Below are 206,006 nucleotides of genomic sequence, written 5' to 3' on the forward strand. Positions count from 1 at the left end.
ATGTTCTCTACATTACAGGTTGGTGTTAAGGCATAAAGCTGTAACCCTGCTAGAAGAAGATACGATAATTCTGCTGAGGAGGAGAGCTGTGACTGTTTAACTTCTGTGGGCTTAAATGGCTAAACTTAACTGTGTATTGGCAGAGTTTTCCATAGTGAAGAAATAGGGATGCCATGCCAACTGGCAGAAGGGCTGGAAGACATCCAGCCTCACGCGGTGCAGGGGCCACAGCAGCAGCCCTTGCTGCTTGGCGGATGTTTCCCACAGCAATAAGGACGGTGGGGCTGACCAGAGATTAGATTTCTCATGAAACCTGGTGGCCAGGCTCTGGGCTCGGACAGTGAGCTGACGTTCCCACCCTGGCGAGTGGTTAACACCAAGAGTAGCTCTTACGTCGAGCCCAGCCCGGCAGCCATCCTAGAAAAGCATCCTTCGGTGACCACATGCACGCACAGAGGGGTACCTGCGCTGGCCCGGCTCGGGCTCCCTCTCAGCCCCCGCGTGGGCCCCCGTCGCCCCCTCGGCGCGCAGCCGCCTCGGAGCTGCCGGGGCGGGAGCAGAGCTGTCCCCGCCGCGCCGTCCCGGCGCTCGGCCGCGATGCACATGGCCAGCGACAGCGGCGGGGGTGCGACGCTTCCCCGGGGAGGGGCTGCGACCTTCCCGGTGGCGGGCGGCCCCCGCCCCGCACACCTCCCCCGAGCGGGGGGAGCGGGAGGGAAACCCCCAGTTCCGCTTCCTGACGGCGCCTCGGCCCGAGCGGGGAGCAGCGGCCGGAGCGGGAGGCTGCCGGCGCCCATGGCCGGCGAGCGGACGCGGCGCTTCACTCGGAGCCTGCTGCGGCCGGGGCAGGCGGCGGAGCTGCGGCACAGCGCGGCCACGGCCGCCGCCAGCGGGCGGCTCCAGCAGCGGGTGAGTGCGGCGGGGCAGCGCCGAGCGGACCGGGGCGGCCGCGCCGGGAAGCGGGCACCGGCCCAGGTGCGAAGCGCGCTCGGGAGCCGGGGAGAGGCGCGGTGCTGCGGGTAGACCCGGCGGGCACCGGAGCGGGGGCGCCGCGCTGGCTCCCCCGGCCCGCACGGCCCCGCCGCCCCGCGCCGAGCAGCCTGCGGGCGAGCGCTGGCCGGCCCGCTAGTCACCGACGGTGCCGCCGCGCCTCCCCGTTTCAGGGTTACAGGCAGCAGCTGGTGTCCCTCTCTCTTCTCGGGCTGCCGTCCTTTCTTGAGTTTTTCTTTTCTTGTGAATGAGCATCTCGCGGACAGATGAAGTGAACCGCGAAGACTCGGCTATCGGTGCCGCAATAAGCCCGATGTGTGCCAGGTGACGGGACCCCGCACTCCGGCTCTCCGAGCAGTTGTCAGTCACGTGATTTTTAGGTACTTCACAGCCCGTACGGTCGGATATAACCATAACTATCGAGGTGCGTGTGCACTCTCGGTGATTTCCACTGGAAACCCCAGGGAAGGGGGCCTAAAGTGCTACAAAAAGAGATCCTGGTCTTCCTAGTAGCTTTAGCTTCTACAGTGTGTTGCGAGAGGCTTCAGTCCCCGTGTTTCTCCATCGTTAGAATAGTATAAAAGGGCTGTAAACTGTTGTCACACTACTTTGATGGTATTTTCTCTTCCCTTTACATGGTTGTATGTAAGAACTTAACTGATAGGTGTGGATGGCAAATTGTAAGGGTTCACAAAGAAACGTCCACCAACCTTTTTGAATCACTAGCCATTTATGAGTCATTTATTAGCCATTTTTAGGTTAAGATCCTCTTTGATTTAGTCATCTGTTATGAGAGATAAATGAGTCCTTAGATGATTTAACATATCATTTCTATGAATCATGTCACTCGGATAAATATTTTCCTTTTCTAGTTTTTCAGGCAAGGCAGTTCATGAAATAGACTAAATAGCGGAAAGAGAGAAAGTTGTAAGTGAAATGCCATCACTCATCAAAGTTTACCCCATGCTACTGCCTAAATGCAGTGTGTTCCCTCTCTGCATAAAAGGGGAAATAATTCTGTAACTATGTTCCCACGAAGTTAGGAGGCTGTTTCTACCCTCTGAGGGGCCTTGCCCACTAGAAACGGGAACAGTGCTAAACCAGCTGGTTCATGCTTCCTAGCTATCTGTGTACCCAATGTGAGTTGTTTCTTTGGCTCACTGGATTTGCAAAGCTTTTGCAGTAAACTTTGAAGGTCTTCATATAGCATTTCTAAGCTTCTGACATGTGAAACCTTGGTAGAAACTTACTTGCTCTCCTGTTGTCCTGCAAAGGTTGTACATTCTGTCAGCCCTTGTCAAATCCTGAAGTGTCTCTACAACCATACTGCTAGCAGGTTTGCACGCTCCTGCTCGCTGGGCACGTGGAGATCAGAGTTTGGTCTGTTGTCAAACAGGATGCACTATGCTGATAAAGTTTTGGTGGAAACTTTCTGGGAACTATCACACTTGGTTTGGTCTCTGCCCAGACACTGCTGAATAGTTGCCCCTTGAGAGTGTATTTAGGTTCATATACCAGCTAAACTATTGTATTGTCTAATTGCATTTTAATGTATTATAAATTAAGTTCTGTTAGAAGTCTGTTTTATTCTGCTGTGTCTCTGCTGCAAGAATGGAAACAAAAACAGTGAATGACATTGAAGCAAATCTGAATTTAATGGTTTGGTTCCATTGAGGAGAGTGGGTTTTTAAGGTGTTGGTAACATATCTTATACTGCTAACTTAAGAATGTAGTATTTGTTTACTGCTTTTGCATTTGAGTTATATTTTATTCAGTCACTCTTTAAAATGTCAAGACTTCAGTTGTGGGGTGGCAGAAATCATCTACCACTTTTGTGAGTCTGACTTCCTGTTGGCTAATGAAACAAACTGTTGCTGGATTTCATCGGGGCTTTTGATTCGGTATCTGAAGCAAATGCAGGCAGTTCTGCAAAGATGCTGTTTTAAAGATACTGAAGTTAAGATTTGAAGACACCAGGCCAAATTCTGGTTTCAGTTATAGTTCTCAGTGGGAGCGCTTAGGGACTTCCAGATGTTACATTTTATTCACCAGCAGGCACGATGGTTCTGAAGTCTGGGTTGCTTGCTGTGTTGAATATGTATGGCTCTGGGAAAGTTAATGAAGTTACCATCTTTTTACCATACTGGTTTGGGTTGACAGTAGTGTTGCCTCTGAAAGGCAAATTTTTATAAAATACCTTATGCTGAGGACTCATGCTGGAGTACAAAACTGCTATGTTCAGGGTTAAATCTTTTCTAGCTATATCAGCTAAGAATGAGCAGAATTAACCATTGCAGTAGAAGATCCCTTGGCAGCCATAACCGGGGTTGCTGGTTGTCTGTAGCCAGGTTTGGGGCTGCCACGTGGAGCTGTGATGTTCTGTGCTGGGCAGTGATTGTTGCCTCTGGACCCTCAGCAGAGCACCAAGGCTGGCAGGTCTGTTGAGGTGTGTATTCCAGGGAGGCTCCACTGACTTGTGTGCCTTGCACAAGGGGACACTGGGGTGGCACAGCCATTGCGGTAAAGCCGTTGTGTTGCTATTGTAGAAAAGCTCCACAGGACCTAAAATTCCTGGCTGAACTTGTACCAGCTTTTTTGTACCAGAAGTAAATATTCTTGCAGGAGAGAAAAAATCTGGTGTATTCAGTGAGGTGCACTGGTTTTTACCACATCTTGCTCTGGATGCATCAGCACCTTATATTCCAGTTATATCTGACTTGTGCTGGAGTGTCCCGAAAGCTGGCACAGCTGCTGTCAAGAGTCTGCAAATAACTGGTTGCTACAAAGTAGGGAAACTTACAGTTGTAAACTTACAGGTGTAAAATCTAAAGAATTAAGTGTAGAAAATTAAGCTTTCACTACTGCTTTTTAAAATGTGCTATACTGAATTGTAACTGGGCCTCTGTCAGCGGGATTTGTCACAGCCCCTGCAGTCAGGGTCATTTGTGTCCTAGCCATTTGGTAAGAGCCTGGGGATCAAATGCCTGTTTGACTCCAACTGTTTTGGAGAAAAATGGAGTGTTGTGTCTTTTAGCTTTTTACTGTATTCCAATATAGTGCTTTTTCTTTTGTGTACTTTCCCTTTTGCTCATATTTATTCATTTAATATGGGAAAAACTGTTGCTGTCATTCAGCACAAAAAACTGTAGAAAGAAAAAAGAGTCAGTGTAATCAGGGGAAAGGGATTGCAGAAGTAAGGATTTTTATTATTTGGAATCATATCTTATACGAGAAGAACTTCTGTAGTGCCCTGAAAAACAGAAAGTGGAAACAGAGGTTGAGGGTGGAATATCTGTGTATATTTTGTAGGTAGGGGGTAGTGACTACAGTGGTTTGGCACAAATAACACATTCTACGTTAATTACCAAATTCTTCAGCAGGTGGAGTGGTGCTATCAGGTGTTAATGGTGTGTGGCACTACTTCATGTTGTTTCCATAAGTGCCTAGGTACGCTTTCATGTAGAAAAGGCAATTCAGCGAACTAGTCAGTGAAACAGATCAGCATCATCTAGAAGGTAAATAATTTATTGTATTTTGAAACTTTGTTGTTAATTTCTTTGTGTCTTCTAAAAGAAGAGGCTTGTTGGAAAGTTGCTTTATAAACATTCACTGCCATTTCCCAGGAAAGCTGAATAGTTGTGCACCAGAAAGGGGTATTAATAGGTCTGTTGCTTTGTTTGTGTCTATAGGTGCAGCAGTATTTCACTGGGAGTTTTTAAAATAGGGATGGGCTAGTCAGTACTCCTAGAAATCGGCTTGGTAGCTGCTTAGCTAATATTAAACTTCATGTTATGCTATTATTTCCAGATCTCAATTAATTTGGCTAAGTGCTGCTGGCTGCAGTACTTACCCTTTACATCAAGTATTGTGGCACTGTTTTTATAAGAGCTGTGGAGGGTCCTGCTGCTCATCTCTCTTCCATACTTAAACAAGTTCATAGCAGTCTGGAATTGGGCTGTTGCTCCATGTGTCTGTTTCGTGGCTTTTTTTTTTTTTTTGTTTGGCAGAGGTTTCTTTCCATCACATTTCAGCCAAGCACAGAGTTGTGGTGTCCAAGAGCCTCACACAGGCTCTCTCCAGTGGAAGGCTGGATTACATGGCTTTTCTTCCCCCTTTTTCTTCTCTCCTTGTTATTTTACCTGGGACCACTGTAATTCCTCCATGAAAGAATGGATTCCATTTGTTTTCAATGTGTATTTCATACGTTATGTTCTTCACAAATAATAAAGTTTCTATTTATATTTGCATTGTGTATTTCTAGCTTTGGGTAGATAATAAGCTCTTGGAGGGTTTTTTTTGTGACTCCAGTGGCATATTGTAGTCTCTCAAGAAGGGTGATGTGTATTATTTACAGCCTCACAGAGAGCACCCGCTGCCTTGGTACCCTGGATAATAATAACCGAGCTTTGGCTGTGCTTATACTGTAGGATCATGGTGTATGGCCTTTTCACGTAACGTGGCTGTGCCTCAGCTGGCATTCCGTGTTGAGAATCAGGCCTGTGAACGAAGTGCCACTGAAAACTTCATCTGTTAAGAAGGTACAGTGTTAACTCAGCTATTCCAAAGACAGAAACTGGCTCCTTTCTTCTGAGGATATTCTAATGTCAGCTGTTTGTCCAAGCTGAACCAAATTAAGGCATCTATAGACAGTGAATATGCCATGATTTTGTATACAGAATAGACTCTGTGTCTTTGTACATAAATGTGCATGCACAGTCTTCACATGCCACCTACTACATATTTTGTGAATTTCTGTGCCGATTTCTTAATGTCTTGGCTCTTTCTTATTATTGTGTTTTCTTTGGTTAAGTCCGAGGTGGTAGCCTGCCTGGTGAAGTAATCTTAAAAGCACATGCATAGAGTAAAAACATCATTCTATTTTGGTGGTTGAGGAGAGACAGAGTTTGTTCATGGCACAGGCATAAAGGATTATTATCTGCAGCCTAAGGTTGGTGAGCGTTCTGCTTTTGTGAGGCTTTGCATTTGAGATGAGTTACAGCTTGCTCAGAGTAGACAACTTGTCAGGCATATTTCGGATTTTAGATGCCTGTTGTGAATGCAGTGTGAAGTATTAAACAAATTGTTTGTATTTGTATTTTATCTGTGAACCTTGCTCGTATATCTGTATTACAAAATTTATCTTTAGTTAATATCCTGTACAACATGCTTTACCTGTTCACAGACCAGACCCATGTTATTTGCAAGTAGTTTCCTTTCTCAGCAATGTTTTTGTTCTAAAGAGTCTGACAAGTAATTTTGTAGTTGTTCTTCAGCTAGGGTGTCCCAAGCATGCTTGCAGTGATGTTGCCCTGACAAGGATCTGATGCTTTTCAGCTGGCTGCAGAGCCCAGATGTGAGGGCACAGCAAGCAAAGGGCAGAGGCGAGACTGCACTGCTTGCACATTCTCCAGCTGCTCAGCTCCCTCCTCTGCAGATGGACAAAAGGGCCAAAGTCTTCTCCTGAGCAATTCTAGGAACTTCATCTGAGAGTGGCACTGGGGATTAAATTGATGCAGAAATGAGGAAAAGGAGATAAGAGAAGGGAAACCTCAGATAGGGTGGAGACAGAGAAGGAAAGGAAACGTTTTAGAAAGAAGCTTAAAGCGTTGGAGAAAATGGGGGAAAAGAGAAAAGACTTTGTGGGGAAAGAGAGACTGAAGAAGACAGTAAAACGAAGGAAAGAAATGAAGAGAGCTACAAGAAAGATTCGTCAGGTTGGTGAATAATTCGTGCAAATAAGCCCTTAATATGCAACCCCAGGCAGTCAATTGGTAGGTAGGGAGACCCAGGCACTCAGATTTAAATGCAGAGTTTTTACTGTTGTCTTGAATCTGTCACTTGACTAACACTTTGTTTTAAATTAATGGGAAGTGAGTCAGCTTGAGTAACTCAAAATGCTCTCAGTTTATAGAAGCTGCATTAACTTTTTTCCCCTTGCTTACAAGGTTAAATAAGGGGTCTGGGGAGGGAAAGAATGAAGAGCAGTAGAAAAGAGAAAGAGAATCTGGAAAATTAAACTTTGGAGGAGGACAGTTGCTCAGAGAGAAGGTTTAATATTGTCGTGGTTTGTAACAGGCAGTTCTGCAGTGTGTATGTCACTTCCAGAAGTCAAAACATGTTTGTAACTCTTCTAACACAAGGTCAAAAGTCTATGAAATAGTGACACAAATGTGATTATTACACAGAATAAAGACTTACTTGCAGTGTGTGTGATGTTTCCAGTTTAGGATTGCCTGCATTTCACAGAACTCAACAATAATTTTCTGAAACTAGATTGTATTTGCTGTCTCTTTTATACCAACTGTGTATTCTTGTATTAGCAAATGCCAACTTTATCCCAATCTTTGTTTATAAGAAAAGCATAACACCGGGAGCTAACTGCTCAAGAGCATGCAATGAATCTATTGTGTCTTAGAACGACTGTCACAGAGTTCATCCCCATCATGGACTGTCCTGCCTCATATGGCTGAACAATTTGCCTGACTGTTAAGACTGTTTCATAGTCTGCCCTCCATTATAATTTCTGACTCAGGCAGATTTTTGCCTTTCATGTTAAATGTGAGGAAGCTGAGAGCTGCTGCCTTTTGTGTGCTTGCTTAGTGTAAATGACTTCTGCTCCTGTTGTCCCTGTCTGGGCAGAACACAAACAGGCTCCAAATAGGAGGGCAGCAAGCAGCAATAGTGCTAAATGATGCTGAGTGCCAGTGAAGCCTTCTGGAGCCGTTCTCTTATAGGAGAAGCTTGGAAGGTTTTTTTCTTCTTTTTCCACTCTTCTCCTTTGTTTTTCAGTTTGGGCTTACAATGCAGTAATCTTATTTTTCCCCTCCATGTCCATGATACGTAATTGCAACCTAAACACGTTCCTTAAATATATTTTTAGTAGATTACTCCTCATCTCTGGTACTTTTTTTGTTTTTTTTTTTTTTTTTTCCCCATGATACATACAGGCAAGAGGTCAATATTGCTTTTTTTTTTGTTCTTAAATGTTACACAGGGCTTTACAAATAGAGAGAGCGAGTTCCCTTGGAGCACTGGGGATGGTACTCCTCAGCCTCTCCTCCCCAGCTTGTCCCCTGAAAGTTGATGTCCGGCCTCCTTGCTTGGGTGCTGTAATGTTACTTTTCAGCTGGAACCCAAATACTTCATGTTTTGGAACACAATGTAATGTTTTGAGATGACACAATGTAGACGTGCTTTAAGCTTGTATAAAAATAAATCAGATGAGGAAATCTGGATACATTTGTGACTTGCGCGGGTTCACGCTGTGCAGACAGCGCTGCGAACTGGAGCTGCTGTCCGGGGATCCCAGGCGAGTATAGGGAAATGGATGGATGCCCCCCTCCAACAAGTGCCTTCTGCTGCCTCTGTGAAACAAGGTTTTATTTCTGCAGACTCAAAACAAAACTCAAAAAATGAAAAAAATACACCATATTACATTTGAAATTATTAATTCATTTGTTATTAATTAACAATTAGCTCACTGCTAGATTTTCTCCCCACTACTGTTGCACAGTTACTATTATACGGTTTGTACAGAAATTCAGTGAGCTGTCAACACTGTAGTGATTTCCTTAATTCTGAGTGTATTATAGCTCTCTCGCTCTGACTTCATGGTGTGTGGCGATTCCATCATTCAGTCTGAAGTGGCTTTCAGCTTTGAGAGTAATGTTGGCTGACTTAAAGCAAACATGATTCTAGGTTACTTTGACATGTTGACCTAAATTAAATGATGTAGATATAATGAAATTTAATGAATGCAATGAAGTTGGATACAATGCAGGGGGCGCGCGGGGGGGAAGAAAAGCTTCCTTTTTTAAGTGTTACTATTTATCAACGAGAGTAGTACAGAAATATTTTTTCTGAAACTGGAATGACTAGATATGTTTAGAGTAGCAAAAGGAAGAAGAAAAATCTTTGTTTATTATCTTTGGGTTTGGTTAACCATGGTGGATTTTAAACTGTCATCATTTAAATGCATTGTTTGCCTCTGTGTGTTTTCTGCTAGATGTTCCTATTTTTGCAACTGTGATGTATGTCAGCTGATTTTGAGGATTGTACTTCTAATTCATAGGCAAGAATGAAATTCTGGACTCTCGAGTGTCTCACAACACGTGCCTCTGCTTTCCCTAGGACTAAGTTAAAGCCTCACTGTGTGGGGAGCACAGTGGATCTGCAGAGACCAGACCTGGAAGCACCTCTTTTCCAAAAGGTGTCTGGAGCACTTTAACTATGGGTTAAATATGTGTGTGTTTTGATGCAAGTTCCTCAGTGATCTTTGTTCTAGATCAGGTTTTTTCTTGTTTTGGTGGGAGAGGTTGACATGTTTTGAAGAAAATATACTTCTAAAGTGTGAGAAGCTTCTCCTGTGGTTTGTGTTTTTTGCCAAGCTCTGGGACAATTTGGAGAGGTTTGTAGACCTCATGGATTTCAAATCCTGCACTCTCCACATAAATTCTCCTGACTTCCAAAAAATTATTCATAAAAATTTAGACCAGAGTTTTGTATTTTGCATGAGTTAGAGGAATCTTTTATGAGCTGTGGGTGGTTACCAGCAGTTTTCTTGTCATACTTTATCAATTTATTTGTATTTCTTCTTGATCTAAGGTTTAGTTTCCCTTGCCTTTCTCTCTCCTGGTTCATCTTCTACATCCACTCTATGACTAGAATTATTGCGATATGGGACCAGTACAAAGTTTGTCACTTGGAAGCTCTGAAGTACAGCCTAGTTGGGATTAATGTGGACCACTGTGCCTGTGATGCTGGGCACAAGCCCTGCTTTTCTTGCCCTGTTTCCCTACTCCTGTCCAGCAGCCGTTGCACTGCTCTTCCCTTTCTGCACCAGACCCTTTCTCTGTTATCTCTTATGTCTAGTTTATGTTGCATTTTTAGATAGAGCCTCTCCACTGTGTGGATGTTTTGAAACTCTAAAAGAATGCTTCATGTCTCTATTTTAAATGCATCCTCCATTTGTTTCAGAATTGATAGGGGCATGATGCATGTCTCTTCCCGGGCATTGAAGCTGGTGTCCATCGGGGATACTGGGCTTATTTAATCATTGGTATTTATGTTGGCATTGTTTGGTATTAAATGTGTTTGTAGAGTGTTTATACCCCTTTACCTGTGCAAGTGCTTGCTGGGGAGTTGGACGGGGGAGGAAATTTGGGACCTAGTCCCTTGTGAGCTGTCTGAGCAGGAGCATGAGTCTTTATCCTGACCCTTGCAGGCTCCTGACCCCTCACTGAGGTGTGCTTGGTGTTGCTGCAGCTGGAGGTGGGGGAAATGAGCACACTGCGGTGCTCTGGTTTGCAGATGATGTGTCTGCTAAGGTGTATAACAGAACAAGTATTCTTGGAGAAGGGATGTGAGGAGAGGCAGGGGGAGGAATGCTCTGGTATCTTCTGGCCACAGTGGCATGTGACAGGGCCTCAGTGGTGTCTAACCCTGAAACTACTTTCTGCATCCCTTCCTTCTGCTGTGAGACACTTGTTGCTGCTTCTTCCTGATCCTTTCTCCACCCTTTGGCTTCTTGCCCTTTTAGCCCTGTGCAAGCTCTGGCAGTCCCAGTGAAGAGTCCAAGACAAAAAGTCAGCAGAACAGAGAAAGGAAAGGCAGCTTATGCCCGGATATTGCGTAAAGTGTATGTGCAGTTTGAGAGAGGGAAGGATGCCAATCCTCTGCATCCCTCTTCTCTGCCATTTGGAAACAAATGGAGCACATTTTCCATGGTAAGGGTAGGTGCAGGAAGAAGTGTTCAGAGTTTGTTGAATCTTTTAGATTGGAAGTGATGGGCTGAAGTCAGCCTGGGGGCTATCGGTTGAACTGTGCTGGTTTAGATAATAAATCATCTTTGGAGTGCGTCCTGTGAAAGAGTTTTCTCCATTGCTGTGCAAGTACTATGGCACATGCCAGGCTTGATGTCTTTTGTTAGGAATGCCTCTGTTGCTTTTCACAGGCCATAAATTAACTTGTGATATTTGTAGCAATATCAGTCTCTCTTTGAAGATAGAAGCATACAGTCTTTTTCCTGGATGCCTTATTTTTTTTTATCATTTTTTTTTTCTTTCTTCTCTCCACTTGTAAGAGACTCAGAAGTGGTTCAGGGGTCAAAACTTGGCCATCCTTGGGATAGAACTGTTTCATGGCTTTGAACTTTTGAGCTTTGCTGAACAAAATACAGGAAAGCGTGCAGTACAAATCCACTGTGTGTTGACAGGGAGAGACCTTGGGAAAACAAGTCCTGGGTCACATCTCTGATTCTGTGTGCAGAGAGAAAGGGAGTGATGAGTAAGTATTAAAAACAGTAATGAGCAGACTTTGATATTTATTCCAGAGAATCATGTGGTCTGTATCTTTTGTATTCACATATTTGCAATGCATACTAAAATATGTGCTGAGCTATCATGTCTCCATTGTCAGTATATAGGCACACTTTTTTCCTTCCATTCATGTGTAGCAGGTGGACTTCCAGCAGCAGATAAAGAGCAATTTACAGTAACAACACATAAGTGAAATATCATACACAGCTCTCATCTGAAAGCAAGTTACTAAAAAGCATCTGTCTGTTCCAAAGCTCACATCTCACTTTAAGGAGCAGTTGCCATTTGCATGAGTAACAGTTGTTTTTCTCCTAGAGCTGTGTGATTGTACGGTGCTTCTGCTGACACCATTTCATTAAACAGCTAAAATTGCAAACACTGGTGGAAACTAAGTCACAGAACATTAAGTAGAATTGAATGATGCTGGTCTCTTCAGTGCTGCTTAATTTTTATTCTCACAATCAATGAGAACTGTTCTAGAAGTTAGTTAGGAGAACTTACCAAATGGAAATTCAGGGGATACATGAGCAGAAATTTAGCTTATCCTCTTTCCTGGTGAAATAATAGCCTATGGTTTAACAGCTCATTTTAGAAATGGAAGAAAATGGGATGAGTTTTTTATGTAGGAATGATAGCTCCAGCCTGCAGTGGATGTTGGCAATAAAATACTTATTGCCTTCTAGGCAATACTATTACTACTACTACTACTAATGCTATTACCCTTTCTGCAGCAAGGGTAAGGGGATAACTGTTTGCAGACTGGTTTCAGGTGGAAGTTACAAGTTACTTGCCTTGCAATAAGCACGATGAGCAGTAGCACAGCAGGACATAACAAATGATGTGCCTCGATATGAGCTTTATCTCCTTTATTTTCTTTTTAAAGTTGTTCTTGCAATGAGAACCCTTCAAATTGACTAGGCATGGCCTGTATGTTGCACTTAAACATTCTTTTACTCTCATTTCTTCATTCTTGTATCTACCCACTCTCAGCTTTTCTGCCCTTGCCCTTTCCAGTCCTTAGTCCTTGCTGCTCTTTGTGTCTGTCTCCCACTTGTCTCTGAGCCTCTGTTAATGCCCCTCTGTATACAGGGAACACTATAGCAGCTGTCACCCTATCTTTGCTTGCCATCCACACCGTCTGAAAACCCACTTCTTCCTGGAATTCTCCTTGCCAGTTCTTCAAGCTGATAATCTCTCTGTTCCTCCTCTTCACTGAACAGCTATCCTGTCGTGCTCTGTCTAGTGACTCTTCTTGAAAGGAGAGCTTCTCTGCTCTGTTTGTTACCTTAAAGAATTTCTGTATCAGTGGTTCCTTGTTTTGTACAGTGTGGAAGACAATGCAATGCTTTGATCTGTGAATGTATCAGTAGATTTATACTTATTTTTAAATAGACTTAAGTAAATGGCTATCTGCCACAGCTAACATTCGTTTCCTTGGAATAATGTACCATATGTTTTTGAGGGTTTTAAGCAGAGATACTTGGCATTTAAGTTCCATGCTGACGGATACTGCAATGTGCTGGAACAAGCTGTAGGACCGCTATACTTGATCTTTGTGCCCTGACACTTCTTGCTTTCTGTTTCCTACCACTATTTCACAGCACATTTTTCAGAAGAGTCTGACTCCTAATCCTAAAGGATCTGGCAGGGGTTCAGATTTGAAAATGTGAGGTTTTTTATTTTTGGGATGTGTTTGTGTCATTAAGAATGGCAGTCAGCAAATGACATAATCGGAACTTGAAAAGCTGAGATAATGAAGCCGTATGCTGCAGCAATGAGGTGTCACTTCTTAATGTGGGGTTCATCCATTGCTCCAACTGATGTACCTGGGTCTGACATCGTCCCAGCAGCACCTCTTGAATTCACCTTGCACAGTTTGCATTGCATCTGGTCAGCCTTGGTTGTGTTATTGGTGCGAGGTGAAGGTGGATGTGCTTTCAGAGTGGCAATAAGAGTAAGATTGCTCTCAAGGAAAAGCAGCAAAGTGGATCTTGCCATTTTGCCCCCAAAAAACAGATGCGGTTTTACAAAAGGACATGTATCAACCGACTGCTGACAGTTAAAAGGATGAAACCTTTAGAAATGAGAAGTCCTTTTATGTGTGGTTGTTAATAGTTTAAAATACAAGAATTACAGGAATTAAAACTAAAGAAATAAAAAGAAATCCCTCTCACGTGTTTCCTTCCCCTTTTTAATTTTTTTTTTTCCCTCTCTCCCCCTCCTTCTTCCCTCTTCATTTGCTTGGAGGCTTGAATCGGTGCAACTAGATGTATTTTCATGTAATGCTACAGAACTTAGGTAGATGATACTAAATGCAAATATTTAGGACAAGAAGATAATCTTTGTCCTTGTCTTTCCATTGTGGCTGTTGAGGGTGAGCCTTTGGATCACTCATGTCTGGAGCTGCCTGGAAGTCTGCCTGTTTGGGCTGCTTCTGCTGTTCTTTGCGGGGCTGTATGAAGGCATGTGCGTTATGTTTTGGAGTAGGTGTGTTTGTGTGTTTTGGGTTTTTTTTGTTGTTGTTTGTCTTTCAGTCCAGTTAAATGTTAGGTTTTGATTTAACAACTTTGTGTACTGACACAACTGTGCCTCGGGGGGAACCACATTGAGACAGGTGCCTTCAGTAGCAAAAGCCTAGCACGTTAGCACGCCATTCTCCTCTGATTCTTGTTTATCAAGATTTTTTTCCTTTCTTGAACAAAAATGCGTGAAAGTAATAGGCAGCCTAAGATTTCATTCAGTTAATTGTTGTTAACATACGTAGGGCAAAAAGAATAAGGCAGAATGACAGGTGTTTCCCGTAACCAGTATACCACACAGATCCTGCTGTCATCAGCTAGCAAGGACAATTTAAATTATTTTTCTCTGTCTTAAAGGTACAAAAATAAATGAAAATTGAACCATGACGAAGGAATAATACTTTCTCATTACTATTATCATGGGCTCCACTTGTTTTTTTTCATGTCTGTCTGTAAGATAACTGTAGTAAAAACTAGCAAAGAGCAAGTGCTAACGTTAGGACTGCTTTTAGACAGTTTGGCAGGAAACACCATTTCCTGTTCTGTTTGATGTTCTGTTGACTTTCTCAGAGATATTAACCCATCTGGGGCTTCAACATTTGTTGCTACAGTGTGATAGACAATGTCAATAACAGCCAAATTTAAATATCTTTGTTGCTTTAAATAAATTGAGCAGATTCTGGTTAAAAAAAATAGAGAGTTCCCTGTTAATTCTTTTGATCACAGTGTAATGTCTTCAGATCTGCACAGTTGAGTTGGAAAGTGGGATTAGATATACCTTCAAAGCATGGACCCATATTGGTGTGGTTTGCTCTTCTGGGTCAGGTTAGAGCTTCCAGAAGTTGTGTGTCACAGGCAGATGTTGGGTTCCTCAGCACTCCTAAACAAATAATAATTGTGGAGTCATTTGATGATGTGCTTCCCAGATCAGCAGATAATTCTACATGGGGAGCAGGATGGTGGATCCATCTTCTCCATTCCTTCCTTCAGATTAATTTTGCCTTTGTCTCCTGAAACCCCAAGCAAGTGCTATCTGCAGTCCAAGGGTAGCAGCAATTCCAAGATAGAGGTGAACCTCCCTTGACCTTTCACTGCAGCTGTTTCTCTTGGCTGACAGCCGTGTGAATACTGGCTCAGCAGGATGTCTTCACTTACTTAGGGCAGTACCTCCTGCTAGGGTGCAGCCATCTTTTATGGCTGGCATTCAGGCTTGTGGTTTTTTCAAATCAGATGCTGATACATGAGATTTGAAAGTGAGAGGGTGTGCTGCTTCACAGAGTGGTGGGGTCGGCTGATAAGCTTGTGCTGGGTGGCGTACATGTTCTCAAGGTGTCTCACTTGAAATGCTGTGGCTTCCGTTTCCCCGTGCTTATATATGCCACTGACAATCTGCCCCAGTGCTCTCCTTTGTAAATTGTTGACTTGATCTTTTGTGAATCATAGAATCATTTTGGTTAGAAGAGACCTTCAAGATAACTGAGTCCAACCATAACCTAAATCTAGAACTAAACCATGTCCCTAAGAACCTCATCTGTAAATCTTTTAAATACCTTCAGGAATGATGGGTCAACCATTTCCCTGCGCAGCCTGTTCTAGTGCTTCACAACCCTTTCTGTGAATAAATCTTTTGTGAAGAGTAGTCATATTGAATTTAGCATTACTACATCAAGAATAAGACATTGATACTGAGAGTGAGTAATGTAACCAAGTCCGCCCTTATGCCTTACAGCGTGTGTTTAGTTGTGTGTGTGTATGTCTCTGTTTAGATGTAATTGTTCCTAATTTGCTGAGGTGCTTGACAAAAGCGTAAATGACACCAAGGTGAGAGCTCTTCTGTTGGCTGCAACTCTGTGTTAACATGAAATTATTGTAACTTTACACATAAAGTGATAAATGATTGCTAACTTCTGACTTGAATCTGACTAGAGCAATAACTATATGTTGGGGTAAAGTTCACCAGAAATGGAGAGTTGCTATCTCTGTAGCTTAATTTCTACCAGAATTTTAAGAGAAAGTTAAGAATATTTTTTCTTAGTGTGAAAAAGGGATGTTTAAAGGGAATCTGCATGTATCTGTCGTATTCACTTGGATATGGCATACTCTAATGAAAGCTTTGGCAGCGTAGACAACCAGAGTGTTTACTTCCTTAAAAAACAACAATAAAACAATTTTTAGGGTTGACGTTCCAGCGTGTAGTCTGTAACATTTAAATTATTTACTTATGCATTTGCACTTTTTCAGCTGGAGTTACTTAAGATCATAAGCCTGTTGAATACTCAGCTGCCAGCAGAAGAATGAGAGGGTGGTCCAGGAAGTTGGTCATCTATTTAAAAATCTAATTGCATGTTCAGCACAATTAGAGAATTGATTGCTTCCCTGAAATAAATCAATACATTTGTAAGTGTAAATACCACTTCTTGAAAAGCATTATCTAGCTGTTTTGTTCTTTATCTCAGAAATCCTGGAAGACTAAATAGAAGTCAGTATTTGGGTACTACCTAAAATTACTAGGATCCCTTGGAAGTTCATTTGAGATGTGTCGTAATAAAAGAGAGAACAACGTTCCCTCCGTTATATACTAGATTAATTTATTTTTTTTAGTAATGCATTGAAATGGTCCTACAGGAAGAGGGTATTTTTTATAAGTATCAGTTAATACAAATAAAGTCAAGCAGGTATGATTAGGACTTTGATAATAAAACCAAATGACTTGCAATCATATATTTCAGACAGTGAGAACGAAAACTCTTTGCACATATGCGTATTTAATTCATAGTTTTTATTCATATTTTATCTCCTTTGGAGTCCAGTATTCATCTTTCAAAACACACATGTTAATAATCAAAATATTATTCTTCTAAAGATTTTTGCCTGAAATGCCAACCAGAAGAGACATATGTTTTTAGAGACTGTGTTACAGCTTAACAAATACAGACCAAACAACTTAGAGTTGGACTGGTCTTGCTAATTTTGTATTTAATTAAATGGAGAGCCTTGTGGAAGTGAATGTTAACTGGTACCAGCAATGCAGATTGGTTAGTTTTGGGTTTTGTATGATTTTATTCTCTTCTGCAGTTCAAGTAAAAGAAAGGGAGTAAAACCCTGGCAAGAGACATGAAATAAAAATCACACGTTGCACAGAAAAGCTGTCCAGGGGACAGAACACCACAGTGTCGCTCATTAGATGCTAAAATAGCTGTTACTCAACTTGGTACAGTGAGCACATTACTGTGCTGTGAAAAAAACAAAGCAAGATCATTTCTAAAAAGTGCAGGATGCTTGTAGTTGTTGTTTTGGTTTGCCTTTTGGAGTGCTTTTTCCTTTCCATGGTGATAAGGGCAAAACTGCGGTTTTCAGGCACTTTCTAAGGTGGGGCGTGAGAAGCAGCAGCAGAGCTGGGGATGAGTTGCTCCAGGTGTGTCTTTTCTGCAAGGAGTATGACATCCCACTGAGGATTGTTGGGCTGAGAGACCTTGTGGGTTTTTGCATGCTGGTGGTCTCGCTGCTCCATTATGCAACTGGACTTTCTGGCTGGTGTAAAAGGGGGAAGATATGAGCCTCACTGAGGTTTTAGATCTGCTAAGAAAGGAAAGTTTTTAGGGCTAATCAACCCCTTGTTGTAATCAAGAGGATACCTTCTTGTAATAGCAGCTAGCAATACATGCCCACGGATGCTGTTTCTTTGAAATGTCTTGTTTTATGAAGACTGATGTGTATGCCAGTAGGATTCTGCATAGAAATTCATGATTTGCCAAGTGTGCTTTAGCTCCAGAAATGTCATGGTTAAGATATACATGACATGATCAAACAGGGAAAGGCCTCTTGGTTTGCTCCCCCTCAACCTGTCAGATTTGGGCTTTTTTTGTTTTTTCTTTTGTTGAGCAATATTTAAAAGCAAACAAAAACCCCAAGATAATTCCTTAATATCTACAGCCTGAAACACTTCCAGAGTCCTGATTCTTACCTTCTTTATTTTGGGAAAAACTGCTGTTGGATTCTTGGCACTAAGAACAGAAGGATCTGAAGCCACGTTATTATACTACTAGTGGAAGTAATCCATATTCTTCTTGTGGGATCTTTCCTGTCAGATAAAAGGATACATCTGCAGCTGCTTTGCTTGGCAGAACGGAGCGATGGGACATCAGCACCTGAGATAACACAGTTTTTGCTGGCCTCTGCATGTACAAATTTTACTTTGCATTTCCTTTCTTACTTTATCCACATGTTGTGCCGCATTTTCCATTTTGCAGCTGTAGAAGCTTATGCTCTGAAATTGAATGAGATTGTTCCTTTTGGTTCCTTGCTCCAGGCTGAACTCTTTGCATCTAGAGCTTGTCTCAAAGTGAAATTGCCTTGAAATAATAAGCAGGGATTTTACAGCTGACTTAAAGTTGAAAGAAGCTTGATTGGGAGCCTCTTTTGCTCGCTTCTATGTTAGGTTAGAAACAGAGCTTTCTGCAAAGTGAAATTATATGGCCTAAATGGCCAGTTTGTATCCTCTTGTTCTTGTCTTTGTGTTAGCCTTTGGCTTTAGTAGCTCTTCTGCTACAGTTGTGTTTAGGGTTCTTCCAGGGAGGCACAAATTCAGGCTCTGGTTTGCTAGGCTGAATGAGCTGTGCTCTTTCAGAGTCTCAAAATAACTTAGTTTGGAAGGAACTCCTAGAGGTTGTCAAGTTCAGCTCCTTGCTCAAAGCAAGTGTAACTAAATAAGGTTGTTTAGGCCCTTGTTTGGTCAACTGCTTAGACTCTCCAAGGATGGAGATCACACAGGTCTCTGTAGTTCCCTGCTGCAGTGTCTGACCACCCTTCATGGTGGAAAACTTTATTGCATTTAATTGGAATCCCCTGCCAGTGCATCTTCCAAGAAGAGTCTGTCTTCTCTATACCCTATTGCTAGGAAGGGTATAGACTGGCAAGATTTCTCATCAACCTTCGTTTCTTAAGGTTGGACAAATTTATTTTTCTCAGCAGTTCCTCATGTATTGTGAGGAACTCTGACTTGGTGACCTTCCAGAGGACTCAGTCTAGTGTGTCAGTGGACTTGTACTGGCTATCTGAGGACTGGGTCCTCTCTTCAACACATTCATTCCCTGGTAATGTTAGCAGGTCTTTTCTGCAACTGGTTCATTCTTCAAGATGGCCAGACCTGTTCATATATTCTCAGTGGTGTCTCACTGGGGTATTAATGTAATTATTATTAATTACAATAGTATAATACTTTCTTTCCTAGAGATACCTTGCATTATGTCCAAGACTACACTGAAGTCTGCTCATGCCAATGTCATATCAGTAGTTGATAATAATTTTGGTGCTGGCCACTGCTTCCAGCTCTTTCCCCTTTATTTTCAGCTGCTGAACTCCCACCTTGCAGTGGAAATTCTTATCTTCAAGGCATTTGATGTTTTGAATTAAAAATTTATTAAATTAACCTGGAATGCTTTAGGCAACTAAACTCCTGGCTCCCATGGGACAGTCCATCGTTCTTGTGAGGGAGTCTGGAAAGGGATTTCTTGGCTTGAAAACCAAAACCCTCCTGTGAAAAGCATGTGCAGAGCCAGGTGGGAATTGAGGCTGATCTCTATCACGTGCATAGTCTGATTCAGAGGCAGAAGGTTTGGATACTACTCTGATCCTGTCAGTCTGGCTCTGAGAGAGAGAAAGCAGGGGGAGGGAGGAAGGATACCAAAACTGGGAGACAGGAGATGAGCCAGCTCAACCTCTCTGGCCTGACTTCATACGCAGGAAAAAGTGTTTTTTCTTTTTCATTTTTAATGCAGACAAAAAATGGTTTGGCTCCCAGGTGATTATTCTGAATGCTGATATACTAAAGAATGGGAGACTGTGCTGGAAAGCTGTGATCTAGGTAGAGACACCGTCCAAGTTAACTGTCTCTGCACAAGACACAGTGATGTGCTGGGGAAGAAGTAATTGCAATCCCTGGTAGAGACCGCAGGTCTGTGGAGTTGGTGAAGTTCTGTATGTGTAGATATCAGGGTCCCACTGAAGGATACAGAGCAAAGACTCATGTCCTTTGTCTTGGCTATTCGACATGTGCCATGAGTCCTGCTTTTCTAGCTTATCTGGTAAGGCATGTTCCTATACCCATCTTGTGTAAGTGGTTAGGGTTTGTGGATGAAGCCTGACCCATTCATTTAATATCTAATTTCACTCTTTCTTAATGCTAAACAATGTGAGAAACATTTAAAAAAAAAAAAAAGAAAAAAGTTATTTTGAAAAACATACAAACATTTACTTTATGTAGTTATTTTTGGTATGAAGTTAAATATTTCTTTTTCCTGTTACATGCTTAAGGAAACCACGACAATGCTCTTAGCTGATCTTCAGAATATTTAGTGCTATTATAGACATAGTAGCCACTGAAGTGCATTGAAATAAGAAGGTTTCGTCACTGCCTATAGACTACCGTTCTCCCATTTTATTTAATCTAGGATCCCACTGATCTCATGGAGGCTTTAACTGTAGAAAACTACCTGTCAAAGTGAGAAATTACTTGAAAGTCAGCAGGATGCTTCACCTGAGTTGAAAATAAGAATGTGGCAACTATTTGCATGCAAGTCATAAATTTATTTCATATTTTGTGTAAAGATAATATTCTGAGAAACCCCTGTAGGGGTTGAAGCTCCAGAGATGCATGCTCTAGCCCAGCTTCTGTCATTAGCCTGCTGAAAATCCTTAATTCAGTCTTTTTTTGTCACTTTGTTTCCTAAACTGCTGTGGGATTTTGGACACATATCGCATGAGAGTAATTAAGAGTACTCCACACAACTTCTGTGTAATACCAGTCACAGGGAGCCCATTTCTGTGGTTATCAGGCTTTTCTCCCACCCCATCTGTACATGATGGTTTCCATTTTCAGCAGGCAAAGTCAAGAAACAGCAGAGCTGTAAGAGTACGTTTTACAGCACAAGCTCCTGTGATCAGTTATCCAGCTGCCCCATGGCTGCTGTTGCAGGGCCCTTGCTGGGCTCCCCGTGCCCGGTCCATATCCTCCCGTGAGCAGCCTGCACTCCAGGTAGTGCTCTGCCACGTGGGTTGCACAGGGTGCTCTGAGAACAGACACAAGCTCTCTTAGCCTGCTCCATTTTTCAGTGCCACGTGTAGCACTGTGCTGTACCGGCAGCCTTCAGGTGGTCAATTCTTAGTTTATAAAGGTAAGTCTGTGCCTAACTTGTCATCCAGTGTGAACCATGCAATATTTCGAGAGGTTAGATAGAAAACTGCGATTCTCATTCTACAGCCCTTCCTTTGGGCTGTCTCCCTAGCCATGGTGGAGAATGCCTGACTCGGTTTTAAAGGTTGTGGATAGTGCAGTTACTTGTTGTTGTTACCGTAAAGAGAATATTTTATAAACATGGTCATTTAATTTATAAACATTTAACCTACTGAGCTCGGTCTGGTGGTGAATTTGTCTTTCATGTACTACTCCCTAGAGGGTGCCATACACTTACTTTCTCAGTCCTTCTCTTTGCTCTGCAACCAGGTGACATTGCAAGGGTTTTGTGGCAGTGCTGGGAAGGTGGCTCCCGAATGTTGCTCTAGTGTAAGCATTGCTTGCTGCTCTAAGGTACGACAAAGGGAAATGAGATAATCAAATAGGAAATGCTGCTTTCCCAGGCCACTATGGAGCACCTGTTGCAACTAAAGATGTATAAAGCCTGTGAACTTCTGACTCTCTCAGTCACCTTTGGCAAGGACCCTTGGGCCCACTCTGCTGTTTGAGACCTCAGTGTTTCTGATATTTAACTGCTTTGAAGCAACACTTTGAAATATGATGCAAGAATGTTTTTAAATTACTGTAAGAGGGTATGTTATGAGTGGAAGACAGAGATGCTGTTTATGGCTTTTATTATAGCAACTGTGAGTGCTTAAGCTTTCTTTGAAATAAGAGTGTGATCACCATATATGTTTTTGGTTTTGTTTTTGTGTTTTTTTTCCTCAAAATGTGTGATGGCAGTGGTTCAGCCTAGCACTGAACAGCCTCCTCTGTCACCAAGCTAGCTGCCCTGAACACTACCTTTTGGAGTACTTCACCCATCTGATCGAGGTCTTGATGCTGGTTCTTCAGAGGCTGGTTAGGATTCCACTGCTTGTTTTGAAGCTGCAGAGCATGAACAGAGACTTTCAGACTTGGCTACACTTTTTTCCCCTCTGTTTTCCTTGCAAATGTCTTCAAGCCTTTATGAAAACAAATACTGGAGACAAAGACCTTTGATGTATCTGAGGAAAAATCCCTTTGCTAAGAAGATAATGTCTATCAGCTCATTTTGTTTTGGAAGCGTGATGTGGGTGATAGATCATACGGTGCTGAGAGATGACACAGTAGCTCACCAAAATGTGAGTGATCCTCATCTGCATCAAGATAGAGACTGTAATTCTTTTGTTGCATCTTGCTTCAGATACTTCTCTTCTACTTGTATAGGCTAGACCTCAACAGAAGTTTTATAATAACTGTGGGTCTGTATGTGGAACTGTGAGTTGCTTATGTGTTGTTGAGAGCTGCTCATCATTTGTACCACGATGATGTATGTGGAATAGTAACTCATGTAGGTTAGCCTTGAAAAACTGAAAGACTCACTCTACTCTTTCCAAGAGAACAATTTGTGCTTTTAAACAGTTGGGGCTCGCAGTGGGGTCTGACTCCAGAAGTGCTCAGCCAAATGCTGTGTCTGTGTGTACCAGTATATCACCTGGACTGGGACCATCCCCAGCGATCTCTGAGCTATGTGAGGTAAATAGCTCACCTGATATATTTTTGCATTATCTCCAAAGGATTTTCAGTGAATGGACATTGTTTTGCCAGTTTATTAACCACTTAGAGTTTAGGTAAATGGTCCCATGACTTGGCTTCAGAGTGCCAATAAGTTGCTGTCTGTGACAGTATCTTTGTATAAACCTGCTTTATACCAGTCAGTACCTTGCTCGACTGGGTATTTGGGCATCCTTTGGTAAGTCAGAATGGTGGCATGAGCATTATAATCTGTAACAATGCTGTTCTTGTTATTTGTACTGTTACGCTCTCTTTAGTTCCTGTTAATGGCTTGGGGCTTTTGTGGACCAGACTGAGCAGACTGTCAGTAATTTCCAGGGACATTCCTATTTTTGTGGATGACTCCTGCAATCACCTGTTGTTGCTGTTTTAGGATTGTCACACTTCAAGAGCTTCTGCGTAACTTCTAGGTGTGGGTCATGCACACATATGCTAGAGATGGGGCTTGTTTTCTGGAGAATTTAAAGGGAAAAAAAAAAATGTATGCCATCTTGACAGCTGAGCAGGTGTGGGCAATGGGTTCTTCTAACCTGCAGCCATCCTTCTTGCCTGAGGAGAATGCAGCCTGCTCTGGGGCTGGAAGGAAGGATCAGTGTTTCATTTGGAAAGTCATCCTCTCATTAAAGGATCTCCTTCAAGGGCTGCCTTTCTGTCATCATGTTTAAAGCCTTCAGCGAAGACCAGTGTAGCAATAGGTTATATACTGTTTATTCAGATGACATTAATTCAAATGACAAAAGAGAAAGGAAAATTAATAAAGAAAGCTGTGGGAATGAAACAAACTTTTAATGTCGTATGCTGAAGAGGTATGAAATAGCATCTTTATGGTAGCATCTTTAGAAAGTCTCAGGGCCTGCCGAAACAGCAATGCAGGAATATTGTGGAAGAGAAATAACCTAGTGCTTGGAATACAACGGGTTTACTCTCTGCTGCAGAGCTCTTGCCAGGGACAGTTTACCTTTCCAGAACCTGGCTGCCCATTTGCAGAGCTGGCATCCCTTTCGTGTGGAAGCTGAGGCTGGATGACGGATAGCTGTTAGCTTGAGGATCCAGTGCCTTTGAACTCTGCTTTCTTATCCTGTACTTTATAAGACATGGCAAGTGTGACCTGACCCACTTCTGCTCTTGCACAGCTTTGCTGCTGCACAGACCCAGCCCTTGGAGCTGGCAAGGACCCGATCACTGAAGTCATCTGGGTTAAAACAACTGTCGTGCCTCTCCAGTTCTTTTTTATTGAGGTACCTGTAGTGGTCTGCTTCCCAGCCTGTTCCTGTAAACCATCATGCAGGTGTTACACACCTGATTCGCATAGCTAAATGGTGGTTAAGAGTGGAGTGAGAGTGGGCAGCGGATGGCTTCCAGTGTGGATATTCCTTAGCTCAGCGTTGTTGCCAAAGTCTTCGTAATGGGGAATTAAGGACTTGCTTGCACAAAGAAGTATTTTGCATCCCAGGGGATTTCACTGAATTCACTTTCTGGATTAAAGTGCTAATTAACACAAAATAATGCTTGGTGCTGCACTGTAAGAGTAACTAACAATGTTGATGGTTGGCGTATAAGCGTAATGTATGCTGATGAGATCGCTCCATTTGAAAAACAATGCTGTGGATACTGGGTGTGTGTGTCCAGGCATTTTTAATGGATTGGGAGGTTTCCTTTCCAATGATAGCTCATGCTTCTGTGAGATTTCCTTAAAATAGAAGGGTTTTTTAGCTCTTCAGTGGTTTCTTTTCCCCTGTGCATTAGCTGTTTTTTTCTTCAGTTCTTGAATTTTGATCAAGGCTTGGAGGCTACTTTTAGCTGGCTTTGGCTTGTTATTTGACTAGGGTTTGGACTGAGTGTCATTTTTCTCTCCTAAGAGATAAACTGCCAAGATTGTGTCATTTCTCTTTGTATCTAGTAATAGCTTAATCCACAAATAATTGTAATGAAGTCACTTGGGCTGCTGGAAGAGAATCATTTGATCCAAAGACCACTGAAATGAATGCGATTCTTCACACAGTGAAGCAAAGCTTTGGTTCAAGCCCTAGGGTGCTATTCCATGTATGCGTGTGTGTGTGTGACAGTGTTGGTCTGTGCTATGGAAACCAAATTTCATAAAAATCCCTGCCAGCTCTCCCAGCTGAACACTGGTGAGTAAAAGAAGATGCTGTACAGACAGGAGATGCGTTAGCAGCCCCCAAGGTAGCAGAGCAGTTGCCATAACAGCCAGCAACAGACGTTATCCAGGCCCATATTGCTGCTGCTGGAATTGAAGCAGGAATGTAAGTGTCCCAGCTGCCAAGTGCATCTTCTGTGTGGCCAAGGTATCAGTAGCAGTTCTGCAGCAGGCAGGGGACCGAAAATATAAACAATGGCAGCAAGAGGCAGCAGGATTGCTGGTTTGGTGCAGAAATTACCCAGCTGTGCCATCATGCTCTTATAGTTGCATTAGACAAGTCAAACGTGCAGGCAGGATGCGAGGTCCCTCTGTGGGGTCTGCTGCTGGGTGGGCAGCATGTCATGCCTGGTGGGAACTGGGGGGAAGAGCTGTGGCTGAGCTGGTGCAGCCCCTGCCAAGGCTGCTGACTGCTTTCTGCATGCACTTGAAGCATCTCACTCTAAAGAAACAAAGGCAAGAAATGATGACAATGAGTTTGTTGCTTTTAAAGGACAAAATTAAAGGGTTTAGCTTTTCTGGCAAAGGCTTTAATTAAAATTATGATGTCTTGCCAGATCACTGAGCAATTAAACCCTAATCAAGCCCAGAAGAAAGTATTTCCATGAAATGTTTTCAGTGCAATTCCTGATTTAGATTGTGAGGAGGAGTATTATATACAAAGATCTCATTAACAGACATTATAAGGTTGCTTGTGCCCTCATGAGAATTGATGACAAAACTCTCATGGCCTTCATTAGAAATCAGAGCCTTTTGATGCAAGGTAAATATGGTTTTGGGTGCACACATAACAAAGTTATACATATTAGCTTAAAAGCAGCTTATCTGGAAACCCTATTGGAAATTCTTAGTTTTCCTAATGTATAAGAGAAGTCTATTTTCTGTTGATATTTTTAGTGCTAACTTCCTCTCAAGTGCTATTATGTTACGCTCTCTGCCATCAGTGCTCACTGTGTTTCCAGGTCAGCCATGTGATTGCTGAGCATCCCTGCCTGCCTTCTGAATGACTTCTCAGGCAGGAGCCAGAAAGGCAAGTTGTTACTGCTGGCTGCCGGCAGCTGCTTCCCCCTGCTTGAGACCCAAATGATAAAACACTGAAACGTGTTCCTCTTACCCTTCTTGAAAGCTCATCGGTATTTGGTTTGGTGTGAGACCCTGTCAGCAGAGACCCTTCTCAACACAGGCCTCCTGTGCAGATATAAAAATGTATTACTCTGCAGAAGGCACACGTGTGTGGGAACACACAACAACTACACTATTGAAAGGCGTTCCAGGGCTGTACACTGCTGTTTCTCATTGAGCCACGGCAATTTTAGCATGAGCTGGATGAAGCGGTCCAGATTTCTGCATTTCTCTTTTTTACCACTTGTTACATTTACAACTTAAATGAGCTTGCTGTGCTTCAGAAAATTGCAAGAGGTGAAAAGATTAAAGCCCAAATCCCTCAGTGGGCTTAAATACGTCTTTTCTGGTTTTCTTTTTTTTTTTTTTCTTGTGGCAAAACACCCTAGGGCAAAGTATTTTAAAAACAGCAGTGCTGATAATGAGAGCTAATAGCTTTCCAGATGTTTGCTATTTTGCTACATATGACTTTTTTAAAAAGGTATTTAAAGTGATCCTTCCAGTTGTTGTGGATGCCTCTGTGTGTGTGTGTTTAATGAACAGCTGGCTCTTTTGAACTAGGAATTTTAATACCTTCAGTTCCATGACACTGGAATCGGAGGAGGCGGCTGATTGTACAAGAGAGAGAGCACATTTTCTCATGAGAATTCAGAAGCAGAGAGGGAGGGCAAGAGAAAAAAGCATCGTAATAGTGCGCGTGTTTCGGTTTCAGTGGATCAAATCTTTCCTCTATCTGCATCCAAGCTATTTGGTTGTGATCAGATGATCAGAGCTCAAGGAAGCGATTGGAGAGCGGGCTGGCTGCAGCTGCACTGTAGGCTGTTTTCAGGGACAAGGAGCCACTGTTTTTCAAACATAGCATAAACATAGAAGTTATTTTGTAGGCTTCAGGATGCAGACATGGGTTGTGCTGCCAGCATTGTTCTGCTCCAAGCCTTTCGTTCTGTGGTACAGAGGAACTGTCCACATATCTGCAGGCGACGACGACAAGAGGAGTTGTCACATGAAATTCTGCCGCTGGATAGCGATGATGAAATGAGCAGACCCAGGACTCTCATCATAATGGTACGGTATACTTTAATCGGCAGAGAGAAATGACAGAATTATTATTACAGATATTAGATGTTACGTGATTATTTTTTTTGTTTAACTATGTGTTTGTAGAGAAAGAGCATTGACAGGCTATTTGTCACTGTAGATTAGTTTGCTCATAGATTTGCTGTCTCTGTCAAAGAGAGCTGAAATGTTACTTTATAGGTGAAGCTGTGAGCTACACATAAGCTCTTTATAAAGTAAATGTTCCGTTATTTAATTGCTGGTGAGTTTTGTTGCTATTTGTGAGATAGGCAGCACCGGAGCCAGTAGTGTGGTTATGTTTTATTTCAGACTTGGAATTCCAAACAGCAGACAGCTTAGGAAATGTTTACTAAGTCTGTTCATCATAAAAACAAAAACAAACGCAAAAGCCAAACAAAACAAACCCGCTTTACTTTCACTCAGGATGCAGTTGGAATTTATATCAAGTTATATGCAAATAAACTCCAATATATCTTTGTCGCAAACTGTTTGCAGCAGTAAAATGTTTGCTGGATCACTGCTTTCCGGTTTAGTGAGTTGCCTCCGTTATTTGATGAAGGGGGGCTTGAAAGGCTCTTTGTCTTTGAAAGTCATTTTCTTTCTGAATTAAATTGGATTGTTTTATTTTGTGGTGGGGACATAATAAGCATTCCAGGATGTTTAGGTTTATCAGGGCACTTGTGTATATCATTTGAGTGGTAGAGAGTTACATGTATAAAAAGTATGTCATGATGAAGTCCAAAGTGCATCCCCTGACACCCCACTGTATCACACAGGGCAGTAACTTAGTTGTAAGGGGGTGATGGTAACATCAGAGAATTGTATAGCTGTCACGAGATCCAGCAGTGGTTTGAACAGAGCATTGCTGCCCATAGAGAGGTGTGTGGTGCAGTCATGGCAACTATAATAGGTAGGACCTGATCCAAGCAGTGCTTTATGTATCAGCTGAGGCTATTATCCAGTGCATGGGAGAGGCTAGTGGTCATAAGGAGAAAGGGGGTGGATTTCACTATCATCAAGCTGATGCTTAAGCTGCTTTTGCTTTAAAATCCAGTATCTATAAAGCAAACCTTTTTTTTTTTTTTTTTTTCCCCCACTTAATGGTTAAATAAATTAAATAAATAAATAAATAAATGAGCATTTAAACAAATAACTCTTTCCTTCCTGGTAGTAATTTCAAGCATAATGAAGTGAGAAGGATCTGGAAGAAACTGCAGAATGTCTGAGCATGGATCACCTGTGCAACTTGCTTCAGTCCTTGTAAGAAAGGGAGAGTCTTGAGTGTCATGGCAGCAAGTTCTATACTAGCCTCCCATACCCAGACACACTTATCAGCAGCATGAGTTGCAGTTCTTTGTGCAGTATATCCTGGGAGAGTGGGGCTCCAAGAGCTACAGTGAAGGTCCCTGGGCTCTCAGAGGTGTGAGACTTTGCTGTGGTGCGGACAGAACTGTGTCAGCTGTCTATCACCCCGCAGAGCTAGGCAGACCCAGAGGAGACATGCTGGTCAGGTGTTCTGTTACCTGCTGCTGAATGCGGGCCTTCTGGGGTCCCTTCTCTGTCTCAAACACATCCACCCATCACACGAAGAAAGGCTTTATGTTTTCTGCAGCAACAGTTAATGCACTGGTGTTTGTCCTGTGAAAAGGCTGCCCTTCCCCAGGAGATCATGGGGTCATTTTCTCCCCTTGGTTCCATTGAGAAGAGGACAATGAGCAGTTCAGCCCTGTCAGGAGGCTGGTGTAGGTGCTTTGGAGGAAAGGTGCTTGGCAGGGGACAACTCTGGGAAATTATCTTCTCTCACACACCTTTCAATTCTGGTTGTATATTATTACTGTGCCTTTTTGTTTAGAAGCAGTTAACTACATAAACTGTCTAAAATAATTTGCCGTTGAACTTTGCAGCTAGGCTTAGTAATGGTGTGGAGACCTGACACTGAGAAGAAAGCGCTGCTTCAGAGGACCTCTGTGGCAGAAATGGATGGTCCTGTTTCCACCAGAATTCATGTTACTTGAAAGAGCAGCATGATAAAGAGGGCTGGAGGCTACTGAACCTTAATAAAGAGTGTTATGGTCCTAACAGATTATGGTTTTTTTCCCCTGTGTCTGTTGTAGATCATTGGAGTTTATGTCTGGATAATACAGTGGAGACAACTATGTAGACAAGCAAAAGAGTGTTTAGTTCACAGTGTCATTATGCACATGGTGCAGATACCAGGAGCTAAACTGATCCAAGGAGATTACTGAGTTTTCATGTCTGACGGTGGTGACTGATTGAGATGCCCAAAGAAGCGGGGTGAAGAAATCCCCAAATGCAGAGTATCTGAAATACACTGACATGCCTGGGCGCAATCACCAGAGGCTGTTAGCTCTTGTCAGCTAAGATCTGGCATTCTATCTTTCCATGCATTCAGATGAAGTGGTCCTTCTACTTGTAGCCTGTGTGCCATTGACTATATGCTTCCTACTGAGAGTGTTAGTGTTTGGTATTGATTTCAGGAGATAAACTGCGCCTCATTTTCGAATGGCTTTTTTAGTGCCCAGGCTCTGCTGCATGTTCTTGCAAGTTTGCCATTCCCATGTGAAGCAAATCTCATTGTTGCCTTTATATAGAAAGTAATCCTGAGGCAGAGAGAACAGCAGTCTACCTAAAATACTTCCAGTAAGTATACAGCTCTGTAGATATGCCCCATTTTCCTTTCTTAATCCCTGAAGGGGAATATCCTTGTAAGATATTCTTCTAGGAATGGTGCCTTTGCCAGTGGCACTCCAGGTGGTAGATGCAGTGGGTGCACTTCATGAGGAAGGAAAGGGGAAGGCCCAAGTACAGCCTCAGCTATTGCTTAACACCTACCTCCTAACCACTGAATTAAACCTTTAGACTTTACAGCAGATACTTCTAGCATTCAGGCCTTGCAGAAAGTGATGTATTTATTCACAGAAATTATTTTTTCCTCTTCAGTTTAATTAGAAATCTGATTTTATCCCTGGGCAAGGCAGATTGGTAGTCAGTTTTGGATCTTGGCTGGGTCCACAGAGAAGGAAGAGATGTTAGGAACACAAAACTGGAAATTCTTTGTCAATTACTGTTGTGTGTCATCTTCTCTTGGACACGGTCCTGGGAGTTGCCAGAGACACACAAAATAAGTATCCAAACAACCATTAACTAGATGTACAATTCAAATGTGTTCAGTAACTCTACATTTAATAGATCATCTTCTTTTCTGTACCTTAAGAGTGTGTCTGTAAAAGCTGGTTTTCAAAATAAGTCAATGAGACGGTGAGGTTTGAGATGTTAAAAACCTATGTAGAGTTAATACAAATTACTGTACATGTTGTTTCTGCAAGGAAAAGGAGATGCCTAAGGGAAGAAAATTTAGTACATGAGGTTATGTGGAACTGTTTGGTGTGTGGAGTGGGGGCACTAACGTTTAGGATGATGCTTTGCGTTTGGAACTTGTAACTTGAAAAGAAAGTTGAGTTTTATCTAGTAGGTCATTCTTTGTTTTTTCATGTGATTTATTATGAACCCTGGCAGCTGAGATTTCCGTGGAAGATAAAAGCAAAGCACAATATTTGAGGATATAATCTTCCTTTCTGCCTTCCCCCTCCCGACCTTCCCTGGCTCTTGGTAACCAACTACACAAAAGCATAGTAAAATATTTTGCATTTTGAGTAAAATACCGTAACTTGAACTGACGTGTTAGCTTGAACACAGCAACAGAGCAAGGTGACAGTGCTATTCTCTTTATTCAGTTTTTCATCTTGGAAAAGAGACAGGTTGCAGAGATTTTTCTCTACTCTTTCCAGTTACAGAAGTAAAAGAACCTCCCTTGTAGCACAGATGCGGGGTGGCTGCTCTGCTCCGATGTGCAGATGGGGCTGGGGCGCTGCCCGAGCTGCCTCTCAGGTCACTTAGTTTGTGAACAGAATTTTAGTCTTCTAAAAGTAGAAACAATAAAAACATGGTTTTCAGATTTTTTTTTCCTCATCTAATACTAACGTTTAACCCAGAATTGTGTTCCTCAAGTTTTGTTGCATCATCTGTGTTAATTTTAATTTTCTAGTTAAAATAATTCAGTGCATTCATTTCCTCATTTGTATGCATTTACCTTCTGAAAATTTGTGCCACATGCAAACGAAGTACTGTCAATAAATGGCAACTCTAAGAATTGCAAGGTCTCCGACTCATGACTTACTGTTTCCATAGGTGGGAATGTGTCTGTGTGCACTGGGATGGAGAGGACTTGCAGCGGCTCTTGGAGGTTGGCATGAGGCTCAGGTCTGAAAGAGAAGGGTGTTCTTTTCCTCCAGTGTCTTGGAGGAGGGATCGTCTTTGAAAAGCAAGACTATCCAGGGCTGTAAAGTTCAAAAGAAATATTCAAAATATTCAGCTTGTAGCTCAAGTCAGAAGCTTCAATGCGTGATACGTTTTTAACAAACAATAAACAGATGTAGCTTTGTTTGACCTTAATCAACTTCCACTTTGGTGCTTAGCCTCAGCAGAAACAGAAACAGGCCTATGTTTGAATATATGAATAATGTTAGAGTGTAAAGAGGGAAAGTAGTAAGTGATGCACAAAATGCAGTTCTACTTCAGAGCCATTTTTGCAACTGTTCTTTTTACCTTTATGACTTCTTTGCCCTCTGTGCCAAATGCCCAGGAGGGCTGCAGGTAAAGGCTGGGGATCACCAGCCCCTTCCTTTTCCTGCTGGTTGTTCCCAGGGATCCGTGGGGCCGAGCACCCCCAGCAACAGAGCAGCATAAGAGGGACCGTGTCCTTCTATCCCTTTCAGAGCAGGGTTTGCTCTTCTGTGCTGAAAGACATTTGGTTTGGGTTTTTACCAGTTTATGAAGCAGCTATGGCTCTGGGTGCAGCTTCTTAAATACCGAGGAGAATGAGCCCAAGATGTGGATCTGTTTTCGTACTTCAGTGTTCCAGTAATATGTAAAGTATGTATATGGTTGAAAAAGATATGGCATTAAAAAAGAAAAAAGCCTTTTTCCACTGAGCAAATCTTCTCTATCTGACTTTAGTACTCTGAGCAACAACGTTTTCTATTGCTTTCACTTCTTATTAGTGTTGTGGCAACGTGTGTAGTATGACAATACATTGAATGAAATTATTATGAATCTATATGAGTCTATTAACCAAATGCCTATGACATCTTAGGGAGAGTGTGGACTCAAAACAATAAATTAATGAAGGATTTAAAAAATAAAAGAGGATTAAAAAAAAAGCGAAGCAAGATATTTATTTGTAAGCAATATGTACCTGAAGGAGTAGAGTATAAATTAAAGGGGCACAGAAAAGTCTCTCTAAGTAGCAGTCCCTGGGAGTGCTTGATGAAGGCTTTGTGGTTTTATGCTTATGACAAAAAACACAAGTTAAGATGTATCTTCAAAATGCTTCTTGGGAGATAAGAAAATTGACCTACAGAAAGGCTAAGTACCCTGATTAAAGCCAAGAAGGCAAAGAGAGAAAGAAATACAAGAAAGAAAGAACGAAAGGAGAAAAAAGGCAAAAAAAGCAAACCACTTCAGGTTTTTCAAGCTTTGGCCATCTACAGCCACACTGCTTTGCATAATAAGGACATTTATAAACAAATATATGCACACACATGCTTGATTTGTCACAGTTTTGTCTGCGATGCTCTGTCTGCAGTTCTGCTTGGCTCTAGCTCTGATGGGCTGTAGCAAGTGCCAGTTTTCCATGTTTCACTTGGTTGTTTTGCTCTTTAGATTTTCCTACAGAGGAAGGCTGGAGAGTTGAGAAAAAAATTCCAATGATCTGGCTGGTGTGGGATTTTGGAATCGAGCGAGCTATGGTTGTAGGAACCTAAAGCTTTTATTTTAGACGTTTATTTTATTATAACAAAATCCACATTAAATACTCCGGCTCGTAACACATCAGAAAGACACAGACAGGTCATTCCTGCCATGCCAGGAGCTAACGGCAGCCGGGACGCCGCAACCGGTTCATGCAAATGAACGACTCGAAGGCTCGATTGCGTTTCTAGTGCACTCTCAGAAATTAGTGCGCTCGGAATCTCGTTAGGTCTCATTTACCATTTTGCTCGGAGGTGCAGAGGCACAGGGCGAAGCAGCAGGATTGACAGAAAGGTTGAAGTTTTAAACCAAAGGAAGGCGTTTATCCAAACGGTATATTTTTGGTTTGTCACCTCATATCCTAAATATTAGGCCAGAGCACCATATAGCACCATATAGCACCATATAGCACCATATGCTATGGTGCCCTCATATGCCAAATCAGCCATGGGTGCAGATCTTGAATGTGTTTGTCTGCTTTCCTGTGTTTATCACAATATTAAATGCTGGAATAAGTTAAAAAGAAAATATAAACCCTGAGTAATAATGAAGAGATGAACATAAATCTACATGCCAAGCACTAGGCACAAGATGAACCATCTAGAATAACTAAAAAAATATCTTTGGAGTTCTAGAGGCTTCAAGAAAAAGCTTTGCAATGTATTTCATGCAAAGTTTATTAGAGGTATTTTGTTTCATGCTGTTAGTGGACAATGTATAATTGGGCAGAAATATATAAGCATTTTATATATAAATATATACATATATTTATGTGTATATATATGTATATTGGTGACCAGCAGTCTCTAGGTCTATTTTCAGAGATGTTCTTTGCTTTTTATGTGCATCTTGTAGTATTATGAACATCAAATAGTTCCAGACTCATAACTCAGTTCAAATCATTTGGTGTTTTCCTCCCACGGTGAGGCTGTGCAATGGGATATGTGACTGATCCTGGCACTGCACTGACCAGGCTGCGTGGACAGGTTAGGCTGACAGTTCATATCCACAGAAAGTGGAAGGGACCAGCGATCTGCCTGCTGCTGTGTCTTGGCTGGGCAGGAAGGATATGCCACACTGCCCAAGTTCCAATACAACAGCACATCTCCATTAGTGGTGTTGCTGTCCATAGTGCACAGGAGAAGGGGTTGGGGCAGTGCAGGCAGTTTGAGTGAGCCTGAAGGCTGCAGGAATCCACCTGCGATGCTTCACACTCACACCGAGCATGTCTGGGGTGTTTGCATTAACAGGTGTGCCTGCAGCTGGAGCCCTGACCTGTGCTGTGCACAGCAGCTGGAGCAGAGAGCCTGGGGCTGGGAGGGGAGCAGCAGCCTGGGGGCAGCAGCGCTTGTCATCTTAACGTCTATGCACTAGCCTTGGCACAGGCTTTGGTAGACTGGCTCTCTTCTGCTGAGTATGGTGAGCTGCAATGGAGTCCAAAACCGTACAAAGGAATAGTAAATTAAACTGGTGCTTTCAGGAGACGATACTAGTGCCAGTCCTCAGACCTTGCCTCTCACTGACATTAACTCACTCCTGGCTGCAGGACTGAGAGCCAGGCTGGGCTTTATTTTTCATGCTGTAGTAGGTATAGAATCCTCTGAGTAGAGCTGATGAGGATTTAAATGCATGTAGCTGAATCCAGAGTCTATTTCAGGCCCTTGGCTACAAACAGAGGGATATTGATTTAGCTGGGAAACAACTATGCCCTGTAAGAGGTATGCTGAGTGAGGAAGGGAGCCATAAAGAAACTGAGGCCCCTGGAGAACACTGGCCAGCCAAAGTACTGCCAAAGTGAAAGCTGCTGGGAGAGGCAAAGCTGGGAGGGAGAGCTGTCGAGGCAAAGGCACTGTGTAAGAGAAGAGTTCAGTGGTGAGAAAGAGAGAAGCCGAGTGGAAAATGCCATTTAGTCTCATTTTAAATTAATTGGGCACACTGCTGTAAGATTTGATTTTTGAGGGCAAGCCAACACTGCTCTACGTTGACACATAGAGATATTCTGATACTGCTTTTTCATCCCTCTTTGTTCTTATCAAAAGCTTTGGTCTTACTTCACAGAGACCATACCTCTCTCTACTGTTGTTAATTCCTCCTCCCTTGCCCTTCATCCACCCTTTCCTTCCTAAAGTGGAAAGCCATCTTGTGCTTTGACTTCAGAATAAATGTACTCCAGACCTCTCCTGAGTGGACTGGAAATCTGAATGGAGTGTGGCAGAATTGCTCCTGATATTTCTCACTTCCATGAAGCTGCTTCTTTACAACTGTAATCTTAATACACTTGGTCTAAACCCAGTTTAGATAAACCAGAATTACAGTTCAGCACATTTCAGACAAAAGCCTTATGCAAAGTTGAATTGGTCATGAGAGATGACGAGTTGTACCTCTGGGCCTTTATCTCCATGCTTCGTACTCATCCATCTATCAGAATAATTTGGTTTTAATGCATGTGGAAAGCCTTTGTTGCTCCATGGCCTCTCCAGCAGTCTCTGGCCGGCAATGGAGGGCACAGTGCAACAGGAGTCACGTCACGTAATAGCAGCTGCTAAGCCATTCCACCATTAGCTGCCATGGAAAGATAAATCGAGGAATAGATGCTGTACATCTATACATCTATAGTGTAAACTGAAGTGTGATTAATGTGTGTGGTAAAACCTTGTGTGGCTGTCATTGGTGATCATCTCTTTTTCTGTGCATCCCAGGGGGTTTGCCACCTGTAAAAACTCTCAAGGGATTTTCTGACTTCTAGATTACATTTCCTGAATCACACAAGGTTTTGACAACAGCCATCACCACTTTGTGACTATTAGATGACTACTGCTGCTGTGTGGGTGAATACAGCCTAGTTCCAGGTTGCGATACCTCCTGTAGCTTAAGAGGGACTGGACAAATGCAGGCAAATGGTTTTGATGTTCCATTAACCAAAAGGCAAAATGCAGCATTTCATTTCCAAGGCTAAGCAGCATTTTGGCATTTTTGAGCCTGTCAGCTAGTACTAACTGGCAGCTCTGCTTTTGTGAGTGAAACAAGAAATGAATTATCTGCCAAAGTACTCAAGTAGCTGGGCTCTGGTTCACTGCAGTACTCCTGTTTCAGGAATACAGCAACAAACACAGTGTCCTCAGAGCATTTGGAGCTAAGGAAGATGGAGGAGGATGGAGTGTCTAGGAAATACAGGAACAGTTCCTGGTCTTGTAGCTTTTGAATCACTTCCTTAAATAATTAAGGCTTTCAGCTTAAATTAATGATTGGAGTGAGGAGTAGCACAGTGGGGAAAGGGTGAGGATTCAGCACCAAGAAGCATGTCACATGAATACTGCAGGATATTTTGGGTGACAAGGGTCTGACATCATCCTGGGGTGTTGTTCCTAGTCTAGCCCAGCTGAAGCTGGATCATGTGGTCCATGATCTTCTACCCTGAGGTGTGGTGGCTGTGTGTATGTACACATATTTCCAGTCAGAACAAAACTGATTCCTTTGTTGTTCTGGAGCTCAATTATTTCACTTCTGCTAGGACTCTTATTTTAAACTTGGGGAACTCTGTAAATAAATACATATTATATATATAAAAAAAAAAAAATCACGTTTTTAATCCTGTTAATTTAGTGCCTCTTCAGAACAAAATGTTATGTTCTGTCTAAACAGAAAGAATTTGTGTGCAATATCTTCTACAATTGCAGTCTGTTAATAATTATTGCCAATTTGTGGTTAGCTTAACACATAATAGTTTCTCTGTGTGTGGTTTTCAATGAAAAATAGCCATTGTAATGTTTGTCAGACTTCTTTCTGCCTCAGGGATCACTCTGAATACAGTGTATGGAACCAATTGAATAGAACACTTCATGCCTTTGGTGTTTGTTTTTCCTCACTTCTCATCTGTCAACTGCTGTGCTCATTTTCTTTTCATTAGTTTTGATACTTGCTTGAAGATGAGACGGCCAGATTCAGTTCTTAGTTATACGTGTGCAAATCTAGCAGAACAAAGTTTTGACTCAATGCAGTGAAACAGATCAAAAAGTGTAATTCTGTGCTGCTTGCATGTTTAGCTCAAAAAAAAAAATTCTGAAGTTAGGGTGGAAAATGTGTGTGGCCTTGAGAGATCAATCAGTAGTTAACTATGTAACTAGGACTTTGGGAGTTGAACATCGTGTCATCAATCACCAATAACTCTCTTTGGTGTTTCAATACGGGTTCAGTGTTACCTTGGTGTTTTTCACAGGTTGTGACTTATGTACTAAAATTGGCTCTTTTACTGGGTGAGCCTTAACAGTAAAGAGATTAATTACTGAAATGTAGATTCCTGGAACTAGATGCTCCACTGTCTTTTTTGAGATGTTTCTTCCATTAGTAAATTCTGTACAAGAATGCATTGCAGCTGTCTCTATAGGAGATCTGATATTAGTGGGATTACAGAGGAGGACAAGTTCTTGGGAGAAATGGAGCTTGGAATTTGGCCTGGTTTTTGTCACTGTTAGATACTTGTGGCTTTAAGGTAAAGAACAAAAGGTGTTCACATAGCTGATCTGCGCTTTGTTCTTTTCATTGCCTTAGCTCTTTTCCTGTCTTTAACCCATTCTTGCAAGTGCTTGGGGAGCCTTTTCTCATCTCCCTAGAGCTCCCAGAACAAACAGCCAGGCATGGAGCATCCACCTGTCAGCTGGTGCTTGTGTCTCCCTTTGCTTATTCAGGTCGTGACTCTGTTTTGGCTTTTGCAACGCTTGCGTTCCTCCGGCTATTGACCACCGTTAGCTCTTTGGCTTTAAGCAAGGGCACAGCCCTTGAGGAGGTGCAGTGATCTAACCAGTTATCTAAAAGCTTGTTTGTTGCCAGGAATGTCCAGCTTCTTTGGCTTCATGGCCTTGCAGCTGGGTCCCCTTTTATCTTGTAACTGGCCTGTTACGAAAGAAGCCAAGTCCCTTGTTGGCTATCTGCTCCCAGGTGTTAGACATGTGCTCCATAGCACAACCTCCAGATGAATGTGAGCAGCAGATGTGTGGAAGATAGAGGGACAGTAATCCTAACCTTGAATCTGGTACACCCAATAGGAAACATTTACTGTTTCTATGCAGACTTTTAATGAATATGTTTCTAGTATTTAAGATATATATTTTTTGTTGTTTGTGATTCATCTGATTCTTTGTGATGACTATTTGCCCCTTCTAGCATCTGATTTTGTTTCTACTGATGATGTAGCAAAGACAACCACTGGGGAAGGACTTGTGATCAGTGTGTTTGTGCATCGTCACCTGCTTTTGTTCAGAAACCCTCTGACCAAGCAGCTCAGACAGATAGCGTGCTCATTCCTCAAACACTTGTGTAAATACAAAATATTTTAGCAGAATGTATGGAAATACAGAAAAAAAAAAACAAAAAAAACTTATGAATGCAGTTTGAACTTGAAGAACTATTTGGAAATAGTAGAAATGTTTACTAACATATGCTTAATTCTGATTTTTAGATAAAAGATAAAAGTGAATCCGAGCCTGGAATTGTACCAATATATTTTTACCTTACTTCTCCAAATCTAATTGGAACGGTAAATATCAGTTAATAAAATGTAGCTCTAAATTGTTTTCACAATGTAAAAAAGCAAGTTCTTGAAGAATGCACTAGAAAGGACGTGCCCAAATTAAATGTTTGAGAGATTAGCTGACATAAAATTTGTACCAGCTCCCACTGAGAAGTTTTTTTACACAGTATTTTGGAGCTGCCAGAAGCTTTTGCACATACTACGTGCTTGCCAATTTCCCTTTTTAAAATGAAATCAAAGGCAGTTTTAAGTTACATGAGCCTGCAAAAAGAATCTGAACTGGTGGCTAAACATTGATTTTTGTAAAATGCATGCAAAAGACAACTGTATTTCTTGGAAATATTTTCCCAAAAGGATTTGCTCTTTGAGTCAGACCATGTCTGCAGTGTTTCAGGCAGAACAAGGAGGTGAGTGAGGAGGAACTGCAGCAAACTGCTTTATTTCCCATCCACATCCTTTTCTGGCACTTGTTTATGCCTGGCTGTAGTGTGTATTTGTGAGAAATCAGAAGTTAACCTCTTAGCTTCTGCTTTCCTGACCAATTCTTTTGTATCTAGCTCAAGTGGTGCTTAGTAGAAGTAAGAGTCAGGATGTTCTAGCTACAGTAAGAGGGAATTTTATGGACTTTCCAGAATTTCCAAATTAAAAAAACTAAACAAACAGAATTTCCAAATTAAAAAAAAAAAAAACCTCTTGGCACAAAGTTTGTCAATGACCAGTTTAGGTTTGATGATAAGGCAGGAGGAATTACTGTGATTCAGCTCTCTGTCTTGCAGAGGCTGGGACCTGGAAACTTAGACCAGCTTTACTGTGTTAAGAATGACATAGTTTTGGTCTTGCTTTACTGCTTACTGAGAAATCATAAATAAATACTGCATTTTTATTTGTCCTTGGATAGCAGTTCCATAGCAGCTTCTTGGGAGGGCTTTAATACCTCGTACAATTCAAAACAGAGTTACTGGAACTGGAAAATGGGAGAGAAGGGTGAGGAGAATCAGCAAAGTTAGTCTTGGTCTGGCCTGAAAAATAACTCTGAGGAGGTACAGTGGGTGTCAAAAATTGACTAGCGTCAGAGACAGGTAAACTTTGCTTGCAGTGCCTTCTCTCCACAAGAGAATTAGGGAATCACCAAATGAAACAAATAGGGGCAAATTTTGAGGAAAAAAAATATCACAGAATGAATATTAAATATTTTGTGGCACAGAAATCAGGTTTTAGCATCTATAGTGTTTGTGTAGATTGGAAGAATGACTAGAAAAGTTCATGAGAGAAAAGTCTTTTGAGAATTAGTAAATACGCAGATGCTAGGAACCTGCATGAGGAGGAATTGGAAGAGTATTCAGGAGAAATACTATTATACTATTTTCTCTACTTTTACCTAAGATCTGTAGATTTTCACAGGTGAAGAAATCTCAGTTAAATGAACTTCCATCCTACCCAGTATGACCATGCTTACATAAACAGGAATTCGGTGTGATATCCAGCTGAACATCCAGTACTTTGCTGCTGAAATAGTATTGTACTTGGCATTGTCTTGCTTCTTACACGTGCGGGTATGTCAGCTCGATCGACTCTAATCCCAGGAATTATTTTGCATTGTTGCGGGTTAAGGTCCCTGTGCGCGGGCCCACATTGCGAGTGATCTGGTGTGTGGTGCCCGGTCTGCACATCAGGACCAGCAGCAGTCGGCTGGGTTGTCCTTGCTGGGAGGTTGGGGTAACTGAGGGAGGAGAAATTGCTGGATTACATTTCTTTTTTTTTTTGCCAAGGTTGGTGTTATATTTAGTTTTAATAACTTTACACAGGCTTTTACAAACTGTAGGGCTCACTGTAGGATCCTAACCACTGCCACTTTGGTGTTTGTCTAGAGGTTTTTTGCCTTATTTTGATAATCTGAAGGCTGCATGTTTGTTATAAGTCTCAATTAGGATTAGCAGTTTTTAATTAAGAAATTAAAAACAAAACCCAGAAAAGTGAAACAGTTGTCCTGGTGTACAGGAAGGTATGTCAGAGTAAGAAATAGCATATCAGGTGTTGGCACTGTCTATTAGACTACATTGTTTTCCTGTGTTCTGAGAGGTCAGTAAGAGAAGGGGAATGTTAAAAGCATGCAAGTTGTCTTTTTCTGTTTTCCACATACCAAACTTAACGAATGTAAATCTGACTTTCAGAGTTTTATCTTTCAGTCTTTTTTTTTTTTTGCTAAAATAAGAAAATAATCTTGCATATCAGCTTTTGAAATTTGTGTGCCTTTTCTCTCTTCCAAAATGCTATTATTTAGCTTTCAATTGTAGGATCCAAACGATGAATTATTATATGCACTTGCTTTCTTAATTGCTTAAGATACCCACAGGTGCTAGAAGAGGGTTACAGGAATTTGTAACATTGAATATATGTTACAAGTATGTGATGTCAAACACAATAATTGTCATACAATCAGCTTGCACACATATGGAGGGGAGTGTATTTTAGTCCTTAGAAAAAATAATGAAGAGAATTCTAGGGTACTTTATATCAATATTATGGCATTGTAGATGTTGATTGTGACCTTGAGTAAATAAGTGAGTTGCCTGACCTCCTTTTCCTTCAGTTATTCCAGCTGGAAATTTAGGTGAAAATGTGGCTTCTCTTTATAAACCAGATGTTGTCTGGTCTGAGCTTTTCTTGGTAAGAAAAAGGAAAATCATTTCAGCAATGTAGCGTAGGCATGAATAGCCAGTATTAGAATTACAATCAGAAAAGCGTGCAGCGGAAGCCAAAATCACAGCAGCATTGACATGTCTGGAGATAGTAAATTTAGACGATTAAATTATTTAATTGCCTTTTATGGTCTTTCATCAGTATGTGTTTTGTTATCAGGGGCTAATTCCAGTCCAAGTAGATGAAAACAGAAGGGTAATGTTTGTTTGAAATTTCCCAATAGATCAAACTAAAGAAGAAATTAAAGTAATTGCATATTTCGCTTTTGTATGAATCAGCAGGACAACATTGCTAATGGAAAGTTTATTCTCCTAACCGGATTGCTGTTGCAAGAAGCAGCATTTTGTTTGCTAAAGAGAATAAGTACAGCCCTTTTTCTATCTGATCTGTGCAAAGATACCTGACCAGGAACCCGTGCCGGCTGTGCTCATTTGTGCTGTACCGAGTCTCCAGCTCCGCGGTGCCACAGGGACCCTCGCGCTTGCCAAGAGAACCAGTGGGCAGCACCACGCACGGTACCAGCGCCCCCTCTCTTCTTGCTACCTCGTGGCCATGTTCTCCAGGTGGTGGGTAGGGTAGACAAGGAACAGCTGCATGCGTGAGATCCACAATACTGGTTTTCTGCAACTGATACTGTTTGAACGCAGCTCGAGGCCATTGGGGTTGCATCAACAGGCTCTTCCCTGTCTTTTGGCAAGGGAATGTATTTTATTGTTGCCAGGTGCAGGTGAGTTTCCAGCTTGGAAAGCTGCTGAAATGATACTGCTGTTACATCTATGTTCCTGTGGGGTTAGCTGGTAGAAACATGACTGTGAGAAGGTCTGTGCAGGTGGAGCAGTGTTCCCAGGCAGTGAGAGAGGGAGGGACTGCTGCCAGCTCAGATCAGCCTGCTTCCCAGATGGGAGACCAGCAAGACATTTTGTAAGAGCTGTAAAATCAGCAAAGGGCTAGTAAGTGGCTTTTGGAGTGTCGACTTTATCAGCAAACTCTTGTAGGTGCTTACAAGGCCATTTTGAGGTGATGAAATAAATGTTCTGTAAGGGCCCTGGGGGTGCTGTGCATGAGATCAGTCTGGGAGATGCCAAACTGCCCTCCCCAAACTGCCATCCCCACAGATGAATCTTAACAGCTCTGGCAATGCACAAGAAGTCTGGCAAATGCAGCCCGTGGAGGGCTCCTGGCACCACCAGCTCAACTAAGAGGGTGTGTTTTAGGGCAAGTACAGAGGTTGCTTGCGGATTTGTTCTGCCTGAGTGCACCAATATCTGGGGCATGAAGTTCAGGTGAAGGCACAGAGGAAGGAATAGCTGGGATCAGCACGCCATCAGGCTGGGAAGAAAAGAAACGGGTTGACACAGGTGGAGTCACCGACATCGGGTACTGTTGTCCAGAAAGGTCTGTTAGCAGAGCTCTGGCAAATATAAGGGGCTTATTTTCAGGCGTATTTATGCAGGGACATTGCTTTGCCTTGGAGAGCTCACCTTGTGTGCTGATGTCATCTTTACAGTGATGGATTCCCAGCCCTTTGCCTGGTGAGAACTAGTTGTGTGGATTTGTAGGCGAAATGCAAGCATCAGCTATTCTAATGACTTCACACATGGTTTGTATGCAAACCTTGATGTTTCAGCTTGAGTTGTTAGACGGTATGTGGAGTCACATTTCTCAAAATAAAAACATAATTTGCTTCCAGTTGATTCAATACCAGAGTGACTTTGCAGAAGTTTGCTTCATATGTAGTTTTTCCTACCTAAATTGTTTTGCCTTTTGTCTATTTTGATTTCCTATTTTTACCCTCTTTAATAAAAACAAACAAAAAACCCCAAACAAAACAAAAATGTATTGAAGCATAGACCAATACTGAACATTTAATTCCAAAACACCATCCCTTCTCCATCTCCCCACACCAGTCACTGATGACAAAGGTACTAGGATGGAGGTAACTGAGGCTCCCTGCATTGTGTGGTGGCTGTGCTCTGTTTCTGGTCCCAGTGTAGTGATCTCCCTCATGAAGTTCTCGGGAAGTGCAGTTTTTACATGCACTCACAAAGCACTGCAGAATATGCTGTTCCTGATGCCTGGAAGATGCAGATAGGACCAACATGTGTTGTACAGTCATTGACACCTCAGTTCTAGTGTCTCAGTCCCTTTAGTAGATTTTAGTCAATCATATCTGAAAATATATGCAGTGTTTTGCCACTCACAATGACCAGTTTTCTGGCAAGCACTCTAGCCATAGAAAGGGTGGCAATTGTATCTTATACAGTTTGCTTTGTCCAAGCACATAACTGACTTGTTGCAGTGTTGCTGTGCCTCATGGTTTGGGTTGTGACGGACAGGGATGGTGGGCTTGCTGGGGAACTGGCATTGAAGGCCAGGTGAGGAATATCACAGAATGTTAGGGATTGGAAGGGACCTTGAAAGATCATCTAGTCCAATCCCCTTGCCAGAGCAGGAAAACCCAGATGAGGTTACACATGAAGGTGTCCAGGCGGGTTTTGAATGTCTCCAGAGTAGGAGACTCCACAGCCTCCCTGGGCAGCCTGGTCCAGTGTCTGTCACCCTCACTGAGAAGAAGTTTCTTCTCAAATTTAAGTGGAACCTCTTGTGTTCCAGTTTGTACCCATTACCCCTTGTCCTACCGCTGGTTGTCATCAAGAAGAGCCTGGCTCCATCCTCGTGACACTCACCCTTTGTATATTTGTAAACATTAATGAGGTCACCCCTCAGTCTCCTCTTCTACAAACTAAAGAGACCCAGCTCCCTCAGCCTTTCCTCATATGGGAGATGCTCCACTCCCTTAATGATCTATAAAAAGCAGCATTAATATGTATTAATGTAGCTTAGCTACTGGCACTGCCTGCATGGTGTGGGATATTAACTCTTGAGTATGCCAGCGAGTTCTCCAGATTTTTTGACTTCTGCATCCTGTGTCCATAATATGGGATACAGAAGGCTGGAAGGCTATGTAAAGTAATTTTTTAGAATAAATAGAAACATGAAAATATTAAAACTTAGCCCTTGGTGACTCTCTCCAGGGTGCTGTATTTTTTCTTCTTCTCACCAGTACCTGAGCTGCCAGCTGGCCATGTGCTGAAGCCATGGTTGCAAAGTGCAGAAGTGTTTCTGTTTCTGCTTCAAGGGCAGGGTGTATGGCATGGCTACCACCCTTCTGGTTTTTCTTCAACATCTTCATCACTGTGTTTCTACCAGGAACTCTGACATACTGGAAATGCCACAAGCCATTCAAGGGAGGTAGGCAGGTGTCTCATCTGCACTCTGCCAAGTGGTGAAACATTAAGTTTGTCAGCCAAATTTCTCAGTGCTGGTCTGCACTGCAGAGGCTTCCTGAATGGTGGTGTCACTGCTATCATGGTGGTCTTAGTTTAAAAATTAAGCAAGTTTTGTTATGAGAGGTTTGTTTTTCATTTCAGAATTTCATTTCAGAATAGGCACAGTACAAGGTTGATGCAGCTTGTTCCAGCAAGAGTAGTTTTCTTACTTAATTGAACTATCTTTCTCAAATCTCAATCTGTTAAACAAAAGGCCTGAGCCAGGATTAAGTGCATAATGACTATAGATGTGCAATTATTTATATATACATGCTCATAAGTCAAGGCTATGTTTTTGGCTTGCACTTTGTTCTTACGTGTCAACATTGCTCCCAGACAGAAGTCTTGAGCTGAAGGGAAGCATTCATTCCCTGAAACTTGCTATGAATTAGATTTTTGCATGTGATTTCCCTCCCTTGCCCTTTGAATAGAACAAATAAATAAATACTTTTTAAAAAAAGCCAATGTGGCTAACTGAAGTTTCATTTTTTAATCCTTCTGGATGGGAGGTGGTAGATTATATTATTTTAGAAGGACAGTATAGTGAATTTAGTATTTGCTACGCAGCAACTCAAATATTTAGCCTGTTTTGGAGTGGCTTTTATGGTAGCTGGAGATACAAAAATTCAGTCCCTAAAGGATGTATCTTTATAGTACTGCTAGCAAAGCACTAGTGACATTCATTTTCCAATGATTGCACAACATACTGTAGCAGTGGATTAGTTTTGTCCAGCAGTACATTTTTACATATTGCTGTATATCATAATTTCAAACTGAAGGCAATGAAGCATGACAGTGACTAGATTTAAGAGGAAAATAAATTAAGTTGGACAGAAGCTGTAGAAGAAATGCAGGAAAACAGAATTAAAAAGTTATTAAAAAAAACTCATGTCCCCTGTCAGACAACCAAATGCTAGTGGCTCTGAAGCAAAGGGAATGCGTTAGCTATTCCTTAACAGTAGAGATATCAAATGTTAATATTTTTCCTTCCTAGATGTTAGATATTCTAAATGTTAGGAACAGATGGAAATATTCAGCAAAGATAGCAGAGCAGGGGGCAAGCACTGAATTCACCACCGTACACATTTTGTCATTTCTTGAAGTGCTTCAACATCATTATTTTCACTAGATGAATGTGATACAGCAGTTCACATACCTGTCACCACATACCTGTTTTCTTGGGATAACCTGGGGTATGGATAATACTTCTCACCTTATACGTGCTAGTTCTGATTCAAAATCAGTGCAGAAGCTTTATTCCTAACCAATTTTATTATCATCTTAAAGTACCTGGTATCTTTGATTAAAGAGATTAAGAAGTCTGAGGAAAAATTAGGAAATCTTTTGCAGTCACACTGATGCTAATGAAGTTTGCTTCATACTTCTGCTACAGGACAAAGCATGATTAGACATTTGACTGGTGATGCCAATTTGTATTCAAAACATCTAAGAAAGTGGAATCTTTATTTGCAGGTTTTTTACTATTAGTTCTGTTTATATCTCTGTGTGAATGTTCTAGCTTATTAGTTATTTCATTGCTTCAACCTGTTAATGCCTTGGTGTTGAGAAAATATAATGCTTGGTGCCTTTTGGATTGAGTCTGAAAAACTGTCTGTCAGAGATATGGAAATAAATGAAGTTTAATAATATTTGGACAGAAGATACTCAGTGGAGTAAATTGGATAAAGAGCAGCTGGAAACTTGAACCCAGTTCATTTTTTGTGTTATTTGGGAGTAACACGAGTTCAACAAAGTTTCAGGAAGCAGTGATGACCTTATCTGGGTGGAAAGGACGCCCTGGAAGGGCTCCGTGGTGCTGCTGGAGGCAGGGAGCTGGGAGAGGGCCTTGGCCAGGGAAGATAGAGCTCAGCTCATTCTGTGTGACCAATACAGAAAGGAGTCGATAAGCAAAGGAGCCTCTAAGAGGAACTGATATCTGCTTAGAGTTAAGCCAGCAGAGCTGATGGATCCAGCATTAAATTCTGGTGAGGACCCCTTGTCTTGGCAGCTGCCTTCGCTGTGTTATGTGAGAGGCACTTGGGACTCGGTGTAGATAACGTGGTGTTTTGAGAGAAAACAAGGGTGATTCCAACTTGCTTAATGTTGCAGTACTATATTGGTAGCCACTTGAAATATCTGCATACCTTGGCAAAGGGTTTTTGTTGTCTTTTCTGGTTTTGAGTGCCAGACACAGATGCTTTTCACTGTTAAGTAGGAGTACAGTGAAATCTGTCTTGAGCATTCTTAGAGCAGGCTGGTAACACTCAGTTTAAAGGAGGTGATCTTCTCAAAGGCAAAGCTAAATGGTGAAGATAATGATGAGATATGTTTTTAACTCATGAAGTTGCACTGTGTTTCAACTGTGGAAGGCAAAAGCAAACTAATCAGACCAGCGTGTCGGTTTGTAGTGTTCAGGTCAGACGCGCTGGGCTTGGTGTGACTACTCTTCCTGGTGTGGAAATCCTGCATGTGGAACAACCATGTGGAAATGTTGCAGAGGTTTGTTACTTTGGATCATATGTTACCAATGCTGAAAAATGTGTGAAAGAGTTCATATTTGGTGGAAAGGGAAAAAAATGGCACTCAGGGTAAAGCTGCAGATCTCAGATTGCTTAACTGAAATAAGTTGTGAAAAAGATGCTTATTGTCCAATTTGCAAAATATCCAGGATGAAAAAAGCAGGAAAACTATCAATTTTTCTTTGTTACACACATTGATACTAAGTAAAAATAAAAAAAACTAATGCATGCTACATAAAGATGATGTGCATAGGGGAATGCAGCTTTGCTGCTGCAGCAGGATGAACCCTTAGCTGGAACAGAGGAGAAGAAAAGGATCTGTGTGTGTGTATGCACATGTGTGGGCACTGAGGGCATTTGTTCAGTTTCAAAAGACCTTTGTGCCCTGCTAGTCTTCAGACAGCTGAGCATTGGGCAAGTCTTCTACCTTAATTAGGACCGGTTTGATTGTATGTATTATTGCTCTGATTGCCTCTGAGGCACTGAGTGAGGGGCTCCTAACCTGTCAGGGAGCTGCTGTGATTGCACCCATGTGGGGCAGGGGACCTGCTGTGATTACCCTGTGTGCGGCATCTGGGGAACAGGCTTGGGCTGGTAGCTTTACTCTCACCTCAGGTAGGAGCAGGGCTGATTTTTCTTAGTTGACAGGTGACAAGCACTTCTAAACCCAGTATTTACAAGCTAAAATGTATTTTGGATATTAGCATATAAATATATCTCTTTTTCCCTTTTTATATCTGTCTGCAGATTTAGGAATTTGCAGAGTGCTTCCTCTTATTGATGTTTTACACCACTTTGAAAGGGGAACTGTTACCTTGGTCCAAAAGCAGAGATGATTCTGGGCCCCAGCAGCACGAACCTGTTGCTGTGTGCTCTGTGGTTGAAGTCTGCAACCAGGGGTTCGGAGGAGGTGGTTGTTGTGTGAATGCCCTTTTTTTAGCTTGCAGACATACGTGCACATGAAGTAAGAGTACAGCCGTTTTGGCTTTTGAATGGAGGAGGGTGGTGAGGAGAAAGGATGTAATGGGGTTTGAGTCAAAGATAGATGTTCAGCTGCAAGCATTTTTTTCTACAACTTCCTATTTTGATTTGCATTAGGGGTGGGGGCTGGGTGTATTTATGGTTTAATGAGACACTCTCGCCTGAATAGCAGAATATTATTCACAGGAAGAAATGAGTTATTGCTGGTTTTCTTCTTCTTTCTGTTCAGTTACTGTGGATACAGCATGTAAGTTTTAGACTTACTTCCCCCTTGAACAGTATACGCAGTTTATAGTTGTTATGCTGAAGCTGCTGAAGGAAGGAGGTTAAGGGAGCACGCTTTTTAAGAGAGATTTGTTTGCTGCTTGAATTCCTACGGATATAATGAGCTTTCGCGCCAAATTCAGGAGGGAGCCCAGTGAACTGCGGAGGAAGAGAAGGACCGTAAGGCGAGTGAATCAAGGAGAAATTCACAGATTAAGCTGTGTGAGTATGCACTCCTTCTTCCGTCTTTTCTATGACATTGCTAAGAAATTACAGGTCAAACACTCTTCAGACTACAGCTAAGAGAGAGTATGATTTTTTTCCTTGGTGTGTACATAGGATTGATTGTGTCTTGTCAATCTGTGTGATGAGGTGTTGAACGCTGGAGAATGATTACTGAAGTCTGAGACTGAAGCACAGGGAGTTCAGGAGTTTATAGAACCCAAGTGCATTAGGGAAACTCTTGTATAGTGTCATGTCGGCCAGACGTGTACTGATAGCAGCATCAGCTGAAAGCCTCTCTGGCGCCTGGTAACGTGTGCTTGGTAGTTCCATGAAAATCCATAAAGCTGCTTCTGGAGTAGAAAGTTACTCTCTGCTATTTCAGATCTCACAGTCTGCTCTGGGCAATTTGTGCCTCTCAAAACCAGGAGGAGAAAGCCTCTGTCCTCCTGCAGTGCTGGGAGCAAATGGAGAAAGCTCCAGTGCCCTTGGTGGGAAGCTGGAGTGAGGTTCTGCTGAACAAGGTCGTTGGCAGCTTTGCCAGTGATGGCTTTGGGCCAGGACTTCACCTCCCGAAACTCCACATTATGACACTGGGCAGCTCACATTAACTGCGTTGTGCCTCCGTTTCCTAACTGAAGCTGAAACTGCAGACAACTTTACATAAAATTCTTGGAGCCTTCTGTTGAGAAGCCTTAGGCCACTACTGGTTTTCAGTGTATTTTCTTAACTTGATATATTACTTTAGATGTTCAATATTAGGTGGCTTCCCCAGGAATGATTTCCAGACAGTGGATATTTTCTTTATGGCAAGAGGCATTTGGATTTCTTCTGGAGTTTTGTGTATCCAATTACAAGCTGGAGGAGGCTCTTTGGAGGCTATTCTGCACGTCCAGTGTAACAAAGACTCAGTGATAACAGACCAAAGAAGATTATTCTCGTTAACTTTTTTAAATAAGAAGGAAAAGAACTTCGCAGTTTTAACACTTGGTCACAGATTAAGATGCTTTGTGATTCATCTAATAGTGTGTTTGGATTTTGCTTGTGACTAGCTGCAATTTTCCATAGATATTTTATATGGAAATGGATCTTTTTGAGAAGGCTATTTTATAGCATAGTTCCTGGTGTCCTGAGCTGTTGGCTCACAGTCAAAGATATCAAGCTTAAGCTTCATGGTCTTGGGTCCCAAGAATGAATGCTGGTGGTGCTGGTGAAAGCATCTAACCCTGGCAGTTCACAAGACTTTGCTAGGAGGTAGACACTGCTGCTTGACTTACCCTCTTAAATCCTGGTTAGGAGGGATTTTTGTCATTACTGTACAAATCCTGGCTGTATGTGAAAAGTGCTCACCAGAAGTGACTGAAACCTTACAGGGAACTATGGCTGGAAAGAAAACAAAGCCCATATAGTAACAATAAATCGGTAGTCTACCTGCAGATAAAGAGGAATATACTCCTTCTTTTTTGCCTGTATCATCAGATAACAGGAGCTGAGAATCTCTTCAATTTAGTGGTGCCAAAGAACCCTCGAATTGTTGGGGTATCCAAGCGTCATTAAGACATACCATACTCTGACCTAAGAGTTAGAGCACTTGTAACCATGTACCTGTTGCCTCTGATCAGAAATAGGTAATGTGCCATTTTTGTCAGAGGCTTGTGGTTCATGCTGCACTTCTCACGAGGCAGCTGGCTGCAGGCACATAATGCAGGTTTTCAGGGGGATCTATTCTGATTTCTCTTCTTTTCAGACATAGAATAGATTAAGATGGGGTCACTGTGTCACGTTATTCTGCAAGGGTCTTTCTCAATAATTTGTTTAGCCCTTAGGGAACGCAAGGGAAGGCACACTTGGCTTTACTTTTGTGGCTTGTGACCTGTGTCTTTCTACCCGATATTTCATAATTGGAGCATGTTAAATCTTTGGCCTATGGGCACTTTTTGCTATCAGCCAGGAGCCAATCTCTCCTTCATGCATCAGTCCTCTCCACCTCTGTTGCTGCAGATTTCAAAGTGGAGTTGGCTCCCACTGCAGCTGTAAAGGCTTTTGGATACAGGGACTTTATTCAAAGAGTGTATTTCTTGATATGCTACATTTAGACGTGTGTTTTCTGTAGATGGACTTGTATTATTTGCTGGAAACTTCTTTTTTCCTTTTTTTTTTTTTTTTTTTTTTGTGAGACTAATTATGATCTGATTAGTTTTAATTGATTGTAGGTTGTTAATTGAGCTCAGTGTGGTTGACCAGAATTTATGTTGTGTGGGTGTAAATGACGTGATAGCTGGATGATTGATTGGGAGGGTAGTCGATGTCAGGGAAATTATTATAATCTTAACATCATTGTCAGAGCTGAGTTTATAATGGTCACGTATAGATGATTTTACAGATAAAGTCTCTGTGGAAATACTTAAAATTATTTACTCAGATATGTAACATGAATAATATTTGTAACTCATTGAGGGGTAACCATAGTGTAGGTAGAAAAAGGAAGATATTCACTGAAAAAAATGAAGCGGAACAGTATATATGAGATTTGCCCTACGGGACAGTGACTTATTACTAAATACTCTCTAGAAGTCAAATGGTATTTTTGAAAAGTTTATTTAGAGCTAATGTAAACATTTTTGTGAGTTGTTTTTGCTTCAGGGGCTTCTGAAGTGGTTGAGCCCCTTTCAAAAATGCTGTTTGCTCTGTCTATGGATCTAGAACTTCATACATCTAAATTTTAGTATTTACATGAGAATGAGCAGTGTAGTTTCCTTATGCGCTGTGTTGCAACTTCATCAGACTTTAAATCGTGATCAAAGTCTTTAACATCAGAGCATCACCTAATGAACTGCCTTTAGAGTTTTCCCTTCAGTCCTTAAGAAGAAATCTCCTATGTTCTCTAAAAATAAAGTCTACTAAGAAGAAGCCTCTGTTTTCAAAGTAAATGAAAATGTTTTTAAAGGCAATTCTATGCTGTGCGTGGTGTTATGTAAAATGTGCCCCTGTTTTAGCAGCAGATTTGTGTGAGATGAGCCGGGTGAGGAGCAGGTGAGCTGGGCAGGGTGACCGTGGGCAGGTTGCTCCATCTCCTGTATTCATCCAGCCTGCACAAACGGAGGGGGCTAGTTTTGTCTGATCTTGTTGCTATAACTAGTTCTATTATAGCTGTAGAGATGCTGTAGGTGTCAGAGCTGGGTTTCTACCTTTGCCACGTAAGGGCAAAAATTTGGTGTAACTTTTATTAATGTAGGTTTTCCTTAGACTACAATGACTCTATGTACGTGAAGTTGTGTATAAAAGTGTGTATACACAGAGTCAGAAGTGCTGTTTACATTAACAGCAAGTGCTGTTTACATAACTTTGTTCTGGAAGCTTAAAAGCTCTGATCAAATCCACTACGTGCAGGTTGCAAGATGGTTTTGTTAATGCTCCTGTTTGTGACCATGAATCTGCCCCCCTGAGACCATGCTAGAAAAAGTGAGCATGAAGCAAAGAGTATTCAAAGCAAAGTTGAACCCGGTTCAGTCCAGCAACTCCTTTGTGGTCTCCAGGGCTTCTCCTTCCGTGGGGTAAAGTAATCGCCAAGGAGGCAAGTGGCCGGTGGACACCTCCAGCTCTGCATCAGCAGGTCCTCCCTGCTGCCCCACAGCTCCCATCCCATCTCCTCAGTCCCCTTCCAGTGCATTCCAACTCTCTGTTCATGTCTGTACAAAGATGAGTGAATTGCATCTTTGGCTTTTGCTTGCTTTCTTTATGAATAAATTCAGAGCAGTAGCTTTAAAGAAAAGCTTTTGTTGCCATAACTGCACTTTTTTCTTTTCTGGTTAAGGTCAGGTAAGGCGAGTGAAGTGGCTGAGTTTCGCTAGGTTAGAGGTCTGTGTAAATTAAACTTAAAAAAATCCCCTTAAGATACTTTACAAGACTTTCTTGTTTTTCCCCTGAAGTGACCTATGGGCAAATATTTAGTCTAGGCTTCAGAAGCACTCACTATTTAGAAGCTTGTCATTTTTGACATTTTGAAAAGCTAATATGAGAAATTTATTTTAAAAACTTAGAAGTTTCTTTAGAGGTCTTGTCAGTGGCATGATAATGCTGATTTTAGCAATTTTCTGATTAAAATAAATTTGTTTCTCTCCTTCCTAAAAAGGGTTTCCAGCTGCTGCATAAACACAGTGGAGAAGTTGTTTTCTTGTTACCTTGAATATTTTGCAGACTATATTGGTAGCTTTCTCTAATGTGTAAAACGGCAATGCTAGTCATTGAAGATGCAGATGCATACATGTCCATGCATATACGTTCCAGATTCAGAAAGCACCGCAGTGAGGCTACGATGCCGGGTCTATAATCATGGTTGATAAACAGAATTCAGGAAACACTTATGACTAAGTTGAGTGTAGTATGAAGCATCCCTTCCCTGCCCCCAGCATGGATGCTTTGCTGAACCAACCGTCCCATGTGGCTTGCAAGTTTTAACATGAATGAGATAGTTTTATGAGGTCTACTGTTTTCGAAATTCATAATGAAAGGAACGGTAAATTCTAACTTGAGAAATAAAAGGTGATAGAAAGAGTAGGTCACTCCCAGTTGCCTGAGAACAGATCTCTGTGGTTTGAGTAGTCTTAACTCAGCATCGGTCAGCTTGCTGGAGAAGTTACGTGTCTGTGTGCTGCTGAAGTCTCTGATGGCTGCAGCTGGCCCATCAGTTAAAATGAAAATTATCTGAGTTAGCTTATCCAGATGAGAGTGTTTCCATTTTTCAAATATTTAGCACACTGAATTCTCTTAGAGGAACTTTTAAAGCTGGAAAATATGCAAAGTAGATGTTTATAGGTTTTGATCCACAAAACAATGTTAATTTCCAATGTGAGCTATTAGGATTCATCCCATCCCAGCTGTATTTGTACAGAGTAAGTCTCATTTAGTCAAGCCATTCCCTTGTTGGTGTCAATCAGGATTTTCTTTGCGTAAATAGGTTTTAATGAAATAAAATGAGATTTTACTTTCTTTGTTCCCAGCAGGATCTTCCAAATGTGTCCTTGCTTTTGTACTCTTTAAGCTGATAGGTACTGTAGCATTTTGGAAACTAAATTCTGAATCACTAGGAATTTGGGAGTTTGAATCCTTTTTGTAATTCTTTGCAATTTTCTCTGTAACAGAATCTTGTGGGAACTGGCAATCCCCTTAATGAAATTTATTGGCATGTCGGCTTCACTGCTGACACTAAAGAGTGCATCAGTTGTGCTGTGCGGCCCTGAAAGACTGGCTGGATTCTTTCCAAGTGCAATTCTCCAAGGTTTACTGAAAGACATGACAAATTAAACATTTTGGACCTGACAAGTGAATGTGTTTTAGGGTAAATGGGAGGGGATTTCACAGGAAATTTTGTTTGTACCACTAATTTTAATACATTTGTTGACTATGGATCACATACTGAGCCAAGTGTAGCCTTTGTAATGTGGTAAGAGGGTTTGTTGTCTGTAAATAGACGAATACCAAATGAGGCAATTGTAAAAATGGTGAGATCTGAAATAAAAGGAGGGACCATCTTCCTCCTGGTCCTTACTGTGCTTCCCTTTCCTTTCCCAAATACCTTTTGCAGATCCCAAATTCCCTCATCTGTGCTTGAAAAGCAAAACTTATTTTCCTCAAAGGAAACACATAGCATGATGTGGAGTGCGCTGGGAGCAGAGAGAGGGGCAGGCCTCCAGGAGGGAGCATTCTGGGTTGATGAGACCTGTTCCTTCCTGCACAGCTGTGTGCGGGTGCTGGGGACACCATGACCCGTGGGACTGCGCTGCCTCTGCTTGCCAGGTACAGGTGCTGCCACCTGGCTGCTCACCTGTCACCATAGCTTGGGGGAAAGAAGAGATGCGCCCAGTGCAGATACCCTTCCCGTGGAAACCACTCTGAGCATCAGAGTGCTGTACTGCCTAATGGTGAGCAGAGATGTACGCTGGTTCTACAAAAAAAAGCACAAGTCTTGGTGACTCCATAGAAAGCGAATGGTTTTCGGGCCTCGCTTCATGTGCTTGAATGTTCAGGCATCCATAGCCAGCACGCCTTGGAGCTGCTGGGGACTCTGTGTTGCCAGCATGTCAGAAGAGAGGGTTAAATTCAGCCTTTATGCTACACCTCCTCCAAGAGTCATGGAGTCCCAACTGTTCTTTAGCTTCAGTTTGGATGGACTCAGCAAAGAAATATTTAATTTAAATTGGCCCACCCTAATGGAATAAAATTAACTACATATATTAACCACATTAAAAAGTCACATATTAAGCCAACAACAGTATTTAACTGGGGAAAGGAAAGGAAGAACAAGAAGTGTGAGAAGTACTTCACATTGATGTCATCCTAGAAAGTAATTTAATTTGCTGTTGTGAGTTTTAGTAAGATTGGGCTTGGTTAACAGTGTTATTGAAAAGCCTGTAAAAAATGAAGGAAGGTGATGGTGATGCTGTTATTTCAGTAAGTTGCCCTTTCTCTTCTAAGTCAGTCCATTTCAGTGTTTCAAATGTATGCTAGAATGAATTGTAATTTTAGACCAGCTGTAGCTTGGATGAAATATGAAATCAGAGTTCTGCTTGATCTTGACCAATCTGGCCATCACAATTCTTTTGACGCTTTTTATGAACATGCAGTGTATCCTTCTGTCATGAAGATATTTTAGTCCAGGTCACTGCAGTCCATCAATTTAAATTCTTTCTGTGTATCTGTCTCTCAAGTTTTCTTGTTCCTGGCATGGGGAAGAGGAGAAATTCATTTAAACATCTGTATTAAATTCAGTGCATTTTAGATATTCAGGATTTGATGTCTGAAAATAATGCGTCATTAAAGCATTAGAAAATCATAGCATTTGGTCTAGTTTATTTTTAGAATATGGAAGTGCTTGGGATGACTATCCAGAAACTATTGGTCTCAGTTACATCATTTCCCCCTTTAGTGAGTGTTCACAGAAGTACAACTTCAGGGGCAGGGCATATAAGTAATTTTATCCTGTAATTATGACGAGAAGATGGGTACTAGCATCAATGCACAATGTCTGTGCAGCTGGAGGCAAGCCGGGTAGCATATCTGTTTCTGTAAAATCATTTATATGGATATTTTTGGTCACTGTCACTGGGAGAAATAATGCTTCTGTACCTAGACCAGAAGATGATGGTGACCAAGCTGTACATCCCTGCTGGAATCTGGGCTGTTTCATCTGTGTGAAATTCAGTAGTGATTATCCCTCTGTGTTGTTGGCTCCTGTGCTCATGAAAGGTCTCTTCAGTTTTCAAAAAGAGTTTGGAAAAGTTTTCTCAACATACAGAATTAGGCTCCAGAACACTGCCAGGGTGTGAAGTGAATGGTACAGTTGTGAGTTCACTGCAGGTTAGACATTTGGAAAGGATGTTTCAGAAACCTTTAACCATGCTAACAGCCCTACGTTGGTCTCAAGAGCTCGTCAGTTGGTACAACTGGTGCCATGATCGGAATGTAGTAACAATTTTCATTGCTCCAAACTATTGTTACCATTGTGGCATCCAGGCTGCAATTATGGAATTTGATGATACTCTAAAATACTCCTTTTTGCAGTTTGATCCAGCACTGCATAGAGGTGAACTGCATGTTACTCGTTGCACCCCAGACTGCTTTCTGTAAAGAGATTTTGGACCTGTACGGTATTGCTGTGAACCATATATTGACCTAAAGAAAATGGGAAGAGCAACAGTAACTCCAGAGTGTCAGAAAACATTTAACATTCAAACTTGTTTTCACATGGACCAAAAGACATGCCATATTCAAATACAAAGCCTCCTGTCGTCCACAACTGTGACCACATTAGAATGAACCAGTTCATTGCATGCTGAGCAACATTGTTAAAGAAGCCAGTTTCTGGCATAGCACTATTTGTAGTTACTTTTGCTCTCTCTGAGAGAATAGTGAGATGTAGACATTAACACCTCGTGAATACATTTGTCTTGATTTGATACTGTGAGTTCTATAGCAGGTGAGGAGTCAGAGAGTGCCATTTTACTAGATATATTCACAACTGTTTCAGTACAACTAAATGTAATTCATTACTCACTTGAGATAGAGTATATAAAAAGCATTATAAAAAATCCAAGCCAGGCTAATTCGATCTTGGCACAGATCACTCGGTTGGTCTGTTTCCAAAAAGAACAGACAAGTTAAATTGAGAAGAGGCAGCACTATGGTTATTAAATTAGCTTTAAATCAGCCCTACTCATTTACAATCTCTGCTAGTGCTCGCAGGGAGAAATTTGCTAATCTCAACATTGCTGCTTCTGTCTGCCTGTGATGAGAAAGCTGAGCAATCATTCCACACCGTCCAGAGATAAACTGCTAACGAAACCAGCTGCCACTTCCCATTGCAAATGCCATGCTAAGCATTACAGCGCTAAGCTTTGCCAGATCCAAAGTAGTGGCTCTACAAAGGATGGAGTGTCGGTATCCACACTGTGTAGTCTTCAGGTTTGTAAGAACATGCAGAATTGATAAAAACAGGCATCATGTTTGTTATACTGTCATGCTGGGTGTTGGCTGGGAATGGCGTAGATTATCTCTGCAGTCAGTGTATTGATGAGGATGGGCTTTTCTGAGTTATGGGAGCTCGCATAATGCGGTATTGCTTTTACACAGGGTTTTGCTGTAATGCTGTAGAAGAATGTCATTTGTCATTGCACCAATAGAAATACGTCCCCATAAATACTGAAGTGCTTCACTGAAAAGTTTTGTGGTAATTTTGATAGTGTCACATCTACTTACATTTAGTTACATTTTGGATGTGTGAACTTGCTCCTGAGACTGTTGACATCTGTTAAAATGTTTCTATCAGATCATGCACTTCACAGCACTGAGAGCAAGAGAATTAGTGCTGTGGGAACAGTGATGTTTATACGCTTGCTGTGTTTCTCTGCTTCAGGGTTTTCTCGAGTTGCGTTGTTGTATCACATAAATGACCTTGCAGCTGGCTAGGAGAAGTTTTCCCCGGGAGCGTTGCAGACAGCTGTCAGGAGTGGCTTTCTGAGCGCTGCTAGTTTCAGAAGGGAAAAAAGAGGCCAGTGTGACATGGCTTCCTCTGCCTCCACCTGCATCGGAACATCTGTGTGACGTTACTTGCACAGGAGATGTAGCTGTGCTCACCCCAACCTCGCAGGGATTTCCAGGAGGAAGAAGGAAAACCTCTTCATTCTGCCAGCCCCAACAAAAAGGGTAGTTTCCATTGGCATAGAGAACCTGCAAATGCCACACATTTTTTTTATGGGATTCCCCCATATTTCAAGAGAAGTCCCAAGCATTTGGGAATTCCCCAGCTCTTTATTGGTCTAGGACTTCAATAAGAAGGTGACTACTTATGTAATTTGCTTACTTTATGTTTTTTTTAAAGACATTTTGAAAGCTAACATTCGTGACATTTCCAAGGAGCATCTGACCTAAATTAATATTGCATTGACACATCTCTGGTTTTGAAGTGTGGACGTTTATGGCTTCAATGGCATGTCTGACTTACTAAAAGTTGGGATTGCTGCAAAACCATTAGCCTAACGGTATCTGCTCTAGGAAGGAAGGGTTCTTGGTGTAGTCAATGTCACAAACTTTCTGCAGAGAACATACATGTTTTAGTGAAACCACTACACAGGAAAAATGTCTGCATGAAACACTCGTGCCTCATAAATGTCAGTGCATCTATTTTTTCACTTTTGAGTTTTCTTGTAAGTGGTTGCTCTACTGTTTCCTACTGCAAGTAATAGTTGTACTACTACAAGTTTGCTTTCTGCTAGGCTTGGACTGAGTGAACTTGTTTCAGACTTGGGCATGATTCCCAAAACAAGTAGTACAGCAGAGACAGTACACACTCCCTCTACAATGCTGTTTTCGTGTTTAACTCCTTGAAACTTATGTTTATATAGGAATATTTAATAAACAGATAAAATGGTAAATTTAATGGAGGAGAGTCTAAAACTTGTGACTAAAGGGTACTGTGGTGACTCAGCATAACTTGAAAGGAGAGCAAGCATGGTGAGATGGTGGATAAGCCCATTACGTTCCTGTGGGGAAGCATTGTCTGGAAAGAACAGACTGATACCCCACTAAAGAATATGGCTGTTACTCAATCCGAGTGCATCTTGAGCAGGACTGGATATTAATGTGTCAACTGGTACTGGCCATGGCAAAGTACCAGCTTGGAGAGTCTAAGATAACCTGTCTGGTTCAGTATGAAGTCTCATGTGTCCTGGTAGGGTGTGTTGTCTTACCTGAACATCCCGCACTGCTATACAGTCCTGTCACAGATACTAGATTAAGTTTTAAAGCTGTTACTTCTTTTTGTGTTTTACAGTGGCCTTCCACTAGATAAGTTATTTTTTCTGTTAAACAATCCCGAGTTTTATTTTTAATTCAACCTCCCTTTCATTACTCCAAGACAAGACATGCAACTGTCTGTACATCTCCGGATTCATCTAGGAGGGAATCTAGCATATATATGTCAGAATCCTTTTTTATTTTATTCATATAAATTTTAGTGTTTTTCTGTGAGTTGGTAGTTAAAGATACACCATATTTGGGTAGGTCAAGTATTGCTTCTCTTTACTCTCTTTCCCTCACTTCCCACAGCAACATTCATGAACCAGTTTCTTTGGGAAAGGGCTTTCAAAGAAGTTGTATTTAGTATGGTAATGTGTTGATCTTGTGTATCTTTTACAAGTCTTTAATGTCTCAGCATGAGTAAATAGTGCTTTTGACATGTGAATGCTAAACACTAATGATTTTTAGAAGTTTATTAACTCTTAATCTGGCAGACAAGGCTAAGAGGGTTAATAGAATGAGAAGAGAGTTAATTGAACTGTTGAAGGAACAGCTCCAACTTTTCAAATTGCGTCTCCATCCTTGAAGGTTTTCAAGACTCATCTGGACAAGTTCCCAAGCAGCCTGATCCAACTTGCCTTGCTTCGAGCAGGGGGTTGGAGCAGGTGACCTGCGGAAGTCCTGGGCTGTTCTGTGATTCTATCATAAGCTGTTCAGCAATTGAAAAACTTTCTAGGAGCATGCGTATCTCAGTGTTTTAATCTATTTTGTGTAGTTGTGTTACTGATACTTAATTAAATTTTTCACAGATGCATTTGATGCCAAAGGGAGTCTTGAACTTAATATAGGAGGGAAACAGTGTTCACAAGGGCTGGGGAGAAATCTTGAGTTGACTGTAATTACTGTGAGAAAACAAAAAGGCAAAAACCACAGGAACTTTCTAGAAGTTGTGATTTAGGAAGGAGGGAGAGAGGGAAACTTTATATCATTCTGGGTAGTACAGTGCAAAAACTGTGTGTAAAATACAACTCAATGTCTACAGTTTTTGGTCCATCAGACTGAAAAAGTATTCTGCAGAAGTGTTTCTGCATTCGCTTTCCACTAGTATCCTTTTTCTCTCTCACCACCTGCTTTTCCTTCCCTTTTAGTAGTTCTCTTGCCCTTTCTCATTTACAGTTTCTGATGCTTAAGTCTTTGAATTAAGCAAATGTTGTCACTCTAATACATGGCTTTTCATTTGTGGAATGTGTCAGATGGGCATGTCTTTTTCTGGTTTTGGGTTGTATTCTGAGACAGTGTGACTTTACTTTTGTTTGGCTATTCCTATGGTGTTTTCTTTCTTTACCACTGTTTTGGTCGATAATAGTACTATTACAATTATACTAATCCCATTTCTGACAAGATATGGATACCACATAGTTTATTCCAGGAGAATAACCTTGGATTATTAGCAAGTAAGATGATGTGGTGGCAGTCAGAAGCTACCAGCAGTTCAAGAGGTAGGACTGTGTAAGACAGTGAAGGAATTGGTAGGTTACTTATTCTAAAACACATTAGCTCAAAGTTATATCCATGTTCAGTTCAAATTGTGTCTGTTCCTCTGTTTGCCTACATCTCTTTATGGAGAAAGAGAGTGAGTGTTCCTGAGAATGACAGGTGAGTTAATATGGTAGTTTGGGTTACTGTAATGAGCTGACAGGTTGCTCTGGAGTTTATCAGATGGAGAGTGACTGTTACAACTGGCCCAACTTTCTCCTTTCCACTGCTCTCCACGAGCTCAGCTGCAGCAAGCTGGGAAGAATGGGGGAGGGAGGGAAAAAGTTATTCATTCTTTGGTGTACAAAAATAAAAATGCAGTAGATTTCAGTTTATGAAGGGGAGGGGAGGCAAATTGGAGTATAGAGAGGTTACCTGATCTTTATTTTTTATTCCACAGCAGGAAAAACCCAAACTCTTAGAGCCTTTGGATTATGAAGCTGTCATCACAGAGATTGAAAAAAATATTGAGGATAACCAATTTAAGGATCTGATATTATTCCCCGATGATGACTTTTCAGTAAGTACAAGGCAAATGTATGTTATTCTTTCTCTTAGGTTTGTCTGTTCATTTATTTAGTTTATCTTCATTGTTAGAGAAAGAGCCAGAAGTTGCTCAAGGACTCTCTTAATTCATGCATAATGCCTTCTCTCTCACCAAATTCACTCTTATTTTTTTTTTCTTTTCCTCTGATGTTTGCATGTGAGTGAATTTACAGTTCAGGATTAAATGGAGCTCTGGTTGTTCTCAAATACATTTCAGGAACTCAGAAAACATGTATTGAATAATGCATACTTGCGTGTTTGCGTAGTACAGAGGTGGTTTGGCCAGTGCTGGAGTCCCTTCCTATGATTATAATCTAATTTAATCACACTTTTGTAACTTACATCCAGCCTTTCTGATCCTATTTTGTTTAATGTATTTGGCCGCTAGCATCAGACAGCCCATGATTCCTGGACTTCTGCTGAAAGTTGGACTTCTGAGATAGTGGATGTGACATATTTCCAAGCTGTGCTGCTGCTGACATTAGATTGCATGAGAAAAAGAAATTTGAATGGACTTGACTTCTGTTCAGTTTTGGGATTATCTTAAATTCTTCTCCGGTGGGGTCTGAGTTCTGGCATCTGAGTGCTGGGGTGCGAGTCCCCAGTGCTGAGGCAGGCTCCCATGGCGGAAGCTGTGGAGCTGCCTCACCTCATCCTGGCTTCCACATCACTTGTCCTGAGCAGCTGCAAAGAAACTGGAAACTTGTATGTCCAGGGCAGCCCTCACCATGGCAGAGATGGGGCAGCTGGGGGGGCAGGGTTGCCTGCTGGGGGGCTGGGGAGGTGTGCGAGTACGTGGGCAGATTGCCTTTATCTTATAGCGGCTTCTTCAAAATCAACCCATCTCTGTAAAAGATTTAGATTTTGATGAAGAGGCATTCTTTAATGGAAATACATTTCAATTTGTGAGCAATTGTAACTGCTGTGTGAGGGCCCTTGCCATCAGCTCATGGCACTGCTGCTGTCCTGTGGGGCTGGCTTAATCTAATCGAGTGCTTTGTTTTACTAAATGGCTCTATTTCCTTGGTGGCATTAACTGAGTTAATGTGCTCATGGGATTGAGAGGAAACTAAACAGAATAGATTTTCTCATCATCGTTAATTCCTTTATCCATTTTGCACGTTTGTGAATTTATGAAATTGAAATTTAGCATTATAAAGCTGGCTAGACATACTGGGTGCTGTCACAAGGCCCTTGAGCCCTTTGATTTAGGGTAACTGAGCTCAAGTCAGTGGAGCAAACCCTCTCAGCAAAAGAAGAATCATGTCCTACTCCTCAATACCTCTGCCCGTCAAACCATATTTTCATATCCTTATTTTCATTTCAGCTTGAGTAGTTGCTGCCTAGCTTTTAGTAGCTACTGCTGTTTTGTTTCCTCTATGTTATGCTTTGCAACTATTGTGCATAATCTATTTAAATAAAAAAAGAAGAAGAAAAAAAGATTAAGACAGATGAGAGAGGTACTTGTATAGTAGAGGTGGCCTGTACTTACAGAAGAGCAGAGGTAGGTGCTTTTAGGTAGTCCATATCCTTGCAATAAATCTGTTTCTGTTGTCTTCTATTGAAGTAATCTGCAGAAACAAGAGCCTATGTCACCAGACAGGACTGCAGAGCTTTCATAGCAGACAGGTTTTTCAGCTGCAGAGAGTCTATTTATAGCCCTTCTCCTTCCTACTGAAATATCACCTGTGCACAAAAGTCTGGGTCAGCCATTTGAGTAGGAAGAGAACTACATCTGACTGAATTAGGAGGGGCTCAGGCTGGCTCTGAGTGTTATTTAATGTGATAATGCCCCAGGAAATGGTAGATGTTACTGTTTAACTCCTAATGATTACAATTGCTTCAGACTTTGTGGCTCAGTGTTGATGTAGCCCCAGTTTGGGCCTGTGTGTTAGCACATGCTATGTGCAAAAGTCTCTTCAGAGTGAAACTCCACCAAAAGAATTAGCTGAGGTAGTGAGCATAAGAGAAAATTCTTCTTTTATTTCCCATTTTTGGCTACATAATATTCAGCACATGCATCAGATATGGGTCAATTATCACCATAGCTGCTGTACTGTCAGGTCTTTTGTTTTGTCTCAGAATTGCTACCTCTCTTTGAATGCAATTCAGAGAGAATGCAGTTATTCTCACAAGACTTTTGTTGGTCATTTCCAATGTCTTATGAGAAGTCTGTGGAATAGCAAAGAATTCTTGGTATCCATCTGAACCTGTGTTCCTCCATTTCTCTGAACAAGGAAGAGCTAAAATCTCCTTGTTTTTCAGATTGTGAAACCTCTGCTATCTAGATATTGTGCAGGGACAAAAGTTGTTGGAATACAGAAGTTCATAACAGAACCAAATGCATCTTTAAGGGTAAGGGGCAAGAGCAGGCAACAAGAGTGCCTCTTCACTTGAAATGCAGCATGTGCGCCATAGGGGCAGCTCTAAGCACAGGACTTTAAGCCTCCTTGGAAATAACCCGGTAAAATTGAATTATTTCTAAAATCAAAAGAGTTGTGGTGGTGAGATCATGGTTTATTTTCAATAGCACATGACTTTCCCATTTGATAGGTGGTATCTGCTCATTCTTAGAGGAACAGAAATTGAGTCTGTTATTTTCAATGGAATATGGGTATCCTTGGCATGCAAGTTCACAGCAGCCGGGAGGAAAAGGAAAGTGAGAGGTATCTAGACATAGAGGGAGGCACTGTATTTAAATAGAGCTAATGCAGTCAGCAAAGCTAACACTGTGTGGGCAAAGTATAGCATCTCACACTGAACATGATTCAGCAAGTGATGGGGCAAAATCTGTCCTTTAAATGTTCTCTGTGCTTATTTTCCTTTCATTTTGCCCCACACACATCCCTCCTTGGTGAGGTCTGTGCTGGGACAGCAGCCTGTTGAGAGCACCATATAGCAACAGCGTTTGCATGGTGGTATTTGTACAACAAAGTTGCATCTTATCCTACTTTTTAATTTGATAGACCAACTCAATACGGTTTTGGGTAATGTTGGGTAAATCTGTTTACTTGGATGAAAATGGTGCTGAGCAGCTCTTCTTTAGAGAGACTGAACTAAGAATTAACATACAGGAGCGTTTCTGCCCGTGTGCGGTTAGGTCTCTTAGAAGGGCTGCCTTTTCAGGAAGTAAATATAACCATTTTTGATGCATCTGTCTGAAGATTTAACCACTGCTAACATGCTTTCAGACTAAAAGCTATTAGAATAGATGCAGAGTGAAAATGTTTGAAATGGCTAATGGAGTTTGAACTCCATTTTCAAATACTAAACTCACCGTGTCAGTGGGAAGTAGACAGTGTCTGAAAACATTATTCCTAATCAATCGTTGCTAAGAAGCGATATTAACTTAATACTTTCACTGTAGAAAGCGGATGTAGGAAGAGATGGTGCTTAATTAAATTGCACCTTATAACTAATCAAACACCTGGGGCCAACAGTTTATGCAAATCAGACAGCCTGGCTGAATGCGAGAAATCATTGTTGGATATAATATATAAAGTAGATTAAAAAAATCATTTGGAAGAATTATGGAATTTAATGTTCTAGGCTGATACCTGTATTATTTGATTATCACAGTTTGTATGTACAAATAGGAAGATAATTGGCCTCCGATCTGAATGGACAATCCCTATGATTTCCTAAACATTAAAAAAATTAGGCTGCATTCAAAACAAGATTATAAATGCTGAGTTCTGTAAATAAAATCCCATATTTTTTGATGACCCTTTCAGAAGCACTTAGTCTGTTGTTGAAATCTAGTTGTTTTCTGATGTAAAAAGGTTTTGGTAACTACATGCTATGCTTGATCAGCCTTTAAGAGCATTTAACTTTGGAAGTAATCAGCTCTGAACAGGAAGTGTTTTTGTGGCAAGGCTTTTGCAGCTAAGTGGTTGAAGATACCTAATTCTCAGAAGGGAAGTGCTTTGTAGTTTTTAAAACTAGTTTAAATATAAAAATACAGATTTTCCATGCCCCAGTTCTATGAAAATAAACCTGTAATATTGTTTGGAGAAGCCTGCGAACACGACAAGCCCAGTGTTACCTGATTTCTCTGTTTTGCACAGCTATGTTTCTTTCAAGTGCAGCCTTGTTGAGAAAGACAGTGGGGAGCATACCACCAGTGACACAGTGGGCTTGAGTTACACGTCTTGTTCAGCTACAGGCTTTTGAACAAGCTGTGTAAGGGCAGGGAGGCACAATGACCCATTTACGGAAAATGTTAGCTGTCCTGGTCACTGCGTTGATATCAGTTTACAGGAAGTGTTGTATCAGGTAAAAAAAAATATTAACTCTATGTATTAACTAAAAAACAAACAAACAAACAAACAAACAAACAAAAAGAAAATACTGTAAACTCTTCTACGTAATACCTGGGGCAGAAGCTTTCTTATGAACAAGCACAACAGGTTGTCCATCTTCTCCATAGCTTAGTCACCATCTCAACAGGGTCAGTGCAAGGTACAGAGAGCATCACACATCTCTTCTCTTGTGGCCTCCTGCTCTGCATTATTCTGGAACCAGCAGCTGATCTTCAGTTGTGGTGACACCATGGAAGGATGGCGTGTGACCTTTGTGGCTGCTGGTGCCCACGTTTAGGAAACTGCACTTAGTTTGTTGGGACAACGAACTTTTTCACCTTGTGGCATCTATGAGGTCCCATCATTATTTGTGGGAGTCCAAGTGTTTTAATCATGTTGTATACTGAGATATACCAATGAAACAGAAAAAGTTTGTGGAATCCCATGACGTTTGCATATGTGCCTTTCTTTCAAAATTACTCATTTGGAAAATGAGGAGGGAGGGGGGAGGGGAACAGTGTGGTCTGTGCGAGCTGTAAAGAAAAATGCAGCCAACAACATCCAGGCAATTGCCATGTGGAGTCTGGGTGCTTCAACTTGTAGAGCAAAACCGTCACTTTTAATTCTGAGACTGGGGATTGGGAGGAATGCCTCCAGGAACACAGTAGATACTGCAAGGTGCTTCATGGTATTAGTAAGCAGTGGTTCTTCATACTAAACCAGTTGTATGCTATAGGCTTCGCTCTGGAAATCATGTGCCTTTCTGTTATAAAAGAGAGAATGATCTTGGTAGATCAGATTTGTCTTGATTTCAGTCCTTCGTTGTCTTGAGTGGTGGAGTTACTCCTTGTGACTGAGAGCATAGGCTGGTCTGCTGGGGTTTGGTTTTTCTTCTCTTCTGGCAGAGAAAGCGAGCAGGCCAGATCTGTGAAGTAATTCAGAGCACCTCAAGCTTCCTCCTGTGTGACTTTTGCAAAGTGGATGCCGTGCCTGAGCTCAGCATCAAGGCCCTGAGTCATGCAGAGGAGCACTGCTGGTGGCCCTGGCCTCTCGTTGGCCTGGTGGGAACTAACGGAGGCTTGGCTCCTTGTGGAGACCTTCTGGAGATGCACTTCTCTGTGTGGTTTCCTGCTGTGGGGCCTGACAAGCCAGCCTAGACTGGAGCTGCTTTCAAAAAATGGCTTAATTTTTGCAGCATCTGGAATGAGGTTGCAGGAACCATCAGGAGTCCCTTATCAGTCCTGCTCTGCTGCCTGCACCCCATGGGTCTATTAATACATGCCCCACTGCCTGGGTCCACTTGCTTTCCAACCACCAAGCTGTCCTGTGGGAGCCCTTTGGCAACTCATCAGGAGGACTCTGCTCCTCTCCTTCCGAAAGAGTCAAAGCTTTTAGTTCTCTTTCCACATTGCTGAATAGGCATGAGGTGCAGAAGGGAAGTGGAGGAAGCAAGTAACACTGTTGGATTTGGCATATATTTCTGGGAGAGGATGTAAGGAAGACTTGACTTTTTTTTTTTTTTTTTATCAGAAACCTCAGAGACTGGAGCAAGCTTGCTTGGAACCAGTTGTTTTTTTTTTTTTTTTCCCAGAAAACTATTTGGACACTGCTCTTGTTTGTAATTAATGCTTTAGCTGATAGTATTGAATAGCATGTGTGGGCAGGAGCTGGGTTGTGCGTGTGTATTGGCTGCATGACAAATTCAAAAATGCAAGCCATAATAATAAGGTTCTTAACCCCTTCATGAGGTGAAACTGCTGTTCTGTCACTCTCAATAATTTGCTCTTTTTTTTTTGTTTATTGTCAGACAGACACAATTTCCCTGGAAATCAGGACGCTGTATCCTTCTGTACCTGAAGATGCAGAAGAAAAAGCAGAAAATTTATTTGTGAAAGAGGTAAATATCTAGTGTGTATCCTTTAATTTTAAATAAAACCAAGGGTTTGGGGGAGACTTGCTGTGATTATTAATGAACATCTTTCTTCTTTTAATATTGTGTAGGTGATTTGGATCAGGTTTGAATTTTGAAGGTCAGAAGGAGGGGGAGGGTTAACAGCATCGCTGAAGGTGCCTATTTTGAGATGTTTGTATCTAGAAAAATTGCAAATGCAGTGAATCAGCCTCTCATTCTACTGTTTTCTAGCTGCATTCCCTGTCACTACTAATCCACTGCTATTGATATTGGTGTTTTTCTATGAGTGCTTATCATTTATGATCTGGATGCACTTTGCACTTTGAAAATATAGACGTGTTTCCCAAAAAGATAACTATTTGACACGAGATTAGACTGTTAGAGTTATTATGAGATACGTATTATTTGGAGGTGTATATTATAGTTATCTGAGGAGTAGCTGCACTGTGAAGGATGTGTAGGGGTTTATATTTATTGTCAGTACTTAGAGTCTGTTCTACCTTCACAGTAGAAAGTCAAGCAAAGTTCTTCCATGGAAGTTAGAGCCTCGCCAGGAGTGATTAATTGCCCCATGTTTAAAAAAAAACCCTATAGTTGTATTGTTTCCATAGCTGATCTCAGTTTGTGGGAGAAGATTGCTCTTTCTGCTACCTCAGGGATAATTCAGCTTGTCACTGGTTTTATCACTTCTCAAGGGCATTGGAGGTGCTGTGGCTGCAGTGTTCAAAGGAATTTACTTTAGATGGCTCTCTGAACCTTCCTCATCTTTCACTGGAGATGTAAAGTATAGCTCATCATTTGCATTGACAAAACAGATTTATGAAACCAAATTTTCAGCCAACTTCTATAAGGGATTTAGTTCCAAGCAGTTATAATTAGCCCATAATGTGTGTGTTCTCTGCCCCCCCCCTTTTTTTTTTTTCCCACAGATTGGGATTTTTCATAGCTGGCTTTCTGGTTTGAAAGAGTATAGGCTATTTCATATCCATTGTAACTGCAAGATAGCTCGTGGAGGAAAAGTCAGTTGCAGACAAACACAGAGATTAGAAAAAAAAAAAATACAAGATTAGGCAGAAATGTAGCTGTTGAATTGTATGCAACATAACATTTTACAGGCTGGCCCTGTTTCTCTCCAGCAGGTCTAGAAAGAGCGATAACAATTTACTACTAGCTCAAGTTGCCTGAACTTTGCCATCTTTCTTAACCTGACGGAAGGGTTAAAAGATAACATAGCTTGCAGAATTATCTACCTTCCCAGAAGCCTCACTGCCCCTTCAGCACTTTAGGGTCTGCTCTTTATTTTGAAGTTCCACAAGTTGCAAGGCCAGCACTGTGCTCATGGCTTTACAGAGAAAGTCGTGGGTCTAAAAATGGAACATAGTACACAGTGTCTGGGAATCATTACAGCTGAGTACTCCAAGGGGGGATGCTAATGACAACCTGGTAAAATACATATTGAGCACATCTATTAGCTCTCTCTGCAGTGCGAATGAGCCAAGTGGGGGGGAGAGAAGCAAAGTAGTGGAAAAAAAACAGTACTACAGAACTAAGCGTCTGCATGGAATAGTAGCAGGGTAAGGCCCTCATTTAAAGTAGTAATGCATATGTTCCACTTTGCCACAAAGCCAAAAGCTATATATAAAATGAATTGAGCTCTAGGAAGAGGATGGTCTCTAGTCCAAAATTAAGTAAAACTGAGCTGTGCAGATCTGTGATGTAGTCCACTGCAACAATTGCACAAATCTGTACTGACCCAGCAGCAGTCTGTTGTGTTCCAAGTTTGTGTTTAGCACTTCTGGATAGATGTGCATGAGTGGAGTTTGTGACCTTCACTACTTTTTTGGAGCTGTGAAAAAGCCAACACTTTGCTTAGTGAAGGAGTCTTCTCTTTCTTCAAATCTACCATATCACCAGCAGTGAAGGCAACCATCTTGTATATACTTGATTATCTGTTGGCTGACTGGGCTTGCTACAACCCAGGATCAAATGTCTGATTCCTGATAGGACTGTTGGGGAAACTGTACCAGGGCAATGTACAGCTTCATCTTGCTGAAGCCATTTTGGTGCTCCCCATAAGTGGTATGGCTATCTCTGGCCATTAGTGTGTATTACACTATCTCAGTAGGTTTAACAAGTTGCCACACAAAGATATGGAGCAAGTCAGTTAACTGGAAAAGAAAAACCTGCTGTTGAAAGTGAAAATAATTTTCTCCATGTTGTGCAGTGTGAGGACATCAGATCCATGATCTCCTATCTCATCCTTCTGGATATTTCATGGTGTTCCCTTGGTCTTGTCTATAAGGTATGGCTAGGTCATTTAAAAGGGTTGTCAGAAGTCTGTAATAATGCCTTAAAAGGCTGGCTGTTTCTGCACATTTGTTTCCTACTAGTGGCAGTAGGAAGGCTATACTTCCACCTCTAGCTCTAGTTCTGCTGTTGCTAGAGTCCTTCAAGGATCAGTTGTTCATTTTTGTTTTTTCCCAGCCCTTACCAAAATCCATCCATATGACAGCTTGGGGATTTGATCGGATTCCCTTTGCTCAAGTGATCGTAAAGAATACTCACAGGCACACCAGAATGACTTGATTGCCTGTGCAATATCGGTTTATGGATGCAAAAGAGCTGACAAGTCAGATGAAGAAAGATGAGGCTGCTGTTGCTGAGGAAAGCTTCCACTATGGACAGCATCTGATGCCTGATGCTGTCCACCGGTAGTGGAAGGTTTGTGCCCCTAGTTGTCTAATTCAGTTGTCTTAGTACTGGTTTTAGATTCCTCAGTAACCAAAAACTTTGACTGTTGGTGATGTTCAGATGTTATAGTAATGAGTGAGGCAGAAGAGTTCACTTTAAATAAAATGTCTAATCTCCTTTCTGCTGAAACTGTAAAATGAAAAATGAATTAAGGTGATGAATAAATAACTAGTCCTTTGATAACTAAATATTTTTGGTAGGATGCAAAGAGAATAAATATTTTTACATTTTATGATTGATTAATATCTTAGTCCCTTTATTAATGTATACTTAATTATTAGGTATATTCTAGAGGCAATACTTTGGGATTAGATCATTCCTATAGCCGTAGCAGTCTTAGGTTATTTTCCTTGTGGATTTTTCCACCTTAACTTCTTAGGCAGGATGAGCTTGAGTAACTAAATTAGGTTCCAAGAAAAGAGAACTTTCCAGAAACTTTTGAAGCCAGAATAAAATTGTCTTCAGTGTTTATTTTTTTCTAAGTAGTCCTGAATTCATTGAATTCTGTACTGTACTATGCTGTTTCCTCCCAAATACCAAATTTTCTTACTCCTCACAGAGTCTGCTGCATGTATTTATGTCATCAACATTGTCCTCGTGGTCCATAATCTTGGCAAATAGAAACATAGAAATAAAGTTCTTCCTTTTAAACGGTGAAAACGTTCCTAATATCACCATTCCCAGCACTGTGTTCCTGAATATGCAGATCAAATGGCAGTCCTTGGGATTTTTCCCACATTTCATTTGGAAATATAGAGGATAGTGCATTTTGCAATTCAAAGTTATATTTAGTTTGGGGAACTTAACCATCCAATTGCAACATATTTAATCCATTATTGGTTTGCATCTAATTAGTATTTTCAGAAAGCATGCATGCGTATACACACATATGCGTATTATTTGTGTGTATGTATGTGAACGAAATTTTAGGTACATATAAAAAAAAAATCTAGAAAATAAATAAATATTGGCTTTCAACTGTCCTTTTCTAAATGAGTTTAAGCCAGATGATCCCTCCAAAAATGATAGGTGCTACTTGGCTATGTTTTTGGGAATTATGTTTGCAGACGGCCTGAATTTCACAGCAGGGTGATGACAGTGCCTTCCACCTTCCCAGATCCCCATGTGCTGCCTTTGGCTGTAGCAGCAGAGGTCGCAGGATGGCGTTAGGAGCAGTGCCACATGTGTTCCTGGTCACGGGGCAGTGCACAGAGCAGCGCACGGAGCAATCTCTGCAGGTTCCCCTCGAGCACTGTGGCTGCATCCAGCTCAGTAAGGTCTTTGATTTCTGTTTACAAGTTCTTGCATGGGTTTGCCCTTCCCTGTTCAATACCGCCTGCATTCCACCTTGGAAATCAGCACTCTTCAACGGTGAGTGAGGCAGCAGGATTGCTCTGTGCGTGCAGTTTCTCTGCAAGAAGCCCAGGTGGTCCACTAATTACTTGTACCATATGTACATCTGTATTTCTGATGACCACATACCTAGCGCTATCTTAGAGAGAGTATAAGCAGGGTAGTTGCTTTCAAATGTTTCCAGGTGTTTGCTTCACTTGTGTTTCTCTCACTTCCCATTTTTATTTATCTATCTTTTTCTTCTTTCCAAAAGGTTCATTTGCATTGCAGGGTAAATCTTTAAGTGTCTCTTTCACTGTCGTAGCCATCACGCTGTCATCGCCAGAACCAGAGCTAAGATGTTACAGGTGGATAAAGCTTGCAGGATTGTCTGTATCTCTAAGGAAAAATATAGGCCAGCTGGGCAACACCAAATAGAAGAGAAATGACCTGAATTTGATAAGGCCTTTGGGAATGGGCTGTGCAGCCTGCCTGGTCAACAATGCAGTAGGAAAGTTCATGCAAATGTGTGCCAGCCCTCCCACGTCCCAAAGCTTCCATTTCTCTGTCTATATTTTTCCTCCCCCACAGTCTACTTGAGCTCAACAGCCCCTGCACTGGTGCCCCCACTTTTGTCCAGGAACAGCAGGATCCAGCTCTGGCCTCTGCTGCTAGAAAGGTCTTTCTTGCTTCTTAAATCAGGTTCACAGGTATTTTTCCTCATTGGTAAAATTCAACTTCCAATAATGATTTCCAAATTTTAAAAAAATAGAAGTAAAATCATTAAAAGTCAGTACAGTCAGCAGAAATATTAGATTTTTAGTTGGGGTATTCTGAAGAGAAAATGCTGTAACTTTTTTTTTTTTTTTTTTTTTTTTCAAAAACTAGGTCTCTTTTACAGTGGATAAGCCACAACAAGCCAGCTCAAGAACAGCAGTAGCTGTTGCACTGAATTGGCTTGCCTTTTGTGAATGTACAGAATGGTACTTGAATGTGCTACTTGTCCCCTTTGGTTTTTATTTTGATTAGCTTTTTCTTGGAGGAGCACAATAAACCTTTATTTATAAACTAAAATACTGTGGCCTTCTCTGTGCTATTCACAACAGTTTTTTTGAACACATCAGCCTATAATGTTTGCAATAAAAGCCTGTGTTGAGAATTCTCTGTGGGTTTTAATTGCATCTGTTACGTAGAATACTTAGTAATGAAAGTACCACTGGGAAAAAGTGTTCCTTTCTGTAGAAGGTTCAGTTGGTTTACATTTGCCCAACAGAAAGTGAGTGAAGCGTGAACTGGAGGGTCTGTGCTCCTGAAAATGCTCAGTGAAGGAGCCGTTCATTGGCTCCTGTAGAAAAGAGTATACGTTGCTCTTATGAGAGTATTCTCATAACACGGGTGACTGTCAAATAGTTTCACCTAAGGCTTAGATCACAAAAATTGAAGAGTGACCAAGTTGTTTTACGGAGATTCACAAAACAGAAAGGTTGGAATTTAGTTGTGTGTGGTTGGTTTTGGTTTGTGGGTTTGTTTTTTTTGTTGGTGTTTTGGGTTGGTTGTTTTGGGGTTTTTTTGGGTGCATGTTTGTTTTGCCTTTGTTTTGCTTGTGGTTGCTTTTTGGTTGGTTTTTGTTTGATTGGGGGTTTTTGTTTGTTTTCTATAATCAAAGGCAAAGCGCAGACAATGTTGGAGTGGTGCAGGAGCATGGTTATCAGGGTAGGCTTTGGACCTGACCCTGCAAGGTGCACAGTTAGTCAGTTATAATGCTATAGTATTATACTCATTATCAGAGAATATGTGATTATTTTATATTGCCTAACGGTCACACTTTATTCGGCATCCTGTAAGACAATGAGGGTTTATGTCAGACCAGGAAGTAGATGGTAGATCCACTTGGAGTGGGTTAGCTGCACACTGCCTTTGGACGTGCTGAGCCGCTGTTCCATGTCAGGGCAGGAGAGAGCTGCCTGTAGATATGCATCCACTTCCTTGCCACCTTTTCCATACTCTAGAACAAACGAAACTGTCGCAAAAGACACTGACTGCACCCAAGGTGATTTCCTAAATTGATTTGTGGCTACATACTCTGCATGTCTAATACAAGATTTAAAAGGAGATTTGCCAAGCCAGTGCTGAGTAATTTAGAAAGCACCACCTCTAAGTTCTCATCCCATCTCTGGTTTTGCTCCAGCAGCCTGATAATATGGTTCCTGTCCCTCTGCAGCAGACCCCACTGTGCAGGCTGCCAGGGAAGAAAGGAAACACTTCTGATCAGAGAAGCACTAACTTGTCCACATCCCTTTGTTGCCTTTTCTTCCACTTTCTCTGTGTAGCTTTTGGTATTTAAATATTTTTGATCTATCCTTTATTCTGTTTTCTTTGTCTCCTGGAGTCTTATCCTCGCTGTGCCTTTCTGTGAGACTGTCGTTTCTGTTCCCAACTCTATTTTTTTTCGATTCTACTGCTCCTTTCTCTATTGTAGATCTCAACCATCTTCCTCCCTGGCATGCTTCCTTTTTCCTTTGGTCTTGGGCAGCAGCTTCTACTGTTAGGTTTTAGGCTTGATCCCTCTTTCCTCCTGTCCATCACACATGGGTTGGTGCAAAAGTTCAGGTGGAGTGTGTGGAGAAAATTATACAATCCTGAATAAATTCTTCAGGATACTGTACAAATATCAGTTTGCATTTTACGTTCCATAGCAGGAAGCACTAGAAATTCTGACATTGCGTCATTTTTTTTGTTGTAGATGTGTACCTTATCAATAACTGTATGTATTTCATGCATCCTGTTGCCTTTAAAAATGTCACGTTGTGTTTAACTGAATCAAGAAAAGTTCTGCATTGAGTAAATCATACAGTTATTCTGATCTATTTGATAGCATAGCAAAGCCCTTCAGTATAGTCTTTGTTCAGGTCTGATTCCCTTATTTAAGGGAAATTGATATATTAAGAAAAGTTTCAAAAGATTAATGCAAAAACAGCAAGAAGTTTTTTAGAAAATAAAAGCTACAAGAAGATGATGACTGAGCAAATTAATTGTGGAAGGGAAAATCAGACTGGTGAGAAGTTATTGTCCTATTAATATATTCCTTAATGTTGTTTAGAGGTTAAAGATGCTTAAAGGCAGAAGAAGAAGTCTTGTGCTGCAAAAAGGGGGGATAAAAGGAGTAGGGAAAATGTATTTACAATGGAGAGCTTAGGTAATGAAACAGGATGCAGACAAAAAAATGTATACTTAATGTCCATGGAGAAAGTCAGGGCTAGACTGAGTAGTGTCTTTTGAGGCAGTAACGATATAATTTAATGATGCTTCCTACCAAGAAGAGGAGAATCAGTAAAGCATGTGAAATTGCTGTGGGCCCCCTCCTCCATCTTGTGTGATTCGGTGCATTTGATTTAAAAGGGAAATTGTGCTTCGAAATGTGGAAATATGACTCTGACTTTCCTTTGAGAATTGTGCACCCAGCTATAAAAGAGAAGAATATGTTCTCTAGCACAAAGAACTCCCTCAGATCTTTCTTAGTTCTGTAGCCTTCTTGAGTCTAAGTAGTTATAGTAATTCTATTGTTGTTGTTTTTGGTTTTTTTTCTCTTTAGGCTTGTAAATACTACAGTTCCCAGTGGCATGTTGTGAACTACAAATATGAACAGTATTCAGAAGACTTTCGACACTTACCACAGTAAGATCTAGCATAAGTTCTCTTTTTCTTTTTTTTTTTTTGCTATTAGGTTTGTGTCATTTTGCTGACCTTTGTCCATATTTGCACTTTCCTTTGTCTTACATGCTCTGCTTGTTTTACTGTATTTATAGTGCCTTGCATTTTTAAAAAGGGGAAGAGAAGGTCCTTTAGCGAAAGTTCAAGACTCTGCAGAATTCACTAGTATCAACAAACTCTATTAGTGCTGATTCAAACCCTTAGAAGCATGTTTGCATATCCAAAGCACACTTGATACAGGAAAGCTGGCTTTCCCTTTTTCTTAATAATGCATAAATGTCACTCACCTTTAACTGGGATTAATTATCCTTTTAGTTACCCTGTGAAACAGAGGAGTAAGATTTCATGTAGCGCTGTATAGCTGCACTGTACAGAAGAACTGGCTGGATGTGTCCAGCAGGCACTGGTGCAGCGCTGGTGAACAGAGCTGCAGATGTGCCAGTGTCTGGGGAAGCGGGATGCCCTTCTGTGCTCTGAGGCAGGACATTAAAATCAGTGTAAAGGTGCTAGGAGGCGAAGGTACAAGTTCCTTGACTTGAGTGGAAAGACATTAAGAATTTGGTGGTCATTCCTTCAGTTTCCACCCATACTCCTGTCTCTGGCAGGTTTGTATTTTGTGTCCTGAGGACCGTTTTAGGGAGTAGTGAGTTAAATCACTGAACGCCCAAATGAGCTGTGTTGCCACCTCCTTTCCTGGAATTCGAGGCATTAAAATCATTGTACTGGGTGAAAAAGTTCATTATGTGCACATAACACAGGAATGGGTGCTCTAGGCTTGGGTTGGAATGAAGCTGGTACTAAGTGTGATGCTGTGGGAGTCAACAAACTGATTCTCATGGTCCCTTTTTTAGGTCCTGTGTTCCCATGAGTTTTGTGCTGCAGGCCTTCCCTCAGATCTGCTTTCTCTCTCGTATGTTGGTATTTTATGAACAGTGAATATGGTAGTACAAAAAGCCATTAAGAGCAGTTTTGCTAATCAGAGATTGTAAACATACCTTTTCTTAAGTGCTCAGTGTACTGATTGTTTTAGAAAATTAATGCATTTAGTGCTCAAGAAAAATGTCTTCCATTTAACCCTAAGTATCTTCACTCTTATGAAATATGCATTTGATAGAAGTGTTTGCATTGCTCTGCATGAAAGTACATTTTAGCTGATTACATACATCCTCTTCTGTGAAGGTTATTTTAATATGGTGCTTTCATATGATTTACTTTAATGAGTTCATGCTTCAGGGATGTTATGGTGTCACATTTTTTCCTTCCTTTTCTCACATTTTTTCCTTCCTTTTTTTCCGCCTTGCACAGAGTATTATAACAGTATTTTATGTGCAATACCAGACCTGACTGTGACTAAGGTACTTCCATTCACTGAGGGTGTGCTGCACCTTCTCATGGGCTTTCCCATTTAGAAACACACAAACTGGGGCTCAGCAGTCTTCTGCAATGCTGAAGGACTTCGTGCGTGTATGTTGATGCCAGACTGTGTTGTTTCATGCAGTCATACAACATGTCAAGTAAGGGCTGTACGGTGTAGCAGATTTTTATCAGATATTCAAGTTATTCTTTCTGAATACTGACCCTTTCTGATTGGGAAGCAGCTGCAATGTGATGCCAACCACCTAGGGCATGTCCATAGAGCAATTCCATCGGAGCAGTGCTGTGGCACGAGGGAAGAGCCCAATGACACGTGCACAACAACACGACCAAAATGTTTAGCAATTGCTTTAGTTTTTCTCTGAGTGTGTTCCTCCTATGAGATTTTTCTCAGGTCTCTCTACCCATTAAATTCCTCTCTGGGAGTTCTCACTACCTCTTTTTATGCTGTTTTTTGTACTTTTTACTGGTGTGTTCTTGCTACTTGAGCACGTGGAAGCGTGGAGGAAGAACAGGGGTTGCATAGTGTGTGCTGTGGTGACAGTGTGTCTGGAAACAGAAATAGTCATTAGCAAAATTTTTGCTGTCATTTATAGAAAACCTGGAACATGTGGTAGATATTCCAGGTCTGGTCCCTTAGAATTCTGCATCTTCATATGGGTAGGAAGTAGGTAGAGAAAAAGAGGGTACGCCAAACAGGACCATGTCCTTACCAGGCTTTATCTATCTGCCCTGGAATGATGAGGAGCATGCCCAAAAGGATTCCCCTCCAAGGAAGGAAAATCTTCTGTGGAGAATGACACAGGTCTGAGTGGATGGCTGTTCCATGGGTGGTCAGCAAGATCTGACACCTGAAGTAGTGGTCTGTCCTTTTCTGTCTCTTTTGAAGCTCTGCTGTGAGGACAGAAGGATTTCCATTTTCCTAAGAAACTCACCATGTACTGAGGCTTGTGGAAGGGCTGTGGATTGGTGGGACAGGGTCACCTATGAAGTGGCAGAGCAGGGCAGAGCTGCTGTGTCATATGGTGGGGGCTCACACCCCGCTAACCCAGCAGATTTGACTCCTCCTTCCCCTCCCCAGCAGCATCAAGAGCATTAGCTTTGGGGTTTTATTTAGAGGTTTTTTTCAGTAGCTGACTAACTAGTCGTGTTACTGGTCCTCCAGCACATGCGTGCAGTGGTGTTACCTGTCCTTGTGTGGCCAGAGAGCATCGGTCAAGCTGGCTGCGCATCACCCAGGAATGCTGCCGTGCACTTTTAGCTCTTAATCACGAACAAGCCAATAGGCTTTCTGTCTAAATATGTGAAGGCTTGAATGGTGTTTTCTGTAAAAGGTGGGATTTGCCTTGAGATCTTTGGTTTGGAGTTCTTTTGGGTGGGAGGGAATGTTTGTGTAAGATTTTTTAGTAGCTGCCCTTCATTGCACTGGAAAACCTTCAATGGATTTCCATCACAAATATTCTGAATATTAATGCTTTTACAGATGCCAAAGATCTCAATAGATTGTAATTGTTCCTTTTATTCAAAATATTAATCACTTGTTTACAGTAAATAAACACGAAAAATACACTCATATTCTGAGTGCGCTTGGTTCTCCTGGCTCTGCTGAAATGCCAGCTTTGGTGGTGGTGGGGTGGTCACATCATGAGAACGCAGACATTGAAATGGGCAAAGCGAAGAGGAGATAGGCATTGCTCATTACTTTGATCCTCCCCATCTGTGACTTGTGCATGAATGAATACAAAATGAAAAGGGTCAAAATTACCACTTTTTTTTTTTTTTAATTAATGATGCTTAACATTGTGGGCATGTGATGCTTAACATGTGTTCACTGAGTGGAGAGAGGAAGCTAGCTTAGGAGTGTGTGGTTTCTCAACTTCTGTTTGGATTTGCTTTCTTGCATGATACCGAGTAGTGTTCCTCTGTTCCCGTTCTCAGGCTGGGCAGACAAAAGCAAGTTCTGGAAAAGTCCTGCTTCCTGATAAATGATGGCTTTTAGCATGACAACTTTTGTAGGTTTTTGTATGATAACTGAAGGTTTCCAAGATGAGATTTCTGATCTTCAGGACTTCAAAAATAATGTTGGTATTTCTCAGGCTGCAGAAAAATCAATTTTTTTATCCATTTAAAAATATCTTTCAATTTTTAGCATGTGTATTTGGCTGTTACTTAAGGTTTAATTCTGCAACATGTGAAGTACTCTGGACCTAAGTACAATTACTTATGTGCTTAAAAATAACAAAGTGCTAAAGTGCTTTTCTTTTTCATATTCAATGGCACTACATCAAAAAGACATCTGGGTATTTTTAAAAATTACTCTAGGTCTGTGCTCATCATATTGAATAGTAAAAATATCTTGAAATATTGAAGAAATGTAGAAGCTGTAAGCTGAATATTCCAATGGTCTTCTTGGTTAGAAAGATCTGTTAAAGAGTTCATTCTCATTTATTTAACAGCCTTTAAATGGGATACCTCTTTGGAAATTGTTTAAGTTTTATTGCCTGTTGTGGTGGAAGAGCAGTGAAGAGAACAAGAAGTGGTGTTTCATCGTTTGTATAGAACTGTTGCATCTTCATAGTGTTGAAAAAAAATATATATTTAGCTTAAGAAAACAGGTGTACTTTGAAAGTACAGTGATTTTTTTTATTTTTAAAGGAAGTAATAGGATCCCAGCAATAGGTGCACTGAAGATGCCGTGGGGGCTCAGGATGGTTGCCTATCTGAAATTGCAGGTACACAATTATTTTAAAAAAGAAAAAAAAAAAAAAATTAAAGACTTTTTCTTCCTCTCCCAGCAATGAATGCAGACCAGAGAAACTGCCATCACATTCCTTTGAAATCGATCACGAAGATGTGGATAAGGATGAGGTATGTATTCTGGTTTTTGATGGGTTTCACCTGGGGAAAAGTTATTTATTGTTTTAATATCAAATAAAGAATGATAATGGATATATCACCTATAAAAAAATTCATATTTTACATAATTCTGAATTTCGTGGAGCAGCTTTGTTTCTTGTGTCATCATGTGCACAGCAGGCATATTACTAATATCTTATTTTAAAAGGTATGAAAGGATGATTATTTGTTGTCAAGCAGATATTCACAAGTTACAGTATTCATTTGTCTTAGAATTCAAAAAACAAGTCCATGCAATATTAATCATGTCTTTCATACAGGATACAACATCCCACTCATCTTCAAAAGGTGGTGGTGGTGGTGGAGGAGGAGGATTAGCAGCAGGAGTTTACAAGTCTGGATGGCTTTATAAAGGGAATTTCAACAGCACTGTGAACAATAGCATTACTGTTCGGGTAAGGGGACAGCATTATTCTTTCTTTCTTTCGTTTGGATTTATATCCCCCATAGAGGCACACTTGTTTGCCATTGTTATTTAGCTGTTTATATCTCAGGTTTGATTACATTGCCTTAAATGATAGTAAAGTAATACTGCAGCTGTCTGCAAAATGCTGTGACTGAAATGCAGTGAGGAGTTGCCTATTATTTAAAACCTGCGAATAAAGTATCAGTGAAAATAATTTGCAGCACAACAGTTGTCATTCTCTTTTTTTGCCCCCCACTTCAGTCATTCAAGAAGCGTTACTTCCAGCTGACACAGTTGTCGGATAACTCATATATTATGAATTTTTATAAAGATGAAAAAATATCAAAGGAGCCAAAGGGATGTATTTTCTTGGATTCTTGCACAGGAGTTGTACAGGTAAGTTTCAGTTCATTTCATTGTATTATTTGCATGTCAGATACATTTAAGAAGGCAAGACGAAGAACACATACATTAATGGAATAGCAGTCTCAACAGTTTTATGAAATGAAAACACCGTTAGTTTTGTGCTTTGAATTCGTGCAAGTGGTCAGACTGACAGGTTACAAAAACCACAGCTGGATTATGGTAGCAGATCACACAAATGCTCTTTGCCCATGGCACGTATGAAAAAAAAATATCGTGAAGTATTTCTTTTCACTGCCAGATTTTACCACATGCTTACTAAGAGCATGTTTGCTTGTTGTGGGTTAAAGAGACACAGGTTACAAAGCATTGGCTCTTGGGCAGGTGGTAAATTTATCCTCTATCTTAAGCCTCCTTGAAGATCATCACTTTTGGAGGTCATGGAGAGTCTTAATGGCAGCAGGTAGGGCAGAACCTGATTGTTTGTTGTTGCTTAGAAAAATAAATAGCCAGAAATGTCTGATTCTACTTTTTTTTCTCTTGTTCCCCTTAAGATTGAGTTCTTAGCTTCCCTCCCTCCCCCCCGCCCCTATTGCTTTCCTCTAATTCTAGTAACAGATTTATTTTTTCTTTTTGCTTTTTTTGCTTTTTCTTTTGTCTTTTTCCTATTCCAAACAAGATGTTACTTTTCATAATATGTTGCTGTGGTTGATCTAACCTCCATGTGTCACTGGCAGTGTGTGCTTTCTTTTGAGATGGGTCTCAGCCAGAGCTCTAGTTAAGCCTGAATGTCCCAGAGTGTCCCTGCCCTGTTTCAGGTACAGACTGAATGCTCTCCCAAAGGGTGCCTGTTCTGCTGTACTGTTTCTAATGACACTCTATAATAGCAGAAATATCTTGACTGCAAGATTTCTGGCCTTTTTGACTAACCTCTGACAAAAAAAAAAAAAAAAAAAAAAAAAAAAGAAGAAAAAAAAAAAGGCTCAAGAAACCTTTGAAATCTCTCTCCTGCACTTTGACAGCTGCCTTCTAAACCTACAGTGTACCTGCAAATCAGCCCAAATTCCTTGAACTGTATGTTCTCCTGTCACCTACCCCCAGACACTAGTTTTTGTGATTGTTCTTAGATTGACATTTAGAATGTGATGCACAAATTTATGAGCTGTCTTCACTACCAAGAAGTGAGGGTCTTAGCCAAGGGGCAATAGGGCAAGTATCATCAACTATCCAAGTCTGTAGGGAACTTAGAATCATAGGGCTGAGAAACAAAACCTGGCTTAGAGTTTCCATAAACAGGAAGACTATAGAATGTAGAGAGAGAGTTGGGTAAAACTGAAGATTTAGAGGAAAACTGTGATGTGAAGGTTCTGATTTAATGAGTTATAATATGACTATAAATTATTTAACTGTCTGTGAATGACTTTGAGCTTCTGTTTGATAGAGGTTGAATACCTAAGTTGTATTAAACATCCTGGGGAAATCATCTCCAGATAAAATACAAAATACTTCCAAAACAACTGTGTTATTTTGGAACAATGACCCTGCAGGCATTAGACTTAGCCTGATGTTTCATTTATAGCTCATCCATAGTTTTGTTTTGAGCCTTGTGTTATTTCCTTCTGGAAGAAATTTTAAACTTGAAATTAAGTGTTGAAGTCAACCTCAAGGTCCACATACCATATGGAAGGACTTACAGAGAAGCAAACTGAGAAATGGTACTTTTTCTTTTTTTCTTTTATTTTTTTTTTTTTTTCCTTTTTTTCCCTGTTAACTGATCAGGAAGAAAATAGTTGGCTTTAGATTTGAAACAAAGACTTTGCTGTAGATCTCATCTGCTTGCCAGAAGTCTGAAGTGCAGATGGGAAAGTGGATATTGAAGTTTTCCTGCCCTGATGTTCTTAAGATTCAGTATGTGAGATGTATTAGATAATGTCTAATAGTGTTACAGTACCTGATGTAAAGATCTTGGCCATGTCTGTAAGGCAAAAGTACATATTATAATGTATACAAGAAATGCATTCATTTTTTAATGCTCTTTTTACTTTCTGAAGATAAATCAAAACGTAGCATCTTTCTTTATAGATTGTGCATACATTGATATATAATCCGCTTATACAAATAATCTATAAGTTTTGAATGGCCACCACCTAAGATTCTTGACATATTTTTGTTCAGCTTCTAGCTCTTGGTCAAGCCATCATGTGATATCAGTAAAACCAGGCTTCAGTTAAATTTTAGTCCTTGTTTTACGTTAATTTGAGTGTATACGGTGATTGGAGGATCACGAAAAATATTGGACACATGAGAACCAAATGCTACAAAACCCAACACTATTCTTACCATATGTTGGGTGAATTAGAATTTATATCCCTGGAAGAATATCGACGTCAATGAAGTACTTGAGAGGAAAACTATTTCCTACCAAGAGAATTTCCAGTAGCAGAACTGAAAAATAACACCCAAGCACGCACGTGCATGGATACAGTCCCAAGTCAATTTGAAAAGCCAAGATTTGACTGACTCTGTTGACCCGAGTAGCTCCAGAAGCTGTTCAGTCTTAACTGATTTCTGAGCTGGGTCATGACATGTAATATAAAGACTGGAGCAAGTGATTAACAACAGATTGGGTAGTAATCTTCTAAATCATCTCTGCTGCTGGAAAAAAAGTGTTCATGGAACTTTATTCTTGGGTTCTTGAACTCTGCCTTTGTTAATCAGTATCAGATTTTGCCTCTGTTCCTTTTACATAAAAATATCATTATCATCTCTCAGTTCTGGGGTTGAATTGTTCTTCATTTGTCAGCATCACTTTAAGGTTAGATGCATCAACAAAGTGAAGGCAATTTTCTGGAATAATGAAAACACAATAGTGGCACTGGTGTCCATAGTCAGTGGTGGTAGAAATCTGAAGTATTAGCAGGGAGGATGCATCAGTGCTCCTTTAAACTTAAGCAAATAGGAGAGTGTTGTTGAAGTGTTTATTTTTCTTTTCCTTTTGTTCCAACAGAATAACAGGCTTAGGAAACATGCCTTTGAGTTGAAAATGAATGACCTCACATACTTTGTGCTGGCAGCTGAAAATGAGCAGGATATGGATGACTGGATTTTCACTCTCAACAAAATCCTGCAAATAAATCCAGAGGGAACCATTCAGGAGAGGAAAAGTGCAGATCTCACTGATCTGAAACTTGGTAAGAGTGAATAGTCTGTTACATTGTTTTTTGGATTTTTTTTAAATGAAATGCAAAGAATTGCACCTTCAGATATCACTGTGGAATCATTTCAACTACCTGAGTCTGAAATGGATTCTGCGCCTATTGATTCCTAACGAAGCAGCACCAGTCTTTTGGCAATCCCTGAACAATGTCAGCACACTCCACACAGATCATTTCCAAAAGGCTGTGCAGGGAGGTAAAGCTGCTCCCCACAAAGTCAGCAGGAGCAACGTGGCTCTGCTTTGCGTATTCAGCTCATTTTCAAATGTAGTCCTCTCTATCAATGATCTTGCTAGTACTTTGTGGTTTACTGTCTTGGGAGTCTGAAGGTTTTAAAGAGTTTTATGCTGGAGAGAGGTTAGATCAGTTTTTCCCAGTGTTTTGTTTTCTTTAAAAATCTGGAGCTAATAACTAAAAAAAAAAATAATAATAATAATCCCAGCTGTGCTATATTGCTCTTTCCCTGGAAGCTTATTGACTTTTCATTTCTTGCTTTTGCGAGTTTGCGTATTAGTATGCTCTCAGTGCGGAAGAAAGAATTGGATGCCCTGTTATACTGCAGTCTTCATGTGGCAGTAATTCATTCCTCCACTTAATAAATCCATGTTCAGTTTGGATGAACACCAGCTGAAATTCTAAGACTGAAAACACTTGCAACCTTAATACAGATTTGAACTGTTTGTGCTCTGAGCTGAATCAAAACTTTGAATCCACATGTATCTGAGTTCTGGGGAAGTTCAGAGCTAATAGAAGGTTTTAACCTGGTATTTATATTAAATTCTAATTTTGGAGGGACAGGATGCTCTTCATGTAGCCAAAGATGTTTTTATAATTCGGAGGCACAAGAGACTTGCACTTCAGAATCAGAGAAGTACTTCTGAAAATCCCACCCATAAGGGATGTTAATGAAACAGGAAGAAATATGTGCGTAAAAGGTCAAAGACATAAGGCTAACAGAAAACGGAAGTCTCTACTGTTAAAAACCCTGATAACAAGCAACAGGAATGTGCTATGGAGTTAACTTGTCAAAAGGCATGTTGTTTTTTTGGGGGAAGAGCCCTTAATGGCTGCATTGACCTATTTCGTGTTGTGCTGAGTTACCTAGTGAAAGCAGAAGGGTCCCTGATGAGGTAAGTAAAGAAAAGGGGTTGCTGCGTAGTGCCGTTCTCTGGATCCATGAATTTGCAGCTCATGGAGTCCACACTGCTGCCCTCCCCTTCCCAGGGAGTGGGTAAGCTCCTACCTGCCTCACTGAAGACTCCCTTTGCTGGTAGTCCAAAACCTTCTGGTTGATACAAACACTTCGTGTTGCCTCAAAAGAAACCAAGGGAGCACAGACGGTGTCTTTGTGGGCGTGAATATTTGTCATGGGTGAACGGGTCAGACGTTTCACTGGGTGGAGTCAGGCCTCCCATTCTAAAGCTTAAATACAGACTAAGTTACAGTAAGCACCAGTGGGAGATTAGGTTGAGGAGGACAGAGGTTTACATTAGCATCTCTTCCATTTGTTAGCCTGATGATAGTAAAGGGAATAAAAATAAGTTTCATGGGAGAGATTTTATTTTTTCTAAACACAATGGTAATAGCAAGTATAATAAAAACATTTGCATTGTTTTTCTTCTTTTCAAGACCCTGCAGAAGTTTCAATGAATTATGATTGCTCTCAAGATGAGACTGATTCTTCAGAGAACGCCTGGCACCCAGACTTTGCAAAAGTAATGAATATTATATTTATCTTCACAAGCTTAGAAAGTGCTACATAAGTGAAAAATGCCAGCCAATAGATGATCATTAATACTGTGAAAAGTTTGAAAATATAGCACAGCCTGTTGTGATTGTTAGAGCGATGACAAATGGCAGGAATAAGTTTCTTTCTGAACAGCTGATGGCTTTGTTTAAATCAGAAAGGCTGCATTGGATGTAAAGAAATTACGTGCTCCCTAGAGCAGTTTGATTTAGACCTGTGAAGTCAGTAAGGGTCTGGTCACTGCAGTTATCTGTGAAATAGTTACTCTTTTTAACTGCATTTCAGAAAAGTTTAGTCTTTGGAGAGCCAAGTTTTCCTGTATGACCTGTAATACTGTTGAAAGATGCATGTAGTATCAGGTGAGGGCCTTTTGTCCTCTGGATCTCATAAACTGCTTCATCTGCATGAGATAATTGTAGATGGTGCTAAGAAGCTTTTGGGTGAAAAGCTGGGTTGGAAAATATTTCACTGCTTAAATGAATGTATGATCTGTTTGTAATCCTTTCTCAGTGAGCTATTATAGATACTATCTATCTACACAGCCAAATGCTATTTGAGGATGTTACTCCCACAGATTTGAATGGAAAGCTGTATATGCAAATGAGGATAGAATTTTTTCTACATTTTACTGTAGTTTGTATTTATGCATATGTAATGGTCACCTAGAATTTAAAATAAAATAAATAAAAGCAAACCAACCAACCAACCAGATAAATTGTAACTGAGCTTATGTATTAGGGACAACAGTAGTATCTGATCATCTTGTCTGTGGGTAGATACTTTCTAATGGTTTAGTTAATGCAGATATCTCAAAGACCACTGGTGGCCTGCAAGGCTACAATAGCTATTCTCCATGTTATGCGATGCTTGTATTGACCTTTGCACGGTTAATTCCCGTTCCGCCTGCCCTTGCTCTGTAGGCCTGGCTGCAACAGTGGTCTGTGGCCTGTCCCTAGTCCATGGCAGGTAAATCTCCTGATCCCATCTCTGCCTAACCTAATCCACCAGAGACACATCAGGACCTGCTTCTGCAACTCAGCCCGTGGGTGAGGCATGTTAGGAAGTGAACATGGAGCCCTTGAGGTGCTGCTTCTGCTTATTACTCAGTGTGTGTCAGCAATATCATGTTATTGTGAAAAACACAAATCGTTGAAAGGGACCTGAACAAGGGCATAGCCTGTACCATGTCTGCTAAGGCTTGTACTCAGTCTTGGGCAACCAGGAAGGGTGGGGACTCTGTTAATAGTTTAGACATTGAAAAATAAAGAAAAGTTATGAAAAACAAAGTGCAAAGAAAGACTGAAAGAATTGTGCATTTTTAGACTGAGAAAAAAAGGTTTCAAAGGTATCATGAGGGATTTGTAAGGGGAAGGGAATGTGTAGAGTGTACTTCACACCTTGGATGAATGGATTTGAAGAACGGGGAAAAAATTATCAAAGTTAGACGTAAGGATAAATTTTACAAGGCAGGGTAGGAAAGCACTAGGTGGCTTCAGGAAGCTGTTGAGTTGGTTTTATCAGAGAGCTTATTCTTAACTTAGGCATGTGTCCATCAGAAATAAAATGGGAGTTACTGATCCTGCCATGTGGCAGAAGGATGGATGGGGAGAGGACCCACAGCCTCACCTGTGGTGACATGTTGCAGCTGGTGTGTCTGCCCCTGGAGCTGCTCTTTCCTGCTCCCCTTTCTGCACAAGTGGCTTTCTGTGGGGCTGGTTCTCTTTTTTTCCTCTACTTCGAAATTCCTAAAGTGATTTTAGGACAGCAATCCACTGTTTTCGATATCTTACACAATGTATTCTTTAGTAACATATATGAACTTGAATTACTTAGTTGATCTAATATGGGGGTTACTTAGAAGTATATCATGGTCTGAAAATCCCTGCTTCACAAGCATATAACCTTCAAAGAGTACTTGAAGGTGCTTTGGGATAATTGCTGCAGAAATGAGAAGTGTTGTTACAAGTGAAACATTGATTATTAATTTAGAAGTCTAACAACTCCATGGATTTCTGTTCTTGTGCAGAAAACTAATCTATTATCTGTTGCTACAGTACATCACAGAAACAGAAGAAACAGTGAAAGCCTCTCGAAATACAGAGCGACTAAATCTTTTCTCTTTGGATCCTGATATAGCAGTAAGTGAATAACCTTTTGTTTCTAGTTCTTAGAAGTTTTAAAATGCGGGTGCTCTGAGCTAACTGGGTTAGCTCAGCCACCAGAGTGGTTTGGAGTTCAACAAGCAACTGGGAGTTCAGCTCGGAAGGGTGAGGGCAGCTGTCTTTAGTCCATAGACCATTCTATATAGGCTCTACCCATATCTGATCACAGAATGGCTCAGGATGAAAGTTACTTCTGAAGCTAATCTAGCCTAGCGTAGCTGGGCTTAGAGTCATTAAACCAAACTGAAAACATCACAGGAGCAGAACCTTCTCTTGGAATGGGACTGTTACAAGAACAGTGTTTTTCTTGTTATTCATTACACTGAATTTGACTACAAAAAAGTGAATGGATGTAAAAAAGTAGTGGGGAGATACATCTGGAGGTACCAGAGGCCATCTGTGTGAAAAGAAAGGTTAGCTGGAAATATAGGAAATGCAGGTCGCTTTTCTTTTTATCTTCAGCTTGCTTATCATTTCATGTCAGAGTTCATGATTCAAACAATCTTATTCCTTGCACTGAAAGGACATCTGTTGGTGGTTTAACTGGAAACTTTAATTAAAAAAGAACACTTCATTAAAATTGGGATCAGTATATATTCCAACTTGAACCTGTTGTCAATCAACTGTAGTGTTATTATTAAAAATACTAAGTGAATTGAAATAGTGGTGTGGAGTATAAGGGGAAATGAGAAGAAAAGTCTGAAATCTAATCCTAAAATGGGCTGTTATAGTCTGAAAAATATGAGGCTGTTTGATCTATAGGAGGAAATTAAAAGCTAAATTTTCAGAAGCAATAAATAAACAAGAAAAAACTATATTCTGAAATCACAGGAAACCTAACTTGGGTCTCTAATTCTGTCTCTGACATTGTGTATGTCCTCAGGCAATCTTTTTGCTCTGCTTCCTCATCTATAAATTAGGAATAGCACTTGTTTACCATGGTAATGTGAAGATATCAGCAGTGACTTTTTGAGGTTTTCAGTTGCTTCAGTGATTGTCAAGACCTTAAAAAGCATACTTAGTTTTGGAATGTCATGCTTTTCCCATGTATAACAAATTGCCCAACTTATTTCAGTCATTGAATCCTCAGAAAAAGGAGTTTCCAGGGACAAACTCAGTGGTCAAACCATTTGAAGAAAAGCCTGCAAAGAGGATCCTGATAACTTGCAAATCCCTCAGTTTGAATCTCCAGGCCTGTGTTACTGAAAATGAAAATGATCCTTCAACCAATGTAAGGTTTACTTATTTCCCTGTGATTTTTCTCTTTTTTTTTTTTTTTCCTTTTTTTTCTTTCTTTCTGTGCACTTGTTGCTTTGGAAAGAAAAGATAAAAGCAAGCTGTCTATGTATAAATATGCACACATACTGCATTCGCTCCTCTTCTGACCATCCCTTTGGCAGGAATAATGAAACTGATGAACTTCTCAATAAAGAATAATTTTGAAGCTGATTTAGATTGCAGAATTTTAGCTACAGTTCAGTGGGGAATTAAAAATCTTAAAATCCTTGACAAACAGTTGCTGTAAGAACAAGTTTAACCTGCAAAGACCCGTGTAAGGTGGCAATTGAATATCTGTTGGTGAACCATTTTTTTGTTTTTCAGAGAGAGACCAGGAACCAAGCAGATTAAATTACAGAAGAGAAGGCAAAATAGAAAGTACTGGATGCTTCATCTATTGGAAAAACCCAGCTAAAAATAGTACAAAACCTAAAATTGTGCTTATTCTTACCTTAAGAAAAAGGGGCAGGGAAAAGCAAGATGTAGATGTCAGTCCGTAGCTTTTAGTTCTCCTCTGAGGCAGGAAAGTTTTGAGAAATTAGTGTCCTGGCCATTCAACTTTCATACATTACATATGAGGCATTGATTATATTTTTTTCTTTTTTTTCCTCTCTCATTTGAAGATGACCTCTATAGTGAGTGCATATTCAGCATGATGTAATCAATACTTTTTTTTGGCAGACTGGAATAACTGTCTAAATAAAGTCATGATAACTGCACCAAGGCTATGCAATAATTCACTACAGGGGCTGAAAAAGCACAGAATGTTTTACCCGCCATGCATTGTTCCTTATCTCCAAAGTTACGATTCTGATTTCTGGACAGCTTAGAAGGTGTTTTTCTGAGACTGTTTTACTTCATCAGAACTATGGAGACTCTACAGAGGTTACTTACAGTTGGAGAACTTAATTCCCTGGTACTACATGGTAGAATGAGTGGGTGCTGTCAGAGCCATTTGAATGCTCTTGGTCTCCTAGCAAAATGGAACATGTGTTCCCCACAGCATAATACACCCACGTATTTGTGCTTGTACCAGTAAACATTTTTCATGTACTTATATTTGTCATCTTTGTGCCACATTTCTGACGATCCTTGGAAAGCCTACCCTCACTCTTTCTTTTATAATGACTCTGGATCTATGTTTTTAAAATCCTGTAATGTGTTTCTCTGGGGCTCTATTTATTTACTCTAATAATTATATATGACAAATAAATTTGTATTTTTATATTCTACAATTTTCTAACTTAGCTTTCAATTACTGTTCTAGTGTATTGTTAACAAACTACCTTTAAAAGTCCCTAAAATCACATGGTGGGAAAGTAACCTCAGCAGGGCTATGGGTGAGCATGTGTTTTTAATGAATCTCATAACTTGTAAATAATATTTATTTCCTTTCTTTCTTCCTAGTTGCAGGAATCTATTAGAAGATAGAGTTTTACCCCCTTGCTCTCAGTTACTGCTATATTATGTTTTTACTATATTTTCTCCAGGTAGAGCCTTTCTTTGTGAGTGTGGCCCTGTATGACATCAGAGACGGCAGGAAGATCTCTGCTGATTTTCATGTGGATTTGAACCACACGCTGGTTAGACAGATGATTTCAGGTTCTTCATTTTCATTAGAAAATGGCACTGTTGAAAATACAGACTCAAATGAAATGGAAGAACCACAGGTCAAGGGGTTCCCAGAAGAATGGCTGAAATACCCAAAACAGGTATTCCACATCTGATTTGCATGACTTAATGACTTCTGTGACTTGTTTTAGTTCAGTAGTAGTATTCATATTTATCAAAAAATCTCTACTACCAGTGGGTTTTATTTTCAAGAATACTCTCTTTTTGTGTATCACTGGTACTTGTATAAAAGTGCTTGATTTCTGAGCTCCCTGTATAGGCTTTAAAACCATTTACAATCAAAATTTGAAAAAAGTTGGTGTCTGTTATTTAGAGAAACCACCCATGTTTCCTGTGCTCTTTGAGTTCCTTGGTTCACCTCTCCCAAACCATCCAAACAAAATTGCAACTTAAAACTACGCTTAGGCACTGCATTAATCTCATCGTTGCTGTTGCTGTAAGCCTTACCCCAAACCCCACACATTCTTTTCTTCCCTAGGTCATTCCCCAGAGGTGTGACTGATTTAGGCCAGCATTTAAGTAGCATCCCGGAGGAACAGTTAGGTTAGGTGATGCTAACATCTTGACTCGAGTCGGTCTGTTTGCAAGGTGCTGCATGTGCACACGCTTGCTTCAGCACTAGCACAAACATTTTGTGTTCTGTCTGGCTCTATTGAATATGTTGAGATAATAATACTCAATAATCCTCTCTGAATTTGGTTTGTTAGTGTTTCCATCAACAGAGAACACTGGCAGTATTTCATTTCTCCAGTATTGCTATATACTTTTGAACTGTTCTCTCTTTTATCTACAGGCTCTCTTCTCCATAAGTAATCCTCATTCTGAGATTGTATTGGTGGCAAAAATAGAAAAGGTGCTTACAGGAAACATTGCCAGCAGTGCTGAACCTTACATTAAGAATCCTGATTCTTTTAAGGTAATGTAGCAGGATGATCAGTTCCTTCTTTGTTGTGCTTCAGTCTTTTGGAAGCTGAAGACATTGCAAATTGTGCTCACAGACCTCACCAGGGTGTGGCTGCTGAACAGGACAAGCTCACAGGAGGCCCACACCTAAGAAAGCAAATGTCCAAGCTCCATTGACTGAATGAATGCATTTTGTACCGTTTTTGTCTGTAACATACAAATCCATTTGTGGTGCATTCCTATGCTAGTTATGCCTTAACAGAGTGAAATTCTTTTTCAGCAATCTTTTAGAGATTACAAAGTAGTGTGCTTCATCTACAAGCAAAGTTGTTTCTCTCTGAGAAACTTCCGCATTGAGTATATCACAGAAAACTGGAATCATAACTGTAACTAACACAGTTCTGATGGAAGGGATGGTGAAGGGGTTTAATTCGTCAGCAGCGTTGTATTCATCTGTGATGTCTTTGCTGTCCGCCCAGAACCTTTTCTTATGGGCAGTATCAGTTTAAATTATTTTGGGGACACTATAACCTCTCCATCAGAGGAGTACTTGTAGGTACTCTGTGCTGCATTTCATATATTATAAAAGTATTGATGAAATACTTCATTTTTATTTTATTTATAGTGTGCACAGAAAGTATTAAAATCCAATAAACAGTTCTGCAGCAAGCTGGGGAAATACCGTATGCCATTTGCTTGGTCAGTGAGGTATGTATTAGATCTTTTTTATAATTTTATAAGCATCTTATAGCTTATTCTGCTCTTGGTCTTGTATGCTTTTATTCTTTTCACTTTTTCTGCCTGAAGCACAGCAAAACTTTCTGCGTGGTCTAGGACCCCAGAAGATCCTGCAGCTATATTATTTCATTGTCCTATTTTTCACTCAGCTGACTGTTGGCTACTTTTCCATTAAACATTACTGTGGTGAAATATTTTCTTCAGGTATGTAGTGAAGTTGCCAGGGAGTAGCAAAGGTGACTGACAGAATATCGATTTATCATGAGCTCCGCCAGTGATTTCACACTAAAAATTACCAGAGAGATTTCAAAGTCACAGGTCTCACAAGAATTTTCTACAGAGATAATTATGGTCTGAAATAGAGTTGCAATGGCTGCAATATAAGAGCATAAGTCTGAGGCTCTGTTCTTGTTATGATGCCTGTCAGGTTTTAGGAAAAATCTAACATTTTGGATGTTATGGTCCCACTAAAACTGTGACTTGGTGGTGATCCTGAGGATTTATGCTTCAGGTACTCTTGCATTTTTAGTGGTTAGTAGGTGACAGAGAGCTGTTATTTTCTTGTTTGGCAGATCAGTTGGGTTTTATTGCAGGTCAGTGCACTGGCAGTATTGGATTTTTGTCCTTCCTCCCTCTCCTCTTGGATAATTTCTTGCTGGTCCCACCCAAGATTGAGGCACCCCTGTGCCGCTTGATCCCCTTCTGCCAAATTAAGTCACAAAACCAGATATGGCTTTCTTTTTGTTCTTCCTTCAAGTTTCTGTGTAATTCCCTTCTCTGTCCTCTGCGTTTTTTCCTTCTCAGTCTTCTGTAATTTCCTCAGCTTACTGCTGCCTTGGGATGAGAGCGCTCCCTGAGTGATGCTCTCTGGTGTGTGCTCTCACTTCTTTCCGCCATGCACAGAGCAGGGAATATAAAATTTTATATTTCCTATAAAAAAGGAAAGCGGTCAATTGCTGAATGGAAAGCATTCCTTCTTCTCATGACCATGAGGCATGGCTGTGTGGCTGTGTGCTTCTAGTGTGGAGGTGCAGAGCACTACAAGTGCACATTTTCCGCTGCCATGTGTAGGGCAAAGCTTATGATTTTAGAATATGGTGTTTAAATGGCAAAGGAGAAAACACACAGTAAGAGTTCATTTATTTTTTATTGACATACATTTTTGTCAATATCCAGTAGGAACAGAAGTAGGTGCGTGCTCAAGAGAAAGGCAAATAAGTGTTCTGATCTGTCGTCGCAAGCTTAAGGATACTCATTAATATTTACTACTTCTGTGTAGCCAAAAGACCATTCATCAAAATTTAATTGATGGGTGTCTCTTGGGTTGACAGAGCTGCTTTTAGCATGTAATGGACTGTACAATGGGAAAAGGTGCAGACTTGGCATCAGACTGACTTAAGGCTTTTTATTAACTCTGTCCTGCCCATCTGTGGCCGTACCATCAGTGATGTGTCCTGGGCCTCAGTCATTGCTGTAGCTGCCTTTAGGTGGCCTGATGATTTTAACTGGTTCAGGGTCTGGCTAGCCAGTCATGCGTGTGGAGGAGGCTAAGGCATTATTTTGCATCTTCAGCAAATCTTATATTGGGGCGTTTCTTGAAGAAAAAAAGAAAAAAGAAAAGGAATATTTCTTTCTTATTTTGAAGGTAGGGCATTTCCCTTTCATAGTGTTCTCCAGGTGGCAGCCCCTGGTTGCCCTTTGGTGGGAGGGAGCAGGCAGGGCAGCAGCTGGGTGCAGGCTGTGTGCTGTGCTGGTGGGCAGGTGCTGGGCTGTGTTTGTGCATCAGCTGCACCGCTCACCTGCGGTGCGTAGTGCTGTGCACGGCCCAGGACTGGACCTGCAGGTCCACGCTTGCTCTGCCCAAGGCAAGTTCAACAGACGTGAGTGGAGTCTTACTTCTGTCCCTGTTGTAAGGTGGATAGAGCCTTAGATGCCTGTCAAGCTAGAATGCACTGAGAAAATGGTGCTTTTCAGAAGATTCTCCTCTCCTTTCAGTTCTGTGTCATTTCAGATATTTTATCATTAAAATACCAGTTGGCAACTCCTTGGTTATCTCATACATAGTATTGTAACTCCGTAAATGTGTTTTGTACTAATGGACCACATTGATTTGGAGTAAGGAGTAAAATCTTGATTAGATTAAGCTTGTCTAATAAATAACGCTCCACCAGATTTAAATCTGTATCTGAGCTTTTTGAGTTCTGGTAATGGTATATGATGGCAGCAGCTTCCAGTCATCACAGCCCTGCGAGCAGAAGCAGTTGCTGTTGCTTCACCCAACAGTGTGTACTGGGTAAATGAACAGGGATTTTTCTTTTTGGAATTCCATGCAGACTGGTTAATTGGCACAGACTGGAATGTGGCAAAGGACATAAGGTAGGAGGAGAGCTATAGAGCTCCATTGAGAGGAGCTTGCTTGTGTGATGCTCAGTACAGGGGAGATGGGAACACCTGGGAGCTTGGGCTGTTTCCTGGAGACTTTCTGTCAATGGAAGACCTTGGCTTGTGTTCCATACTTTTTCAGTTTCAGAGATGGCAATGACTTGTTTTACTTGGTATTCTCTCCAAAATTGCAGTCTCTTTTTTCAATGTGCAGTCCACAGTCTTATAAAATCAGATCAAAAAGATCTCTGCATCATACTATACTTTCGCTTTCCCTAGGAGAGGATCAAATAATTCCTAAATGTGTTTGTCTAGTCAATATTTTTGGCTGGGATTTCCCAAATATAAATTGAAATATATGCTTGTGGTGTTAGCAAATGGCCAGCAAGTTTAACATTTTGCAGACCTTTTAAGTGTGAGTTATGCAGATGGCCTGCACCAAGGGCAGAGGACAGAGCTGGAGTTTGTGGACATCCCTCAGTTCCAGCAGGCAGTATTTTTGGATGGCATCCTAATTCAGTGCTTCACTGCCCATACCATTAAAAAGCTTTCCTCCCATCTGTAGAATTAATTACAGAAAATATACTTGTGTGTGCTTACCAGCTCTTAAACTTTGTCATTATAAATCACATTATGAGCTAATATAGTTTAAAAATAATTGACCAGATACATCACGTGTATGAACTTGTTGGTATCAGTGATATTGCACAAGGCATTTATTAGGTCACTGAGTCAAATTCTGCACTCATTTACATATGTTAATATATTAACATTACTAAGGACTCTCTTTGGTAAAAGCAAAGTGTAATTTGGCCTTGTAAAATCTATTTCTATTTTCACAGCTTGAAAATAGAAGTTTCCACAGGAGGCTATTGCACTACAGGGGAAAAATGGTTTGGCTATGATAAATAGCAAAACCCTGGTTTTGGAAACGTGTTTTCCAGTTATTTCATTCTGGCATTAAGCACACGCCTGGTTTTGTGTGGAAATTTCCCCCCCTCTTCCTTAAAGCAGTTACAGATGACCACAGTGCGATTTTCACGCGTACATTCAACGAGCCAAAATCCTGACAGTTGAGTATTGTGCATGTGACTGAAACTCTTTGATTAGCTCATGTGGCATCCAGTTTGTTAGCATCATTCAAAAGCATGACTCAGGGTTCCTCCCTGACTCCTTGCTGGCGTTGGTGGGATCTGTTTTCTGTACACTTTTGCAGGTATAATTACCGTGTGTTAGAATTACAGTGTGTCAAATCCATCTTCCGTTCTCATATTCCTGCTAGAACTGCCAAAGTTTGCAACTATATGACTGAGCTACATATTGTAGATGTGGGGAAACTTCACTCACAGCGATTAGTTTTTACACTGCTATTCCTTGAAACCTTCTCCACCCTCATAAACTTCACGTTATAGAGCCTAATATTTAAATCTTTCAACAGCTTGTGCAGCTGCTGGTTTGGTTCTCAGCTGGCGTAGGCTGATGGAGCTCAAGGTAGTGATGCTGCACTGATTTACTCTAGCTGCAGATCTCACACTGAATCTCTAACCCTGGAGATGAGCAATTTTTCCACAAATTGTAAACCACTACTTAAGAAGTAGCTTTTTTCAATGTTAAATTATGAACATTGTGTAGATTTTCCATGCTTAAAGAATTTTTATTATTGTGGACTATTAGCTGACAATGTCAGAACAGTAGAATCATAGAAACACTTTAAATACTGAGGTGATGTTTCAGTTTCTTCAGTGAAATCTGTTAATTTGTTTTCCCCTAATTTAACACTTTTAGAATCTCTTCAGAATTTTAGTTTTCTTATTAAAATATCTCTGGTAAATAAGTAACTGGCAGTAAGGAGTCATTAATATGTTTGACAAATACTGGACTCCTGGATTGTAGAAGTGGTTTATTATGCTTCCTTTTCTTTGATGTGACAGTTGCCATTCTGAAGTGCCTTCAGTATGTTCCCTGTGACAAGGAGCACTCTCGTGCCAAGCAGCCTGAAAGGATCTAGCATAACATGGGGTTGTGGTTACTTAACTGCAGATGTAATACACATAATACTTGCTGCTCTGGCAATTCTTCAGCTTTAATGAGCCAGGGGAATGGAGACACTAGTATGGTTTGACCAGCAGAAAGCCACCTAGCTCTTCCCTGATTGCGTAAAACATACCTGTTTTTAAAAAGGTTTATCTTGTTTTCAGTGGACATCTAAATTGTCCTTGTAGTGGCAAGAGCTTTACATAACTGGAGCGTAGTGTGTAAGTTGGAGGGATAAAACAAGCTGGTTAGAATTGCGGAAACCTGGTTTCATGCCTTTAATTTTGTCCTAGGTGTAATATTTAGGCTGGGCTATGCTGCTAAAGTGACAAGGAGCACTTCTAGAGGTAGGGACATGATACCCAGGGACCACTGATGCTGGGAGGTAGTGGATGTGGGTAAGAGGACCCTGTAAGGTCCTTCTGACTCCAAACTGGAGTGGCCAGAGGGGAAGAGGTGATGCTGCTGTGTCCCTGAGCCTCCCGGGCAGCAACGCTCAGCACCACAGACCTGGTGTGAGCTGCTTCTAGCACAGACCTGGGGCTTTTTCATTTTACACCATGAACATCCCCAGCCCTGCCTTGATAAGTTCACCCACACCCTGGTGTGCTGAGCCGTGGTTTGCTCAGTGTCAGAGCCTGCTCTGAGGCTGGTTAATGAGCTCCAGCAGAGGCTGGGATTGCTCAGCATCACATTGCAGAGCCCGGTGGCATGGCGGGAATCATTCACTGAGTGTTTTAGGCCTTGCTGCTCATCTGGAGAAAGAAGGTGTGCTGAGTCCAAGAAACATCATAGTGTCACCAATACTGTAAAACTTAGTAAATCTTTTGTTCTTTTCTTTTTTTTTTTTTTTTTTTTTTTCCTGACAGCAGTTTAATAGGATTTGTAAAACAAGTGGTGGCTGCCAGAAATTAGGTCTGGTTTCTCCCCAGTAATTCAAGATTTTTCACATGGTGTGTTGGTGTGGACCTTACTGCCTCTAACTGCTGGAGGCAAAAATCTGATAGAAAAGAGTTTATTATTCTCTACATTTACAAAGTAATGAAATAGTGGTGCTTCTCTCAGTTAAAAAGTTAAGACACAGTGCACTTATACATATCCTTGGGATCCTCTTCCAAAGGTTTACTCCATTATTTTGCATCTGGCACCAATTTGTTCTGGCATCAATTCTTCTTCTCACTGGCAGTGGAAAAGAGAAGTAAATTAAGGAAGCAAGATTGGCCAAGTGATTCACAGAACAGCACTTAGTGTCAAGAACATTTTACTTTTGTTAAGCAATGTTTTTACGTACTGCAGTTGAATCCAAGGTTCATTACTTTGGATAGCTGTTACATTATCCTGTCCAGCCAGCGTGTGTGACCCTTGGGGTCACACACAAAGGGCACTGAAATGTGTTAATTAAATCCTGCAAGTGTCAATGAGCAGGAATGGAAATATCTGAGAACGTTTTCCTGTGCGCACAACAGCTGATACTCACTGTTCCCAGTTATAGATGAATATCCTTTTTTTCCATTTCATTTGGCACTTTGTAGCTGGTTCGCCAAACATTTAGTCAATGCTCCACAAGCTTGTTTTGTGAAGGAAACCCAAACCCCAGTGAGTTGTTGTCGTGCTCCTGGAGGACACAGAACAAATTTAATGCACAGGAAGATCTAATAGAGATCTCTAACCTGATTGTGCAAAAGCATACATTTATTTACGTGGTGAGATGTAGTGATTGGGATTTGACATCTTGCTGTGATTTCTGTTATTTAATATTATCATTATTTTCATTGGGTAGTAACTTCTTGGATGAAACTACCTGTCAATGTGATGAATTCTTCAAAATGCTTCCTCGAAATCAGGAGTCAGTGTCTTGTTGGAGTGAGAAGTCATGTCCTTGATGTGTGAGCAAGATGGTCAAGTCCCAGCAGGCTCAGGGGTGGTGGCTCTGGCCAGGGGTGTACTCTCCAGGGCTGCTCCAGGACCTCGTGGAGCCGCTGGAGAAGGCAGCCTTGCAGCCAGCGTGACAGAGGGGTGGGCAGGAGTGTGGAACTGCCTCCCGTGAGGTCCTGGAGACTTCCAGCTCTCTCAAGGGAGACTTAGCTATAGAGGAGGGGGAAAAAATGCTGTTCTATAATCGCATTAAACCCCGGCAACTCTGAACTGCGAGCAGTCCTGCTGCACCTGAGGCCAGTGGGGACTCTTTGCGCCATGTAAGGTTAAACGTGGTCTGAATTCTTTGCAGGACTGAGACTCCACATGCAAATAAACTGAAGTTGCCTGTGCTTCCACAAAAGTACAGCTTGGAAGAGCTTTCTTGCTTGAGGCTCTGTAGGGAGCCCTTAAATTTGCGTTATAAGTCATATCATAACACTGTTAAAATATTACATGACAATTTCAAATGTTCAAATATGTATATGAGATAGTGTTTATAAACATGTCATTTTTTTTTTCTTTATAGACCAGTGTTTAAAGATAATCAGGGAAATGTTGACAGAGACTCCCGATTCTCACCTTTATTCAGGCAAGAAAGTAATAAGATTTCCATGGAAGATTTGATTAAACTAATAACAGAGTACAGAAGGTAAGGAACAGTTTTTAATATTGTTTGAGGAGGAATAAAAGCTTTATACAGCTGTGCAGAATAATTTTCACAGGTTTTTTTCTTCATTTAACAGAGTGTGCTATAGTGGCCATGCTAAATTGGTGTTTTTCACATTAGCCTATTACCTGCCAAAGGCTGCTTTAAGTTGGACGATCCAGGAAAACTGAAATGTCATTTGGCACATTAATAAATGTTATTATAACCTAAAAAAGAGTGATTCCTTAGATTAGCTTCCATCAGTGGAGATGCAGGTGAAGTAACCAACAAGAGAACATAATCTCAGGAGAAAAAAAGCAAAAAAAAAGATAGAAATGAAAAGTCGTTCTTTAATGGTTTCCCCACTCCTTTGTTTTGTTTGTTTGAGTCTCCATGACAAACTGTAGAGTGAACATTGGAAGGAAAAATCTCCTCCAAATGTTTGACAGTGTGTAAATTAGTGAATAGCAGTTTGGCTGGATAGTCTTCCACACAGGTGTAAATCAGGTTAATTTTAGAGCAGAGTCTTTGTTTATACTGGATAAGTAAGGTGAGAATTGTACCATTATTTTCTTCCTGTCCCTTGTACTCTAAATGTGCCTAGAAATCAATTAATCTGATTAATTTCTCCTGTTCCACTTATATAAAATCAGATCATAGAAAAAAATTAATGTCAATTGGTTTGGGTCCTTAATCTCTTGTGCCATCTTATTGTTACTGGTCAGGAAACTTTACTGAAATTCTCACAACTTTTATTAGTCATCACTACTGAGTTTGTCTGTCTAAAGCATCTCCTAGATAAAAGGAATTTAGCATCATAGTTGTGGCACTTCTCAGATTGTGTAGACGTGAGGAATATACTTTGGTCACTTTTCAGCATGGCACTTGAGGAAGCCATGATGCTGTGAGCTCCTCTCATCTTAATGACCACTGAGTTCCTTTTAGAGAACATTTGATTCAGATTTTAGAAGGAGAAAGTGGGTATGTTAATTCTCATAAGGTTTGGTTCATCAGTTTCTTTCTCTTTTGCAAAATGTGCTGTAATATTGCTTGCAAAGAGAAGGCAAGAACGAGGCCAAGAAAGGAGAGAGAAAGAGAGAGAGAAAAATTCATGCTGTTGCTTTTGATTTAATAGCCAATAGGTGTATGTTAAATGTGTTTAATGCATATTTATACCTTAAATCAGGGTCTGTTTTTCATTTTAGGTTAATTCCTATGATGAATGTCATCTGTCTTGTTCTAATTTTCTAAAATGTTTTCATTTCTGTCATTTCAGGGCAGAGAAGATTAGCAAAATACAGACTATACCTGGCTGTTTGGACATTGCAGTTGATTGTGTTCCTTTGGAACATCCAAGTATGATTCTACTTTATAATTAATTATTATAATTAATTAGGACATTGTCATCAACTTTCCAGCTATAACTACCTCGAGACAGTTCTGGTAGAAGTGTCATTCCATAGAAAAACATATGCAGGGAGTTGTTCTTGATTTGTTTTTGTTTAATTACACTGTTCTTTGTTTCATCCTGTACCTGGCCAGATATACTCCAGCACTACAGAACACAACATGTTGAATCCGCGTGTGATGGAAGTCCAAGGACCACTTTTTGGTCTCTAAGGGATTAGGCCAAGGAGATGAGGACTTCTGAAGCTTGATGTTTGCAGCCTTGTGCTGTTGGTGGGCTGCAATGCTCATGTCCTCTGAATTAGCATGTGTGGGACATGCAGCAGATTAAGGATGCAGACTAGATAAAGGACTTAATTCAGAGGCCACTCTGGCATCAGTGCAGCAGCTGCAAAGAGAGATGCTTCTAACTGGATCCTTTTATCTCTTTTTAAATTTTCTGTTGCAAGGACCACATTTCTGTGACCCACTGTTGCAAAAAGCTCAGGACCATGGAATTCCTCTGAAGTCTATCATCACACATCTTTATACAATCTTCATATGCTATTATATAAAAAAACAGTTGAACTAACATTTCAAAAGCAGTTTTAGTTTTGAAATTAGAAGAAACTGCTGGCTTGGAGTTGGCAAAATGGTCCAAAGCTGCTTGGGCCTTTTACCTGTCTCGGTGTGCACTGTGGCCAAGTGAAAGTCTGGCTGTAAATGGTTTGTGCTAGTAGAGTGCCCAGTTCCTGTGGAAAGACAATTAAATTTCCCTCATTCTAAAGAGTAACGGCTTAAACATTTATTTGGCTTTGGGAAAATTAATCTTACTCTGAATAAGGCTGTAAAACTATTTAAAAACTGTACCAGAAAACTTCCATGCTGTAGGATTCATTAAAATCTCCATGAAAACTCTTGTTGACTCTGAAGCCAGCTCTGAAGGAAGCATTGTAACAGCAGTAACCAGTTCTGTTGTAACACCCCCTTCCCGCTCAGAATAAGTTGTGCTAGGCTATCGCTAAAATCCTTTACTGCCAAGAAAAGCCACTGAAAAGGAAGTTGGCCAAAGATCTTCATACAAAGATCTTGGCCTGGTACAACTGTTTCTCTAGTGACCAACACTACCTTGCTTCACATTAGCATCAGTTTGCATTAGACAACAGAAGCAGATCTTTCTTTTTATAAGCTACAACAATTAATAGCAAGGGATGTTGTCTGATGGTATTTAACCTGAAACAAAACTTCTGCCTTCGCTGCTACATGGGGAGAAACCAAACTCCCATAGCTGTAGCAGAGGGGAAGCTGGAGCTCCCACCTGCACTACATGGTCCCTGCTTCTCCTCTGGCTGGAAGGTCGAGACCCTGAAGCTGGCAATAGGGCAGCAGGTACTGTTGCTGCTACATCCTCTGCTTTTCCCTTAAAATACCGACTAAAACGCAGAACTGTGAGTCTCCATTCTTGTGGAGGGCAGTCACAGGGAGTAGTTTGTAGCAGAAAGCCATGCAACTGGCAGCAAAGTGGACTGTCGCCTGTGTGTGCATGTCTGTGCGATGGACGGGAGCACCGAGAGACCAGAGCCTCACAGCTGGCTGCAGGAGCCTTCGCTTGCCAGCTGGCTTCTTCCTGGGATTACTGCTTCTTCTCACTCTCTACAGGCTATCGCTGCTCTCCTATCTGAGCCAGTGAGATTTAAATACTTCATTTATTACTTCCCTTTTTGTGTTCAGTTCAGCACTATTTCTTTTTCCCTGTGGATTTTCTACAGGCTACTGGAAGTAGCACAGAGCAGAGCACAGAAAGACCTTGGGTTGGGTCCCTGGATTTCTCTAATAAAAAAATGAGGCTAATCGTGATCGAAAATGGACACAATAAAATGCTTATAAATCAAGTTTGAGGGGCATCTGGCCAAATTATAAGACATAGCACATCATGCCTGAGATTTGCCCAAACAAAAAGTTGCCCATCAGAGCTTTGTAGACCAAGAGTAATGAGCAGACTCTCCCAAGTACTGGGAATATTAGTAGCAAAACGGCAGACCTTCGGAAGTTTGTATGTGACCCTGAGTATCTTCACTGACCAACAGAGGAATTTGCATGGTCATCTACAAGGAACTGTTGCTGATGCTGTGGAGAATAAATCTCCTCAAGGCTTTTCTACAGCAGGTGGTGGCTGCTTCTGGCTGACAAATGCAAGTGATGGAAATAAGCTGCCCCCTTTTAATGTTGCCCATTTTGATTAGGAAAGACAAATTTTTTTATATAAGGATCTTCCCACGTAAATTCAGGAGCTGTGTTTGCGGGGTGTACAAATCAACCAGATAAATTCATATTTTGTTGGGCAGCAGGCTGGAATGTTTTCAGTGTCTATTTGAAAGAAAGCGAAGAGAACCCACCCTGCACAAGCTGGCATAGAGCTGCTTCTGTCCCACCTGCTTGTGCTGCAGAGAACCTGCACTGTCCTGAAACTGCCCATTTCCTCTTGTGTTAGTTTAGAAGGAAGTAACATTTGGTATCGTGCGTACGAGGTATCACCAGCTTCTTTTGGCTTCCTCACCACAAATTGGTAGGCTTTTCCTGTGGGTTATTCTAGGGTTTGAGGAAGGAACTTGTAGGTAGGACCTTCAAACTGCTTTTCCCGGAAATAACTTGGGACATCCCAGCATTGGTGATCCTTCTCAGGTACTTCTATGCAAACAGCCTTTGAGTTCTCCATACTGCAGTTACATGTCTCACTGAGCTAGCGGCACAGGCAGGCAGGGAATGCTCTATCTGGCTTTCATCGCTCCTTGTCTGGGTGAGAGAGTGCTTGTTTTCATCTTCTGTTTCTTGATCTGATTTCAGTTATCCCAATTGCATCATATATTTAATCTAGTTCTGCACTACTTGTTTCTTCATTTTGCTTAATATGTTATTAAATAATAGAAAAACTTAAATGAGATATTGAGCTGTAAAATTAATTAGAAACAGCATCACTTCAATATATTGAAACTGCCCATATGCCAGTAGTGCTGTTATGCCATCAAATGCCATCAAATATCATATGTGTCAAAAGAGGTTTTCAGTGCTGTACTGTTTAACTCAAATGAGATAAACCATTTAAGGACAACATGTTTTAATTGTTCTGAGGTAACATGGATGCAGTCTAAGGCAGAACTTGACCTGTTGCATCTCAGCATTACTTATTATTTGTAATTTAAGGCGGGATTTTAGTTGTTCCATCTCAATGTTACTTAGTATAAGATTGTAAAAACAAACATAATATGTGATGGCTTTCTTTTTTTTTTTCTTTTGAAGACTGTGTAACTTCGTCTTTTATTCCAATCAAGCCATTTAATGACATAAAGGAGCATCAACCTACAGTGGAAGTTGAGGAGTTTGTACAGGAATCAACAAAATATTCTCGACCTTACAGAGTATACAAGAACCAAATATACATATATCCAAAACACCTCAAGTATGATAGCCAAAAATACTTTAACAAGGTACAGTACGTAACCTATTCAGGCCAACATTGGGTAGTAGTGTGCTGTGCGAGCCCTCATCGAAAAGGAGTACTCATCATAAAGGAGGGGGAAATGGTGACATGCATCACTGACTTGGCTTTTGATCTTTTTTAATTTTTGCAATCATAAAACATTGGTACAATTTTAAGGAAATGAATCTACGGATTAATTTTAAGTTGTATCAGCAATTCAAAGAGAGATACTGAGGTAACAGCTCTTTTGCAATTTTCAGAAGGGCTGTATTTTAATGAAATGATGTGTGCAGATAAAATTAATCTGGATAATATCTGTAGTTCTTAAATGAAACTCGAGTACTGCTTGCGTTTTCATGGTGATTGAAACTTAATTAAGGAGAAGACACACGTTAGTGCTGGTCATTTTAATCTGCTTCTGCACAGTCAATTTGAGGCCTGGCTTGCATTTTGACTGTTCTTCTTGGAAATATATTTTTCTAGTGATATTATTGTGACTTAAAGGCATTTTAAATGTTGATATACCATCTGCATGTTTCTTCTAGATTTTGAAAAGAGCTTATTTCAGCCATTATTATTTTCCTGTATTTTTATGGGTACCCTATTTCTGATCTAAGCTTTAACACATTCCTGTCTTTTCAGGCACGGAATATAACAGTGTGCATTGAATTTAAAAGCTCTGATGAAGAAGGAGCAAAGCCACTGAAGGTGAGCCACAACAGGAGAACCATGTTTCTGAGGACACTACTTATAAAATCCAGAAATGAGGGCAGTACTAACCTGGAATAATTAAAGAGTGAATGTTGTTATGCATCCTTCTACACCTGCACTGTGATTCTGTTTGATCCCAGCTGGTCATAATGATTCAAGCTCACAGTGGCATTGTGCAGTTCTGGCTTTCTGACTGGTAGAGGGGAAAGAAGACGATGATAGAAAACATAACCATGTTTTTACAGAGCAACTTTTTTTTTCTAAAATTTACCATTTACCCTACATTTCTCACTGAGCTCAGGACTCTTGATTGAAAAGAGTGAGGCACAAAATTAGAAGAACCTTAGACTTAATTCTTAACTTTGTTATTGACCAAAGGCTACTGTTATACTGTAGTTTCCCCACCAAAGAAGTGACTGCTACTCAGTAATCAGAGCCTCTAGACAGGACTATGCTTAGGAAGGACATTGTTAACTGATGTAGCTTTTATAACATTGAAAAGTCAGTGAAGACGTTGTATTGGCTATTGTACTGCAATACAAAGTGAAGTAGCTTTTGTAAAGCTTTTTGCGGAAAACTCTGAAATTAATAACAGCAAGGAAGAAGTATAAGGACCCTGTGTTGCTTAGTAGAGTGTAGTGTAATTTTCACAGAATCAATGGACTTTTACTGGAAGCGTGTATAAAAAACAGCAGGTTTGAGCAGTTAAAATGTTTCTTTTAATATTTGATCAAAGCAAGTATCAATCTTTCATGATATTGTTTTCAATGTACATACATATTGGATATACCAAGACTCGTATTGTCAGCAGAATTTCACAATGTAATTAAAACATGTTACTTTTATCAGTGTATTTATGGAAAGCCAGGTGGACCGTTATTTACAACAGCAGCCTACACCGCTGTGCTACATCATTCCCAGAATCCTGATTTCTATGATGAGGTCAGTCTGCTTTTTCTTTCTTTATATGTCTGCCAATCGTACATATTTGCCAGTAAGAGAGGAAAATATGTCCAAAGAATACTTGTGTTACAATTGCTTGTGTATCTAGATGCGCCTGTGTTACATAGATTAAAGTACTGTCTCACATTTGGGTGTTTTTTCTTAAATCAACTCAGTGAACCCTTCCTTTTGTAAGGTGTTCTGAGTACAGTTAAGATGCTGTATAATTAATTAGGGACAGTCTAGCTCTCTAAAATATGCGTCTGGATTGCATTAAGGGTCCAGCTGCATCTCTGAGTTTAATGGAAACAGTAAACATTATGATGAAGGATGGAGCCAAATGTCAGAACAAATCCCTGTCTGAGATGTAAGATCTGCATTGGGGCATTTTTGTTGATCCAGTGGTCTGAACAGAATGAGCAGTGATGTGTAGTGGCTGCAGCAAGTCATTTTGCTGGTGCTTTTGAGGAAGCAGCTGTAGAATAGAGTTCATATGTTGGTCTTTGCCAAATGTTAGTTGCACATGCACCTTTTATGTTTCGCCAACACCAAGTATTGATGCCCCAGTCTTTTTGCAGGTGAACTTAATTAGTTTCACCCTTTCTGTGACTAGTGTGTTTGATGTCCTGTGAATGTCCTGTGTCTGTTCTGGATTTTCCACAACTTTGATAAAATGACAAGGGCAAGACCAGCAGATAATGTACAACTATGTGTGAAGTATCAATTTTAAGATTCACATTTAGGAACTGAGATGGAGCTTAAGGCATTACAGCTTCAGAGATCTTGAACCCTCTACTACATCTTTGTAAGCAGTGGTTTGGGTTTTAACACATCTGAAAATGTCCTTCATGTGATGCTAGTGAGCTGGTTTCGAGCAGATTACTTTCAACTTGAACAAAGAGCTGAATTCAGATCTTAATAGCTGGTTTGGCTGGAAGAGGTGTGCACCTGTCCTTAATGTTCCTAGCACAGCAAGTGCAGTCTTTAAAGGAATGTAGTATGTTATCAACAAAGTTGCTGTAATCTCTATGTCTGAATGGCCATTTCATATCTATGGTTATGGTATTAAATTCTTACCCATAAGCTGATTTAACATTGGAAGCATTTATCAACCATTTCTAGACCTTACTTTAAGCATAGGATTAGCTTGGATAAACTACATCATAGCTCACAAGGGCAAGGGGTCTTTTTTATTAGTTCCTATGACAATATGGTTTGATTGCTTTGTATTTTTATTCCCATAGGTTAGTAATACCTCAAACCCGATCTGTAGTGTTTCATGGATGACATGATATGAGATTTAAGACTGAACAAAAATCATAAATAAAAGTTTATTTTTTTATCAGCATTTATTACTTGGTCATTGCCATGAAATGATGATGAAGCAGCAGCAGAAATGTCATTTTAGGTTTTGGTTTGGTTATCCTGAAAATGTGAGAATGGTGATGGCTATTTATAGCTGCTAGTGTGCAGGTGATTGCTTCTAAGCAGGGTCCATCGCTCTTTAGTTCTGTCCTCTTTCATCTTACACTCTTTCATCATAAATGCAAACATTCATCCACAAGACAGAGAGGAAAAAAAATGTTTTAAATAAAAGCGATGGATGATCATCCTAAACAATTTCTTTAAGAGAGCATCTATTACCCATGCAGACAAATATTGGCCAGTAAAGGCAGGCTGTATTTAGACCTCTGTGTAGAGAGAGGTGTTACTCATTTAGACCATCTCTGATGACTGGTGTAATCAATTTTTAAACTAAAGTGAGGTGTAACATTTTACATTTCAGGTGAAAATTGAACTTCCCACTCAACTCCATAAGAAACACCACATTCTGTTTTCATTTTATCATGTCACCTGTGACATAAATGCAAAAGCTAATGCCAAAAAGAAAGAGGCTCTGGAAACACCAGGTACCTGTAGTAGAATTACTTTCAATTGTAAATATAAATGATGTACGTTCAAATAAGGATTGCAGAATTTCTGGCTGGATATTATTGTCTTCCTTTGAGCTTCAGAAGCTTAATTTTCCAAAGAATCAAATTGATTTGTTCTTGTGCACAGTGGGATATGCGTGGCTTCCTTTGTTGAAAGATGCCCAGTTGGCTTCCCAAGAGCACAATGTGGCAGTGGCAAGCAGCCTGCCTCCCAGTTACCTCAGCCTTCCAGAACCAACTAGTGGAAAGGTATTAATTCATACTTTGATATTATTCAAATGGTACAGAGCATTTATTTGCAGATGTTTTACATGAGATCAGATTTGCTTTTACACTTACCTAGAAGTGTAAATGATAAATAGGATATCAGTTTTAGATAATTCACATGCGTATCATTGAGTGTGTGAACTATTATGTGTTCCACTGGACTGAGAGTCGTATATTGCCAATTCACAGCTATATATGGAAAAAGTGTATTTTATAACTATGTATTCTACAATATTATGCTTAACTTCTCCAAAACATGAGTGAGAGTGCTCTTAAAGATCTCTTTTCACAAACTCAGGCCATATGACTTCAATTCTCCAGCTGACGTGAGCCACGATCATGATTCATTCTCCACTTTGTGGTGTGATATAATATTTTCCCACTGATCCTGTCCAGTTTGGATTATTTCTGCATCCTTGTATTTGTTTCACTATTGTCATGAGGACAGGGTGGGGCAGTAATCTGGTCCCTTAAATTATGACATTTGTGGGCTTGTGCTGAAAAGGAAGTTTGTACTGTAATAATCCTGCAGTTGTGAAAGCACAGTAGCTAGCACAGTTCATGCGCACACATGTACAAAGCTATGCAGGGAAAATTTAATGCGCACTTGAATAAGTAGGAAATAAGTGGGAAATTTTGTTTGTTTGTTTTAATAGCAGATCGGCTGTGATGTAAAATGGGTAGATAGTGGGAAACCACTTTTCAAAGTCTCTACTTTTGTTGTATCGACAGTAAATACTCAGGTAAGCCAAATTCCCTCTTACCTCTGTTTACCTGCTTACAAACAAAAAGGGTCCAGGAATGTCTGAAAGATGCTATACAATCTTGTATGAATTTGTTTCTTTAACATTTAAAGGCAAGATCACAGTATCACAGTATGTTTGGGATTGGAAGGGACCTCAAAAGATCATCTAGTCCAATCCCCCAAGATGACAAGGGTGGAACACGCACTTAAAGGACAAATAGAAATTATTTAAGATTATACCAACAGAAAAATTATGGAATATCAGTTTCAACAGCAAAAGGGTAAATTGTGAGCCTCAGGAAGAAAACAGCAGGAAAAAAAAACCCCTGGCCATTCAAATCCCTTAGACTGTGAATTAAAAACTAGTTGCTCACAACACTGAAAAAAGGAGTGGTCAAACCACCTAGAAATAAGTTGTGTGTAGCAAGCTGTGTTGGCCAATTGGTCAGGCTGAGTAAGTTGATCTGTCTTTCTGTGTCTTATGTCTAAGGCAGTAGGGACCAAGTATGTTCTTCAGTATCGTAGGTGATCAATGTAACCAATTAATGGAGCTGAATTCTAGTCCTTTCTATAATATACATTAATCTGAATGTTTATTATTTTAGGATCCATACCTGAATAACTTTTTCCATCAGTGCCAAGAAAGGGAAAAGGATCTATCCCAGCCTCCTACCTCAAACTTTATCAATTCTTGTAAGGTAAAGTAACCTACAGCACAAACTGTGCTATAAAATTGCACTTAGGGCTTTATCTCAACCAATCTGTCATTGCACAATTCTAAACGTGGCATATTAGGAAATACAAGTCTTGAAAGCAGTACTTAAGTTATTTTCTTGATTTTAGATACATATGCTTAGCAAAATATGAAAACTGGTTTTAGTTTCTCTTTTTTTGTCTCTTTTTTTCCCTCCTTAAGTCAGGCTAGAGCAAAATATTGGAATTCTGAAATTTTGACAAGACCTACAGTTGTTGTCTGGTTGTATTTAACACTAATTCCATGGGGAACCAGTCCTCTACTTAGTTGTCCTGTTTTTCTACTGCTGTTACACAAGTGGCTGAAATGTGTTTTACCTGCTGAAGCAGGAAACCAAGTAATCAACTTTCATTGCTCATACTGGAAAACTCTCATTTTCTTTCTTACATCTGTTACAGAATTTGCTGAGGATCGAGAAGATCCATGTAATTATGAATTTTCTTCCTGTAGTCCTGAATCAACTCTTCTGGGTTTTGGTGCAAAACAGTGATGATGAAGTTACAACAGCTGTGACCAGGTATCTGAATATTTTCTGTATGAGGAAAAGGATTCACTCCGAAGTGCAAATATAGAGTTAGTGCAATTATAGCTGCTCTTACAATGGCTGACTGTGACTTCTAGAATTCAGTAGATGAGAATGCCTGTTTCCCCCTTAACACAATGCTCTGCAAATTACGTGTGGAAGAGTGTGGTGTCATGTGGCTGAATGATAGCAACCAGGAAATCACTGACCCTGGCAAGCATGTCTCTGTACCCTGAGGCAATCCTAGGTTAAGGTCTCATTCTCAAGGAGCTAAGTCCTACCTAACAAAGCTGAATACCAGTTTTGGTTTATGTTTGTGTCTGAGGCTATGAAGTTCAGCACAGGAAGAGCTTAGCATCTTGCAGCATCCAATGAAGAGTCAAACAACCAGGTCACACTGTTCTGGGCATTTTTTAATTAGAGTATATCAGCAATAACTGAAGAGCAATGGAAGCATTTTCCAGTGAGCAGGCAAACAACTGGAATGATTTGCTGAGTCTCTCACCCCTCACGTAATGAAATTGTTTTTATTGATGCTGTTAATCAGGGCAGCAGGAAAAAATATTGGAAAGATTATTATTGGTCTCTGCAGGAGGGCAGAAAGTTGCATTGCATTTTCTTTTGGCCATAGTGGTGTTTTTGCTGTACTTCTGCCAGTAGCTAAACATGGGCACTACAATACAACTAATAGGAAAAGAAAATGGCAACTATATTTAGCAAGCCTGTTAGACTAATCTGCTGTCAGTGTATTTTTTTTCTCTCCACAAATTGTTCTTCAGAATTAGTTCAGGTTTCATGGCACCTTGCAGTCCAGTTTTACTACATCTAGGCACTAGGATTAGAAGAACCTTTCCTTGTAAACTTGTGTGATTTCATCACTACAGACTATTTTCCGAGGGAGAGAGGCAGTCGGACCTTTGTTCAGGACTCCTTTATGGCCAACAAATCAACTGATGTTAAGGTTAGATAAAGAGAATGAAAAATTTCATCCAGGCTGGAATTTCAGTATCAGTTAACTGACTGGAAAATAAATGCTACAGAAAATGCAACTGTTAAAAAAACAGTTCTAGTAATTAAATGGAAAAATGAAAAGATGTTAATATTTTCCTGCTTAAGATTTTGGCTATACAGCCACCTGGCCAAAAAAAAAAGAAAAGAAGGATTCTCAGTGTTTTTCTTGTATTTGTAGTGGCTTTTGTGCGGATAGACTTGATGTCAACGGGAATATGCACGTCTGCACAGTGTGCCATTCATTGACGTGTCCTATATATACACACATTGTATTTTGTTTAGAATAGCTTGAAGCAGCTTGTGTTGAACATATTAAAAGCAACAACAACAGAATGAGAGCATAGATTGGCTTATGTGTTGGGAAGAAAACATTATTCTTTTTATACTCTCTCATGGTTATTTACTTGTCTGGGGGCCCAGTCATGTCATCATTTCTCTGTCTCATGTTTGCCAGAACTCATTTCAATTTCAAATCAGAATAAAGGCTGAAGGAGCAGAATAGGCACAACTAATTTTGTTATAGCTTTTTTTGTTTTGCTACAAGGTTTACTTTTCCTACTAACAGTGAGAAATGAAATATATGAAAAATACTGACTTAAAATAATTACAAAGCTTTTGAATTCAATAATAAGAATTGGCATAAAACACTCAAATAACCAAGCTAGTCAAAATTGCTACTTGTATATGGACCACAGTCAGCAATATTAATACTTCATTTTAGTCATACTGTTACTATGCATATCCCTCAATTTGAGATGCTGTTCACTAATTATTGACATTTGAGAACCATGAACTGTTTCCTCCCCATTCTTTTAACATAAAAGTAAGATAATGAAATTGCAGAGTCTTTTCTGTGTCAAGTATCCTGGAAAAATTAAATCACAGTAATCAAGAGGACATCTTATGGTTGAGTTGAAGAAGATTTCTTGCTCAGAATTGTGTTTTCTGAAACAGGGTGATCTCAACGATCGCTCGGGTACAAATGGAAGAGAAAACTTTGCTGACATGCTTGTCTGTTAGTAGAAGCTCAGGTTGTGAGAGTGGGTGCCGACATGACCCAGGCAATTTTCCTCCATGCTGCTGGTCACCAAGCTGGTCTGCAGAAACTCAGAGCATCTGTGGTTGCACCAAGTGTACGGCCTCTCCCTGCTACTGTGCCGGGAATGCTGGGTATGGGCAAACAGTGCAGGAAAGGGACCTGCTCAGGCTTGACCTTAGGCTTGTGTTTGTCTTTGGTTAATGGTGCTGTCATAAGCAAAGTATCACAGCTTTACAGAATTACCGTGATCTGACAGAACCTGACAAGCATTCCCAAAGAGGCTTTTTCCCCTCTGTTTCATTAACATACTCTAATTTTTCTTATTCCTAATCATCCAAAGTCAGTATAAGTTTAGTTAATAGGGGTTTTTTTGTTTGTTTGTTTGTTTTTTTTGCTACATCAGTAGGGTTATAATCATTAAAACTGGGTGCATTTTGTTAGACAAATGCACATATAGCGGCACAATCCATGCAAGTGGAAGGCCCAAGGGGTGACCATGTTTTTCCCAGTGGAACAGTTTCTGCACATACTATTTATCATCTGAATCACAACCCTTATGGACTGTTCCAAATAAGGTTACAATAACAGAAAAATGTGATGCATCAGGTAAACTTTCTCTGCCTTATGACACAAAACAGCTCATTATTTTTTCTTTTATCTTGCAGGGTTCTTACTAACATTGTTGCTAAGTGCCATGAAGAACAACTAGAAAACTGCATCAATTCTTATGTGACGGTAAGATTCCTGTTGTACTGTTAACTAGTTTATGTGGGGGGTTTTGTTTTGGCTTTTGTGGGTTTTTTTCCTGTTTACTCTTAGTTGTACTTGCTTGTGGCTTTCTCTGCATTTGCATCATAGCTTTCTACTACTAGTAGGATGGGTATCTCTAGTTAGGAAACTAAGGTAAGATTTGGAAGAGGCTGAGACAATTCTCCTCTGCCATAAGTTTCTTCTGTCACCTTGAACATATTACACCGCCTTTCTGTGTTTTGGGGGCATCCTGTAGAGCAGGGACACTCCATGGATTGTCCTTATCCACCAAACTTGGCTGCATCCTGGCTTGCAACTTTGCTCCAATGAGGAGGACAAAGGGCTGCTCATGCTTCCTCTGCTTGGTGCAGCTTTCTTTTTATAGGATACCCAGTTGAGCAAGCACAGGGGGAGGAAACTGCAGGGCACTCTTAAAGGGTACTGGGATCTGGGAGGGGTGACTCTCCATAGCTGATGACTAGAGCTTACGTTTTAAAGGGGAGACCTAGTGCAGTTGCACTTCCACAGAGCCTCTGGGAACGTAGGCTTATTGGCAGTCTTTGTGAAATGGTGTTAAACTGAGAACTTCCCACCTTACAGGGTTTGAGAGAAGGGAAGCGGGAGACAAATAGATGAAAGATCATAAAATTTCAGCAGGATAGATACCAGGGACATTTAATTTAGTTTGCTCATAGTTTGCAGCATTCTTCTTGACTGTGAGATTTCTCACTTTAAAATATCTGGCCATCTGTATTATAGGTGTGCAGGGTTGCCCTCATTGTAGTTGAAAAGGATCCACAAGTGGTAATTTTTATGGAAGAGGTACTTCTGAGTGTCTTCATGGTTGCAAGATGGCTGCATCTTTCTTAGGAAGCTGTAGCTTTTTAACTAAGCTTTACATTATTTTCTGAAGTTGTCATTTTAGTTTCAAAATCCTGTGCCTTTATGTGTGCTGTTGTACATAAATTCTTCTCTCATTTGTGGAGTTCATATTCTTGTAACTGAACCCTGTTTACTCAGCTTTTTTCATCCATTATTGTTTTGAAGAGGGGGGTATATATAGAATATATATGGATACGTTCTCTGGAGTTTGGTTCTGGGCAAGATGTATTATTGCTAAAAAGGCCAAAGGAGTGGCCTCTTTAAAGATCATCTCCTTGTTATCTGTATCAATTGAATATCTATTTAATGAGTATGAGTAGTGCTATTGGCCAGCAAGTATCTCAAAAATTATGTGTTTGGGTAATAACTTTATAAGCTGAGATTTTTATGAAGAAGGATGTTTTTAAGTAGAAGAATTCTGCTGAGGTCTAGTAGAACTGTTTAGGCTCCAAAATAAATACCCTATGTAACATTTCAATGTAGTTAATTATATGAGTATTAACACCTCTTCTACACAATAACTTTTCAGAATTGCCACAGACACCTATTGCGGCTCAATATCTTTGAAATAACAAGTGATTATTAAGCCACACCAAAAGTCCATTTAACCTGTTTTTCCATTTCCAGCAGCAGTCAAAAGCCAGTAACTGTTAATCTCCTTTATTCATCTGTAAGGAAATGAATACCTACTTTAGAAATGCTGATCTGGGAATAAGTAAGTTGAGAATTGTGAGTGACTCAGATGCAATAATAATGAGAAAATACACTGACTTAAACTGAACCCAGAAATGTCAAACTATGTAGGGAGAACCTTATGGCATCTGCTCTGGAAACAAGGCTGAATATTAGTAAGATGTTTTCAAGTTGTATTCCTTTCTTTTACCTGCCTTGCTGAATGGAAAAGGTATTTCATCCCAACTGGTGCACTGGCAGAGCTCTTGCTTTAGGGAAGGTATAATGAATCCCAATATCAAATTATTAGCTTAAATTGTTAAATAAAACTCATACTGGATTTATGAGTTCTGAGCAACTTGGGAAGACAAATTCCACTCTTGAGGGCTGAATTTCTGAAAGGGGTAGAGTTTTCCCCTTCAGTCAGCTCCAGCGGGTGCTCTGTGCCATTCAGGACAAAGAGTTGTTACCAGCTCTGACAGGCTGTTGCCACTGGAAGAAAGGAGCAAGTGAAAGGTGGCCCTGACTAGGTGGGTAAAAAACCCTCTGTACCTCCTCTGCTTGCTTATTCTTTTTTTTTCCCCTGGTGAAATGTCTTGAAAGGCAATTTGAGGTGTCAGGATCCTATGCCCTACAGAAAAAAATGAACCGTAGCACCGATTTTAAGCAGAAATTCCTCTTGGTTCACAGTAAGCTGAAATCAACAGGAAGTTGTGTTTAAAACTTGGATTTTGTAGGGGAGCAGTGTTGAGCTGTTACTGCTAAGGGGAGTTAAACTTCATGTGAATGTATTGTTCAGTCAAGGTATTTTGGCAGCAGAGATTGTCAGGACTGTATAAATAATTTGTCTTCTCCTGAGTTTTTTTGTATTTGTTTTAATGTACATTTTGATAATTTTTGTTTTTCCTTTCTTCTTCAGTACGTGTTCAGGACCAAATCATTTGAAGAAAGGACTGTTCATGAGGAGCTGGTCAAGAATATGACTGGTCTTCTGAGGTTAAATGACCAAGTAACAATGAAACAGGTTTTGAAGGTGAGTGATAGCATATTTGTAGTTTTACTACTGGTTTTCTGCCTGAAACTCACTAGTTGCCTCTCTTTCTCCTCTTCTCTTTCCCTGTACAAGCTTTGCACAGATGACATCCTGCAGTGATTCAACAGGACAGGCTTACCAGACTTGCTGCAGTTTCTCAGTATAACACATTTCTCAGAATGCCGTGGTTTACATAATAAAATTAATCCTTTCTGTTACAGCTCTGAGTGAGAAGCTTAATTCTTACACAATGTGATGTGACCAATTGCTTTTAGGATACTTTGTTTTAATTTTTATTTTAGAAGATGCAGGGAGAATATTCATCTGTAAGTAGAACATTAATATCTGATTTCAGCTGCTGCCTTTGATTGACAGTGACCAAAATGAGAATGATTGAGGTTTCCTGAGGTTTCTCATGTCAAACCAGCTCTAAGCAATTAATACACATGCAAGCCCCATCACTGAACATGTCATTTATGCTATGAGAGCTAACCAGTGCAGCTCAGGAGTTCCCAATGGCAAAAATACATTCAATTGTGCCTATTTCCTGTGTTGAGCCCCTGGAATAAAAAATAGGCTGAAAAAAGCAGAAAAGCATCCTGCAGGAAACCTGGCTCATGCAAAAGTATTTCTGGTTGTGTTTGTTGTACTGTGGGTTTTTTTTGCCAATTTGTAAGCTTTTTGAGTGTGTTCCTTTCACATATCTCCTGAGATGTGAGGTTACAGATATTAATCTGTATCTCCTACCTGTTTGCTATTACAAATGGTATTTGAAGAAGCACTCTGTTTATCTTTTCAACAAGTACCATCTATTTTGGGCCAAATTACCAATCTGCTGGAACTAACAAAGCAGTTTATTCTCAGCTTTTGTTCTCTGGGGTTCTCTGCATTGTGCATTTCTGCCAGTTACCTGCAAACAAATAGTGAAGATGGTGCTCCGCAGCAATGGAGAGATGGTAGGAGTGGTGTGTGGTGGCTCTTCATTGCACAGAGCCACAATGACAAACTGCCTGAGATGTCTTCAGCTTTCTTAAGGATGTGATCCCATGTTTCTCAAATACGTGGCACTTAGGGTCTTTGATTTGTTTGTCATGTAGAATTTATCATTTTGCATTACTGAGAAATGCAATCCATCTATAAGGAATGGTAATGCATCATAAAGTATTTATCAATCACTTTTCCTAATCTCTTTTTTCCTTCTTTTGAACAGCATTCCTGGTTCTTCTTTGCTGTTATCTTAAAATCAATGGCACAGCACTTGGTTGATACAAACAAAACAAAGGTAAGTATATATATGATCTCAGTTAAGTAGGCAGTGTGCCTCTTAGGGAAAGTAGAAAATGCAGAATCCTGGGAAATACATATGCTTGGACTTTTCTTCTTGACTGGTCAAAAAAAAAGAAATGCTGTTATGTTTTGTAAAATACTGCTTTTACTCAAGAAACACATTATATTACCTGCGCGGCTCAAATCTATTATTCTTGCTTGTACAGAACTGATGGGCCAAAAATACCATTGCATCAGCTTTGTAATGGGCAGGTTAGAATGGAATGAAAATTCTCTAATTTCTGCTGGTTACCCAACAGGTGATTATGACAGACAGCAAATAAACAATCTAGGAACTCTCCTTTGCTTTGAGCAAACCTTACATAGCTGGAGATCAGTGTTTTGACCTCTTTTCTGCCTGATTATCAAAGATGCTCCTATTATACTTATGCTGGAATCTGAGGATAAGGTTTCCCACTTTCCTATGAACAAGTTTCTTCTTTTTGGCATTTATAGTCTGAATAGATCCATTGAACTCTAGAAATATTTTTCTTCTGTGTTGAATGACCTCTGTTTTATTGTCTTTATTCTTAGCCTGAATGTATTTTCAGGTTTAATGTGCAACATCATACATTCTCAAGTGATGATCTGTTCCCTGTTTAGGTTTCTCGAACTCGGAGATTTCCAGAGTCATTTCATACTGAGCTGGATACGCTTGTGATGGTCTTAGCAGACCATGTTGTTTGGAAGTATAAAGATTCTCTTGAAGAAACCAGGAATGCAAACTATAGCACTGCCAAATTTCTGAAGGTGAGATGTCTGTCATCACAGCATATGCACTTATTTCCCCATACTTAATGCAAACTTTAGACTATTCTAGTCTAGTCAAAGGAAATAAAAACAATTCTGAGAGAATGATGGCTCAATATCCAAGTTTAGTGTTGGCCTGTAGCTCGGTTTTTCTATGCCCTTGGGTCTTTGAGAATGCAAAAGCTTTATCAAAGTCTGCTTTAGAGCAATTTTGATTCATTTATGTCTATTCTCTAAAATAGCCCACATTTTCAAATTTTGTGGATTCTTATATTGCATTCAAATGGGTAAAAGTTTGGTAAGGAATGAAACGGTAGTTACATTTGAGCTGGTATTTTTTCTTTAAATAGTATAGCTCTGCATGACTGCAGGTGGATTAATATTTCCCAATCACAACAGGGTGGGTAGCTTTTCCAAACCAGAATAAAAAAATCGTAAATATTATGTGAGATACTGTAATTTACCTTTTTAACTCTGCAATGCCATTTCATTTACCAAATATAAGAAAATACATGCATGCTTTGGAAAAGTCACTACAAGGGGTTGCATTTTGTGGTTTTGTCCTCATATTCCTCAATCATTTTTATTTTCCCATCACTGCGTTAGCTGTGGAGCATGGGAAAATTGCCATTCAATAAGTTACTTAATCTAGATTCGAACTAGATGCACACACACCCCACTTCCCATTAATAGAATGATGTGCATTAGTGATGTACAGGACGGTGTATGTGGTACACACTAAAACCTGGCCTCAAATCTTTTATGACAAATGGAAGCACAGCATTAGGAGAGAGCAATATTCCAACAATCAAATGTTCCTGTGAGGTTATAAGGAAAACAACCAGAAACTGAAAATGGTTTTTTTTCCTTCCACACACAGGTGAAATAAATGATAAGCTTGCTCTCCGCTGTGTTGCCCTCTGTTGCTGATACCATATGGAAGCCCTGTTTGCTGTTGGCATACTGATGTTAAGCTGTGTCTGTTCATAGTGGTAGATCATTTGGAAGATGATGTTGGTTTGAGGCAGGAGGGGCTCAGTCAGTAGTTGCAGGCTGTTGCACCTGTGAAGGTGTTGCAGATTTACATGCAATTTTTGTGTTTTAGCTAAATGGGGAAGACAATAATGTTATATTATATGATGTGGCATATGGCTGTGTTTTAATTTCTTTTCTAATCTAGTCTGTCAGAAGGAATTACATAGGTTAGAGATGATACGGCTTTCTCAGGCTGGGATTGCAGCAACCTTGTTTGAATGCTGCATGGTGGAAGGCTCGGGGCTTCGCTAGTTTTGCAGAGTACCAGAGAAGGTGGGGAATTCAAGATTGCGTTAGGCAGATTCTGCAAGGAAAAATATCAGTAACTGTAGCACCAAGGCCCTCAAACACTTTTACACCTTCTGGCTCTTTAGCCCCATCAGTCAGCAAGAGCAGTGTTCTCATCATACAGTAATGTAGTGGCATATGTGTTCCCAGAGAGATAACAGAGCTCACAGACAGCAAGTGTCATGGCTGGACTAGTTCCTCAGGAGGAATTGCTGAAGGAGATGTTCAGGTCAGCTCCCGTCATGTGCCACCTCCAGTGATTAAGTGTTGCAGTACATGAATGGCTTTGATTAGCTAAACTTTCTCCTAGTGCACTGGATGCTATGATGGTTATTTTTAGACTATAGACACAGTGAAAATGAAAAGTTTGATCAATCTATTATTACTGAAGAGAAATTTAAAAATCAAGCCAGATTCACCAGTTCCCTGGTTTTCCTTGCCCTACTATATGCCTAACTTCATCTGCACAAATGATTCAAGTTGGTAGGTGACGCAAAGCAAACAGCTGGGCGAGGCCATGTACTGCTTTTTTTGGCTAAAAAATAATACTTCTTTTCTCCTCCTTTCTTAGCGCTGTTTTACATTTATGGATCGTGGATTTGTGTTCAAGATGGTCAACAATTATATAAGTATGTTTGGAACAGGAGATAGCAAGGTACAGTTCTGACTTTTGTTTGTTTATTTGTTTTCCGAAGTGAGCAGAATATTTTTGTACTGAAACTAAGATCTATTTACTGTAAATTTGTGTTAAATTCTCTTGGGTTTTGTCCATTGGTCCCCTTTTCTGGGACTGAATAGCCATGTCCAAACAACTGCTCATTGAGCCCTGCAACAGAAGACTCTGCAAAGACTGCTCAGACCAAAGCATGCAAAAGGCTGACCAGTCAGAAGTTCTTTGAATTTAAGCTTTGATTCTGTGGAGACTACACATGTGGTTTGGTCTACAAATATCAGTGGCAATGGACAGTACATTTCTTTGAGGAGATTAAAGTAAGAGCATATGAGCAAATTGCCATAGTGTAAACTCAAGTGAGAATGTAACATCTTAGTTACTTTGAATGAATGGTATGTTCTTACCTCGTTGATGATGCAGGAAAGCCCATCTCCTCCAAATTAGTTTGTGCTTATTATGAGGAAAATTCCCTGCAGCCTGAAGTTCTTCTATAATACCTATGATAGTCAGTGATATATATTTTGAACAATACATTTCAAACAGCAAGAGGTCACCAAATTATTCAGCTTGACTTTTTTACTCTTCATCCATCAGGATGAGTCACAGGCTTCCGTGACTGGGTTTCTGAGCTGCCATACTGGAGCACATAAGATGATAGATAACAGAATGTATTCAAGAGATACACTTTGAATGACTCATCTTTCCCAAAAAAAGCTTGCAAAACTTGTCTGTTAACTGTTTTCAATTATTTAGTGGTGATCTGGGCATTTGTAGGTAATGAGAGAGATTACCCCATGTCTGGTTTGGTTTTTACTAAAGCCAACTTCACACTGCTTTCACCTGATCTCTGGAACAGATGTAGGATGCAGTCTCTTGGTATTAATGAAATCTATAATTCTGTAAATAATATTATGCAATCTGAAAACTGTTTCCACATTTCAAACTTCCCTAAATACTTTCAACCATAGAAACAGATGTTTAATTTAAAAAGCCAATTAATGGCCAGTGGAAAAGCCTGAGATTAGTCGGTGTGCAGAGCAGAACGCAGGAACTCCGCGGCAGTGAGTGTGTGAGCATTGCCGGCCGCCCGCATCTCTCTAGAGCCATCGGCCAGTGTCACATGGAGCTGAGGCAGAGGTGCTGCTAGAACAGGCTTTGCAACACCCACGAAACAGAATCAGAGATTTCTGACCTCAAGGAGAGAGAGCCCTTGCATTGTTTTCTTTTTCAGTCAGACTCCTAAACAAGAGTCAGTCATTTAAGCATGCTGCCAGAATTCTTTCGGTTTGTCTTTTGCTTCTTTAGCAGGATTGTTTATTATTTATTATTGTTTATGATTAAGATGATTCTTCAATCTGACCTCTCTCTTTGGAAAATGTAACAGTGTATTTTGCTGCTTGAATAAGTTGTGGATATATCAGTCTATAACATCACTGTTTGAATTTACTGTAATTGTGAATGAAGCACCATAATTTCTGTTCCACAAGTATATCCCTCACAGTATTCCTTATTTTGACATTTAAACATTGTTTTGGGAAATATTTATTCAGAAGTTTAAATACTTCATTAGAATTCCCTTTATTGTTGTGTTCCCTCAAAATGTCACAGTTCCTCTTGGGAAATACCTTTCAGGTACTTCATTTTTTTATTTGCCATTAGACCCTGAATTGTATGTCCAGCCATATTCCTCATGAGGTATGACAGTGCAAGCAAGTGTTTCAGGGAAAATTCCTCACCATCCAGTACTCTGTAAAGTTCATGTCCCAGGTATCCTAGCCTGACAGTGGTACAATTTAATTTTAGGGACTGACAGACCTAAACACGGGGTAAATAAAAGGCCTTTAAAAGTACTTTCTAATGCTGTGGCAAATGTTTGACCTAGGTCGATGCAATGTCATATCGGTAGTCCTGAATTACAGCTTTCTGCCACTGAGAATGGTGAGCTGAGAAGATGGAAATAAGAATTTATTATCTTTATATCTCAGTGACACATCGTTTTAGGGGGTATGATACATTCTTGAGGTAGTTGCAAGGCTCCACAAAGATCATGGATTGCTTTGTGGGAGGGGCATATTAAGGAAATAATACCAAAATTATGTAATGCCAAATCCCTTGGAGCTGAAACTGACTGGAATCCATAGAGGAAGTTTTCACCACTATCAATAAATTTTGAATCTGGCCTGTGTTGGTAAAACTTTGTATTTAGTTGACCAAAAAAAAAGGGGGAAAACAAGAAAGAAAAGGAAAAAAAAAAAAAAAAAAAGCATAATAATAATTACGACAGTACCAAGTTTGTGTGAACTGGAGTACATCCTTCACTATGATTACGTGCTATAGTATACACCATCAAAAGACCCAGTGTAGCTTTAAATATACCTTAAATATTTAGCTGGGTCAAGCTTATATTTATCAGTATATCTTCAATGAAAAATCATAGTTGAGGAATCCAAAAAGCTTCTTTGTTACCCAATTAACTTGTTGCAGTCAGAGATGAAACCCAAATGTTTATTATTCATGCGGTTTGGCATAACAAGCTGTAAGTTTTCATTGTTGGGTGTGAGTATGAAATTTGAGGTAAATAGTAGCGCATCTCTGTCTTACCATTTTCCCTGTTTAAATGTGAACTGGACCATTACCTGTTGTGATTTTCAGACTTTACATCAGTTCAAATTTGACTTTCTCCAAGAAGTCTGTCACCACGAGCACTTTATCCCTCTGTGCCTGCCCATACGATCTTCAAACATTCCTGGTAAGGTGCCACCCCCAAATGGTTCCTGTACAACAGTGAATTGTCGGAAGGTTCAAAGAGCAGATAACAATTAACTCTCTCTGAAGTATCATGTCTGCACATCAGGCACAGAAGCCCTAAATGGCTTTTCAGGTGTGGTATTTAGTCAGTGTGATAAAAATAACATCATTTCAGTATGCCTGTAAATAAACGCAAGCCCTGACAGCCCAGTTGGGCGGTGGAAAGTAACTCCTTCACTGGAAGTTTTGAGGTGAATGAACTGGACTATTTGTGAGGACTAATTACTGAAGCTGCAGTAACTGTGGGAGGTGATGAGCTGAGGAAGGGGTTGAACAGGTACAGCGGGGAAAGGAGGAGGCTAGAGCAGTGATAAGGACATTGCAAAACTACCGTTTGGGAAGAGGCTTTCCTGCTGCTGTTGGGAGTGCGACTTGTCCACGTGACAGCCCCCTTCTGCGTGGGGCATCTGAACTGGACATGCAGCAGGAGTTTGGAAATGGCCATCTCTCAGATAACAGGCATTGGTACTTTAGCCTGCAGAGTATCTCTAGGACTGGCAGGCAGGTCCTGTGCAATAGCCCTTTTCTGCCAAGCACATTTACTGTCTTGGCCTTTGGCAAGCTGAACTTCACATGGTCACCACATACTGCAGTGTTTAACCTGGAGCAGTGAGGCAAGAGAGGCCCATTTCAGAATCTGTTAGTAATACCTCCTGAACTGCTTCTCAAGGCAGGAGATGCTGTGTGTAACCCATGTTTTGCAGAGAAGCACAAACAGGTTTTGCCTGTGCTCTGCCACAGGAGTGGATCCACCCTGCCTATGCCCCAAAGCCAGCAGCCACTGTGCATTCCATCCTGTGCGCTGAAATCTGTTATTTCAAACCCAGCTTCATGGCCAGTGCCCAGTACTGGGTGCTTTTCCTCTTGGTTTCAAGGGCACTGGGATTTCAGCCCTGAGCACAATTCCCAGTTCTGATAGTTTGCTGTGGACTCTGGGGAGATCACTTGAGATTTGGTCCTTTAAGATGCTGGGAGTGGAAGGTATCTTTCAGTGGAATCAGCCCTCTGTGTAGCATCTCTCAAACACTTGTCTCCTTCAGTTCTCAAAACCAAAAAGTGAGTTTGGTTCTGACATTCATAGCTCGCTTTAACAGAAGAAGCCGTTTCATTCAAATTTGAGCCAAATTTTTTAAAAAAGAGAGAGGTACAAAGCAAATATGTATTTTTGCACTTAATAAGTAAAAAAATATGCATCATTAATGCCTATTTTTGTTTTATATTTATGAAAAATTAAGACCCTGTGACGCCTTCAGAATCAACACAGGAATATCGAACATCAGGTATGACAAAAATGGCTGCATAAGAAATAAGCAGAATTATGCACCAAGAGTTTTAAGATTTACTTTGACCACTGCCACTGAAATGTGGCAAATTTTGGTAAAAATTATGTAATGTTTTCAAAAGTGGAATTAATCTGGATTGCTGTGTTTTAGAACTTCATAGCTAGAATATGGAAACAACAATTTGGACCCTGAGCCTTGAAGTGAACAGTCTTACTATGTGCAAAACATTTGAGATTCACATATGGGGATGTGTATGTAAAATGTTTCTCACTAGTAAACTGTAAAAACTGCATTACTTTGAGAAATAACAATATTAGATTAATTCATTCTAGCAAGTGAGAGAGTAGAATGGAAGAGTCAGATCAAGAAATCAAGGTTTAACAGAGAATTAAATCAATAAACGCTATTGAAAATTTGGGAAATGGAGGGTGTTATGTAAGATTAATTTAAGGATTCTTGTCTATTCTGTTCCAAGATATTCCAGAGTACACACTGACCAATGAATTTTGCCGTAAACATTTTCTAATTGGAGTTCTACTGCGGGAGGTTGGTTTTGCCTTGCAAGAAGACCAGGATATTAGGCACTTAGCTTTGGCTGTGCTTAAAAACTTAATGGCAAAACATTCATTTGATGATCGATATGCAGAACCGGTAAATAAACTTTTTCATTTGCTTGTTCATGCAGTAGCTAAGCATATATGAAACTTTCTTAGCCACTAGCATAACATCAGTTAGTTTCTTCAGAATTATATTGTATCTTTTATTTTTTAGGCAAAACAGGCACAAATAGCAAACCTGTACATGCCACTCTATGGAATGCTTTTGGACAACATGCCAAGGATTTACATGAAGGATATGTTCCTTTTTAACATCAATACTTCCAATCAGGTAATACGTGTGATCTTTCAGAACACCGAAACTGAGGTCTGACCCAGTCAATCTCGTGGGAAGAGGTCCAAGTTTATGCCGGCCACAAATTAGTTAACAAAATGCAGTTCTGGAAATGATGATTTGTTTGCACCCGCAATGTTTAATTTGGAAGGTCTCGATTTGCAGAGCACCTGCAGGGCCCCAGGAGTCTGTCCTGGCGGAGCAGAGACAGTGGGTCAGGAACAGACTCAGGACACCAGCTGTCCCAGCGCTGGAAACTCCCAGTTAGGGGTTTGCAGCCCCAGCCAGTCTAGCCAGTACCTCTGCCCTGGTGCCCGTTGCTGGGGGCTGAGGACCCCGTCCCCAGGCAAGTCCCTTGGCAAGTGGCTGGGAGACGTAAAGAAAAGCACTGATCGCCCACAGGTTCTTTGCAGGGTTACATCATGAACCCACAAGCAGTTTCACTGATACAACAAAGGGATCATGAACGCCACTGGAGGCAGAGGGAATACATACATGTAGCTGAAGTAGGGAGGGGGTACAGAAACATCATGAAACAGCTTTACCACCACAGAAAATGTCTGTGTAAACTGTGCATGTGGAGAAGCATGTTTGTTTATTTCTTAAAAGATTAGATGCATTATAATCATAGCCCTGCTTTAAAAACTAGAAACAGATTTCTGCAGGGATGTTGTGTCTTTCAGTCCTTCCAGCACACAAGCCTGTTTCATCTGATCATTGCTGACAGCAGTTAATGCTCCTTTCCCAATGCTGTGGTAGTGTTGAAGAAGCAAATACAGTCATACCTGAGCTGTCCTTTACAACTTCAATTATGGGAAAGTTTCATATTACAGGTAGCTATTTGGCATATTATCGCAAGCCTTGATCTTTTGAGGCTGTCATGTGTAAACAACTGAAAGTAGGTTTTCAAGCTCAATGTCTAAGAAAAGCCCATCAGGTATGCTGTCTTTCTCAAAGTTGATCGATTTACTGCAGTTTGTATTGTTTCTTTCCAAATACAGGGATCTAGGGATGACTTGAGCACAACTGGAGGATTTCAGAGCCAGACAGCAATGAAACATGCCAACTCTGTGGACACGTCCTTTTCCAAAGATGTTCTAAACTCTATAGCAGGTATAAATGACAGATTGTATGTGCATACAGGTAGATTTCTGTGTATCTCAAATCCATTGTGCTTTCTGCTTCGTATTCATGGAGGATATCATTAACCCGCTTTATATGATACTCAGGGAAACATGGGATGCAATGTTTCTCCTCCTTTTGGGTGTTTTTGGATGGATTTTTATTTCTTTTGTGAAGCCACTCTTGTTCCACTGCTTCACTTACTCTCCCGCTTTGGAGTGATGCCAATATTCAGGCTCTCACAAATCTCTGTGCCTGAGTTCATTCTTGTAGTCTCTGCCTGACTTAAGGATTGTGCCAGGGTTTCTCCTGAAAAGTCCTGAAGTCTCTTGGAGGCAAGTACTCTTAGTTCTTCCAGGCTTAATGGAAGGGTAGAGACACAATTTACTTTGTTCACTTCCTCCAAACCCCATTTCAAGATTCAGGAAAGTGTGTGGGCATCTTTCCACTGATTTTTGTGGCTCTAGGTTAGGCCTTACGGAATGCAACAAGCCAATTTAATGCCATGAATAACGGCAAACTGAATCATTTTACTTCAACTTGTTGCATGTTTTCAGTACTAAACATACCCATCAATAGCTTTGCTATTGAAAGTTCAAAGCACTGATGTCAGTCCAGCATGTGACTCATTTTAAGTTTTCCATTTTTCTTGTTAATTTTTGTCTCCATAAATGTTTTCGTTTAGCATGTTTGCTATGACTTTCATTTACAGCCTTTTCATCAATAGCTATCTCTGCAGCAAACCATGCTGACTCCAGAGCTTCCTTAGCAAGTCTTGAATCTAACCCAAGTACCAATGAAAAAAACAGTGAGAGAACTGACACGTGTGAAAAGGTACATATGCAAATGTTGAAAACGGTTACTAGAGCTGGAAACCTATCACTATGCTTGATGAGACCCTTTGCTGTCAATTCAACAGATCATGAGACCTTTGTCTTTAATTGGATCAACGCTTCGTTTTGACAAGTTAGATCAAGCTGAAACCAGAAGCCTTCTTATGTGTTTCCTTCATATTATGAAAACCATTTCAGAAGGTAAGAAAATGTGCACTCACTACCTAATTTACATTGTTGTAAAATATTGCGAATGCTGAATCCAAACAAACATGAAATTTGTATAATTATCAGTGTATTTTACAGGTTTTGGGTCAAGTTTAATTCCCTGTAACAGATAAGCAGTGTTATTTTAATATCTCCCTTTAGATGCACTGATTTCCTACTGGTTGCGAGCACCATTCTCAGAAATAACGGACTTCTTCAGCATTTTAGAGTAAGTCCACTTTGTGGTTGGTTGATATTATGTTAAATGATCATGTTTTAAAGTCATTGCAGTAAATAATTTCTCTTCGAGTTTGTCCACTGACTGGAACAAGCTGAGTTAGCTTATTTTGCCATTGTAGTGAGGCATTACTAATAACATCCATATCCTCCAATATGTTCATCATTTCTGTGAACAGGGGCATAATGCTTTGGGTGTTCCTCCTAAAAGAGATTTTAATAATAGTTTCCCCATTTGGAGTTGAGATTCTGTTCCTGCCTTGAGAAAAGTATTTAGGTCTCCAAAATGTGCAAACCATAAGAAAAGCCATGTTAACATAGGATTACCTGCTTTTCACATCTCCAAGGCGGTTTGCTCAATCCCATCTATGCACGGCTGCAGAATCCATGCAGGTAGCTGTTTTCAGATTTTCCTCACTTGACTCATAGGTGAAATGTGAGTTATCCAACTTCAGCTGGTGAAGAAGCAATGCTTTTGCTGCCAAGTGTTTGCCTTTGATTTTGCTTCCTCACCAAGCAGGAATCTTCAGCCATGGAGAAAGGGAACAAGGGGTGGAAACTGGTGTCACATCTTGTGCATCCCAAGGCTGGGAACTGCTGCAGTCTGTTCTGTTTGCTTGCTAGGAGGTGCATATTACCCAGGTCTCTTTGAGGCACTAGGATTCAGCATTTTTTCATAGTTAGGAAGCGATTAATAAACATAAAATGTGTTGTTTTATCTTTCAGGGTCTGTCTGCAAAATTTCAGATATCTAGGAAAACGCAATATTGTAAGGTAATTCTCTAGCTTTATACTGTATGTTACAGTATTTAAATATTACTGCATTACGTTAGGCTTAAATGAGGCTAACAGTGTATCTATCAGTTTTCTCCTGAAAGCATCAGTCAGACATGCTGAAGCCAAATGCTTAATTTTCTCTTTTATGCAAACGGTGTTGTCCTGATGTTCTGGACATCTGAGCACACACCTGGTATAAAAGATGAATTGCATGTGATGATATGATAACCGCTATTGCATTTATAACCCAAAATACGGAACCATTCTCAACAACATTTCTGTGCTTATGCCAAACAAAGGAACTTGAACACTGTATTTTCCATCCATATAGTAGAAAGAATAGTTTTAATGGGCATAGATAAATGCTCTACAGAAATGAAAAAAAGCATCTTTGCTCTCTACCCATTCTCTGAAAAAGCATGAGATCATGTTCCAGCTGTGAAATGTGAAATGCATGCTTTGTCCCATTTGATGCTTTATTTTTAATTTTATGTTAGTACTGTGAACTTGTCTATATGTGGAAAAATGAAAGGTCACTAGGTGAATCAGGACACACTCCATGGCAGGTTTTGTCAGGCCTGTGTTTATTCTTGAGAGGCATGGCAAATTCAGTGTCACATTCCATAACAGATTAACAGTTATTTTCTCTTAACAGGAAAATTGCTGCTGCTTTTAAGTTTGTTCAGGCCACCCAGAATAATGGAACCCTCAAAGGTTCAAACTCCTCTGGCCAGGCATCGGGTCTGCTCTCGCAATGGTAATGACATGTTGTGTTATTAACTCCTGTAAAACCACCATCTTTGTTATTGTCCTCCAGCTTTGTACTCTGTCACAGGGTTGACTGACTGAAAAGAGGTTGACACAACATGTAACACGTTTCAGAGCCCTCAAAGCTGTAAACTGCAAAGAATTGAGTGCCTTTAACTTCAACTTGACTTACAAGCTGTTGTTTAAAATGTTGTGTTGGAAGAATTCTTAGTTACTGTCAGTATTAAGTACTGCAGAAACAGTAGCTGTTGTTTTCAGATCAGATCCCTATCTGGAAAATAATCCACAGTTCTCCCCAGCCTGAAGGAATTCATAGGTCTGCAACCTTATACTTTTGTGGAATATTACTGCTTTAAGGGGTGAATATCTACGGAAGCGTTTACAGTATCGGGGGATTCATTTTTCCCCAATAACCCAGGGTTGTGGAGGGAAAAGTATCTAACAGCACAAAGTCAAATTTAACAGTAGGTTTGCTTGACACCCATCTTTTTACTTTCATGCTGCTAAGTATAGCAGAGTCCTACACTGTTGTGTCCACTTTGTCAGTTAGAGAATCTTTGTTTCCTAGTCTTTTTTCCCCCTCTAAACATTGCAATATTTAATCATTTTTGTGGGCTACATGGTAATTCACTGCAGGTGCAGCATATCTTTAATAATCTTTTTGATCATTTTAGGGGAAAGCGGGATCCTTTACATGTTAATAATGTAAAACTCTAGAGAGAAAACAAAATTTTGACTCTGTGAGGCTTGTGGTTATATTGAGGAGCATGAGGAGGAAGTTGCCATTCCTCCTGAGCTTGGATCATTGACTTTTCTCATTTATGGATAGCTGGAATGTGCTTACCATTTTAAGCATGTAGCTGGGAATGGAACAAAGGGGGAAAGGAAAAAGAGATGCCTTCACTGTCATACTTCTTTGTTTCTTTACTGTACAATTTTGAAGGAGCAGCACTGATTTCATTACCCTAGCTGGAAATGGCAAGCAGCCTTTGGGAGTGTGTTGGTTATTTGCATGTTTGCAGATGAACCAACACGGTGGCAATCCAGAAAGTAAAGTTGCATTTCTGTTGTCTCCAGGGTCTTCACACTTGACCCCTTCGCAGATCAGCATTTGTTGTCCAAATGGCTGTTTGTTTGTCCTGTTGTAATGCAGAGCATTTTTTGATGATGAGTTGAGAGTTAAAGTATTGCTGATAGTCAGCTCTGACTTGCACTTAAGTATAAATGTATTTCAGTTTGCTGAATTTTGAGAGATGTTAAATCTTGGTGAATTCTGTCATGGTTACAAATTCATAATCCTTTCAAAAATTATGATAAGCATTTGTATTTTAGTTCTCAGCTTCTCATTATAAATTAATGATGTGTTTGTCAGCATCAAGAAGGATTAAAAGAACACACACATACTCACACATGTATTTTTACTGCTACTGTCAGTTTGTCATCATTTTTTTCCCCTCATAGAAGCTGTATTAGTCCTTTCATGAGCAGGATACATTTTTCTTGTATTCTGGTTAACAGAACTCATTTGCGTTTCTCTTTACTCAAAGGCAGTTTTCTAAACAGCCTGCTATTTAAGTTGATGCTTTTTTTCAGTGCTTAATGAGTGGTTTGTCTCCTGTGGTCTCAAGAAATCACAACACATCTGTTTGTTTTGTCCACCTCACTGACTTTCTTCTTCATCTTTGTTTCCCTGAAAAATTTTCCTTGTTTTGTTTGCCTTAGCCTTTGAGAAGTACTGCAGAAAATTCTGACTGACATGGAAAAATTCTGTATAGGCATGATAGTTTATTCTCTGTTTATGTTTTCTAATGATACCTTTCAATTTCAGGATGCATTCTACTTCTAGTCACGATGGCCACAAGCATCACAGATCTCAAACATTACCAATAATCCGTGGCAAAAATGCACTTTCTAACCCCAAACTCTTGCAGATGATAGACAGCAGCACTGCAAGTAAGTACAAGAAAAAAAAAAGTCACTTCCCTCTGGAGTTCTATAGGTTTTGGATCAGGCTCTGTACAATTAAATCCATTGTCATGAGTGCCAGTGAAAGATAGCCTGAAGAGAAGAGCTTAAATGTAAATAGAGCTGCTGACTCTGCCTTTTTTTTCAGGAGACTAAGAAATCTGAGCTTAAATTTGGTCAGAATTCATTTAGAAACAAAATCAATTACAATAAACTGACATATTTAAATAGTCTTAATGACAAGTTTTCCCCCCTTCCCAGCATCTCTTTCAATTATGGTTACGTACCTTGCTGCCCAAGCAGGTGGACACTGGCTGAAATATTACATTTTTTAGATCTAGAACTTTTAATGACAGAAGGTTCTTTAAACAATGAGATCGAAGTCATCTATCCCACTTTCCAGTTAGATTTATCTCCTTCTTCAAGCATGAACAGAAGCAATGAAAGAATATATACTCATATCACTGGTGCAGCTGATAACAGTTGATTCAAATTCCTTCCCCTTTCATGTCCTGTGAGCAGTTTTCTTCCAAACACCCCTTCAGTTAAATGTACAGTTAGGACCCAATTTCTACTGTGTTGAGACTTAATGACCAGATTGCAGAATTAGATCATCTTTAACAACACACAGAATATTGTTTGTCATCTTGCTTTTTATATGTTGCAGGCAGCTCCAATGAAACAGACATTGTACAGTATGTCGACACGGAGGCAAACATTGCTACAGAAGTTTCCCTCACAATCCTTGACCTGTTGTGTCTTTACACTCTGAATCACCAGGTACATTTTGCTGTTTCATTTTCTGCTGGAACTGGTACAATGTGGGCTGTGTGCACACAGAAAATTTGAAATGTATGAGACAACAGGACAGGGAAATAAGATATGCCAGTCCTCAATTAAGTTATTTTATGAAGGAGTTGGTTCATAGTACCCAAACTGAATAGAAGGATATGAAAGAAGAGCATTCTGTGTATCCAGGGCTGTGTCCAGCCTTACTCTTCATGAAAACATCATGAATCTAGTAATACATCACCTTACCTAAACCATGCTGATCCCAGTAGATTTCAGAGATTTTAGACAAAAGATTTCCAAGCTGCTTATCATCTGTATCTCTGTGAGTCAGCCACTGGATCCCCTGCCTCTTTAAAAATTGCTCTATGAATATTGGCCTAGATGACTTGCTGAAGGTCTCACAGCTACAATATAGCAGGCAGCTCCTTTTAGATTTAGTGCCACCCTAGTGTATACCATCCACAAGTAGTACAGGCATAGGAAAGTACTGTCCTTGAAAAACTGCAAGTAAAAAGAGTCTGCAACAAGCTACATCTCACTAGGAACACTCCAATGCAAAGTCCAGCAGATCTTTCTTCTTTTTATTCACTTTAATAACCTGAATGTCCTGTCTTGTCTGTGAACTTTTCAGAGGCAGCTTCAGCAATCTGATTGCCAGAATGCATTGATGAAGAAAGTCTTTGACACACACATGCTCTTTTTGCAAATCAACCAGTCAGCAGCAGCTCTCAAGCACGTCTTTGCTGCCCTACGGCTGTTTGTAGGCAAGGTAACTATGGGTTGAGTCTGTTAGTCAGACCTATTAATATGTTACAGCAAGTGTAGCTTGAGGACAGTTGGGTACTTTGAAAGAGTTCTGAACTTTACCATATTAATGCTCATTCCTGACAAAGATCTTCTGATTTGTTGTTGATCAAAAGTGAGAAGTTTACAATATCTGAAAAATTAGTTCCATTTTGGAAAATGAAAGATTTACTAAGGAAGTGAAACTTGTAAAGTAAATAGAAAACTAATGTCCACATCTGTGGCACCTGGCTATGTCATCAGCTGTCATGCTTTTACCACCTGTGGAAGAAAGCTTGAAACTCTAGAAGTCCATGGTCTTCATGGCAGATACCTGGTTTGCAGAATCTCCTGCTATCCAAACCCTTGACCACTGGTAGTTCAATGACTTTGCTACTCAGAGTATTTTCTTTCTCCTGAACAGCTTTTATTGCAGTGCAGAACCGGACACATGCTGTTCCTGGTTAGCGCTTCAGCATCCCTTGCAGATAGGCCACTCTGTTCTGTGCTTGTTGTGTGCCAGCTGCTGGCTGGGCTTCCTGGAGGCCAGCTAGATTGTTGCACTGCATATGGTGTTTGTTTGAAAACCTCTGTGCAGTTTTTCCTTAATTTTCATTTGCACATGAGATTATGTTTAGCTGGTGGCTAATTTTTTCACTAAACCCCTGTGTGAATGAAAATAAGAGAGCTGGTTTTGCTGAAAGCTTGACAGAAAAATATTGACTCAGAATAACTGTACTGAGGCCTGAGAGTGGTGCTAAACCTGTTCACATGTTTTTTTCGATAGTTCCCCTCAGCGTTCTTCCAAGGACAAGCAGATCTCTGCGGCTCACTCTGCTATGAAATCCTAAAGTGCTGTAATCATAGGTCACGTTCAACTCAGACAGAGGCATCTGCTCTTCTTTATTTTTTCATGAGAAAGAACTTTGAATTTAACAAGCAGAAATCAATAGTTAGATCCCATTTACAGGTAAGTCAAGTGTGAGATCATCAATATTTAGCTGGCATGCATTGTTTTTTGTCATTTTTAATTTTATGCATTGTAGCAAAACAATTCTTTTGGAATCTTCAGACAGGCAATTCTCTGTGGCAACTTGATTTTCCTGCCAAGTCCAAAGACACTGGGCTGGATTTGCTGCTGCTCTTGGGCAGCTCAGCTCTATTCCAGGGACAGACAACAGCTGTGAATGTAGCCACACAGCCAATAAATAGCCAGATAAATGGCTATTCTTGATTCACGTGCATTGCTTACAGCAGTGAGAACATAGCTGTTGAAGGCACTACACTGAATCTGATAGTGTAGCAACCCAAACGTAAAGTCCAGTAACAATGTGCTTACACTGCAAAATGTGGGTAGTTACAAACATTGGAAAGGTTACTCACAGTCCTTGCATTTGTATGTGTTGCCATTTTAAGACAGGTATAAAAGTGCATCTCTGCTAGCCTGGTACATCGAGTCATGCTAAAAAGCATGGATTAAAAACTATTCGGAAACTTTGACTTTCTTTGTTAATTGCACCCTGTGTTTGCTCCCCCCGTACAGCTCATAAAAGCAGTGAGCCAGCTGATAGCGGATGCAGGGATTGGCGGATCTCGTTTTCAACATTCACTTGCAATTATAAATAATTTTGCTAATGGAGACAAGCAGATGAAAGTAAGAAACATTTTTTGTCAATCTCTTCATCTTGCAAAAGGTCAGCAATTTCAGAGGAGCAAGTGCTTTAGGGAATAAAATTGCGGGCTTTTAATAGACGGTGATTTTTGCATTCATGGTGTGCCTTTTTCAGGTAGCCTGAAATTCCTGAAGGTATTTGTGACTCAAAGGCATAATAATTGAAAATAATTTTTAAGACAAAAAAAGAGATATTTTAATTTGAAAATTGCATTATTTGTTATTCACTGCTGCTTTTGTTCATTTGCCTGATGTCAGACAAGATATCATGCGTTGTAACTAATGAAACACAACTGCAGTTGAAAATTTTTAGTCTACAAACTGCCCATTTAGTCTGTTCAGTAAATCTATAGCAAAAACATGTGCAACAGTTGAGTTTTGTAACAGCTTGCTAACCCCCTGAAAAAGGCACTTAGCTCTTAGATTAGTTACCATTGCTGTTATATGCATTATCTGTACTAAAAGTATTGGAAAAGGATTCCAACTTTTAATTTTTACAATTTCTGTCCAAACATTTGTTGACATGCATTTTGAATTTTACATTTTGGAGGTGATTTTCCTTCTCTGAAGGTGACTTTAGGGTATCTCCACTGAGCTTAATAATAAAGTTAGGGTAAGCAACTGGTAGGTAATTAGCATAAGTAGTTTGATGTCTTATTTAGTAAGATGCAGTTACAATTGTATTTGTTTCCAAAGTTCAGATTTGATTTCTCTGCACTATGGTCAGTCACGCTGCTTCTGTAACACACTCATCTCTGTGTGATGCAGGGGAGGGAGCACTGAATTTCATTTAATTTTTCTGAATGCTTTTGCTTTTAAACAAAAGGAATGAGGGAAAGAAAGTCTGAAAATAGAAATGTATGTCATTGGCCATCTGAAAAATAGAAACTGCAGAACTGAGTTAAATATGTTGAAAACAGCTGATAGGAGCAATACCAAGACTGTTTTAATCTTGTGCAGTGTGAGAAGGCCCAGGAGCCACCGTTGTGCTTAATTCGCTGCAGTGGGACATGCTGTGAGTGTAGTTAAGCAGGACTATCTATAGCGCCCGGGGCTGTCCATCAGCTAAAATGTACAGGAATCCAATTCTGAGCCCAGTAAGCAACCGAGGAACAAACGTCTCAGTTTTCTGACTTCAGCAGAGTGGCTGCACACAGACTGCGGTGCAGCTGGCTGATGGGGATAGCTAGTAGGTGCTATGACACAACAAGATAAAAGTCAAGGATTTGTGTGCAACATGTACATACTGTGGGACTGTAACTCTGCTTCAAAGCCTTCTGAATTAGGGAAGGGAAAGGAGGTCTTCTGCATGTGGCCCTTTGGATGGTTTTAGTGATGTATTGCTTATCTTTCCCAAAGAACGTTAATTTCCCAGCAGAGGTGAAGGATCTGACCAAACGCATCAGAACGGTTTTAATGGCCACAGCTCAGATGAAGGAGCATGAGAAGGACCCTGAGATGCTTGTGGATCTGCAGTACAGCCTAGCAAATTCATATGCCAGCACACCTGAATTACGGAGGACATGGCTTGAAAGCATGGCCAAGATTCACGCAAGAAATGGAGATTTATCAGAGGTAATGTAAATAAACGCATAGGAAATCCGTTTGTCTTTAGGCTGAGATGTTCTGATGAAAGGGGCTCTGAAAGACAACAGTAGTGACTTAAGAGAGTCTTACAGTGTCTCTCATAAACTTAAAATTAGAGGCAGGCGGTTTTGCAAAACACCCAGAGATGTGACATGCTCATTATCCCAGTCTGTCTAATTGTGACCACCTGATACATGCTTGAGCAAGACATGGAAATGTCTGCTGGGGCTGCTGTGGTCAGTGTTGCGTTAGCATCTCTGCTGCTTAACCCTCACAGCTCAGGAGGTGCAGGGTAGATGAGGTATGAGCAGTGCAGAACTTACAGAAAGGATTTTCTCCCCCACTACGGCACAGGAGAGGAGCTTTGTTCATAATGCATTGTCCTTCTCATCAAGAACTAAATGGGTATTGCAAAATTCCAGTGCATAACCCAGGAATATCGTATTAAATAAGTGATCTTAATAGTTTTCTTGAGCAAATCTATGCTTTTACCTAAGACATCTAGTGAAATTAACACTCAAGAAAGATTTAATCATTTAATCCTTCATTTTCTTATATGGTTATATTAATTTTATCTTCCCTTTTCTGCAGCATGACTTGACCGTGATGAAAATGTGTGTTCCTTATTACATGTATGCTGTACGTCATACGGTGTTCTTTAATGTATACATGTATCTTGGTTTCTCATTACAGGCTGCTATGTGCTATATTCATATTGCTGCTCTCATTGCAGAGTACCTGAAAAGGAAGGGTAAGATCAATATGTTCAAAATCAACTATGTATCTATAAACATTATTGTTGAAAATAATTTTTGCCTATCCTGCTTTTCTTCTTTATATATATCAAGTATTCTTAAAACTGCTTGAATTATTCCCAAATATTTTATTTTTAAAATATATCGGAAATGCTAGTCTTAGCACTGGAACAGTGAAAGTGTGTGTTTTGTGTAAAGAGGGTTAATTAAATGTTTAGTAAGCTAGTGCTAAAAGAGAATGCTTCACTTGTTAGTCTGTTGTAATTAAATATGCATGTATTAACACATACCAGTAGCAGTGTACTAATACCATCTTACACTATCATAGGTTACTGGAAAATGGAAAAGATTTGTACCTCACGTATGCTCCTGGAAGATGGTCAAGTCTCTGATAGTAATGTGTTACTAACAACTCACAATGGAGGAAGTGAGTGTTCTAACCATGCCTGTTTATGGGTCAAATTAACATAATTAGGAAATCAAATTTTACTGTTCTCCAGTTGATCTGGAAAACTATCTAGCAGAGCAAAAACATTTCTAGTGCATGTTGGTGGCTGTAATAGCAAGTAATGTTGGAAACATTATATGTTACTTTCATGATGCTCTTTGGCTGGGTTGATGAATTGCTCAGAATGTCGCTGGTTAAGGGCTTTTTCAGCGAGCTGCTCATCATCAGCAACAGAAAAATCCCTCTCAGGTCAATTGGTGTTTAGCATGCAAATCCACATCCAAGTCCTTGACTAGCCAAAGCTGGGAGGGCACGGGGCGGAATTAATGTGCGGTTATCCATATGTAACTTAGTATAGATAAAGATCTTTTTTAATCTGTGATGCTTATTAGAGAAATAAAGTGCAGGCTTATATTATTAAATGCTTCTATGCCAGTGGTTATTTAGTTTATGAAATGTGTATTTCAAAGTAATTCTCAGCATGAGATATTTTAGCAGTTTTCACAAAGAGCAATTTCTGGGGCCAAGGACAAATATCTGGGGAAGATAAAGCTGTTAGTTTCAGAAAGACCATGGTTCTCTGGTACATTTGGAAGTGTTTGTGGGTGAGATGAAAAATGCATCCCTTTAGAAGGAAGCTCTCTGTGAAAAGCAATATTTCAGAGATAGTTCATTAGTGGTAAAATACTTTGTTTGAATAACAGATCACAGCAGGTGGAGTGAAAAACTTGTACGTCATTTTAAACTTATGCTCAAATGAATTTCAAAACTTGACAGAGGGGAAGGAGCTCCTCTGTCTCAATTCACTTTGTGATTGTGCCTTAGTAGCGTTTTCCAGCTTTTAAATTGAACATGAACTGTGTCGAGTTCATTTTCTCCACTGGCCGGTTTACCTTTGCTGTTCAAGAGCGGCAGTAAAATCTTTGCAGGTCAGACTGTGCCTGATGTGTAATGTGCAATGCCTGTGTAAGTTGTTGTTCCTTCTGCAGCCATTGCACTAAGGCCACAGCTTAGCAAATATTAAATGTAAGCTCAGTTTGAATCCTTGTGAGCCTTTTCATCAGCTCCTTCTGCCACTGGCTGGAGCTTTCTACAAGAGAGTTCCTCAGTTAGAAGGTTAGAGAAAATATGTAATAGTCTCATAAATTCAGTCAGTTCCATTTGTGCCTCTCATCACTTGGGCTGTGAAAAATTAACTAATCCAGTCAAGTAAAATCAGCTCTGTTATAACGGCATCCAATAACGTTTTGAATTATCTGGTTATTCAGTCATTAATTGACATGGTTATGACTTGCATTTCAAGGCTTATTTTCCATGGGATGGCCTGCCTTTCTGAGCATCACCCCCAACATTAAAGAAGAAGGTGCTATGAAGGAAGATTCTGGGATGCAAGATACTCCCTATAATGAGGTCAGCGACATTAACGTTTATATACTTGTTCTATATTAACAGAGAGTGTTATTTCTAGTGGATGCTTGTGCATATTGCAACAAAATATAGTAAGAGTGTACTTCACGCAGTATTAAAAGACACACAGCTTTTGAATGAAATGTCATAGCTGTTGTACTGAACAGCAGGGTAGGTGCTTGGCTAACCAGGACATTATGTACCAGAGCTGGGTGTCAGGGCAGAGGGGAGCCCATGAAGCAAACCCATTCTTCTGAATGAGATTTCAAGTATTCAAGTGTTTTCATGTTACTGTTATTTCAGTTTTTTAAGACCTAGGTCACCAATACTGGGTTAAATATTGTATAATTGAAAAAAAATTTAAATAGAAGATGCAGAACAAAAATGAAATAGTGGGTATGTCCTTTTGCTGCATTGCTATTAAATAAATGCCACCAGCTGTTGAGTCACTGAATTATTTGTATTTGTGGAATTGCAGAATGTTCTTGTGGAGCAGCTGGAGTTGTGTGTTGAATACCTGTGGAAGTCTGAGAGATATGAGCTTATTGCTGAGGTTAACAAGCCTATCATTGCTGTTTTTGAGAAGCAAAGGGACTTCAAAGTAAGTTGGTTTCTATTTTTTTAATTATTTTGAGACAACAGTAAAGAACAAAATTTTTAGGAAAAAAAAAAAAAGTGCTATCTTTAAAAGGAATTTTTTTTTCTTTGTACTGTGTGAGTAAATGAAAAACTCCAGTACCTTACCTTCCTCTTTCCAGCATCAATACAACAATGAATTTTCAAACCAACCTGTTGTGTTAGCTGCTGGATGTGAATTTTTACGTGTGTTTTTAAACCAAGAGCACATTTGCATTGTGTTGAAGTTTAACAACTGTTGATAAATTATGTGATGTCTTTGCAATTCCAGGGCTTCTTCATGTCTTATTTGCTTGTCCATTTTAATATATAATGGATAACGAGATGATAATCTCATTTACTATTTTTTCTGGTTTTAAATATTAAAAAAAAAGGCAAAGAGAGTTATCTGTAAGCTGTACACTGAGGAAGCAGGTCCTCACATATAAACCTAGTTAAAATTTTGGTTCACTGACCCGAGAAATTGCTTTTTAGTGGTAACTGTGGATAGCATATCTTTGCATGGGGTTGGGAGCTGGCTGGAGTTACTGGCACTCTGCTCTCACCTGCACACAGGACACTTGGGTTCTCTGACCTCTTAGTAGGTCAGAGAACCCAAAGTACTTGTGCTCTCTCACTTCCCCTCACTCTTCTTGTTTCTTACTGTAGAGACTGTCTGATTTGTACTATGACATCCACCGCTCATACCTCAAGGTTGCAGAAGTAGTGAACTCTGAGAAACGCCTCTTTGGACGATATTACCGTGTTGCATTTTATGGGCAGGTGAGTCAACTTCCTTTCTTTTGTCTGCACAGATTCCCAGATTTCAGCCACATTTTTCTAATCCTGATGTATTACAGGGAAGCTAAAACAGAGAAACACTTGACAGTGAATGATTGAGTAGAAAGTGCCTCGTGGGTCATACTCCAAGGAGGCTTTTACTCAGAAGAGAGAGTACTAAGTTGCACCTCTGTAAACTGCTTCTATTCATTTAGTGGTGTAATGGAGAACAGACCTGTACATCGGCTTTAGTTCTTGACTTCATCAAGAAAAACTGAGAATGAGGCACGGCAGGTTTTCTTCAGCATAAAACATAAATAAAACCAGATAAGACACCTTTGATATATGACCCTTTCTTCAAATAGAGCTTAAAGCAGAGCAGTAGGCAGTAGATGTTTTGTTGTGTTTCTTTCCGACTCTGACTTCTGCTTTCAGGCCACCTCTGATTCTGTGCAATATACTGTAGAGTAGTTGTATTCCTTCTGCTGTGCTTCAGCATCCTCAAAGCATTATTTTGTGCTTGCTTCCACTACAAACTAGTGTAGCAATCCAGCATGTTCTTTTAAGACCTGGGTTTGGCAAGCACATGATCGCCTTTACTCTAAAATAATAAGATGTGTAAACAACAGATTGATGTGGATCATTCTGTTTGCTGATTAGATTTTAATGCAGAAATTTGCTCTTTTCTCCTTTTGATCTTATTCAAGGCTGTGGTAAGTCTAGTTCTTTTGCATGTTTTGTTTAATTTTCCTCACATGTCCTCTGTCCTCCCCTATACTGTTTCTTAACATTAACTTCCCTGTGCTCTCAATTCTTTGGTTCATGGCAGATGAAATAACATTGTTTCATTCATTGTTGCATCCTGCAAACTAATTTTTGTTTGTTCAGTTATCTGAATTACCAAGCTGTATCTGTCACTGTGTTGTGTGTGCACTGTGAGGCCCAATGCTACATCGTCTCATCTCAGTGAAAATTTTTCTCTCAGCTTCACTGGGAGTGGGATTGGACCCCTTCTTCCTCTGTTGAAAAACTCAGTGTAGCATTAATGCTGTTTGAATGCAAGCCTGCTTTCCTGGCCAGTGCAGTCTGCGGTGTACAGCAGTGGTGACCAGAGCGCTCTGGGCAGGGTGCAGCCACCTGCCTCATAACCCTCTGTAGGAGCAGGCAAATTGGGAGTTAGAGTGCAATGGCGAGTCCTTCCTCAGAACAGGGGCAGCAGGGGGGAAGTGGGACTCTTCTACTTGCACCTTCTTGCCAGGGCTCTCCCAGAGGCAGCCACTTTTAAGTGGATAATTTAACTGTAGTGATTCTGAACTGGGTCAAAATCTCTGTTACAGTGCAATGACTTTTCAGCTGCCAGTGCCAAAAGGACAGCTTCATTTAAACAGCTTTACTGCTTGAAAGCACATGACTTTTTCATAGCTGCATATTGCTCAGTCTGTTCCCTGGTGACCCCAGACACTGAGCTCTAAATGCAAACAAGCACAGCTTCCTCCTTTTGCAGAAGAGACGGTACATGGTAGAAAGTGGGACTGGTCTCCTCGCAGAAGCATAGTGACAAAAAGAGTCTTGCATCTGGGTAGGAACAACCCCAGGTTCCAGTATAAGTTGGGTAATGGCCTTTTAGAGAGCAATATAGGGGGAAGGGACCTGGGGGTCCTGGTGGACAGCAGGATGACCATGAGCCAACACTGTGCCCTTGTGGCCAGGAAGGCCAATGGCATCCTGGGGTGTATTAGAAGGGGGGTGGTCAGTAGGTCAAGAGGGGTTCTCCTCCCCCTCTACTCTGCCCTGGTGAGACCACACCAGTATCCAGTTCTGGGCCCCTCAGTTCCAGAAGGACAGGGAACTGCTGGAGAGAGTCTAGTGCAGAGCAACAAAGATGATTAAGAGAGTGGAGCATCTCCCTTATGAGGAAAGGCTGAGAGAGTTGGGTCTCTTTATCTTGGAGAAGAGGAGACTGAGAGGTGACCTCATTAATGTTTACAAATATACAAAGGGTGAGTGTCACGAGGATGGAGCCAGGCTCTTCTCAGTGACAACCAGTGGTAGGGGTAATGGGTACAAGCTGGAACACAGGAGGTTCCACATAAACATGAGAAATAACTTCTTCACAGTGAAGGTAACAGAACACTGGAACAGGCTGCTCAGGGAGGTTGTGGAGTCTCCTTCTCTGGAGACATTCAAAACCCGCCTGAACATATTCCTGTGTAACCTCATCTGGGTGTTCCTGCTCCGGCAGGACTAGATGATCTTTCAAGGTCCCTTCCAATCGCTAACATTCTGTGATTCTGTGAAAAATGTCCAGCACAGTGCAAATAATTAAAGATAGATCCTTCCTATCAGCATTACTTGTACCTCATTCACCAAGGCAATAGTCGCAGTTGTGCAGAGCTGATGAAGGAGGGCTTGCTGGTCCACAGAGCACCATGGCAGGTGTGGGAGCTACAGATGAAGCTCAACCTGGAGGGAGGGACAGAGAGAACAGTCTGTTCCCACATACCAGTTGTGCCTGCATATTTTTCTCTTTGGAAGGTTTTCTCTCTGTATTTCTGTCAGTCCCTTTTTCCTGTGTGCCACTTACTTCCATTTGGCTATGCAAGTGGAAAGTTATGAGGCCTTTTGGTCCTTCTGTTGCCAATAGTATTGCGGGCATCTGTCCCGAAGGCAGTCTCAGTGCCCAATTAATTTAAAACATTAAAAGCAATTCCTGTTTTTTGTGCCCCTGGCAGATTTTGCACACTGCCTCCCAAAAGCTAATGATTGCAGGTTTTACTAGTACTACACAGTTAAACCAGTGTAAAGCAATATGAAAGACTCTGCTTAGGCCACTACAAAGGAAATGCCACAGAAAGAAACTCGGTAGCAGGTATTGGATTCCTTTTTCAGTCTTACACATGCACTGTTCTAAAAAATACCTGTGGGTAGATACAAATGTAAGCACACACATAAAAAAGTTATTATTACACATATCTATGTTTTGTAAAATTGGAACATTGCTCTTCCTTAACTGAAACAAAAACTGCAGAGAAAGCAGATTAAAGGACAAAAGAATACTGCAGATCCTGTTTGCAGGGAGGATTTTGAGGGTTCTTAGCAGAAAACGAAAATCCGCATCTGCAAACCGCTGTTCTTTGTGCGAAAAGCAGGGACAGTATTTGGGTACTGCATTGCTGCAGGGACCCTCTGGAGGGGTGGTTTGAAAGAATGTAGTCCTTAGGGAGGATGTAGTCGGTTGTTTTCGCCAGAGAGCTTTATTTGCCGGTTCAGAGAGCTGGATCTCATGGCAGCTGCTGGTTTTCACTGCAAATTCTGTTAAGGTACTTTGGTGACAAAAACTCATTGCACCACCAAGTGGCCACACTAGCCAGTGCTTATGATTTTATCTGCAGGTGAGTGTTTTGAGAAGTCAAGATCTTTCTTGAACTGAAAAAAAAAAAATCTGTTGAACAGCTGAAAGCTCATATTGTGCTGATAAGCAAAGACATTCAAGCTTTGTTTTCAGAGCAGTGTTAGGTTAAGGCAGAGCTGAGGTTTTGTTCTCCTATCCATGCAAGAAGCTGTAGAAGTCGGAGGGCAGATTCTCATAGCAGTAAGCTGACTGCAGTTTTACATCTGAAGATCAGAAGACATGTCCCCTTTTCCAAATGTGATAAAATAGCTGTAGCTTTCCTGCCGAAGAGTGCAACATGCTCGCTTACCATAGGAGGTGATGCTGACTCAATAAAGACAGGGAAGGATCCATTAAATGCTAATCCTGGGTAGGTAAAACAGAAGGCATTACCTTGGCACATCAGCTGTGGGGACAACAGTGTATATTACTCAAGCAAAGGGCAGCAGAGAAGAGTCAGATTTACTGTGAGCTCCAGGCTGTGCCCAAGGGTGTACAGGGACGAAGAAGGGTCTTTTCAGCGCTCCCACAGTGACAATCTCAGGTCGCAACCTGACTCTCAGCACATCAGAGCTCAGTGGAAACCAATAACCTACTGTCCAGAAGGTCATCTCCATTCCATTGTGTTTGGCTGCTCTGTGCAATAATTTCCATCTCTAAGGCTGCATTGTTCTTGCAGGGCAAAACCAAACAGTGTTAAAATAATCCAGGGATATGCATTGATAGTGTGACCTTGGCTGCTTAATATTTTAAAATCCTGAAATTGGAGGATATTTGGCTGCTAAAAAGCATTTAATCTTACTTCCAATGATCTTTACCAGACATATAGCATATGGCAGACACAATTATTTATAGCTCACAATTAGCTTTTGCTTGTCTCTTGTCATCTGAAATATTGTAGGGAATATGTACTTAAATGATGTCTGTTGCATTAGAGACAAGGCTCAATCTGTTGGTGATTTGTTTTCAGGTTTGTTGGGTTTCGGTTTTGGATTTTTTTTGAGCCAAACCGTTAATACAGATATCATCTTAGTGTGCCATGCAGTATCAGCACAGAGATTTGGCACTTACAAACACTATGTTCCAGCATGCAAACATATACGGAATCAGTTTTTAAGAGGATAAACTATATTCTAGTTTGCTATATGATTAATTTGGAAAACATTAAGTTTTTTTGTTGAAAACATTAAATAGTAACAGAAAGCAGATTTTTTTTTTGACAGAAGCAATCCTGAATAGCGTGATTGAGTATGGTTTCATGAGACTAATGAAGTTTTCCCACATAAAACAGTTTTGCTTCAGTGTAAACAAGATCAGAAATCAGGTTATTAACCTGCAGATCTTTTCACTAAATGTTTTTAGGGGGGTCAGCTTTCGAGCTCAAAATTTGTTGTCTGATTACCTGCGAAGTTCTTCATATGCCCATAGAGTTTAATTGGTAATATTGTTAAAAATTGTGCAGTGTTATAAGGTCACTGTGAGACTGATTAAGACATTATCATACAAGTGGCTCTTGCTGCTATTAGTTGTTGGTTTCTGGTGATGCCCCCATTGCTGCTGTCACTTGCCAAAGTAAAGGCAGTTTTATTACCCCTTATCTTTACTGAAGGAGAAGCCAGAGGTCATGTATTTGTTAATCCTTGTTGAAATAGAGCTTAGGGCTGGGGTTTTTTTCCTAAACAAACATTGAAATTTACGGCCAATTTATTTTAATTCTGTGTACTTTCTGTGAAGATTTGCCTAGTCTATTATTTTATTGACCAAAGTTGAAATACACTTCAATATGTTAAGTCTGGATTTTGCGTGAATACCTTCCAAAGAGATTTTGGAGGTAGCTCTTGATTACATTCATTTGCCCTTCTCTCTTTTTCAACAGATGGCAGTTTGCCTGGGTGTATTGTAGAATTAGCAGTCCAAGCCACGTTGTGTTAAGTTTAAAGGGCTTAGGTCCCTTTAGTCATTAGTGCTGTCTGCCTTTCCCCGTGATCCCTCCAGCTTCAGGTCTTTTCCTCTGGGTCACTTGGCATTAAAGTGGAAGGAGGAGGTTTGGGTCCATCTGCACGGGTTAACACTGCCAGGTTTCATCGGCAGCAGATGAGATCCTAGGAGGAGGTCTGGTGCTGCTCATGGCCTTGGGATAAATCCAGTCCTGGTTAATGGGGCACCTGCTGCTTCCTGCTCGGCTGGGAGAGCTTCTCCTGGAATGTTGCTGTACGTGTTCATCATGTGGCAGTGGAGTGTCTCACCTGCACATGATGCAATGCTCTGTTAATTTTCTGAGGTCGGCATTTCTTCTGAAGCCTGACAGGTTTTTGATCAGCTCTTCAATGGAGCCTTTTATTAAAGCTCTGCCAAGTCCATCCAGTATAATAAGTAAATGACCTAAAGAAGATTGAGGTTTTCCACAAAGGAGCACAGTCTGTGTGTCTTTTTTTTTTTTTTTTTTTTTTTTTTACCTTTTCAAATCATTTGCTAATCATCTCTGAAAATGCTGCCATTCCACACGGCCTTCTAGGATGCCACCAGAGTTCCTCATCAGATGCCCTGAGCAGATGTAGACAGGTTCCCAGGTGCTGGCCATGCCATGTCCCTGCACATTGCTGGGGACAGTGGTGTCCTAGCGGTGTCCAGCCTTTGCTGCACATGTAGCTCCCAGATCAGATGTGCTGGAGGTGACAGGCTGCACAAATCCCAGCTGGGCATCCTGCAAACCACTGTTACCCTGGTGTTCTGTTAGTATAGTGCTTCCAAAGTAGTTAATTTACCCAAATGACTAAAATTCAAAGAAGTTTTAGTGTCCAATTTTAAATTCGTTAGGGTTTTTTCATCATATACACATCAGCTTTCTCAAGAAAGCACTAAAACAGCTAGGTCTCTTACATGAGTAAATGTGTGTGAGTTATTTCCTGGGTGACCTGGGAGACACCAGACCAGTACAAACACAGACCTGTGGGTATGTGGCTGCTAGGAGTGCTGAGAGGTAAGCTTTTCATTTAGGTGCTGGAAAAGGCATACTGGAGGCTCTGGTGGGTACACAGGCCACCTTGATTCCTGACGTAAGCACCTTCTTTAGGCTTTGCCCTGCCTGTTGTGTTTACTGTATCCTTCCATTTATTTGCAAACAGGGCTTTTTTGAAGAAGAGGAGGGTAAAGAGTATATCTATAAAGAACCCAAATTAACTGGCTTGTCTGAGATCTCTCAAAGGCTGATGAAACTTTATGCAGACAAGTTTGGAATAGAGAACGTGAAGATCATCCAGGATTCCAACAAGGTATGAAAGACGTGCAGTTCTTGCACGAGGCAGAGAACTGGGTGCACAGTTCATGCTTTGAGAGCTATGTTTTGAATGAATGTGAACTGAGTGTACATGTAAACCACTATGACCTAGTTTTACAACCAAAAAAAAGCCCCTCACCTTATAGCATGACAGGTGCTGTATGGAAACAAGAGTGTTACAGCAGGGCATCGTAGTGAGTGGGAAAAGACCATATTCCAACATTTGCCTGCAGAGAGTATGCAGAGGTTTACTGCAACATAGAAGCAAGCTGTTTTCTCTCTCATTTAGCTTTCATCCACTTTTGCCAATGTCTATATTCAAAAGTCCCACTGTTCTTAAGGGTCTTTGGTTAAATATCTTTGTACTAATCCGTGGCCTGAATATTACATTTGGAAGTCTCAGTTTTAATTGGTATTGCTATGATAGGTAAAAACATCAGAAATATAACAGAATTTTGTTTGCCACTGTTTCACAGGTCAACCCGAAAGACCTGGATCCAAAATATGCATATATCCAGGTGACATACGTCACACCTTTCTTTGAAGAGAAAGAAGCCGACGATCGAAAGACTGACTTTGAAATGCATCACAACATCAACCGTTTTGTGTTTGAAACACCTTTCACACTGTCAGGAAAGAAGCACGGAGGTGTCGAAGAGCAGTGCAAGAGGCGCACAATCCTGACAAGTACGTTTGCTTGGGCTGCATCCCCCCTCCTGCCCCCCTTGGCCAGTGGAGCCCAGCAGTGTGTTCCGTGGGCCAGGTGTTCTGCACTCAGTGGTCACAGCGTGTTGCGCAGAATGATAAGTGAGCTTTTCAGTGTGTCCATTGACAAAGTACGTGCTTTGTTACAATCCGGCTTTTAGACTGAGAAGAACTTTCCTAGGGAAAGTTATTTTCATTTGTGGAGTCATCAACTTTCTTATTTTTCATTATTATTGACATCTTAACTGTTCTTTCAGTGATGTAATTCGGGAGTGGTTCTGCTGGAGGCTTCTTAGTGCACAAAACCATTGTTCTTTTAATAATAAACAAGTCAAGTACAAAGCAAAGTAGGTTGCCTGTTCTTCTAAGAGTAAAACTTAGCAGATACAGATGTTACTCCAAAATGGGCATAAGATACATTCTATAGAATTTTTTTAAATTGAGAGGTAAGATTTCATCTCATTGGGCACAATCAGTGTTTTAATATAGGAATGTCAGGAGCACTAGATATGTCTGTTCTCACTGAGTCATATTAAACAGAAAATATTTTGTTCCTTATCGTGATTGAAATATCTTTTTAAAGAGGCATCCTTCATGAAACTGCTACTGAAACCTGACCTGCCTGAATTTTGGCTGGAAGTATGAGAAACTGTCTGAGATGGAGACGTTATTCTCATGGGCAGCTGTAAGCAGAGAAGCTGATGTTCACAGCAAAGGCTCCCGAGTGACAGAAAATCCAGTTCCCCACTGACTTCAGTGCATCTGCCTTCCCCAAAGGGGGTTGGACTAGATGACCTTTGAAGGTCCCTTCCCACCCAAACTATTCTATGAAAGTTTACAGTACAGGTGTAGTCGCCTAAAAGTTTTGTTCTGGCAAGTCAGGAAACAGGCCCTGATGTCTGCGGGCATCTTGTTACATGACACAGCTTTGCTTGTAAGACGAAGGAAGGAGGAGTAGCTTGTCTGTGGGTTTTTTAAGTGCTTGAACAGCAGTAGGTGTTTTGAGATCTGTATTGAAGCAGGCAGTTTCACTGACTTGAAAGTACAGCTGTTATGGTATGTCTGGCAAAAACAGAGAGGGTTATTCTTCCAGCAGAACATTTTCCCTAGCTGATTACATGCTGTTGTCAGCTCCCAGTGCTCTTAGCCTGGCTCTGTCTTCAGCGTTAGGTGGGAATTTGATGACCTTCTCTTCTCCCCTGCTTTTTCCTCAGGCACCTGCCTCACCTCAGTGCTTTTCTCTAAAGGAAACATTTTTCTTTTTTTGTTGTTGCTTTTGTTGGGGGGTGGAGGGAGTTGTTGTGGTTTTTATGTTTGTTTTGTCCCCTCCCCCTTCAATAAAGTCATATATCTTCATTTGCTTCCTACATTAAAAAAGGGGCTTTTAGACTGAGAAGAAATCAGGGCTTACTGGTATGACTGGAGGAGCAATGGAAGTTCCTTCTGCTTGGGCAGAGGTACTGGGTGACTGGAAGGGTACCAGTTCAGCATCTCTGCCCCAGAGCCTGCTGCCTGCATTGTGCAGAGGACAAGTGCATCCTGGCTGTGGTCTGTGATCACTGGCTCTTTGCTGGGCCTGGTTGCAATTCATTTTTCCAGCTCTGGACATCCTGGGTGTCCTGTTTTCCATGGAGACAGCCACCTTGTAAGCTGGAGCTCCTTAGGTCTGAGCTGATGGGCAGCAGATGCTCCCCAGAGGTGGCATACACAGAGTTTGGGAGGCCTTCCAAAGTGTGTAGGGCAATTGGGAAATGATTGTTAGCTTAGATCAGGCTTAATGCACCATAATGGTACTTTTGCCAGACTCTCTGAGGTCTGCAAAAAGACCTGGGCTGGAAGGAAGGGGTTGTAACAATGAAGAATTCCTCTGTCAGTTCCCACAGCAGTGTTTATGTTGAATACTAAAAGTGACTCCTAATTTCTTTAAGGATGATGTTTTAATAGCAGTTTACCTGTGGGTGAGTGATATGCAGTTCAGCTAAACTAGAGGCTCCTGCTAGTAATTTGAAACATGTTTGATGGGATGTTTTGAGCTGTTTGAAGTTCAGTATATGCTTATCATTTGGTGCTTTAACTCGAAAGAAGAAATTTTTGGATTCCATAGTCTGAGTGGTGAGAGATTTTTGCTGCCTGGAAATGACAGAGCTCAGCAGCCAACAGTGGTGAATTCAAAAGGAAATGTTCTTCCATTGCCAGGTACATAAAAATTAAATTTGGACCTGGTGTGTCTCTTTTAGTCATCTAGTGATTAAAGCTTAATTTGTGTGGATTGATAAAGAAATTGACAAAGTCATAAGTTCGTACTTTTGCTTTCTTAAATACTTCTTGTTGGGTGAGTTTCTCTGATACGTTTCTTGCTTTCGAGCAGCCAGCCACTTGTTTCCCTACGTGAAGAAGCGCATTCAAGTCATAAGCCAAACCAGCACAGAGCTGAACCCTATTGAAGTAGCGATTGATGAGATGTCCAAAAAAGTCTCCGAGCTCAATCAGCTTTGCACAATGGAGGAAGTGGACATGATCCGACTGCAGCTCAAACTCCAAGGAAGTGTCAGTGTCAAGGTAATGACAATTTGTCTTTTTTTTTTTTTTTTTAATGCATCTACCTAAATTTTTATTCTGATTTTCATAATTCCAGACATGTTTCCTCTATTTTATATTTTTGGTGATATCTCGCAGTATTTCAGTGCAGCTGAAGCCTGCTCTAAAAAAGTAAGGGAATGGAAAGTTTTCCACTGATCTTGATGACTGCTGGATTTATGTGCAAATATAGCTATTTTAGTCAAATCTTCTCTGAGTAAATGTTAAGAAGTTTCGAACAAGACCATCGTGTGCAACTTGAGAATATAGCCCATCTCACAGTCAAGTATGCTGATACCTTAAAGGGAGTTTTGTTAGGATCATTTCCTATTTAGAAAAGTTGGGATTGGTGAGAGATGCATGCATTTCTGGTGCCCTGGTTAAAATGTCTGCAAGCATACAGCTTTCTAGATGGTTAATTAGCTGAGAACTTTCAAAGGCCAGCAGAGATCTGCAGTTTGTGCGAGGCTGAGCAGCACCCTTTTCTGAGTAAAACTCCTCAGGTTTCATCCAGGTGACAAGAGGAACAAGGTGTTGTTCTTCACACAGACTTGACTGCTTGAGGCCAGTCCTTAAGCCTTGGTACCCAAGAGAAAATGACAATAAACTACTTGTTCTCTGCACATAAGATGTGTATTTTTCCCCCAGGTAAATGCTGGACCAATGGCCTATGCTCGAGCTTTTCTTGAAGAGACAAATGCTAAGAAATATCCTGATAATCAAGTTAAGCTCCTGAAGGAAATCTTCAGGTAAACCTTAAGTTTAGACTCTCCACCTTCCACATTGTATGAGTAGCATGGGTGGGTGTGACATGGAACCAGGCTGAATCAAACCAAGCTAATTTACATCTGCATTCACCATATCCTACAAGTCATTCCCAAGAAAACGTTTACAGGGCTATCCTAGTAGCCTACATTCCTCTTGATCTGAGGATTACTTCTGAAAGTCACTTCTAACTGGGTGTAGTTTGCAAGGGGAGAAGAGGGTACAGTAGACTGTGTGTGCATATTTATAGATTGTTTTTTTTCATTAATACAAAATTTGTGTCATTGTTCTTTGTGGTTTTGTGCTTCTAGGCAATTTGCAGAAGCATGCGGACATGCTCTTGATGTCAATGAACGCCTTATTAAGGAGGATCAGTTTGAATATCAGGGAGAGATGAAGTCTCATTATAAGGATATGCTCAGCGAGCTTTCTGCAGTTATGAATGAACAGGTTAGATTGTCTGTTTTCATCCCGACTGGGCTGAATGAGGGTGGCTAATTGGGTCTTCTAGTGGCAAATGAAGCTGTAGAACAAATTACTAGAAGTAAAACCTGGCAGTGCAATAGTCACTGAGAAAACATATTCCTTTTTTTTTTTCCCTGCCTTTTCTCATTTTTAAAATCCAGCTGTATTATAAATAATGAATCTAACTGGTCAACAAAAATTTGTCTTCTACCTGTCTTGCTACATATTGACAAGCTGAATGTTCATGAGGCTAAATGCAGACTGAGGTCTGGAGATGGAAAGATGATCAGTTAAACTAGTGTTTTATGCTTTGCTTGTTTTATCCTACAGCTGTGATGTATTTAATTAAAACAGTAAATTGCTTTTAAGATCTGGCTTATAACTGGAGGAGTTATCTTTATAGTTTCTATTTGTATTCAGCTTTCAGAGAAGGAGTTCATTCTTTTCTATGTTTTTATATTTATGTACACTGTCCAAATCCAGGCCATTTATTTCAGCTGTTAGCACCTTTAGAAGGATGAGCATGTATCATGACTACATTATATGAAATGCATCCCAAAATACTGAACTGGACTTCAGTGCACACTTGAAGCTATCCTATTGCTGTGTCTATGCAGATATTTTTAATTATGTTTTCTGTTTTAATTTAAATATTGATTCTTCATGGTAAAGTACAAATTAAATTGTGTTTAATTATTTCTCTGCATGCTTGTGTGTAGGCCACCTTAGACTGCATTGGAGAAATACTTACTCTCTAGCAGTTGCCCTGCTCCAGGTGCCTATGGCACACATAAGCACCATTTGTGTACAGAGTTACTTTGTTTCACCATTGGTATCAGTGATGGCATCTCACAGAAGTGTCTGACACGCCATTATACCATGCTGTATTGTTCATTTTCACATGAGAGGAGAATAAGCATTTCCCAGAACTTTTGAGCTATTGTTACTCCTACTGTGGAATTGGGCTGTTTTTTCACAGGGTGCAAATGTGTGTAACTGCTTTGGAGGCTCGATGTATACCAGGGGGTCAAGCTCGGGTAGTTGCTGTTCTGTGAGTTGTGCTTCCTTCCTGTTTAGGTGTGTAAAGATTTGTGAACCTCAAGCATTCCAGTAGTTTTACCATAACTAATATTCATGACTGTTATGTTAAGTATGTAAGTGTTAAGGGTATTTGTTACTCGATGTTCATACATCCCCATTGAAAGTTATTTTGGCTGCCCAGTCAATGTACACAGACAGTACCATGTCTTGTGTGAACTACTTTTCCCCACAAGAATAGAAAGTATATAGTCAACTTAAATGAGGCATGAGCAGCCCGTGAGTTTCAGCATTCATAAAATATTTGCCGAGTTCTATTAAATATTCCCACCTGTATTTATATCAGTGAGCTCTGAGTCTTCTTCATGTAAATGAAAAAACTAAATAATACAAAATTACTTGTACATAAAAATGGTAATATGTAAAGTTAGGAGTTCATCAGCAAAGGTCTGAATTTTCATGTCTTTAACCAAAATTATCTGAATTCGAAAGTCCACACTGAAAACCACTCTCCCACTTGCAGCCCCGTGGAGCAGCCTTATAAGTGACAGCCCAGTATTCCAGCCAGCGTGGCTTTTTGGGAAAACTCTACTCCTCTTGCAATGAATGCATGAATTCCATAGTTCTGAGCAGAGTGTTGCCTCAGAGAAGTGACGTGCTGTAAACTGTGGCTGAAATATTTCTCTCGCAGTTGGAAAGCTTGAGGCTCTCTTGTAACTGTGCTGTGTGCTTTACACCAGTAAGATTTCCCATCTTTCCCGTTGTCGTATTCAAGAGGGTTGTGTTTGCTCACCCACTGACAGTGACTCTTTCATCACCATATGTTTTTCTCTTTTCTGTTTTGTGCTCTTTTTCTTTTCTGACAGCTCTGTCATGGTCCTTGCTTATACAGCTTCTCTTCTTCCCTGTCTAACATTTCCCTCAATACTATAGCCAAAAGTGGTATGTTCATTTTTCTTACATCTATTTTTTTCTTTTAATGTCATGTACTTTCCTCACTTGCTGGTTTTTCTACTTGGTATGTTTCTTTAGTTTCATGTCTAATGACTCCCTTGCTCAGGGAGTTTAAAACAAATAAGACAGACAAGGTATATGTGTGATGTGTGATGAGCAGCGTTGAGATGCTCCTTTCCAGAGCTGCCCAAGTTGCTGGCTCAGGCACTAAAGCCATACGTGGAAGCACGTGGTCACACCTGTGAGAGTAGTAAATGTGGTGGGTTGGCCTGCAACCCTGAGCAGGGATAACTGCGGTTGATGGCATAAGATTGTGCCTGGAGCTTTGTGAAGGAGAGGTTTCTCTTCCACCGTGGATGGCTGTGTGGTCAGTGGGGGTGGCCCATGTCTCTGCTATGGGTGCTTCAACATAGTGCTCCATGGAAGAAGGCTGGTTTTCAGTCTGTATTTGTAGGAAAAAGAGCTGTTACCAAGGCTAAAAGAACTTCTTCAGAAAAAAAAAAAAATCTTCCTTCTTGCAAAAGCCTGTGTGTATGACTTGGCAAAGCCAAGCTTTTCCACTGCTCCTGCCTGAGAGCGCAGCTCTGCCCACAGCCTCAGCCTGGCGATTGCTCCAAACCCTGCTAAGGGACATGTTTCCAGGTGCTGTGTGTTGAGCTCGGTGGGGATGCTGCATGTCCTGTGTGGGCAGAGCTGGGGCTGGTCTGTGCCACCGTCAGTAGGTGCTAGTGCAGGCGTCTGCTGAACTTGTAAAATGTAGGTGACTTCTCAGTGCTGTTTGTATGAGAGTTGTCAGAGAAACATAGTTCAGGGAAGCCCGTGAAGCACCACTTTGCAGAAGCCGGTGACCCAGCCCCGTGTATCCCCACAGTCCAGAGCACATTCCTCCCTCTCGCTGCAGCCTCTGGTCACTTCTGGGTCCCTGCACAAAGGTCCTTTTCCTCTGTCAGATCCATAGCATCCTTGTGTAATAAATAAAAACTGCAAAATCCTTGATTAGACAATGAACACTTCAGACACTGAACCATTGAGATCTCTCTCACTGTTGCTTTTTTTTTTTTGCTTTTTTGTGAAAAGATTGCGTACAAGGAGGACTCAGCAAAACAGCAAGGAATGGAGCGCACTTATTCACGAGTCATCAATAGAGCCAGCTCAGCTGTGCCAGCAGCAACCACTCCGGCAAATCCTGATGCTTGACGGCAGCGTGGGGAACACACGGCCTCGGGAAGATCTTGAGATCTTGGGTGGCTGTTTGTTTGTTTATTTCATTCTTTGTTTTTGTTTTTGTGTTCTTTTAGATTAATAGTACTGAAAATTAATTTGATCACGGACAATGCCAGGACAAGGAATTGTGGGTTATGATTTTAATTTATTGGAAGTCTTCATGGTATTATTTTTTAAAACTACAAGCTTGATTTTTTTTTTTTATTTTTTTTTACCTGCCCCTATGCTTGCACATTCCCTATCTTTTTTTTTGTTGTTGTCAATTTTTGGTTTTGAGCAGCCTTTATTAAGCCAGGCTGATTATTAAATACCCATTGAACAGATAGGTACACAGCAAACCCTAAGTTTGCTATAAATTATAATATATCTAATACTAAGTCCTAGTATACATATATTTTAAAGGTCAGAGTGGATGTTTTATAACATTTAAGTATATTGCAATTGTAAATAGAAGATGTGTAAAATATGTCATTTTTACAAAATTTAAAAAATATCTTTTTAGTTAATTATGACAGTACTAAGAATATGGATAACATTTCAGTTACCATTATATTAAAATATTTGTGTATGTGTATAAAAGCATCCATAAAATTTTCTCTTTGAAGGTCTGTGCATTGGTTCATTCCCATGTCAGCACTTGCCAGAGCAGTGGAGATCGGGGTGTCCCCTGCATCCTGGCTATCTGTTGTGTTACAGTTGCTGATAGGGACACATGCAGCCCTCTGCAGAAGGCGGCTTCAGATTCTCCATGACCCCAGACTGGGGCCACCCTGGGAAACAGGAGCTTGGTATAGCCCTCCTGCTTGAGGCCAAGGAGGCTCTGCTCTTCCTTTGAAGTTTGTAGTCCCAGATTTTGCCCAAAGCCTGCTGGGAAACTGTGTGCTACTAGTGACATGTTTGTTGCTGTTTCTGCATCATGTTGGGATGAGGTGAAGCAGTTCTGCCAGCTCTTAGGAGTTCCCTTTAACCTCGGCACTCCCACACTTCTTCATGTTCATTCCTTTGCCTGTAGAAAATCCCTGCTTTTAGGGGTCCCCACTCATTATGTGTGTGGCAGGATCCCTCTCCTCTATGCAGTCCCCACAATTTCCTTAACCTCTGCCTCATTTCTCCTGGAGAAACCCTGGTGATTCCCCTGAGGCTTCCGCAAGTTGACGAGGGTTTGTTCAGCTTGGATGCCATCGGGATGTGATGTCTTTCTACATGGGATGCCAGAAGGGATTTCCAGCATGTTGCCTCATGCTGCCCTACTGTCTCTTTTTCTATATATCTCTTCCCATGATACCTCCAGTTCACAACTGGTAAATCTTAACTCCAGCTGTAGCCTGGCTGTGCAGGCAAGAGCCAAGCATGGCCTCTAAATTCACCCCACCTGCATGTGCAAGGTGGAAGTGCCATCACCCAGTCTCTGCCTGCTTGCTGGTGCCACATGTGCTGCTGGCACTTGCTGCTGTGTCTCACTATCAGCAGATTAGCAATTTTTCAGAAGAAATCTTTGCTAAGGGTTCAGACCCACACAGTGCCCTTTTCTGGTGGGAGAAGGAGGGAAGCGGTTGGGATGGACACCCTGTGTGCTGGGATGGGCCCCGCTCCAGCATTAGTGTAAGCCCTCACGTCTGGGACTCGGTCAAAGCCCCAGGTCTTGCATGGGCACTGCTCACCAGCATCAACTGTGTGTCTGGACGGGGAGTCAGGTGCCTTCCTCATCCTTGACTTGGAAAGCCCAGCTCTGCTCTTCCAACAGTGCAGTTTGAAACCAATAGTGTGCTGAAAGGAATCATTTCTGGCCCAAATTTTAATTTGCTTTATGTGAAGTTACCTGCTCATTTGTATATATGGGAGGAACCAGTCATCAATGGCGACAGCAGGAATCTGCAGTACAGAGGAGGTAAGTGTGAGCATCCGTCCCTCTTGTCCATTGGTTTGTTGGTCTCCCTGGACTCGTTTTGCGTTTACTGTGATTTCGATTTATGGATGGGTACTTCAGAAGCCATCAAGGTGATTTTGAGACAGACTGTTTCTAATTAATGTTCACAAGAATGGAGCAACTAAATCTGTTGGACATCTTTGGGAATAACTAGATTGCAAATGTGTGATTTGCACCAAGGGAGAGTTGCAAGCTGACACCAGGCTGGTCTGAAGTCAAGCTGTGGTCTGTAAAGCAAAGGTAAGGAGATCCCTGGATTGTTTTCTCAATAGCTTGCACACAAAATGAGTTTCATGTGTAAGTCTAAGGGTTGTGGAGTTTGGTTTACCTCTAAGCCACCAGCTCTGCATCCTCTTCTCAGGGGCTGAAAATCCAGCCCATATTCTGGATGTTACCTTATTGCAGGTGTTGGAGATGCTCACACTTGAGCGTAGCTGGGTCCTTACTCCAGGTGGCTCTTCCTCTCTGCTGTGTTCAAGCACTTTCAGCATAGTGGCATGAAAGCAATTAGAAAATGTTAGCTTTGGACCAGGGAAGACAAAGCACACAAGGCTGTAGAATTATTACAAAGATGGCCCTTCATCACCATAAAATTCAGCGACCAAAGCTGCAGAATTTGGATGTGTCAATGCTGAATCCTGCATCTACCCCCATATGTGGGCTATGAAACCCTCACAGGTCTGAACAGTGCTACAAATGCTCTTGCCTGATGGGCACTGCACACCACAGGGCTATAAGAAGGGACTTTTTTCATACAATTGCTGCTTTTCAAACTCTTAGGATTATGTGAGGTCTATGCCTTTTTTTTTTCCTTCTGCCAAAAGCTCCACTCAGACTCCTTTTGTCAAAGACAATGACAGGAACATGGTCAGCTGTTCTTGGAGCTGAGGTTTTCTCCAGTAAATTATTTCACCGTGTATTCTTACAGCTGGGTTTATTTTTCAATCAGTTTTGAAAGTGATTCTGTGGACTTCCTTTATTTCAATTAGAATAATTTAAAATAATAACTCAATTCTTATTGCTTATTTATGTACAAATAATCAGCTCAAGGTAGGTAAAACACACAACGAAGGGCAGTTCAGGGAGGGAGACAAGTACAAGAGTAGATGCACTTTCCCACTGCTGACATTCATGGGTTTTGTTTTTACTGCAGGATGGGCAGGGCCTTGGTGGCCTGAGCACAGGTGTCCCAGGGTATTGGACAAAGGTGGCGGTGAGAAATACTACAGTCAACTATTTGTTATTTGTGCTGTTTGAAGAAAGCAAGCTGGACTGGGAAAACAGCTACCAGTACTTCAAGTCTGTGTCTAAGTTCTGGATAATATGTGGAATTAAATAGGTATTTACAGATGAAACTTTGACAAGGACTTATTTGTAGACTACGAGCAATATTATTAATAACATGCAAAAAAATAATGCATATGTGCAAATGTTTGATTTAGGACTATTATTGGTACCCGTGCTTAGGCTCAGCATGCGCAGCTCTGTCACATTCTATTTACTTGCATAAGAGGAAATTCTATGTTTTTCTTCATTATACTTTCATGGGAAACAGTTCTGCATAAGGAAACTTTTAAGTGCATGCTGTGAGAAGCTACAACAGAGAAATATTGCCAGACAACTGGAGCCAGAGGATAGACAGGTGGCAAGGGAGGTTTGGGGCAGCGCGGAGCCTGCAGGGAGTGGGCCAGAGGGTCAGGAAGGTGCAGGGGGGAGCAGAGCCAGGGAAGGGTTTCACCCCCTGCTGCTGTAGGAGAAGCTGGTGAAAGGTTTCCATCCATCTGAGGAAGGAGATCTTCCTGCACCAGCCTCAAATCAAGCAGCTTTAAAAACTTTCTAGAGTCCAAAAGAAATCATTTATGTTTGTTACTTAGCGGCAGCTATCCCAACACCCCAAAAGGAGTTAAGCGCTATACATTTTTTATACTTAATCACCTCTTTAGTGACACCCAATGACAACCAAAGGCTTAAATTTCAATTAGAGGGAGATGTATTAAATGTTTAATAAGAATCATTCCTTACAGGGTAATTATATCTTAAGATTCACTGGAGGAATGTTATGTTGGCAATGTAATGTTGATCTGAACAAGGTTGATTTTTTTTATTATTTATTTTTTTTTAAATAATATCCAAATGATAAATGGGAGGATGATCTGTACCATTCTTACTCCAGACATGCTGCCCCTGTGCTGCCCAGCCACAGGCCTGGATCTGGGAACAAGTGGAGTTGCATTCATGCATAGCTTTGAATAGCAATTTTTGGGTCTCAGTGTGAAAAATGTTGTCCCACATATGCTGAGAAGCATCAGGCTGCATGTACCTTTTACTTCAGTTTTGAACGCTTTTGAAACTGGTAGCTGACTACTCAGTATTTCAGCAGTAACTAGTATGGGAGGATGAATCTTCAAGACATTATATATCAAGGATATTTTAGAAGTCTCTGCTATGGATTTGAATGCATTTACCAATTTTTAACAAGTTTGGTATGCAGAAATTTTTCTTGCATTATTTAGATTATCGCAAGAATAATCAGCATCACACTGCTTGCACTTGGAGAGATTCGCTGTCTGGTTGTATTGTCTGTGTCTACGTGTTATTTTCTCAAACTCACTTTGATGGAGGAGCTGGAAATGCTGCTGACAGTAGCAATTAAAGCACTCGACATTGCAGCAGAAACTAATGGGCTATTGGAGCTCAGGACTCTTTGGGCTGCCCACAGATCTGAGTGGGCAGCAGCTGGAGCTGCCATCTCCCAGGCAGCCCTACAAGAAATTTCTGGAGCTTTGTGGGTGAAACGCTGCTGCCTAAGAGCCACCTTAGACTAAACTGTCATCAGAAAGCTGATGTTCTTGGCTATTATTCTCTTTTTGTTATTTTCTTTGGGGTTTTTTTGCTTTTGTGGTGGCCCCAAGTACATACATCCTCGCTTGCAAGAGATATCAAAGCTTGAATGCAGATGTAAAGATGCCTGAAGTTAAGGATGGTGGGTTGGTGCTTCCCCGAGGTCAGACATGCTGCAGCAGTTTCCGAGCTCAGCACCTGCCAAGGCTGGGGCATTGAGATCGCGAGGCCACAGGATCGTTAGCTCTCACCTCATTACGTACCCTGTGTAGTGGCAATTCACACAGCTCTGCTCCTGCTGCCTTCTGTAGGGCTGGATCAAATCTCTTCTGCCCTTCAAGCATATAATCCATACTGGAAAACATAACTGAAATTATTTGCTCATTCAAACTGAACAGAATAAATAATTTTAGTTGGGAAAAGCAGGGAAAACTTAGGGAAAGATCAAATCTATGCTTTCCTTCCAAAATGGCTAAAATCAGGGATGTGCTGGAGTTTGCTCCAAATGAGGCTGGTCCCTCTGGCCCTGCCGTCCCTGCCAGGACAGGATGGGCTTGCAGCGAGTGGCAGAGCATGTGGACCCCAGCCCGGGTGCCCCATGGCTTTACCTGCACAGGGACAGTCCAGCACTTTTTTGTTTGTAGACTGCAGAGATGGGCTCTCAGCAGCCTTCAGCTCACAGGGCAGCCTGGGGAGGAAATGAGAACATTATTATTCTTTTCAGGACAAGTCTCGCACAATTCCATGGTGAAAAATTAGCTGTGGAAAATATCAAGTAACTTTCCTGCTTCCCAGGCATGTGTTGGAGCATTTGAAGATGGAAAAAAATAAAAAAATTAAACCCCAGAAGGGTTTAGGGGAAGGTGGTCATGATATCTAGATTATCAAGCCAAGAGAGCATGGGTGTTTTTAAGGCAGAATGGTAAAAAGCTCATTAGGAAGAGCCTCCTTGTGAGCAGGTCATGTGTCTCTTTCACCCGTGTAGCCTCAAGATCCAAACCTTTTGGCTCTCGAGCAGGTCTGGCTGACGGCACTGCAGGAGGAGGTGCTGCTGCCCCTGTGGGACAGCGGTGCCTGGTAGAGGTTTGGGATCAGTCCTGGGCGGTCACCTGTGTTTCATGCCCTCGGGACCACCCCTGAGGTCCAGGACAGTGACAGTGTTGAGCATCCTTCATCCAAGAGCCACAGTCCATGTGCAAAACCCATGTGGTTGCTTGTAACACTTTATTAAGTTGACATTGTACAGGTGCTTTTTGAAAATTCTCAGTAAAGCAAATTGTAGTGACTATCTGTCCAAATTGTTGAGGTTCTTCATGTGGTTCTGCATTACTCATGAAAGCAATGATCTTTAAGCTCTCAATATGAACATCACCCTTTGAAGAGTAGCAAAGAAATGCACGTTTCCCTTTCATGCCATTAATTACGCTCCAGCTTTATAGAAGATACATTTTCTGTGTGCCATTTAAGCTGTGCTCCCCATATGCTGTTTCAGTTCGCTGTTATCATTCATTTTTGTCAGAGAACAGCTGTAAGGGTATTACTTGCCCACTAAGGGGTGTTACTTGCCCTGCGATATGTTTTGGTGACCTGCAAATGCCACATTATGTTTTCTGTAGTTTTCTGAGTCACATTTTAGATGTATTTGCACAGGTTGCATGTGGTGTGATACCTAATAGCTGCATAGATTTAAATTATCTACACATACATTTTTATCTGGTATGTTTTGTTTGAGAAAACTGATTTTAATATAATTATTATTATGAATTTTAGGATGGATTTTCTGCTTGAAGCTGCTCAGCAATCATGAGGCTATCTCCCGTGAGTGATGGCTTATTTTAATTTGAAAGCTATCACAAGCTCTATACAGGTAACTAGAGGCCCAGTTGTATGCTCCTAGTTATGAAAATCTCCTACTGAGTGTACAGATTTTCTTGCATGAGAAATAGTTTTGTACTCTGTAGCATATGTTGTGCTTGCAGGGAGTTGGCATAAAACAGATTAATTCTGATTATTCCAGACTAACTTGAGGATATATTTAAAGGGAAGGAGACTCAGAGACTCAGCAATGCAGTGTGTAGGCATGAAGTGCTCTGAAAAGTCAGAAATATTTCTATAGCCTTGTTCCACTGCCAGCCCAGTCCAAAACTGTAACCAATGTTTTCAGACGTGACCCACATATCTCAGAGTTTCTATTTCCTGTGTTGAGGATAAGCCTGGTTTTTTAGAAAGTATTGAGCATCCCCTGCTGGAAATCAGACCCCTTTCAGATACCTTGATAGTTAAAACTGAAGCAGCACTAGTAAGGTTATTGGGCTGCGCACACCACACTAGAGGTTCAGTGTGTTGCACGGGCACTTGGGTGCCAGCAGCCGCCAAAGCGAGCAGGGTCCTCACAGGAGGATTATTAACAGGGCTTGAGGAGGATTTTTGGTGTATGTGTGGGGGTTAAGGCACAGTCAGGCACGCGGTCCTTGCAAAAGAAAAAGGCTGTTTAATGGACATTAACAAATTGAATAGTTACCTGTTAAACAGATTAGTCAAATAACTTCCTTTGTGCCACAGTTAGCTAAATAGATAATGAAACCTGAGAGTGCTTAAAACAAAATGGCAAAAATCAATTAATGTTTACTTTCTGGGAGACTGTGATCCTGCAGCTTGCTCCCCACAACTGCCTCACTGCTCAGAAGTGGTTAAAAGGGAGTATTTAATTAGTCATAAGTGTAAAGCAAGCTTCCATTCAAGCATAGAAAACAGCCAGCTTTCTATTCTCTCACGCCTGGCTACACGTGAGGCTGGTGGGGTTCGCCCTCGCTGCTCTCCCCACGCTGCTGGTCGCGTCCATGCCTTGAGAGCAGCCCGTGTCCCCCTCCTGTCAGGTTTTCTGCCATATTCCTCCCACTTAGAGGTCAAGGGCAGAGCGCTGATGCAGACTCACAATCACCTTCTCAGGCTCATCCTCCCAATCCGCTGTGTAATTTTCATTCTGCCAGGAAATTGCTGCCCAAGTGCACTCAGAAAAACAGCTTTTTACAGAAGTGACACGTGTCAGTTGCTGTTCACAGTCTGGAGGGATGTGGGATGGTGGCTCCATGCAGGAGTGTGGGGCTGGGGGAAGCTCTGGGGGTAGATGTGCTGGTGGCAGGGGCGGGAAACTTTTGCCCCCGGCTAGTGCAGCTTTAGGGGTGCTGCTGCTGTGCCCCCAGTCATCCTGAAGCAGGGAGCGGCCACATGTCTGCCAGCATGGTGGGAAAAATAAACCTTTGCCTGCTGTACCATGGTGGAGGTGAGCAGTGCTGGCGCTGGCACCCTGCTAGTGCAGGTGCCCCAGCACAGCGGTGCCTTATCCTTACCTTCAGAAGCGGCTTGGAAATAGCACATTTCAACTGTGCAATAGCTTGGAGCCAAAATTCAAACTTTTCGGAATAAGCATGGGAATATTTCAGCTTTTCTAGTTATGAGAACGTACCAAAATGGGCCTCTGTGTTCTTCTGCTCAGCTGCAGAGCAATGCTGGCTTGGAGGAGAGGGAGGTATTCTCATGGCTAAAACTGGGGACACTCCAGGCTGCTGTGCTGCTCCCCCAGCCTGTCCCAGCAAGGCTGGAGATGTGATGCAGCACTGCTGGTCCCCAACCAAGATGCCAGAGCACCAGCGTGATGTGGTGCCACGTGGCACGCAGGGGTGAAGGTGCGGCAGAGCAGGTGTGTCAGAGGGGGAGTGGGGTGTCATGAGGGTCTAAATCTGTGGCTTAGAAGGAGTTATGATGCCAGGCAAAAAGGGAAGGATGTTTATTGCAAAGTACTAATAGAAAAAGACTTCCTACCTCCACATTCAGCCTTGGTCCTCAGCCTTCATCTTCTCCTAGAAACCAGACCCTGTGGCCAGGCTCTGACCAGCACGTATGGTGGGAAGGGGCAGCCTCAGCTCGGGGCAGCAGTCCCCACCACACTGGTGCAGAGTGTGGGTGTTACACTGCTGCTTTTGTGCATGTTTACAGCAAGCTGAAGCCCAGTACTTGTGTTCTGCAGTTTGGGTTTAGCCCTAGAGAAACTCGATCTTCTTGCAGAGGGGCTCTCATGCCACTGGGAGGCTTGACAGATGTCCAGCTGCAGCATGTTGTAGAAAATATCCACACACTCCCTGCTGATGGGTTTTTCAGGGACAAAATATTGTGATTTGAAAAAATACATAAATATAGTTTTACTGGAGTAGCAATGAGTCCTCTGAGGTTTTTCTCTCTTTAGCTTTCGGGGAAGCAAGAAAGCAGATTTGACAAGTGAGACAGCTAGATAAGCTGTTTAGCAACTGCAATGGCTGTGCAGGTGTCATTTGCTGCTGATGGCAGGTTTCACAACATGCCTTCTCCACTTGCAGCACAGCCCTTTCCCCAGGAACCCCTGCAGCAGCCATGTACACACACAAGTGTCTCCTGTCACCAGGCAGGGAGCTGCAGAATATCCATTAGCAGCAGGATAAAGAGCTGGGCTCCTCTTTGTTATGGATGAAGCTGCTTCACAAGGTTTCTGCATTTTGTTCCCATGTTTTCTGTTGCAGCACTACTTGGTATGCAGTTTGTGCGCTTTGCACAGTCCGCTGAAACACAGCACACGCTCCAGCACTTGCATACAGGTATTGCTGCAGGATGCCTGAGCCTGGCAGCTGCCAGGACCCCACCTCCGTGGTCTAGTTCTTCTCCTGGTGAAAAGGTTTGGAAAGGGCTGAAAGTGAATACAACTTCACCCAGTTCAATGTCCTATGAAGTAAAACTTGCCAAAGCAGCTCAGGCATCAGGACCTCTGTCCTTTCTATTAAATGACTTCGTGTTGAAGGATTTCAGAGTGAACACTACACAGCTATAGCTGTTTGTCATAGGTGCAGGAAGGTACGCTGAGCATCTGGCCAGCCGAAATCTGCAGCATACAAGCGTGCCAGGGCTGAGAGGCACTGAGCTGTTTCCCACCCGTGGCACTCAGAGCAGCAGCACTGGTACCTGCCCAGCCCTGCCCCAGGCTGGTCCTGCAACACAGGTGTTTATCTTGGACCCACCAAATTTACAAATATGAGGTTGCATGTGTGGAGCTCTGCCTGTTTACAGGGAATGTGGTGACCAGCCTAGGCAGCAAATTTAGCTTTGCCAGGTTTACATCGCCCAAAACTCCTGACTTGTCTCCTCCCCCTGCTCATTGATCCCTGGGAGGGAATCACAGCAGGAGCAGCAGGACAAGGGTACAAGGCAAAGGCCATTTCCTCAGAAGTCTCTAGTATGACACAAAGTCCGTGCCCACTCTGGTCTGGTTACGTTGGAGCGGCAGGCGTGGGATCAGAGGAGCAGATGTTGTCAGTCACAGCCTGCGTAAGCTAATTGCTGAGCTGGCAAGCGTCCCCTGCCCATCCAAACCTGCCAGCTGCGGCACCAGCAGTGATATTATTACACACGGGTGCTGCTTCAGTACCTGATCCACTTACTGGAGAAACAGAAACATAAATTTGAAACCAACATTGGAGGATTGCGGCTCTGTTTTAAGTCTTTGGATGACTGCAAAGGTGAGGGGATTTGTATTTTGTTTTCACTGTTTTTGCTCATCACAAGTTGTCCCCAGCACAGGGGCACCTGCACTGTTGTTTAAGCCGGCATCTGAGCCTGTTTCTGACCCCAGCTTTGCCCACTCCTTCCCATGGTACGTTGTTATGCCCTCAGCAATATGCACCTCTCTGGAAGGGAGGGAAAAACTCAGCATAAGCTGATGCTTCTTATTGATTCAATCCGGATGGGCTGGAGAGCGGAAAGTTGCGACCCACCAGGAGCCCTGCCAGGGTTAATGCCCAGGCTGCTGCCAGCCCCACAGTGGGCAGGGGATCAGAGGGGCCTGAGGCACTCTGCCCCTTGCATCGCGATTTCATGAGAGATCGCAGTTGCTGCAGGCTTTGTTTGCAGTGTGAAAACTCAAATTAATTTCATTTCTGTGTATGCAGCCCGAATTGCACAGAGGCTTCTGGAGAGGTTCCCAGGAGGTGACAGCAGGGTTGCCTGTGACTCCTGTGGCTCCGGTCCCCAGCCTTGTGCCTGTGGCACTGGAAAAGTCAGCATAGCTGCACATTTATGCAGGTCTTGCAGCAAGTCCTACCTGCCCTTGCTAGTCATGGTGTGTTGCTGTAGGTCAGAGCGGGGAGCAGCACAGCATGAACTATGGGAACCACTTGGTCCTTATGCAGCACTTTCTGAGGATGCTGCTCCCCAGCGGGCAGCACCACCCATGTGGGAACATACCCAAGGGCAAATCTCCTCACCTGCATCCCTGTTTTCCTCTCAATTCCAGCAGTGTCTGTCCAACATCCCGGTAGCTGCTGCGTGGAAGCACATACCCAAGACCTGATGTCTTCCTCATGGTAGCCCTCCTCTGACATCCTCTGGAAGAAGTAAAACCATGTCATCTCTTATTTTGAGCATCTTAACCCATCTTTCTTTTATTCTACCTGTCTCTGGCAGCAAAGCAGTGAAGTGCATGTGGCCAGCAGGTTTCTGTTTTCTCAGACACTCCTGAGTCACTGCTGAGCTAGTGGAAACTGTTTGAGTGATCTCAAAGCAAAAGGTGTGTTTTCCTACTGGCTTTGTGGCATCCTCACTTTTATATTTTGAAGTAAGGTGAGGGGTGGGGGAAAAGGGTGTTCCACAGGCTTATGCATTTTATTGCCAGCAGAAAGATTGCTTTAGGGACTAGGTGATGAGAGCAGAAGAGAGGATTGTGTTTCCCTTTCTAATGCAAGATTCATGCCTGGCCTGTCTCTCTTTACACTCCAGGGACACTGGTGCAGGTGCTGCACCCCAGCAAGTCTCCACAGCACCTGGGAACGGGCAGCAGGTTCTATGGCCTTTTGGAAGAGCTTTATCTAACTGATTGTCCATTGCAGGTGTTAGTGTATCGTGCTATTAGCAGGGGTCTTGCACCATTATCAGCTTTCATTTGGAAATTTAATTTTCCTTTTAGCAATTGTTAATACTTTTTGGATGCAAAGAGCAAAGGTAAATAATTTACTCAGCATTAAGGGAGAGATGAACCATTGTCCAGCAAAGGGCGACTGCTCCCTGTGTGCCACAGAGGTGATTGCTGCCCTGTTCTGGATAAACCAAAGGAAATGAGCTTTGTCCTTCTTGGTCCTTTTGGAGAAAACCAAAACCCAAGGTAAGCGAGGGGGCGGGATGGTTTTCCGATGATGCAGCGATACTGTGTTGAAAGTGATTTGTGCAGTGTGTAAAAGGCCAGCTCTGCTCTGAAAAACGAGACCCTGCATGAATAAATCATAAGCCCTCTCTTAGTAACCTGACAACTCAGTTCAGCCCTCCCGGTGTTTGGAGCTGGTCCAAGCCCTGTGTGCTGGGAGGGACTCTCATTGTTTGGAGGCTTTTAAGGGTAGGGTCCGTCTGCTGCCAGCTGAGGAGCTTCTCCACAGGGCAGGTGCTGTGGTGGAGCAGCGGGGAGCGTTGCTGTGCAGCGTGGGACCATGGAGGGAAACACACACCTCCTCCAGGTCATCCGCAAGATGCGTTGCCAAATCAACAAGCTGGAGAGGGAAAACAGGGCCCTGAGAGCAGAACTGCAAGTCTGCGGGCAGAGAGCAGCCCGACCGGAGAGAGGAGCAGCAGGAAGAGGTGGGAATGGTGGCACAAGGAGCCTCACCAATGATGGGGGAGGACTGTCTGGCTCTCCAGCATCCCTGCATGGAAGCATCCTGGTCATTCCTGCTCCATCACCGAAGGAGCAAACAGGTACCAAGAGCCAGGGCTGTCCATGGCACCCATGTGTGCTACCATGCAGAATCCCCCAGCCCAACTGTTACATATCTGCAGGGAATGGGAGATAAGCCACCAGCTCTCTGTCTAGTTGGCTTGATGGAAGCGCTCTTGCCTTCTTCCACGCCCACACCCAAAACTGCCTTAATGGGTGTCTCACTCTGGGATCTTTTTAGGGGGTATCTGCATCCTCCAAGCTGAGCTTAATAGCATATTTTGCTGCTGCTCAAGCAAAGAGTTCAACTCAAAATATTGGTTTGTTTAAGCAGAATTGGACTTACTGCTTTGTGTTTTAATGGGCATGGACTATCTTGAATGGAGTATCACCCATGCCCATTCACTATTTGCTCCAGACACACAAGGACCCACAGTTGTAATTCCTGTTACATTCTGTAACCCCTTTTACCTTAGTAAAAGCTGAGTAAAACTCTACAAATACTAACAAATAGTGATGGCTTGCATATATCATGCCATATGTAGAGTTTCTTTTTGTAGATAATGCAGTTAGTTTTGGCTGAGGGAGAGTGTATATGTATGTATATATATATACACTCTCTCTTGCCGATATATAGGAATACTCTCTCTTCCCAATTTTTAACATAGGAAAAATAATGGAAATATTCCTCAGTTGTAGAATTCTGGTTAGGACTACTGGAGGATTTAATGAAGCAAGAATTGAGGCTGCCGCTTCCTCGTCTGGTGTCCGCTGCAAAACTACTTCCCTAACACAACTTCTTGGCATTAGGATGGTGTGAGTTATGAGTTGCAGCTGCCATTATAGTCCACATGTTCCACAGGTCTCGTGGCCAACATAACTGTGAACCAGCTTCCTGGAGAGATTCAGGCCATGAACAAGTGCCCCCACAAGTTTTGGCAGAGGCAAGTCTATGAAAACAAACAAGATGAGGGGCTGAACAGCATTAGTGGGTTTACATGACACTAGATAAGTGCCACAATCAAGTAACCCCGAGTGCCACAGCCTGCTGATCCAGTGCCAGGTTACAGACCTGGATGCCTTTTAAGCCAGGGTTCGGAATGGCTGTCCGTGTCATCAGCTGGAACAGCCGGTGGGTCTTCTGGCAAGCGTGAAGGGTCTGCAAAGTGTTTTTCAGCCTTGGGGCTTCTACTCTTCAGCTGCCTTCTAGGGGAAAATGGTGGGATCCAAAGGGTCTGTTTGGCCTTCTCCGCCTTTCAACCTCCCACATACAAAACTTTTTTGAGTCAAAATAAGTTGATTAAAAATATGTTGAGGATATGATATCGTATCATATTATGTAAAGTCAATATTTATATATATCATACCATATCAAAATATATAATTCTGATTATTATTATTATTGTTCCTAGCTGTGCTTTTGTCTCTGCTATTCAGACACCACCATGACCGTGCGACGCTACTCCACCGCTTCACCTGTGCCCGCTCCTGCCAGAGTGAGGTTCCATCGGGTTGGCAAGAGGCCTCCGAGCAGTGGGCTCCCAGCCCCGCCGGGCAGTGCCCAGCCACCAGCCTGTCCTGATACAGCACAGCTCACCAGCACGGAGGAGAAAAGGCTGGAAAAAACACTGGCCAACTGTCTCTCCAACAGTGATTCCAGCAAAACAAAGCTGTTCCAGCAGTATGTCAATAAGTGCAGGTGGGTTCAGTTTGCCTTCACAGCATCAGCTGCCTGGGATAGTTGCCCATTTTACCTAATAATACGTATCAATATTGCTTTGGGTTTTAGTTTGTTAGTAGCCACACCTTTGATTTTTTGAATGTATATGGGCATTGAGCAGATGGGAAAGATGTCCTGCTCTTCTTTGCAATGTGTAAAGATCGTCAGAATTAGAAGTTTAAATTTACTATAGAAAGGAGAGGCTAGGGGAGAGGGAAGGGGCCTTGAAATCTTCTCCTCTTAAAGCCAGGCAGGGTTTTGCAGGTGGTCAAGCTAAGCTTGAAAGGGATTTTTAAATTTTCAACAAAAACCATGAAGATATTGAGGAAGTCTGAACTATGCTTTTGAAAGTGTGATTATTATGCCTCATGGATTTAGATGCACTGTATCATCTTTCCCCTGCAATTGAAGCATTACAAGTTAATGCTTTCAGCCTTCAGAAAAATATCTCAGGACAGCTTCTAAATTAAGTGAAATGGCTCCTGGACAAGCCATGAGTGTCTCTGGTCTCTGATAAGAAGCTTTCCAACACAGGGCAACAATCAAAGGTAGAAGCACCAATAATGAGACTGTGATATACGATAACCCCGGTCACCTGCTGGTGCTGATGTACACCCCGAGAATGCATTTAAGTTGCTGGCTTTAGCACCGATCATGCCGTGCTCATAAGAAAACAGAGTCCAAGTGGCCTCAAGGTGGGTCTATTTGAACCGGCAGAAGCCCGTGGGTCTGCCCACCCACGCGTGTCCCAGGCCACTTCTCCCACAGCCTCTGCTGTAGGGCTGCATGACAGGTTGTGTCACCTACATTGATGTACCCATCCCCATGGCACATCATGTCAGCTTTTATTCTCTACCCCCTCACAGAGCAACACATCCTCAGAGCAGAGCACTGCACAGCCCCTCACAGCCCCCGCAAACCCAGCCAGGAGCCCAGCTCCTCACTGAGCTGCTGGACGGGACCTATGTTTTCTTGTAAGGACATTTGAGGGTTAGGTGTTTTACAGCATTTAAACACCTAAATTTAGTCCCTGGCAGGGAACTTGTATCATTTTCGAAAGCACCCTGAGCCTGTGACTCTGGATTTCAGCACACGCTCCACTGGGCTCAGGGGATCTGGAGACTCTCAGCACACATAAACACTCCTGCCCTGAAGGCAGCTCACGCGGAAAGCGTTTGTGTCAGCAAGGACAGGGTCAGTGTGAGCAGGAACAGCAACGGCAAATGCCACTGCTTTCTCATAAGGGGAAAGACCCTTCAAAGCAATCGAAACGGCAACATATTACAACTGGTGTCCTGGGGACCTACAGCTTTAAAAGCCCCGGTTACCCAGTGGCCAAAGGAACCATGCTGATTGTTTTACCGTTATCTTTAGAGCTGCTGTGAGGGTGGCACCATGGCCACTCGGTGCCGGCTGCTTCAGGAGAAGAAATGGCCATGGAAGGGCTTTTTACCTGCCCCGCTCTACAAACCGGGTGATATCCCGGAGCGTGAAGCTTTGTGTTTCTCATATTAAAAAAAAAAAAAAAAAGAATTTTCTGGTCATAATGGTGGATGTTTCCCTTATATACATAAAGGTCTAACACAGATGGAAATCTTAGTGAGCTTTTAATGAGTAGAATAATTTGTGGCAATGAGTTCAGCAAGCTAATTAAGCTTACTTTTTTACAGTGATGACATTTTTGCTTCCCAGCATGCTGGGCTGTGACAGGTTTTTCTGTTCTTTGTTTATTGCAGTTTTCTCACATTTTGCTCTGAAGCTACAATCCTACGTGTGATGCTGAACATTTCTGCTTTAAAATTGACACTTTAGAGCAGGGGTGTCAAACTCATTTACACTGGCGGCCACATCAGCCTCACAGTTGCCTTCAAAGGGCTGAATGTAATTTTAGGACTATTTATACAGTCCTAAAATTACATTTATACAGTCTGGCTCTTTGAAGGCAACCACAAGGCTGATGTGGCCCTCAATGAAAATGAGTTTGACATCCTTGGTTTAGAGGTAGCACCTTGGATTTATCTAGAGAGCAGTTGCATCCAAGTAATAAAATGATAGTACTGCTAACAAATACTTGCTAATTTGAATGTGTACGATGTTTTCATTTGTGTATGCTAAAGCATTATTTATACCACAATTTCTACTTCTTTGAGAAAAAAAGAAAGACTATTTGAATACACTAGACAGCATAGAGGAAGCTGAGAATTGTTTGGGGGGCTATTATAGTAAAATTACGAAATGTACAAGGCCAGTTTGGTACAAGTGCTGCCACTGAGGTGTTCAGGCTTGATGGTTTCACCTTCCAGGTATACAGGTCCAGTTGGCAGGTGAGACAGGGCAAGGAAATCAGAGGTCCTCCACCCTGCAGGACACCCCCAGTAACCAGCAAGAAGTACTTTCATAGTTTCATGATTTTTAGAGCAGACAGGCAAACTGTGCTCAGTCCCTTGGGAAGACGTGTGAACTCCATCTCAGCAGGGCATGCAATCCTGCCTTCATGCAGCACGCAAGTGCTGAAAGCATTTACCTTTCATTTGCTGGGGTGGTTATTTTTCATTTCATTGCATGTTTTATACATTTGTAATCCTCATCATGCTTTCTCGTTTTTCTCCAGGGGTAAAGTCAAGGCCGTCAGTTTCTTCTTACCAATGGATATGTCATCATATGCTGAAAATCAAGGTTCTCTCAAAAGCCCACAAAATCAGAGCACAAAGCAGTTAACCGCCGTCACTGGAAAGGACATGTGAGCTGGTGAATTTTTAAAGGCCCATTGAATCTTGAGATAAATTGGCCTGAAATGATAGCTGCGTGTCAGGTTCCTTTCCTGCAAAACGCTTTGGCAGAGTGTCTGCAGAGTCACCCAGCCCGTGTTTCGGGTCACTGACCCAATGTTCAGCAAGGAAATGGAAACCATGACAAAGCCGGCTGGAGCCTGTACACCGTGATAATGAAGCCACGCGATAGCAAAGGTACCTCCACAAAGTAGCTTCTGCAGGACATGTCTCAAGGATCCCTTACCTTGGGACTGCTGTAAATGGGGCATTGAAGCCAGGTTTGGTGTGTTTGTCACGAAAAGAGGAAACCACGTCAACGCTTGTGTTTGCTATTTCCCTTGCCAGAAAGGTATATAATGCAAATGACAAAATAAGAGCTGATAAAGAGCCTGTGAGGTTTTCTCCGTATGCGAAACTTCAAAACTTTACAATAGTAATACAGCAAAGTTAACTGATTGTATAGTGCCCTCTTAGCACTACTCTGAATTTCTGCAAAGCTTGGCAATGACTCTTTATGTCCATTTTGGGTTCACTTCTAAGGGAATGCAGGAGAAAATAAGTACTAATCAGTATGCAAATGTGACTGCAAATCTGATTCTGACTTGGAGCGTTCCTCTGGTAAGAAACTAGAAACCATGCACCAAGTCAAAATAGGAAGAATTTTTAATATCAGAATTCCTTGGGAATATCTTCTGAGTATGGCTTGGATCAAGAATCATTAGCAGAAATTCAGCAAACAGGTGCAAAATAAGTGTGAGAGAGAACTATAACCCACTTCTAAAAAGTGAGAATACTTGCTAGCTCTAGTCATATGAGTAAAGATATTGTCCCATATGTTTATTTTGATTACAAGTATTTATTGACCAAAAATACTGCACGTTGCTATTTCTTCAAGTACAAGCAGCACTGATGATTAGCTATTGCACAGAGAATGCATGAACAGTTCGTACTGGTAACTTTAAAGAAGATTTTAATCTCATCATCTATTCTTAAACTCTTGAGCCTCCAAAAGTGAAAGCAGAGACCCCATGGCAGAAAGTCCCTTCTGGATTTTTTGTGATGTTGTATATTCATAAAAATCAGTGCTACTTTTTTCATTTTGAAATTCATCACATTTTTTATATTCAAGTACATTTCTAATATATTCTCACTAATGAAATAATCATTTCAATTTCACTTCTATTTTATTTGTGGATTTTATTTTCAGCTTGGGTCCATACAGAAGTTGCACTGCACTGTCAGATATAATGAATGAGTAATCTCCAGGAAATCAGGTTACAGCTTGGAAAGTTTACTGAACAGCTTATTTTAGAAGGCATTTCCAGGGAAGTGGTTTTTAAATGTTTTAATGAAAGCTTCATTTTCAGAAACAGGAGTCTGCTTACGTGTTCAGTTAAATACCTAAATCCAGTTGATTTCACTTAGCAAAGTGACAATGCCTTTGAAAATCTGGCCTCTAGACCTTTAAGGTACACAAGTGCTTTTGAAAATTCATGGTTGGACACCAGATTTGATGGGATTTTGGATTGCATATGCTCTAGACAGCTTTCAGAAATCTCAACTTTTAAGCTTTCTAAGCCTCAGCTTCCATGAAGCAGCAATGGGAATTCTCTTCTCCCACATTTTCTGTGTCAGTTCAATATAGACAGATCACTGACACTACGACTGTGTGTTAGTAAGCATATGCCAGCATATAACAATGTTAATTGTTGCGGGCTGCTGATTCTGATGTCACAAAAATGCATATAACTTTGTGTATGGTTAAGAAATTAAACTCACTGGACATTTATTATAGGTATAATGGTTTTAAACTTTTTTATACTTGCAGAGAAAATAAACAGAAAAGGTGGAAGGGAAAAGAGAGAAAGGAGTCAAAGTAGTCATTGACAAATGACAGTCAGTATATTAATGGAAAGGTTTATTTTTGAATTATACTTTTGCAGTCTTTAGCAGTGCCCACAGATTTAAGAACACATGATGATGCACAGGCACATTAATTTTTGAAAGCAGTTGTGCAGATATGACCAAGCTTTGCGTCTCCAGGAGAACCAGATTGTAGCAGAGGCCACAGAGAAACCACTGAGCACATCAGTTTTACGACAGTACAGCATGAAGTCACCATGTAGGACTTACTGGCAATTAAAACATTCCAATAGTAAACATTCATAGATTGTCCAGTGCAAAAAAAGGCAGGTATAAGCAAAGCAAGTGTTAAAATTTGGGCAGAGAGATAGAGGCAGCAATTAAGGTGTAGTCCTTTTCTTCTTCCCAAGAGGATCCATACAAGTTCAGAGGAGCCCTGGGCTTCTACCTAAGCCTTCTCCAGAGTAGAGACTAAACTCTAGTCACTGCTGGCCAGGCTGGTTGGACTACAGAGCATTTCCAACTGGAAATACTTTGTTTTAGAGAGATAGTTAGTGATACTCAGCCATGCAGGTATGGGACTGCAAGAGCAGCTGAGACAGCAAGAAGTTCCCTCCTGCATTAGCATTGGCCACTCTGGTGTCACACCTGTGCTTGGGGCTAAGTGGCTTTAAATCTCCATAGCGAATGCTGATAAAGACAGAGTCCACCACTGCCATTTGTTAAATGACATGTTCTCTGTTCCATCAGCACAACAAGTCAAGAGTAGTGAAACACAACTCTAGGTTGGAGACAAAGAAGTATTGTCAGAGTTGATTCTCAGCTTAGATCAGTGGGATAGCACTGATTTAACTGTTACTTCACATTTACATCATTCTAAGTCAGAGAGAAATTGGGCATTCTTTCTTCAGGCAAGTCTTTTTAAAGCTATGGTCATAATACAGAAGTGCTAAGCCATGAACACAGGATCAGTGAGGAGTAGTCACTAAGGATGAAGGCGAAATTTAAATGTTGTGCATCTGAGGATAGCACACAGTCTAATGTTTAAAATCTTGACACCCAACTTAATAACAACAACAACAATAATGATAATTCTTAGATGAATCTTCAACCTACAGTAGATCTCACCCTCACCAAAATAATGAACAGTGCCTAGACAGCAAAATCCTTACAAATAAATAAATCCTGCCATTCATAAAACTGTGCTCCCCCAGAATGGTACTGCTCAGTTGTACCATGGAAAGTGCTCATGTTAAAGGGTACATCTATGGCAGCATTTCAGAGTCAGGAATGCCTTCCTGAGTGAATTTCCTGGTCAAACCCACTTACTGTACTTGGTCTCCCACTGCAGAGCAGTCTCAAAGCACACTAAGTCAGAGGGTGCAACTAAGAGGATGCGCTTATAAGGTGCTCCAGAAGCTAATAGGTATTCAGTGCATGGGACCAGCAAACCCTCTGATATACCTACAGTGTGGGCAACAGCACTGACTTTTCTCTCTACACATCCTCCTCTGTTGGCCTCTACTACCTGCTAACTCAGACAGAGATGCAGAGCACTCAGACAAAGAAGCTACTTTCTCAAATATTTAAAAAGAAGATCTAACTAGCTGAAATTTCATCTCATTATACTACAGAGAGGAGGAGGTGGCATCAGTCTTACCTCTCTGTCTGGTGTTTAAAGAGCTTCACTCTTGCCACAGAGGTGGAAAAGTGATGCTCCAGACTGTAACAGAGGAGTAACATTATCATCTTCTGTGAGTTCTTGCTCCAAAGCTCAAATGGGTCTCATGCTTGCATCCTTAGACAACAAATCCATGCCCAAAGGTAATAAATCAGCCTGTGGGTGCATCTCCTGTCAAAGCCACCCAGTGCAAGTACATTCCAGCTACCCCAAGTTCCGCTTACAGGAATGAGAGGACAATAGATGATGTGCCAAATTGCCAACAACCTTAATATCCATTGTATTTTTCCTCCTTCATTTTAAATCCCTGATTGTTGAACTTCAGTTTTTTTCTGTCGTGATCAGGTATAATCTAAGAATATATCAGCATGGAAGTAATTCAGCTCAGAAGCCTCTGACACCAGATCTTTAAGTCTGTTATTTTCAATGATAAGAGCATTAATTCCAGCACTGATAGGCTCCCTCTGTATGCCTGAAACCTTATTTTTGTTTAGCTGGGATGAGAAAAAATGATGAATAAACTTGAAACTTGTTTGAAGGTCTCAAATGGTTCTCAGGCCTTGAACAGTCCCTCAGTGTTGTGATGAATTCGATGGTACATAATCCCACTATATGCATGTCTTTCTGTGATCTCCTAAGCACTGCACAGACAGCTGGTTCAGATGGGTTTTTCACAGCTGTGTGCTATAAAGTACAGAATATTGTCTCTTCAGAATGGAAAAATACAGGTTGTATTAAATCTATTCTGCACTTCTACTGCATAACACCTTTGCCCAACAAAAGACCTGTGAACATATTGAAGTTAAAATGTAGATCAAACTCTGCTAAACTTGTTAGCTGTGCTGAAGTCAAGATGGATGGTCACTTCAGGAAATGTTTCTTTTATGGCAAGTGATCATTTGAATAGGAATATTTCTAGCTGGATGAGTCACCTCTTTCTCAATTGCTGCATGAGATACCAAAAAGTGATTTTTTTTTTTTCACATAGAGATATTCAAAGACATGGCAGAGGCTGAAAAATATGTCTTCAAAGTATCTTGTGGTGGTTTCATTCTCCACTGGGAGTATTATATGACATGTGTAGACTGACTAAAAAAAAAGTATCCTCCATTGTTTACTTTTCACTGAAAACTGATGAAATGTCTTTTTAAAAATTTTTTTACAAAGTCATGTGATATACAAAATCAGTCCCACAACAGTAAAATGCACTAAATCATAATAAAATTGTTCTGTTTAATGTAAAAAGTAAGAAACTTAGAGTAAAGTGCAGAAATTAGAGCGAACATTTCTGATCTGTGGCTCTTCAGTAGCAGGTTTGATTCTTCTCTGGTTTAGAGGACAAGGACCATCATCCGCATGCTGGTTGCCATGGAGACTCCCATCACTTTCGAAATCATAACTTTTGCCTAAAAGGAAACACTCCTTCAGCGTGAGTTTTTAATGACCATAGAGGTTTCTGTTTACCAGCATACTGTATACTAGATTAAATACCACATCTAAGCAGGCGGGAGGGGAGTGAAATATTCTCTAGTAATCAGTGACAACATATTTAGTCTGTATAAAATCCACTAAACACGCAAATAGAATTACAAGACTTGCTGCATTAGATTAGGCTGTTCTGGCATCAAATCCATATTCTCTCAGTATTACAGGATCATAGAATAGTTTGGGTTGGAAGGGACCTTAAAAGGTCAGTATCAGCTGCTTCAAAGGAGAATGAACTTTGGTTGCAGAACATGGGCATGGTCATAAATCCTTCTAAGTCCTGCAGAAGCCTGGCTTGAGGACAGACGGGCTGCAGAGCCAGTGAGGCCTCTCCTTCTCAGGCTTTAGTTGGCAAGGGCTTCACCATAAATACAAATAATAACAGCAGTTTTTCTAGCAACAGATGTTGTATTGGGTTTGGATGGCAAGGTTTTGGTACAGATGTACACATGAACAGTTGGGTCTGCCCACATGGAGAGCTGTGTATCATTTTTCCCTTCTGTTAGCAATACCAGAAGGTCTCTGGAGTTTGACAGCTGTGTCCACCTCTTTCTCCCTAGTGGGATTGCTCTGAAGGTAAATTTGTTTGGCCCTAAGCAGTATGCAAAAGGGTTAGTTTCACCAATATGGATATATTGGCACAAATTTCTGGCTTGAGTAAAAATATAGTTATTCAGAAGAGGAATATAACAAAGATGCAAAATTAAGCCTCAGTTACTTCCTAGTTCTATTGTCTTTGCTAGATGGTAACTAAATAATTACCTGTTAAATCTGCAATTTTCGCTTGATTTCTTCTTTTGAGGCTGTTTTGTGCCTCTGTGGGGGCATCAATATACTTCATTGCAATGGCTGGGGTCTGGTCCTTCTCTGGCTGAGTCTGAGTAACTGAAAGAAAAACAAAAAATTCTATGTAATTGAGTTGTATTAATGTTTGTTTGTTCAAGGAGGGAAAGATATGTCGAGTTGACTCTACCTGGCTGATGACAACTTGGTACTGTTTCAGTCCTGCCTTCTTGAAAAGACTGAACAGATTCATGGCCAGAATCTAAGTCTTTCATTGGCCTTCCCATAATCTCATTCTCAGTTGCAGTTTTATTTCTAATGAGGAAGTATGTATACATTTTCCCTTTGCCTTTCACTTCTATTTCTCTTCTTTCAGTCATCTCAAAATTCTTGTATTTTAGGCATCTAAAATATCAGAAGCAAAATGACACATGAAAATTCAAAGTTAGCAAAAAAATGTCACTAACGTTTTAGAAGAGGTATTGTAATCTAAGCAGTCAAGTCACAACAGTCTGGGAATAACAGTGCTGATCCATGAACAACTGAGGGTTTGTTTCAACTGTTTATTCCAGCCTGCTGTGCTTTTATAGCTTTACACATACAGCCTCATCAAAAAACAATGGATTGCATAGTCAGATATTTCTGTATGGGGAGGTTCCTTATTGACCAGTAAGCAGAAATTAAGAACTGAGGCAGGCAATATCAGACAGTACTATCTCCAGACATTTCATCAGAGAAGGCAACCAAGTTCATCAAACATGATTTACTCCTGGTTAATCCAGACTGGCTAGTCTCAACTGCCTTCTCCATGTATCCAAAAAGGGCTTCCAACAAGACTTGATTTTCACTGGGACTGATGTGAGGCTGACTGGCCTATAGCTCCCCAGCCTGTCCTCCTTGCAGTTTATCAAGATAGGTGTGACATCTGGCTTTCTTCAGATGTTACAGTGCTGATCTTCATGACCTCCCAAAGATGACAGTCAGCATCACCCAGCTCTCTCATTACCCTTGGTAGCATCCCATCGGCTCCCACACACTTCAAAGAATTGAGATTTCTCAAAAGAGCCCTGATCTGATCCTCTTCCAATACTGGCACTTCACCTGCTCCTTGAACCCCGACTCTAGGTGCAATGACCTTGAAGACTGAGGCAAGAGAGGCCTTGGGTAACTCAGCCTTTACTCAGGGCATGGCCATTAAATCACCTGTCACAGAAGGCTCATATTTCTATTTATACTTTTCTGCTAAAATAGCAGAAGCTCCTTTTATTGCCCTTGAACCTTCTTTGCCCATTTCAGTAATACTTGAGCTCTGGCTTTCCTAATATCGTTCCTATGTGCCCAGACAATGCTTTTGTTGCTTGTCTTGTTGCTTGTTCCTCCTTTGTTGCTTGTCTTCACCTCCACCTCTTGCATACATATTTTATGCATAGGTAATATTATTGAAAATATAATATTTAATTTTTATTGACATGAGTTTTATGAAAGTAAATTCCTCACTGCAAGACTAGGATAGTGGTTTATGCAGTTAATTCTTAGTAAGTACAAATAAAAATTTTGCCACAAATTATTGTCCTGAGTCAGAGTCAGGATGTCAAATTAAATGTTCTGACCATTTTTCTAGCATCTACATCACTCTATTGTTATTTCCAAGTAAGTTGTCACAGTTTGTTTTTTTTTCCTCATATTTTGATCTCTGGAATTGAGACTCTCAAACCTCTGTCTCCATATACAAGTGTATGTGAAATAATCAGAACATATAAAACTCTGCAAACAGTGATTTTTCTTTATAAGTAAGCTGCATAAATCAGTGAATTAAGATAGCATCATCTACATCTGAAAGCTGCAGCTGTCAAGGCAGTGTTTCTTAGCACAGCTCTTCACAGGAAAAGTTACCATCATAGTTACTCACTGGTAGGCACTGGAGCTTAGATGAATTTTACTCGGGACACCATGACTCTCCATCCGGGAAGCTATATTCACCGTGTCTCCAAACAAGCAATAACGAGGCATCTTTTCTCCAACAACTCCAGCCAAGACAGGACCTGTATGGATCCCAACTCTAATCTTTACAAAGACATAAAACACCCCCCAGAAATGTCACTTGTTATTTAACATCTTTTTTAATGCTGTCCAATCCCCTAAAAGCTCATTCTAAAACAACACCAGACACCAGTGAAATATCAAATATCTACAGGGAGAGGCTCTTCAAGAGAAATGCACCCATGTAAGCCAAAGTCACAGAGTAGTTCAAGGCAGCTCTTTGATGTCCTACTGCAAAACCTAGAAGAGAAGCCCAACCCAAGAAGCAGACAGACACACACATCTTTGTGTTAACAACTCACCTGAATAGGATTTCCAGAAACTGGGTTCTGTACTCCTTTAGCTGCTATTATAATCCCCAAGGCAAAGTTAGCAACTCGCTCAGCATGGGTGGGGACAGGAACAGGGACGCCACCTACTACCATATAGGCATCTCCAATTGTCTCCACCTTTAATTGAGAGGGACAAACATATGAGCATGCTATATATATATCTTGCTAAGGTTAGTGCTTTGCTGTTCAGGGCTCTTCTTAACTGCACTGACTGCCCCTTCCTTACAAAAAGTTCTAGCATATGTGAATTTCCTTTACACGGAGATCCTTTCTTTGACTCCATATTAAAAACTGCAATAAGTTCTGTCCCTGCTTACTTGACCCATTTCAGATATCAGTATGAGACCCTAAGGAGTAAGGGATGCTGTGAAAGTGTCAGATTTCTTGTCTTCCACTTATCCAGGGCAGACCTATACGCACAAAGAACTATTCCCAGGCACAGACTCCTGAGACAGAAGGTTATCCAATAGCTGGATGCTATTAATTAGCTCTAATTCACAATGAGTGTTAAAAACATGTTTCTTTTTAAAAAGATATTTATCTTTTAAAGAGTCACAATAAAGCAAGGGAGTCTCTTCACTGGTGACTGTTACTAAAGGGTTCACATGAATTTAAGAAACCTCCAGTCTCCAGGATGGCAGAAAATGAGAAGTGTGAACTAAGCAGATCGGGAGCATCCTTCCTTACAACCAGCTGTTTTCCCACAACGTGCTGCACCTTGTGAGACAAAAGCTGCAGGGTTTGTCCTTCTTCAGGCATCCAGTCTCCTTGAAGTGCATGTTAAGGTGCCTGAGAAATACTTTGGGGTTTGACCCCATGACAGAGATTTTGCTGGGAACAGAATAGGCCTATTTGACATCAAAAATTCTCAAATGTTTAAAATTAACCATAAAAGACTGTTATACAGTAAGGAAACTTTCTAAACTGCTCTCATGCGACTTCTTTGTTACTTTTACCATGAGTAAATAAGAGAGTAATTTAAATTAGATTAATGGGATTTCTTAAAAATGAACACCAATAGGAGAGCGGGAACATAATTTCATCTTTGGGTTTTTTCATTAACATATGACTTCAAACTGTTCAGCACATTAGTCTAGAAAAATGTGTTCCTGTACATGCCGTCTATCAAGATAGTCAACCCTGTAGTAATGCCAGCAATTTTCTGTAATGAATTAAAAACAACTGTAAAAAGTTATTTATGCAAATAGATACCCTAATTATTTTTCAGCTGTGGTACATTTAATTTAACAAGATCTTTTTGTATCTTCAGATGTTTAAATCTTGGGCCAAGTTTCTTTGATCAATCTCAATATTTCACTTCCTTCTCAATTCCCCAAAATAGTAATCTCGTCCTCTGTACCCTAGTAACCTCCTTCAATATTAATAGGAGTTATATACAGGCATCAAAAGGAGATTATTATAGTGACAGATAATTTACTCATGATGTATGATTTAGATAGAATATAATGCTAATTTATCCTAAAATCTGTGGGCCATATCTTGAATGCTTCAATTATTGAATACAGTTTCCTTGCCAAGGCAGAAATTCTTCTGATTTCCCACTACAATTTACTGCTTGTCTTGCTGGAGCAAGGAATGAAGGAGATTTGGATTTCAACCTTTACTATTTCTGCATTCCTAAATATTTAATGTACAAGGGACAGACAGAAACTGAGGACTTGTTCTTCAGCTCATCAAATCTGGGTAGCTCTGGAAATGTTGATAATGCTATTATTATATATTAATCAGGGTTCTGATCTTCCGAGCAGGTTTTGGAGCCACACATACACTACAGTCTAGATCTAATTAATGCTTTTGGGGGTCAGTGGGAGATCTATACCATTACCTAAGATCTCCATGAAGCAAAACAAAGTCTAGGTATTATCTGGGTATTGTTTATAATGTTATTTCCCAACAAAGGAGATATTGACATAGTGACCAATTTCCAACAGGTTAAATTAAAAGAACTAGGAGAAGTTTTCAAACTGGTTCACAACCTAGGATATCCTGTCATGTTGGGTAGGCATTTGAGAGCAGAAAGAGAGATGTATGAAAGAACAGCCATTCTGGTGTTAGTGTCGTGGAAAGAAATTCTAGCCCATGTTAGAAGTTACATTCCAGTCAAAAAAATTTAAATATATTTAATCACACCTCCGCCTGTTTTTTAGTTTCTCTGTGTAGCCATTACAATTATGCAATATTTTATGGTTTATCAAAAATCGTGCTGGGTAAGAAGATTTAAGTGTATTTAAAAACAAACAAGCAAACGAACAAAAAAGCCCCCAGCAAAATCTTTTTCTAGAGTATTTCTACAGCCTATATTGATCAGTACATACCTTGTACACATCATGCACTGTCGTCAGTCTGTCAAATCGTAGGTACATTGAATTTAACATGAGAACTATCTGAATAGGCTCACATTGGGCACAAATGTTGGTAAAGGTCACAACGTCGCTGAATAATATGGTGCACTCCTTGAATTCTCCTGTGGGCAGAAAGACCAGTGGTGAGTACTTGTAATGGCTGGACAATCACAACATCTGTTTGAGACCTGTTTGCAAAGATTTCTTTCTCATAATTGTTTTAGGACATGAAAACTACCAGTTGTAATATTCATATAATACAGGTGCTCATACAAAAGAGAGATGTCAATATAAGAGTGTATTCAATGTAAGAATCATCACACATCTCAAACAATCCAGACAACTGAATACATCTCTTTGTCCATCTACATTTGGGATAAACTTAGCTCTTCACCCCTATCTTCATATATGTTCTTACTAAAGGGAATTTAAGATTATTCTTACTTGCTATCGCTAGTAACAATGAGAATCTTGATGATTTTAGGTTTATAGATAGCACAGAGGAACTGAAAGAATTTTCTAGGAAAGACCAGGTTTTTTATTCCTTTCATTTTTGAGCCCTCATTTCCCTATATGCCCCCGTTAAAAAGCAAATCTCAGTTTACTGCTTAAACACTGACTTTTTTTTCCCTGAATGGGCAGTTGCTACCACCTTTCACCTCCTAGGGAACAATTTTGGCAAATAACTTCCAAAGCTTTGTTTGAAAGAATAGTCTGTGGTCCTCCTCCTACCTATGGGCGTCACCAAGCAGAGATTGTACTCCACAACAAGGGGGATGGGGCTGTGCCAGCACCCCGGCCTCTCCATCCACATCACCTGGTGCACAAATCATGCATCACAAACGGTTCCTGTTCATTCACCTGCCTCAACTCGCTTCCCCTCTTTCAGCTGGTTGGCCACATGCTGAGGAAGCATGGCATAGAGCAGAGCTTCAGTCTTCTTCTTCTCATCCTCCAGGTGCTTCGACAGTATCCGCAGTTCTTCCTTCTTCCTCTCCAGCTGGTTAGAGAGCTCCATCTCTGCCAGTCGCTGCTGATTGAGAAGAATCAGATCCCTGGTCACATCGTGAGGTGCAATATCTGCAATATGCATCTGTCGCTCCTCCAGTTCATGCAAAGTGCGAAGCAAAGGTGAACAGAGATAGAGCATGCACTGCAGGGACTCCATCCAGATCATCTGGCCTGTTTGAAACAAGTGTCAGTAAGAGTTTTCAGCAGCTTGGACTTTCACATGATGCTCAGTACTACTGATGTTAATTTTAGGGGCTGATTTCTAAGGAGAGTGACCTTTTGTAGTGTAGATTTTGTAGGAATCACCCTGTTTCCTGGAATTAGAGGTGGACTTGTCAGAGGAGGTACACTAGGCAAATAAAAAAATCTCAGGACCCAGAAAGCAGTCAGTCACTCACTGCAACTGCTAAGCAGAGCCCAACCATGCTTCAGGTCTCTCCTCTTCAAAAGGAACCCCAGTGCTCGCAACATCTCTCTCTCTCCTCTCGGTTCTTGAGCTGTTCCTGAATCCAGTCACTCAGCGTCATGCACAGGGGATCTGAGACTTACAATGATTACGTGAAAGATTTAAAATCTAATTTCACAGTGAGTAAAATGTGGGCCCAGTAAGATCAACAGAGCTTCCCTTCTTGGAAGCTGGAGGTCTCAGTCACTATGGTAGTCTAAATAAGGAGGGACAAAAATGCCTAAAAGGATTTTTGGAGGGGAACTGAGTTTTTGTTTTCTGTCTTGATATTTGGTTACGAGTTTGATTTTTCTTATATTTTATTAGTATTATTATTCTTTATTTGCTTTGTAAGTATCCTTGGTTTCTTAACAGCAACACAGGAATTTCTCTTCCTTTCTCTCTCTTTCTCCCCATCCCCTGGGCAACTGGATGAACACCTTGAAAACTAACAGGATTGGAGCATCAGAAATACTATGTGAATTAACCCTCATGGCATAAGAGAAAGTAAAATTATACCTGTGACTAGTTAAAGTTACTTGTTTTGGTAACATCACTTTTTTCAAGGTCTCCCTAAACTCCTATTTTTTTTTGAATCTCAGGAATACCATATTTGACGCTCATCAAGTAAAGATAAAAGGAGAGAAGGGAATATTAGTTCATATTACATAGTTCAGAGAAGCAAAATTGAGATCACAGAATACTTAAAACAAATGTCATTATAGTTAATTACACAAAGCAAAGAATCATTCCACACTCATTACTCTCAGTAAAAAACAAAGTAAATAAAATATCTTTTTTTGCCAAAATAATTTTAATTGGTAAACTCTTGTGTAATGTAGGGGGGTTAAGAGAGAACTCAGAATGTAAAAATGTGACTAGAAAAAAAAAAGGCACAGCTAGCTAATCTATTTTTATCTGCATTTGAAACACAGCCAGTAGCAAATAACTCCCCTCAAAGGCATAAATTAAGAATGAAACATGCATTCACATATTAGGAATCAAAATGTACAAAGGCGCAGCAGAAGCCATTGTTTTCCTCCAGCTGCAATGTTATGAGGATTTTGTCTTTAAGCGCTTCCCTCTGCCCTTTGCCTGGCAGCCGGGACCCGCGCACTGGCAGGAATTGTGCTCACCTTCTCGTTATCATCTGTATGTGCCCAAGATGCAATCCCTGAGCTGTGAACTGGCATTGCCTGTGCTGGGCAACTGCGTTTAAAATGTCATTGCACGTACAAAGCAGTAATTTTCTTTGGCAAAGGAGACTCTTAGCAGTGCAGAGTGATTCAGTGTCAGGTGCACAGGCTGATGTGTAGAGCTATGGGGAGCGGGGACACAGACATTGCTTGTACACAGCTCAGTGCATCCCTGCGTTGAGCCCAGTGGCTATGTGAGTAGAAGCTGGGTCTGAGGGCTGGCACCATGTCCCTGCCACCACAGGTCCCCAGTGAAACCAAAGGTCACAGCTGAGGTCTGGGGAGATTTACAGGGCAACTGGCATTGCATCCTAACCAAGACCAAGAGTGATGACACAAATGTGTTGCAGGAATCACCCCAGGATGATGCCTTACATTATATATTTGGTTCTAACCTCTGCAAAGAAAAACACACAGGGTATCACAATGGGGGAAGTTCTCACACCTCTTCTGGGAAATGAGCATGGCTGGGCACCTCTCTGAGGTGCCTGTACACAAACGTGCACAGCATGGGGAGAACCAGGAGGAACTAGAGGTCTGTGTGCAGTTTCAGGGCTACCATGTCAGTGGGATCATAGAGGCTTGGTGGGGTAGTTCACATACATGGAGTACTGCAAAGATGAATGAAAACTCTTCAGAAAGGACAGACAGGCAAGGAGGGGAAGCTGCCTTTTATGCAAAAGGCTGCAGGATTTTTGTTTTTTGCCAAGAATGGCTGGACCAGATTATCCTTGTGGTCCCCTCCAACCTGGTATTCTATGATTCTATGTGAGAGCGCAAGGGAAACGCAGAGAGCTCTGCCTAGGGCTGAATGATGAGCCAGCTGAGAGCTTCTAGATAAGGATTAGAGGGCTGACCAATGTGGGTGGTGTGCCCTGCTCAGGAAGAAAAGGTAGATGACACTTTCTCAGGCAAGTGGAGGAAGCCTCATGGTGGACTTGAGCTACTTGGATATCTGCTGGACAGACAACACAGCAGGGCACCAGCAATTTGGGAGATTTCTGGAGGGCACGAAGGTACTGACACAGGTGAGCTTCCTGATACCTGATACAAGTGACTGATGAGGGGAGGTGTCCTGCTACACCTGACACTTACAAACAATGAAGAACTGTGGATGTGAAAGCTGGGCACAGCCCTTGCTGCAATGACTGTGATGGTGGAGCACAGGAACCTGGGAGGAGTGAACAAGGCAAAAAAGCAAGATTGCAACCCCAGACTTGGGGAAACTGGGCGTTGTCCCATTCAGGGATCTGCTTGGAAGAATCCTATGGGCTACAGTCTTGTAAAGAAGAAGAGTCCAGAAGAGCTGATTGATTTCCAAGGATCTCCTCTTTCAAGTTCAGGAATGGTCTATCCCAATATGCAGAAAGTCAAGTAAACATGGCAGGAACATTATGAAAACACTGTCTTTCCAAGCCTTTCAAGTGGAACCACAGTTGTTATTTCTGACTGAAAAAGCCTTCAAAATCTGGTGAGTTACTAGCAGAATTTGTCTACAAAAATCTTAAAGTACTGTTTCTCTAAACAGAACCACCTAATCCTCTCCTCACTGCACAAAGACGAGGCCATTTATAAGACTTACGTGAAGCCAGGAGTCCACAGAAAGGCATTAGTTCAACTCCAGCATAATTCCTGATTAAATATGAACACTTACGATATTGAAAACAGTGAAGTACCTCTCAGCTCTAGCATTGGCCGTTGTTTCCATGATTCTGGCATCATCTCTCTTCTAGTCTGGAAGACAAATTGGCTGTTGATGAATTTCTGAATGCTAGAGATGGTGAAGGGTACCTCTGGATGAACAATACTGAAATAGTGATCCAAGCAGATGCCCATGGTCTGAAGGCCAGGTACAATCTTTTGAATGCTCACCCCAGCTTGCTTCACTCTGAGCTTAAAAAGAACATATGGACAATGTGTTAAAATTCATATCCTGTTTGGTTTCAGGCCAACCTACAGCTAATGACTGTTTACACATTACTGCACATTTAGCTTTGCTATAGTACATTACTTATTTCTGAGCAAAGTTTCTGTCTTACTAGTGTGTTCCTGCAAAACTCTGAGTGTCCTTCATAGCAAGACAAAGCCCCCAGAAAGGAACATTACTATCCAAATGCTCTTCCATATCAATTGTTACAATCAAATCAGAACAAAGCTATCTGCTATTACCATTGTTTGCATTTGTGCAGGCACGACAAATAGCCTTACAGGTAGCTGCAGGAGAAAATTAGAGATACCAGAGTGTGTCCTGCATTCCAAAAAGAAAACAGCTGTGGCACAAAATGTCTTGGCAAATATTAATTTTCTAATGGATGCCATGGGTTATCTTCTCTTATCCATTGCTGTGTAAAGGTTTAGTTATTCTCTTTTAGCCTTACAACCACATATAAGCTCTTAAGTCCTGCAGAAATGTCCCCTATGCCTTCACTGCTTGTCATCAGAGCTATTGAAGCTCTGACTTAGCTACCAATAATGGGTGCAGGGCTTGCCCTTTGTCCACACTAATAATTTTATCACATTATGCTGGCTGTATGCCTTGAAAGGTTTAAAACTCTGAACTTCGATTAATGTGGACAGTGGCACAAAGCAGACTGTGGTCTAGAATCTCTATCAGTGTGATAGAACCACGTTTCCTGAGTGGCTGTATACAGCTTTCTTCCGCTGTCCCTTTCTCAGCTTCTCTTTTCTTTGCTCCTGTCCTAAGCCAATATTCTCTGCCTGGAATTAGAAGCAAGAGGAACTGTAGCTTGGTGGGAGCCCAGGCTAGTTGGAGAGCAGCCACAGAGCAGTCCCTCGGAAGGGAAAGGCAATTTCATTGCTGCAGAGTATGTGTGCACAGGAGAGGAGGCTCAGTCCTTCCCTGAAAGATAAAGAGATTTTGGGGTCCCGTTCCTACTAGAAGGAGACACATGCTGCCCGATTGAGTAGGTAGCTATGTTTACGCAGCACAAGCTTGTAGGAGCAGACTCCAGACGCACAGAGAGCCCCATCTGCCAGCAGAGCCTTACAAAGGCCTTTGGCTGGGTTGGGGACTGGGAGGAGAGGGTGACTAGCTATCAGTACAAGAGCAGCTTAAAGGATGGGTTGTGTCTCTGGCACATCCAAAGACAGGAAGGTGGCCAGAAACCTAATAAAATTATGTTCTGTGTTTGGTAATGGATAGACTGCTGCAATAAACCTTGTTGGCATATCTGCAGCTGTTTCAGACATGGTAATCTCAATAAATTCAAAGGAGTTTCCCATCTGAAATAATCCAGATCCAGTTGTAACAAGTGACTTCTATTACATGTCTTTGTACAGAGCACTTCTGTAAATGAGAGTGCTCTGTATACAGACAACATGCAGCAGTGAACTGTAGGACCGTCAAAACAGAAGAAAATTATTATATGGCCTATGTAAACAAAGTGCCCTTACCACATGCTTGTCCTACCTCTTTGTCAAAAACCATATGAAAAGGAAGTCCATTGCAAAATGTTTTTGTGTCAATCCAGAGGCTCTTAGGATAAACAGGCTCAAATCCTCTCAGGAGCTTACCTATGGGAAGACAAATATCTAGTTTTCAATCATGTTGCACCTCATAAAAGCAGTCAACACTATTTTTTAGCACTCAGTGAGACAAGACTGTATATCATAATGAGCAAAGACAAATTAAACAGTGTGTGGGTCCAGAAATGTGCATACATCTGTACTAAATGTTCTGTAGTTTAACACACAGCTGATTAGCAATTAATCTGATTTGGGTGAGCCTTTAAAACTTAACCACACAAAGAGCACAGAGCATTGGATACATGAAATTATGTGGAAAGAATAAGAATAGATGAACAACTGTAGATGCTTCTGCTCTATGCATTTGCTGATGTCATAGCAAAATAACACAGCTATATCCCACAAAAATGTACCCAGAAGTGGTTTTAATATACTTTGCCACCTACTAAGTAACATGGAAAAACACAGCATGATCTGGGTTTCAGCCTCCTATACAAAGAAGTCTAGTCTGTAGCATAGAGACCAAACTGCTGTTTTGTTCCTATTTTACTTACCCCAAATTTTTTTTCAGAATGGTCACAAATCTACAGAGAAGGGTTTGCTTGCTAGCAAACAGGTATTTTTGTAAACTGAATAGAATGGGCAAAATAGTCAAAAGCACCCATCTGACTGAAGCACCCAAAGCCTTTGATCTTCACACTACAAACTTGGATTCTCCAGTAACCCACAATAATCAAAAGGATGATTATTTCAAGCGACCTGTCTCCACCGGACAGTGGCTATAACAGGCTGGTAAATCAGTAACTCCTACTTGATAACAAATGCTTGAGTCACTTTGGAGACTGGTAAAAAAGAACACAAATTTAGGACCCAACTTTTAGAGCTCTTACTGCTTCAGGGGAAGTCAATGCAAGTTTTCATCTTTCAAAGTCTGGCTCTTGATAACTCCTTCATTTATTGTTAAAGGATTTTTTTAAGTAATAATGCTACTCTATGATTTTATTTTGAATAGATATTAATTTCTTACTCAATATATCTGCTCTTGTAATGCATGTGGCATTGCACCAGATGATATCAGTTTTTCACTCTTCCCAGAATCCAGGCATCTTGGCAGAGGAATAAAAAGATCCTAACTGTAAAAATCCTTCAATTTTATAAACATACATAAACAAAGATTATAAACGTATAATATATAAAGACATAAAAGCAGATTGCTAGATTAGTATGGGATTTTTGGTAGTGGAGGGTGTGATTTGGCTTTCAGAATTTACTACAGTTGATGATTTTGGAAAGGAGTAGCAGCTATCAAGTTAAAAAACATTATTTCAAAATCATAATCTTAGACCAAGTGACATGGAAAGGAATTATCAAATGTACCACACAATGACATTTTATAGAAGAATACTTTTCAGAAGAAAGCCCTGTTTAAGAGACAAAAGTGACAGGTCATATTCCATTTAAGTATCTGTCATTACTAAGCATGCTTATTATCTTCAATTTTTCTTTTGATTACCAATGTCTAAACAAAAGAAACTTTACCAGAAACATTTTGAAAAGACACAGAGGAAACATGAATGGTAACTTCAAAACTGATGGGTAGGTGGAGATAGGGAAGCTTACTGACTTTCTCATTATGGAGATTCAGGAATGATGACAAGCTCCCCATGAATGATCTCTCACCTTTTCCTAATGTGATTACTCCTCTTAATGTTTTCCAGTGACTTTTCTTGACAGGACAAACAGAGCTTCCTCTGTCTCTAATTGTATTCTTGGCTTTTTCAAGGTCCTGCTGAAATCAAAAATCCAAAGGGAAATTAAAGAGTGTTTTTATTTAAATCGTATTTTAATAATATAGTGATAATGAACATTAAGATACCTCTGTAGTCAGTGGGTTCTCAATTTGTTTTTCACAGTCAGCAAGATATTGAGGAGAGGAAGAAAATGTCTTTCTTTCCTTGTATGAAAATACAGGGTTTTGAGTGACAAGAAAAACAATATGTTCTTTTTTACCAGTTCTTTCTTCTTCCTCTGTTTGATTGACTATTTCCATTGAAATCTCAATGTTAAAAAAATCCAGGGCTGCTGCACCAATAATTCCTAAAGAGGAAACAAAAGATGGTATTGCCAAGAACAAATCCTTTCGATTTTCCCTTTTAGAGGGCCCACAGTGGAATTTAACTGTTTCAGAAATCACTTTTCTAAAGGACTCCAGAAGAAGAAATCAACCTGCTGTTTGTTATCTGTGTTGTTACTGCCATTGGCATGGTAAGAATATGTGCGTAGGAGATAAGCTTTAAAGTTACTGTTTCTTTTGTTTTGTCTGATGACAAATGCTTATTTTCACTAGAAAAAGCTCAGCAGGATACTTGAAGAATGTGTCCAAATAGTCATACATAGCAATAATATGAATTTCCATTAACCCAAAAATGCAGGGGATCTAAGGAGATCCTGCTATAACAATCTATTCCACAGAATCATAGAATCGTTTTGGTTGGAAGAGACACTCGGGATCATCAAGTCCAACCACAACCTAACTCTAGCACTAAACCATGTCCCTAAGAACCTTGTCTAAATGCTTTTTAAACACCTCCAGGATGGTGACTCCACCACTTCCCTGGGCAGCCTGTTCCAGTGCCTGACAACCCTTTATGTGAAGAATTTTTCCTAATATCCAATCTAAACCTCCCCTGGCACAACTTGAGGCCATTTCCTTTTGTCCCATCACTTGCTACTTGGGAGAAGGGACCAACATCCTTGATGCTACAACCTCATTTCAGGTAGTTGTAGACAACAATAAGGTCTCCCCTCAGCCTCCTTTTCTCCAGGTTAAACAGCCTTTCAGTCATTCTAGCATATTTTTCTTTCAAAAGGAAGGAAATATCTTTCATGAAGATACACAATCAGTCCTCTGAATTCTGCATAGTTATTAGGCAAAATACTGGACAACGACATGAAAAGCTCTGTCTGAAATTCCAAATAGTTCTGTGCTTCAATAGGAATATGAAATGAATTTTGACAAAGGGGGAAGTTTTGATAAACTTCTAAATTCAGCAGCATCTATCAAAGAAAGGAATGTGATCATCTTTTACAGACTTGCAGCTATTTAACCCTTGCATGAGTACAACGGTGGTGATTCCTTTAAATGCTGGAAAAAGATTAATTTTTGAGCAGGGTTCAATAGTAGTTTCACAGACTGCATGTACTGCAGGAGTATTTATTACTTGATGGGTATATGTCTTCAAATCAACTATAAATGGTACTTCACTGTAATTTAAGTAGCACGAGTTACCAAGAACTAATCAACAGGTAGACACAATACACACCAATAACTTTCATTTTTCTTCCAGGAAAGGAATTATATAGGAATTCTATAGGAGGAACAGACGGTATCATAAATCTTGATGAAGCCACTGAGGGCTAGAAGTGGTCAGGAGGTCAGAGAAACACCAAGGTGTATCTGGTAATTAAACTCTACTAGGCTTCAGTTCCATGGCCAGTCCTCATCTGAAAAAAATACTCTACAACAGAAGCAAAGTATATCTACAAATATATTATTATCCTGTATATATATATATAGTATTACCAGATGATCTGTACTCTGTATTCTATCTGATTACCTGGCACAATATGGCACAGACCTCTTCTATCTGAATAGTAATGTAAATGCATTGACCCGTCTTCATTCTTTTCTACTCTAAAAGATGGGGCATTCATCTCCTAAGGAAAAACAAACAGAAACAAAACTTCAGTATCTTTTGGTGGTGAATCCCACTTGTATAAAAGCATCTCATGTCTTAATAAAATAAGCAGTAATCTGAATAAGCTGAAATAATTAAAAAAAAAATGTTCATTTGTGAAGGAAAAACTGCTATGCTTTAGAGAAAATGTACTAAATAATATCTACTGTTGAGGAATACTCAGGAAAAAAACTACTATAAAAATGGTGGTAACATTTTTAAGTAATTCATTTCAGGACCTATGAGAGCCTGTTATAGCATCTCTTTCCATTATTTGTTCACACGTATGAGATGCTGTTCCTCCTGTTGCAAAGTCTGGTGGAGTGCACCCATACCTGTTCAGTGTTTACTACTGAAACTTGCCTGGTAAGAAAGGGACAGGTAGCTGTGCAATGCATCCAGGTTCTCTATGAATTCATAGAGATTTCCACCCAGTGTCCTCAGCATGTGGTCATAGCCTGAGCGTTTACAGAATTCAAAGAAATATGCTCCAAACTCTCTCAGAACCACGTCAGCAGGAACACCTAGCAAAATAAAGATACCTTAATGAATAAGAAAGGTTTGGAAGTTCTTGGAATTCTGTCAGGAGGATTAAGAGTGAATGCAGAAAATTTGCACCACAGGAAGGGCATTCCAGACACCACAGGTGACTAAGATCTGGGCTGCGGTCTCAGGCTTGACCCAGTATGGTTCATTTTGGAGGCATGGTGACACATACCTAATATTTTGCAGGCTTTGTCGACTAGCTGCATTGTGATCTCATCTTTGTATACCTCAAAAGTCAAGAAAGAATCCTGGACTCCGGCCTGCAGTCTGCAACAGAGAAGATGATATTCTTGTCTCAGCAGTGCTGTAAATATAACATGCTTGGGTGACCCAACCAGCATTCATTAAGCATGGTTTGTTTTTAACCCACTCCTTCACCTCCTTCAAGCATTATATTAGAACATGTTACTTCCCCTAACGGTTTGTGTTGTTTCAAAAACGGCTGAATGGTGGTGTCCACCTCTCAATTTCTGCTATTTCATGTTGTGGTATTACGGTAAACTCTTTCAAGGATGAGGGCATCACGCTGTGGGGGGCTAGAGCAAGTGGACTCTTAGTTTGTCTTTTGGTCTACTGGCTTGTTGTTCAGTGTGGCTACAATATCAAGCTCTTGGGTCTCTAGACTTGACCAAAAACTTGCTGAATATTTATACTGGCTTCTATGGCTACTATATGTGTGTATGTAAGTACCATTTTTATATCTTTATCTCTTAGAAAATGCCACAAATCTCATAAAGTAAAAACAGAGGTGATATATTTAGCTGCTTTTCTGAAAGTACTGTAATTAAACTGACTTCATATCAAGGATGACATCTTTTCAGTGTAATTACTTTTCAATATTGTCACAATGAGGCAGTGAGTCTATTGCACAGTTATCTATTTAGAATAAGTGTCATCCTTAATTATCTGATATAACAAATTAATTGGGGCGAATTAGTATCAGAGCATGAAGTGTTCCAAGGTAAGAAACTCTTGCTTTTGCCCTCTTAGTTACTCCTAGTAATTACTTGAGATACACATCAGCTGTCACTTACCAGTGAGAAATTCTAATCCTCTGCTGCTAAATTCCTGAGTATTTTCTTTCAATACATTTATTGGGAACACATTACCTTAATTTTTCCCATGTTTCTTCACCATACTTTTCAACCACCAAAGACTTCAGGCATGTATTTATAAATCCATACTGCAAAAGGAAATATATGAACATGGAAAAGACATACTGATTTTCAAAATGCAGCCCAAATGCCATCTCTTTGTATTTAAAATTCCACTGCCAATTTTATATTGGTAAAGATAATCATGTTTGACAGCCATTATATCTTTCAGTAAACAGCATAGCCCTTTATCTCAGCATTTCACAGGCCTTCAGCGAAACAGAGCAGACAGACTCAATCCTGTTCTGCAGATAAGGACCCGAGACGCCGCGTCCGGAGCTGCTGTGCCGTGCGTGCCGCCTGGAGCGCGTCCCTGCGGCGGCCGGAGCAGCGGCCATGCCCGGCTGCAGCACCAGCCGGCGAGTTTGGCTTTGCCGTGACTGTTATTGTTGGCGTTAGTGCTGGCAAACCGTCCACTGGGGATGGGGGGAAATAGGTAAAAAGGATAAGCATGAGTAGCACCATCGCAGCAGCCTAAGAACGGTGCTGTCCAAACCACCCAAAGCCATGCGGGGCGGTGAGGCTGGCGGGGCAGGCAGGAGCTCTCCGCCGGCTGGTCTCTCGGGCCAGGAGTGAACGGCAGGAGCTGTCTGTACGTCTGTCCCCGGCAGAAGCTGTCTGCCCCCGACACCAGCTGTCTGTCCCCGACAGGAGCCGTCTGTCCCGACTCGCCCCCGCTCCCTTCCCGGGGCTAGAGGAGGGTCCCAGGTGCCTGTCTGACCCTGCAGGTCCCCGCAGCCCGGCCCGGGAGCCCCCGCGCCCGCCCCCGCCGCCCGCTCACCATCCTGCCGGCGCCTCGGGCCCCGCAGCCGCCCCGGCTCCCGCCGCCGGCTCCCGCCGCGCCGCCCCGCTGCCTGCCCGGGGGCGGAGGCACGGCCAGGCCCGGCCTCGCTGCTCTCGCCCCCCGCTGCCACCGCGGTCACACCGGAGCACAGTGAACTGCCCGGGCAGGCGCGGTTCAACGCTCCTTCTCCCGCCTGCCTGGTCTTCCGCAGAGAACACGCGTTTTCTGTAGCTGCCTGTGCGGCAGGAATTCGGAGTGATGCCAAACAGCATCTCAGCAAAGTGGCATCATTGCCACGTTTGCAGGTTATGGCAGTTTCCAAATCCCAGGTCCCTGTTGCTGGAGCCCGTGGCATGGCCAGGTGGGATGTGGTATGGTCAGATCCAGCTGGACATGGCATGGCGCTGGCAGGCTCACCGGGTCCTGAGCATCTGAGGCCCCACTGGGGTGAGCAGCCAGGAGGGTGACAAGAGAGAATGGTGTCTCTCGCCAAGTTTTTCTTAAAACTGCTCTTAGCAGAGCAGGAACAGTAATGGTAGAGTCAACAACGACACTTGCCCAAGGATAGGAGATTTGTGTGGAGAAGCAGCATCTTCTGTTCAGCTGCTGAGCCCTGCATTGCTGTCGTAGGCCTGACAAGAAGCAGGAGCTGAAGCTGGTTGCACACAACTGCCCATAGTCCAGGCTGCATCTCCAGCTGCCTGGCCTGTCTGAGAGGAAAGGACAGCAGTAGGGATGTTGGCAGGAATACAGTGATTGGTTTTAGATGCAATGAATTAATGAGGTTTGGTGCCTGGCAGAGTTATTTCCTAGGTTTATTTTTGAAAGAATTATTTGTAGGTCACTTTGGAGAGTGAATCCTGAGAGGACGTGATGGAGGACTGTTTGGGAAAAAACAGTCTCCCCTGATGAGTTTCTCTCCTCTGTCGGCCAAACACGCATAGGCAGCCCTGTGGGTGGTGACAGCCCCATGTCACCCACCTGGTTGCTGCTATTTGGTGCAGGGGGTGTGGGACGCTGCAGGGGACCATGTGCTGAGCCAGCGCTCTGTGTCTGTCTGGCAGCGAGGGGTTTGCTTGTGCTGTCGCAATCCCATACTATTACGCCCATTGATCTGTCTCATCATTTAGTCTTCTTCACAGGTTCCATGCGTGTTCAGCAGGCACATCAAAACTTGGTGGCAGCCCTACGCTGGGAATGGGTGCTGCTTTTTTAATGAATGCAGCCCTCCCACCAGCCCTGTGCTGTCCCTGTCTTGCCTGAGGCAGCTCTGTACTCCCCTCTTCTGTGCCACAGACACTGGTGACACTCCCTTGACCTCACTGATCAATAAAGCGGGTTTCTTTTCAAAAGCTGGTCAGAGCCAGGCTCAGGAGAGGACTGATGAAAGTCCATGCCAAAAGGGTGAAGATACCCTTATTTCAGTTATCTTAAAAACCATGTGTCAGTTTCACAGCCTGTTTCACTGCCTTATCACAGCCTGCAAAAAAAACTAAAAATAATTGGCTTAGGAGTTCATGACTGTCAGTGCCATCAATACAAATGTAATTCACTATGAGGTTACTAGCTTTTTTCTTAATTTTAGCTACATACATCTCCTGTTGACATGAATGCAAATAATTTGACACTAGAAGTGATAAATCAGGAAGATAAAACTAAAGAAAATGGAAGAGGAATAAGCACACAATCATCTAAGAATTGTATGGGTTTGCCTATTGCCTTCAATTTATAAATTAATTTTATTATATATAAATAACTCTAATTTTCAGGTTTATAAAACCTCAGTCACTGGAGAGATTTGCAAATAAATTAAGTAGTATCTTCTCTTCTAGTACTTTAGTATCTTTTATTTTTCTTATTGTATGCGTAACACCGAAGAAAGCAATCCAATGATTTTTAGTAACAAAGACTAACAACTATCAAAAAGGTTTGGAGATGCAAGTCAGATAAACTATCCAAAATTCAAAGTAATACCTGTATACTAAATCTATGTTGAACAAGGTAATTCATGCTGGAATTGAATTTATCATTATTGCTGTAGCCCTTCTTTGGTTAGTGAGTTATTCATACTATTTTTTCAGGTCTGTTTGTTGTCATGAGAGAAAACTGGATAAAGAATCTTCAAGTCAGGATTGTTTGTGTGCAGGTCACTGGGCTGCTCACCCTTTGCAGTCCATGGCCAATGACGTGCCCTCGGCCACCTCTGTCATCTCCAGCTGGATGACAAAAGCCTTCTAAGCAAGAGAACAGAAAGCAAGAGAGAAAAATTTATAATACACTTCTGGTGTAACTATTTTTAAAATGTAATCAGTGCTTCCTAGAATTTTGACCAGCAGCTATTTCCATGTATAATCACATCTTTAATCAAAGACAGAACACCCGACATGTTTCTGTATCTCAGCCCACTCTGTGTAAAATGAAGACAACAACACTCCCCTTCCCAATCTGTTGCTGTGCTCCCGTGACAGTCATTATGGTCTCTCTTGGCACAGCATGTCCAGGTCTCTCAGTCTCTGCTGGACCACATTCCAGGTGTCTGGCACTGACATAAATTGTCACCTGCTGCAGGGGCAGCAGAGCAGGTGTATTCAGGTGTGGAAAGGTGAGGTTGGAGCAGGATGTTTTTAGTTTCAGGGGGTTTCTTCCTTCCCAGAACACATTGGGTGGATGGAGATAGGTTGGGATAGAGTTGCTCACCAGAGTTCTCCTGGTCACTGTCCTGTGAGGCTGAGCCTTGCTGCAAGGGCACAGGATACCTGCAGTTGAAGTATGTCTGAAAAGTCCTCCAAGGGCTTCACCTGTGCCCAGCCTGTCCTTTCTCCCATGACCAGCTCAGTGTCCAGTGCTGAGGATGGGGTCAGCTATTGATCAGGTGTATTTGTTCCTTATAAATTGCTAAAAGCGATCTGTCTGGGAGCCAAACAGCAGCCCAAGGACTGTGCTGTTAACCCTGTAAAATTTTGCAACCTTCCTGGCAGTTTGTGAGACTGTTTCATGTTGCTTCTGCCTTTCTGGCAAAAGATCCATTAATTCAGAAAGGGGCTGCTGTGGCCTTACAAAAAAAGGTACTCATTCATACCTGACAAAAATAATTGTAGCAAGAGCCAATTTCCCCTGGGCTTTTGTGGTGCTTGTACCCAGCTAGTACTGAACAGCATCCCTGAACTCTATGTAATTAAGCAAAAGAAAAGGGCTATCTGTAAAAACTGTATGCACTATTTTTTCAACTAGATGAGAAGTGAAAATATACAATATAGCAATTAATAGCTTCTGCTTGCAGCCTTGGAGAATGCAGCCATGGGCTTTCATAGTCTGTGTATGCAAGGACAGCTTCCTTTTTACTTATTTTTTTTTCTGTTGTGTGATTATTAGCAACAGTGCAAAGCCATATGTTAGTTGCCATGGTGGAGGGGCTGCTCCCATAACTGTCTGAGCAGAGCACATTCTAAACATTGCAGTCTGGAGCCCAAAATACCCCAGCAGTAACTGAATCCTTTCTCCTAGTGGTTGCCAGCACTCTTTCCTGCTGAAGACCCCTAGGATGCAGTCCTTTTTAGCATACTTCCTTCAAACGCAGCCGCACATCCGTTGTTCAGATATCATGTGTTCACATTTGTCTTGAATTAGTCTGCACAGTGGTTTTTTAGTGTCTTTTTAGTGAAGAGAAAAATAATCCGTTCTTCTACCAATGGGAATAAAAAAGGAAGTTTTATATATATATATGTACTAGTAGGGTTCCAGTACTTCACGCTACCAAACCACGAGGACAGCTGATGTAGAGTCTAGATTAGGAATAAAAATAAACGCAGAAGATGTGCTGCCCTGCATAGTTTGAATGGCTCCAGTTTTTGAAATATATACTTAAAAATCCCAGCAGTTGTATTTGAATTCTTACAAAAGACCCTGGCCAAAATTTCAATGTAATTAATGTAGTCTAACTCAACAACAGTGAAATTGTATTAGTGCAAACTTTACTCTCAAGAAAACTTTCAAAACCCCACTTCTCTGGCTCTCTGTTAAGCTGGAGATGGGAGGCTGGGTAAAGAGTATTTAAACTGGCTTTGCAAAGCTGTCAGCAAAAGTTACAGGCTGGGGGCCAAAACTGATGCACAAATCCCCTTTACCACACTGACAGGGAGGGAATTGAAGAAACTAATTATTTGCTCCGAGAGCAGGATGGGCTTTGGCGTCATCCCCCCTCCCTGGCTTTCCAGCCGTGCTGCCGCGGAGCTCCTCTCGCCCCGAGCAGGACCTGCCCTGGGCTTCTCTTCCCCGGCACTCAGCTCCTCTGAGCTGGGGAAGCTGGGGCTGCAGCCATGAAAATATGTCATGCAAAGAAGAAACAGGCCCCGTGGGTACCATTGCTGTGCGAAACTTCCTAGTTCAAGTCTTTGTGCATGTTCCTCTGGGTATTTTCTTTAGCTTGCTTCTTGTATTGCCACTTACTTTCAAGAGCTATCATCCAATATCTTTCTTTTCTAAATAGAAAATAGCTCATTGCTTGTATTTTTTGCCTCTGATTGCCAGTTAATGAAATTTGTTCCAGCCTTAACATCACTGCAATGAGCTACAAAGAATCATTTGTCTCCGTTGCCTGGTCCAGGCTTGCTTCTGCTGCAGCTCACAGACGGCACAGTTATCCAGGAGACTGGAAGAATTCAGTCAAGAATAATGCAAAAATGGGTAAAAGCCAAGGCTGATCAATCTTTGATGTTGTGCTATTACATCTGTATTGTACTCCGAGCCACGTAGCTCGAACATATTAGCATATGGAGCTGTTTGCTTGTTTTATGGCATCTTCTTCCTTTGCAAAGTAGCTACAAACTACCAGGTGCTTGTGTTAAATGAAGAAATAGTATAATATCAGCCTGTACAGGTCGTGCTGTCAAACAAGGTTGTATCCAAGGGGGTTTGTGATAGATTTTTCTTCCAGCATCCCTTCCCTGTGCTTTGGAAAGGGTCTTTCAGGTAGTATTCTTGTCAGCTATCATCTGCTGTGCAACTCAAAGAACTCCAAGGGCCCAGTTCAAGAACCCAAAGCAATTTAGCAGCACATCCCCAATATTGTGAAACCACTAACTGGTAAATGCTGGCACTAGCTTTATTTGGCTTTAATATTGTGAGAAACTGCTGCTTTACTTTCAGAAATGACAATCCAGCTATCCTCCATTGTGGCATATTTAGTATCTGGGCTTTTGTTCTTAAGAAGTGGACCCAGGTTTCCTGTGGCTTTGGGTCTTAATTAGACTTGTAACTGTTAAACTGCAACTCTTATTGTATATACTGATGGTTTTACTTCCCTCTTCTCTGAGTTCTGCCCTAGCCTCCATCACATCCAGCCTTGTTCAAATCAAACAGCTCTTCTAGTGAGCTTTCTCCTTGGCTACCCTTTCTTACCAAAATTCCTATCACAGGTGCTCTCTTGATGCTTTAGATGTAACATTCAGCTGCCTTGCTGCTTTTACTCCTCCGAGTAATATTTTGCAACAGTATTAATTATACAGCGTGCTTAGGTTTCTCATACCATTATTAGCAAATACATGTTTACTCTAGCTTTCCTTGTTTGAACTGACTCTGTGAACTATATCCCGTGTTGTATTAATATCCGTGACTGAAAAACACTTGGATCCCTTCTGTGCAAAGGTGGAGTTTAACACACTTTTTTGTCAATGAGCACAAAGTGTTCTACAGATATAGGAGGGGCACAAGCCCAGCACAGTCTCACTTCTCAGAGGACTACAGCTCTCATAGTCCCCAAGAAGAATTGCACCTGAGCTTTGATAGCAGTGCGCTTTGGAAAAAGGAGGAGGTATACAAAAAATTTCCCTTGCTTAAGCAAGAGAAGTATAGTTTGTAAGTAATTAGTGAGTGCTAAATAGGGAGAAGCAAATTCTTCCGGAAAACCAAACTGGAAATCTGTGATGGTAATATGAAAGAGGTCCAAAGGGCTGAGAGAAGCAGCGAAGGAGCTCTAAGGAAACTCTGTAGATTTGTTAAGTAGAAGGGCTGTTAAACAGGAGGTTTTAAATGTCCAAGCAAGGATGACTAACGACTTAAAAGAAGTTAAGTTCTGAGGAAGAAATTTAGATTCTAGTGAAGTGCAAGGCAGAGGAAGACTGAAATAATGAAGTGCCTGCCTCTGCCCAGTGTGTGACCATGGGTCTCTAAAGGCACAGTGGGATGAAGGCTCGTATTCTTGCCACCTAGGGAGAAATGCATGATCGGGAGTGAGGAAGGCAACAGGTGGGTTGGTAGAGCAGCTTTATTTTTGGTAATGGGCTCTACTAGGGGTAAGGGATAAACTGGAGAGTTAAAGTGACCTGCCTGTCTGTGGCAGGGTGAGTTGGTGAGGTAAGAAACTCAGACAGCTGATGGCAAGCAGTAAGAGGTAGTTGAAGGTGGCTTTGTGTTTTCTGCTTCTCCACCTACAACTGTAATCTCCTTTTTGATCTCCCCTTTCGAAACAGGAGGTGTTGGTGATGATCTAACCAGCACCTGACTCGGCAGCCACTTTGGGCAGGGACGAGGGCAGTGGCATCGTGTGATGGGGGAGTGGCTGTCACCCTGGCGAGTCACTTTGGAGGATTGCCCCAAAGATCTCCATCTTTTTTTTTTTCAGCCTTAAACCACGTCCTTCATCCAATCAATGATGAACAAATTTGAAAGGCACAGTATGTTGAGATTATGTGCAGAACAGAGCAGAACTAAGCTCTACACTACCACGAAAACCTGAGGAATGATCCCTCTGATGCACTTTATGCTGTTTATTGTGTATTTTGTCTTCCCCTGTATCTCAATACAATTAATTTATATTGTAATGCAGGAAGGTCCTTCCCCCACAAATCAGAACAAGATAGCTAAAACAGCTAGCATTAGATGTTAAAAAATATTCACCCCAAAGTTTAAATTGTTGGTCTGACTTCTGCTATGGCTGATTTCACTAGTCCTTGGGAATGCAAAGTACCTTTCTGTAAACTAGCAAGAGCAATAAAAGGTCTGGCTAGCCCAGGCTAGCTACTGAAAATGCACTGCACCTTTTTAGTCTGTTTATCATGTACTGTGGCTACCCAATAGCTCTTATAGGTTAATTTGAGAACAATAGCAGTCTTTCTTCTGGTTCTGGATTTGTGCATGGTTTTGCACTGATATGAATACCAGGTATAATGCAACTGAGATTTTGAGGTTTTTAGTATCAAATGTAGACCTATGTATATTTGAGATTTCCAGCAATTCCCTTTGAGATTGATTTTCCCTTTGACGATTTGTTTTGCTAAACACAGTGTTTTCCATTCTTGATTTGGACCATCTTGGTTTAATAAAAATGGTCCAATATAGTGTGTCTTTGAGCAAGGCTAGGGAATAACTGTATCTAAATTTAAGATGAATTATTCTGTTGAAAAGCTATTTTGTTTAGAATAAGAATATGTATCTGCGTGCCTCTCTAGTTCACTTGAAACAGTTCTGCCCCAGATGGATGAAGCAGTTTAGTTGTAGCTACAAAGAACTTGACAAAATCTGTAAAAGCTGTCCAAGAAGCAGGATAAATAGTTTGATCTCGGTTCTAGGCCGCAAATAGGATCTGAACTGGGCAGTTAGTGTGTGTGTGTTCCATGCCCCAGTGTAGATCTGTCATATACTTGGAAACTGGCATTGTCCTCACCATGGACACAGAAGAAAGCTGCCAAAATCTGCACACGTTGTTGGCCTGTTAAATCATTGTTTGCAACTGCACCTAACCCCTTACTGCTGTGCGAGTGCCAGCTTTGCACCTTTTTTTCCCAACCAAGACTGCTGCATTCACTGCTGAAAGCAAGGGAAATCCATGTCCTGGTCTTTCATGGAGGGAGGAGACAAGAGCCAGAGTGGGACATGGCTGTGGAATTAGTGAAGTGGGATGATGTGTATATCGCATGTGAAACAGAACCTGGACTGCAATACGAACTACAGTTCAGAAGTGGAATGCTAACTTTGGCTGCATGGAATAATATGGAGACAGCAAACGCACTGGGTTTGGTTTGCGTGGCCAGCAAGCACGCTGTAGTTCATTTGTGTGCATGTAAGTATTTCAGAGTGTGCAGAACCGCACTGCTGCTGGAGCGGCCTGTCCTCTCTGCTGCATGCACAACAATGCTGCAGCCCCTCATGGAGCATGCTGTGCCTTTGCTTGCCTCCTTTGCTGCTGCTTGGCTAGTTTCCCCCTGTCTTTCCTCCCTTCTTTTTCCTCCCCCTGACAGAATAGCCCTCTGGGAAAGGGAAAGCTGAGTATTTCTGAAGCACTGCAGTGCAAACAAACCAGCTCCAAATGAAGCTTGACTGGGAAAATCTGTGCCACCCAGCAGAGTGATCATAGCACACAGCGTGTGCGAGTTGCTAGAACAGGCTGCCAGGCTGGGAAGGGGCTGAAGGACCAAGCATCCTCACAGTCCTTTGCCAGTAGCAGCATTTGTGCAAAATAGATTAAAACTGATCTGTGAATTAGTTTTAAAATATTAATTTCTTTTTACCTAATGGGCCTGTACACTGTATAAAGTAAACATCAGTTACCAGAGCACGCAGTACCACCTCTTCAAACCTCGTACAAGTGCTACTTGTAATGCAGGTGAATGGTGGTGTCCATGGGGAGAATAGAAAAACAGTGCAATGTGCAACAGTGTATAGAGGAGATAATCCAGCATGTAACTCCAGAGCTGCTGGCCATCAGATCCATACTCTGGACTTCCTTTTGTTAGCTGAAATAAGCAAGTACAAACTGAAGAGGTGTGACTTCCTAGCTGAGAAGCAGAATCACCAAGTAGCTAACTGGGAGGAGACTAGCTCCAACTTGTCCAGCTGTTCTCTCCCAACAGCTTGCCTGATGGTGTAATACATTAAAAACAACAGTAATCCTGCTGTCCAGTAACATGTATAGGCTAGTCACTATAATCTTAACTACAGCTGAAAGCAGAGATGCAGGAAGCAATATCACAGGCAAAACTAACCCAAATCTATATCCAACAAGTCTTTCAAAGGATTGGCCATTGAGATGATGGACTTTAAGTTATAACGGCTTCCACCACTTACCAGACTTCTGTTTGCTGCCCCAGAGCCAACAGCTTCATTCCTTGTTTTGTCCCGTGGCAACATCCAAATACCAAAAATTGTAATGCAGTTTTTTGTATGGAACTTGCTGGGTCTTCTAGGACAACACTTCTTCTCTCACCTCACCTGTAAGTATGGGCATTAAAGAGAAGATATCATAGCCTGCTTCCACAGCTAAAGTGAGAGAATTGTTAATTGAGTAAGAAATATCAGATTACCTTTTGAGGCTGTATTTCCAGTATACGCTAAAATCCTCAGCTATATGCCCTTGTTCCCATGCTTTGGAGATAAGAGATTGGAATAGCAATGACATATTCTGATGCCAAAACAGCTCCTGGCCCTAAGCAACAAGATCGCTGCTATCATGCAGGCTGCCTGGGCTTTGGGCTCTTCTGACAAGTACTGCTTTTGGCATAACGGTCTGAAAATCTGTCCCACGTTCAGTATTGTTCCTATGACCCCTGCATCTTCTTGTGCATTGCAAATATTTCCTTGCACAATGCTTAAACAAAGGGAAAATCAGGCAGAGCTGTTCGAACAGCCATCCAGCACCAGAGCACTTTGTGGTCAAAGGAATCCTGAAGAATCTTTCAAATCCACGCATGTCACCAAAATATAATGAAGATGCAGGATCACCCAACAGAGCTCTTGATTCATAGGACTAGGACTGATGAGCACCAGGAAAGTAATAGATTTTACTGGGTAATCTATGTGTTTGAATGCACAGTCCTTCAAGCCAAGTCATTCTCATAAACCTGAGAAATCCTTGAATGACAATTTCTGCCATTGCCCCAGGTCTTCCTTAAAACACAGAGCAAAATGCTCTGCATTCCACCCATCACGTAACACCAAGGAGAAAACACCATGAGCAAAAATCTTGCTGTAGTGGTTAAATTCCTGCCTACCTAAAGTAGACACCTTTTTTTCCTTATGGCTGCAGAAATGAGACCTTGGATGAAGCTCCTCTCAGCAATGAGTCGGATCCAGCACTGTGTACATCTGACAGCCAGCTCGGCACCGCCTCACCACAGGCAGCAGCTGGGCTCCAGCGGATTTCATGTGTAAGTAGGCCTGAAAGGCATATTAATTTTTAATTAGACATTTAAGTTTCAAGTTTAAAAGGCCTCCTTAAGATATGTGTCAGTAATACGTATGCTACTATGAATGAGGACATAGGTCTTCAGCTATGTATTGTTGGTAAGCAAATTGAAACTCTCTACTGAGAATAAAAATATGTATGTGTGTATATATAAAAGTATATTTTTATAGATAGACATCTGGCACAAATGAGGCTTTGGCGGCACTGCCTCCTGCCTTGCTCCGGTTCGCGTTCAGCGCTGTGGCGATTTCGAAGCCCTGGCTGGGGCAGCTGTGCAGGGGAGGAGAAGTCACAGACGCTGGTGCAAAGAGTTTTGATCAGAAGGGAAAAACCTAAAAATAGTGTCATAATGCTGACAGGCATGGAAAGAGCTTGGCAGAGTTATGTAAAGGATTGGTTGGTATGGTGTAGATTTCTATGCAGGGAAGGCTGACTTGCATTTTATTTATTTTTTTTTGTGGCAAATATCCTGGAATGAGAGGAGAAGTAGAAGAGGACATGAAGAGAGAGAGTGTTAATGGTTTGGGCTCTGGAGAGATATGACTAGAAAACTAATTTTCCCTGTGGAAAGAATTGCATCTATTTCATCAAGTGTTTTTTTCAGCTGCTTAGCCCTCTTCAGAACATTCTGGCCTCCTAGTGAGATTTTTAGGAGTTTGGCAGAAAGTATGCAGAGCCAGACTCTCTTCTTTCTGGATGCTTTCCTACAAATACTAAAAAGCAACTCTGGAACATCATAGCATTTCTTCTCATAGGCATCTATACATGTTTTCTTGTTAGTAAGCACCATATGTCACTCTTTAAACAGCCCTGTACTGTATTTGTTGGGACCTGAGTGTATGTGGTAACACCACAGCTCCTGTAAATGATGTATTAGCTATACATTACATAAAACTTCAGTAAACAAGTCACTTCTAATAATTTCTCTCCCTTTCAGAAATGCATATGTGTTCTCTTAACCATGGTGAGGAAGCGTTTGGAATATGTTATTAAGGGTAACAGATGTATTTGAATAAGGGCTTCCTTGGATGTCTGACTGTTCAGTGGATAAGTCCTTGAAGTCAGGGCAATTCTGAAATGTGAAACCAGCATTAAATATATATTAAAAAAACAAACCAAAACAACAACAACAACAAAGCCACTCTCCTTGAGTGAAAATCTACAGTGAAATGAATCACCCTTTTAATTCTTTACACTTCTTTCCTACAGCCACCGGGCCAACATTAGGCTGATTTATGGGGCTTGTGAAATGATCTTTAGAGCTTTTCATTCTGATCAAAAATCTTCCCAACTCCTAATGGTCCAGCTGGCCCAGAGACAGAGCGAGGGATGTCTTCATAGATCCTTGGGATGTGTCCAAAAATGCAGTCTTTCTTTTTGCAATGTGAGTGTATATAACTCTTTGGCACTTTTCCAGCCACTCACTTAAACTTGACCACGTATTGAGCTCTAGGTGTGAAAGAAATATACATCTTTAAAAGTTAACATGAAAAGGATTTTTGTTTGTTTAATGTAGATGCTGGCATTCTGCCACATGCTTTTTCTAGTTGGTAGTAGCAGGGAACCTCAATCTCCGCCAGGTCCTGACAACAGCTAGGGGCACCGAGTATACAAGAGGACAGGATTTACACCTTTCCATTTGGCTGGCTCTGCCTAATTTGGCAGAAGAAAAATCTTTGGCATTCCTCGTTTTAAGAAATTTGCAAACTAAGTGACATTTGCTGAACCGTTGCCTGATGTCTAAGAGATGCTGATTGTGATAACATTTCAGCAATGAAAGGGCTAAAATAGCATAAGTGTTGCTCCTGTTATTTTAAAACACCTTGGGACTATCCTAGAATTTACTTGCTTTTACCTTCCTGAACAATCTGGTACTAGAGACGAGGTTTGCAGTTAACATTCATCCCACATGTATTTCATTAATACACACATTTCTTAAATTCTTGTTCTGCTAAGATGCCCACTTGATTTAAAACATAAAATAAAATTGGAAATATTTGAGGAGGAGAATTCTTGAAGATCTTTATCTAAGATGAACCCAAACCCTTGCAAGTTGATTAAGAGCCTTTTTAAAGGCAGCTGGATTGATGGCAAAGTCACAAAAGGACACTGGCCTTCTTTGGGGGAACTCTGGGTGCCTAGATCAACGTTTATGTTCTAGAACATGAGAGGAAAAAAGAAGGGAAGTGGGCTCCAGGAGGAGAGGGGTGTCAGGAGAGGCAGCGACTGTGGGTGCTGCAGTCCTGGTGCTCCTCCAGCACCCCAGGAAGGAGCCAGTCCTGCTGCTGCACCTCCTGAACTTGAAGGAAATATTTGCCCAGTGACTCAGGGAACAGGGGCTGGACCTCAGTGATAAACAGGCAAACAAATGGGAAGTGTTTCTAATATATGTGTATATGGACAGTTGTCCTGCATGCTGGAAATGTCAGAAATATCCCTTGCGATGGCATTTAAAGTAAAATTGAAGGAAATGTTAAGTAATATTGATAAAACAATGAAATCATGTAATTTTGAAAATGCCAGAATATTGTAATTGTTTTGTATTTGCACCTCTTTTTTTTTTTTTTCTACTGCAGTCCTGAAACCAATAGAGAGTAATGAAGCATGTAACTGAATCCATATTACCAGTTGAAAAAGGTTTCTGATGATAGTACATGCCTATCCCTAGTTGTTACAACTCCTCACTTAGAAGAAACAGAATAATGGGAAAGGGAGATTATAGTTAGGCAATTTGCAGGAATCTTTTTAATTCCTTCACTCCCAGCTGGACATGGCAGGTTTCCTTTGAACTGAGAAAAAGAAAATAATATTCCAGAGAGAATTCTTATTGTCTGTCTAAAATTTACTACTACTATTCTCTTTCCGTACTAAGCCAGAAGTGTTTTACAGATTCAGATCTTTTTTACAGTGGTGCCAAACTTCCTGTTTGCTCAAATTAAGGAATATAATGGCTATGTGCAATAAAAAATTATTTTCAAGAATGCTAGGTGCAACGCAGGTCATTTGAGGAATATTGCTTGCCTTATGTTATATGGGCAGAATCTGCAGACTCTCTGACTGCATTTTAAATCCAAGTAGTGATTTTAGTCATGACATGAATAAAACATGCCCTACACCAGTTGCTGGAGCCAAATATGCCTTGATATATGGCCACAACTGATTTCAATCCTTAGAAAGAAC

The 206,006-nt window shown here is 41.1% G+C and overlaps 2 protein-coding genes across 29 annotated transcripts; one reads left to right on the forward strand and one right to left on the reverse strand.

Moving 5' to 3' along the window:
• The first annotated feature begins 285 nt into the window (after positions 1 to 285).
• Positions 286 to 153,365, forward strand: DOCK10 (dedicator of cytokinesis 10). 22 transcript variants are annotated; one of them, XM_065074045.1, is made up of 57 exons: positions 286 to 909; positions 60,571 to 60,690; positions 66,825 to 66,914; positions 69,154 to 69,231; positions 74,605 to 74,687; positions 78,893 to 78,965; positions 79,274 to 79,408; positions 79,681 to 79,815; positions 82,790 to 82,973; positions 84,627 to 84,712; positions 86,799 to 86,882; positions 87,982 to 88,137; positions 89,675 to 89,896; positions 90,610 to 90,732; positions 91,345 to 91,427; positions 98,317 to 98,439; positions 99,713 to 99,792; positions 103,120 to 103,307; positions 103,943 to 104,008; positions 104,861 to 104,953; positions 106,740 to 106,863; positions 107,015 to 107,136; positions 107,811 to 107,897; positions 108,505 to 108,597; positions 109,052 to 109,170; positions 111,892 to 111,961; positions 114,450 to 114,563; positions 115,774 to 115,845; positions 116,493 to 116,639; positions 118,534 to 118,617; positions 121,288 to 121,384; positions 122,679 to 122,723; positions 123,202 to 123,377; positions 123,498 to 123,614; positions 124,619 to 124,730; positions 125,452 to 125,573; positions 125,659 to 125,773; positions 125,942 to 126,008; positions 126,743 to 126,790; positions 127,449 to 127,550; positions 129,390 to 129,514; positions 130,194 to 130,306; positions 130,950 to 131,087; positions 131,889 to 132,071; positions 132,645 to 132,755; positions 134,133 to 134,348; positions 135,054 to 135,111; positions 135,444 to 135,542; positions 136,867 to 136,973; positions 137,449 to 137,571; positions 138,255 to 138,368; positions 144,882 to 145,028; positions 145,510 to 145,720; positions 148,107 to 148,297; positions 148,964 to 149,064; positions 149,392 to 149,530; positions 152,615 to 153,365. In XM_065074045.1, exons 1-57 carry the CDS (start codon positions 307 to 309, stop codon positions 152,732 to 152,734), a joined length of 7,134 nt encoding a protein of 2,377 aa, XP_064930117.1. In that variant the 5' UTR covers positions 286 to 306; the 3' UTR covers positions 152,735 to 153,365. The 22 variants fall into 22 exon arrangements, with proteins under 22 accessions (XP_064930117.1, XP_064930120.1, XP_064930122.1 ...); XM_065074048.1 differs by having other exon boundaries at positions 125,467 to 125,573; XM_065074050.1 differs by having other exon boundaries at positions 125,479 to 125,573.
• An 18,279-nt stretch (positions 153,366 to 171,644) lies between these two features.
• On the reverse strand, positions 171,645 to 192,870 carry LOC102091284 (guanylate cyclase soluble subunit beta-2-like). 7 transcript variants are annotated; one of them, XM_065074072.1, is made up of 16 exons: positions 192,647 to 192,870; positions 191,821 to 191,894; positions 190,884 to 190,978; positions 190,529 to 190,689; positions 190,046 to 190,145; positions 188,305 to 188,525; positions 188,109 to 188,214; positions 186,373 to 186,476; positions 184,619 to 184,835; positions 181,152 to 181,472; positions 180,264 to 180,412; positions 177,898 to 178,044; positions 177,465 to 177,619; positions 175,746 to 175,960; positions 175,535 to 175,657; positions 171,645 to 174,693 (listed from the first exon to the last, which is right to left on the reverse strand). In XM_065074072.1, exons 1-16 carry the CDS (start codon positions 192,647 to 192,649, stop codon positions 174,542 to 174,544), a joined length of 2,343 nt encoding a protein of 780 aa, XP_064930144.1. In that variant the 5' UTR covers positions 192,650 to 192,870; the 3' UTR covers positions 171,645 to 174,541. The 7 variants fall into 7 exon arrangements, 6 of the variants coding, with proteins under 6 accessions (XP_064930144.1, XP_064930143.1, XP_064930142.1 ...); XM_065074071.1 differs by having other exon boundaries at positions 188,109 to 188,217; positions 192,647 to 192,868; XM_065074070.1 differs by lacking the exon at positions 192,647 to 192,870 and having other exon boundaries at positions 191,821 to 192,616.
• Between the last annotated feature and the right edge of the window lie 13,136 nt (positions 192,871 to 206,006).

The sequence above is a fragment of the Columba livia genome, chromosome 9 (genome assembly GCF_036013475.1).
Source record: "Columba livia isolate bColLiv1 breed racing homer chromosome 9, bColLiv1.pat.W.v2, whole genome shotgun sequence".
NCBI lineage: Eukaryota > Metazoa > Chordata > Aves > Columbiformes > Columbidae > Columba > Columba livia.

Bases quoted from the DNA above. Each gene is read 5' to 3' on its own strand.
- DOCK10 (XM_065074045.1), top strand. From the start codon at position 307: ATGAAACCTGGTGGCCAGGCTCTGGGCTCGGACAGTGAGCTGACGTTC. The intron at 115,846-116,492 runs GTAAGTATATAT...TTCCCTGTTTAG, and splicing joins TTGATACAAACAAAACAAAG to GTTTCTCGAACTCGGAGATT. The intron at 138,369-144,881 runs GTGAGTCAACTT...ATTTGCAAACAG, and splicing joins GTGTTGCATTTTATGGGCAG to GGCTTTTTTGAAGAAGAGGA.
- LOC102091284 (XM_065074069.1), bottom strand. From the start codon at position 191,960: ATGGCATTTGGGCTGCATTTTGAAAATCAGTATGTCTTTTCCATGTTC. The intron at 181,473-184,618 runs GTACTTCACTGT...TGTTTCAAACAG, and splicing joins GCCAATGCTAGAGCTGAGAG to GCCAGATGATCTGGATGGAG. The intron at 175,961-177,464 runs GTGAGTAACTAT...CTGATATTTTAG, and splicing joins CTAAGCTCCAGTGCCTACCA to ATGCCTAAAATACAAGAATT.